The 250017-nt window shown below is 42.4% G+C and overlaps 1 protein-coding gene across 2 annotated transcripts; it reads right to left on the reverse strand.

Moving 5' to 3' along the window:
• Window positions 1-6938: 6938 nt before the first annotated feature.
• On the reverse strand, window positions 6939-231083 carry DCHS2 (dachsous cadherin-related 2). 2 transcript variants are annotated; one of them, XM_005299347.4, is made up of 20 exons: window positions 228620-231083; window positions 123154-123345; window positions 111929-112160; window positions 86840-87076; window positions 83635-84651; window positions 82009-82196; window positions 81089-81188; window positions 60745-60902; window positions 58512-59352; window positions 55756-55995; window positions 45177-45311; window positions 44705-44914; window positions 36589-37446; window positions 30767-30877; window positions 26348-26559; window positions 24639-24790; window positions 22147-22277; window positions 20259-20545; window positions 18776-18914; window positions 6939-11363 (listed from the first exon to the last, which is right to left on the reverse strand). In XM_005299347.4, exons 1-20 carry the CDS (start codon window positions 230483-230485, stop codon window positions 8746-8748), a joined length of 9924 nt encoding a protein of 3307 aa, XP_005299404.2. In that variant the 5' UTR covers window positions 230486-231083; the 3' UTR covers window positions 6939-8745. The 2 variants fall into 2 exon arrangements, with proteins under 2 accessions (XP_005299404.2, XP_065452547.1); XM_065596475.1 differs by lacking the exons at window positions 6939-11363; window positions 18776-18914; window positions 20259-20545; ... (8 more) ...; window positions 58512-59352; window positions 60745-60902 and adding an exon at window positions 64129-64991.
• Between the last annotated feature and the right edge of the window lie 18934 nt (window positions 231084-250017).

Genomic DNA, 250017 nt, shown 5'->3' on the forward strand with positions numbered 1-250017 from the left:
CCTCCGGTCTGACAGACCCTGCGCTGTTAAGGAGGATGAAAGGCTCAGGGAAGGAGAGCAGTCAATGGGAGCAGAGGGAAACCTTCCCATAGTTGGGACCCTCCTTCCAGATGATGTTGGGATATCCTCTCGCACTGAGGTTACCTCTCCAGGGGAGAGAACTCCAGTCATTAAGAAAAGGCAGGTGTTAGTAATGGGAGATTCGATCATTAGAAACATAGATGGCTGGGTTTGTGATGACCGGGAGAACCGTATGGACACTTGCCTCCTGGTGCGAAGGTTGCGGATCTCTCGAGGCATCTAGACAGACTTATGCGTAGTGCTGGGGAGGAGCCGGTGGTCATGGTACATGTAGGTACCAATAACATAGGGAAGGGTAGGAGAGATGTCCTGGAGGCCAAATTTAGGCTACTAGGAAAGAGACTGAAATCCAGGACCTCTATGGTGGCATTCTCAGAAATGCTCCCAGTTCCACACACAGGGCCAGGTAGGCAGGCAAAGCTTCAGAGTCTCAATGCGTGGATCAGACAATGGTGTAGGGAGGAGGGGTTTAGATTTATCAGGCACTGGGGAAACTTTTGGGATGGGGGAGCCTATACAGGAAGGATGGGCTCCACCTAAACCAAAGTGGATCCAGACTGCTGGCACTTAACATTAAAAAGGGCGCAGAGCGGTTTTTAAACTAAGAGATGGGGGAAAGCCAATTTCTGCAGAGGAGTATGTGGATTGGACAGAGACTTCTCTTAGAGGAGAGTCTATTGATAGAGATTCTCTAGGTTTCCATCAGGAGGAGCGAATGGAAGACAATAAAGTATGGGCCAGATCAGATGAGAAACATTCACATAAAAAAGAATCTGACACATCAGAAAAGGGCAGACAAACAAACAGTGATAAGTTTTTAAAGTGCTTGTACACAAATGCTAGAAGTCTAAATAATAAGATGGGTGAACTAGGGTGCCTTGTGTTAAAGGAGGATATTGATAATTGGCATCACAGAAACCTGGTGGAGTGGGGACAATCAATGGGACACAATCATTCCAGGATACAAAGTATATCAGAAGGACAGAACAGGTCGTACGGGGGGGGGGGGGGGGGAAGGGGGCGGGAGCGGGAGCGGGGCAGGGAAGTGGCACTATATGTGAAAGAAAATGTAGAATCAAATGAAGTAAAAATCTTAAATGAATCCACACGTTCCATAGAATCTTTATGGATAGTAATTCCATGCGCTAATAAGAATATAACAGTGGGGATCTATTATCGACCACCTGGCCAGGACAGTGATAGTGAGGATGAAATGCTAAGTGAGATTAGAGAGGCTATCAAAATAAAGAACTCAATAATAGTGGGGGATTTCAATTATCCCCATATTGACTAGGTACATGTCACCTCAGGATGAAATGCAGAGACAAAGTTTCTCCATACTTTAAATGACTGCTTCTTGGAGCAGCTGGTACAGGAACCCGAAAGGGGAGAGGCAAGTCTCAGTTTAGTCCTGAGTGGAGCGCAGGATCTGGTCCAAGAGGTAACTATAACAGGACCACTTGGAAATAGTGACCATAATATAACAACATTAACATTCCTGTGGTGGGAAGAACACCTCAACAGCCCAACACCATAGCATTTAATTTCAGAAAAGGGAACTATGCAAAAATGAGGAGGTTAGTTAAACAGAAATTAAAAGGTACAGTGGCTAGAGTGAAATCCCTGCAAGCTGCACCGACACTTTTCAAAGACACCATAATAGAGGTCCAACTTAAATGTATACCCCAAATTAAAAAACACAGTAAAAGAACTAAAAAAAGCCACAGTGGCTTAACAACCATGTAAAAGAAGCAGTGGGAGATAAAAAGGCATCTTTTAAAAAGCGGAAGTCAAATCCTAATGAGGTAAATAGAGAGGAGCATAAACACTGCCAAATTAAGTGTAAAAATGTATAAGAAAAACAGCTAGCCAAAAACTCAAAAGGTAATGACAAAATGTTTTTTAAGTACATCACAATCAGGAAGCTTGCTAAACAACCAGTGGGGCCCCTGGATGATCGGGATACAAAAGGAGCACTTAAAGACAATAAAGTCATTGCAGAGAAACTAAATGAATTCTTTGGTTCAGTCTTCCCGGCTGAGGATGTTAGGGAGATTCCCAAACCTGAGCTGTCCTTTGTAGGTGACAAATCTGAGGAATTGTCACAGATTGAAGTGTCACAAGAGGTAGTTTTGGAATTAATTGATAAACTTAACAGTAACAATTCACCGGGACCAGATGGCATTCACCAAAGATTTCTGAAAGAACTCAAATGTGAAATTGTGGAACTATTAACTATGGTTTGTAACCTGTCCTTTAAATCAGCTTGTAACCGCACGGGACTTACCCCCGCGTGCCTCCTGCTGGTACCTTCTGGGAATTAGCTCTCCAGCCATCAGCGCATCCTCTGCAGGCCGGTGTCCCACTTTTCCTGGCCCCCATGTCCCTCCCAGACCTGGTGCCCCTTGCACACTGGGGTACTGCCCCCTGGCAGTACATCCCTCAGTCTCTGGGTTTCTCCTCACCAGAGAACCCCCACCCACTATCCCCACCTCAGTCATAGGCTACTGCCAGTCACCAACTAGCCCCGCTCCCTGGGGCAGACTGCAGTATAAGCCACTCATCATAGGCAAGGTTGGGTTTGGACCTGCTGCCTCTACCCTCTGCAGCCCTAGTGCCCTCTAGTGGGTCCTTCCTTCAGCCTGGGGCTAGGCTGGAGCTCCCCAGCTCCCTGGCTCTTCCCCAGCACTGCTCCACCCTCAGTACCTTCCTCAGCTCCCCAGGCAGCCTGGTCCCTCCCTCTCCAAAGGCTAGAGAGAGAGTGTCTGTGCTCCTGGCCCACTGCCCTCTTATAATGGCCAGCTGAGCCCTGATTGGGGCATGGCCACAGCTGCGGCTGCTTCCCCAATCAGCCCAGCTTTTCCCCCTGCCCCAGCCCTCTGCAGGGCTGTTTTAAGCCCTTCCAGGCAGTAGAGGGTGACCACACCGCTACACAGCTTCTGTACCCAATGACTGGAATATAGCTAATGTAACGCCAATATTAAAAAGGGCTCTAGAGTGATCCTGGCAATTACAGACCTGTAAGTCTAAAGTCAGTACTGGGAAAATTAGTAAAGAATAAAATTGTCAGACACATAGAAGAGCATAAATTATTGGGCAAAAGTCAACATGGTTTCTGTAAAGGGAAATCATGTCTTACTAATCTCTTAGAGTTCTTTGAAGGGGTCAACACACATGTGGACAAGGGGGATCCAGTGGACATAGTATACTTAGATTTCCAGAAAGCCTTTGACAAAGTTCCTCACCAAAGGCTCTTACGTAAATTAAGTTGTCATGGGATAAGAGGGAAGATCCTTTCATGGACTGAAAACTGGTCAAAATACAGGGAACAAAGGGTAGGAATAAATGGTAAATTTTCAGAACGGAGAGGGGTAACTAGTGGTGTTCCCCAAGGGTCAGTCCTAGGACCAATCCTATTCGACTTATTCATAAATGATCTGGAGAAAGGGGTAAATAGTGAAGTGGCAAAGTTTGCAGATGATATTAAACTGCTCAAGATAGTTAAGACCAAAGCAGACTGTGAAGAACTTCAAAAAGATCTCACAAAACTAAGTGATTGGGCAACAAAATGGCAAATGAAATTTAATGTGGATAAATGTAAAGTAATGAACATTGGAAAAAATAACCCCAACTATACATACAATATGATGGGGTCTAATTTATCTACAACAAATCAGGAGAGAGATCTTGGAGTCATCCTGGATAGTTCTCTGAAGACGTCCACGCAGTGTGCAGCGGCAGTCAAAAAAGCAAATAGGATGTTAGGAATTATTTAAAAAGGGATAGAGAATAAGATGGATAATATCTTATTGCCCTTATATAAAACCATGGAACGCCCACATCTTGAATACTGCGTACAGATGTAGTCTCCTCATCTCAAAAAAGATATACTGGCATTAGAAAAGGTTCAGAGAAGGGCACCTAAAATGATTAGGGGTTTGGAACGGGTCCCATACGAGGAGAGATTAAAGAGGCTAGGACTTTTCAGCTTGGAAAAGAGGAGACTAATGGGGGATATGATAGAGGTATATAAAATCATGAGTGGTGTGGAGAAAGTGAATAAGGAAAAGTTATTTACTTGTTCCCATAATATAAGAACTAGGGGCCACCAAATGAAATTAATGAGCAGGAGGTTTAAAACAAATAAAAGGAAGTTCTTCTTCACACAGTTCACAGTCAACCTGTGAAACTCCTTGTCTGAGGAGGTTGTGAAGGCTAGGACTATAACAGGGTTTAAAAGAGAACTAGGTAAATTCATGGAGGTTAAGTCCATTAATGGCTATTAGCCAGGATGGGTGAGGAATGGTTTCCCTACCCTCTGTTTTTCAGAGGGTGGAGATGGATGGCAGGAGAGAGATCATTTAATCATTGCCTGTTAGGTTCACTTCCTCTGGGGCACCTGGCATTGGCCACCGTCAGCAGACAGGATGCTGGGCTAGATGGACCCTTGGTCTGACCCAGTACGGCCATTCTTATGTTCCCCCAACGTTCAGGTTTTGTTATATAGGTCACTAAGGACCAGGGAGGTGACCACTAAACTCATTTCACTTGTTATACAAGCCAAAATAAATCCACAGACCTCCAGCTTTCACCAATTGTGCCATTAATTCCCTTCTGCTTCCCAGAGTATCTGAGACGGCCACAACATTCTTCCTCATTTACCAAAACAATGCCAACTCCCCCATTATACAGACATCATTCCAGTCCTGCATATGAAGGGGTTGTCTTTGCAAAGAACTGTACCCATTATATTTGGGGATACTGTAAAGAAAGCTGACTGACTAATCAGAGTGGTCTCATAAACAATCTTGAATATGTGAAGCCAGTGTATTTAAAACTTTCTAGGGAACTTTGGACCTATCTTTTCCTACATGATAGTGTTTTTCTCCCTGCTAGTATAGCGGTAGGCAATAAGTAATATAAAGCTATATTTGCACACCTGTCAATAGTCTGATCTTGCGTCTCATGATTTAATGAGACTTTTGATTGAGTAAAGACTGCAGTATTTGGCTTATAATCTCTTTAAAGCATAGTTTTCACATGTGTGTATGTGTATTAACAGTGAGTGTAAAGACTTACAAATGTTGATACACTCCAGGACAGTACACATATCAAAGAAAAAAATAATAGGGGGAAATAAAATGTAAATTACAAACATCAGCTAGGAATTAGCAGCACACTAAACGCGGGGTATATTTTTAGCAACAAGGATAAATTTTTATCTGAAATTAGATAAAAATATCTTAGAAACAACGGCTGTCTTCAACTGAAGATATATTACGGACTAAATATATAAGCATGTAGGTAGCCAGTGTTTTATGGTGCTTTTTAGTATATTTTTATAACTCCTAAATGATGGATTCCCTGAAGATATGAAGGGTTTTTTGCATAGGAATTTGCTCAAATGCCAATTCAATGATTACTACTCATATATGAAATTTTGATATCCATTTGGTACTGATTTACACCAGTGTTTTCAAGGCAGCCAACAAGCAAATACAGAATGGCAGGCACCCAAAATTCCACAAGAGACAACTGTCTTTTATTTTATAGTTTATGCAGTTTGAGCTTAATATGATTTTCTACTAACAAGTTCTGTGCCTCCTCCAAAGTGCTAAAACTGGTATGCAGATCTGCAAAGTAACATAGACTGTTTCAGGCAAGTTAATATTAAACTCATGATAATTTATACAAATTATATTGTTTACTTAAGAAAAAAGAGTAAGGTTAAAAGAGCTGACACATGATTTATTGCAGACACTTGCCTTGCATATTCACATTTTTAAGGTCAGCCACACATGAGACAGCAATACACAGGGTTAGTGTTATTCTCTGATACAGAATTAGTAAATCTATAGATAAAGAAGAAATTTTACTGGAGAATTTTAATGCAAAATAAAATATCATGGGCTAGTTAGCTCATCTGGAATACAGCATGCATTTGACAAATAGGATGCAAGTCATATCCAATCCTTTCAAAGAGGGATTAAAAAGAAGCAGCTGTTCTTGAAGATGCAAGGAAAGGCACAAGAAAGAGCAAATGTTTTGCTCACTTTTCAGGTGGACTGTGGGAAAACTGTGGACTTCCAAAACAAGGTGGTATGGTCAGGCCCATTGCTCTGGGGCTAAGGTGGCTGGGCACATGAGTTAAGACTGCAGTGTGCATGCTCAGAGGCAGACACATAGGCAGGTAGGGAACTTTTACTGCAAAAATTTGGGCACCTGCAGGGTTCTGAGACTGCTGAGTGGGGGTTTTGTGAATCCCAATGGAGCCTGATTCTGAGATTCAGGTGCCCAGAGTGGGCAGTTAATTTCCTAAGTCCTCTTGTGAATCTACCCCTTCTACTTTTTATATATCTGATCTGCCTCAATTCTATTGGGACTTCTTCTCGATTCAGGACTTATTTTCTACCTTCCATACGTGTAACCTGTCTACCTGTTTCTGCTGATACTATCAGCAGGCACTACCTCTACACTATACCTAACAGAGAATCTTCATAGCCCGATCTGGAATGGTTAAAGGAAACAGATGTACTTTAGGTCTTCAAACTTGTCCTGGATTTTACTGATGACTTAATTTTCTATGTGCATTCCACTTGATTTTTCAGCTAACATAGCTAACTAGTGTATCGGTTAGTGCATACTGATTGTTGTTAATTACTGAATTGCTAGTATCTATTATAGAGCTCTACTATTATCTTTTCTGGACACTATATGTTTTGGACATTTGTAAAGATGACGACATTCGAGCTGTAACAAGTGATATTAGTGGGGAAAAATGGTCATCTGCATGCTACAGTATTGTGTCCAACATCAATGCCCCTAGTTTTCACTTCATGAAAAATCAAACACAATAATGCTGTGCAAAATATTTATTCTTCCACTGATCATCTATGGATAAAGATGATCCCTGCTATCATAATGTTAATAAAAAGGTTCACTGCTCCTCTTCGGAGCACCAAACTCTCACTTGATCACGAGTACTGATACTGAAAACATTAATTTGGAGTTAAACAGACAGATAATTTAGCATTGTGTGCCATTAACACCTCCTGAAACTGTAGCTGTACAGAATTGCACATCACAATGGGCATATTTCATTCTATTAACACGTAGTACAAATCAAAACCTAACAGGTTAGCAGACATCAGAACATTAACAGATGGGAGGTAAGTTATGTGGATAACTTTTAACCGTTAGTAGTAAAAAAGTATATAAAATTATTTTTTAAAAATATTATATTTTAGCTACACAATTATACATGTTATTAGCATGACATTATATTTTGGTTATTTTTATGTACATACATTTTCCACCAATCCACAGTTCATAAATTAATACTGCCCATTTGGGTGCTAAAAAATAACTACAGTATCCAGAAGAAACCAAAACTATTTAGTGTAAAAGTTCATAAATTAACTTTGAAATTTCAAAAAATAGACGTGCATCCTGTAACAAGACAAAATGGAAAAAATACACTCTGCCTTCTTTGGAAAAAGGTCCAAGGAAGCTTATGTAACCCTGAGGTGGCCAATCTAACGACCCCAAAAGCATTCTCAGACATGGCCCTATGCCCATAAGCTTATAATTCCCTGTTCATATATTAATTGAGAATGACTACTTTCCTTTGCTTTCCCCTTCCTGGCACAGGCTTCTGGCTGACTCCATTTCTGATTCTTTTCTTTCTATTTCTTTTCTTGGAAACGGTTGTTGCCTGCATACTCTTAGGAACAATGTCAGTTTATATCCAGAAAGGATCCAAACATGTGATAATGGGCAAAGCTGCTCAGAAGCCATTGCACATATAATATACCCACTGATTCCAAAAGGGTAGCCACCTTTACCCTTTGTAAGGCATAGTTCTTGTATTTCACCCTGTCCTGTTCCCCAAGTGCCAATTCTGAGTTAAAATTATGGTAGAAGCATATGTATGTGTGTTTTATTGATTTGATACAATACATACACACACAGAAACACCATATGCATGTATGTGTGTACATATACACACAAGCTGTTGTATGTATGATATATATTACATACAGGGCCAGATTTTCTGCTCCAGCTGAGATGTACTCAGCATAGTCCCAGTGATGAGAGGGGGAGTCACAGGTGGCTTTATACAACCTTTATACTGCCCTGATCCTGAGACTGGAGATGCTACCTCAGCACATGCCAAGTGGATTCCCCTACACAAGAGAAATCCGCAGGTAGCCAACTTTCCAGCTGCCACAAAAATAACTTAAGGAAGGCAGAGAGGTATTAAAGGTAACCCTCACCAATAGTCAGCATTTTAAATTGAAATCTCAGTGATAAACCATTAATCACAACAAAGAGTTATTGAAATCCTTAAAGATAAACAATATAGCCTGTTATTTGGGTAAGTCAGCTATCAGACACCTGGGTATGTGATTTACATTAGATACCAGGGTTATTGGTAGATAGAAAAAGGTAATTAAAGGGCAAGCCTCACAGGTTTAGAGCGTATTTTGCAAAGAACACGATAGTGAGAAAGTTTATGACTAAATTATCTTATCCTTTGTAAACCATAAAAAAATAAAGTGAATACTGATGATATAGCTCTGGCATGTGGTTTTACTCATTAAACAACGAACAAGTATGTTTTAAGCCAAATTTTCCTTTAACCTTTTACCAGTGGTTAATCACCTACACCTGAACTTCTTCCTCTGTTGCATGAATTTGGCCAATTTGGTATGTTCCTGTCAGTCCTGCATCTGATATCACTGGAGAAGCTGTAGGAGTCTGCATGGTAAGTAGAGACAGAGAAGGAGAAAAACTGGGAGTCATGGCCGGTGAAGGGTATCTAAGATTATGGATAAGGGGAGAACGAGGATATTTTTTAAATGCCTGCCCAGGTATTATAGTTGGCGTATGTGGTGGCACTGTCCTTATGCCAGGTTGAGCTACTGATGTTATCAAGGGAGGAGGGAAAATAAAAGATTTCTTCTCCTTAGGAAAGCTATGAATTTGTAAGCTTTCATCTTTCAGTTTTGCAATATCATTAAACACGGAGGCAAGAGGCTGAAATCTGGGTTCCCAAGTAAGCAAGTAATCCCAGTTGTAACTTCCTCTAAGATCCTCATCAGAGGCTACAAGAGTTGCAAATGATCCATACCGGGAATCCTGGCCATCAGAGATGAAGATGTATTCTCTTGTGATGTCTGTTATTATGTCTCTCTCTTTTATCCCAATTTTTTGAAGAGTTTGGGATAGCATTTTGTTATGGTCACAGCCTTCTCCTCCTTCTCCATCTTTGAAGGTGTGGAAGCTCTCTGCATTTTGAGTGGCAGCCAACACATCAGTTTCTCCAGACTGACAGGATAACTGGTCAGAGTCTCTTGGAATTCCTGAGTCTGGCACGCATGAGCCTCGCTCACTTAAAGCTGAACCCAACCCCTTTCTGCATGGATGCTCATTGATCCTTTTGATTTCCTCATCTTCTGCAGTGTCCCCTTCTGCTGAGCCATGACCACTAGAATCTGAGTGCCTGCTGGGGTTACCAATATCTTCCTTTTCTCTGATGCCTACCAAACTCAACCACTCTGCTATGGAGCCCATGGGAAGTGTACTACTCTCAGTGCTCTGGAGTTTCTGGCAGTCCTTAGGAATATTATCTTCATTGGTCAAGCTCAAATCAGCTGATGAAAATGATGTTTCTCTTTTCATACAGGAATTTATCATGTCTTTTCGTTTGTATCTCAGAATAAGTGCAATAAGGCTGATGGCAAGCAGCAGAAACACTACAAAAGAGACAGTAAGACTAATAGACAAGATGTTTGCAGATGCTATGGAATAATTCTCAGGAGAGTTGGAAATATTTACCAGAACAGTGCATGTAGTGGTTTTAGAGTCCAGTTTGGGGCTGTGAGCTCTTACTAACAATTCAAGGGTGTCATCTTTCCTTTTGGTACTGCTCTTCTTTCTGTGAAGAGTTCTAATCAAGTAGATATTTCCATTGCTCTGATTTACAGAAAAGAATGGAGAAGGTTTTAGCAGGGAGTAGTGAATAACTCCATCCAATCCAGCATCATTATCGGATGCTGCCACTTTGCCCACCAGCTGACCTGCTTCATTTTTCTCAGGGAGATCAAAAAAATATTGGTCTTCAGTAAAAACAGGCTCAAATTCATCTGTCCCTTCAACATCTACCTGAACTGTTACTGTGGCTATTGAGTCACCTTTGTCTTTTGCCTGGGCTATAAAACAGTACTGATTCTGACTTTCATAATCAAGCATTTGCTTTGTTTGTATATCTCCTGTCAAAGGATCTATGAAAAACATGTCATGATCTTGAGGAGATCCACGATCAGACAAACATGATGACTGGATTGAGTAAGTAAGGTGTCCATAGGGACCTGTATCAAAATCCAGGGCATAAACTGTGCACACAAAAGAAAAGGCAGGAAGATTTTCATGGATAACACAGTTCAGGCTGGGAAACAAAAACAGTGGAGCATAATCATTGTCATCCAGGACACTGACAAAAACAACAGAAAAAGCCACATTTCTTACATTGACCCCTCCATCAGAGGCTTGAATAGTCAAAGTGAATTTAATCATTTCCTCATAATCCAGAGTTCTGATCAAATCCACAGAGCCAGTTTTCCCATCTAATCGAAAATGCCCCATGTCATTTCCGGAGATTATAGTGTAAGTGACCTCTGCATTGGCTCCTGCATCACAGTCATTTGCTGAAACCATAGTGATATGACTACCTATTGGGATATTTTCTCTGACATGAATGCGATACTCCAGATTGCTAAATACTGGTGGGTTATCATTGACATCTAGTACAGTTATCAATACAGTAGCACTGGAATTCAGGGGAGGTGTTCCACGGTCAGATGCAAGAATGATCACATGGTGAGAGGAAGCAGTTTCCCTATCCAGCGGACTACTCAAAACAAGGTTGCCAACCAGCTTGTAAGGTGGTGTTGATTCCATGACACTTGTTTCCACATGGAATAGGTTATTAGTGTTGCTGCTGATAATAGAGTATTCAATGTATGTATTTTCATGTATCCAATCATAGTCAATGGCTGAAAATGTGAGGATAGTCCCTCCGACTGAGGCATCTTCACTCACACTCACATTGTATAGTGCCATTGTGAACTGAGGTGCATAGTTATTTACATCCTGTATCTGTATCTCCACGAAAGTAACAGCAGTCAAAGCAGGGTCTCCATTGTCTTTGGCTTCTATAAGAAGCTGAATAACTGAACTCTTGCCCAGGTGTGGCACTGGTTTGGCAGTGAATACTGACCCTGAAAAAAACAAAAACAAAAATCAATCAAAAAATACAAGTTAGGTACCTATTTGGATTTAGGAGCTTAACTATAGATAGTCAGGTTTGAAAATCAATCTGATATAAAGGTAGGGTGTGTGTGGGTATGTGAAGCTTTTATACAGATAAAGATATAGATTATATATAAAGATAAAAGAATATTGTTAAGGTTGCAAAGTCAAGCACTGCTGTGTAACTGGGCATACAAATGCACCCTAATTGTGAGCTCAATCGTGAAAGGTCATTGAAAGTTTAAACAAATGTTACAATGCACTTTTAACAATAAATGCTGATTGGTAAAGGTACAAGAGGGAGACAGACAGGCTGAATTAATCCAAACAAAAGGCCTACTGATATCACTCAAGGACTGTATTGAAATTATGTCAAAGAATTCTAATAGATTGGTGAGCCATGACTTCCCTTTACAAAAGCCACATTGACTCTTCCCCAACAAATCGCATTTGTTATGTTTCTTATAATTCTGTTCTTTACTATAGTTTCAATCAACATGCCTGGTTCTGAAGTTAGGTTTACTGGCCTGTAATTTCCAGTATCATCTCTGGGTCTTCTCCAGTTATCTGGTACATCTAGTTTAAGTGATAGGTTACATACCACAGTTAATTGTTCTGCAATTTCATATTTGAATTCCTTCAGAACTCTTGGGTGGATACCATCGGGACCTGGTGACTTAATACTGTTTAATTTATCAATTTGTTCCAAAACCACCTCTATTAACACCTCAATCTGGGACAGTTCCTCAGATTTGTCACCTAAAAAGAATGGCACAGGTTTTGGGATCTTCCTCACGTCCTCTGTAACAGCCTGGTCTTCCCTGAGTGTTCCTTTAGCACCTTGATCATCCAGTGGCCCCACTGATTGTTTGGCAGGCTTCCTGCTTCTGATGTATTTTTAAAAATGTTTGTTTGTTTCTATGTCTTTTGTTAGTTGCTCTTCAAATATTTTTTTGGTCTGCCTAATTGCACTTTTACCCTTGACTTGTCAGAGTTTATGATCCTTTCTATTTTCCTCAGTAGGATTTGACTTCCAGTTTTTAAAGGATGCTTTTTTTCCCTCTAAGCCAGGGGTGGGCAAACTTTTTTCCCTCTAAGCCAGGGCCACATCTGGGTGGGAAAATTGTATGCAGGGCCAGGGCAAGGGATTGGGGCAGAGAAGGGGTGCAGGGTGTAGGATGGGACTTAGGGCAGGGGGTTGGGGTGCAGGAGGGGTGCAAGGTGCAGGCAGAGGGCTTAGGAGAGGGAGTTGTGGGGTGGGGTACAGGAGAGGTTTGGGCTCTGGCCCGGCGCTGCTTACCTCAAGTGGCTCCGGGGTGGCAGCATCGCGCACCGGGACCAGGGCAGGTTCCCTGCATGTCTGCCCTGTCCCCAGCCCCGCGCCGCTCCAGGAAGTGCTGTGGCCCCTGGGGGAGGGGGACGGAGGGCTCTGCGTGCACTGCCCTTGCCGCGCCTCCAGGTACCTCCCCTGAAGCTCCCACTGGCCGCGGTTTCCCGTTCCCGGCCAATGGGAGCTGCGGGGGGCGGTGCCTGGAGGCAAGGGCAACACATGGAGCCCTCTGACCCCCCGATCAGGGGCCACAGGGGGGTGGTGCCGGCAGCGCCGCGGGCCAGATCCAAAGCCCTGAGGGGCCGGATCCGGCCCGCGGGTCGTAATTTGTGCACCCCTGATCTAAGCAACCTCTTTTAACTCTGTTGTTTAGCCATCATGGCAGTTTCTTTGGTCCTTCTTACTATTTCTTTTATTTGGGATATACATTTAATTTGAGCCTCTATTACAGTGTGTAGGGAGGCAGAGGGGCCTCCCTTTGAGCCTGATATGCAGGACCACTATATTCTCCCTGGTGGGCAGAGCCAAGCCAGCCCCATCCACCACACCAGAAGCAGAGAGTTGGGACAGGAAGTATAAGAAGTGGGCCCTTTAGTTCAGTTGGGCTGGAGTCAGCGAAGGAGGCAGATGTCTCTAGCCCACTGCAGGACTCCGGACCAGACCCTGAGCTGTGCAGTGCCCTGGAGGAGGAGACTAAGGCTAAGTCTACACTACCCGCCTGAATCGGCAGGTAGAAATCGATCTCTCGGGGATCAAATTATCGCGTCTCGTTGGGACGCGACAATCGATCCCCGAATCGACGCTCTTACTCCACCAGCGGAGGTGGGAGTAAGCACCGTCGACGGGGAGCCGCGGAGGTCGATTTTGCTGCCGTCCTCACAGTGGGGTAAGTCGGCTCCGATAGGATGAATTCAGCTATGCTATTCGCGTAGCTGAATTTGCGTATATTAAATCGACCCTCCCCCTGTAGTGAAGACCTGCCCTAAGAGTGGAGAGGAGCTGTTGGGAATGCCGTCTGTCACCTACCCCAAGGAGACTGTGGACCCGCTGACTACGGTGCCACACCAGTGGACTGTGGTCAGAAGTAACCCAGGGGAACCAGACATTAATCAGGTCATGCTGTTGCCACATGAGTCAGCATGTTTTGGCAGGAACCCCGCTACCCTAGTGGCGGGATCCCCTGCCACTGCTAGGGCACTGGACTGGGAGCCGGTGGAGTAAGGTGGGCCTGGGTCCCCCTACTTCCCTGTCGTCAACCCCAGCACTCGAGTGGTGGCCTACTTCCTGTAGGCTGGAAGGCCTGTGACTTGTTTGCAGCTTGCCTCACCCAAAGGCTGCAAGCCCCCTTGACTGTGTGTGTTATATGCCCTAGCCAGGAGGCTAGGTTACAGACTGCTTAATTGCAAGTAGTAGCTCCATAAGCCCATCAGACCTAGGAAGAACTTTACTCTTTGAATGGGACACTGCTGAATTTTCAATAGATACTGGTTTAGTTTGAGAAATGTGTCCTTTGCTAGAAAGGCTCTCCCACCACAGAGTCCAGTACACAACCTGTAAAGGGAGGGCAGAGAACTGACTCTGGGAGATTTAGAGCCCCAGGTCTGAGAAGACGTTAATTGTAAAGACAATATACCTTAATAGGACCTCACACACAGCAGCCTTCAGTAGCCAGACACCCAAACAGGGGTAAACAAAACTACTCTGATTCCTCAGATGAGCCGCTACCACAGAGAGGCACTTTATAAAAACTCTGGGCACTGTGGAGAAGCTAAATGGAAGCATCTGATACTGGAAATAGCGTTCTGCTACCAAGAAAAGAAGGTACTTGCGATGAGTGTGATGAATCAATATACGAAAATATGTGTCCTTTGGATCAAGAGTTATACACCAATCCAGGACAGATAGCAAAGGGGATTATGAAGGACAAATTCAGCATACAGAAATGAGACTTCCGAACATATTTGTTCAAGTCCCTTACATCTAGTTTTGGACAAAACCCGCCGTTATTCTTCTAAACCAGAAAGTAACAGGAATAAAAGCCCTGATCCCTCAGGTATTTGGACACTGTCCTATCAGAAGCAATTTTTCTACTTTTGCAAGCAGAAAAGCCTTGTGAATGGGGTCCCTGTAGAGGAAAGGGTAAGGGAATCTGGGAGGGGGGGGGAGTTGTTTGAATTATATGGCATAGTCCCTTTCTACAATCTCAGACCCACAGATCTGATGTAATCTACCTCCATGCATTGATAAAGTGGGCTAGCCATCTCCAAAAAAAGGGGTAGATTGGATTTGAATAACTTGCTCCCGACTCTTGATAGTCTTGTCAAAACTGAATCTTGCTGTTTCGCAACAAAGATACTGACTAGGAAGGAGCTTGTTTAGAATTAGACATGGATTAGAAAGGCCTCTTTCTATGCTGACTCTGGAAAACTGCAGGATTCTGGTACTGTGGGCATCTTTTACACGATGAGATGTACGACAATGAAGACTGGGGATAGGACTCCCTCTGGTACCAGAAAGGAGTAGAGTGCCTCCTCCTAGCAGATGGAATCAAACCCAGAAAGTGGGCTGTCAATCTCATGTCCTTTAGTTTTTCCAGTAATTTGTCTATTCACTCAAAAGACCCTCCCTTTCAAAAGGGAGATCCTCCCCCTTAGGTCTAGCATCTAGTGCTAGAGAGGAGGAATGAAGCAAAGCCTACTTCCTGATGGTCACAACAGACACCAATGCTTTGCCAGCAGAGGCCAGAGTGTCACAGGAGCCCTGGGAAAGTGCTTGACTACATTTTGACCCTCCATTAAAATAGCATTTGCCAACCCTTCTTCTGTCATCAGGTAAATCCTGTAAAAACAATGTCATCTTCTCCCTGAAATGGAATTGGTAGTGAGCCATGAGCTCCTGATAATTCACCAGCCTAATACCAAGGAACAATGAAGAGAACACCGTTCTCCCCAGGAGTCAATCTTTTCCCCCTCCTTATCAGCTTGGGTGGCTAGGGTTGTCCAGATTTTGCCCTATTCCTGGCAGCAGCTACCACCAAGATCTATCAGACAGATATGAAAGTAATAAAATCTCTCAGAGGGTATTTGATACAACTTGTCAGCTTTTTTGGAGACAGGTTGACAAGAAGAGCAGACCACATGGATTTAGCCAGCTATGGCAAATCATACAAAATAGGTAGGGATATTCTACTCCTAGAAGTAGCACCAAGGACATCAAACGTTGGGTGTGAAGTCTCTTCCACTGGCACAGCAGGTAGAGTCAGACTGAATACCATATGATCCACTAAATTGTGGAATTGTGCACTGGTGTCAGAAGACGAGGAGGCTGAAGCCACCTCCCAATCAGGTTCATAGTCTGTTTCTAAATTCTCCTGGTCAAAAAGGGGGACTCTACCTCTCTTTCTTCCTCCTCTGACAGTATTTCAGGCATAACTATCTGTAGTGTTGATGGATCGGGAGGAGTTGGATCCAAGGAGCTCTGGACTGCCAGTTGCTTAGTAGATGAAACATTAACTCTCCATCCATGTGGAGGATAATTGAAAAAATCCTGAGGTGGCCCACAATAAGGCCAAGGGCCCCATGACTGCCAGTCTCCCCAGTAACTGGGGTTTGGCAACATGTCTACAGGAGGCAGATTAAAGAGTGGTACAAAGCAAGCCACTGGTCTCTGCATTCTTTCTCTATCCTTCTCTGAGATAGAGTGCACTGGGGATAATGGATCCGGAGTGAGGAAAGTAGATCCAGCTCTCTGTAGAGACCCTGTTGGGGTCCTATGAGGAGAAAGCCTACAGTGTTCAAGAGGAAAAACAGCCAACACTTCTGGCCTCTCCTTTTAACAGGAGATGAAGAAGAAGAACTTGGAACTGGGAAAACATACCTCCGTTTAGAAGCCTTGCACTTCACACTCGGATGCAACACATGAACTGGAGCTGAAAGGTGGACTGCGGCTGCCATGGTGATAGAGCGTCCCGAAACCAAGGATGTAGTCAAAACCAACACAGGAACCAGAGCAGGAACTGACAGCTGATTTGAAGGTATTGACAACATGGGATCAGATGATACATCTAAGTCCATCTCCCTGGCTACTGAAGCCAGAGGTGAAACAGGTCTCTGCATCGGAATCACAGAGAATTCTGATGCATGGGAACTGGCACTGCTAACAGTGGCTGTCTTGCTCCTACGTCTCTTTTTCTTCAGTGCTGAAACAGCTGGAACCAAAGGTGCTGATGGCCCGTGTTCTGACACATCAATTGTATCATTTTTCTAGATCTGGAAGTGCAAGTCAGAACTGCCCTGGCCTTGCAGCCACAGGGGTTCTCTGGGGATTAGATAGCTGTGAAGCACAAGGTACAATACTAGTGAGGGTGGCTGTACTGTCTCTCAACCTCTCTTCCAGAACTGGGGCAGTCTGATCCAACCACGTGACCCTTGGTTTGGAGCTGGGTAACCTCAGGGGCTTGACTGAAGGAGTTGCAGGACTAAGTCTGGCACTGACAGGGGTTGAGGTTTCTTGGAACCCTTCAGCCATTTTGAACGGCTGGGGCCCACATGGACTGGGACTGGCATCTTAGACCTTGAATCTTAGGTTTGGATGGATCCAAAGGGTCTAGCCTTGAAGGCTTTCTTGAGCAGGAGGAGCTGCAAAAGAGTCTTCCTATCTTTGTCGGTAGTGTCAACAGATCTGGAGGAGTTGGATCTTCTTGGACAAAGGTTTGGTAGATTGAACACCCAAAAGGCAAGCGGCCTTCTCCCAGGCACTTGAGGCACCACATACAGTCGTCAGATGCTAGGAAATACGGGAAGCAAAACTCTTAATACCCAGCTTCTACTGCATCTTCGATTCAGCCACACTCTGGAACTGGGAAGAAAATTCTGACTAACTAACTACTAAAACAAGCTAACACTAAATATCTTTAGAAGAAAGAGGACTCTGACCTGGAGGAAACAGGAGAGCTTCACATCCCTCCAGGCACGCAGTCGGAAGGAACTGAGGCGGTGTGGGTGCTCTAGCCTTATATAGCTTTGCCCTTAGATCACTGGTGACACTGAGGAGAGGGGCAGGGGCACACGAGAGCACTCTAGCTGATACTGCTAGAAGAAGATTCTATGGCAATGCATTGCAGTACTGAGTGGGAATATGCAGAGCCACTTGAAGGGCAGCAAGTAAAATAAGTGATTTGGATGCACTCAAATTGAATAAGTGGCCCCATGCTGTTTTTGCAGTATACAGTCAGCTCTAATGGCTATCTCCAAAATCCATTTAAAACATATAGTGGCAACAATTTTTCTGTATAAACAAATACACACAACAGACATTAGCAGATTTAGATTCTAGGTTCTGAAGAGAATGATATTATTCAAAGAGGCCTTTCTCATGTTAAAAATCTTAAGTTATAAATTCCATTTATAATTACTACATAACACAAGTCATGCATAGTACTAGCTGTTCCAGTCTTCAGAAACATTAGACTTGAGCATAAACACTGCACACAAGCCTCATTGTAAATATAAGAAGTACAACTGGCACGTAGAAGATACTGATTAAGCATGAACACCAAATCAGCTGAAACTTAATGCAAGAGTTACGGTAGCTTTCATTTTAAATCATGGTAGAGGAATAGAGTCTACAGGATGCTGTGACTAGTAGCTTTATACCTAGCCTGGAGATAAACAAAGGATTTCAGTCTTTAGTGCTATCGGTTCTTTAGCTTTCAGCAGCACTACTTCCATCATCTTTGCTTCACATATATTCTGGCTGAGGTTCACAGTAGCTATGTGGATAAATCGAGTGCTATACTCCCAGGTGCCATCAGTTTCTCAGCTCTCATAAGCAGTCAGTTAATCACCTTATTTCCCCTCTGCCATGGCAGAGGTATGCTAAAGGAGCATGTACTGTGACTCCTTCAGCTGCCCTTTACTTATGGATAAACAGAGGGCTGCAGGCACCAAAGGCATCCAGAACTCTGTGATCACCAATAATAACATTTAGAAATGGAATATGAATTTTCAGTCTATACTATATACTTCAAAATAAATTGTGTAACAAACTCACCATTTTTGTGATCAATTGAAAATCCCTCATAAGAAGACAAGATTTTGTAGGAAATAATTCCATTATGCTCTGAATCTCTGTCTATAGCAGAGACAGTCAGGATAGAAGTACCTACAGGAGCGAGCTCAGGCACGGTCACCTGAAGTGTAACCAAAATGAAATGTTTGATAAGAGTAACATAAAAAGTCTTGGACATAGCAAGTTACATTTTCGTTGATTTGATTACAGAAAACAAATTCAGTTCCGAGCTTTGTGAAAGGTGTCACCTGCCGATTTCCTTAAGCTTAAAAAACTTAACAGGGCTGAGATACTAAAACAATGCTGGCAACCAGTCCAAGATTCAGAGTGAACTATATTTTTTTAATAAAACTATCCACTTGAGATTTCATTCTGACCATTATTTCTTCCAAAGTAGTTCAGTGAGTTAGAGAGTATAAAATGTCTCTCACTGCAACAAAACACTAATGGAAACAAGGCTTCTCACAATATTGCAGTCCCTTAAAAGATTGTTATATGGTCTAAAAATCCAAGTGCCACAGAACTTAATAATCAATAGATCATTGTTATAATTTAGTTTTTTGCGAACTGCTTACTTTCTTCACAGAATCTTGGAAAACAAGGAAGCATTTTCCTCTTTCATGTATTTCCATTATTTGAAGCCCAGGTGCACTATTTTTATGATATAAACCTTTTCAATCAAACTTCTGTTTATAAGATACAGCAGCTCTCTCTCTCATAACTTCAGATGTTAGACATCTAGTTAAAATCACTTTAATACATGGATTATATACAGGTAAATCCATATACAGAATAAACATGAAAACCTGAGATTACAAGGGGTAAAAATTTCTGTGCAATGAACAGGTAATTAGATATGCTTTTATACTTTGAGTGCAAGGGAGCTGTGTAATCTTACTGTCCAAGCAACACATCAAAAATCACAATCTTTGGCCCAGAAACTCAGTTGGTTTATAATAGTGTAGTTGATTGAACAATGCTTATTTCCTTCAGTTAAAAATCTTGCATAGTGCTTACTTAAACCATTCTGCAAACAAAGATGATAAAAGGGGCATACGGAGGGCTTAAGTGACTGGGACAGAGAGATTTCTCTCTCTAGATCCCTGTTCAAATCCAGCATAAGACAATATTAACCAAAAGTTATTACCAGTTGCTGGCTGCTTCGTGGCCTAAATGAACAGAGTGTGGTGGTCTCAATCACATTTATTATGGATAGATATTTACACCATAAAAAATTAGCACTAACTGGCACTCTTCTGGGCAGTCTCAACAATGAGTCTAGAGAATGAATAAGCTTGGAAACGTAACCAGCCCCTTTAAGTCAGACTGAGGTATACTGGAAGTGCTGCCCCTGCTGATGACGTAGTGGTTTGTGGATAAACAGAGATCCTCCCTCTCCGATGTGGTCATATACATCTTTCAAGAGCATGTATACATATGGTGTCTCTATTTGCCACCTTCTTACCTGATATGAATACTGAGTAAATACTGGAGGGTTGTCATTGACATCCAAAACATGAATGGTGAGCTCTGCTTCTGTCTGATGCACAGAATCTGACACACTAATCCACAATTGATACTGAGCAGTTTCTTCAAAATCTAATGGTTTCACCAGTGTGATCACTCCAGTGTGTTGATTAATAGCAAATTTCATTCCTGGGTTACCATCTTCTGTAAAGCTGTAGAGAAGAGCTGGACTTAAATCCACATCATTTGCAGAAACCTGAGTCACTATGAAACCAGGCGGGGCATCTGAAACAGTGATGTTCAAAATAAATCTAGTTAGTTGAAGTATATATGGTAGAGCTTGCATATTTTGTAAATTTTAGATTTTACATGCATAATATTTTTACAGTATTTTTGGCGTATCTTGGCTGTATATCTTAGAATAAGAGCAAGATCTGGGCATGCTATATAAAGCAAATATCAGGAGGTACAGTAACCCTGCTTCGTCCCTCAGAAACCTGACCTTTAAGTTGTATTTTATTTTAGACCTTCAGCTCTATTGTATCCCACAAAGACTACTCCTTCAAGGGCAACAGGAAAGTCCATAATTTTCTATACAGTTTCCCATGAATTGCTCAAATAGGGGATACTGACTTATTGAGTGGAAAGCCTGAGGCCAGGTCTACATTCAAAATTTAAATTGACCCAGCTATGTCACTCAGAGGTGTGAAAAATCCACATCCCTGAGTGACATAGTTAAGTGGACCTAACCCTGGGAGTAGACAGTACTAGATGGATGGAAGAATTCTTCTGTTGACCTAGTTACCACCTCTCGAGGAGGTGCATTAACGACACTGATGGGAGAACCCCTCCTTTTGTTATAGTGAGTGTCTACACTGTAGCGCTATAGTGGCTCAGCTGCACCACTGTAGCATTTCAAGTGTAGATAAGCCCTGATGCAACTTTTGTCAGAATATCTGGGTAAGGCATAAGTATCCTTTTGTCTTTGTGGAATCAAGGCATGCAACTCCTAGGCCCTCCTGGATGAAGTAATGGTCAGTGGACATGAGATCTTCAGCAAGAGTTGGTAGAAGACACAAGATCCTGGGGGCTCAAGGGGCCCTTCCATGAGTTTGGGAAATGAGGACTAGATAGTTTAAAGGCCAACATTCTCAAATGTGGTGCTAAACTCAGATATCTAAATAGAAGTGGCCCGACTTTCACCCACATGAAAAAATACAACCATGATACACTCTGTCAACAGGAGCTATGGATGCGCAGCATTTCTGAAAATCAGGCTACTTATTTATTTAGGTGCTTAAATATGGATTTAAGTGCACAACATGACACATACAAGTTAGAAAAGTTTGGCCTAAGTGGTCCAAGGTCACACAATAAGTCAGATGCTGAGCTGGCATTAGAACTCAAGAGGTTCAGGTTCCAAATCTCCATGCTCATCTACTAGGCCATGCTGCTGAATCTTTCTAAAGAAAGGTCTGATATTATGGAAAGAAAATGTTTCCTTCAAAATAATAAAACTCCAAAGATTTTTTTCCACAGTGTTGGCTTTAACAGTATTTTTTTTTTCTAAAAAAAAAAAAAAGATAAATTTAAGACATCTGTGGAATTTGAGCCTGGAGTCCACAGAGAGTATACCACAGCTGTATTTTTTTTAACACTGCCTGTATTTTGGCTCCAAACTGTTCCTAAATATAATGTCCAAAGATTAAGAATCATGCCTTTGAAAACAAAAGCAGATCATATTTGCTTCAATATTTCTGTTAATATTGCCATGATTTTTTGAGATTTCTTCCACTATAATATTTTGTTAAAAACAAAATGAAAGGCAATATCTTGGTCTGACATTCCTTTGACTCAATATCACTTTTCTGCACCATCACACTTACTTTCAGAGACCTCCACTTTGCCTAGTGGTTGGATAGTTGGGGTATTGTCATTAACATCGACTACCTGTATCGTTACTATGCTTGTAGCAGAAAGGCTGGGGATTCCTCTATCGGCAGCTTGCACAACTAACCTAGTATTGAAAGGAAGTCACAGTTGTCACATGCAGCCAGAAATCATAGAATTATTCAACAGTGATTTCAAACGTACAAAACAAAAATGAAAAATGATGAGATTAGCTAATATATCTTACCTTTCTTCTTACCATTGCCTAAATCACATTTTAATTTCCAGTATACAAATGAGTGACTGGAATTTTATTTTTTGACAGGTTGAAAGAACAAAGTCCAAGGGGTCCTACGTGACAAAGACATACTGAACCCAATGAAACAATGCAACAACTGCTGTAGGACTGACTAGACAGTCACGCTAAAAACTCAGGGTGAAATTCTGGCCCCATTTAAGACAATGAAAAAATTCCTATTGACTTCAATGAGGCCAAGATTTCACTATCAGCATATAAAACAAGCATTTACCTTTAGGTCTTCATTAAACACCTGGACAGGGAACTGCTTTGGATTATTCTAACATTACTTTCATTTTCATATACAATGTAACGAAGAAATCAGTGATCCACCCAAAGAAAAAATCATAAAAAGAAATTTGCTCTTGACACTGTTTCTCAGAATTAACTTCTATACAATCAAGAGCAAATTGCTGCTTATAAGCAAAGATGGATAAAAAAAATTCCCCAGAAAGGGAATTTATGGTTGAATCTAATTCAGCTCCATGGATTATTCTATAACTCCTTTTTAAAAAAAAAAAAAAAAGATCTGGTCAGGTCAGTCAGGCTACACAAAGGTACACCACTACCCCAATATAACGCGACTCGATATAATACTAATTTGTCTATAACGTGGTAAAGCAGCGCTCCAGGGGGGCCGAGCTGCGCACTCTGGCAGATCAAAGCAAGTTCGATATAACGAGGTTTCACCTATAACGCGGTAAGATTTTTTGGCTCCTGAGGACAGCATTTTATTGGGGTATAGGTGTATATACACTGCAGGGCTTAGCAATGTCAAATGTTTTATATAGTATAAACATTTAAATGGCAAGCAGCACTTTCTCGGTCTGCCTTGTTGAGTTTGAAGAGTTAAACTCTTCCTTCATCTTACAAGCACTTTCTGATGAAAGTGACAAATAAATAGTGACTTTCTTAATATTCACATGACAATACTGAACACCAAAGCTGTAATTCAAGCTGTGGATTCTACTGCCATCGTGAACCACACACATGCTGTACTCTGAATTTTCTTGCTGTTTATGACACCAGCAGAACACAAAACTTGAATTACAGACTTGTATTCAGTTGGTAACCATCTACATAATTCCAGACAGGAGGCCTATCTGGTCTAGAATGAATATTTTCAAGGTACACATGGAAATATTTTACTAAAAATAATAATTTTCTAAGGTTTCAGTGGAAAACAATCTCAGCCCAGACATTAAAATTAAGGTTCTGTCAACACTTTTGTTATAACCCTCTATTTTAAGGGCTTAGAAATTTTGGGGGATGAAAATGTCTGATGTAGCTGAAACAAGCAACTGTTTTCAAATTTTGAGAAAAAAAACCTAATTGGGCCATTTTGAAATTAGACAGAAAAATAATTTTTAGAACAGTTTCTGTTGCTCTTCTGATTCCTTTTACTAAAAATAAGAAACCACAGATTATTAAGGATGAAATGATATATAAACAAACATCAAACAGAATTTACATTAAAAGAATGTTATGGTTCTGATTTAAATACTAAATAAAAGCAAATTCACATTTAAGGACACAAGTAGGTATTATTACGTTAACAACGTGAATGCTACGTTAACTGAGAATTTCCTTTAGAAGATTTATTTCAAATACTCTTTTAAAGTATTATTTCAGCAAACAAAATACATTCTACTATTGTAGATACATTAAAAATAAGGACGGATGCTCTTGGCTCAGGAGAAAATGAAAAATTAATTAAATGAAATATTCTGGGCATTATGTTCATACAAAATAATTCCTATAGGAGACTATTGCCATAATTAATATTCCTCTTTTGAGTTAAAAATGGCTACTTTTTAAAAAATAATGTCCACAGTGCTGAACAGAAAAGAGTAATTCTGAATTAGCTATCTTGACATTCAATTCCTGCCCCTGCACACATGGCCATATGTCACCATGAACAGGGTATCTTGAAAGATCTACTGTACTTTTGTGTCAGTGTGTGCAGTAGCTGATTTAACAAGGTTATGTTTTTACTCCAAAAACAGAGAAGTACTAGAGACTCCGTGACGACATTCACAATGCTACTGCTTTTGAGTTTACATGGTGGGTGTTCCAATACTACAGTGGTGGGCAGCAGTATAAAACCCTAAGACAGACAGCATGAGCAATATCAACTTGAGGCAAACACAATTAGCAACATATATATTTTATGCAGACACTGTACAAAACCTGTAGGATGAAATGTCTTCGTGATTCAGGATTGCATTAGTTGCTAAAATCCCCCGTGTTGAATCAATCAGGAATGTTTCATTTTCATTACCAGATAAAATTGAATACTCAATTTCTCCATTTAGCCCACTGTCAAGGTCAGTTGCAAAAATCTGTTTGGGAGAAAATCCATGCTTAATCTCAGATAACAAACTGCAATTTCAAAAAGCAACTGTTACAACACATATATGTATTTCTGCCAGTTAGCTGCATTTTGGCCACACAGATTAAAAGGGACAATCAAATAATTTAGGCCCCAAATTTTGTGGGTTAGTCCAGGGGAAGTTACCAAGTCCACTATGAATGGAAATATTTTTACTAAATAAAAACAACTCAATTTTCTTGGATTAAAAAATTCTGCTGCAGAATTGGAATGTCAAACAATAAAGCAAGAGGTGTTTGAGTTGATCTGTTCTTGTGTATTTGATTATTTCTATGCTGCTGCGTGGTTACTATTAGGAGATTGTCAGTCTCTGTTATGTATGTGTACAGTCACTAGCACAATGGGGTACTGAGCCCTGGTCAGGGGACCCTAAGTGCTATACTACAAATAAATGAAATAATTATGAATGCTTAAGGCACCTTTCTGTAGGCTATTATAAATTATTGTTTAAATCTAAAGAAATAAAGAATAGTGGAAAAGGAGCAGAAATAGAATAAAAAACTAGCTGAATAACCAATGTTCAGCACCAGGAAAAGATACCAGTGCAGGATTCTCAAGATAAAGAACATTTCCCCAGTCTCCTTGAAGAGTCCTCACTGGTTCTTTTTCCTACTGTTGAGCATGAGACATACTGTACAGGATCCAGATTATTCCAGACACATTGATTGCTTTGTCATTTTTTTTTCCATTAGCAGACATATGTTTCTCTAAACAAATGTATGCTCATCCATCTCCCTAGTGGCTTGACATTAGGGGCAGTTGTAGCATTCCATTTATTTATTTTTAGAGGAGGAACATCTTCAGTTACTAACATGGCCTTCATTCTGACCTAACTTGCAAGGGGAGAAATTGGAAGGGGTGCACGGAGAAAACTGTTCTCCTTTCTACTCCAAATAATGTCCCTCTTTTGCTCCAACATAGATGTAGCACATGAACAGCTGGAATCACTTTTGGAGAATGGACATGTTCAGAGGAAGGAGCGTTTTCACACATACAATGAGATGAGTTTCTCTTTCAGCAGCAGATTTAAAATTAGATGCTCATATCTGACAAGAGGATTTTACTCCTGAATAAAATGAATCCATTCAGCTCCAAAGTGACAAACCCTAGAGACATTGCTGGGAGCAAGAATCTGTCTATGCTGAAACTATGAACTAGCCTTGAATAAGCATTCTCTGACTACCTTTCATGAGCAAGAATTGCTCTTTGTTAGAAGCAGAGGAAGACTACAAGAAAGTTGAATTTAGTTTCTATTTCTACAGTGAGTAAGAAGCTAAAGGATATTGGCCTAAATTTGATAAAAACTGAACTGAACCTTGAGCTCTAATGCAGCCAAAATAGTTATAAATTTTATCTTTCCATGCAAGGCTGCAGCAACATTAAAGAAGGCGTATACATCTTGAACAGAGTGGAAGCCCAATGAATACACTGCGAGACTGTGGCCTTAGTTTGGCTATTATTAATTTTACCTGAAGAAATAGGTTTGTAACTATGTATTCCCCGTTACCTGCATGACATATGTATTGTAGATTTGGCCTTCCCACACCGATGTTTTGTAAGAGCTTTGCTCAAATTTAGGTGCATTATCGTTCACATCTTGTACCCAAACTGTCACTCCACAGTGTGCTGAATTCAAGCCACTTTCAGCCAAAACTGCAAGATGCACTTTACTCTTGACTTCATGGTCAAGAAACTTTGGCTCTTTCACTGTGAGTTCACCTGTTTTATTTTCCAAAAAGAATTTAAAGGAGGACAGGTTATATACATATTTAGGACAAATAAACTGGTAAAAGTGAGGACACATACTGTGCAATAAAGAAAAATATATCCAATAAAGGAATACAAAGGAAAATATATGTATAACTAAAGGAGGAAACTGCAAATGTAGATCTGAGAGAGATTTCTCACAGATGTGGGCTGCTTTATTAAACAGTTCATGAAATTATAACAGAACTGTAATCATTCCTTTCCTCTGATCACCTAACATTGTCACTGTAGATTTCATTCCCTCATGCTGCTTACGGTACAAATCCAGGGTGTCCAAACTTTGTCCAATCAATGGCCACATGAGAAATTTCCTAAAAGGCATGGACTTCATCTGCATCAGACTCAATCAATCTAAATGACACAGCAACCCAAACTGTGCTAACCAAGGAAGCCCATCTGAGTGCCACTAGGTGCACTATCATTCCATCACTAGTCAACAAGAACAGCTGCTGAAATCAAGAGGAAGCACTGCATGTTGGGATATATATACACTAGTCTCTACAGACAGCACCTCCAGGTTAAACCTGAAGACAGGTATAATCTGCATTTGGAGACTCTGTGCTTACAGCTTCTGCACTGTAATTAATACTAAATTATCAAAATTCTAGATTAAATCTAAATATTTAAAAAATTCAATTATTTGCACATTAATTTCAGTAAAATTTCAAAATCAGAATTTTGTAAAGAATTTTCATAATGCCAAATTCTTACCAAGAGTATCAATACAAACTTTTGAGTAGTCAAAATACTGTGGCAGTAGAACTTCCAGTAGAAGTAGAAGAACCTCCTGATTTGCCAGGCTGGAATTAAGTGCCTATTAGTAATCTGGTTCTTAATTTTTAAACAAGGAAGCAAAGTCTGTGCAAGATTCAAGTAGTTTGAGTCTAAGGTAGGTCTGGGACATAAAGGCTTCAAAAGCCGGAGAGCTTGCTTTGTTTTCAGCAATAACAGTACAGTTAACACCGCGTCATTTTTCTGTACATTGGAAAAACAATATGCAATATAAAATTGCAATTGTGTAAAAATGTGCCAATTACCTCTTAACTGGAATTCTTAACAAAAAACTTGTGTTTGGGCATTGATAACTGGAACTTTGCACATAGACTGACTCCGCAGAACTAAAACTTTGTTTTACTTTTGGTTCATCAACTGCCACATGATGCAAAATGATTAATGTAGGGTGTAATAAACAGCCTGTGAAATAATGTCACATTGGCACAGGTTGCATTCCTACTGCGGAAGTGCCATGCAGTACAACCACAATTAATCCAAGATAAATGTGATTATTTGCACCCAACAATGTGACAAGGGATAGCAAGTATATGGAAGTATTTGCGGGTGGTGGTATCATTTGCTGTAAGCTTTTGACATATGTCTGAAGTTTACACTGTCATCTCTGTGTAGCTTCAGATCAGTGGATGTATTTCACTGCACTAGTTAGAAAGGTATCTGCAATCACCAAGAGAATTGTACAATGAACTTTTCACGAATGTTGTCCTCTTGGTATGTGCGTGTAACATCGGACAGTATGAGATGGAGCTGTGTGTATATATTGGGAGAATATACCCTCTAGCTCAGAAGGTGCATACAATGTCTGTCTTGATGAAATCTTCTGTTATGTGTAACACTCAAAAAGAACCCATATTGAAAACAGTGGAATTTTTACTGATTCTATTCGTACAAATCCCCTGTGTATATCTAAAATGTTATTGCCAAGATTTTCAAACTAGGGTGATTAATGTTAGTCTTCTAAATAGTTAGGCTAAGTGAGTGGTTTGATTTTCAAAGGCGCTGAACACTCATTTCATTCCAGGATGGCTACTCCAAAATAAAACCATTTCAGAAGGCAATCTAGGTGGAAAACTATTCGGTTTTTTTTTGGTGGCTATAATCCTCTAATTTACCTGGGTTCTGCCACTGGTTCTATATTTCTTATTATAAAAGCATATTTTAATAATGCTTTATAAAAAGTTCCCAAATGCTTGTTTAATATACATTAAATAAGACAGTTGTATGTTAATAAAATAACTAATGATTAAAAACATGCTTAAGGTTTAACTAAGCTGTAGATACGTCTTGTACATAGTTAGTCATAAGAAAGTAAGTTTTTAATAGTCAATTGGTATTCATTTAATACACAGCAAAGGTCTTATTAAACCTCTGGGATACCATGGAGGGAAATATTTCCAGCGACTGTGCTCGGGGTGCACACACACCCACAATGGAATGGATGTGCGCAACATAACTCGAAGAACAACAGTTACGGAAATGTTAGTTATCGTTTTATTTCAAGGCCTGTTAGGATCTTTTGCAGCATGTGGTTGCTTCCCTGGGCATTCAGGCTGAGTTCCTGCAGGAGAATACCCATTAGTTATTGACTCCCGTGCACTCTGTTGCTGCGCACACATAGCGCCAGTATATAGGGCCAAGCCGACCCCGTGCCCCCCCAGTTCCTTCTTACATTCACTCAAAGAAGAACCTTAGGTATTGAAGGAGAAGAGGAGCCAGGCAGTGCCAAATCGTCCTGGGATTAAGAATATTCAGTTAACTGCACCAAGGCTGGCTCCTGCTCCTGGACAGGTGCAGCTGGAAGAGACAGCACGATAGGTAGCTGACGGTGCCGAAGTGGAGGGCAGTGAGAGCCACCACAGTAACATCGGCAGTGCTGAATGCAACAGGGTCAGGGAGCTTCCTGGTGCTAAGGAGGTCCCTTGCACCAAGCCTGGCACGGGTCCTGCTTCCACAGACTATGGAAGGGGAGCATCAGGGTACAGTGCTGATGGACACAAAGGTTCAGCAGCCCAACCAGCCACAGGGCTATAAATGATGTAATCCTGACAAAGTCCTGGACCAACGGAGAGATTGAGCTAGACAGGCAGAGGTGATCCATAGCTGCCTGGTATGTTGCCGGCATGCAAACAGCCAGTGTTGGCATCACCCTCATTGGTACTGGACTCAACGGATGCCCTGGGGCCAGAACTGGAGATGACAGTATAGGGTCTCTAACATCCCAGTGAACTACCACGGAACAGTTAGAGGCACCTGCGCCAGCCCATGCATCAGCACTAGCATCTCCTGAAGGAGGCAGAGTAGTCCCCTCAAGACCTGGAGAGGTCTCGCTTGGTCTTATGAGACCTTTTCCCCCGTGCACTTGATGGGGAACAGCTCCTCCACCTCTTCAAAGAGGCAGCTCCAGAGCATGAAACAGCAACACTCTCAGAACCTGAGAGTGATCGCCAATCTGATGAGGGCCTTGGTATTGAAGCAGGCCAAATGGCTTGGTTGACAATGTGCTGCTTCAGGACAAGGTCCTAGTCACCTGAGTCTGTTTTGTGAACAATCTACAAACCTCACACCACTCTTTGACATGGGCCTTACCCAAGCAAAGCAAGCACTGCATCTGGGGATCGTTGTTGGGATCGCTCGCCCACATGATGGACAAAGGTGAGAGCATCACAGGGGAATACTTAATTAAATGCAACTAACAGTAAATCTAACTAACCCTTAGGGTACTACTAAACATATACAACTAGAAAAAGACATTAAGGAACAGTGAGAAATTGCGAGATTAAGAACCCTGACTCCAGCCATGGGAGGTAAGAAGGAACCGAGGGGGGCTGGGGTGGCATCAACTCATACAGCCAGGGGAGGGGCTATGGCATGAGGTGCGAGCACCACCCCTCTACAGGTACTGCTATCAAAATTCTCTAGCTCTGGTGCGGTGGGCACACACACCCCTAAGTGAGATACATGGCTGCGTCTACTTGAAGAACAGAAGAGTTTTAAAGAGGAATACTCTTGGGCATGATTTTCCTCTCACAAGAGTTTTACAAGTGTGTAACTCCACTGCTATCAATGACATTACTAATGATTTACTCCAGGATAAGAGGAGGCCCTGTATTCTAAATTAACTGTAGACAAAAGGCATGTGTATATCTATGACATATAAAAATGGTTCTTGTGGCAACAGGTGTTTGTTACACTTAACTGCCTATCACCCACTTCTACTGGGTTTTGATTTAAACTAACATCAACTAATGAGAATGTTTTGGTATAAAAGCAATCCCAATGTGGAAACACTTCGTATATAATTTAATGTTTATTCAAATATCAAAAGTCTTAAATGTGCCTTTCAAACAAATTAAATAAATTAATTTACCTGTGATGGGGTGTATTGAGAAAATATCTTCATTGTCACTGAATATCCTGTATTTTATGCCTTTTCCCAGTAAATTATGATCATAAGCTTCAACAGTCAAAAGTGAGGTGCCTAAAGAAGCAATAATAGTTTTTAATAGAGTCAACTTTGTAAGATCTTATCTTACTTTATTATTTATAGATTTACTGTGATTAATAACAATGCATGCAAAGGTGCCCATCCGCCACTCTGGGTGTTTCTAACATTATTTAAAATAGCACACAACAAAAACAAAACCAGCAACAACTGCTCAACAAAACTCCACCCACATCACAACTTAATAGACAGGAACTTCCCCACCAACCTCCATTGTCCCATCAACTAACACCCTTGTTGCGCCCCAAAATCTTCTGCTGCCTGGGCAAAATGATGGAGTTTGCAGCATACCCTAACGGTCAACAATCCCTGATACTTGCTCTCTGTACAACTTCACTGGCTTGATGGCTAGACCTTCTTATTTCAGAGACACTATTTATGGAACTCCCTCCCTGAGGCTGTCTACAGGAATCTATCTCTGGCTGTATTCAAGGCTTGGTGTAGGTTCTTCCTACTCAAGTTTCTCCATCTTTAGTCATTTAACCCTCATCCTTTCACAAACTCTTTGGGGCAGGGGTGGGTGAAGAGGGGCTTTTATGGGGGTATTAAACATGACTGATATCTCTGAGCAATGGGAAGGGATTATTTTTCATTTACTTATGTACAGTAACCCAGAGTTTTGTTATGGTGGACACCTTAATTCTAAATGAATACATCAATCAATCTTAAGTAGACACAATCTGAATACAAGTCACAATAGCTTTTATTGCCATAACAGGGTGCACAGAGATATGCAGTATGGTGTTAGCATCGAAGAAAGTAAGGGCAATCTATTGTTCATGAAGAATCTTAAATTCAACAAAAACAGTACTGATCTGACACAGCACTGAAAAGGCATGAAATAAAAATGCTGTATGCAATAGGAGGAGAAAATAAATGTGAAACGGAATATATTATCCTGATCAGAAGCATCACGCTTAACATAAACGGAGACAAAATGCAAAAAACATTAAGATTTCCAAATGGTTGTTCTTCTCAAGCCAGTTATGAAGACATTTAGCTCACGACAATTGATTTTAACCAACTGTCATGGAATCAGGTTACTGTGTAACTTGATCTCTTCCAAATGGCATTATAAGCGTACATTATTTTACTACATTACAGGAGGCATGCTGTTAATATAAAATGTCCTAGATTTTGAGTGGGACTGTGCCATCACAGTAGCATAATTTACCTTTAATTACAAAAATCACAAGCTTATAACTTATTACTGTTTTTTTTTAAACTCAGGAAATGTTATGTTAACTGGTTAGTCATTTGTTCTTAAGCATGGCAACATAAACCAAAAACATTTGTGTGGGAAATATGCACATTGTGGCTTATGAACTTTTCTGCACTATTTAGGATACTTGTAGGACCAATCACAAAAGAAAATACAAATATGATTTGTATGTGTGTAAGGCTAAAGGTGAGAATGAGAAGTGCACTGTTTCTAGAAATTAAACATAGACCCCTTTTTGGATCACAGGGACAGCTGGTCCCATTTTCACAACTGTACAATTTTTATTCAATACAGCAGCCAGCATTTACCATCGTTTATGGCATCCTTATCTGAAGGAAAAGAAAATATCCAGTGTCAAGTCCCTATGTCCTGTGCTCACAACATCCTCTGCCTGATTTTTGAAAGGAGCAAAAAAAAAAAATCCCAAGAAAAAACGGCTGCATCAGTATTACCATTTGATACCTTGTTTTTCAGGGTATAATAAATGGGTCAATAAAATCCTGCTCTGGGTCTACCAATTTCCAGCCCAAAAGTCTGTTTTTAAATGCTGTTAAAACTGTTGATACCTTTTTTGGTAGAAGGCAAAGAAATGGCATTTCTGTGGTTTCTGATGCTTTTTGGCCACACTGTGGTAGTAATATGGCTTGTATTTAAATAATGAAATGTTGCAGTTTCCATACAGTTTATTTTCACTTTGGATAGTGCCTTTTGGTATCTTAAACTGATGAGGTTCCCAATGAGGTAAAACTAGATGTACAGCAAAAAGCAGTCTCTATCTCAAAGAGCTATAATCCTAAACTTACTCGACTCTGTCCATTGTGCGTAGGTACTGCCTCAAATAAAGGACACAATATCCAACACTGTCTGAAATTTCCAAACCAGTCAACAGGGCAAAGAAAGGTTGCAGCAAGTGCCTTAACTTAGAATTTCCCTGCTTTGTCTGTTAAATCAGAAGCATCCTAACATTATGTTAAAATACCTCAACCTGCATTAAACAACCAAGTACCTGAAATGCACTAAAATGTGACAGTTCATATAATATGTCTGTTTTTTCTAAAGAACGGGAGGCAAAACAGACATAAAAACCCGGGTCATATTCTGGCTTGAGACACACATGCACAACTCAGAACTGATCCACTGCTACAGTTCAAGTCACTTTGGGAGACCTGTGTTTATCCATGAAAGAAGAATATGTCCCCATATTATTTTCTTTCCTTTCTCCTCTCTTTTGTAATCCAGACATTGGAACCAGGGATGCCCCTTTTTCCTTTGACCCTTGTCTGACCCTTGCCTTTGTGTTGGAGGATAGACTTTTTGGGTGGATAATAAAGAAAAGGCTCATGGAGCACAGAGAATAAAAGAGAGGTAAATAAATATCCAGCCCAGATACCTTATATGTATTTAAAATAAATAAAAGAATCCTGCAGAACTAGCACCAGTGACTGTTTTACTGGTGAATCTGACACCCAGAGGGCTCTATACAAACTATAATTCAACTGGAGGCAGACATGGTGAATAATGAAAAGGTTTTTTGCACTTTACAGAGAGCATTGACTTGATTGTTTATTTATTAGTTGATTTCTAAAAGTGCCTGTTGTGATGCAGTGTATAAAATATTTAATATGATGCAAAACTAAACTTGGGGAATAATATGAAGATCACCAAACTTGGGGCCAAACGTTTTAGTTGAAGAAATCCTGAGGTTCTTACCTAAGTAGGAGTTTGTCTGCGTAACTACTGAGTAAAAACTGAGCAAAGATATCAGGCTTTGGCCTTCATTGTTGATAATGCTTTGATTCTTGTCTGATTATAGTGAAGTTTTGCCACTGTGTGCTTGAAAATGGAACTAAAATGTATTAGGCGAAATGTTATTTGTTAATCCTGATTACATTAATATTGAATTTTATAATGTATATACTTCCATGGGACTGGTGGGAGAGTAAGTATTATTCATATGGAGTAAGGGTTCCAGAATCAGAACTGTAGCTAGCAAACCGAATTCTTTAGAGGGTTTAATTATAGTCATAACTTTTTCTGACAAATAAAATTAAATTAGTATGTTTTTGTATTTATTGAAATCACATAAAATAATTAGAAGACAAACAGAACTACTACTTGATAGGAACATCTCATAAAAGAATGCATAAAAGAACTTGCTCTTCTATACCCTGTAGTTTTCTTACTATACACAGTAAGCTTTCAGGCTGAAATCTTCTGATTTATCCTGAAGATTCCTTAAATTTCCTTTAATCAAAATAATTTCAATTTACTGCTATTTATGTTTGCAATATATTTAGTGGGTGGCCATCTGACTATGGTATTCTCTTACCACAACTCCTTGGGGGATTTCCATAATTTCAGGCTGGGTTGCCTAACCTGTCCCATTACTATATCTGTAATTAGGCACATGCAGAATCACAAAAGCTTATCCATTGCTGAAAGGATATTTTGATTTTCTTTCTTTAAATGTATACAAGTTAAACAAACAATGCAGTACCAACAATAACACAAAAAACTGAGATTCCCCACAGGCACTCTTCCACAACCGTATGGAAAAACCTGACTAACTAGGCTCCTGCAACATACCCTGAAGGTCATCAGGCCTTGATATCCACTGAAGAAAAGTGCTAGGTAAGAGCTATTATTATTATTTATTTATTATTACTGGGCCAAAGAAGCAGCAAAATCAAGAGTCCAGGACCCTCTACTGAGAGCACCTTGCCCCCACTACTCCTAAATGTATAATTCTAGGGACTGTCAGTTAAAATGTCACAGCTGAATTCACAACTGTTAGATTAAAGCATGGAAGAAGAGGTGGGGCCAGATAAAAACAAACAAACAAAACCAAAAAGAAGAACAGGAGTACTTGTGGCACCTTAGAGACTAACAAATTTATTAGAGCATAAGCTTCCGTGGACTACAGCCCACTTCTTCGGATGCATATAGAATGGAACATATATTGAGGAGATATATATACACACATACAGAGAGCATAAACAGGTGGGAGTTGTCTTACCAACTCTGAGAGGCCAATTAATTAAGAGAAAAAAAACTTTTGAAGTGATAATCAAGATAGCCCAGTACAGACAGTTTGATAAGAAGTGTGAGCATACTTACAAGGGGAGATAGATTTTGCGGATACAGACTAACACGGCTGCTACTCTGAAACAAAACCAAAAAACCCTAGACTCCAGGAAATGAGAATTGCATCTTCCTGCAGCAATGGTGAGACAGGGTTTCCCCCCATGGGGACAGGGATAGTATTAATTCTTGTCCAGTGCTCTGCAGGTACACTCCCAGTGAAACGTCTTAAGGGCTACTCTGACCAGTTTACAGCAGCTCCCAGCAGGTCAAAATTGTGACTTCACTGCACTAACCCAAACTTTTCCCCCAATGACTTTATTCCACTTCAGCCTAAAAGAAACAATGGTGGCATAGACTGCAGTGAATCTGGCCTTTATCTATAGGGGGCATTTAACAATGTGGGCTTCTATCTCAGGGCTGCCTGGGGGGTGGGGGGACGGGGGGGGCAAGTGGGGCAATTTTCCCCAGGCCCCACAGGGGCCCCCACGAGAATTTAGTATTCTATGGTATTGCAACTTTTTTTTTATGGATGGGGCCCCCGAAATTGCTTTGCCCCAGGCCCCTTGAATCCTCTGGGCGGCCCTGTTCTATCTACTGCTTGCCCCTTGTACAAGTCTACCAATTTCACAATGTCTTGTTGAGTCAAAGAATGTATTACAGCCTCTGTGCATTCCCCGCCTACTTCTACACATTCTTTTAGCAAGTCTGAAACTGTGAGGAAAGTGTTGGAAAATCTCTGAATGTAGTTACAATACCCCAGGGATTTCGCTAAAGCCAAAAATCATAGATCGCAACACGCATTTGTGGATTTCTCATCTTATCTGAGCTTTCACTGCATTTATTTAAGTGAACTATTAGTGACATATTATGTAATCAGTCTTGTTTGGACTCACACACACACATGTGCACAAGCACACAGACAGATACATTCTGCCTTTATTCCAAGGAGATGCACGTTGGCAAGGAAAACTGCAGAGGATAAAAATTGTGCATCCATCATTACAGCCACTTTGCAGATACAGAGCAGAGATGCTCAAGGGTTGTCCAAGGTGAGGGAGGAACATGCAGTGCAGCATCCCTTTCTTCTCTTTGAAAAAGGAGCATCCTGGCTAACAGGAGTGGCACTCTACTGTATGTGTGCAGGGGCCAGAAACCCCACTACGCCTCTGAGACAGCACATCATGCTCCCCTTTGGGCCATGGTGCACTGGACAGGGAGAAGGTTTTTTTCCTTAACGTACTGTTTGCATATAGTCCAATTCCAATTTTACCCTGATGCTGCATGTTATTGAAAAAGGCTCCCTACACACTTCATCCTCAATAGTGCCCAACAGGTTAGGACTTTGGCCACTGACAGCCACAAGTTAGAGTCTGATACCCACCTGCTTCACTGTTTTCAGGTACAGTTACTGCATACAAACTATGGCTGAATGACATCACCTCCTCTTGTTCCCTTGTGGAGATGGCCAATAGAGCTGTGGCTGTCCTAGCTGGGACACCTTGATCTGAAGCCAATACCAGCAGGCGGGAACTGAAACCGTCAGAAGGCAATGGCTCTTGAAGATAAATCTCTCCTGTATTAATGTCAATACAAAACATAGTTCCAGGTACTGCAAAATTAAAAACCACTGCACCATTTGGCCCTAGATCCATGTCTGCAGCTCTCACAGTGGCTACTGTCCGATTCACAGAAGTTTCAGGAGGCACATAAACTTTGAAAGGGTTCTGTAGAAAAACTGGACTATTGTCATTGGCATCATCAATGTGCACCATAATGTTAACTGTAGTACTTCTTGGGCCTTGGATGCTACAGTCACTTGCCACAGCTCTAAATGCATACTGAGATTTAGTCTCCCGGTCTAGTGCTTTTGTAGTAACTATAGCGCCAGTTGTACTGTTAACAGTAAATGCTCCAAAGGTGTCATCAATGATCGAATACATGACCTCACCATTCAGGTCACCATCTTCATCTGAAGCATAGAGCTCAAGAACTACTGATCCTTCCTCAACATCTTCTCTCACAGAGGTCTGATAGTTCTTCTTTGCAAATACAGGGTTGTTGTCATTTTCATCCAGGACTGTAATCTGTAGCTGTGCTGTGGAGCTTCTTGGTGGGCTGCCCAGGTCATGACATCCAATAATGAGGGTAAAGTTGCTGGCATCCTCCCTGTCTAAACTACGAGTGGCCAAGAGTTCTCCTGAAGTATCATTTAGAGTGAAGTATTCTCTAATATTTCCACCTTTAAAATACAATAAAAATAAAACTATCACAAACAATTCCAATTTGAAAAAACCCGTTTGCTAGTACCATTATGTTAATTGTAATAACATGATCCTATTGCTAGTACAGCTGGTGCACTCATGTGCCTTTGGCATATTTTCCTCCTTTTATAAAAATTAAAACCTGCACTTCATTTAAATCAGTGGGTGGCAGTGACAGTAAATCCAGAATGTCATATCCTTTTACAGAACAGCTATTTTGCCAGATGCATGTCTTTTTTCCCAAATCAACACACCTTATAAAATCTAGTGCAACTATACTGCTGCACAAAGTGAACTCTTCCCAACCTTGGCTGCAAATTCCAGAAACCCATAAAGCATTGCTGACAACAAATGTGGTTATTTGCCCCTTGCTTTCATCTACAAACCTGTCTCTTAGAAGTGAACTGTAATGAGCTCTTTTCCACTTTTTTCATTTTTAAAGCTACTATTAAATATGTGGAGCAATGGATTTTAGAAAGAGTTATAATGTTGTTGTTTTTTAAAGTTACCAGAATAAATATATTTCAACAGATCAAGATAATTTTCAAATTAAAAGCATAAAAATCTAAAATGACTTGATAGCCCTTTCCAGATAGTGGGAGTAAAACAGAGATAATCAGCAGTTATCAGTGCTGCCATCAATTTATTTTTGTAATACCGTGGAGGGCCCCAAATCAGAGTAAACAGTATCTTGCCATTTTTGGGGTGAGGGTAGTGCAGGAAGGTTTTAAGAGTTGGGCAGGGGCTGTGTTGGAGTTTCTTGGCATGGTGCACTTGGGGATGGTTTGGCAATTTAGAAGACTGGTTGGAGGTTTTTATCATTGGTGGGTTAAAGAAATTTTCATCACAAGGAAGGTGGACTTGGTATCTATCCATACCTATTTTTAAAGAGAAAGGAGGATTGGGTTGGGTGCCCTTATATGGGAGGCTGAAGAGAGAATCATAAAAAGATTGAAAAGGCATTTGCTTTGTTTTAGATTAACTGTGACTTACAGTCACTGTGGTTCTTTGCGATGTGATGCAGACGTGCATCCCACTGAGGTATGTGTGTGCCCAGAGCACCGGAGCCAGAGAATTTTGCCTAGCACAGTGTTTCTCAACCTGGGGTTGCCACTTGTGTAGGGAAAGCCCGTGGCGGGCTGGGCCGGTTTGTTTACCTGCCCCATCCGCAGGTCCAGCTGATCACGGCTCCCACTGGCCATGGTTCGCTGCTCCAGGCCAATGGGAGCTGCTGGAAGTAGCGCGGGCTGAGGGACTTACTGGCTGCCACTTCCAGCAGCCCCCATTGGCCTGCTGCAGCGATCCGCGGCCAGTGGGAGCCACGATCGGCTAGACCTGCAGACGTGGCAGGTAAACAAACCGGCCCGGCCTGCCAGGGGCTTTCCCTACACAAGCGGCGACCCCAGTTTGAGAAACACTGGCCTAGCAGTTCCCATAAAGGGGTGGTGCTCATACCTTGTGGCCATAGCCTCTCCCATGGCTATATAAGGAGGTGCCTCCCTGACCTCACTCAGTTCTTTCACACCTAATGCCAAGAGACTAGTCTGAAATGCAGAGGGAATGGAGGATGAGTCGTGGAATACACATTAGCTTCACATCTCAAAGAACCACAGTTACCATCCTCTTTCTTCTTCTTTGAGTATATGTAGTCATGTATACCACTTAGGTGACTCACAAGCAGAACCACAGGAGGTGGGCTTCTGAGTCTACTTAAACAAGGACTGCAAGACTGCCTTCCCAAAGTCTGCATCTGCTTTGGATACCATGATAATGGCATAACGGTTCATAAATGTACATATCAACGACCACGTGGCAGCCCTGCAATTATACAATATTGAAACGTTACTGAAGAATGCTATTGAAGTAGCTTGCACTCTCATAAAATGAACTCGCACCCAGAGAAGGGATGTAGTTGAAGCTGTGTCATATACGGTTTTGATGCAGGAAGTTATCCACTTAGAAAGCGTCTGTGAGAAGACTGCTTGCCTCTTCATACAGTCTGCATATGACACAAACAGATGAGATATAGTCCTGTACAAATAAAAGACTGGACATTGTCTGATGTCCAATGTGTGAAGACACTGCTCCTCCAGAGATGAATGCGGCTTAGGAAAAACCTCAGGCAAATATATCACCTGGTTTAAATGAAACTGAGAGACCACTTTAGACTCAAATTTTGGGTGTGGCCACAACATCACTTTGTCTTTGGAGAACTGTGTGTAAGGAGGCTTTGCCATCAAAGCCTGAAACTCATTCTCCTTGCAGATATTATCACCACAAGGAATGCAAGTTTTTGAAGAGAGGGACAAGAGAGGAGAGGGACACGATCCCAGAGGCTTAAACAGAGGTCCACTAAGACCATGGTCCCACCGGTGGATGGAGACAAAGGATTCATTCAAGAATCTCACCACCATGGCATGGGAAAACACTGATCTTCCACAAACAGTGGCTAAACAGCTGAGATCACCACTAGATGCACCCTCAACGAGCTAAGCACAAGGCCTGATGACTGAACTTGCAGTTCATCTTTTAGATAGTTGCCAGCATGGGCTGTACTCCATGGGCCAATGATCACATTGAAAGACACTTCCATTTTCCAGAAGAGGACATCCTGGGAGAGGGTTATCTACTATTGATCAGGACCTGTTGAACAGAGTTCAAACATCGCTTTTCCTCCTCATTCAACCAGGAAGCAGTCACGCTGTAAGATGGAAGGAGCTGAGCACAGGATACAAAGTGCGACCATGATTCCGTGTGAGCAGAGAAAGGATATGGGAGACTGAACTGACAGTGCAAGAAGGTCAGAAAACCAGTACTGCCTTGGCCATGTCGGGGCAACGAGGATGGCATTGGCCTAATCCACTTTCAGCTTAAGGATGAATGATTGGGATCAGAGGAAAAGTGTACAGGAGAGCTGATTGCCAGTTAAGGTGAAAGGAATTGATCAGAGAGCCTGGATGGAGAACCTCTCAAGAGCAGGACAGATGACATTTCAAGTCTTCCCTTATAGCGAACAGGTCAATCGTCAGGATGCCCTACGTTACAAAGATGACTCGCAGGACACTTGGCTTCAGACACCACTTGTGATTAAGAGAAAAATTCCTGCTGAGATGGTCTGTGAGATGAGTCTGGACCCCGGGCAAGTAATCGGCTATTGGAATGATACTGTCTTCAGTGCACAACTGCCACAGCCTAATCCCCTGTTGGCAGAGAGAGCACCCTTGTGTCTGCTCCCCCCCTTGATTGTTCACAAAATACATTGCGGTGATACTGTCTGTAAGCATGTGAACTACTGAATCCTTGATGCAGCCTAGGAAAGCAAGATAGGCATTGTAGATGGCCCAAAGCTCCAGGACATTGATATGCAGGGAAGCTTCCTGCTCTGACTCCAGAGCCTGAACCTTCAGTGACCCCAGATGTAGAGCTCTGCCAGTCTGCGGATATACATTTTAGATCCACAGATATGTGCATCCATGGACCATTTTTGCAGATCGGATGTGGATACAAATGTTATATCGGCGCTGTACTCTACTCAGATGTGCTCCCCAACTTATCAAGGAGGTGTTGGTGACAATAGTGCTAGTTGGTAAGGGCCAGGCGAAGGAAATGCCTTGACATACATACCTGTAAACTGTCCACCTGTGCAAGGAGTCCAGGATCAAAGGAGGGAGGCGGACCAACCTGTCCAGGGGGTGAAGGGTTGGACAGTAAACAGTCCTGAGCCACATCTGAAGAGGACAAAGGTGCAGCCTTGAAAACTGAGTCACCTGTGTGCATACAGACATGTGGCCTAAGAACCGCAGGCACATGTGAACTGTTGTGGAAGGTTGAGACTGCGGACAGACAAAAGCGGAGAATTGTCTGGAAACAGTTGGTCGACAAAATGCTCTTAAACTCATGTAGTCTATTAGAACCCCAATGAACTCAATTTTCTGAGTTGGGACCAATGTTGACATTTTGGTGATACCCAGATGGTCGAGTAAGCACGGTGTAATGCGTACGTGAGCAAGGACTTGTTCTCTGGACTTGCCGCTTAGTAGCCCGTCATGCAGATATGGGAAGACGTGGATTCCCTTCTTCCTGAGGTATGCCGACCATACATTTGGTAACAATTTGGGAATGGGGGGAAGGGAGGGAGATCAGAAGACAGACTAAAAGGAACTGTGTACTGAAAATGGCAATTTGCCATGATGAACTGGAGAAGTCTTCTGTGGCTCAGTAGAACTGCCATATATAAGTAAGAGTCCTGAAGGTCAAGAGCAGCAAACTAGTCATTCTGAGTCAACGTGGGGAGGACATCTGATAGATGACCATATGGAACTTCTTGTATTTGATATATTTGTTAAGGTTGAGGAGTTCAAGAATAGGCCTTAAAGCTCTCTTGGATTTGGGTACCAGAAATAGATGTCTTGACTCCAGTGTTCTGGAGGAAATTCCTCCACTGCTCCCAAGGCCAATAAAGAGTGGATCAGTTTGATGAGCAGTATCTCATGAGTGGGACCTCAAAAAGGGACAGGAAGGGACGGTGAGGAGGAGGAGTGGAGAGAATTGGCAAAGCCCAAACTGACGGGTGCTTAGGACAGTTGTAATCAAGCCCCAAACACTGTAACAGTGAGCTACCCTTTCCCTGAATGGAGATGGGGGTAAAGGAAGTGATGACCAGACCACTGTTCTGGATCAAGGAGTCTAAATGGGCACTTGGGAGAGGGGGGTGGGTGTCAGGGGAGAGCGTTTTGACTGGCTGAACCCTGGACCTGACTGTCTCCTCCTCTGGGATCTATGCCCCTTTTCTGGGGTAATCCCACTGTCTCAGGGGAGAAAAAGGCTGCCCAAAAGGTGTGTTGCAGATGGCATTGTTGCTGCTTTTGGCCACCAAAGCAGAGTCTCTGCAATAGTGGTGTGTATAAACCATAGGGTGGCCCTAGAATCCTTGAAGGAGGGGAAGGTTCCGTCCATATTGTCAGAAAATAACACCCTGCCATCGAAGAGCAAATCCGCTGCGTGGTGGGAGCGATGCCCAAAATCTACCCAATAAGGTAGGGTATTGATGGCTAGTAGCACTGGTCCAAGGGCCCCTGTCCCGACTGTGAGTCAAGTGCCAATCCTCGTGCCCATAGTGCTCCATAAAGGGTCCCTGATATGAGTCAAGCGATAGAAAGCAAGAGGAGGAAGATCCCAACCTCAATGCCGAGGAGCCTCAAGTTTCTGGGGATAAAGGTGGAGACATACCTGAGGAAGTGATTAACTGGTTTGACTCATTCATTGCCCTAAACAAGGCAGGAACCAGTACCGATGATGGAAGCCATACTGCTGGCACCAAGTATGCTGCTACTGGAAGTGTTATTGACCCTGAAGTCAGCAGCAATAGTGAAGCAGCTGATGGTGCTGAAGTGAAGGGCTTTGAAAGCCACCACAGTCACATCTGCCATGCCAATGCAACTGTGCCAAGAAGTTTTCCAATACCAAGGAGGTCCCTTGCTTAAGCCCGGTACTGGCCGTGCTTCCACAGACTGTGGAAGGGGAACATCGGTGTGCGGTTCCAATTAGCCCAAGAGTTCAACTGCCCATCCAGCCAACAGGGCTGTAAATGATGTAGCTATGGCAAAGTCCTGAAAGAAAGGAGAGGTTGGGATGGTAAGGCAGAGGTGGTTCATATCTGCCTGATATACTGCCAACATGCAGTTGATGCCTTGTCAATATTGGACTCAACAGATGCCCCAGGGTCAGAACCGCAGTTGCTGATACAGTGTTTCTGACCTCCCTACACGGTACTCCAGGGAGTGGTTAGAGACATTCCACATGTTGACACTTACCCATGCCGGTCCACGCTCTTCCTGGGGGGAGCAGAAGAGTCCCCAGGAGAACCGGAATGGTCTTGATTAGTCTTATGTAACCTTTTCCTCGGCGCTGTCCATGGGGATCTGCTCCTCCATTCAGAGAAGTGCTGGCTCCAGAGCACGAAATGCCAGCACTCTCAGAACCCGAGGGTTACCTCTGATCCAATGGTAAAGCAGCCACATGGCTTGTTTGGACAGGTGCTGTTTCAGGCGAAGGTCCCTATCTACCCGAGTCAGTTTCGTGAACAATCGACAGATCAAACACCACTCCTTGACTTAGGCCTCACTCAAGCACAGCAAATACCTTGTGTGGGGTATCGTTATTGGGATCATTCCCTCACACGACGGACAATGTTTAAACCCCAGTGATGGGATCACAGAAATATTTAACTAAATACAACTAACACTAAATTTAACACTAGGGGTACTATACACAACTAGAACAAGACACTAAAATAGTGAAAGGTTGTGAGGTTAAGACCACAGAGATCTCTAACTCCAGCCATGGACTGTAAGAAGAAATTGATGAGGGTTGGAGAGGCGCTGCCTCATATAGACAGGGGAGAGGCTAAGACCACAAGGCACGATCACTGCCCTTCTCCAGTCACTGCTAGGCAAGTGACTGGAGATGACCACAAGGCACTAGGGGCACACACATCTAAGTGGAATACACGGCTGCATCTACTTGAAGAAGAATCTAGCATTTCCCAAATGTGGGACATGCATAAGGGATATAACATTAAGATTGGCAGGCCTTTAATGACCCATGGAGGGGATGAAATGGGGTGCAATTGGTTTCATTTTCCTGAAAGTGGGCTCAGTTTTCAAAACTGTTGATCTAGTTCATCCCCTGCCAGTGCAGGATTTTTTCTTGCTGTATATTCTTGTAGTACTTTGTCCAGTCTAGTTTTAAATGTCCCAAGAATTTGAGCTTTCATCTCTTCCCTTAGGTCACTATCCTCACCCAAAAGAGCTTTTGCAAAATTACAAATTTCATCCCATATATAATACCCTAGAAAAATGTCTCCTTCTCCTTGGTGATTGTATCCTTCATACACTTACAGATACTTTCCATGCCGTCTCTTCATCAGCAAGCTATATTTAGGTCTTTTAATCTTTCTTCTTATTTTCACCCCTCCAGATTATTTTTGTTCCTCTCTTTTGTACACTCCCAAATCTGATCGCTAGGCTGAGAGGTTGGGTTGGAAGTGTATGCCAATGGAGGAGGTGGAAGGTTTTTTCAGTTTAAAGGGAGCCTTAGGACTCCCTATTGAACTAGCTGAGATCTAGCTGGGCTGGCTGAGATCAGAACTATTTTAAAACCTGAAACTCCTGTTTAACTATTTTCTGACAACTTTTTTTTGGTATTAGTAATATACGGAATAAAGACCATACCTACCAATTATTTGATATTGTAAAGTTCCATTATTGCCAGCATCTATATCTACAGCTCGTGTGGTGTACACTATTGCAGGCTCTTGATTCTCAGGAATTTGAATCTCAGGGACAGGAAGGAGAAATTTAGGAGTATTGTCATTTTCATCCAGTATTTTGCAGATAACTCTTGCTGTGCTGGATAAAGAAGGGGTTCCACTGTCTCGAACCAGGACTGAGATGTAACACATAGAAAGGAAGCTTATATTAGTGATGTTAGTGTAATGCTGAACCTTCATCAGTAATATCAAAATATTAGAGTCGATGTGCTATACAGAAAATAAGAGTACATGTGCTAACACAGCTGCTTTCTGTTCCTGAACATCAGGCTACACCTATCTGAATAAGTCAAATGAAATTGAGAAAAGATAACACTGATGATAAGTGAACCCACACTCTCCACATCCCATTTTACATCAAACATCTCATACTGTTACCTTTTATACTGAGAATCTCTTGGGTCTCCCTGTCGAGCGAGGCAGCTGTCATCACCTCTCCAGTATCCGAGTTTATCTGGAAAATCTCAAACCCATTTCCTGGTAAGATTTCATACTGAAGCAGGGAATTTATTCCTTAAAAACAGAAAGGAAAATCCAGTAAAATACAAAAAGTTCCAGTTGAAAAACCCACTCTCTGGACACTGCTTTATACTTTATTTTCTGTGATCTTTATTCTGTGGAAGGTGTTATGGATGAAATTAATGGAATAGCATTGTGTTTGCAGAAAACTTATACAAAATGAGCTGAACACTTCACAGAATCAACAGAAACACATGGTCCCTGCCCTGATGAACCTATAATCTAGTTTTAGGTGTGACATGACTAGCATAGGTAATGTAGTAGAGAAGGATTGGAGTTAAGGAAAAAGGAGGACAAGAGCAACAAGATCATGCAGTAACTGAGTCTTGGCATATGCACATTTTAGCAGCTCAATAAAGTGTTTGTTTTTAAAATTATTCACTTCTCATGTGCATCTCAGAAGCAGTGTGCCTAAAGGAACCTGTTCAGGAACCCATGAGGACTTCAAGAGACAGGCATCAGTATCTTTACTTCAGTTGATCTTGCGAGGGAGAAATCTCCAAGATGAAATATTTGGCTTTGAAAAGCCTTCTGGGATTCCCAAAAGTGACTGTTTAAGACTTTTCCCTCCAATATAAGTTCCTATATAAATGCAGAGAATCCTCCAGCAAGTGACCTGTGCCCCACGCTGCAGAGGAAGGCGAAAAACTCCCAGGGCTTCTGCCAATCTGCCCTAGAGGAAAATTCCTTCCCAACCCCAAATATGGCCATCAGCTAAACCCTGAGCATGTGGGAAAGACTCACCAGCCAGCACCCAGGAAAGAATTCTCTGTAGTAATTCAGATCCCATCCCATCTAACATCCCATCACAGGCCATTGGGCATATTTAACAGTGATAGTCAAGATCAATTAATTGCCAAAATTGGGCTAACGCATCATACCCCCCCAATAAATTTATCAAGCTTAGTCTTGAATCCATATATGTCTTTTGCCCCCACTGCTCCCCTTGGAAGGCTGTTCCAGAACTTCACTCCTCTGATGGTTAGAAATCTTCATCTTTAATTAATCTAAAATGGCATCCCCTCTTGTTGGTTCAGCAACTACTTGGTGAAGGAATCCATCAGCTATCACATCCAGGAAAAAAATCTGAGCCCTATTATTATTACTAGCACTTGTCCACCAATCTATATCTGGGAAGTTAGTCTCCCATGATCACACAATTCCCATTAGTATTTACTTCATTAAAAACATTAAAGAGGTCTCCATCCATATCCAAATCAGATCCTGGTGGTCCATAGCACACCACAAGCACTATCCCAGGGGAGACTCTAATAGCTTTCTTCCCGAATGTGATTTTTGCCCAGACAGACTCTTATCCATTCCATTACTTCTTATTTCTTTACAGTACATTGATATACAATGTTACTCCACCACCTTTGCCTTTATTTCTGTCTTTCCTAAACAACACATACACCCTTCAATACCTGTACTCCAGGCATGACTACTATTCCATCATGTTTCTGTTATTCCTATAATATCTCGCTTCATCTCCTGCACCCTTCATTTCCTCCATTTTGTTATGTAGGCTCCTCGCATTGGTGTACAAACATCTTAATTTTTGCTGTTTGACTTCACTCGCATTCTTTAACCGGTTAGGCACAGACATTCTACCATTAGTATCACCTATTAGACTGGTATCTTCATTACCCTTCCTCCTTATGTCCATTCTCCTACCCACAGCTGTATCCTTTCTTACTTCGTTTTCTTCCCTCTCAATGTTAAAATCCGACATAGAGATTACCTGGACATCTCCCAACCAACTCCCCCAAATTCCTACTTTAAAGCTCTCTTAATCAGTTGTGACAGTTTCCGTCCTAGAAGTCTATTTCCCTCCCTACTCAGGTGAAGTCCATCCCGAGAAAACAGTCCTCTATCCACGAATGCCTCCCAGTGGCCATACATCCCAACACCCTCCTTATAGCACCACTGCCTGATTCATCTGTTGATCATCATAATCTTGTCACACCTTTGTTGCCCTTCTCTAGGAACAGGCAGAATCCCACTGAAGACCACCTGAGCCTCGATTTCCTTAAGCATCTTCCCCAGCCTGGCACAGTCTCCCTTGATACATTCCAGTGAGAATCTAGCCATATCCTTTGTTCCCATATGAAGGACAATCAGTGGATTCTTTCCCGCTCCCATTAGGATCCTCTTCAGCCTCAGGTCCACATCCTGTATCTTAGCACCCAGCAGACAGCACACCCTTCTGTTCTCTGGGAAGTCTTTAAACCATGATTTGAGGACTTCAATAGCTCAGACATAGGTTAGGGGTTTATTACAGGAGTGGGTGGGTGAGATTCTGTGGCCTGCGTTGTGCAGGTCGTCAGACTAGACGATCATAATTGTCCCTTCTGACCTTAAAGTCTATGAGTCTATGAGTTTACAAGTATGAACTCCATACTGTAGTCCTAATTAGTCCTTCGAACACCTTGATTGCTATTTAATGAGCTCATTATAACGTTGTCCTGTGTAATTCCTGATTATACATGCAGACATATCACTTGGTATATAGTATGGGATCACCACCATGTCTGGGTGTGTCTGGAACAGGGCTGGGTAAACTTTTTGGCCCGAGGGCCACATCGGGGAATAGAAATTGTATGGCGGGCCATGAATGTTCACAAAATTGGGGTTGGGGTGCAGGAGGGGGTGCGGGCTCTAGGGTGGGGCTGGGGATGAGGAGTTTGGGGTGTAGGAGGGTGCTCTGGGCTAGGACTGAGGGGTTCGGAGGGCGGTAGGGGGATCAGAGCTGGGGCAGGGGTGCAGGAAGGGGTGCAGGTTCCAGCTGGGGGTGCGGGCTCTGGGGTGGGGCTGGGAATGAGAGGTTTGGGTGTAGGAAGGTGCTCCGGGCTGAGATTGAGGGGTTTGGAGAGTGTCAGGGGGATCAGGGATGGGGCAGGGGCATGGGGAGAGGCTCAGGAGGTGCAGGCTCCCAGTGACGCTTACCTCAAGCGGCTCCCGGAAGCAGGGGCTTGTCCCTCTCCAGCTCCTACGCAGAGGCATGGCCAGGCGGCTCTGCACGCTGCCCCATCTCCAGCTCCCATTGGAGCACGTAGGAGCCGGAGTGGGGCCATGCCACGGCTTCAGGAAGCCGCGTGGTGTGGCCCCTGACCCTGCGCCCCTGCCAGAGCGGGGCTGAGCGGCATGGTGCAGCTCGCAGGCCAGTTTAAAACAGCTCGTGGGCCACATCCAGCCCGCGGGCTGTAGTTTGCCCACCCCTGCTTTGGAGAATAAGGAGATTAGCAAAGGGAGACTCTCTTTTCAAAGCTGCCTGCCTCCTGTGTAGACAGATAAATCTGATTCCATATTCCTATCCATTATGGATTCAAAATAATTTCTCCCATTTTTCTTGTGGTTTCAATGCTCTCCTGAGAAAAGTATAACATCATTTCCATAATTGGTTATAGAGTAAGATCATTCACACTATTAACTTTAATGAGATTAATCCTATATTATACACCAAGGGCAATTTGCATTCATCTTGTACTATTGTGCAAGTATATTTCCAGCTTTTCACAAGTTCCAGTCGATCATTTTTCTGTTTTTTTTTAAACTAACAACAGACTATTAGTAGTTTAGGTACAGTTAATGCACCTGGAAAAGGTTGGAGTTCTTAGCAAATTCTGAAGCTATTTAGGCTCAAACACCCTGGACTTGATTCTGTTCTCACATACACCAGCGGTAATCAGGATAAACTCCATTTAGGGTGACCAAATGTCCTGATTTTATAGGGACAGTCCCGATTTTTGGGTCTTTTTCTTATATAGGCTCCTATTACCCTCCACCCTCTGTTCCGATTTTTCACACTTGCTGTTTGGTCACCCTAACTCCATTAGAGTGGGAGCTGTATTCATGTAAACTCAGTGTTCTCACATACACCAGCGGTAATCAGGATAAACTCCATTTAGGGTGACCAAATGTCCTGATTTTATAGGGACAGTCCCGATTTTTGGGTCTTTTTCTTATATAGGCTCCTATTACCCTCCACCCTCTGTTCCGATTTTTCACACTTGCTGTTTGGTCACCCTAACTCCATTAGAGTGGGAGCTGTATTCATGTAAACTCAGTGTGAGAGGAGAAAAAAAGGCCTGCCAGCCAAGGCCTTGTTTTTCTTTTTATTAGCCTTGTTGAAACAGATTCATACACCTTAATGAAGTTATTGTCATTTGATTAAGGGACTAACTACTGTAAATGGACTTGCTTCTTATTAATTCAAAGGGATAACATGTTCATTCACAATACAAGAAAAGTTATGTAGGAGAAAGAGGATACATTAAATATGCTCTTACATCTTTCTAGATAAGAGAAAAACCATGTAATGGAAAAGACAAGTCTGGAGTAACCTCATGCAAAATTAAAGGTCAACAACCCACAGCAGCCCTTCCCCATGCAAAGTATATCTTACCTAAATATAAAAGCTTCACTGCAGCTCTAACTGTTTAGAAAATGGCTACATTAACTGATACAAGTCAACTGCATGTAGCAATCATTAGCTACATCTGAAAGTACAAACACTGTAAACGGAGAAAGAAGATAACTGCTGAATTAGGGATAGAGATGACATGAACTTGTGATGAAAGCCTGTTTCCTTTTACAACTAAAGGCCTTGAATTAAGGCTTCATGGACAGATTCTTCACACCAGTCATTACTTGTAGCCAAAGCTACACAGACACATAGCTACCATAACAGTCAGCTAACCACATAAATGCACTATTAGAAGTAAAATTTCCAACCTTTAAAATAAAAACCACAAGCTTCTATCCTTTGAGCTAGAGGACATTCTTGATTAATTGCCAGTGTGGGAATGCTTATAATATCCTCCCTTCAGGCCTCCAGCCACTGGACCGCAAGTCTATTAGAGGATGATAAACACTGACACTCTATCCAGGAGAGGGAAGTGGTGGTCATACATTCAGTGCATTACAATATCACACACCTGGCAGAACAAGTGACATATTTAGACTCTGGAGGTGCACTATTGACAGCTCTTGCTAAGGAAGCTTAAATGTTTCCATTCCAACCCCCCTTTTCCAGTTGCTTATAACTTTCTGAAACATTCCCTTTTTAACAGAATTTTTCTCTGCCCAAGTGGAATTATTTTTCTGGAAGTTTGAGTGGAACTTTGCTCCAACTACTGGTAAAAAAGGCTTGGAGCCCAACAAACCCACAATGAGGAAACACTTTTCCACCATTCAGAATCTCCCAAATGAAGAGTTTGTACTTCACTTGCCAGAGAAAAGTCAGGAGGATGGACAGTCAGGCTCCCCCATGCTCCCTCTTACTCTAACTCTTGGCTCCACAGTATCCTCTCTGTTGCAGAGCTCAGAAGCTCTATAGTAGGTGAGAAGTCTCTGTAGCTGCTCTCCTGCAGCGTTCCTAAGCTGCAAAATGCTACTGCATCTTACAACTATTATGAAATGAATGAAGTAGGACTATTTACTGCACCTTATATTTACTACACACTTACTCATTCCATAAATCCCATATTCCTCGCTGTTACTCTTGACCATGCACTCTCCTTTAGAACTCACATTGAGAAAACCAAAGCCAAGGTTACCATACAAAACAATGTTTTCAGCAAGCTGGTTACATCAAAGAGGGGTGCACATCCATCCACACTGCGATCAACAGCACTGGCACTTTGCTACTCCTCTGCTGAATATGCCTGTGCAGCGTGGGTACAACCCCCTAATACAAAGAAGCTAGACCATATACTTAAGCCCACGCATGTCAACAGCCTCTATCTCCACGCAAGTATTGCTCCCCGATATACGCGGGAAAGTTGCTAGCAGAGTGCACAAAGCAATGCACAGATCCAAGACATCTTCTATATGATTTAATACCGATGCTTAGTTGCCTAAAGATATGACAAAATTTTCTTGCCACCATTAACCCCTTAACATTGTCACCCAAACAGGCAAGGGTTCAATATGGCAAACAAGAGTAGATAATGTCCCTGTAGCCTGTGTGCTCTATCTCCCACCAGTTGAACACCTACTACTCAGTGAAGAACAACTCTGGACTATAAGGTTTTGTCTTAATCAACTCTGCACAGTAGTTGGCCAGTCTAGAGATGCAATGATCAAGTGGGGCTACATCACTAACCCCAATACCTGTGACTACAATAGAGAGCCTTAAATATGAAGTTTCTCCTGCAATGCCAGCTGCTCGAGTGTGCATGCTCTTCCAGTGACCTGGCAGAGTGCAATGATCAGGCAATCACGTATGCATAGATGTGGTGGGAAGCAGTATGAGGACACGGCAAGAAGATTACTACGCACTCTCTGGAAACAGGGACTTCTGAACAGGACTCATCTGAGGACAAGGCACTGCTTCCCAGCTATAGTATTGAGTTCCTATACTTGAAGCAACTCTTTCTGCACATCAAAAGCCGGAAAAAAATCTCATCCAGGTTTATGGTATTGAAATCCCTATTAATACTCTGATTTTGTTTTCATGATACTCACATTTGGAATTGCAGACAATAGTGAGCAGGAGCTTAAAGGCAGAACTTATTAGATACACATAGAGCTGGTTCAAAGCCCAAGATTTTTGCTATATAGGGGGTTCCTCAACCCAAGTATCTTACCTAGTTGAAATATTCTGCAGATATCTTTGCTCTCATGTCTGAGAGCTTAGATTTGTGGGTTGTTTGTAGCATACACTCCTACTGGACCTGCAGGAAGCATGTGTCTCCAGATAGTTTTTAGGATGCAGCTTGAGGAACTCACAGGAAGCATACTCAGGAGAAACTGCTCAAAATTTAGGACAAGACAGCTCCCTGGGTGCAATGGCCCAGAAGAAGGAGACAACAGAGTTAGAGCTCCTGTGGGGCAGGTGGAGAGTCTACAGGAGCACAGGCCCTCTCATACAATGCAAGAGGTCTTCCTTCTGAGAGAAAAGGGGGCAGTCTGGAGTGCCAGTAGAAATGCAATGGCTGCTTGCCTAATGGTTAAAGGTCTCTTCCTGTGGTCCACTGGTGGGAGTTGGTGGAGCAGGATGTCAAAATGAGTGAAAGTGGCATCAGCTACTAATGCACAGTCTTTCATAACCGATACTTCAAAGTGGTGGTCAGACTGGAAGCCTGAGTCAAACACAAACTAATTTACAGCTGCATGCTTTTCCTCTTCTATAGGGAGAGAATCTACAAAGTGGGAGAACTAGTGAGGAAGAGAAGACTGGAAGGTGCAGTTGGCAGTAAACAGGACTCCTCCATGTGACCAGTCAAGGAACACATGAGACGAAAAAAGAATCAGTGAAGGGAGGAAAGTAAGCTCTATATATAGGGCAAAGAAGTAACTTTGTGGATGTGAAATATAGCTCTATCCACTGATGTAATTCAAAAAGCAAGGTGACAGCCCATACGCAAAAAATAATTGTGGCATTATTCCCAAATATATAAAAAAGCAAATAACATTTATTTCAACATGCTGTATGCTTATTTAACTACGTTGTATGTTTCCCCACCTTTTGGTTTTGGGTTTGACTAGTACTGCAATATACACGTAACACTGGGCCAAATTCTGATAATGTGAGAAAAAGCCCCAACAGAAGGACTGTGGTTATCAGAAAATCTGTTCAAAAATAACAGAACTAGAGGAAGGAACCTTCAGCCACAACATACTGCTCCAACCCAATGCGTCTACGCAGACAGCATGCTGCTGGCTACTGTTCTATGCCACCCCTTATGCTTGGAATGTCCTTCCTATCTCATTTTCCCAAGCCTCCGCTACCACCTCCTCATTCTAAATGCTCCCACAATTTTCACTTCTGCATTGCCCACAAGAAAGGAGTAAAAAATAATTACGGGGATTGGGTGGGGGTGGAGTTCAAGCAAATTTCCCATGCTTCTCTGCATCCTTCTTTCAGATTGTAAACTGTTAACATCAGGTATTGCCTTCACTTCTATATTGAGTACAGTGTTGAACATGCTGTTGGTGATTAACAAAAAATAAATAAAAATAATACTTTTTGGGGGCATGTGGTAAGGGGTGGACAGAGATACTGCTCAGCTGTTATTCTGGCTTTGGGCCATGTAGATTCACACCATGCATGGACCGATGGGTTACCTGCCTACTTCTTCCCTTCAGTGGTCTCCTAGGTACAGCTTGTGCACATATGTGGCACACATGGGCATGAAGAGTCCTTCCTACACAGTATCTCCACTGGTCTGTCCCCCTCAGACCTGCCTTTCACAATGATTGTGAGCACAGTAGTAGAATTGTAAATCTTGCTGAGTACTGAGGATGGTTTTGTTAACTAGCTCTTTAACAATTTTTTTTTAATGTAGCACAGCATTATACTATACTGCAAAACATATGTGGAGGAAGAAAGCATGTGGTACAGAGGAAGTGAGCATATGAGGAACCCTCTTCCTCATCCATTTTGTACGTCTCTGAAAAAAATATTAGTGTTATTAACTTTAAAAAATACACAGTCTTCAGGTCCTCAATTTTTCATCATGTTACAAATCTGCAGCTGGCTTCTAGGTCAAGATTCCTTTTCTGTGTTATTACAACAAAAATCTAGGATGACAGTGCCCCTCTCTGGCCAGAAGAGATTAATGCACATTTGCTGGTTCCATTACTATAAAAGTATCTTTATCTAGTAAAGTAACTTTTAAACACTAGAAAATATTCTGCTGAGAAGGAACAGAAGTTGCAGATATTGACCTTAATAATGACTTTAACTTAGTTTACATTTATTTTAGTATTTCAAGTTTTGGGGAAAAAAATCACTGACTGCCTTCCACATCAGTTTCCCACACAATTCTAGATCTACTTCTTTTAAGTGATGGTTTCCCAAAATTTAGCCCTGATTCTACGCTCACTGATATCAACTGAAGTTTTGTCATTCACTTCAAAGGCAGGAGAATCAAGTCCTTTGTAATAATATTCTTTCTTCAAGCACAGAAGATGAAATTCTGGCCTACTGAAGTCAATAGGGAGTTTTGCCATTGACTTCAATGGAACCAGGATTTCACCCTGAAAATACGCTGACAGCTAACCTAATGTAAACTTTTTTATATAGGGTGCTGGAGCAAAAGGCTGCTTCCTGGGAAAATCTGACATTTGGGAAGTATGTTTTAAAAGGACATTGCTACATAGCTTGAAGCAACATTTAGTTTTTCTGCCTTTTGTTTAAATAAATGTTCTCTCTAGCCCAGTATTAGTAGATATAATATGAAACCTATTAAATATAAATTTTTAATAAATTTAAACATTCCCCTTTAGTGTCTGCAACCCAAACACTGCAGCATTACGCTAGGGCATGAGAGCCAAAAATTGAACCTGACCAGACAAGTTTCAGCATCAAATCTAAGAACCCAATCCTCCAATGTGATCTGTGCAGATGGACCTCTGGACAGAATCCCTAGACTTCACTGGGGCTCCGCACATGTGGATCAGAATGCCTAAGTGAAATGCGAAGATTAAACAACATAAAGGATGACAAGATAAATTATAGTTTAAATAGTCTTTTGGTTTTAATTATTTAATGTGTTATTATTGAGTAATTTCTTTTTGTAGATTTTCATCTGGCAAGATCACTTTACTCAGCTGTGGTAGTCTTCTACACTTTTTCTTTGCTGATTATTTATACTTTGGAATCTGGAAATGGGAAACAACCTACTGTATACGGTTTTGGTATTTGGACCTGAATATTCAAAACTGGATTCTGATTTCAGCAAATGCTAAGCAAAACAAGAAAGACTATTTCTATTTTTCTCACTTTCCCTGGCTTGCTTGAATTTTCCATGGAGAAGAGTGAAACCTTACTGGGGAGTCCACCTTCATTCATAGGTTTAGAAATATGGAGTATGTCTACACTGCAATAAAAAACCCAGGCACCAAGTCTCAGAGCCCAAGTCAATTGACTTGGGCACATGGGGTTAAAAATTGCGGTGGAGGTGTTTAGGCTTGGGCTAGAATCTGGGCTCTGAGACTGCTTCCACCGCTCCCCAGCCCCAGCCCTGAGGGTTTCAGAGGCTGGGCTCCAGCCCAGGCCCGAACGTCTACACAGCAATTTTTAGCCCCACAGCCCAAGACCAAATCAACTGACGTGGGTCAGCTGTGACAATGCCACAGGTCTTTTAGTGCACTGTAGATGTACCCCTCGTGCTTTAAATTGTGAACATTGTCACAATTTTCATTAAAAGGCAATACTGTAAAGTGCCACATTTCTGCAAACTCATCTGAGCAGCTATTTTACACTAGACATGTCAAACAGAGATTGCCTGACTCAAACCCCAACTCTAAACACCCCCTATACTTTGGAAGTAGGTTCAGACTCTGAACCAAGAGCCAGATTTTGAAACTAAATCAAACCCAGCTACAAGTAATACTAGGTGGCTAACATATGTACAGACATTAGGAGCCAAGATCTGGTCATTAACATTATTTCCAGTATGAAAGTAATGGTTAAAATGACTGAAATTACCTGAATCTCTGTCTACAGCTTCCACCTTAATGACAAACTCTCCAGGATCTTGATTTTCACAAACTGCAGCTTCATACAATGGCTTTTGAAATACTGGCCTCTCATCATTTACATCAAGAATGCTTACAGTCAGCATCTGGGTTGCAGAGAGTGATGGTCTGCCATCATCGAGAGCCATGATAGTCAAACTGTAGTATTCTTGACTCTCATGGTCCAAAGGAAAGGCTGTGGTTAGCAACCCTGTTATAAGGAAAAGAAAGGTCAAAAGGGCATTGTTTCATTACAACACTCCCCCCTTAGTACAGCAAGTTACACTATCACAATAGTCAGTCACTATTCGTTTAACCTCTGCAGTCCAAGAAAAGCTCAAGTAGTGCAAATATTTATATGATCTCTTAACGTGCAATTCACTCTGAAAATGTAAAACTCCGTAAATGTGGCATTGATTTCTATATCAAATGTGTTCACTTTACAAATAAGATGATTTTTTTCTATCTACTGTAAAGCACTGTGATATCACAGCACCCTCTAGGCAGCCCTGCAAACTCAGCCTTGGGCTCCATATGCGAGTCAGGCTGTGTTTTTTCCTTGTATCATCACCACATGATAAAGATTCTACTGGACAAATTACGCCCTCAGTGACATACATGTAACCCCACAGCTTTCTTAATTCTGTGCTAAAGACTTTAGTACAGGGGTTCTCAACCTTTTTCTTTCCGAGATCCCACCACCATGCTATAAAAACTCCATCACCCACCTGTGCCACAATTGTTTTTCTGTATATAAAAGCCAGGGCTGGCGTTAGGGGGTAGCAAGCAGGGCAATTGCCCGGGCCCTCATGAAGCTAAGTTGCTCAGGCTTTGGCTTCAGACCCGGGTGATGGGGCTTGGTACCCTGGGCTGCAGTCCCGTGTGGCAGGATTACAGCTTTCTGCCCTGATCCCTAGTGAGTCTAATGCTGGCCATACTTGGCAGACCCCCTGAAACCTGCTCACAGCCCCTCAGGGGGCCCTGGACCGCTGGTTGAGAACCATTGCATTAGCACTTTTCATTCATGTCTACACAGGGATAAAAAAACCTGTGGCTAGCCTAGGTCAGCTCACTTGGGCTCATGGGGCTCAGGCTCCACGGCTGAAAAATCACAGTGTAGACATTCAGGCTTGGGCTGAAACTTGAGTTCTGGGACCCTCCACCCTTGCAGGGTCCCAGAGCTTGGGCTCCAGCCCAAGCCCAAATGTCTACACAGTGATTTTTAGCCATGCAGCCCAAATCCCACAAGCCCGAGTCAGCTGACCCAGGCCTGTCACAACAATACTGCGGGTCTTTTATCCCTATGTAGAAGTACCCTATCGGCTTCCAGTGGAGTTGCACTGGTGTAATTGATTAGAACTAAGGGTTTGTCTTCACAAACAATTAGTTTGCAGTCAGATGGTGGGGGACTCTTCCTCACAGTAGCCTGCCACACTCTCACTGTCCACATGCACTAACAGTTCATTAATGTGCTTTGATCTAGTTGTTTCAAAAAGAACCAAACCAAAGCATTTTAGTGAACTGTTGATGCACGTCGGCAAGGTCCACACAGTTAGACCACGGCAGGCTGGGTAGAGTCACACCCCAGCTTGCCATGAACTAAAGTTCATGTAGACAAGCCCTTCGAAAACAACCGTGTTGGTGTACAAGAAAGAACAGAATCCAACTCACTATCTCTTATCTGCATTATCTCTGTAGTGCTAACTCAGGAATAACATTTTGTCACTAAAGTCATCAGATGTGACTATGAATACAAAGAGGGATCTGAACTTAATAAAACGGTGCCATTTTTTATGGTAATTGTCTCTCTTCGTTACACTCTCATTACCAAGAGGGAGGACACCTACTCTATTGCTTTCTGATGAATTATCCGTAGTGCTGTTCAACAGTTTGCTATAAAGGGGCCAATTCAGTATTGCTCATCATGCAGACAATAGGAAATATTGTCTTATAAAACATATAGGATCAGGTCCAAAGGGAACTTTTTTTGTCCAAAGGACTTTACATGTTTGGTAAATGGTACAGAATATAAACTCCAAGTCCATATGCCAATGCCAGACAGTTTGCTGTATGTATAGTCTCTCTCTCTCTCTCTCTCTCTTTCATATAGGAAATGTGATGTTTATTCTACACCTGAGAGGGGTCTTTTTCATCGTTTTAAAAAATATTTATGTGCCCATGGTAGTAAAAGAGCAGTGTGAGAGAAATCTTTTTTTTGTTCCAGAAATTTGTCCCAAAGCTATGGGAGTCCCACAGACAAACAGTTAAGATACATGGGCCTGCAATCACAGAGAGGATTGGCAATGGGAGTATAAACCAAAAGTAAGTGGTAGCAACTATTTCCTGAAAAAGATGTACAGCTGCACACCCCTTATAAAAAGAGAAAAATTGGATTCATGTTTGAAATGGACATGGTATCAGTGTTACAGATCTTGTGCAGGAGACAGAGCTTTCCTGGGGGAACTAAGGGCCATTACAAATATCACCATCTTCCTCTGTAAGTACAAGGTGCCCTCCTTTTACCTTGCATTCTCTAATATAAAGCTCTGTGTGTGTAAAACGCATCTAAAACAAAACACTCCAATGCACACACTTCTCCCCTTAGAGAGAGGCTGAAAAAACAAAACTGTGACAGATGTTAGTCACACTGGTCAATGCACTCCTGAAAGGTGGGCAGATATTATGGTGATGAGCATAGCATAAGAATCTATAAAGAATATACAGTACCTGTGGTTTTATCTAATAGAAATGCTTTGTTTTCATTGCCTGAAAGAATGTGATATGTAACTTGTCCATTTCTTCCTTCATCTGGATCCTCCGCAATTACGTGATGTACCAGAGAGCCTACCTCTGCATTCTCCATGATATAGGAAAGAGAGGAAGAAACAAAACTGGGACTGTTGTCATTAATGTCTAAAATGACAATTTTTGCTGTCAGGGAACCAAGTCTGCGCTCTGTCAAGTTTATTGCCTGATCTGATGCAGACACTGTCAGGACAACTGAGTGAGTGACCTCTCTGTCTAATGGAATTGCTGTGATCAAGGTGCCATATAAAGGGTGGATGAGAAATGGATTTTCACTAGAGTCACTCGTTTCTATGGAATACTGTACTCTGCTGTTCAGAAAACTGCCATCTCCATCTTTTGCATTGAATGTGTACACCAGAGTGCCAACAGGTACATTCTCCTGTATGCCAATCACTATGAAATTATCCTGGAAATAAGGGGAGTGGTCATTTTGATCTTCTACATCAATACTGAGGAAAACGGTGTAGTTCTGTGGAGGATTCTTATTACAATCCTTCATGACAACTCTCAGAAGGAAGTGAGAAATTGTTTCATAGTCAAGTTCCTTGGAAAGAAACAGATCCCCTGTTGAACTATCTATTTCAAAATGATCATCATCCTCTTCTTCAGAGATACTAAAATGCAGTTTTCTGTTGGTTTGCAGATAATGACCAGGCAACTTCACCGAGCTCAATATTTGTGCAGGTTTAAAATTCTCAGGTATGACAAAGTGCCTGATATCTTGAGAAAAGACAGATCTCCCTTTAGAAAATGGGATTACCTGAAACAAAAGCACAAAGACAGCAATATTGTTTCCATTGCTACTATTGGGATTTTTTCAATATAGTTTTTCTTTACTAATTAGGAGGCTCTAGTCATTTGTAGCTTGTTCATGCATAATTCCCATTAACAGACATCAAGGACAGAACAGACCTCACAATTTTATACTTGTAACACAGGGAAAAGAATTAATCCCCCTTCTTCCCCTGCAATTTAACAAAAGTTAAAAATCAACCTTAGAAAATCCTCCAAGTCACTACCCAGATTTATCCTCCCAACCACCATTGCACTCAAGGTTGGAGCAGAGAGGGAACAAGAGGTAATTTCTCCTCCCCTGAATCTCATGAGCTCCACAAAGAGGCTCCATCCCCACTGCTCTCTCCCCGCAGCAGAGCTCCTCAATAGAGCTAAGATGGGAACATTTTTCAAAGTCTCAAATTCTAATGGGATTGCAAAACTGTTTCTCATCCAGTTTTACTCTGGAGCTGCCTTCCCTCCTGTGGCAGGGATGTGGTGTTGCCACAGAAATCACCATCCACAATTTAGTTTGCCAAATATGAATAGGCAATTGATTTTGTTGAGATTAGTTAAACTGTCCAAGAATTTCCTTCACCACAGATCATTGAAATGATCTCAGAATGCGAGAAACTCTTCAATAATTGAGCTGCATCAGCCTCATGATTGAGAAATATTTAGCGTACTCCTTAAAACTACCAAAAATTAACCTTCCTACTGGTGATATACGAACAATATTCTGGGTGACATTCAACCTATAATTAAGGGATTATAGAAGATCCCTGACAAAGTAGATCTACTGTAGTTCTGATGAACAGCGGGTGGGTAGCTACAGAGAGGGCACGAAGGTAGATTTAACACTCCCCATGCATGGCACAGCTCGTCTCTCTGATAGCTCCATACAGGCCAGCATGAGGAGTGTGGGCAGGCAGAGAAGGGGCATGGTATAGTAGGGAAATTGCATGTATTTTAAGTATTTTGTCTTCAGGATTTCTCTATTTTCAGTCTCTCTGTGTTTTCTTTTCACTTTGCCTACTCTCTGCTCCATTTTTAACTTTTTTATTGGATATTTTTCTTCTCTTATGTTCACAATCTCTTCCTAAAAGGACATGAACGTTGTAAATTGCACGTCAAACTTCTGAACCCGTAATAATGCAGTGGTTTCAAAATTAGGCAAAATGTGTTCACCCTCTAATTTCCTGGTTCAGTAGAACAATATCTAGACTAGAGAGAATTCTGATGAGAAGATATGCTCTTTATATCAAAATATATACATTTTACTTTCAACATCTTTATCCTTTGGGTTTCTAAAAGATTAAAAAAAAATAAACTGAAAATACAGTACCAGTTTTCCAATCCGTGCTAAACTAACAGGTACCTGGATGTTAACAACTGCATGTCCTTGAAGAGGAGGAATTCCTTGGTCACTTGCAGTGACTAGTATTCTGTAGTTAGGTCTCCAATTATATGAAAGAGCTTCAGTTGTTCTTAACTCGCCATTGTTGGGATCAATCTGAAAATGACTGAAACTATCTTCTACAGCAAAAAAAGAAATTAATTACTGTTAATATAAATGTTGAAGATACAGTATCACTTCCCCAAAGACACAACTTCCATAGTCACATATTACTGTACTTTGTAATTAACAATACAGAGCATGTCCCTGAGGTAAGAGAATCTGCAAGTCCCATTTACTTCTATGGGAGTTGTGGGGACTCCGCACCTCTGAGGATCAAGCTCATAATTAGGATGATCTGTTGTGAGCTCAATCGCAAGATGCCAATTCATGGGGATTACGAGGTATAAGGCACCCGCTTATTTCCATGACCAGGCTACCTACATTACTGGTTTGTGCACAGTGGGAGACCAGCTCCTATAGGGCTGCTACTTACACAAGAGGGAAAGTGGACAGGGAGTGGATAGGCATGAGCAGAGAGTGGGTGGAGCCTTAGCAGCTGAACTATCATGGAGGGGGAAGTAAACTGAGACAGGTACAGGGCTGACTTACTTCCCATATGAAGCAAGGAGGAAGCAGGAACAGAATTGTGACTCTCAAAGTCTGATCTTCATCTAGGGCAGTGTAAATATGATGATCTAGCCTTGTATAGGAACAATACACTTTGCATGTACTCTAAGGGAGTTAAAATCCTATGCATATTTGCCCTAGAACAAAATAGGATAATAAGAAACTACCCTTTTATAGTTTATACAAAGAGTGACTACGTGGCCAATAACCGGTACATTTTCATTTAAATTATCACCAGTAGCCACTTCATATTAGTATTTATTTTAGACTGGCAAGGAAATGTTAACTAACAAGAGTATTGCTACACCACTCTATTTATGCATTCTCTCTCCCACTTGAAATAATGAAATTCCTAGAACGAAATAGCAGATTTCCTCCCCAATTTTACTAGAATGTGCAAAAAAAAAATATTTAAAATACATAAGAATTTGGAAAATTCTAATTTATTTGTTATAAAAAAATCCCCCTTAAAATATTGTGTATACAATATATTGCCACATGTATTTTTAATAAGGTGTACTTGTGTGTCAAATATAATTGCATAGCATAATAGCTGCTGCCATCCAGCCAGGAGACAATGGATGTGGTTTAATTAGGCATCAACTTTATTCACCTAAAATATCTGGGAATACCTAAAAATACATTGCACAGCGCAGGTCATCATCATTTCCTTAAAAATTTCCACATAACCCCCAACCTGGTCCCAGCCATCCTGTTGCTGGGACGCGCTGTCCTCCCCTCACATGAGGGTTAAGGGGGCTATAAAAGGCGGGGGGGATCAGCTCCTCACTGTATCTGAAACAGGAGCCCCAACCCCCACTTCCTCAGCTCCATTAAAGGATACTTTCCTTTCAATCCTTTTCCAATCCATTTTATCCAATAACCATATCCCTTCCATAATGAGTATCTGCACTGGAAATCTGGCACAAGTTTTAGGCACTAAGTTGCAACATTATAGCCTAGCCCCCCAATCCTACTTCACTGGGTCCCAAATCCACTGTGGGGAAGGCAAACCCCACACCCCATCCCTCCTCAGCCAATCTGGCAGTGCGGGAAAAATTCCTTCTCAGCCCCCAAAGAAAAGGGGCGACTAGCACAGTACCCACAGCACATCATGAAGGAACCCAGGCCTTTTCAGATTTCATGGGTGGGAGGGTGGATGCTGCCAACCTAAACCAGGTGAAAGAGGGTTTCAGGGGGGCTGCATGGGGTATAAATAAGTCCCCCTCATTCAGTCAGCAAGAAGGGCATTGCCTCCCCTGACCTGGGTCAGCACCTCCTGCTCCAGCCCAGTATACCCCTGCCCCCTCTGCTACCAGTTGCACAGGGAGCTCTTAAAGGGGCAACAGCCCCTTTTCTTCTGACCCAGGACCCATGTCATACAGCTGCAGTGAGCACATTCTAATAAGCTACTGTGGTAAAAACAAATCAAAGACAGATGTAGTACACAAAATATCCATAAAGAGCTACATTTCCATAGAGAACCTGAGTATGAAGCTGTTTGTTCCCCCAATCTGCATATGCAAATTAGATAGATGCACATGCAAATTACCATTTATGCATTCAATTACCTTACCCACCTGTATCTGGAAAATATTTGGTTCTGGATACTTTGAACATGCAATTTAAGAGACTATTGTGAAAACATGGCTTTGATTGTCAATATGTAGGAGATTTTTCCATTGTTCTTCAAGGTTATTTTAGAGTAAATATACATTTCTAATGCCTCAATTAACCCCCTTTTGGTTTGATTCTTGTTTTTTATCGTACAGCATACCTGGGAAATTGCCAACCAAAGGACACAAGGTGAACAAGCAAATATATGTAATGGAACAATATTGTATTCTGCACTTTTTCACTTGATTTTCAGAAAATTAATGCTGCTACACAATTGTTTTCATATATAACCCTTGTGTTTAAGGCCTTAATAGCATGTGTCACAGCATACACAGCTATGCTCCATTATTCCAAGGAACATTTTATGTCAGATAATTCCAGTGAAAGAGAAAGTTGAAGGAGACAGAAAAAATAGGACCAAAAAAAAAAAAAAAGAACTATAAGCATATGTTTATAACATTTGCTAGAAATTATGTATTTTAAAGTAATTGACAATGAAAATTAAAGAGAATTTAAACTAATAATAAATAAATGTGCATGAATACAATATCCTTCGTGTTCTAACAAAATGAAGCTTACGTTAAATAACAATCTCCCCACCCAAGTAAAGTAGTTACAACACGAGCGAGCTCCTACGAGTATTCTCACTGACTTCAATGGTAGTCGAGGGTACTCAGCAGCTCTCAGAATCAGGCCTTATATTTGTTTTTCCTCTTTCAAGTAATGCTGTACAAATGGTGTGCAGTTATGGTGTGAAGTACCATCTAAGATTGGTGTCAGTCAATAAAACTACAGGAGGAGTTAACCTTGCTTACTTGATAAGAGAAAAAAAATAAGCAACCAGTCAAAAGCAAGTTTTATGAATAAAGTACAGTAAAACTAGAACTGGTTGGGAAAACCATTTTCCATCAGAGAATGCAATTCCACTGAAAAAAAATGCTGCATGAAATTGTTTAGAAAAAAACAGGTTAGAAAAAACCCTCATTTTGAAATGATTTTTTGTTTAGAATTTTTTATTTAGTATTATATTATGTATTGTAATGTAATATACAAATAAAAAGTCAAAATCTAAACAAAATGATTCATTTTTGTAAATAAAAATGTTGTGATTGATCCAAAACAAATTTGGGAGGAATTTTCTTTCAGAGAATTTTGAAATTTTAAAGTTTCACTTAGATTTGGAATGAAGCCAAATTTTGAAATCTCAAAATCCTTAACAAAACAGAACTTCCATCCACCGCACAATTCTAAGTCAAACCTTTTCAATTTTATGAAGGTGGTTTCCAATTAGCTGAATTAAAAAAAAAATTCTTTATTGATTTAATAAATTATAAAATCAGGATAACAAAAGACAAAAATACGCATCTAGACCACACTTTAAAACTTCACACTTTTGATTTACTTAACATAGTTTTGGTATTGTTTCAGGATTCCATAAATATGAGGTAGAATAAGAAAACACCAAGGAGATGTTATCTAAACCAGAGATTTTTAGAGTTACCTCTGTACAAAAACAAATATATACAATGTAAATATATATGCACAACACACACAATGCAAACAATTCAAGTTACAACATACATGAAGTAATTGTCATTGTCATTTATCTAATGTTAATATACAACACTGCACTAATTCTATGTGCAACATTTCATAGAGATATATAAAATTCAAAACACCCAATTTAAACAGAAGTAATATTAATTCAATTTAACAGTGTGGCTTTTATAGCCACAACTGCATTGAAGGTGGCTGTGGAGGTGCACTGTCTCAGCAGCAGTTGTCAATCACATGCTGGCTGTGGAGTACTCCGTCTTGTAAAATGCCTGCCCTGGTGCAAGGAGAACGTGCTCAGCAAATCAGCTCTCCGAGCTCTGGTCAAGTGTAGGTAGTCTCTTGGTCTATCCAAGGCCGTGATCAAGTGTCTTGATGTTTTTGGTCTTTTGGCCTCGAGATGAAAACCTTGTCTTTGTTTCTGGGGCCTTGAAGTGAAAAAATACTCTTGCAGCATACAATGCCCCCAGTGCTCCCCCCGGCCAGTTCCCTGCTGGTGCCCTAGTATTCTATTCCACTGTGCTTCCCTCCCCTCTGCTGCCCAATCCACTCACTGTTCTGCTCGCTCTCTCATTTATCTGCTATTCTCCAATACTCAGGAAGCTCCTTAGCTCTTTCCCGCACAAAGCAGCACATACTGCAAATTTGGATGAAGAGGAGGTGGAAGTGCTTGAGGTGTGCGATCATGAACTGCAGCAGAACTGTTCCTCCAGCCATTAGAACATAGACATTCAGGGTGCTGTGTAGTTCATTTAGCTGTCTCAACTGGTTTTCAAGCCCTGCATCCCAAAGCTGTGACAATCTGTTTCTGAAAACCTAGCTATCATTAGCGACTAATCACAGAATGACACTAGATCTTTCTCAAATATAAGTGACCTCAATATGCAAATCCTATTATTTTAATTATTTTCCTGTGATTTCTAGAGGAACTGTATTCTATATAAAAGCCCCATTTAAGTTTCCACATATTTTGAAACCTGATCACTGGAGACGGTAAGTAATTCAGGAACTTTTGCCAACTTCAATTCACTCTGGTGAAGGAAGGCAAGGGTCTTGTCTTCACTGGGTGAGAGGGAGTCACTGGCATGGCCCTCCAATAGTGTGGATACCACAGGGTTCATGAAGTTTGTGAATCCCATCTCTACTAAGGTCTGGGCTCCTCCTTCCCCTAGAGAGCAAGGTTTTGGGTTTTGATTTGTCTATGGGAGACAGCTGTGACCTTTGTCACCCTGCATGTCTCTGGCATGTAAACTCCTCTAGTTGTGGTAACCGCATATCTATCCTAAATCTAACAGTACGAGAACACTCCTAAATTTCGTATCTTGGATGTTTTTGTGGAATTGTTGTGAATGGAATTGCTTTAGGCAAAGAGTTATAAAAGGCTGTATTTTTCCAGTGCTACTGCGTGGTTTTAAGATGACAGGGGTATTTTATAAAGCAATGGAAATGTAAAGACAGGTTCACTTTTTGGAAATGCTACTGTTTAATTAACAGGAGTAAACTAGTCCAGATAGATCAATTTTCAGTTACTGATACCATAAAGATATAGGTTTTTGAGGATATGACTGTGTACAGATTACCAGCTATTCTATGAGTGATGACATAGGAGCAGAAAGGACTGTTCCATAACTGGCGTTCTTCGAGATGTGTTGCTCAGGTGTATTCCGCAGTAGGTGTGCGTGCTCGCCACGTGCACCGGTGCCGGAAGTTTTTCCCTTAGCAGTACCCATACTGGGGGAACACCACTGCGATCCCTAGAGTGGCGCCTCTATACCGCGCTATAAGGGGAGCTGTGCACTCCCCCCACCCTTGGTTCCTTCTTGCCGGACAACTCCGACAGAAGGGAAGGAGGGCAGGATGTGGAATACACCTGAGCAACACATCTCGAAGAATGCCAGTTACGGAACAGGTAACTTCTTCGAGTGATTGTTCATGTGTATTCCACAGGAGGTGATTCTAAGCTATCCTTGTTGGAGGTGGGTAGGAGTTCACGATAGACCGGGACAGAGTACCACCCTGCCGAACCCAGCGTCATCTCTAGACTGGGAGACAATCGCGTAATACAAAGTGAACATGTGAACTGAGGCCCAAGTGGCCGCTCTACAAATGTCTTGGATAGGGACATGGGCTATGAAGGCAGCTGATGAGGCCCGAGCCCTCGTTGAGTGTGCCCTAATGATTGGTGGTGGGGGAACCCCTGCCAGGTCATAGCACGTGCATATACACAAGGTAATCCAGCGGGAAAGACGCTGAGTGGAAATAGGTTGCCCCTTCACCCGCTCAGCCAAGGCAACAAAAAGCTGCAAGGATTTCCGGAACAGTTTGGTCCAATCCAAGTAAAATGCCAGCGCTCTACGTACATTGAGTGTGTAGAGGCGGCGTTCCTCGTTGGAGGAATGGGGCTAAGGACAGAGCATGGGGAGAAAGATGCTCTGATCCATACGGAAGGTGGAGACCACCTTCGGGAGGAACGCTGGGTGTGGGCAAAACTGGACCTGATCCCTGTGGAAGACCGTATAGGGGGGTTCCGAGGTCAAGGCCCTGAGTTCTGAGACATGGCGGGCCGACGTGATTGCTACAAGGAAGACCACCTTCCATGAGAGGTGAGACCAGGAACACGTGGCCAGGGGTTCAAAGGGAGGACCTGTGAGTCGTGACAAAGCCAGGTTCAGGTCCCATTGTGGCACGGGGGGTCTAGCGTATGGGAATGAACAGTCAAGGCCCTTCAGGAAGCAGGAGGATATAGAGTGGGAGAAGACCGAGTGCCCTTGCACCGGCGGTTGGAAGGCCGATATGGCCGCCAGGTGTACCCTTACTGAGGCGGGTGCCAGTCCTTGGGTCCTAAGGGACAGGAGGTAGTCCAGGATAAGCTGGAGAGGTGCGGAGGAGGGCGAGACTCCCCGCTCACTCGCCCACTTGGAGAACCTGGACCACTTCGCCATGTATGTACGGCGCATGGACGGCTTCCTGCTTTCCAGAAGGACCCGCCTTACCTGCTCCGAACACCTGCCCTCCTCTTCGTCTAGCCACTGAGCAACCATGCTGTCAGGTGAAGCATGGCTAGATTGGGATGGAGGAGGCAGCCCCCATTCTGGGAGAGGAGGTCCGGGCGAAGCGGCAGCGTCCTCAGGGGGGCCACCAAGAGGCGAAGGATGGTCCCATACCAGTACTGGCGGGCCCACGCAGGGGCTATGAGGATGACTCTCGCCTTGTCTACTTTTACCTTTTGCAGGACTTTGTCGGTGAGGGGGAACGGTGGGAAAGCGTCAAGGAGCCGGCCCGACCACCACAGGAGGAACGCATCGGAGATCGCAACCCGCCCCATCCCTCCTCTGGAGCAGAACCGGGGGCAACGCCGGTTCTGGCGGGTTGCAAAGAGGTCGACCTGGGGAACTCCCCACTCTCGGAAGAGCCGGTCAGAGACCTCTGAGTGGAGCAACCACTCGTACTGGGGGGAGAAGATCCTGCTGAGGCTATACAGAACTCCCATAGGCTCAGGGCTTCCCGGCAGAGGGCTAGGGAGCGAGTCCTGCCTTGCCTGTTGATGTAGTACATGGCGGCGGTGCTGTCCGTGAGGACCCTGACCAGCCTGCCGCGAAAGGCCACGCATGCCAACCGTACTGCCCTGAGCTCTTTAACATTTATGTGAAGGGACAAGTCTGGGATCGACCATGTCCCTTGGGTTTGCATGTTTCCTGCGTGGGCTCCCCAATCCAGGTCCGACACGTCGGTCATCAGGTCTACAGACGGGCTGGCATCCCGAAAGGGAACCCCTTGCAGCATATTGCTCGGGCAAGACCACCATTGAAGGGAAGCTAGTATCAGGGACGGAACCGTGAGAACCTTGTCCAGCCCGTCCCAGGCCTGAGAGAATTGGGAGGCTACCAGAGTTGGAGGGGCCTGATTCGGAGTCTGGCATGGCAGACCATGTACGTACATGCCACCATGTGGCCCAGAATTCGAAGGCACGCTCTCGCCATTGTCACTGGGAAAGCCGTGACTGAGGCGATGATATCTCTCAGGGCCTCGAACCTGTCTAGGGGGAGAAAGGCTATTGCCCTTGAAGAGTCCAGCAGCGCCCCAATGAACTCTACGCGCTGAACTAGAACTAAGTTTGATTTGGTCTCGTTCACCAGTAAGCCGAGACTGGTGCATGTCGAGAGGAGCAGCTCCACTTGGGTCTTTACCTCGGAACGCGAGTCGCCCTTGAGAAGCCAATCGTCCAGGTATGGGAAGATCTGGACCCTCTGCTGCCTGAGGTAGGCCGCTACCACAGTCATACACTTTGTGAAAACCCTGGGTGCTGTGGATAGTACAAACCGAATGAACCGCAAACTGGTAGTGGTCCAGCCCCACTAGAAAGTGGAGGAAGCGCCTGTGCCCCTCGAAAATATGGATGTGAAAGTACGCATCCCAGAGGTCCAGGGAAGCATAGCAGTCCTCCGGGTCCAAGGAGGGGATAATAGAGGCCAGGGACACCATGCGGAACTTGGAGCGGGCCAGAAAACTGTTTAGGCCCCAGAGGTCCAGGATGGGCCTGAGGCCCCCTTTGGCCTTCGAGATCAGGAAGTACTGGGAGTAGAACCCTTTGCCCTGGAATTCTACTGGTACTCTACTGGAATTCTACTGGTACTGCCCCCAGATACAGTAAACGGTCCACCTCCTGCCCTAGGAGGTGAGCATGCTCCGGGTCCCCCGGGTCCAGCAGGGAGGGCGAGTGGTTTGGAGGGGGTGAGGTGAACTGCAACATGTAGCCCTTGGAAATGGCGCTGAGGACCCACTGGTCCGATATTATACGGGACCATGCCATGCGGAAGGCAGACAAACGGTTGCAGAACACAAACTTTAATAATCGGGGGGTCTCCCTGGCAACTGGCCCGGTGCCCCCCTGCAAATAGTCAAAACTGCCTCTTGCCCTGTCTCTTGCAGTTAGAGGGCCCAGGCTGCGGGGTGGAGTGGGACTGTCGCTGAGACCGGCGTTTTTGGTCTCTCGGTCTCTTATACGGGGGCTCGTATTTGCTCCTCGCAGGTTGAGCCGATGGTTGCGGTTTGGCCTTGTCCTTAGCTGGAGGGACATAGAGGCCCAAGATTTGCAGGGTGGTACGGGAATCCTTCATCCCATGCAGCCTGACATCCGTCTCGTCCGCGAAGAGCGCTTTCCCATCAAACGGGAGGTCTTGCATAAGGGATTGGGTCTCTGTCGACAGTCCAGACAGGAGGAGCCACGACGCCCTGCGCATGGAAATTGCTGAAGCCATCAAGCGGGCTGCAGTGTCGGCTGCGTCCGACCCAGCTTGCAGGGCCGTTTCGCTGCTGCCGGCCCCTCTTCCACCAGGGCCTTAAAGTCCTTCCTGTCCCGGTCTGGGATGAGAGCCTCAAATTTAGGCAGAGACTCCCACAAGTTAAAGTCTTATCTGCTCAGCAAGGCCTGATGGTTGGCTACTCTGAGTTGGAAACTTGCAGAGGAATAAATTTTTCTACCAAAGGAGTCCAGTTGTCTGGCGTCCTTATTTTTGGAGGTAGGCGCGGGCTGGCCTTGTTGCTCTCTGTGGTTTACTGACTCTACCACAAGCGAGTTAGGTGCTGGGTGGGAATAGAGATACTCATGGTCCTTGGCCGGCACAAAGTACTTCCTTTCAGCCTTCTTGGAGACTGGGGCCAAAAGGGAGGAGTTTGCCACACGGTGTTGGAAATGTTGGTTACAACCTGGTGCAGGGGCAGAGCCACGCAGCCCAGTGCCGAGGGGGACAACATGTTAAAGAGGGAATCGGAAGGGCCCTCCATTTCCCATTTCCTCGGCCTGCAGCTGGAGGCTGGATGCCACCCGCTTTAGCAGGTCTTGGTGCGCCTTAAAGTCCTCCTGAGGGATTGATGGTGGGGGCACCATTATGGTGTCGTCTGCTGCTGGGGAAAGGGCCGGCACGGAGCCGTGAGCCTCGGCCAGTACCGGCGGGTCGAGCCCCAGATCAGAGTCTAGGCGCAGGTCCGCCGACTCATGGCCCGCCGATCTGTCTCTTAGACGGCTGGACGAAGCTGATGGGGCCTGAGACGCTCCGGCGACCAAGCGGGCCCCCGTCTGGGCGGCCATCGGTGGCCACGGTGCCCACTGACACCACTGTCCCTGCCATGGGGCCCCTTGCCACTGACCCGGCTGAGGGCCCGGTGGTGGTAGTTGCCCCGGCTGCACTGCGTGGGCTGGGGATGGGCGGTTGGGTCCCGAGGCCGAGGTCACCGTTGAGCGCACGGTCTCACGGGAACAGTATGAGTGGCGGTGCCTGCAATGCCACCTCCCTCGGGACCTGGACCTCACCGTTGAGCACACGGTCTCACGGGAACAGTATGAGTGGCGGTGCCTGCAATGCCACCTCCCTCAGGACCTGAACCTCGACGTTAAGGACCGGTACCCGCCCCAAGTGCTACTTTGGTACCCATGACGGTGGCGGGAGCTCTGGTGCTCAGGTGCCGAGTCATCGTGAAGGGAATCCCGAGCGCTACGTCTAGTTGAGCAGGAACTGGAACGAGAACGATGACGTCTATCCCGTTGAGAACGGCTGCAGTAGTTGCGTTGTGAAGGGAAACGTTCCCGGAGCCTCTCTCGATGCCTGTGCTTGCTGGCAGGCGGCATAGAGGGTCCCCGAGACTCCCGTGCGGGTAGTGACCGGGATGGCCTGGTCAGCATCAAGGGAGGGCGCGAGCTGCTGGATGATCGGTCGCTGCGCGCCGAACGGTGCGGGGAGCGGCCCTCGGAGCGGGAACTGCGACCCGCAGGAGAGGTCTGATGGGCACCCAATGTGGACTTGCCCTGAGACCGGGAAGCCGTCACCGGCTGCGCGCCTGGAACCAGCAGACTCATGATGTCTTTCACAGCCTGCATCGCCTCCGGCGTTGACGGCATTTGGACTGGTGGAGATGTGCGGGCAGACGGCGCTGGGCTGCTACACTCAACATGAGTCGGGGGCCTTGAGCCTGGGGGGGTTCTGCCCAACATTGGACCAGTTTCCCCTCTTTCTTTGTCTCGGTGCCACTGCAAAGTAGGGCCCTTTCCCTGTTTCTTGGAGGGGAAGCGGTGCCGGCTGGTAGAGGGGGCCTCGCTACGCACCGACGATGCAGCGGTGGGTGCCGAGTCCGCCCGGTGTGCCGGAGTTGGGGCCAACGCCGATTCCATCAGGAGAGCATGGAGTCTAATGTCTCTCTCCTTCTTGGTCCGCGGCTTGAATGACCTGCAGATCTTACAACGTTTGCTGATGTGAGTCTCACCCAAGCAGGGGAGACACTCAGCGTGCAGGTCATTCCTAGGCATAGAATGGCGACAGGAGTCGCACGACTTGAAGCCTGGGGTATGGGGCATGCTCCGAGCCCAATCTAACAACTGAAGTAACAATTCCACGAACGGTACCACTAAGGTTGAGTAGAAAGGCTGCAGCAGAGCTGGAGCACAAAGTTCCGACTATCTTCACTAGCGGCAAGAAGGAACTGAGGGTGGGTGGAGCGTGCAGTTCCCCTTTTAGCGCGGTAGAAAGGCACCACTCTAGGGGTCGCAGCAGCACTCCCCCAGTACGCGTACTGCTAAGGGAAAATTTTCCGGCATTGGTGCACGTGGTGAGCACGCACACCTACTGTGGAATACACCTGAGCAATCACTCGAAGAAGAACTGTGATTGGATGATCATTCACATCTCTAGATTTTAGCATTTGAGGGTGTTTTGGTTTGATTTGTTTTTTGTTTTAAAGTGAAACATTTATTTTCAAAGCTAACATTTGTGTCTTTTGAGTATACTACAATGATCCCTTAAAAGTTTTCCTCCCTTAAATAAAGGTGCACATTTCTGATTAACTCCTTTACACCAATTAATCTGTTTTTAGCTGGGAATTTCCTTAAGGATCTTAAGAACACTAAACATTACTCTGTGACTTGCATCCCTGTAGAACTTGAAAGCTGCACTGCGGACATTGATATTCATAACTATTGATCCTGGGACAGTGCCTTAATTGTTGAAAAGAACATTGGGATCTGCATGCAGATCCCAAACTGATTCCTGTGTTTTTAAGGTAGTCCTCATAGTCATTAATACAGACTATATTTCTTTATTATGTTTTAGTACCTGATTATCTTCTGAACAATACCTCAATACTAAATTCTTGATTTCTTATTTTTTAAATATTAAACCACATTTCACTGTGAAAAAAAAGATCTAGATGTGAAATGCCATTAGCCAGGTAATACAAATGTATTATCGGAGAAGGTCAGATGCCTCTAGATTTGTTCACTGACAAAATATCTAATTTCACAGTTGAGGGGGGGGGGGTGCCTGGCTTTTTTTGAGTTTACTTTATTTGACCAAATAAGGTTTCTAATCAGAGTATAACATATTTAACCTTTTAACATTTTTAGCAGTAACATACTAAAAACAGTTAAATGTTGGGGTAGTAACCATTTTAATAATTTGCATTATTACTGAGTTCTCTCCAAGGCTGCTCTGTGTAGCCAATGGGGGAAACCTCTGTGATACTGAAGGGAAGGTGGGGCTATATAGAGGGACAGCCATCTATACAGACTGGCCTTTACTTTGACAGACTTGGTCCACATGGTTGGGAGGCCCTGACTGCTGCCTTCTCTTCAGCCCTCTAACTCTCTACTGCACTAGAAGGGACAATTTCTTGACAACTCTATAGTTCAACATACAGGAGTTTTCAGTCCCTTTTGGTCCTCTCTCCAGGAGGTGGCAATCTGGATCTATATTTTTAGGAGTATACCTGGGTTTTTAGCACCTTGTAATTTTTGCATAATAGCAAATAAAGGTATTATTTCAGAGAAATAGATGCAATTAAAACAGACCTTCAGATTAATAAAAACTGTTGATTCTTATTACACAAATACATTACAACTGCAATATTTTCAATCCAGCTGTAAAAAATTAATTTAAAAAAGTGTCTGTTGGTGGGAGAGAGCAGATTTAACATCTGGGCCCTTATGGAGATTAGGGTGTTTTCCTTCTACAAAGGCAAATACACCTCTACCTCGATATAACGCTATCCTCAGGAGCAAAAAAATCTTACCGCGTTATAGATGAAACCGCGTTATATCAAACTTGCTTTGATCCGCCGGAGTGCGCAGCCCCCCCGCCCTGGAGCACTGCTTTACCACGTTATATCCGAATTCGTGTTAAATTGGGTCGTGTTATATCGAGGTAGAGGTGTATAGTGCAAAGATACTGGGGAATATAGCTCATAATAATAAGTAACCTCTGCCTTGCCATGAAGGGATTACTGCCTCCCTTTCTCCTTAAGAGTGAGAGATAATTTAGTTTTAGGATACTTTAGTTTTGGTTCTTTACTCTGAAGTGCCAAATAATATTGACAAGTATAAACTGACTGAGGCATGGATTTGAGCTCTAGTTAAGTGAAGATGACAGATCAAAAACTGTAGAATTCAGATGGAAACATCAGAGCTGTTTTCTTGCATAGCCTGTTTTCAATCAAATGGTATGTTTTATGTGTCAATTATTACAGATTTAAAATATTAAGCATGAAAGACATTGACTCCATAAATCCTGTGAAACAAAGCAGAGTATAAAAAATAATGTTATGGCATTCTAATGTGAACGCCTTACTGACAGTTTTTCAGAAATAAAGTTTTATTCTTAACACGTTTTGCAGTCTTGAACAAATAATGTGGTATAGCCAAGGGAACTGCCATATTTTTCTCATTGTTTAGATGCTCTCTTCTTATTTTATGTCTGACACAGACAGACAAGGACACATCTCTATCTCTGATTAGAACTAATGGCTCAATCTTTCTCCTGTTGAAGTCTGACTCTAGGAGAGCTTTGTCATTGATTTCACTGGAAAAAGAATCAGGTCCTAAGGCATATTCCATCTCCGATGTGTAGGAGTTCTGGGAGATTTTTATGTTGCCAAACAGTATCAGGCAAACATATTGCCAAACAAAGGGTAAAAATTGAGCTAAAAACCACAAGCCTCATTGTTTGCTCAGATTATCTTTTGATAATAAATCCATGGTATGCCCACATCTTGAATACTACATGCAAATGTGGTCGCCCCATCTCAAAAAAGATATTTGGAATTGGAAAAGATTCAGAAAGATTCAGAAAAAGGGCAACAAAAATGTTTAGGGGTATGGAACGACTTCCATATGAGGAGTGATTAATAAGACTGGGACTTTTCAGTTTGGAAAAGAGACCATTAAGGGGAAGATATGATTGAGGTCTACAAAATCATGACTGGTATGGAGAAAGTAAATAAGGAAGTATTATTTACTCCTTCTCATAACACAAGAAAAGACAGTTACCTTTCCCGTAACTGGTGTTCTTCGAGATGTGTTGCTCATGTCCATTCCATGTGCACCAGTGCCGGATGTTTTTCCCCTAGCAGTACCCATAGGGGAGAGTCCCTCGCGACCCCTGGAGTGGCGCCACCATGGTGCGGTATAAGGGCCGCTGCACGCTCCCTTCACCCTCAGTTCCTTCTTGCCAGACGACTCCAACAGGGGGGAAGGAGAGCAGGATGTGGAATGGACACTAGCAACACATCTCGAAGAACACCAGTTATGGAAAAGGTAACTGTCTTTTCTTCTTCGAGTGATTGCTCATGTGCATTCCACAGTAGGTGATTCCAAACTATATCTGTTGGAAGTGGATAGGAGTTCACAGACACTCGGTATGGAGCACTGCCCTGCCGAACCCAGCGTCCTCCCTGGTCTGGGAGACGATCGCATAATGCAAGGTGAACATGTGGACCAATGACCAAGAAGCAGCACTACAAATGTCCTGAATAGGGACGTGAGCCAGAAAGGCAGCTGACGAGGCTTGCGTCCTTCTCGAGTGCGCTCTCACAATCGGTGGCAGGGGAACTCCCGCCAGGTCATAACAAGTACAGATACATGAAATGACGCAGCTGGAGAGCCGCTGAGTGGAGATCGGCCGACCCTTCATGCATTCAGCCATGGCAATGAACAGCTGTGAAGACTTTCTGAATGGTTTTGTTCATTCCAGGTAAAAAGCCAGTGCCCGTCTCACATCTAGCATGTGGAGACGGCGCTCCTCACTAGACGCATGCGGCTTGAGACAGAGCACCGGAAAGAAAATGTCCTGGCTCATATGATAGGCGGAGACCACCTTGGGGAGGAACGAAGGGTGTGGGCAGAGCTGGACCTTATCTTTATGAAATACCGTATACAGGGGTTCGGAAGTCAGGGCCCGGAGCTGCGAGACCCTCCTAGCAGACGTGATTGTCACAAGAAAGGCTACTTTCCAAGAAAGGTGGGATCAGGAGCCTGTGGTAAGCAGCTCAAATGGAGGTCCTGTCAGCCTGGCCAGAACCAAGTTCAAGTCCCACTGTGGAACCGGGGCCTAACGTAAGGAAATCCAAGTCCTTAAGGAATAGACTGGTCATGACATGAGAAAATACTGTGTGGCCCTGGACGGGTGGGTGGAAGGCCAATATGGCTGCCAGATGCATTTTGACAGACGAGGGCACTAGGCCTTGGGCTCTGAGATGAAGGAGGTAATCCAGTATAAGCTGGAGTGGGGCAGCCACTGGTGAGATGCCGTGAGCGCCAGCCCACCTAGAGAACCTTGACCATTTTGCCAGTTAAGCCTGACGCATGGAGGGTCTCCTGCTTTCCAGGAGGACTCGCTGGATGCCCTCCGAGCAGGTCCTTTCCTCTTGGCCTAACCATTGAGCAACCATGCTGTGAAGTGGAGAGCTGCAAGGTTGGGGTGGAGGAGGCAACCTTGGTCCTGGGATAGGAGGTCTGGGCGGGTTGGTAGCGGCCATGGGGGGAGGGGGAGAGAGGGGGCAATGGAAAGGTTCATAAGAGTCCCGTACCAGTGTTGTCTGGGCTATGGTGGGGAAATAATGAGGATGCGAGCCTTGTCCATCTTGATTTTTTCCAGGACCTTGCTGATCAGCGGAATTGGGGGAAAAGCATATAGCAGCTGAGCGAACCAGGATAGAAGGAAGGCATCGGAAATCACGCCCTTGCCCAGGCCCCTCCTGGAGCAGAACCGGGGGCACTGGCGGTTCTGCTTGGTCATGAAGAGGTCCAGCTGGGGAGTGCCCTACATTCGGAAGATCATGTGAGCCGCCTCTGGGTGTAGCAACCACTCGTGCTGGAAGGAGAAGTCCTGGCTCAGGTGATCCCTTGAGAGTTCTGGATGCCTGGAAAGTGGTGGGCTTCCAAGTTGATATTGTGGGGGATGCAGAAAGTCCCACAGTCGGAGAGCTTCCTGGCAGAGGGCTGAAGAATGGGCCCCACCTTGCCTGTTGATGTAGAACATCGAGGCCGTGTTGTCCGTGAGAACTCTGACTACCCTGCCCGTAAGGCACGGGCGAAAGGCCACGCAGGCCAGACAGACCGCTCAGAGTTCTTTGACGTTTATGTGCAGACCTAGTTCCTGCTTGGACCACAGGCCTTGCGTCTGGAGGTTTCCCACATGGGCTCCCCACCCCAAGTCCAATGCATCGGACACCAGCTCTATAGCTGGGGAGCAGCTCCTGAACGGAGCATGTTCTCCGGGATGGACCACCAAAGGAGGGAGGTTAGTATGGACTTGGGCACGGTGAGGACTTTGTCCAACCTGTCTCTGGACTGGGAGAATGTCGAGGTCAGCCAGAGCTGAAGGGGCCGCATCCTGAGTCTGGCATGGTGTACCACGTACATGCATGCTGCCATGCGACCCAGGAATTGGAGGCACGCCCTGGCAGTTGTCTTGGGAAACCTCGTAATCGCCCTGATAAGATCCCTCAAGGTTTCAAACCTGTCTGGCAGGAGGGAAGCTCTGGCCAATGTAGCATTGAGAATCGCGTCAATGAACTCTATTAGTTGTACTGGTACCAATGTGGATTTGTTGTTGTTTACCAGCAGCCCCAGTGTGGTACATGTGTACGGGATGAGTGTTATGTGGTCCTGTACCTGTGATCTGGAGCTGCCTTTGATCAGCTACAGGTAGGGGAAGATCTGGACCCCCCTCCACCCCTGCCCCAATGCCTGAGGTAGGCTGCCACCACAGACATACACTTTGTGAAGACTGTGGGTGCCATCAAGAGGCCAAACAGGAGGACGGTGAACTGGCAGTGTTCCTGTCCTACCGCGAAGCAGAGGAAACGCCTGTGGCCCTCGAATATGTGACTGTGGAAGTACACGTCCTGGAGATGGAGGGTGGCGTACCAGTCTCTGGGATCCAGGGAGGGAATGACGGAGGCCAGGGAGACCATGTCGAACTTGAGTTTTACCATGTACTGGTTTAGGCCTCACAGGTCCAGAATGGGCCTGAGGCCCCCTTTGGCCTTTGGGATAAGGAAATAGCGGGAGTAGTATCCTTTGTATCTGAACTCAGCAGGCACCACCTCCATGGCTCCCAGGTGAAGGAGCCGCCTCACCTCTTACTCGAGTAGGCTTTCAAGAGAGGGGTCCCTAAAGAGAGACGGGGAGGGAGGGTGGGTAGGTGGGTTAGAGACTAATTGGAGGGTATAGCCCCAGGAGATGGTGTTGAGGACCCATCAGTCCGAGGAAAGTACAGAGACAGTTGGAGAAGGGTAGATTGGGTGAATCCCTGGTGCAGACTGGTAAGTCGTCCCTGGGCATCCCATCAAAATTGGCGCTTACCTGCCTGCTTGCCCTTAGAGGGGCCAGGCTGGGGGACAGGCCAAGACTGCCACTGTGGATGCTTCTTATAATCTCTGGATTTTTTATAAGAAGGTTCGTATCGGGAGTGGGTGGCTTGGCTGGGGGCCTGCTGAAGCTTGAACTTAGTCCTGGCCAGGGCCAGGACATAGAGACCAAGAGTCTTTAAGGTCGTGCGAGAGTCCTTGAGACTGTGAAATTTCACGTCTGTTTGCTTTGCAAACAGGGCCTTGCCATCGAAGGGGAGGTCCTGCAGGGAGCTCTGTGCCTCGCTGGACAACCCGGACAAGAGGAGCCATGACGCCCTCCGCACAGACACCGCACAGGCCATAGTTCTTGCTGCCGTGTCTGCTGTGTCCAAGGCTGCCTGAAGGGCTGCTCTGGCAGCAGCTGTGCCCTCCTCCTCAAGGCTTTATACTCCTATCACGCTCCTGGAGGGAGTCTATAAACTTTGGCATTGAACCCCACAAGTTAAAATCATATCTGCCCAGCAGGGCTTGGTGGTCTGACACCCTCAGCTGAAAGCTTGAAGAAGAATAAAGTTTTCTACCAAATAAGTCCAGCCTCCTCGAGTCCTTATTCTTAGGGGTGGGAGTGGGCTGGCCCTGACGTTCCTTGTGGTTGACCGCCTCGACCACCAGGGCGTTGGGGGCGGGGTGAGTATAGCCATATTCATGCCCCTTGGTGGGCATGAAACACTTCCGCTCTGCCCTCTTAGATATGGGGGGCAAGAAAGACGGGGTCTGCCACAGGGCAGTGGAGATTTTTGCCACCCCTTCATGGAGAGGGAGGGCCACCCTGGCTGGCACTATGACTGAGAGGACATCAAAGAGGGAGTCCTAAAGCTCCTCCACCTCTTCAGCCTGTAAACTGAGGCTTGAAGCCACCATTTTCAGGAGCTCTTGGTGGTCTTTTGTGTCCTCCTGGGGAACAGGAGGAGGAGGCACCATGATGGCCTCATCAGAGGAAGATGAGGATGGAGGGGAGGCGCTCTGCATCCCCACTGGTGCCGCAGTTCCCAGCACTTGGTCCCCTTCTGAGCACAGGGCTGGGGAAGAGTGCCCTGCTTACCCTTTCCTGGGGGGTTCAGAGAGGGAGGCCAACGGTCTGTCTGAGGCTCCGGCTACCGAGCAGGCCACCACTGGGGGCTGCGTCGGAGCCCATGGGGTCCACTGGTACCAGGGCGCTGGCCAGGGAGTCTGGTGCCACTGCACTTGCTGTAGCACTGTTGGGGCAGGCTGCCCTGCCAGACTTGTCTGGTCCGCTGACTGCCGGCTCCAAGGGGAGGCTGCACTGGTATACGAATGACTGCTATCCCAGGATGGGGATGAGTAGTGACATCATGAGCGGTGCCGGGCTCGAGACCTTGAGTCCGATGTAGAGGAGCAGGAGTACTGTCTGTACCAGCTGCTCCGCGAACGGCTCTGTCGGGCAGATCCACAATGGCTAGTTGCCGGCGATCTACGCCTAGGGATGCGGGAGCAGTGCCATGACGGGGACCTTGACCAGGGCAAAGAGTGTGAGTGGCACCCGTACCATGAGGGGCTACAGTGGCTTCTCGGAGTCGGCGACCTCTGGTGCCGTCGGTCCCAGTCCTGATGGGGCATGCTCTGACCTTGAGGCCTGCACTCCCTCGATGCGGAGCGGTGCCTCGATTCCTTGCTGCTCAGCACCCAGCCAGACAATCGGGTGGGGGTCAACAGGGACTGGTGCGGGCTGTGAGCGAGGTGGTCACTCTTCGGAGAACAGCGTCGGGAACCTTCCCTCGACCGCGAACGGTACTGCCTGGGTGGCGACTGTGGCAGTCAGAGTGCTGGCTTGCCTGTGGACCGGGATGCTGCTGGGGTCGGTGCAGCCGGTCCAGCGTGGAGGGCACCCGTATGTAGCCACTGGCATCCAGGGAGGTCAGCTCGGAGTGGACTTAAAGCCTTCCGGCACCGGTGCACGTGGCGAGCACACACACCTACTGAGGAATGCACATGAGCAATCACTTGAAGAACAACTAGGGGTCACCAAATGAAATTAATAGGCAACAGGTTTAAAACAAACAAAAGGAAGTATTTTTTCACACAATGCACAGTCGGTCTGTGGAACTCTTTGCCAGAGGATGTTGTGAAGGCCAAGTCTATAACAGGGTTCAAAAAATAACTAGATAAATTCATGGAGGATAGGTCCTTCAATGGCTATTAGTCAGGATGGGCAGGGATGGTGTCCCTAGCCTCTGTTTTCCAGAAGCTGGGAATGCGTGACCAGGGATGGATCATTTGATGATGCCTGTTCTATTAATTCTATCTGGGGACCTGGCATTGACCGTTGTCGGAAGACAGGATACTGGGCTAGATGGACCTTTGGTCTGACCCAGTATGGCTGCTCTTATGTTTTTATGATGCCTGTATCAGATTGTCGTGAACTGTTCCTATAGCAGGAAAATTTTCAGTTGATCATGGAAACAGTTGCTCATAATGATAAACTCTGTACTTTATGTGCTATTGGATGATTATGGTCCTAATCTTGGGGAAGCTGCTGTTTTTAACTGAAGATTCTGTGACTTGCCAGAGGAGCAAGTAAACCCCTGTGAAGAGGCAGAGGGTGATGGGAAGGAAGCTGGCTGCTCATGCCTCCACAAATATTTTGGTATGACCTATTTGTCATATGGTACCCAGATTACTACTTACACTGAGGCCTCTACTACGGCAGTGTAAAGGGAGCTCAAAAGTGGTTGTAAACCTAGTCTGACTTCAAAGCCCCTTGTCACTGCCAGAGTTACGTAATTGAGCCTCAGTGTAAACAGGAACCAGACTTTGTATGTTTAGTGGCTCCCTTAGACCTATCATTATTTTAATACACTTTCTATTGGGCAAAACAATTATAAATTCTTACCTGACAATATTGAATATAACACTACACCATTGTTTCCAAAATCAAGGTCCTTTGCAAACACAGTGGTGACAAGTGTACCTTCTGGCTGTCCTTCCAAAACCTGCCATCAAATAATATGTTTACAAGAGCACTTTACATATTATAAAGGATATTGATGCATCATAATTGAATTCATACACCACAAAACACTTAATTTCAGTACTTATATACTAGGAGCACTTTCCATTCTAGAAATGGCTACAGTCAATGCAAATAAACTACATTTCAGAGATACTGCTAAATTAATACATTTCTAGCAAATCTCCAATAAAGTTCATTTGTTTGCATGTCTTTTCTTTACAGAAATCATTAATATCTCCTGTTGCTGAGGTCATAATTAAACCTGAGATGCAAATTTAAAGAAAATACCAATATATCTTCATCTCTTAATAGTCCTGAAACAGTTCAATTCCAACTGTTCATACATTCACATTGCCCATATTATACATGAAGCCAAATCCTGAATGCCTTACCCACCTTTTGCCCTATGATATTTAATACCATAATAAAAAAGCAAATAATACATTAGAAGTAATTTTCTTTAAAAAGTTGTTTATTTGATACTTACCTTAAAATGTCAGGCTGTTAATTGAATCTGAATATGCTGTTCATTAGGTCATGCTAGGGGAAACAGGCAATGTAACTTTCACATGAAATAAAGACATGTCTTATTTAGAGAATACACTTGATTTAACAATGTTCATGTAGCATTCAGAGCACATGTATTTCATTAAACACAGCACTCTGTGGTGTGTGAACTGCGCTTTGGAAGGAAGTCTCGTTTACAATTCAAGCTTTTTGCCACAAGATGGTGCTCAAAACAAATCCTGTACTACTATGATTGACCAGATTAGAAAGTCACTGAAACAGGTTCTACAAACCTTGAGGGTTACTTCTTTTCCAGATGGAATCTGAGGGAAGTAAGGCTGATTATCATTGAGGTCAGCAACTAAGATATATGCAGTTGTTGTGGCATTATGCCGGGGGTCACCATGGTCAGTTACTAGTACGATCAACTGATGGTGAGTTTGTTGCTCGTGGTCTAATGCAACCCAGTTTATAATTTCACCTGTTGGACCAAAAAAAAAAAAGGGGGTGGGGGGTGGGGGAAGGCACTGTATTAGTGTATTTACTGTATTAGTGAAATCTTAATAGACTGTATAAAATTCATAGAAATATACACTGCAGAGTTTAAACTAACCACTTGTGTCATTTGATATGCCTACTACAGTATATAGAGTACTATCCCAGTTTACTAAACTTCATTCCACTGAAACACCTAGTTAATCAAAGTTTACTTATATACCCCTGAGTCAGACTACACTCTTTTTACTGCACTCTGGCTCCCACAAACTTGCACAATAAAACAACATTAGCCAACTGTGCAGGCTGGCTATTTTAAAGGAGAAATCTGGCCCTCTCTTCATTGTATTCCAGATTGGAGAACCTAAAGTGCAGACTTTAACTGCTGACCTTATCTTCTCTGTGCTTCGGGGTTAAGAAACTCAACACAGACTCTCTCTGATGACCAGCAAACCTAATCTTCACATACTCTGAGGCTTGAGATCCCAGTGGTCAATTTAAATACAAGCTTCCGGACAGCTGCTCAACTGCACTCACATGTATGTGAGGATTTTGAGTGTCCCCCTGTTTTTCAGATAGATGGAGTTATATTATACATTTTAAGACCTTCTCTGTTACTTGTCTCCCTGTCTCAGTTTATCTTTAAACTTTTATAAGCTTATTATACAAGACTTTACTTTGAAACAGTAGTTTTATTTTGAGATGTCACATTTCCAAAGTATCTAGAAGGGCCCTTTGACCTCTGGGTATACACCATTTTACGGGTTGGAATCTCACATCACAGATCTGTATTGCCAAAGCAATCTTTTGCTAGTCAGCATATTCACAGTACCATGTATCTTAAAGGCTTCCCTTCTGCATGACTTTTAGTATTTTATTCTACGCTGCTAAAACATACTGGAGATAATGGTTATTAGTGAGAGCATTCTGGGATTCATTTTACAGTGCATAACTTTTCTGAGAATTTTCTTTTTGCAACACTACTGATATATTCAATTCACGGTTTTAAACTATAACTATTCAAGATTTTCACAAATGTGCTCCCTTTAAAATGTCACTACTCCTTTCATTCTTGTTTATCGCTGATCATTTCTTTTCAAACTTACTCGACCACTAGACAATTAGGAATTTTTCATATGATTTACTGAAGCTATTATTTAATACTCCCGAATTTTCTAAGATCAAACACAAACTCATGAGTGAGTAAGCAAAGAAAAGCCATGACTGAGTTGAGTGAAAAAACAAACCCTCTAGGTTATCCTATTCTTCACTGATTATTCCATCCCAACTTTTTGCATATTATGCATATTCTGACCCAAGACAGACATGACAGTTCCTGGACTTCACACATTACATTAATTCCTTTAGAGGAAGACTTCTTTCTAAAAGAAATAATGGGGAGATTACAACTCATAACATGCTACCTGTGTTGGAATTAATCTTGAAAAACTTTCCATCTGACAAAAGGAAATAGGAAAGCTGTCCATTTCTTCCTGAGTCTCTGTCAACTGCTGTGATGGTACCAACCACACCTCGGGGAACTGGACTTTCCTCAATTTCAAAAAAATAAAGATCACGCATGAACACTGGGGAATTGTCATTTTCATCCAGGACATTAACAATTACTGATGTACTCGCATTTTGCCCTGAGCTGTCCTCTGGGCTGCTGACAAAGGCTCTAAAATTGTACATCTGTGTAAATTCATAGTTCAGATATTTCCGGAGGTAAATCCAGCCAGTGACAGGGTCAATTCCAAATGCAGCAGAATCTTTGCTAGGCTCCAGGGAGTACACCATCTGTGAGGCAGTGTGCTGTGGAACTTGTGTGTGGGCTTTTACTTGCAGAATTTTGGCATCCAGTGAAGAAGTCTCACTGACTTCCACTTGATACACCAAGTTTTCAAAAGTCAAGGTGGTGCCCATCTTTTGCTCTTCAACAATCACTGTCAGCTTTAGCAGAGAACTCAGTGGAGGAGTTCCGTGATCTTCAGCTGTTATATGGAGAGCGTATTCATGCTGCTTATCTGTGAACAGAGTCCTGGTGAGATATACCACCCCAAGGCTTGGATCAATGGTAAATGCATTTGACTGCCTGTTTGCAATAGTATATTTGATTACTGAATTTAGCCCACTGTCTTTATCTTCTGCATGAGCAATGTATAGAGCTGTGCCAGGAACTGTACTATAAGATATAGTTATCTTATCAGATTCTGTAAGAAATACTGGAGGATTGTCATTGACATCAATCACAGATATATTGACCTGGGTGCTACTGTAGACAGGGGAGCTGCCTAACTGTGACTGGACAGTAAGGACAATGAGAGACTGAGTTTCATGGTCCAGCTGCTTTTTGGTGAGAATGATACCAAATTGAGGGTCAATAGAGAATCTTCCATAAGGATCACCAGAGGAAATTGTGTAAGAGATCACTTCGAAAGTATCTACAAGTGGGAACAAAAACAACCAATGTAAAAAAATAAGCAACTGATAATATGAGTACTTAATACAATACACTATAGAACATCTGTGAAGAATATGCTGCAATGTTGTTAGAATCAGCTGAAAAAATGTAATCCCCTTTACAGATGTTTTTCTTTCCTGAGCTCTTTATGTTTCCTTGCTCATGTCCCTGGAGCCCTTCAATAAAATGAATACTATACAGGCTGCATCTGACTGCATCTATTTTGTCCATTTATGAGATGTTTGATTTTCACCTCCCTGGTATGATAAACCTTTATAGAGAAAATGTCATTGCTTACTCATTTTCTTCCCATTATATAAAATATAGTGAAAACCTCCAATAATTATGTCATTTTTAACAGAACAATATCACTATAAGCCTAGATTCAATATAGCCAGAACTGAAAAAACATGGCAATACATTAAAAGAATTGCATTTCATTGAGTTTTTCTCTAAATGCACTTTTGCTACGTCCAAGTTGTTAAATATTCCACTGCAGCGTAATATTCTTTCCCACCCTTTTCCACAGGACCATAGTACATTAGCAGAGCCACTCCCTGGCAGGGACGGCTCTATGTATTTTGCCACCCCAAGCACGGCAGTCAGGCGGCTTTCGGCGGCGCGCCTGCGGGAGGTCCACCGTTCCCGCGGCTTTGGCGTACCTGCCGCCGAATTGCCGCTGCAGGACCGGTGGATCTCATGCAGGCATGCCGCCAAAGGCTCCCTGACTGCCGCCCCCACAGCGACTGGCAGGCCGCCCCCCCGTGGCTTACCGCCCCAGGCACGTGCTTGGTGCGCTGGTGCTTGGAGCCACCCCTGCTCCCTGGGCACTACTGTAGCCCTGGCAGGACACCTGCGGCCAATGCACTGTCCTTCCATGGGGGAGAAAGGTGGTGGATTGATGTACTCACAAATCTATACAAAGCCCTTGCCCCTGCTTTCTTATATGTAGAACTCCATCACCAACATGGTATTTGGATTCCTTTTGCAAGATTCCCAAATCCTGTCTCCACAATGTTCTGCAGAAGAGCCACACCAGAGGTGCCCAGTTAGGGTCTTCTGCAGCTATAAAGAATGTAGCAGAATTTGAGCCTTTTCCTCTAAGAAAATAAAGAATAAAATTGATTTAGAAAAACATTATAAGATCACCAGGATTTCTCCATTCAATTTGGGAAAACATTTTTTAAGGCAGCAAGCTGTCTAGATTCCCTCAAAGAGTTGCACCTTACTATTGCTCTAATACAGGGATTTGCTAACTTCTTCAGTGTGGACCAAACGTTAACAAAGATTGCCACATGGACACCTCCCTGCACATGCATGTTTGCACCCACCTGTGATATAACAACATCCAGGCTGTAACTACAGCAATTGCTTACAAGGAAAAGCAATAGTACAGAAGTATTTAATGTATTTTAGCTGTCTTTTAGTGCTAGTTAACAACTGGAAATAATGAGGTGGAAAGCAGTATCCCATGTGACCTACCAGCTCACCACAGACCACCAAGAAGTGCTCCATGGATCACAGTTTGGGAATCTATGTTCTAAAGGGGATCCAGTTGTAAATTTAAGCATACTTCTTGTATATAGTATTGGAATGGTGATCTGTTCTTTTTACGGCCCGGTTATCCCTGTTCTGGAGAGAAGCCCGGCAGGCAGGTGCTAGGAATCATCTGACCCAACTGGCCAGCATCAGCTGGTCTGCATCAGCTGATGATTACCAGGCAGGGATATAGATGAGAGTCTCAATTCTCAGAGGGAACCTCCAGGATAGAGTTGGGAAAGCATTCTTGTAACTACAGTGGAGGACTACGGGGGGGTGAGAGGCTCTGCAAATTTACCTATGCTGGGTGGAGGCCCTGACTACTAAGATGCCAAAGGGTCCCACAGACTGTGTTAGAAACAGGATTATTACTTTGCGTTCTCACTCAACATTTCCTTTTTCGTGTGTTGGACAATACACAGATCACTGAGGCAAGGACTAAGAACTGATCTGGGTGTGGCTGATTACTTTCCACAGGCGGGTGATTGAGTCCACCAGCCTACAAGCATGTTTGACATATTAAAAAAATAATGAGTTAAAAAAGAGAGATCATTTTCATATGTTTCTGTACCAGTTACAATTAGAACATTTTGCAATCTGTCTGAATGCAATCTAAGTGGAGAACTTACTTAAAGGCTCCCTTGCTTTTACAGTTCCAACAGGGCTGCCTTCAGGGACATCTTCAGGAACAGAAAAGGTATATCGTGACCTCTCAAATATAGCTGGTGCCAAAGTAGTCTGGAGGATGTTTACTGTGACAGATGCATTAACAACAGAGGTAAGGCCACCACCATCCCGTGCAGAAACAGTCAAGAACATCATAGTATAATCCAAATGACTGAGAGCTGATATCAAGTAAATAATTCCTGAAAATACAGAAAAAATGAATAATGAAGACACTGAGTTCATGGAATCCTACACCAACTTTTAGCAAAATGTAAAATGGTCTCAGAGTGCACCCCAAAACTGGGAGAAGGGTGGAACTTAAATATGGCAGCAGGCAGACTAAGTGTTACATAGTTCCTTATTGTGATTTCATAAATAGTAATGTAGATGCATTTGAAGTAACCATGCCAAATTCTGCTCTCAGTTACTCGGGTGTAAATCCAGAACAACTTCAGTGATTTCAGTGGAGTAACTCTGAACTTACAGCAGCATCAAGGAGACCAGAATTTGACCAATAATAACATTAACAATTCTGGAAGTGAATTAGGGAAAATATAACTTTACTAATGGTAAGAGATTAATTCCACTTCACTAACAGGAAAGTTCATTCCACTTCAGAATGGCAACGACACTCTATTCACAAAACTTCCCAAGCAATACACCCAAACAAATACAAGCTAAAGCCACAAAACAAGTCTGTGGGACCTATGGTGGACATCATGACAGCAATCACTCACTGGCTGATCATAGCTTAAGGGCAAGGCAACCTTAACTAGCAATTTATGAGATCTGCTGAACTGGCAAAATGTTATCAATTTACTGTTTTGCTTAAAGCAAAAGAAATAACTGCTATAATTTCTCTCTCTTTGAAAGGGCAATGCAATGCCTTGTCCATAGCAGCTGTCTTTGGGAGCAGCATTCCTCAAAACAAATGCATTTTCAGCACTTAACTCAGATGAATGGGATCAATATCCCTAAATATATTTTATTCTGACTGCTTGACTAAGTCGTTATTACATGTTTGAGGCCTTTGTTAATTCTCATATAGTCTACATAGAACTACAGAAACAACCTTTAACTTTAGCACCACTTCCAATGTAAAAGGCAGTAGCATGGGCATACCGTCTTCTTTTGGGCTCCATGCTCCCCCCTTACACAGTCAAAACTCCTCTTGACTTTAAAGGGAGCTTTGTTTGAGTTAAGAGTTCAGAATCTCAGTAATAATGGTTATGTTTAAACATAACTCTTGCTAAGATGTTCATAGAGAACTAGAGTGATTCTCCAAAATCAATACTTGTAATATTGGCCACTTGTCCTTTACAAGTACAGGCAGGATTTCTGAATTAAGAAGCAACATCAAAAATAAACTGATTAACTCTTAAAGTGCACAGAGGTCTTTAGTGTACATGAAGTGAATGGAAATACCAAAAGATCCAGGGAAGTGCACTATATAGCATAGTATAACAGAGCAAGAAAGTACATCAGGACATGTTTGCTGTATCATAAATTGCATGCACATACATTTTGTGAGGCACAAGGCCAAATATCAAGTGGCTTTGACCATCTAAGACATGGACTAATGGCACAGTAATTATGTTTTAGAGTGCTTTAGTGCTGTTGATATGGATAGCTGGTTTTAATTTTAAAAATGTTTTAAATGTATATATCAAGTGTTATATATCATATTCTGCCTTAATGATTGGTTTTAGTGGTATTCATGAAACTCAGAAAAAGTCAAAAGTCTATTTCAGTTCAACTCTGATTCTCATTTACATTTAAGGCCCTTTACATTTCTCAGGCAGCATAAAGAGGTCTTACTGTAAATGAGATTCAGCCCTTTTTTAGTCAAGCAACAGAATTCCTCCCAAGTCATCTGATAATTTGTTTTCACACATAACTGAATGAAGGGTGGGAGATATCAAATGCCCATGGTATCCTGCTTTGACACTGGCTGTTTAAATGATAGTTGGCCAATTTTATTTATTTACTTTGGGACATTTTAGAGTTTCTTCCTTTATCCCCTTTTTGGGGGAATTCTACGTTACCTCAATATCTTACCTATTTTTCTTTGGTCACAGTTAATTTAAAAGTCTACATTAGGAGCAAGAGATGCTCACAGGCAAGGGGGAAACCTATAAATCTAGCATATATCAATATCCAGATTATGCTGTTTAAAGATGTCTCCCTACAATGAACGCACATCAGCAGAACCAAAAACAAATTCCTATCTTTAGTCTGTGTATTATTTGATAAATGATAAATGACTTGGTTAAAAATTATTTTCCTCCAATCTAACGCTCTTTCTCTTTGCCTTCCTCTTGTCCGTTTTGTCCTCCTCCTTCTTCTTTGTTTTTAATCTCTTTCTTCTTTTTCCGCCAACATGACCATTATATTTACATCAGTGAATAAGGCAGTCTCACTTCTGCTATTGGACACTGGTTTGGTAGCACTTGCTCCAGTTTCTATATGAAACTGCACTTTGATTTTTCTCTCTTCCCCATCGCTCTGTCACTTTGAGATTCTTAGGAGGAAGCAAGAGTGTGCTATTTTTATTGATGACTATTTGTCCTCCTTTTTCCTCTCATGTTTTGAGAATGATTGATCAATAGGTAGAAGGAAACCCATTTCTGCCTGTCTGTCCTTAAATAAGTACAATTTTGAACAAGAAAACTGATAGTCAAATTTAAGATTTTTTAATCTCATTGTTCATTGAGATTAAATATGAGTTTATTAAGGATAGGTCTGCTAAAATGCCAGAGTAGCAGTAAGTGTATAAAGTTCCTCAAATGACTCAACCAATGTAGCAGAGTAAATATGGACAGAGTTCTACATATGAATAGACTTCTACTAGGAAGATGTCCATATCCCAGGGCCCTTTGTGGAAACCAGTGGAGGCAATAAGACCTCTGGCAATTCAGTAAAATAGATTTTTTTAAGCTAAGCACTGTCTTCATAATTTTCTGACTCACAAGACAGATAAATTAGGAAAGATATCAGAAGTTCAAGAAGATAGAATTGAAGATTGAATCAGAAGATTGACACTATCTCAATCTGGTGGTGTTCTTCATCAAATAGAGTGGAAATTATATTAAAGTCACACCACGTTAGGAGGATTAAATATGACATATTTGCTTGAAAAGGAGCATCAAATGGAATCACTAATTTGGAACAATGCATTCTTAAGTAGAAGAATGGAAAATACCTAAAATTACTATAAATATTCAAATTTACATTTAGTAAACTTTCCAATTATACTGTCAGTACATTATAATAAACTGTCTCTTGACATAATTAAAATATATTCTAAAGAATGCTCAAAATTAAGGAAGAATGTTTTCTACTAGTAACAGAAGACACTTATTTCAGTGTGACAAACCACAGCACAATTCAGCAAAGATACAGATGGATTCAGAATCTATCGTTGCTCAGTTTCTAACCCATTACCACATGCCATTTCTAAGAAGCAGCCTTCTTCTCTTTTGACTTCTTTTTTGCCTTCTGACCATGACTGTATTTTACAATTAGTGAGACAGCTCAGCAAAATGTTATTTCAGGGACATAAAACTTTTGGCATTTCCTGAAGTAATTCGAGCAACTGTAGCTTGAAAGAAAAGGTCTTCATTCCCCCCCCCCAGAGGTTAAATGTATAAACATGGATTTTAATTTTTTCTAACATTGTCACTGTCAGCTCACATGGAATGATCAAGTGTATATATTTTACAATTTTGACCAACTCACTACTGGGTATTTTTGTGTGTAATAAGCCAATGAATAGTTTAAAAGTCTCTTTCCTTTTAGATACAGTTAGCTATAAATGAAGGGTGAAAAGGTTCTGGAGAAAGTGTTAAATTTTGAAATTTCTGCTCTTTAAGGAATAAATTGTGACTTTAGTACATCCCTGAGCAAAGGGTGGTACGCAAGTTGCTCCACTCCAGGAGCACTGAAAGGATTTTGTGAGAGAAATGCCTCAGAATCAGAATTTCTCCTCTGCTGCTCTATACCAGCAGCAAATTATAGCACACCTCATGCCAACTCAGCTGTACTGGCTAGAAGATAGAGAAGATGAACTCCAGGTTCTGCCCATTCCCTAGTCTCCTCCCCTCCCTCACCGGCTCCAGGGGAAGGAGAAGTAAACGGGTATACAGTGTTCACTTACTTCTATCCACCGGGACCAAAGGTCTGGGTAGCACATACAAAGATGCATCAAGGCAGGTGGTGAATACTCCATCTCCTGAAGTCTTCAGATCAAGACTGGATGCCTTTTTGAAAGATATGTTTTCATCATGAAGAAGTTCTATGGCCTGTGTCATACAGGCAGTCAGACTAGATAACACTGGTCTACAATTTTTGAGAAGTCGTCTGCTTCAGAGATAAAATGTGCTATTTATTATGTATTTTGATGTGCTGAATTCAAATATGACAATTAAAACAACTGATTGGCTATTGTTTCTAAGATATTTAAGTTTTTGCGTTTTATGTCTATGTATATTGTGTAGATAGAAGAGTTTTAATCATAAATTGTAAACCTAGGTCTTTTCATGTGTTTATGGTTACTTTACATAATAACATTTCACCTGTCCTGTTTATGTAACACTTTAAAAATCAGCAAAAGGGTTATGTAAATAAAATTTATTATGAAACAAAAGGCAAAAAACTATTATGTACATAGTTTAGTCCTATTCAGTGTCTACTTGGCGCTTCTTGGCTTGTCTCTTGTATTCATTAAATGGAGCATCTCTTGTCACTGTCCAGCAACAGTCTGCAAGCATTGATGGGCTCCATTTGCCCTGATAGCGTTTCTCCATTGTTGCAATGTCCGGGTGAAATCGCACGCTATGCTCGTCGCTCACTGCTCCGCAGTTCGGTGGAAAAAAATCTAGATGAGAGTGCAAAAAATTTATCTTTAGTGATATGTTGCAACCAAGGCTTTTGTATGCCTTGAGGAGGTTTTCCACCAACAACCTGTAGTTGTCTGCCTTGTTGTTTCCGAGAAAATTTATTGCCACTAACTGGAAGGCTTTCCATGCCGTCTTTTCCTTGCCATGCAGTGCATGGTCAAATGCATCATTTCGAAGAAGTTCACGAATCTGAGGACCAACAAAGACACCTTCCTTTATCTTAGCTTCACTTAACCTTGGAAATTTTCCACAGAGGTACTTGAAAGCTGCTTGTGTTTTGTCAATGGCCAGACAAAGTTCTTCATCAGACCCAGCTTGATGTGTAAGAGTGGTAACAAAATCTTCCTTGATTCAACAAGCGGTGGATGCTGAACACTTTTCCTCCCAGGCTCCAATGACTGTCGGAGTGGCCAATCTTTCTTGATGTAGTGGGAATCTCTTGCACGACTATCCCATTCGCAGAGAAAACAGCAGTACTTTGTGTATCCAGTCTGCAGACCAAGCAAGAGAGCAACAACCTTCAAATCGCCACAAAGCTGCCACTGATGTTGGTCATAGTTTATGCACCTCAAAAGTTGTTTCATGTTGTCATAGGTTTCCTTCATATGGACTGCATGACCAACTGGAATTGATGGCAAAACATTGTCACTATGCAGTAAAACAGCTTTAAGACTCGTCTTCGATGAATCAATGAACTGTCTCCCCTCATCTGGATCGTGAACAATGTTGAGGGCTGCCATCACACCATCGATGTTGTTGCAGGCTACAAGATCACCTTCCATGAAGAAGAATGGGACAAGATCCTTTTGACGGTTACGGAACATGGAAACCCTAACATCACCTGCCAGGAGATTCCACTGCTGTAGTCTGGAGCCCAACAGCTCTGCCTTACTCTTGGGTAGTTCCAAATCCCTGACAAGGTCATTCAGTTCACCTTGTGTTATGAGGTGTGGTTCAGAGGAGGAGGATGGGAGAAAATGTGGGTCCTGTGACATGGATGGTTCAGGACCAGAAGTTTCATCCTCTTCCTCGTCTGACTCAAGTGAAAATGATTCTGGTGCATCAGGAACCGGCAGTCCTTCTCCATGGGGTACTGGGCGTATAGCTGATGGAATGTTTGGATAATGCACAGCCCACTTTTTTCTTCTTTGACACACCTTTCCCAACTGGAGGCACCATGCAGTAATAACAATTGCTGGTATGATCTGTTGGCTCTCTCCAAATCATTGGCACTGCAAAAGGCATAGATTTCCTTTTCCTGTTCAACCACTGGCGAAGATTTGTTGCACAAGTGTTGCAGCATATGTGTGGGGCCCACCTCTTGTCCTGATCTCCAATTTTACAGTCAAAATAAAGGTGATAGGCTTTCTTAACCATAGTGGTTAGACTGCGCTTTTGTGATGCAAAAGTCACTTCACCACAAACATAGCAGAAGTTATCTGCACTGTTCACACAAGTACGAGGCATCTCTGCTCACTTTGGCTAAACAAAAATGTGTCCCTTTGCAAAATCAAACACTGACAAATAAGAGAGCACGACACTGTATGATTTCTAGAGCTGATATAGGGCAATTTGTTCAGCAGAGTGATGTAAGCTTCGTTATGATTGCATCATCCATAACTTCTATGAATAACATGGTGCAATTCATATCATGTATGATGCAATACCAGCTTCACATTGCATCATTCATCGTTTTGCCTAAAAAGCAAGTACTGTCCAAACCCAGTCATAGATTTATTCATAGACCCAGTCAAAGATGTATTTTAGTCATTTCTGGTTTAAATTGAGATCCCTTCCCTTTATAACTCACTTATCCTCCGCCATTCCCAAGTCAAGGGTCGTATATACTGACCCAATAGTATATCTTGAAAACTAGAGCCAATCAACAATTTTAAGCACAATTTTCGTTCTCAGTGACCCAGAATTAGTAAAGTTTGATTACATTTATTTCAGAAGCATTTTGGCTGTAGAGCAGTGTAATCTGATGAATCTGTTAATAAACATAAGGGCGGTTCTTACTCTAGCCCTAGGTTTGGTTATATGCGTTTTTCTCTTTCTCTCTGCCCTTATAAAATTGAACACTAGCTCTGAGGTTAGACAGCTATAGTAATGAACTGACACTTACTTAATTATGGGTGTGTCATAGATCACAGGAGCTGTGCTAAGCCCCAGCTTTTAAACAGTCCCTTGTGTAAACCCCTTCAGTGTGGCAGGCCCCTAAGGGGTTCCACTCTTCCTTTAGGGTAGGCCAATTGGCCACTTTTCCAGGATTGAGCCTCTGGGCTCCAGCACTCCTTTTACACACTGAGATCTCTGCCCAGTGAGTCCAATGGAGATGGGGCTCCAGTTCAGTAACTTTTTGCTATCTTCAGGATTTGATGCATTTCTGCAAGTAGTTGTAATGATACCAGGCAGGCTTTTCAAAACAGAGTAGGGTTTATTACTCAACTGGAAGCACAGAGAAGCAAAGATTGAGACATAGTTCATACTGGCCAACCCAGGGCTCCCTTGAGTCATGGTGCTGACAGAACCATCTTGGCTTCTTTCTCTGTCCCTTTCTTTCTCTGTCCCCCCCCCCCCCCCCCCATCAGTCTCAGATGAGCTCCTGTCTTTCTCCAAAGGCCAGCTCTTACCCTAGTCTCCTGGCATCTCTCGGTCCATTGTCCTCCTGCAGACACATGCTGAAGTCACATATTCTGCCTGCCAGAGTTTCCTGTTGTTAGATGTCAACTGTTCAGTCCTTTTGGGATTCTCCATTGATATGGGTGGGTTTTAGCCAGTCCTTTAATGACCCGTTCATATCAACCCGACAGTTACATGACACAAATACCTTGTGTCTCCTGCTCTGCCACAAGTGTAGCTTTTTAACTCTTTTCCACTTTGTCACAGGGTGGAATGTTGTTCTATATTTTTCCACTCTCTCCTTTTCTGTCATTAAGAAAATACAGCAGCTTATTATTACTACTACAGGCATTTGTTGTTTAGAACTCATGGATTCAGTTGTAAAAATTTTTTTTAAAAGGGAACACATTTTGCTGCTATTTTACAGAATATATCCTTCCACTATGAAAAACAGTTCCAAGAAGAAAGGCTTATGATGGAAAGCGAATGGAGCAGTGGTTAGACAACTCCTCTGGAGGAAATGTTTTATTGCAACGGAACTTCCCAGCAGGGACCACACAGATAAAAGTGTGGTTCTACTTCGAGACATTATTATGTAGAAATGGCACCTTCTTACTTACAGATTGGCTCCCAGTGTGTATGGAAAGTCATATCTTCTGCTTCTAATAAATTTTACTACCTTTTGCTCCTGTTAGCTCAGCAGAGTTAACACAGGTACAGATCAGTGAGCTGGATTCTATTCTGGCTCACAAGTGATAAAAAGATCACAAGTTCCAGTTGCAGGGCTAAATCCTGACTCCACTTATGCCTATACAAACCTATTCTCTTTAATGGGTTTGCACAACTGTAATTGAAGACAGAAATCCAGACTGTAGAAACTATTGTTAGTGACAATACATAGCCCAGAAAGAAAACCACTTCACTGTCACATCTTAGATGCAATCTGGAGGGCTGGCCGCTAGAGAAGTCATATTTCTACATGTAAATGTAGAAGAATTGAGAGAGGAACAAAATAAATATAGATCTTCATGATACCATTTCTATAGAATGACTTTTCAGCATATGAGCACACATTAATGGGGAACGTTACAGAACCTAGTTTGGGGCTAGATTGTGCCTTCTAGGCACAGCTCTGTTTCAGGGGCAGTAAAGAGCGCTGATGGTACTTTTCCTCAGGAGTTCCCTGTGCCTGGGGAGAGTGCAAAGAGATTTAAGAGATGCAGCATAACTGTGATGGTTGATATTGAGCAAAATCATGGCCCTACCTGCTCTCTGTCCCTCTACATCCTTCCTCTCTCTCTCTCTCTCTCTCTGCTGAAGGGGACTAATTAGCAAGAAGTCCCTGTGCTGCCCTCAGTGCTGGCACTGTAATTCTATCAGGTCTTTATACAGGCCACATAAGGTAGGGTGAAGCTTCTTACTTCCTCCCCCACAATGTGAACCCACATAAGGGATAGGCAGAATCTAGCCCTTCGGGACAGGCCACTCTTGTGACAATTACATAGCTTTCATTATGGGCCTGATACTGCTGTTCTTACTCCTGCTGAGCAGCACCTTACTCCACAGGTAGTCTCACTGGTTCAGTGGAATTACTATGGAGTAAAGTACTACTCAACGGGAGAAAGGGTGGTAGAATTAGGCCCTACATAATTATTCTCTTTAAGGTATTACTTGGGTTTTATTCCTCACCATAATTTTGTGTTCCATTCCTTTTGGACACCAAATTTGCTATGAGAATGCTATGGAGGTAGATTTCAAAAGGAGGCCACCAGCCAAGAGCACATTCTATATGGCAGAAATACACTGATTTATTAATGAATTTCTATATATTTCTCCTGGTGACTACTTTGGACAGTCATCCTAATTCTCCATGGGCTCTTCAAGTAATCAGATTAAAAATCTCAGACTAGAATGATGTATTGAAGTCAGCCAAGAGTAAGGGACGGTGTGGTCCAGGGAGTACCCTTGCTTCAGGAGAAAGTATTTTGCTACAGCCCTTTTCAACATAGAGCATTGACTCCCTCTTTGCACCCCTTCTGGCTGATGCATTGGGAGGGAATGATGAATCAGTGCCACAGCTTTGCCCACTTGCTCATCGGGTAGGAGATGTCAGGTGTGCAACCCCTGCTCTCCACCTTTTCCACACCCGCATGGCTATGTAGCCTGAGTCCTTTGGTCATTGTCTACAGCTGCAAACTGCCATGTTTTTGGAACTAGCAACCTCTTTCTCTTGAAAAATTAATGTCTTTTTTTTTTAACAAACTAGCAAAAAAAGAAGAAACACTATAGTATCAATGCCCTTACAAAATCTTGGTCCCTGGCCAACAATTATTACCATTTAAGCTTTCAGCTATCGATAGCTAAGTATTTGTTTATCACTAGTCATCCACCAAAAAAGCAAAGACAGAAATTGAGCTAATCTAACTGAACCAACATATTGTATTGTGTTTATAACTATCCTTAATTATTCAATTAGCTTGCTATTTTTTTCTCTTTGCTCACAGAACTAAAAAGTAAGTTTAGAACAAGCAAATAACCATGAGAAGAGTAAGATCAATGATTATTTAGTAGCAATCTTTCACATGAAATTGACTGCCATGGTGGCTTTAACCCAGGCAGTATTTCTGTAGAGAATTCTTGGACTGATCTACTGACAAGAACTGACACCCAACTCAGACAGTAGGCAGATGGCAAAAATGGTATGTATAGTTCATTACCCAAATTCACCTTCAAATCTGGCAGCTGACCCCATTACTTGATACTATGTAGGTCAATGCTCATCTCCAATGACCTATTCAGAGTATATTTTAACTATCAGCAGTGAGGCTTAAGTACAGCTTTGGCTCTTACATGTGACAGAGCAGTTACTATGGTAGAGAAATTAGATAGTAAAAATGTGCAGAACAAGCAAACAGGAGGAGATTCCTTGACAGAAGATAGCATGTAGTAGATGGGATCCTGTGTCTAACATCAAGAGTATAGTTGCAGAGGTGGAGGAGGAGGATGGCCCTTTATCTCACTTCTAGTTCATCTTCTCATTGCCTATTTTTGCTCTTTTATAATCTTTGAAAAATCAAATTTAGGTTCCAGGTTTATCATTTCTTCTGTATTCAAAATGCATCTGTTTTATTGAAGCTATTTTCTTGACAGCAACCATAACACAACATTCCAAAATACAGTTTATAAAGAACTAGTTTAATAACTGTCTGGAAATAAAAGCTTTCTTGGGGGCATTTACAATTTTGTTTACATTCTATTTGCTATAACAGGAACAGCTCTAGCTTGAAAGAATGAAGTTAATAAAGCTTGGCACTGAGGCCCTTTGCCCGCTGGCAGGACTATTTCACCTCAAGTTTGAAAGGTCTGTGTATTCTGCTGCTGCTGTTGTACCAGGCAATCCTTTACATACCAATTTCCAGTTAATAGTTTCCTTCCTAAACCTACACCCCTATATGGAGAAAGCTTCCTACAGCCTCTTCTGCCTGGATTCTTCTGCTAAAATTACATTTTCTTCTATCAAAAAAGCAAATACACATATGGAAAATATCTAGATGTATAAAATTGTAGATTTTGCCACAATAGGTGCTTAATTTATGGAAATCTGTATCAAAAAATATTTTGTTATGATAATCATTCAAAATAAAAAAAATATGAAACTAGGGATAGAGAATATGTCATTCAGATCTGACTAGTCTGGCACTCTGCATTCAAAAGGGGCCAGTACTTGGACACTTAAAAAAGGAGGTAATACCCACCTATAATACACGTAGCCTAGTCAGCAGGCAGATTATTCCTTCAAGCATGCAATTATTATTTTAGCTTCCAGGGTTACAAATATTAGTGAGCCAGATATTATTAATCAATACACAATACATTAACATTCTGGTGGTACAAAGTACTCCAGTGTGTAAGCCTTTCAAGCAAGGCAAGAATGGGGGTAATACGGTACCATTCAGGCACAAATTTGTATTATGAGTGATATGGAGCTGTACCTTCCTCCTCCTAGAACAACCCTGCTGTTATACTCTTGGGGATGCACTAGAGGGAGAGGGAGTTTGGTCTCTGCCTACTCTCTGACTCATTTAGGGAGCCATATGCCTCTGGGGCAAGCATTTCCTGCACTTCTTTGAGCACTGGGATTTGGCTGCGCTTTTATTAGGCTATTGGGGCCAGGGAAGGATGTCTCCTTGTACCTTTCCTATGCCCAGTTCATCTGGACAATGGCCAGTCACAATCTGACACCAGAGGACTGGAACTTTAAAACATCCGGCTGTGTATCTGTTTACGCTTCAGTTAGCTTTCTGAATTTGGGTTTTGAGCCTATTGTAAGGCATGTGTGTGTTATAAGACATCCCTGAACTAGAGCCTGATTACCACATGCGATGGTAAGTCATTTCTGTGGTAGGCTCCAGCCAATCCACAAACCAGGAGCTGGTCTGGTGTCTGTTGTCTCAGGCTAGGTCTACACTACCCGCCTGAATCGGCGGGTAGAAATCGACCTCTCGGGGATCGATTTATCGCGTCCCATCGGGACGCGACAATCGATCCCCGAATCGGCGCTCTTACTCCACCAGCGGAGGTGGGAGTAAGCGCCGCCGACAGAAAGCCGCAGAAGTCGATTTTGCCGCCGTCCTCACAGCGGGGTAAGTCGGCTGCGATACGTCGAATTCAGCTACGCTATTCACGTAGCTGAATTTGCGTATCTTAAATCGACTCCCCCCTGTAGTGTAGATGTACCCTTAGAGAAGGCAGATAAGCCTCACCAAAGAAACAGCAGCTCAGTCTGCCCAATGTCACTTCATAGCTTGCCAGACTTCCCTTCCTGAGGGATGACAGACTCCATAGGCCTTAGTCTGCTCCACCCCTGCTCCAACTGCAACCTTGCTCCCAGTCCTACCCCAGCCCTGCCCTTGCTCCTGGCTGGCTCCCAGCCCCACCATTGCTTTGTTCTGAACCTGCTTTTGACGCCTGACTCTGACCACTGGCTCCAGTTCCTGGCCTGGCTGCCACTGCATCAACCAATAGGCATGACTGCTACTGCTCCATCCATTAGGCCTGACCCTCCATGTCTCACTTTCTGACACCTATTCACTAAACATTCTCTGAATTCCACCAAAATTTTCTCTTCCACAAACTTGTATAAGTACTTAAAAGTGAAGAAAACTAAACACTAGCATTTAAATGTAATTGTTTCACAGAAGTATTGTAATTCCCTCACACAAGATTTTCATACTTCATGACATCACAATCATTTAGCAGAGATTTTCAATTGCTGGTTCAAAGTCTGATTGAATTTGCATGTTTACTTTACAGTGGCAGTTGTTTATTTTGGAGATTGCAAATGTTTGCAAACAGGAAATGTTTCTAATTTGTCTTATTAAAGTCACTGGGCCAAATTAATCGGATTTTATAAAAAAATTGTGTAATCTGATCTCAGTTGGGTCTTCCAGTGAGAGCTCCTGCAGTGGGGGTCAAAATCATCTTACTCTATAAATCTGGAGAACTGATACTGCAGTACTCGTCTCTCTCTCTCTCTCTCTCTCTCTCTCTCACACACACACACACACGGTGGGCGGCATTAAAAAAATCAAAAGATAGACCAAAAAAACACTATATATTTAATCTTATGATTTAGGGGCATCTAACTCATGATTTTTGAATTTTTGGGTTGGGCAATACTGAGGATATATGGACTGCTTAAGTGTACTTTCCTTCTTGTGGACTATATAGCTCCATAAAACTGTCCTTTAATATAGTGCCTACAAAAAACAAACAAACTTGACAACTGTTAAGCAGCTGGAATGCTGAAACGGCTGCTTATCATGCTGCCCAGTATCTTCTCAGACTTATCTAGTACCCGTCTGACAGTGTCCATTGGATGTCTCTTGCTGTCTAATTAGACTGTAAGTTCTTTGAGGCAGAGACTGTCTTTGTATTGTGTGTATGCACAGTAACGAGCACAATGAGGCACTGATTGTGATTTGGGCTCCCAGGTGCTACAGCAATACAAATAAATACATTAAAAAATAATATGATGTAACGGACTATTACTGTTTTCTCCCTACTGCACCTTTACATTTCTAAAGAAGTCTGACTCTGCCAGAAAGAACAGCTGTCATTTTGTGAGGTAGAGTAATGCAGAATGTTGCAGAAGGGACTCAAAATGCAGTCTCATGGAGATATACTTCTGCTCCCCTTAATCTAACATAGAAGTAATTCAGGCTGTTCTCTGTGTATGGAAAAAATTAGACAACAACACTTCTACACAAGGCTTGAACAGGCAACTAAAAACTCAAAGCACATGACAATGGAGTGTGCTGGAATCCAGGCTAACGATGAACTGCAAATCTCCCAGAGAGGCATACTGCTCTCTTATGTAGTTCCATAACAAGGAAACAGGCATATGTGTTTTCAAAGACAACACAGAGCCTTTTGAGATAACCTATATGGCTCCTGGACTGAAAAAGCATTTCACCTGGTCAGCGCTTTCTGATTACTTAACTTATTGAATTTCTCCAAGAGCATCTCTGTTTAATCAACAATCTTTTCAGTAAAAGAGTTTTGTGAGCTGACAGGCTCGCAGATGTTAAAACAGCTCTCAGCACTCAACCTGACAAAAACTACACTGCCATGGTAACCAGAGACAATCTTTTTTAGGCACAGAGACAGACACTGAAGCAGAAGCCCAATGAGAGTGGGCTTCTTTGCTCTTCTCCTTCATTGAGGGCACTACACAGCATTCCACATATCATCCTGAGCCTCAAATTGATCTGCTCTGCTGCCTACTATGCTCATCTGTGGCAGTCTAACATAGTGGAAGAATTTTCCAAATATTCTTTGGTGTAACTTGCTGCTTTCAGTCACAATGAGTTAGTGCTCCCTCCTTTCCCAGAGCTGACAGACACATCTGGGGAGCCCTCGCTTCTGAAAGGTACCAGTCAGCCATTCACAAAATGGTAAAAACTGGAAAACACTCTTCAGGGCTCTCTGGGTCTATAAAATTGGCTCTGGAGCACAATAGTTAATGTGAAATTTTGATCTATCACATGTTGATTAGGAGGATTAGTCCAATATTAGCAGACTGGAAGAAAGAAGAAAGCAAAACTTGCTGGTTGTTTATGTAGTAGTTGGATTATGTTCTAGTTGCCTATATATTATCTATGGGAGAAGCATGTTGAGTGATGGTATTTTACTGCTTGTTAAGTGCAGTTTTTTATGTTTTTTGTACAAGCAGTTTTTGATCTACTTCTTCCTCTTTTTGCTGCAGTCAAGCCATGTAAGCAGCTTCGTGTAGACCAAACAGCAGTGGCAGTGGAATGGAGTGGGGGTGTACCCTTTCTGCCATCTGGTAAAATTTTGTAATTCATAGATGTGACATCCAGTGAACTACAAGATATTTTGTAAAACATTTTGCAGTGTGTTGCAGTACAATGCATTACAAATGCACACATCACCCTACCATCACAAATACAGGGTCTTCGGCACATGGCTTTAGTAATTTTTATCCACATATTTGGTTGATTCTATTGCATTTTAGTGATCTTGAATGAAAATAGAACCATGTACAACGAGGGCTGGCACAGTGTATATTTTTTTCATGCTGTTCTGCTAACCCAATCTGTTCCTATGGCCTAATCCTGGGTCCTTACTGTTCCCAGTCTTAGTCTTCTCCATAGCTGAGACTGCCAATCAAATTCATTTTTATTAAATTCTGTGGCAGTCTTGTGATGGAGATACATATCCACTAATGACTAGGTGAAGGCCGCCCACCCAGTCTCCTGCTATGACCTAACACAGACTTAGGTCTTCAGAGGTGAAAGCTTAACACGCTAACCCATTGTCATACACAGTCCCATGATTTTCAGTGTTCTACATATGCTACCAATTACTTATGCAAAATAGGGGAAAGAGGCATTGACGGGGTTGTACTAAAAAATGTGGCCTTAGAACGTTCCAAAATAAATCATTCCTAATTTTAAATCTGTCTTTACTCAAGCGAACCCCTTCATGTGTGTAGCAATTTTATTTTATTGCATACCATATAGAAATGCCAGGAGTAGTTTAAAAATTAAGCGGACTAATCTTTCCTATAATAAATTATAGTATGAAAACATCATTAGCAGCCATAAAAAGCTTTACTCTTTTTAAAAGAAGTACACACCCTAGTTTTACTTTGATGTAGTCTACAATCTGGTATGTATTAAACACTATGTAATAATTAGGGTTACGCGAAAATCAGAATTTATGTCCCACAGCAACTTCTGATATTCCAACATTTGTTTTCATTCTGAATTTGGATGAAAAGTCGAGAAAAAAATTTTTAGTAAAAAATTTGGTATAAAAAATTTTCAATTAAAAATGTCAAAATATTTCACTTCAACATTATTGATTGACACAAAACTTTTTGACACTCTCCAATTGAAACATTTTATTCTGGTGTGTGGAACCAAATCTAAATGTTTCATTTTGAGTCAGTTTGACATTAAATTGTATTGTCTAAGGTGCTGCAGTAATTCATGGAAGTTGCAGTTCAAGTGCTTCATGCCTTTATTCTTTCTTATGAACTGGCTCCTTGGCTGGACTACATCTCCCATGATGCACCAGAGCAATGTTACTCGCATGTTTCACCATGTGGCTGAGTCAGAGGGGATACCACAGTACACTATGAGAGAGGTGGTCAAAACCAAGGAGCGCAAACCATAGAAGAGAATGAGGGAGTGAAGTACCTGAACTCCAACAACTATGGACTTAGGCAGATGCAGTGTATGTCATACTGACCAAAAATAAGCTAGTTCATTTCAATTTTCCCAGTGGAATTTTTTTTTTGTAAAAATCAAAATTTTCCCACGAAAAATGCCAATTTTGCATTTCACATTGAAAAGTCATTTTGATGAAAAATTCCCAACCAGCATTAGTAATACTACTTGTCTGCTGTTTTTAACATGTATCTTCTCTGAATTGAGTAGATAAAAGAAATAAGTCCTTCTGATAAAAGGGCCAAAGCCCACTGAAATCAACAGACACTCACCAGTGAAAGCAGTTCTGGTAAATTAGAATCTTCATCTGCTAGAGGATGAAGATTACCTCATGTTGAGAATACAACACTATAAAAAAGAAAACAAACTGTTGACTGCGTGCTTTAACTCAGCTCTCATGATCCAGGTCATGTATGTAGTGTAGTTGTAGCCATGTTGGTGCCAGGATATTAGAGAGAAAAGATGAATGAGGTAATATCTTTTATTGGATCAACTTCTGCTGGTGAGGGAGACAAGCTTGTCTCTCTCACCAACAGAAATTGGTCCAATAAAAGATATTACTTCACCCACCTTGTCTCTCTATTATTCAGATCAGACATTTCATGATAGTCAATGAATGTGTGCGTTCAAGAACAAGGAGAGAGCACTTGTGTGAAGAGTCTGGGTCAGACCAAGTTCTGCAATTCAACATGATGATGTCAGACTGGGCCAAAATAATTTTCAAAACATATTTCGCAGACTTGAGATAGTCTCCTCAAATCAGGGCTATTTTGAAAAAACTGAGGTGATAATCCTGGGTCTTTCTACAGCTCTCAGGTAGGATATTTACAAGACTAAAGGATGAACTCTATGTCCATGGGTGAAAAATAAAAGTCAACCAAAGAAGAAACAATGTGTGTGTTCCATCAGCTATCCCAGAAATAATGCTGCTGTTGTGACAAAAAGATGATAAATTGAGGAGTCAATGTCAGTTTTTTTGAGTTACTGCTGCCTAGGTTTACTGTCATGTTACAGTTGCATCTTAAGGCCCACAACTTCTAATTTCTTGTTCAACCATGCCTATAAATATTCTATACCTTCGTGACACTGACAGACCAGCTCAGGCCAAAGCCATAGGCCAATTCACTTGTGTGTGAATATCAAAGGAGTTACATGTATTAGTAGATATTCAGGCCAAGTCACTTGTGTTAGTAGAGATCAAAGGAGATGTTAATTGTATTGTTTTCACCTATCTATATCCTGTTTACTATTACATTACATTTACATTGCATATACCCCCTGAAATTATGTTTACATTATGTATGTCCCTGTAATTAGATAACCCTAGATTAAAGTGAGTGTTAGTATGAGAATGAGTTCAGGTGTTCAATTCATGGAAACTAGAGAAATACCCTATTGTTTGTGATCACAAACATTTGTGTTTATGTATAACCCTGTAACTAAATTACTCAAAGAAATCTTGAGACATGCTAATGAAGGATTTAAGGACTGTAACAGGAAATGCTAATTTCGAAGCAGGTGGTCATGGAGTGAGTAAAAACATTTGTCGCATTGTTATCTGTAAGAAGAAGCTATGAAATGGATTTAAAGGAATGATCCTTTATCTCTGGGCTGTTTGGATTCTAACATGGTGGAATAACTGAACAGAAGATCCTCAGTCTTATTCTGGGTAGGACTGAAAAGACTTTTGGGAAACTGGCAGATTACTACATCTCTGCTATCCTTTTGGACTTACGAACTTTGATTCACCTGTTAATGTATTTTACTTGCTTTAACCTCTCAATATCTCTAATTTCTTTTTCTTAGCTAATAAACCTATAGTTAGAGTTTAATATAGAATGTGGTGCCTTCGTTGTCTTTGGTGGAAGAGCTGGAATACCAATTGATCTGGGGTAAGTGACTAGTCTTCTGGGACTGGGAGCAATCTGATGTGGTGTGATTTTTGGTTTATGTGACCATTATCACTAAGTCCAGTTTGTCTGGGTGGTAAGATGGAGAGCCTAAGGGGATTGTCTATGACTCCATGATAAAGTTGGTACAGTGATCCAGGAATGCACATTTGTTACTGCCTTGATGAAATCTAATTATAGAACCTACCACCAGTTTGGGCCTCTGTCCTGTTTTCTGAAAGGCTGACCTGAGATTGGCACTCACAGTAGTGAGTCACTCCAGACAGCATGACACCTTCAGGTAAAATATTGTTAACCATTAATGGGGAAAACAGATAAAGACAGCTTAAACAACATACTAGCCAGCATAGTTCTTCAGTATGCTTTGCTCCAGGCAATTAACCAGTGCTGCTCACAGAGCAAATAGCACAGATCAGAGGTTCTCAAACTGTGGTCCGAGCTCCACTCAGGTGGTCTGCGGATAGTTCCCTCTAAGGTGCATGCCTGGACGGCCACACACAAGAGAATGAAGGGCCACCCACCTAATTAGTGGAGCCGCGGAGGCGTGGCTTCACCAATTAGGCACCTGGACCCTGGAGAAAACGCACATGTAAGATGAGGTGAGAAGAGGGGGTGGGGGAATTTGGGATGTGCAGGGCTGCGGCAGCCAGAGAAAGAGAAGACTTTTTCCAGCTCCAGGGCTGTGGCTGCTGGGGAGAGACCCCCCTCCTTCCCAGCTCCAGCTCAGGGGCTGCCACGGCGGGGGAGAGACACCCCACTCCGTCCCAGCCCCAGCTCAGGGGCTGCTGCTGTGGGGGAGAGATATTTTAATATGAGTTGTGTGCTTTTATTTGTAGAACAAAAAAAGTTAATTTTTTTATATAGCGCTTTTATTCAAACCACTTTACAATAGTTAGCTAATGGTACAACCAACATTTGAAAAGATCATTAAGTGGCCCGCAAAAAAAGTTTGAGAACCACTGCCATAGATAACATGGATCATGCAGGTACCCAGGAAAGTAAAACATAAAAGTGAACTAAGGTGGATTTTGCGCCACCAATAGAAATAAATTATAATAAAACAGGCATAGAGCATAGAACTGGGAACCAATCACACACCAAAATGGTTTTCTAGCTACATGCAATCTTCAAATGATTTACTTTTAGAACAATCTATCTTCAGCCAAATGAAAAATGGCTAATCCTAATATCTACATACAGACAAGCACAATAAATTTAATTTACAAGTTTCTAAAAGAATATTCTAAATGATGGAGAATCTAAAAATTTTCAAAAACCACATAAATGCCACTGATCCTGTCTTTTAAAATTCCACTAATCCTTGTACTGGAATATGTATCCGTGTCTGTCCGTCCAATGAAAAGCTCTTTTTTCCATTTAACTGATCTAGAAGAACCACACAATGAACCTGAACCAGAGCCCACTGAAATAAATGGTAGTTTCCCATTGACTTCAATAGGTTTTGGATCAGGCCCAACCTCATATCTAGATGTCAAAACTGGTTGTTTATTTTTAAATCTCCTGCTGCTAATCAACTGCTACGACCAAATTAAGAAACACAGTAAAAGAACTAAAAGAGAGCCACCGTGGCTTAACAACCATGTAAAAGAAGCAGTGAGAGATAAAAAGACTTTCTTTAAAAAGTGGAAGTCAAATCCTAGTGAGGCAAATAGAAAGGAGCATAAACACTGCCAAATTAAGTGCAAGAATGTAATAAGAAAAGCCAAAGAGGAGTTTGAAGAACGGCTAGCCAAAAACTCCAAAGGTAATAACAAAATGTTTTCTAAGTACATCAGAAGCAGGAAGCCTGCTAAACAACCAGTGGGGCCCATTGATGATTGAGATACAAAAGGAGCGCTTAAAGACGATAAAGTCATTGCGGAGAAATTAAATGGATTCTTTGCTTCAGTCTTCATGGCTGAGGATGTTAGGGAGGTTCCCAAACCTGAGCCGGCTTTTGTAGGTGAAAAATCTGAGGAACTGTCACAGATTGAAGTGTCACTAGGGGAGGTTTTGGAATTAATTGATAAACTTAACATTAACAAGTCACCGGGACCAGATGGCATTCACCCAAGAGTTCTGAAAGAACTCAAATGTGAAGTTGCGGAACTATTAACTAAGGCTTTTAACCTGTCCTTTAAATCGGCTTCTGTACCCAATGACTGGAAGTTAACTAATGTAACACCAATATTTAAAAAGGGCTCTAGAGGTGATCCCGGCAATTACAGACCGGTAAGTCTAACGTCGGTACCGGGCAAATTAGTCGAAACAATAGTTAAGAAAAAAATTGTCAGACACATAGAAAAACATAAACTGTTGAGCAATAGTCAACATAGTTTCTGTAAAGGGAAATCGTGTCTTACTAATCTATTAGAGTTCTTTGAAGGGGTCAACAAACATGTGGACAAGGGGGATCCAGTGGACATAGTGTACTTAGATTTCCAGAAAGCCTTTGACAAGGTCCCTCACCAAAGGCTCTTACATAAATTAAGCTGTCATGGGATAAAAGGGAAGGTCTTTTCATGGATTGAGAACTGGTTAAACGACAGGGAACAAAGGGTAGGAATTAATGGTAAATTCTCAGAATGGAGAGGGGTAACTAGTGGTGTTCCCCAAGGGTCAGTCCTCAGACCAATCCTATTCAACTTATTCATAAATGATCTGGAGAAAGGGGTAAACAGTGAGGTGGCAAAGTTTGCAGATGATACTAAACTGCTCAAAATAGTTAAGACCAAAGCAGACTGTGACGAACTTCAAAAAGATCTCACAAAACTAAGTGATTGGGCAACAAAATGGAAAACAAAATGTAATGTGGATAAATGTAAAGTAATGCACATTGGGGGAAAAAACCCCAACTATACATACAATATGATGGGGGCTAATTTAGCTACAACAAGTCAGGAAAAAGATCTTGGAGTCATCGTGGATAGTTCTCTGAAGATGTCCATGCAGTGTGCAGAGGTGGTCAAAAAAGCAAACAGGATGTTAGGAATCATTAAAAAGGGGATAAGACTGAGAATATATTATTGCCCTTATATAAATCGATGGTACGCCCACATCTCGAATACTGCGTGCAGATGTGGTCTCCTCATCTCAAAAAAGATATACTGGCACTAGAAAAGGTTCAGAAAAGGGCAACTAAATTATTAGGGGTTTGGAATGGGTCCCATATGAGGAGAGATTAAAGAGGTTAGGACTCTTCAGCTTGGAAAAGAGGAGACTAAGGGGGGATATGCTAGAGGTATATAAAATCATGAGTGGTATGGAGAAAGTGGATAAGGAAAAGTTATTTACTTATTCCCATAATACAAGAACTAGGGGTCACCAAATGAAATTAATAGGCAGCAGGTTTAAAACAAATACAAGGAAGTTCTTCTTCACGCAGCGCACAGTCAACTTGTGGAACTCCTTACCTGAGGAGGTTGTGAAGGTTAGGACTATAACAGCATTTAAAAGAGAACTGGATAAATTCATGGTGGTTAAGTCCATTAATGGCTATTAGCCAGGATGGGTAAGGAATGGTGTCCCTAGCCTCTGTTTGTCAGATGGAGATGGATGGCAGGAGAGAGATCACTTGATCATTGCCTGTTAGGTTCACTCCCTCTGGGGCACCTGGCATTGGCCACTGTTGGTTGACAGAATACTGGGCTAGATGGACCTTTGGTCTGACCCAGTACGGCCATTCTTATGTTTTTATGACCAACAGATCATGAAGATTTTTTACTGTGAACACAGTTTGCTTACTGTGCAAAGCTTACAGTTTTGGTAATACAGTCATATAGTTTCCTTAGCAAAGCCATAGTTGGCAGGAAGTGATATTCAGCAAGCAGGTGGCTTCTGTGTGTGTATGTGGGGTTTTTTTGTTTGTTTGTTTGTTTTGTTAATCCCCTTATCCATTTCTTTTTTTATTCAGAAAGTGGAAAGAAAATTTTATTTTTTGGCGAGTGCTACAAATCCTGAATATAGCAATTTGAGATTGCCACCGAGCTGAGCTACAATAACACACAAACATACATTCTAGACACTGTCAAATAAAAATCTCATTTGGCCTGGAAAATAGCTTCATCTGATACATGAGTTTTGTTATATTACTATAATTCTCAGCTAGTAAAAAATGCGTTTTTTGTAATGTCTTTTCCTAAAACTGAAAATACCATTGTCTGTCCCATGTACATATCAAAAGAAGCCAAACTACTTAAGGACTAACAAAATAAGTCAAAAAGACTAAGTTAACTAACTATTTTGCCTGATCCCTGAACACATTTCCAACAATTACAGTTATCACTTAGAAATTAAGAAATTGATTAGTAAAATAAATTCACATGCAACTTCTAACCCCAACCTCCATTACTATACCACATTGTCATCTCCCTAATCCCTTCTTTGCAAGTGAAAAAAGCAAACGAGATGGGACTTGCCATGACACAAATCCACAATATTGTACAGTGTACAATCCACAGATGGTGGCTTCAAAGGAAAGTCCACAGTGAAGGCTGAAGTATATTTTCAAATAGCTCATGAGAGAGGAGAGATTATAGAAGTTTGCAGCCCACCGATTCTCAATATACAATTTCTATTTCTGATAGTCTCTGTTCATCTCCTTCTCCCCATGAAACTGGGCCAATGTAATCCACATGGCAGCTGGAGTAAGTCTCCTTACAACCTCTTGAGAGAAGAACAGCAGGGACACTCGATGTTCTCAGTGAATTCCTCCAATATCAGAAGCAGAGAAGAGATTCTTACAGAAAGGGAAAATCCTAAATGGCAACTGGTCATCTTCCTGCCTCTCAGAAAACAAGGAAGAGGAGGAACTCAGTCTCTGGGCTGTCACAGAGCAAGCCATAGAATTTGCTTCCAATTCTTAATACTGATCAACTTCCATAGCTACTTAACCCAGGAAGATTGCAGAGCTTCTGGGAAGTAGCCTGACAGTCACAAGGGCTATTGTCACTTAGATATCGCCAACAGTCTAGAAACTATTTCAGCTCACCATTAATTAATTATACGCACTGCTGCAGCTAGACATGAAAAAAAGGCAAAAGGAAAAAGGGTATCCTTTACCAAAAAGGACACATCAGCATTAATATTAATAGGTTAAAATAAAACACAGCCGGATATCATGAATTATCCATGAGATCTGATTATATGAAATCAGATTCCAAGTGCTATAAGGTTGGGAATAGTGTCTTCAACCCAAATGGTTTTTCATTTATAAGTGTCAGCAATAATGACCTCAGGTTTTTTCATTATTAATTTGGTCTCTGTTTGATAAAATACCATAATAGTTCCACAAGATATGATGACTCAAGTGTTCCTCATGATTAAAGATGACATTTACCTTATACAAATCACCCAAACTGGAAAAATCAGGCCAAAGGGCCACAATTCAAGGGAGAAGAACCCTTTAAAGAAAGGCATACTGCGAAGCCAATTCTTCTTGAGTAACCTACAGGGGCTCTCTCTGACAAGGCCACTGATGCAGTTTTGAAACAATCAGTTAAATGATTGTGGAGATCCAGTTCCCTGATTATTGATTGACCTATATATTTTTGGCATCAGTTATGCCCTAGAGGGACTGATTTGACAGGCAGTTAAGATCCATGGTAAAAGTAAATTATGAAATAGCCAAGATAAGCGGGCCAACTTCCTAAGAAGATTAGTTTCTTCTGTTCATCAGAATATTTTAGGTGTTAGGTCACAGGATGCAAATAGGCATCATTTTGAGAGAACAGAGTATTTCCTTATGATGATTTCCATGCCAAACAGCTAATACACACACACATATCACAACACAGCAAAATTATTAAAACATATGAAATAATCCCCTAGGTCAAAGTTAATTAATCTTAAATGACAGACTATCAGGAAATAATACTGATGATCAGGATATATTCCTAGTAGTATATGTATACTAGATTTCAAGTTGAACTGTAGTTCTGGTTTAGTTCCCAAATATTAAAAGCCAAATATTGAAAGTCTGGTGTACTTTGGGCATTGGTTATGCCCCTGGTATTTAATCCAGTAGGCACTGGAGAGTTTCCCAGGATTACAAAAAAACCAGCAGGGACTGCTGTTTGGGCAGTGCTAAAGGAGCGAGTTCTGTGAAGACAAGGTGCATTAAAGACTCTTAGAAGTAGTTCATCCTGACTTGTTTTGACCCTATCAAAATGCCCTCTTGCCTTGGCTTACACTCCTAGTGTGACTCAGGGCCCCCAGATGTGGAATCCAGACCTCCCTCAAGCCAGAAGTCAGAATGGGGGAGGTCAGGTCAGGAAGTAAGGAGCAGGAAAGAATACTCATGAAGCTGACAGTGGAGTCACGCAGAGACATAGAACTAGAGACTGGTGGGTAGCATGAGACTATCAGCATGCTGGGAAATTTGTTGTGGCACACTTTGGAAGGCTATAAGGAAGGGTCTTATTTGATAGAAGTCCTGGAGGGAACAGAAATCTAGAAGAGGAGGCTCCTTGTTGGTGGGGAGGGGAGACCAACTATCCCCCAATAAAAAGCATGCAAGATAAGTCTTTAGTGTTCTAAGCATTAACATATGTATAAAGTAATTAATGCACAACTGATGCATGGCCAAAATGCTCTAGTTTCCAATTTAAAATGCTAGAGAAATGACATCAGCTGCTTGTCATTCCACTTCCCATGACATACATTCTAGAGCTCTATTTATTCCAGTAGATTTAACATTTGCTCACAACCCCCCCCCCAAAAAAAAAACAAAGAAAATATCTTGCACATATGCCACAGGGCCTAAATTTTGATTTTATGACTTGACTCTAAACAAAGAAACTAAATTTCAAAGAAAAAGTGTGACATGGCGTGTCTTATAATTTCTGTGTCACACATGCATACTGTACCTGAAGAAGTATCCACTGTGAAAAGGGAAGAAAACTCTCCTGGAACCAGCTCATATGTCACAACTCCATATATCCCTGAATCCCTGTCTGTGGCAACAACATTGATGATCTCTGTTCCTGGGTGCGTATGACTACTGATGCTTGTCACATAGCTGGCAGGGTCGAAAATAGGTTGATTATCGTTAATGTCTTCTATCTCAATACGAACAAAAGCTTGGGCACTTAGCCCACCCTGTTGAATAAACCAGAACAAAGTAAAAATCAAAGTCAGTTTACAGTTAACCAAATATATGCCTCAAGGCATTGCTAGAATATAAAACAATCTACAATGAAATTGAACAAAAACATTTGTTAAAAGTAACTATGTAAAGGGCACCTATAAAACCCAGAAAATTGAGTTTACGAAGTTAATAGTATATTTAATGCAGCTCCATTGTGCTAGCTACTGCAGTAAACAAAGGGATCTATTTTCCCATGAAGGAACATGAGGTATAAGTACAAAACTTGTTAACTCTAACAAGAGTTATCCATGTAAATCCCTTGTACTTCTTGGCACATAGGATTTCACAGTCATCACCTATTGTGCTTTCTGTGGCTTCACAGATAAAGGTCAGGCCCTTTTTCTTCAAGAACAAATGCCTCTAGCACTTGAACGAAATGAGAATCTCCGCTAGTTGTATTAGAATTAGGGCCCCATTTCCTCTACAGACTAGCTTCTAGAGGGCAACACACAGTTCTGACAAGCCATCCAGTACACATATATATATACACACACACACACACACACACACACACACACACACACACACACACACACACAAGCCCTTGGGTACTCAGAGGCACAATGGGATTGAATTCTGTAGCATCAACCTCTATATTCCATTCCCTACGTTCCATGGCAACATTAATTTAGTCTACCGACATGAAATACTACCCATTCCCATTTCCCACACAAACACACACAACTATGGCTCATAATTTTACATCAGTGAATATTTTTAACTAATACACAATTACTTTTGAGCATAGTTTTTTTTTTTTTTTTTTTGGCTATACTTTCCCGGAAGCCTGACTCCACATCCTGGTCCTTGGTCCTCCTTTCCTCCCTGTGCACCCGGGGGGCAGGGGGGAGAGAGGAGGTGGGTTAGCCTTGCAGCTGTCGTCACTAACTCATCTCCCCAGCTCCTCAAGACTGCACTGCTATGCTATTCTCCACTTGGCTTACACTTCTGCCTCTCACACACCCTGGCTAGAAGCCAAACTCTTGCACTGTCTCCATGGAACAATACAGGGAGCATCTACCGGTTATTTACTCAACCTTGTGGGGAAGGCAGCAACTGCAGGCCAGTCTGAGCAAGGCAGAACTACAGAAAAATGGCAATATGGCAAATTCCATAGCAAAAATATTGAATTTTGTGCCATCTTGGAAAAAAATGAATTTGTAGCTGCAGAATCATGGAGGCCATAGAGCCCTGACTGAGATGCACAGTCATTCACCTATCAGCACTATTGTTTTAGGCTTCCTATAGATGTAGGAAAGCACTGCTGTATCAGTTTTGCTTTGGTTCACATTTTCAAGGTTCTCTCTACACCCATAAAGGCTACAAACATAATTTTAACAAAGCTGAGATTCTGTAGCACGATACTGTAGCAAGAAGCCAATTGTGTGGCAATGGAATGATGGGATATACAGATTTCTGCACATGCACTTGATAGTACATTACAACACGGATGAAAGAAGACACTCCATGGATACAGTGTTTGATTTTCAAAGAGTTATGCACAAAAAATGTGTACATGTAAGTAATTATAGAGACTGCACACACATAAATTGTATACTGGCATGAACAAAGGGCAAGCTATGTTTCGTAATGCTGAATTTATGCATGATGCCACAGGAACCATGGGTGTAACTTAGATGTATATTTCTGCATGCACCATTGTGTGCCACATTTATTGAGAAAAATGTTTTGTCCTTCACAAAACTATACAGAGTGCAGTCCAGTTACTCAGGCTGGGATTTTCACTATAGTGCAGTAGCAAGCTCAAAAAAACTGCATTCAATCTTTGGACTGTTAACTCCATAGACTTGTACTGAATTGCTGAGATACAATAAATAAATCCATCAACAGCATTAGCTCTGTAAATTTTCTCACTGAGGCTTTCGTTTTTCCATATTTTTTCACATAGTCATGTTGTCTCTATAGCCTGGCACTGATGATGTCATGACGCTGTTGTGAGGAACCTTAGTTTAAATGTATGAGGAAAATTAAGACTATAACGTAAACTAATGAAAAATTACTTATTTGCAGTATTCTTGCAATAGACTGAATCCTGATCCCACAAGCAAAGTTAAAAGAGTTTAGTCCACAGATGGAGATTAGGTTGAAAATGGAATCCTTATCCCCACCCATTTGGTGCTGTTGGGTTTTCTTTTTTTGGGGGGGAGAGGGGACAGAGAAAGGAAAAATATGGAAAAGGGGGCAAAGGTGGGAGGATTTTAAGAACAGCAAAGTATTATGGGGATTAATTTTAAACCACTTGACCCAATCTGTGTTCTTAACTGCTAAGGAAAAATGCAGACATTTCACTCTCCAATCTAAGAAGTTCATTTTAAGGAGTTAGACTGTAAAATCTTTTTTGGAGGGCGGGAGAGGTCCATTCTGAAATATTTTTAGAAGGGTGGGACGTGAGATGGGGGAGTGTAACGGCTGGTCTACCTCACTCCTCTCTGTCCTTGTGCTAACCATTGTTGTTGACCAGCCAGTGCCTCCTTTTCCTGACCCTGAAGCATATCCATTAGACACAAGTGAAGAGAGGGTCTACTATTGTCATCACCCAGTATAATGGATGACATGCAACCCTTCTTGTTTTGATGCAGTAGAATTTCTTTACGGTTACCCTGGCAGTGGTAATTTTTGAGAAAGATCCCTAGTGACTGGGAACAAATGATTGCTATTTCTAACCACATGAATATGCTCCTTTATCTGTTCAGAGACAAGCATGACAGTTGATTATCCAGGAAATGAAGACTGATTTAAGCATGCCCATTGTTGAAAGAAAATTACATTTGTTAAAACATATTTCAAGCAACAGTAGAACACTGTTGTTCATTCTGCCTTTGTATTCTAGAAATATTGCTCATATAACTTCATGTCTCTCAAATGCTTAAATAACCTTTTAACTACAATTGTGCTGATTGATGGAATGGCAATAAAGTTGGGTACAAGTCACATTGTTGTGATTCTGAAATTTTGTTACATGTGGAACAAACAATGAACATGATATACTGCTACAGAGCTGAAATTACCATAACTGGAGACTCTCTTTTCCCTAGCAACATCCAATCTATGTAAAAACATGAAGCTAACAATAAACCTCTCAAACCATTCTTCAAATATAAATAATACTATCTTCTTGACAGAAAAGCTTCTACTGCTTAACAAATACCTATGATGTTATGTAGAACAGCTGCATTTTTGCTGTTTACATTGTAAGACTGCATAAGAATCTGAAAGGATTTCAATTATAGTTTCCAACATGCTGGGATATAGGATTTCATTAAAATTTTGTTCCAAACTGAAAGGTTATATAAAGGGTCTCAAGACTTGAATACAAATTTTATTTTCTTTGAAATATGTTTATGCAGTTTTTAAGTTGTAATGCTGTAGTAGGGCAAGGAAGGAATAGAATTAGCCACTAATTTCAAAAGCTTTAACTTCAATGGGAATTTTGCCTGAGAAAGGAGTGCTGAACTCGGCACTTTGTGTATTACAGTAACTGCTTTAACTAAAAAAAAGAGAAGAATATTGGTAGCTGTTACATGTAACTGCTAAAACATAAGAAAGAGACAACAAGCATAAGTCTCTCTCTATACACAACATATAGTAGGAAAGCCATTTAGTGTTTCAGCAGTATCATCACACTTTCATCAGAATCCATCTAAATACCAAGGAGCATTGGGAAAGTTTTAAATGTTGAACTGATCCAACTGCTTTTGGTGTTTGATTAAAAATTGACCAGTCAACACACAGCCAATATTATTTTAAGGGCTTTCATAGACATTTCCATTATAGAATACTTGATATACAGCTGTCTTTAACAGTTCAGAAGACATAATAGCATTTTATTAGCTAAATGACTCCTTTTTAATAACATGTCTAAGTGTCATATATAATTACCCAGTTTAGATCCATTTTAGTTTATCAGGTAAATGACATATGATTTATAATGTTTACCAATAGCTTATGAATTTGATAATTCTGAGGTCTAATCCTCTACTCCTTCCTGAGATAAAGCTCCCATTGGAATCCTCATTTCAGGAATGGCAATTTGGCCTGAGCAAACAGTGGAGGGATAAGCCGCAGATTATTAAAAATGACTGATTTCAAAATTGTCAAGGGTACAATATACCTTGCAAGCCATTTCATGTAATTAAGTAAACAAAACATATTTCTAAAATTCCTGAACAAATAGATAGTATCAACATTGTTCTTTATAGTGTTATGTATCAAGTGTCCCCTGACAATTAGGTTAGAACATGCACCATATATAGTGCTCATTCTCTTTTTTCCTTAAGATTTACGTTTGTAAAAACTGTCAATTGCATTTACTTCTAATTTTCAAAAGATTATGTTTAATAGGAAAGAATTTACAATTTCATCTGCGTAAATAAGAAAACAGACCATTCTGAGTGGACTAGAGGGGTAATCATCTCTGAGCATACAACTCAATTTTCATCATAATCAGTTATGTAACTTCACCTTCATATTCAGCAGATGTGCTTGTATGTGTAATTAGAAGTGATTTCTTTAAAAGCACCATGCTTAAAATGCTTTGTCCTTGACTCCCTGCAAATGCAATTTCTGCAGAATAGATTTGATTTTGAAACTGTTTTTAAAATACAGGCAAAAGGGCTAGTCTTTTCAATCTTTCAGAGGAACAAGCGTTCAAATGGGACAGGAAGACAAAACCAATTAAATTGGAACTAAACAAATAAAGATGTGGAAAGAATGTGTTTCTTAATGTTAATAAACTTTTTAATGTTAATGTATGGTAAAGGAATAATCTGTATCTCCTTTACACAGAAGTCATAAGATTTTCAGTTTTGTAACTGCTGCCTAAGCACTACAGTGGTAGGTGCATTTGTAGTGCAGAGGGAGAAGGATTCTGTCTCAGCATTCCTACAATTACATTTTTTAGTACTATGGTAGGTTTCCTCTAGCAACTGTATGGACCACTGTTTGTTTGGATGAAGTAGAACACCAAACTGTTGGACATCATGTAATTAATGCAGGTGAGCACACAAAAGGATAGGGCTATGTATCTTAATTAGCAATAAGGCTTGATCAGAGTGTAACTGCACAACACTAAAAACATACACAGAGTTTTTAAAAATTGGATATTGTTTCATACATGCAACTGAGTTTATTTTAATGCCTCGTTGTACACATTGTATAACAACATGTATTGCTAGGTTTACCACCATGGGTATAAACGTTCTGGATACACATCTAACCAACCCAGCGAAAACAAAACATGGAATTTCTTATTGCATTGCATTCTGATTGTAAAAGATAAACAAAGGAAAACTAAACAAGTCCATTAAAACATATCAGGCCTTATTCTCAGATCTTTTAAAAGCAAAAAAAGGTTATACCATTTTAACCCCCTTTCTTGGTCACCTTTAAGACTATGTTAGACCTTTCATTAAAATTCCTGTTTTTCATATTCTCTTTCTGAAAAACTCACCATTGAGATTGACATTTTCCATGCCTGGTCTCAACCTACAGCTGAAAAATTTTGGAAGGTTTCCTGAGGGAAATGCCTTCACCTGTTTTTGTATTATTTGAGAATGAAAATCATTATATTCTTGCAGCAGTTCAAGATGTTTTTAGTTCACTAGTAACTCAAAAACACCTAAAAAAATGGAAGTTTGCAGGTGGAAAGAGAATTACAACTTAAACATTACATTTAAGCACAGAAAAAACAGGAAATGCACAAAATTAAGGCTCTCCTAATATCATTAACTTGTTCACATCACACAAATGTATTATTTCTAATCACTTGTTTAACTATTTAGAGCCAAACTGGCTGTGCATTGTGCAGGTTCATGTGGGAGGAGGGTTGATGTGCGTTTCTCCCTCTTTCTGCTTCCCTCACACACAGGGACCAGCCACAATCACAAGTCTGTGGTCTCTAGAGGACACATGCTGCTTTTTAACTAGTACCCAAGTGGCAAAAGCAAACACAAAAGGAAAAGGGAGAAGTCAGGGCCCTCACCCGCCACAAATGGGCTGGCTATGGAGGGGAAAATGCGCTGCATGCTTAAGTGGTGGCACAGCATCTGCTAGCCACAAAAACTCCAGGAGACATAGTTTCTCATTAAAGCATAATAATTCCTGGAGCTTTCGTAGGAAGTTGTGGCTATATACCACAGCTGTATTTAGAGTTATGGTTTACTGGTATAGTCTGACTCTAAATAGATACCTAAGGATATACAGTATGTGATGTATGAGAAAATTGATGTTACTGAACACATAGCTCTCAATCTGCAAAGGTCCATATATGGAGGATCATGTGTGACAAAGACCCCAAAATGAACAACACACACAAATTATTCATGCAGGTGCTGTGGGATTCATTCCTTTCTATAACCTTACTTACAACAGTTCTGATGTAAGTAATTTTTGATAATAAAAGGGGAGGGATACCAAACATGTAGATAACATAGGGACTAAAATGAGAGACGTCTCTCAAAATGAGGTACGCTTCACATGTATGACTTAACTTTTGTACATATTTAAATATGTAACTTCAATGATTCAGCAAAACAGAAGGTGGGATTGTGTGTAACATATGTTGGATTTCTTTGCTGTTTTTCAACTTGCAGTAATACTGGACCCAATCTTGCCCCCACTGTTATCAATGAGAGTTCTGTCACTAGCTTTCATGACAGAAGGATTGGGTTTCATAAGTAGAGCTGGCAGAATAACTGATTTTTCAGTTCATTAGCAGTTCCGAATTTTTTTTTAATCAGTTCAGCTCGAACCGAAACAGTTTTCAAAATATTCAGCAAATCAAAAAAATCAGAAAAATTTTGTTTTGGGTCAAAGTAAATGCTTCATTTGACCCAAAATGAAACATTTAATTTCAAGTTCAGGTATTTTTCACCTTTTGTTTAATAAAAGGAAACAAAGAGCTAGATTCCCTTTTACCTAATGTTTGGGATACTTGCGGATGTGAGAGACCCAGATACAATCCCCATTCTGGAGCAGGAGTTGAACCAAAGTCTTTCCCTCTCTCAGGTGAGTGCTCTAACCACCATGGCACTGGGATTGGGGAGGAGAGGCTCTTTCACTTTCATTTTCAATAAATAATTATTCACTGTCACAGGAACTTGGACCATGGTGTCCCTCCTCTCAGGTGAGTGCCCCAACCACTGCGCTACAGAGCCATTCTCACATTCTCTCTCGATAAAAAAGTGGAACAGCTTCAACTGGAGATGTTGAGGTGACTCATCCCAAAATAGCCAATAGTGTGGTGCTTAGGGAATTCACCTGGGAGGAGGGAAGACCTGGGTTCAAATCCCTGTTTCAATACAGACAAGAATTTAGGTCTCCCAGATGAGAGCCCTAACCATCAGGCTATAATATATCATATCATCCTCAGCTTTGTAAAGGGCACCTAATTCCCATAGTGAATCTAGCCTGAAAAATTAAAGTGATTAGTTTTGGCATTTCTGAATGTTTGTATCAACTGAAACAATTTGCTGAAACAGGCACAAATTCATGAAATGAATCAACCCAAATTGCATTTTTTGGAGAAAAAAAAATGTAGCTGAAAAATTTCACCCAGCTTTACTCATGAGTATCTGTGACGCATGGCTAGAAAGGGTTAAACATTCTGCAAAATAAATAATCCTCAAAAGACATGTAGGGAGATAATGTTTGTGTTTTTGTGTATTTACATATGTATGAGCAGGGTTGACAATGTAATCAACAGTCCCTGTCTATGCTGTATTCTAATAATTCAGAGGTCAAAAGGACATCCTATCATGGAAATGAATTGTAAACACGGGATATCTCAGTATTCATCTCTCTTTGGAATGTACTGTGAATGGTGGAGGAACAAGCAAATGGCCTTATGTTAATTCGTATAGCTAAGTACCAGTGATGGACCTCCTTCAAAGTCATCCTAATTAGCTTTTGTTCCCTGAGGAACTCCAACTTGTCCAAATACACGAAATTGTATAAAAAATCCTTGGGTCCTGATTCTGTCATCTCAGATCTGCTTAAGCTTCTTCAGGGGAAGTTTGAGTCACAAGACTGAGGTCCTAGTTATACTGAATATGATATTTGGACATTGGACTATGACCTATGAACCGAATTCTAAAGAAACTCTGCAATTACAAAGCTCACCATCTCTGCTATGAATCTGCACCTAAATGAATTGAACGCATGCCTGTATGTATGTTATTCTTTTAACCATACTCTCTCTCTCTCTCTCTCTTTTGTTTTTAATAAATTTTAGTTTAGTTAATAAGAATTGGCTGTAGTGTGTATTTGGGTAAGATCTGAAACATTCATTAACCTGGGAGGTAATGTGTCCAATCCTTTGGGATTGGTAGAACCTTTTCTTTTATATGATGAAATAAGATTTACAGAAATTTTCATCATATTTGACATGGGTACCTGGATGGAAGCCTGACGCTGGATCACTTTAAGAGAACTGCGTTGTTTGGACTTCTAAGTAACCAGTGCGGTAATAAAGAAACTGTTTTATGCTGGCTTAGTAAATCTACGTATTGGAATATCCACCAACTTTATGGGGATTGTCTGCCCCATTCTTTGCAATTCACCCTGAGTGACCACAGCTGGCACTGTGCACACCACTAGCACCCCGGTCACAGTATCAATTTAACAAAGGCAATTTTTATACTCGTCTCCCTGTGGTCACTTCTGAGCAGTTCTGCTTCTCCCATTGCTGCTTCTAAAAAGGCACATATAAAAAAAGGCAGACAGGCTCAGAAATCAAATCATGGAGAAGAAACAAACAGGGTGAAAGAAATTGATAGTTCTACTGCACCATTTCATTTGTAAAATAAGCTGTGTACCACCTGGAAAATTCACTCTCCTCTTCTTCATTGTCTATTTAACCTTCTCGGTTTCTTTCTTTCTTCCTTCCTTCCCTCCCTTTGTCACTACCAATGACCCTTCGCTCTTCTCCCATCTTTTCCCATTAATTCTCTCTTCTTTTGCCAAACCCTTCTTCCACAGCTAACATCTATCATTCATGCTCCTTCCCAAGCATTGAAAATAAGCACTCAGGCTCCATTTTCACTGCAAAAAAAAAAAATTAATGTTTGTTCTTAACTCATGTTGTTAACTCAGGTTAAAATCGCAGCGAAGACACAGCAGCTTGGCTTTTAATTCACATTAGCAGCTGCAGTTCAATCCCAGGCTCCCTTAAACACTTTAAGGGTACGTCTACTCTGCAGCTGGGAGGTATGATTCCCTGCGCAAGCAGAAAGACACTCACTAGCTCAGCTCAAGCAATGTGGATGTTGTGGCACAGGCAGCAGTTTAGACTAGCCATCTAAGCTCAGACCCAGTCGGCTGGGCAGGCTTGGACTCAGACACCTAATCTGACCTGAACCACTATCAGTACTGCAGTGTCCACACTTCTATGTTTAGCATGCTAGCTTGAGCTGAGCTAGAATGAGTCTGTCTACCTGCGCTGAGAATCACACCTTCAAGCTGCAGTGTAGACATACCCTAAATCAAGCTGCCTATCTGGGTTACCTCTGTTGCCATATCTTCATTGCTATTTTAAGTGGAGTTAACTAATACAGTTTAGCTATCATGAGATAAGCACATATTCCCCCCCGCCCTACCTTTTTTTTTTTTTTTTTTTTTTGTGTGCAATGAAGACATACTGTAAGGAGCCAAGAGGAGGTGCATGCTACAGTAACGCAACAGTGGAGATAGAAGGTGACTCAGTACCAGCTCTTATATACACTAAAGCACAAAGTTTGAAAAGTGGGCACGGATATTAGGTGTCAACTTGAGGAACCTAGGATCTGATTTTTAAAAGCACTGAGCTCCCACAATTAAAAGTCAAGTAAATAAAATGCTCAGAACCTCTGAAAAATCAGATTTCCTTGAAAGAAGATAAATCACAGACTAATCCAAAAATGAAAGAGTCTATAGTTTTGGCATGCCTACAGTTTTCTCATGATTCTGATTTAAACTTTATCACTGGGGCATTAATCTGATCAGAATACACATATAACATTTCCATCTGAGCCTCTTTTACTATATTTTTATTTGAAAATCACAGAGTTTTGGCAAAACCCAAATCTTCTGAGCCAAATGAAAGGGAAATGTGAGAAACTCTTAAGACTGCCAATGCTCTCATCCAGATCAAGTATCCATTATTAATATATCTAATCTTGAGACTGCATACACATATATGTATTTTCATTTCTATTCAGCAGCATTATTTTTACCCATTTGAAGATAAAATATGATTTACCCATAAACTTTAATAACTTTCTATTATTCTCTGATTTGTTACCTTAAGAGCAATACATTATTTCCAATTAAAATGTCTGCAACATCCACATTCATGGCCATCCAACAGCTGGACAGATGAAGGGAAACATGACAAAGCCAGTCAGTCAATGGTGCTTGACAGCAGTGTGAGACAAGAGCCCGATGTGTGAACGGCAGACCTTCCCACAGTGGCTACAGGTCCACCCGCCAGATGGCGGTTGGAACACACACTGCTTCCTGGCTCACCTGCGGGCCTCAGTCTGGGCTATCTGATGGCTCTCGACAATGACTGCACCAGCCTTGACCCGGCTTCTCCAGATTGAGCAGTTGTGGGTTGTGTCTTCAAGCTGTCAATGCAAATGCTGAATTTCTTGAGACCCTGCTTGACCCTGTTGCTGTATTGGAGCTTTGGCTTTCCTCTGCAACATGGGCAGTTCTTGAGTTGGCCACAGAGCATACCCTTCAACAGACGTTCTTGAGGGATATGTTCCATATATCCCAGCCAGCAAAGCCTGTGAGCATTCAGCGTAGTCTACATAGACTGTAGGCTGTCCTCTTAACTTCCATATAAACATCTTAAAAACTTCCCTCCCTTGTTGAAACTATATATTTGTGCTCAATATACAAAACATGCTTACAAGTCTAGTAATATTCCAGGGTGAAACTTACCCCATCTGTAGCTTTCACTAGGAGATCGTAAGTGGCTGGATCCCCTTCCCTATCAATGTCTTGACACACACAGATGTGTCCTGTATGGAGATCTATCTGGAATGCTTTAGATTTTTCATAGTTATGGAATCCATCATAAAGAAAATATTCTATACGACCAAACTGGCCTGCATCTGCATCTGTTGCCTTGACCTGCAGGGAAGCAATAAAAATGAAATGAAACTAGATAAACTATTATTACATAATAATATTTAAATTATTATGGATATTTGATGCCAAAGTCTTTATTACTGTTTTTTAAAAGTGTATTTATTTAATACATTGGCTCTAATACATAAGGTATCCCAATGCCCTTTTCATAACAATGAGTTAGATGGTGGTAGTGCAGGTATTGCATAAGTAAATAAAGGATTATTTTGACAAGCAAAAAGGATATGTTCTTCATTTGTGTCAACTCAATCAAGTGGCTTACTACAACTGAAAAGCCTACTGAAGACATCAGCTACCATCTGTGAAGCCATATTAGCTTGCCATGTTTTAACCTCAGAGGCTAAACCAAGCCTAACCAATATGACTTTAAAGGTGTTAGCCTGTGTCTTGAAGAAGTTCTTCAATAGTGTTAAGCTAATTCAATTGAACTAACATGATTAAAATATCCATAAAGACAAGGCCTTAACACCAACAACAGCTCACCTGTACAACTGTATTACTGAGAAGGGGAATGCTGGCCAGGACATTATCTACTTTGCCTTCTGAAATGTGCCAATGGATTCTTAGAGCTTACTTTAACATCTCATTTGAAGGATGGCCTAGCTAACAATACAGTGCTTGACAGGAGTACAAGGAGTAGGTTTTATCTATGACCTCCTAGTTTAAAGGCAAGAGTCCTACTAACTCAACTAAACATGTCTATCTGCACCTGCATGATAAAAAGACATCCACCAGTAAAGTCACTGGAAAAATTCTTGCCACAGGCTAAATTCCTTTATTGATGCTGTCTTACAGATGGTTAGGAATGCTGAGTAGAAGATAACTAGAATCATGTATTTCATTTTGCGCTACAGTAAGTAGATCTTACCAGGACAGCAACACTTTGCCTTCATCACTTAAAACCATTCTGCTGTAAATCTGAAACCAAATTCTGTAGATTAATATCTCACAGAAATGCTTCCTTCAGAGCTATACCCTTCCAGAACCAAGAAGTAAATAGTTTTCCCTGAGATGAAGCTTGTGAGGTTTTGGAGATAGTTTTGGATAATGGTGCAAATTCTGCCTGCATCACTCAACGTCTTAAAATTCATGGGTGAAATTTACTGGTATCCAGATGGCCATCCCAAACCTAAGTGATGCATAGGCTTTGTGCTAGCCTCTGGAGAGGAGTTAATTTAATCCTACGTGAATAAGGCAAGCAGGATTTGGCCCGGAAGCTATACACCTGACAAAAAAGGTTTTATCTCCTTTATCTTGGAATTCAGCTCTGTATTTATTCTCAGGAGAGGAGCTGAATGCCAGGCACATGCCAACATCTCAAACACGTTAAAATATTTGCAGCAGGGTCAGTAGCTTCCTGGAGCCTCAGGAGGGAAGTCTGTGTCTAGAGTAGGGTGCAATCCTGTAACGCCTTGGACAGAGCAGTGCAGACCGAAACCCGGGGAGAAGAGAAGGAGCTCTGGACAGGCTGCTGGGACTGAGAAGGGTGCTATGGTTGTGAGGAAGTGGCCTAAGGAAAGGCAGCAATAGTAGAGGCAGAAGGATGCAGCAGGAGGCTGCAATCCACGGGTCCCTGGGCTGGGACACGGAGTAGTGGGTGGACCTGGGGGAGTGGCAGGACAATTCACTGCAGTTGCCAGTGGGGAAGTGGATAGACTAGGAGCTAAACTCCCCTGGAAGGAGGGGAACACGGACAGTGACTTGGCCGGAGGGCTGAGCCATGAAGAGGACGTTACAGTTCCTGATGCTGCGGGAGGGGTTGCAGGCAGATTTCAGAAAAGGAATGACAAGGTGCAGATGGAGGTGTTGGCCCTGAGCTAATCCCCAGAATGACCACGAGGAGGCTCCAGTCTGGTGGTGGGTGACGCACACCGTGACAGTACTTTATGTAATCAGACCTTGGGGAAATGCTGTACTATTGTGATTTGTTTCCCATTTTAGTGCATTTGGTTGCATGTCACTAAATTATCTATCCCAGTCTCTCTAACTAGGATTATACTCTTAATGAAGAGTTAAAGCCTACAGTAAACTAGGAATATGTTATACCACAAAACTTTATAAAGGATTAATAAAGAGAAACTTAAAAATGTTTCACATCTGAGGAAATTTCAGGGAGAAAAAAGTATCAGAAGGTACTTGGCTAATATTTTTGCATTTCCTCTGCTGTTATTGATATCTGTGTCAGTAATAAGCATTCTCTGTCAGCTATATGTTGCTTTCTGTGCAATCCTGCAGTGGTATCAGAACACTGAGGTTATGGTATAACACTTTATTCTCCACTGTTGAATTGTCTATTGCTTTGGAAATTACTGTAATGTCAAAAAATCTAATATTAGAACTCCACTACATGTCAAGCAAAGAAGTGAGATGGGCTGCATAGAACAGGTAGCACGTTTCCAGTATGGGAGTAACTATGATGAGGTTAAGCCTCTGAGCATGCCCAATTTGAACAAGATGTTTCCATAAGTCTGAAAAGAAGCTGCCTGATTTGTGTGCTTGTGCAGTTATGTAACATATCTTCACTACAACCAACTCGATTTTAGAGTATTTTACTGAACATTACACGCTATGAGGTTTTTTAACACAATATATTTGGTAATTAGCAATGTGGCAAGAAAAATATGAAATTCATGTATTTTTCAAGTGCTTTTAAGTTTTCAGACATATCTGAATATGCCAAATATTAAAGTTCTTCTTTAACATAAAAAGGAAGACAACACTTTGTAATGAACATTAACCATACAATGCTGATAAGTTTAGCCCATACAATTTAGTCTGAAGCATAAATGTTTCTACATTAGCACTATGTCAAAAACTATGAAATTTTAGTGTTTAACCAAGCATTGACACAGCAATAAAGTGGCAAACTGTGGTTCTTGAGACAGTTCATTACATCTTCATTTTTATTGTCTTAATCTCTCTAGCTAGTTATAAATTTCTTAGCATCTAGTCGGGTTATTTTATGACATGTAAAATTAAATGAAAACTTTTCACACTGGAGCCAGCTTTGGGGGAGGAGGGAAAGGATTTATAAAAAAAAAAAGAAATGTATGGTAATGGAACCATTTTGTGTGTGTGATTTTGCTATTATTAGAGGTGTTTTAAAGAAAGATTTCTTCTTCAGTTCTGTTTCGCTTTTTATTTAGTTCTTTAAAGAAGCTAAACATCAGATCCTTTTGCTGTGGAGTGGTATTTGTAGTACAGTAATACCTAGAGGTGCCCACTAAGGTTGCGATTCCATTATAAACTTATCCAAGGTTATGCAGAATATCTATAACTGAGCTTGGAATTGAATGTAGATCTCCCAAGTCTCAAGTCAGTGCCTTAACCACAAGCCTATCTTTTCCTTCCAAAGAATAATTTGGTATGAGAATGGTGAATTGGGCTTGAATTTATGTGAAATGGGAGGAAAACTTGACTTTTGAAGGTTACTGAGACCTCTCTCCCCTCTCTTCTAGTATGAGTGCCTGTGTGTTCATGCACATGCATGTACATGTGTGTTTACATGTATAGAAAGAGCAAAGGAAAGAGATCTGCTTTTTGGTCAATTGTTTATTTACACATGATTACCCATTATCACATGTGGCTCATAATTAGCAGTCCTTCTCCTCTGCTATCTGTAGTCTCACATACTGTAATCTTTATCCTTTAAAATCATTAGTACCCAAAGGAGCTTAGACATATGGCTGTAAAGGAAAGAATTGGAGGAAGTGGAATGCAGATAAAAACTGTCAAAAACAGATTAGGCCAGTCACTTCCATCAAAATCCGAAAATGTCAAAAGATTTATGAATTAACATATATTCCTTTTTAAAGGTTCCACTTTTCTACTCTCCGGATTTTTTCAGATTGATCTCTTAACCCTTTGAAAGATCCCTGGGATATTCAATATTTGCTCTATTTTAGACAAGGGGCCTCTGACCATTTAGAATTGCACTAAATAGTCTGATGCACCATTATGATGCATCAGAATAATTAGCCACCATTTCTGAAAGTCAGCTGGTGACCGTAATGAACGACACCATACTGAATTATCTGATACTGATTTAGAAAATTCATTCATAAAGATTTGCCAGTGATCATGTGGTTATAGAACAATTCACATTCGTTTCATTTCCTTGTAGTTTGCGTTCAACAGCTGTAGTACAGGACACAGTGCAATTCTTGACTAAGGACCAAAGCTTCATTCCATTTAAGTTAAAGGCAAAACTCCCACTGACTTCAATAGAACAAGGATTTGGCATTAAAAATGATTTACAGTTGTGCATTAAACAAGTCTGGAATAGGGATGTAAATATCATTTTAAAAAGTACCCATTTAAACTATTAAAATTATATTGGTTAACCATTTAATCGTTAACACTATGGGGGTGGGGTCGGGGTCCAGGGCTACCGCTTGGCCACACACAGCAAGGGGTTGGAGTCCGGGGCTGCTGCCAATCTGTTTTAAATGTTAGCTACAATATATTAACAGTAAGATTAATACTTATCAGTTAACCGTTTAATATTTTACATATCTAGTCTGGAACATTTGATATTTTACCTACCATTTAATTTGTTATTTCTATTAATTTTTAAATCAGAGTTGTATCCTATTATAGTATTTCTCCGTTATCACCACTACACTAATTGTTTTTAAACATGGACCAAACTAAACAAAAACCATTATTTTTGTGCCTGCAATCTACTGCTGGTGACTACATTGAGATGTAGCTCTATCTGGTTGTGTCTGCAGATAGTTAAAGTTCTAAATGCTATAATGTATGCCCACAATTGACTGTGGAAGATTAATTATGGGTGAAAAATTAGAGGCTATTGTTAGAAGGCTAGCCCATTACATTCAGCAACTTGTTTTCCCTTCCTGCACATTATGCAGTCCTTAGATTTTTAATGGTACATGCAAAGGAATAATGAATGAGGTATTTAAATAAAAATGCTTCAAAACAAGCAATACAAATCTGAGGGCCTAATCATGTTTGACCTTAGTCACTTGAGTGCCTCTGATTTCAACGACAGCAGTTGCATGGGTAAGAAGATATGACTTTTACCCGTCAAGTTCCTCAGTATCCACTCAGTTTCCCCTTGCTCTTTCCCTTTTTGACTCATGTCCTATGTTACAGCCAAAACAGTTTTATACAAGTCCCATTTTTGTGTCCAACACCATACTATAATTGACATTAAAGAAGAATACAAATTAGCTGGAAAATACAGATGAGGTTGAATGGAACCATTCTATGGAAATTCTTGAAGTATCGGAGAGAGATTTTGTACTACTGCTAGAGGCAGGAAGCTAATGAGGACAGGCTAACATTCACATTTTGAGATACAGGTGAGGAGAGACAAGGCATTACACGTTTTGGAAATATGAACCTAATATAGTAGTGATCCAAAACACTACAGTTTACAAGAGTGTTGTGCTGCTGCCATTATTGTAGATTATAGTAATTTAAGAGTTGGGATGCAGGGAAACAGCACGAGAGTGAATGATAGCAGTCAAAACAAGAGGAAATGAAGGCAGCAGAAAGAATTTTCACAGTGGGTTGATCAAGAGTGTTGAATGTTCACAGTATTACAGAAGTGATGATGCTTAAAAGACTTATAGTCCTCAGATGTGGGAGGCAAATGAGTTTGTTGTTGTATCACCCATCTCTGCTCTGAGAGGTAGGCTGAATGTGATATTGAATTCCAGGAAAAGGAGAGGATAATTAGGTTGAAAGTGTTCTTCTTATTACTTAACTGGACACATTTTGGATATGCTGGATTAAAAGAATGCATGAGATTAAGAAGTATAAACTTGGGAATCGGGAACTAGATGACTACAAGTATTTCCTATAAAAAAAATTACAGTGCGATAAAAATTATGGAACTGAAAAGATGCCTGCTAAACTTCTACATTCAGTCATGCTGCTTTTATAGTCTTCTCTCCCCTTCTGTGTTTGCAAGCTCTTCAGAAGAAAATAATTTTCTTACATGTCTATAAAATGTTTTACACACTGTTGACACTACAAATAAAATAAATAAAAATATAAGCAGAAAAGGACCAATGAATTAAAGGAATGTAAACTCTGGAAAAATCAATCACCAATATGATCTCACAGTTTGAATACTGAAAGGAGGAAGTCAAAGAGAGCTATAAAGGACGTAGGTTGGAATCTTACAGGGTGGGCAGGCAGGGGAGAAAACACTATAATGAAAGCCTAGCTGTAACAGGGAAGTGGGCGTGGGGCACATACACATCCCAGTGTGCCTGTTATAGTCCTTGGGCCCTTTAAAACAGGGAGCTAAAGTGTCAGGTCACATGCTTGCTCCTGGTCATATGTGCCCTACAGGTTACAGTTTATAAGGTTTCCTGCCTCTCAGCCAAAGTGGTATAACTAGGATGCAGGATCAGAGAAGGAACTGGGCTGGGGCTTACTGGACCTGTCAGATAGCTTCAGAGAGAAGGGGCCACCTGGGGAAGGCTTTGAAGCACTGGAAGGTCAATAAGGACTGTGAAGTCTGGAGACTAGACAATACCCCCAGGAGCTGTGAAACTGCTTTTTCTAAATATTATCCTAAGAAGAAAAAGACTGCATTTGAGAGAACAGCTGATATGAGAGAGTCCAGGTGGCAGGTCCTCAGTTGGTACTAATTATTATAACTTCATTCAACTCAACAGATCTATAAGAATTCACACCAGCTGTGGATCTGCCTCAGTATTTTTAAAATGTGAACAGCATCAGTTTTGGAGAAGTTATCCTCTAGCAATGAGAAGAACAGGAGTACTTGTGGCACCTTAGAGACTAACAAATTTATTAGAGCATAAGCTTTCGTGGACTACAGCCCACTTCTTCGGATGCATATCTACTACTCTACTCTAGCAATGAGTAGTTTAGTTTGCTCTGCTATAAAGTGCCAGGGTATGAATTTAGGACTAGCCAAAGTTACAGGGAATTAAATCAACCCTTAGGTCTACAATGTTTTCAACCGAAACAAATGTAATTTGAGAGAAATGTCCCTTTTAGAGTGGTTATTTTTCAAAATGCCACTAGTCCAAACTCTTAATTTTTTTTAAATTTCACCATACTGTTGTTGTCAGTAGGGGGAGGGATAGCTCAGTGGTTTGAGCATTGGCCTGCTAAACCCAGGGTTGTGAGTTCGGTCCTTGAGGGGGCCACTTAGGGATCTAGGGCAAAATCAGTACTTGGTCCTGCTAGTGAAGACAGGGGGCTGGACTCGATGACCTTTCAGGGTCCCTTCCAGTTCTAGGAGATAGGTATATATCCATATATGTTATGTTATCAGGCCAAAATAAAGCTCTTGTCTATGGAGTTAAATCTTTTCACTTCATTGTTCATAGATAGATAGATTGATACACACAGTCACTTGTAAAAGATTGTAAGCATGAGTTAAAAAATATGGTCAGTCCTCTGAACCTGTACAGGCAGAAACAGACAGCTCTTATCTTTTATTTTCAGAGCCACAATATATATTATGAAATGCAAAGTAAATACTTGAATTTGCGGAAAGGGGGTTTTACGTGAATATTTATTCATGAGCTAATAGTGTGTATGCAGAAACCCATCAGAGGAGACATTCTCCGTAAACAGGTGTGAACCTATTAAGATAGAGTGAAATTCACTCTTTTACAGAGGACCAGCCTTAGGGCTATACAGTACTTAAGTCCTACTTACGCTCTGGAAATAGGGCTTAAGTGGGATTTAAGTGGTGCATAGCCCTTACACAAGCCTTTTAGCAGTGAGGATTTTCACTCCATGGTGACTACAAGTAATTTTATGACTTTTAGAGCACAGAATTAAAAATAGTCCAGCAGGCTGTTTATCCAAATGACTTACTGAATAGTCACTGCTTATCACAAGCAAACAGGAATCAAGAGAAAGAGTTGAGTCAATTTTTTCATGGTATAAGAATTTCCCCAAACAATATTTTGGGTCAAATTCAGCCACAGTATAACACTACTGATTTCAGAATTGATTTTCATGGCCCTCAAAGCTTGATGCCATTGGCCTGCACGTTCCAATCTTAGGACCTAAACATCTCAAAGATAATCACAGCTTTCTGGGTTTTTTTTAAATGCATGTTTCTAGTCGTTTTTCAGTGTGATATCTTAAAAAGGCTAACCAATTGTTAGTGGTGAAAGTTTATCATTCTAATTTTTCCTAAAGATAAGTGCTAATTGTTGTTGTTTGTATTTCCCTAGCACCTTGGATCCCCGGTCACGTGCCATGACCTCATTGTGTTAAGTGTTGTATAGACACAGAACAAAAAGATGGCCACTGCCCCAAACAGCTTGTAATTTATGTATAAAACAAGAGACAATAGATGGATACAGGGGAGTATCATAGAATCATAGAATATCAAGGTTGGAAGGGACCACCAGAGGTCATCTAGTCCAACCCCCTACTCAAAGCAGGACCAATCCCCAACTAAATCTTATTGGCAGGTAAGCACTAAAACATGTTTATTTGCAAATAAATATAGCCTTTGCACTAAATTTGGAGCTTCTTTTTTTGCTAACCAGGAGGATACACTATATCTATACACATTTATTTAAGCAATTATATAGCTTAACTTACATTTACCGTATACTCCCAACTGTCCAAATAGCAAGGGGGACACTGGTTTTATTCAGCTGATCAGGAGTTCAGATAATCGAGAGGGGAGGAGCCATTCAGCAGTGGGGCAGGCTCCCTGTGGCTGGGAGCTCATTGTCATCCTGCTCCTCACAGTCCTAGCTGGGGGTCTCTGCTCTGCCACCCCACTCCTCACTCCCTTGACAGCAGGGCTGGAGAGGGCTCCCTCTGCTGCTGAAGGGCCGGTGATACCCAGTCCCTGCAGGAACAAGATGCAGGGAAGGCTGTGGTCCTGGCAGGGCAGAGCAAAGTCCTGGCCAGGGGTTGTGCTCTGCCCTGCCAGCAGGGGCGGGTCTATGTTTTTTGCCGCCCCAAGCACGGCAGTCAGGCGGCCTTCGGTGGCATGCCTGCGGGCGATCTGCTAGTCACGCAGACTCGGCAGCATTTCTGCGGGTGATCTGCTGGTCCCGCGCCTTCGGCGTACCCGTCGCCAAATTGCTGCCGAAGCTGCGGGACCAGCAGACCTCCCGCAGGCATGCCACCGAAGGCTGCCGGACTGTCCTGACTGCTGCCCTCACGGCGACCAGCACGCCGCCCCCGTGGCTTGCCGCCCCAGGCACGTGCTTGCTGCGCTGGTGCCTGGAGCCGCCCCTGCCTGCACCGCGTGCCTGCAGGGACTGGGTGTCACCGGTCCTGCAGCAGCAGAGGGAGCCCTCTCCAGCCCTGCTGTCAAGGGAGTGAGGAGTGGGGTGGCAGAGCAGAGACCCCCAGCTAGAACTGTCATAGCCCCACTCGCTCACTCCCATGACAGCGGGAATGCGTTGGGCTCCCTGCACTGCCACAGGAGCCATTCAGCAGCAGGGTATCCTCCCCCACAGCTGGGGGTACATCCTCCTCCTCCTGGCCATGGGTGGGGGAGGGGTGTCTCTGCTCTATTATCCAAACCTCTGTGCTATTGGAATCCCTTCCTTGTCCCTCAGCATGAGAACCACACTGCAGAGACCATGCATCTCATGCTGGAGGACTAGGAAGGGATTGAGATAATGCAGAGGTTCTGACAAACAGGAATTTATTTTATTCAGATTCTTGATTTTTCCTTTTCTACATTAGAAAATGGTGAATGATACATTTCTTATCTACTAATTTTTTTTTCTATTTGATGGATTCATTCTATTTGGATGGAAATTCAAATTCAATTAAAAATGTACAAAACAGCAATTTTTAATTCATTAAAACTACCTTAAATATGCTGCATGCAAAAGAAAAAAAATTATCAAAACACGTTATATTTGAAACCAATGTATGTATTAAACAAGGAAAGTATTATCTATAGTTAGCAAATTTAACTGATTGTTTCTGGTCACTGTACTTCAAGATTTTAGAACTAGTAAGTCTCATCCTCTCACATCTAGTTTTTATTCAGAGAGTCGAAGAGGAAAACAAGCTTTCCTGCTTTTTAAACTCCCAACTGGTTTCTTAACTTTGAATGAACAAGTCATTGAATTGAACTAGTTGATTAAACTGAATTGAATAAAATATTCTCTCTGCCTCTGCAGAAAAGGCTACTACTGTCAAAAGATGGTTTAGAGCTTCAGCAGACCAATTCAGTGATCTGACTTCCTTAAAAACTTGGCAACAAACTTGTACTATTTAATATTATTTTTGCATTTAATTTAAATTATTTTAATTAGGGCTGTCAATTAATCGCACTTAACTCACGCAACTAACTCAAAAAAATTAATCGTGACTAAAAAATCAATCGCGATTAATTGCGGTTTTAATCACATTGTTAAACAACAGAATATCAATTTAAATTTATTACATATTTTTGGATGTGTTTTACTAAACATCCAAAGTTTTGCATTGTTTTGTTTTTGAGTGCAGTTATGAAACAAACAAAATCTACATTTGTAAATTGCACTTTCATGATAAAGAGATTGCACTACAGTACTTCTATGAGGTGAACTGAAAAAATACTGTTTCTTTTGTTTATCATTTTTACAATGAAAATATTTGTAATAAAAAATAAATATAAAGTGAGCACAGTACTTTGTATTCTGTGTTATAATTGAAAACAATATATTTGAAAATGTAGAAAACATCCAAAAGTATTTAAATAAATAGCATTCTATTATTAACAGTGCGATTAATCCCATGATTAATCAAGATTAATTTTTTTAATCATATGATTAATTGTGATACATTTTTTATTGATTGACAGTCCTAATTTTAATAGATTATAATACATTTAGGCCTTAACATAAATTGTCAATTTCAAATTTAATTTTAAATAGGTTTATTTTTTAAAAAGCTTGTATTTAAATAAGAAATACAGTTTTTAAAATAAAAAAAATCCTTTTTTAGCCACCCTGGCCCGCAACCACCTAAGTTTCTTCTCTTTCACACTTAAGAGCACTAGGGACCTCTCTCTGTTGGGTCTGCTTAGCATATACTCTTAGCCCATTTTCCTTCCTAAGTTGTCTAGTTTATCTTTCTACACAAGAAAAGATTTTTTAAAAGTTGACTTTTCCTTAAGGCTCCCTGAGACAGCATGGTCACTGATAATTGACACCAAGCCCAAGAGTGGGTTCAAGAAACACACTACTTTTCCAGCTTTCTAACCAGAAATGTTCACTGCTTTGTTGTCTAGTAGAGGCTCACACTCCCTTGCAATGCTCTGTCTGTTGGCAGTTCATGCCCAAAACACACAGACTGACAGCTAAGGCTTTAGGGATACTTGATCAATGAGGCCCTTAAGGCACATGCCGTGGCTTCAGATGTTCAGGCTAAGGACTCAGGTTCTCAACAACCCACCTTGGCACCAAAGCTGTATTTATGGAATGGGTGAAAACTTGTACCCCATCCTCAGCTTTGGCATCACATAAGAAAGCCGCTCTGGCGCCAGTCATACCAAGCTAGAGGTTCAGGAAGCACCAGCTATACCCATTCTCTAATACGAGTTACCATTAACTCTGCATGCTCTGGCACCAAAGAACAAATAATTTCTGAGCCTTAATCCTGACAAAACACAATCTTTCTGGCTTTAGCCAGGTCACTTAATGCTTCTGTCTTTTGTTTCTCCACTGGACACAGAGTGCACCGACAGTGACAACATCCATTTTATTAATTTCTTTTTACCCCCACATATTGAAAAGAGGAACACCTTGAATTTTGACCAACAGCCATTAATTATCTCAATTTAGGGTCCAATCTTGTAAACATTTTCTAGTTGGCACAACACTTATTTGGTGACTATTCCCACGAAAGATGACAGAATATGAAGTTTAAAGTCAGTGAAACTACCTATGGCAGTAAATACTACACTCAGTAGTCATACCTCTCAACCTATCATTGCATCCCACAATTGGGAAATGTGTCACAAAGACAAAAAAATTATGCATGCAGGAGTCTTAAAATGCTAAGGGATTCCTTTTCTTAATGTAAATATAACCTTAGTTTCATGATTTTTTATTTTCGGTGTAAATAATTGTGAACAACAAAACCACGGAGAAAACGAATTTCAGTAGAATAACAGTGGTACTGAAACGAGTGAGGTCCTTGAAAAGTGGGACATTTTGGAGTTATGCCTGTAGTAAATGTTTCCAGGATTAAGTCTTGATTTAGTAATCAGAACACAAAGATTGCATATTTTTAATGTACAATTATGGCTATGTCTACACTGTATTGCAATGCAGACTACCGGTGTGTGAATTGCAGAGCACTCCAAAAGTTGTGCTTCTAGTTATCCCCATGGACGCTGGTGGTGCAAACTAAAAACTGCCTATTTCATGTTAACGTATTCCTGTTTGAAAGAAGGCTATGTTAACAAGAATTGGGTAGCTTTTTTTAGCTTGTGACAGCAGTGTCCAGGCGGGACAGTTAGAGCACAACTCTTTGGTGCAATTCACACCCCTGTAGGCTGCACTGCGGCACTGTGTAGGCAAGCCCTGGTGTTTACTGCATCTATCAAGTAATTAAGGCCAATACTTAGATGTAATTTTGGGTTTATAAAATATATTATTATACTCTATAGAAATGTTTTCATATGTATAATTTAAATAAATATGCGGTTGCTGTTGTTGTTGATAATAAAATTTAAAAATCTTTCTCCTGCAGGGTTCATGATCAAAATGCTTCCAATAAGTGTTAGCACACACAACAATGAAAGTAAATTCGACCAGAAAACAGTGTTTGTGTTTCACTATATACTCACTGAGTGCATAAAGTAAACAGGTAAGAAAAGTACACTTTAATATACTTATGGGTTTAATACACTAATGTATCAGTCATGCAAATAAGAAAACATTTTATAAAATATTTATTTTGACAGGTCTTAATTTATTCCTACTCAAATGACTAACTCCTTTATTATGGTTTCAGAGTAGCAGCCGTGTTAGTCTGTATCCGCAAAAAGAACAGGAGTACTTGTGGCACCTTAGAGACTAACAAATTTATTAGAGCATAAGCTTTCGGATGCATCCAAAGAAGTGGGCTGTAGCCCACGAAAGCTTATGCTCTAATAAATTTGTTAGTCTCTAAGGTGCCACAAGTACTCCTGTTCCTTTATTATGGGTTATTAGTTTAAATACACTTACTGTTTGCAAGTTGTTTTGGAAAGAATTAATTTTATAAGCAACATATTTCTCACAATATTGCTTGTTTTTCTAAGACTACAATGTGTTAAACTGTATCCACCTATTGTCTCAGTTATATTTAGATTATAAGCTCTTTGGAGCAGGGACCTTCTTTTTGTTAGGTATTTGTACAGCATCTTGCACAGTGAAATTCTAACTAAGATTGGGGTCCACAGGCACTAATGCAATACAAATAATGAATAAATGATAACACCACCACCAGGTTTTTACCAGAGTGGGAAAAGCCTATAGCTCTGATTCTGAACTGTGCATCACAGTGCAGGGGGCTGGGAGTGGGGAAAGATTTCTTAAAACGACTTAGTACCTCTGAAATTCTGGGCATGGCCTCTGGCATAACTCAGAGAAATCCCATAGTCTGCTCTAACAAACTTCAGAGTGACAAACCACTGTCACTGGTATTTATTTATTCAGGACCAAATCCTGTTCACTTTTCTCACACATCTATTGCAGCCAGGACTAGTCATAATAGTAAGACAAGCATGATTTATCCCAACAAACTGAAAAAAACATTTTAATTGAATAGTAAAACTTGTCTCTCAAACACACAATATCTGATGTTCTTACTGCATTGCATAAGGCAGACTGTTGTGAAGAAATATAAAGGGATTTAGGGCCAGATTTTTAAGGCTGTTTAGGCACCTAAAAGTGCTTAGGCACATATCTGCATATTTGATATAGGTGCCAAAAACTTTACAAATCTAGCCCCTAGTGCCTTTTTCTTGTGTGAAGTATGTTTAACAAGCTTATTTTTGCGATCACATTATCAAAAATATTTTCTAATTTGTCACTGAGTGATTTGGCTCAATTCTTATAAACATGGCCTATGCGTCTTTCAATCATTTCAATAAGGTTAATAATCACAAGTGAGAAAAAGAATCAAGTTACCGTCCTAACAAAAGCATGTGTGTTGTGCAGTCTGTAAAGTTTACAGTCATCATTATATTTAGAAATAAGGAACATTGTAAAATAAAAGCTGTCCTGGTTAAGCCCTTTGGCTATGTTTTAAATTTTCCGTTCAAGCAGGCAATCTCACAGCTCGTTTAATGTCACAAATGGCTTTAAAAAAAAAAAACTCTCACATTTTGTAAAAAACAGACAAAACAATTTGCAGTTGGTTTATATATCCCCTAATGATCAATGCATAAATCAGGCTCAATTCAAATAAAAAAATAGAGAGATTTCATCCACCCTTTTATTCTAAGCCCCTTTTTCATATATATATATATACATATATTCAGTGATGAGCTGCCAAAATATTAACAACAGGTTCCCTCCTCCTCACCCCACGAGGGGGTCATGGCTCCCCCCCTGGGACTCCTGCCCCATCCACCCCCCCCCTTCCCTGTCCCCTGACTGCCCCTTGCCATCCCATCCAACCCCTCCTCTCATTCCTGATGCCCCCCCAGGACCCCTGCCCTATTCAACTACCCCTTCTCACTGTTCCCGACTGCCCCCCCAGAACCCCTGCCCCTGACTGCCCCCCACCGCCCCATCCAACACCTGCTCCTTCCTGACTGCCCCCCCGGGACCCTTGCCCCATTCAGTTCCATGCCCTCTGACCGCCCTGACCCCTATCCACCCTCCCACAACCCCCTGAACTCCTCTGCCCTCTTCCAACACCCCCTCCCTGCTCCCTTACCGCGCTGCCTAGAGCCGCTCGGCCGGGTCCGGGTCCAGGTCCGCTCGGCCGGGTCCGGGCCGGAGCCGCTCAGTCGGGACTGGGGCCGGCACCGTGGGGCCCGAGCCTAGCCAGGCCGGGCTGGAGCTGCTCGGCCGGGGCCGGAACCAGTGCCGCAGGGCCCGAGCCGCTTGGCCGGGACCGGTGCCGCAGGGCCCGAGCTGGGCCCCTTGGGACCAGCGCCACTGGGGCTGGAGCCGGGGGCGCTTGGCCAGGGCCGGGACCGGGCTGGGACACTTGGTGGGGCCAGGCCGGGGCCGGGGGGGTCAGGCCGGAGGGAGCCGTTCGGCCGGACCCGGACTGGGCCAGGCCACGCCGCGCCTCCCTGAAGCCCTCCTCGCGCATCCCCACCCCGGTTTACCTGCCTGCTGCTTGTTTCAGGCTTCCCGCAAACATCTGATTCACAGGAAGCAGGGGAGGAGGAGGAGAAGGGGGGGCGGAGCTTTCAGGGGAGGAGGGAGAAGTGAGCTGGGGCCGGGGGCAGGGTGGACAGCTGCCGAAGCTTTTGTTAAATTTAAAAGCCCTTTTAGAACCGGTTGTCCCAGAACAACCGGTTCTAAAAGGGCTTCTAAATTTAACAACTAGTTCCTGCGAACCGGTGGAAACCGGCTCCAGCTCACCACTGTATATATTCCTTTTGCTTCCCACTTTTCTACCATCCCACAGCACACACAAATTTTAGGTATATTTGCTCTAACTCAGCTATGGTAGCTGCAGCTGCGCCTCTGTACTGCTTCAGCGTAGACCATCACTGTAGTCAATCCACCTCCCCAAGAAGTGATAGCTAGGTCGACAGAAGAATTCTTCCATTGACCTAATACTGTCTACACCAAGGTTAGGTTGGCTTAAATACATCTCCTAGGGATGTGGATTTTTCACACCCCTGAGCAATGTAGTTGGGTCGACCTAACTTTTTAGTATATTCAAAAATCCCTTCATGGTTGGTCCCTGGAGAATCCAGTTTGAAATGGGAGTGTGGGAGGGGGAAGGACTTCAAAAGGGCTGGAAACAGAGGAATTACATGTTTGTAATCCTCCTCCTAGAGGTGTTGCATGTAATTCCACAATAATACATACACATCTGTATTTTTAATAAAACGGATACCAAAGTTATTTAAACCTTACTGAATTAGGGTTACTTAAATCAATAAAGTTCATCTTAATTCCATAAGGTTTATCCAGGATATGGCAGGACATTAGAGAGACAAGGTGGGTGAGGTAATATCTTTTATTTGATCAACTTCTATTGGTGAGAGAAACAAGCTTTCGAGCTTACACAGAGCTCTTCCTCAAGTCTAGGAAACTAACTCAAAGTTACAAGGTTTGAACAGATTGGTTAGCATAAGTAGATAACACATATTTCAAGGGACCATTCATGTCATACCAGTCTCAATGAGCAGAGTAGCAGAATACTTCGAAGGGTAGGAGCAGCTCTCAAATCCTTCTCCCCACAAAGAAAGGAAAAAGCACAGGTACTCTGAAGGCTCCAACAAGAAGCTGCACAATGACTCACTGGAATGAAGGCATGAGTTTAACACAAAGGCATAAATGTTTCCTGAGAACTAGATTTACATTCACTCAAAAATGAATGTGAGTTTGCTTGAAATTAGGCTTATGGTCATTCAACAATAGGCTCAGATTAGTTCTAAAGGTTCATAAACTAGGGCCTCTTCAGCCAAACATGGTGAGAGTTTCAGGCGAGTTTCACATGGCTCAAGGTTTTGTTGTGAATATCTCTTCCTTCATTCCAAGATGCCAACTGTGCAGACAGACCTGAGGGAAGTTTAGTTTAGAGGGTCCTCTAGGTTCCAACATGAATGGAAAATACTCCATATGGGTGAGAAAATTACAGCGACAGAACGCTATTGTCACAACCTCTTTGATGTAAATCACTGTGCCCTAACTTTTAACAGGATTTATGCTGGCATAATTTAGCCCAAGTTGCTGTTCAGTATGCAGATTCCCCCACCTGCATGTGCAAGGGACAATTCAGGCTGGGTACGCAATGCGTATGCAAAAGCTGAGGCCACACTGAAAATTCAGACCCCGTGTCTCTAATATTAAAACACTGTATCACACATGATACTGTTTTTTAGATGAGCCAGTTTCTATTTTCTCATAACATTTCTCTTGAAATGATGGATGAGACCATTTGTGGCATGTTATTCATTATGGCTATTAACAGACTAGATATTCTTATTTAATAGCCAAACGAATGCCAGTAGTTCTGTTACTTTTGTGTGTTAAAATCACAGCCCTTTAATTTTCATTGTACTATAATGTTATGCTATTTTCTGGAGAAATTAAAGAATATGTATAGGGTCAGAATGGGAAAGTGCTGAATAATGAAATTTTGCTCTGAATTATTTTCACCTCTCATACACATTTTTGGTACCTCTCCACACTGCTCATTACTCTCAGCTGTTTTCTTTGGTGCTTTTCACTATATGACCAAAATATAACCTGAATTTTTCCCTTAAGGTGACATTCCATACCTAACCTAGGTCCCATCCATCCCAGTGACTCCTGCTACAGACTGGCAACTCTTCCTCAGCTGGCTGCTTGTTTAGCAGATGCATAGCAACAGTCTTGCATTAAAATTATAAAACAATTTCTTATAGGGACATGGCTCCTGTTAAATTTCACAGATGGGAACCACAGAGGCTAAAATTTCACAACAAAACAATTACAATTCAGCCACATGAGACAAAGGGGAGCAGACAGCACATCAAAAGGGATAGCTGGGCTGTAATGCACACACTTTCCACTTTGCATCATTGACTTTCAGTTCTGTTGTAAATACATTTTGATATTTTCTTGGCAAGGTCTTGTTCCAACGTACAGTACCAGGTCCTGTTTTTCCAGTTTGCCTTAATTTGATACATGCATAGGGTGTAAATTTTTTCAAACTGACCCATTTCTTTCATAGGAACTGACAACTTATGTTGTAAACCTGATAAGTTGACAGCATAAATTGACAACTTACGTTGTCAATTTCAAATTTAATTTTAATTAGGTTTATTTAAATGAGCCAGTGATGAGCTGAGGTGTAGGTCACCCCTTACTACCCCCCTCTGCAGTCAAGATGCTAAAATGGATGCAGACAAATAGGGAGGCTTCTTGGTTGACATAGCACAGGACTTCAGGATGGAATCTCAGCTTATTGGAGCATTCATGGAGCAGGACTGACTGGAGAACTGAGGTCTTCTTGCATCCTTTTTTTCAGTGTCTGCAGAGGCTTATAAGGAGTGTTCCAGGAGTAACAATTTAAGATGCTGTGACAGACCCAGACCAGTGGGGTACAGGAGTCTGGTAGAAGGCAAATATACTGGTCACTGGATGAGTAGTTTTCTGTTCCCTGAGTGACCAGAGCAGGGGCTGCACTAGAGTAATCAGGAACCTGCTAGAACCAGTTAAGGCAGGCAGGCTAATTAGGACACCTGGAGCCAATTAAAAAGAAGCTGCTAGAATCAATTAAGGCAGGCTAATCAGGGCACCTAGGTTTTAAAAGGAGCTCACTTCAGTTTGTGGTGCGAGTGTGAGGAGCTGAGAGCAGGAGGCGCAAGGAGCTGAGAGTGAGAGGGTGTGCTGCTGGAGGACTAAGGAGCACAAGTGTTATCAGACACCAGAAGGAAGTTCCTGTGGTGAGAATAAGGAAGGTGTTTGGAAGAGGCCATGGGGAAGTAGCCTAGGGAGTTGTAACTGTCATGTAGCTGTTACAGGAGGCACTATAGACAGCTGCAGTCCACAGGGCCCTGGGCTGGAACCCGGAGTAGAGGGCGGGCCTGGGTTCCCCCCAAACCTCCCAATTGACCTGGACTGTGGGTTCTTCCAGAGGGGAAGGTCTCTGGGGTGTTCCCCAACCCACATGGTGAATCTCTGAGGCAAGAAAATCCGCCAATAAGCGCAGGACCCACCAAGATAGAGGAGGAACTTTGTCACAATGCTCTTTAGTTTTTTGAGTTTGCTTACAGAAGGAGCAACATATGGAACATAGCTCAGGAACATGTTTTTTTCCTAAATAAGAGAGGCACCTGAAGTGCCCATCAGTTAAGCAGCATTGAAGAGTCACACGAGGTGTGGATTTTGCTCCTGTTGGGAATTTTTTAACAACTAGCAAGAAGACTAACAACTAACTAATTAACTATACTAATAACTAACACACACTTCAGGGGCTCCATTTTCTACCATGAGCAGTAAGAAGGAACTGAGGAACACGGTCCTTGAGAGGGTGGTACGGGGACACAAGGACATCTAGGGCACAGGTGTGGTCCCAATACACACTGCTAGCCAAAAGAATCTGATCTCACATAAATGGTGCACGTGTGCACCCAGAATGGAATTCATGCAGACAATCACTCAAAGAACAATGAATTTTCTATCCAAAATTCATAGCAACTTTTGATGGAAAATTATATATTTTTTTCTGGGATTACATGACACTATACAATACGTTGTTCATGGCAGCGATCAAGGTCACATCTACATTAAGGAACTTTACCAAGCACGGGCAGGGCTTCACCAGCTTTCAGAGTTTTTACCACGACATCAATTAAACATGCTTTGTAGACATAGCCTACGACCCAAAAGCTACTAATAATAACTGAAATACGACTCATTACAGATAATAACCTCATTCCTTCAAGGACATTTCCTTTCTTCTTCTGACAAAGACCTCATTCTGTGTATTTGACTACACAATGTTCTTTCAAGCAGTGCATCCTTGTTATATATTACCAGCAAGTCTGCATAAAGGCTTTGTAATGCATTTGTTAGAAGTTATTATACAATATTAGAGCAACAAGAAGCTAAAACATTATCTTTTTCAGGAGTATCTCTAATCCTTGTTCAGATATTTTCTCCTCAAAATGGTGGATGGTGACACATAATTGGTTTCCTGTACAACTTGACTGACAGTAAGTGCTTGTTAATTTTAAACCTATATATACAGCAAGTTTTACAATCGGAATTTTTCTTCTTTTCTTGGTTTATGACTTTATCTGACCTTATAGAAATGGTGTGAAAAAGCTGTGGAAACTATTAATAAAAGACAGTTACTCACCTTCTTGTAACTGTTGTTCATGTCCATTCCAATTAGGTGTGTGTGTGTCGCGTGCACAGTCGTCAGAAACTTTTTCCCTTAGCAGCTCCCGTTGGGTTGGCCAGGGAGCCCCCTGGAGTGGCGCCCTCATGGCGCTCAATATATGACCCTGCCGACCCAGCCCCCTTCAGTTCCTTCTTGATGGCTACTCAGACAGAGGGGAAGGAGGGTGAGTATTGGAATGGATGTGAACAACACATCTCGAAGAACAACAATTACAAGAAGGTGAGTAACTGTCTTTTCTTCTTTGAGTAATTGTTCATGTCAATTCCAATTTGGTGACTCTCAAGGTCTCCCACGGGGGTGGGGTCGAAGATAAGGAATCACTGACTGGACCACTGCTCTACCGAGAGCTGCATCATCTCTAGTGTGCTGTGTGATGGCATAGTGGGTGGAAAAGGTATGCACCAAGGACCAGGTAGCTGCTCTGCAGATCTCTTGGATGGGCATCTGGGCCAGGAAAGTGGTGGAAGAGGCCTGAGCCCTTGTGGAGTGAACCATTATAGCTGGGGCTGGAACTTTGGCGAGGTCATAACAGGCACAGAGACAGTCCATAATCCAGGAAGAGATGCACTGAGAGGAGACCGGAAGTCCCTTCATCCGGTCTGCCATCGCTACAAAAGACTTTCTGAAAGGCTTTGTGCGCTCAATGTAGAATGCTAACGCCCTCCGCATATTTAATGAGTGGAACTTCTGCTCTTGTGTGTTGGCATGCAGCTTGGGATAGAAAACGGGTAGAAAAATGTCCTGCCTGAGGTGGAACTGGGATACCACCTTAGGGAGAAAAGCTGGGTGCGGCCTGAGTTGTACCTTGTCCTTGTAGAAGACGGGTGGGGGAGGTCAGAGGTTAATGCTCCCTGGCCTCCTGGCCGATGTGATTGCAACCAGAAAGGCTACCTTCCGTGAGAGATACAGAAGGGAACATGTAGCGAGCGGTTCAAATGGGGCTCCCATAAGCCTAGCTAGGACCAGACTGAGGTCCCAAGGCTGTGTGCTTGGAAGGAGCAAAAAGTTGGACACTTTCTGTTGCTCCTCGTGGCGAATAGGGGAAACTCCCACCTTTGGAAGATAGAATGGATGATGTCCGTCTAGACAGACCACTCGTGATTGCGGAACAACCTGTTGAGGCGGTCTGTAAGCTTGTTGCGTGCTCCCGGAAAATAGGATGCCTCCAGGTGAATTAAGTGGGCTACACAAAACTTCCAAAGGTGGAGAGCCTCCTGACAAAGAGGGGAGGAGTGGGCTCTGCCCTGCTTGTTTATGTAGAACATGGCGGTGGTGTTGTCGGTCATCACCACCACGCAGTGACTTTGCAATACTGTATGAAAGGTCTGGCAGGCTAGTCTTACCGCTTTGAGTTCCTTTATGTTGATGTGGAGCAGGATCTCAGACTACAACTACATGCCTTGAGTCTATAAGTGTCCTAGGTGTGCCTCCCAACTGAAGTCTGAGGCATCCGTTACTAAGGTCATGGCTTTTGCCTGAACCGAGTCCAGTACCACTCCAATTAATTCTATTTGTTGGATGGTTGATAAAGTTGATTTGTCTACACTGAGGAGGAGACCCAGCCTCTGGAAGGTCTCTCTGACTAACTGGACATGAGACTCCACCTGCTTCCTGGAGCGCTCTCGCAGGAGCTAATCGTCTAAGTAGGGGTGCACTTGCACCTGTCTCATTCAAAGAAAGGCTGCGACGACTGACATACACTTGGTGAACACCCCGGGGGCTGTTGATAACCTGAATGGGAGCATCGTGAACTGATAATGTATGTGGTTGACAACGAACCTCAGGAAGCGTCTGTGGGGTGGCCAGATGGCTATGTGGAAGTATGCCTCTTTCATGTCGAGGGCAGCATACCAGTTCCCCTTATCCAGGGAAGGAATAATTGTGCTCAGGGAGACCATGAGGAACTTCAACTTTACCATGAACTGGTTGAGTCCTCGCAGGTCTATGATGGGTCTGAGACTCCCCTTTGCTTTGGGGATTAGGAAATAACGGGAATAGAATCCCTTGCCCCTTAGCTCCTGAGGAACCTCCTCCACTGCCTCTATGGCGAGGAGCGCCTGCACCGTGAGAGGGGTCCCTAAAGAGGGATGGGGAAGGGGAGGGGGATGAGCAGAATTGGAGAGACTATCCCACTTCGACTATGCGAAGAACCCAGCAGTCCAATGTTATATGGGACCATGCACGGTAGAAGTGGGATAGATGGTTCAAAAAATGGAGGGAAGGATCCGTAGTGGTGGCTGTTATGTTGTCCTCGGGCGTCCCTTCAAAACCCTTGCTTGAGTGCTGACGATGGCTTGGTTGGGCCCTGCCCTTGGCCTGAGGGAGGGTTGGAAGGCCTACACCTGGAATTCCTGCCCCTCCAGCAGTAAGTATCCTGCCTACAGCAGGGTAGGTGTTGCCTCTGCTGTTGCACCAGCTGAGGTTTGAAAGGCTTTCTCTGGGTAGCAGGTGTGCGCATCCCCAGAGATTTCATGGTTGCCCTGGAGTCCTTAAGGCTATGAAGCCTTGAATCAGTCTGGTCAGGAAACAGCCCTGCACCCTCAAAGGGAAGATCCTGCAGGGTCTGCTGAACCTCCAAGGGAAGCCCAGACACTTGAAGCCAAGCTGTTCTCCTCATGACCACCCACGAGGTGATGGTACGTGCAGTGGAGTCGGCCGAGTAGAGTGAGGCCTGCAGAAATGTCCTGGCAACTGCCTTCCCCTTCTCAACCAGAGCCGAGAACTCAGCCTTTGAATCAGTGGGAAGTGACTCATTATATTTTAACATGGAGTCCCACGAGTTAAAATTATACCTGCTGAGTGAGGATAGCTTGCTGGTTAGCTATCCTCAGCTGAAGACCCCCCTGCAGCATAAATTTTCCTGCCAAAGAGGTCCATCCATTTGGCCTCTTTGGCCTTACAAGCCAGTGCTTGCTGTCCCTGACACTCCTTTTCATTCACCGCAGAGACCATCAGGGAGCCAGAGTGTGGGTGGGAGAACAAAAATTCAGAGCCCTTAGAGGGAACAAAGATTCAACAGTGCCGACTGGGTCACCGGAGTCGATGACACGGGACCTTGCTGTTTGGAAATTAAGTCCTTCCTTTGGAGCAGCAAGGTCTCCCCTGGTGGTCTCACTCTCTGAGGAGAGCGCCCTCTGTTGGCCTTCTTATGGCACTTAAGGAGCATCAGGGATGTTGACCGGTGCCGGGGCACCACACCATGCTGAAGTGCCGCGGCTCTTCAGTACCGAGGGTCTCTAGCACCAGAGTCCTTCCTCGGTACCGGTTCACAGACTGACGCCGGGGCGCTGTGCACCAAGCTCAAGCCCGAGCCTTGGCGGTCGGGTGCCGCGGGATGGAGTGTGGCTTCTATCAGTAGTTGTTTCAGATGGAAGTCACATTCCTATCTAGTCCTAGGCTTGAAAGCCTTGCAGATCTTGCAACGCTCGGACTGGTGTGCCTTCCCAAGACACCTCAAGCATAAGTCATGAGGGTCACTGTTTGGCATAGGCTTCTTGCATAGACTGCAAGATTTAAATCCTTGGGCTTGAGGCATGCCACAGAGCCCAAGACAGGGTGAGGGGAACGATCCACTCACCAACTATACTACTAACACAAGAAAATAAAAAAAAATTTCAAAAAAGAAAACTAAGAATGGCTAAGGGAAGACTTGCAGGCAAGCAAGCTAACGCAGTTCCAATGCCGCCACGGATGGTAAGAAGGAATGGAAGGGGGTCGGGTCGGCGGGGTCATATATGGAGCACCATGAGGGCGCCACTGCGGGGGATCCCTGGCTGACCCAACGGGAGCAGCTATGGGAAAAAGTTTCCAATGACCGTGCATGCGGCACACACACACCTAATTGGAATCAACGTGAACAATCACTCGAAGAAGAACTAGGATTTCTAAATTTAGGGTATTGCTTATATTTTTGGATGCCCACTCTATGCACTAGAACTGTATGGCTTCTTCATAAATTCCCTACTAGATTAAAATATTTTGTTCAAAAGGGTTAAATATGTATAATTTGGCTTTACAATGCATAAAGTCAGGTGGATATGGGGGGAGGGTGAAAGCGTATAAACATGAGATGAGTCCACAAATATTGGAAGAATGTAAGTAATAGATAGATATTATTAAAGATGGTAAAAGCAGCCACAATTAAGAACAGTAAGATGAACCCAAGATGAAAAAATTTGACCAAATACAAAAAATCACGTTCTTACATCTGTTCAGTTGTTCACTAGTCTCCAAAGGAGACCCACTGCTTGACATTTCCACCTAAGCATCCCTAAACTCTAGAAATTAGATGATATGGAACAACTCTGCAGTGGCAGATGGATGGCCTAAGTAATCCAGTAGATCTTTCCATCTCTAATTTCAATTATTCTAAGATTATTGTTGAAGAGAAAGTCTAAGTGGAGTCAATGAGTTGAGTGAGATTAGAAAAGATGACAAGAAATAGAAAATGCAATGAAAAAGGAAGTGCACTAGAAATTGCAGAAAGACAGAGGAAAGATGAAAAGGTAGGTAGGAAAAAGGGGGAAGAACAGATTAATATAATAGATTTTAATTAAAAGATGTTAAGAGAAAACTATTTAACTGAACTTAACGGCAGAATAAATTATGTGAGAGTTGACATTTTCTGGTGGGAACACACAGCCAATAACGCCTGCTCTAGCACACAAGGAATGTGATTTATCTGATCATTTGTACCATTGTATCTCATCACAATTATGGAACTCCACACACTAAAGAAGCTCACTCTTGGGCTTTGAAGACTCAGATTTTTGTGATTAGAAACAGAAATATAATCTCCATTCCATCACCATGCTACCTAAGACTCAGAATTCTGTCACTGGAGCTCCTTCCACATCTGTATCCTAATACTCCAATAGCCTTGTCTGCATAAACATTCTGCACCATCACGTGACACATGCTGTATCTACAAGAGCACAGCTGAGGTGAAATAAAACACGTATATTTTAAATGAATGCAAAAGAGATTTTAAGTGTATCTGGAAATACTGAATATGATAATCATGTCTGTGGCAGCCAAAGCTCACAGATAATATGTCCATAGACTTAACACTTCATTTTTGGTGGACCTATTTTTATCATAACAAGCACACCAACATAAATATTCTGGGACGGATTAGATTTTTATCAGAAAATGTCGATATACATTGATTTCAACATACACACACAAAAGTCAATGAAAAAATATTTCCATTGACAATCAAAATTTACAGATAAGCAAAGTAAGAAAAATTATATTTGAGAATTTAAGAGTTTGATTTAAGGCTATTTACTTTGTATATTTTCAGATATGATGCTGACACTTTGTGTTAATGGTAATAAAGCTTTCTTTTTGAATTTCAATATCTACTGTTATTAAATAACTATTATCTGACTGTCCTCTATTGTCTGACCCCCAAATTCCCACAACTGTGAAAATATAAATAGATAAAAAAATTAAAATCTTAAAAATAAGCATCTGTATTATTCATCAAAATTATAAGAAAATAAAAACCAAATCTGCCAAGCCTAAATATAAATAGCAGCATGCATCATAGAAAGCAGACTACTAATCACTGTAGCTTGGCAGCTGCTCAGATAAATAGGATCACCAAATACTAAGGCACCATTGCCAAACAGGTGATTATAGGAATTATCTGTGGGGCCGTACAGCAACACTCAATGAGATTTACCAGCAAGGTAAAGAGATTTACTGACAAAAACATCCAAAAGTTGTTGTGTCAAAGAGCAACAAATACTTTCTCCAAAGCTATTGTACCCATCCCTCAAAAATCACTTCAGTGAGAATGTTTTGAAACAATAATGTTTGTACTTGTGTCCCCCTTAAGTAACTTTATGGATTTCTTTCCCAATGTTTGTGAGGCTTGCACACAGTAACCTGTGTTCTTTATTCCCATAACAAGGACTGTCAAACGATTAAAAAAATTAATCATGATTAATCGCACTGTTAAACAATAATCGAATACCATTTATTTAAATATTTTTGGATGTTTTCTACATTTTCAAATATATTGATTTCAGTTGCAACACAGAATACACAGTTTATAGGGCTCACTTTATATTTATTTTTATTACCAATATTTGCACTGTAAAAAACAAAAGAAATTGTATTTTTCAATTCACCTAATACAAGTACTGTAGTGCAATCTCTTTATCATGAAAGTTGAATTTAAAAATTTGGAATGATGTACAAAAAATAACTGCATTTAAAAATAAAACAATGTAAAACTCTTGAGCCTAAGTCCACTCAGTCCTACTTCAGCCAGGTGTTCGCATGGCACTGTTGTAACCGACGCCAAAAGATATTTGCGTGGCAGATTTGCTAAAGATTCATATATCCCTTCATGCTTCAACCACCATTCCAGAGGACATGCATCCATGCTGATGATGGGATCTGCTTGATAACAATCCAAAGCAGAGTGGATCGATGCATGTTTCATTATCTGAGTCAGATGCCACCAGCACAAGGTTGACTTTTTTTTTTAGTGGTTCTGGTTCTGTAGTTTCTGTATCGGAGTTTTGCTCATTTAAGACTTCTGAAAGCATGCTCCACACCTTGTCCCTTTCAGATTTTGGACGGCACTTCAGATTCTTAAACCTTGGGTCGAGTATTGTAGCTATTTTTAGAAATCTCACATTGGTACTTTCTTTGCGTTCCATCAAATCTGGAGTGACAGTGTTTGTAAATCAAACAACATGTGCTGGGTCATCATACGAGACTGCTATGACATGAAATATGTGGGTAAAACAGAGCAGGGGACATACAATTCTCCCCCAATGAGTTCAGTCACAAATTTAATTAACGTACTATTTTTTTTTAACAAACATCATCAGCATGGAAGCATGTCCTCCGGAATGGTCTGAAGCATGAAGAAGCATACGGATGTTTAGCATATCTGGCACATAAATACCTTGCAATGCCAGCTACCAAAGTGCCATGCGAACGCCTGTTCTCACTTTCAGGTGACATTAGGTGACAGAAGCATGCAGCAATAACTCCCGTAAATGTAAACAAACTTGTTTGTCTTAGCGATTGGCTGAACAAGTAGTAGGACTGAGTGGACTTGTAGGCTCTAAAGTTTTACATTATTTTGTTTTTGAGTGCAGTTATGTAACAAAAAAATCTACATTTGTAAGTTACACTTGCACAATAGAGATTGCACTACAATACTTGTATGAGGTGAATTGAAAAATACTATTTCTTTTATCATTTTTACAGTGAAAATATTTGTAATCAAAAATAATATAAAGTGAACACTGTACACTTTGTATTCTGTGTTGTAATAGAAATCAATATATTTGAAAATGTAGAGAAACATCCAAAAATATTTAATAAATTTTAATTGGTAATCTATTGTTTAACAGTGCGATTAATCGCGGTTAATTTTTTTAATCACAGTTAATTTTTTTGAGTTAATCATGTGAGTTAACTGCGATTAATCAACAGCTCTACTAATTTCTTATGAAAAATGGTAAGAATGTTTGACTCGGTACAGTAGTTATGACAGTCATGTGTCATCAATTATTTCAATCACAATTACGTACAATAATAAAAGTATTGTGGTCTGCCAGTTTGCACTATATTTGACTTAAAAGAGAGAAAGAATAAAAACAGTTATAACTTTTTTTCTCTTAATTTTCACAACTGGTTTCTCTTCTGGAAAAGCCCTATAGAATGTAATAGAAAATTATGGATCCTCTAGGTTTTTTCATCAACCTTGGATAATTTAATAGACAATTATATCCTGTTATATTCTACAGAATGATTCAAAACCCTAGTGTAAAGATCACATTCTATATCGAATTCTATGGGTTTTTACAATAATTTCTATTGATTTCATCCCATTTAATTTTAAAGGACTTTTAGATAAGGACTGCTAGGATCACCTACCTTCAAAGACAGCAGGGCTCACAAGGAGGAAAGGAGAAAGAGGTGGGTGTCGCTTGTGGTCTGCTCTTCTCTCTAGCTATACCAGCATCAGAGCATCTGACATGCGTCCTCATCTATTCTGATCAACCCTGCTTCCTTTTCTGCTACATGAGGACTTTCTTTCCCACAGGATTATGGGTTCTAGCCCTAGCTAGTTCTGCCAAGTGATTCAATATGTAACCTTGGACAAGTCACTACACTAATCTGTGCCTTGCTACTTCATCTGTACAATGGGAATACTTCCCTAATTCACAGGAGCGTTGCAAGAATTAACGAGTGCTTGGTAAGAGACCTAGCATCATGGTATGAAAGGCACTATTTTTGATCTTGCAAGGTGCTGAATAGAGCTGGTCAAAAAATGAAAAGCTATTTGTCTGTGACATTTTGAAATTTCAAAGTTGTTTTTATGTCAAAGTGTTCTGCTCTTGGATGAAGAGCAAGGTGAACACAGGTAAGACCAAAGAGATGCTGTCTGGAAAGAGGAAACACTTTGAAGAACTAGCCAATATGTTGTCTTCACCCCCCCCCCCCCAGTTCATCAAAGTGGTGTGAAGCCTTGAGGTCCTGTTTGACTCTTCCTTGAGCTTGGATGATACGATAGCATCCAGTTGCTAGAAATGTCTTCTTTCATGTCCAGCATGCTAGGAAGCCTTATCCCTTCCCCCTGGACCTGACCACAAAGATACTTGTTTTTAAACACAGGTTCTAAGAACATCAACACAAGGAGCAGATCTGATTTGAGGTACAAGTTCTGCTGAGAGCACTACAAAATATACATTGTGTAATTTCATAACAGAAACAGAAAAGGAAAATTAGGAATAAAGAAGAAATTCAACAAAACTAAAATATTTTGGGCAAAGTAAATGGGGTTAGGGCGATCCTGGTCCATTGAAAGGCAGTGAGGAGACTGACCTCAGCACTGAAGCTGGCCTCAACAATAGCAACAGACCTGCTGGACAGAGCATTGGACTGTAGGCATTCTAAAGCCAGATGAGCCTGTAGTCTCAACTATCTTTCCATCTGGCTTTAGGAGTAAAGGTGCAGCAGACCTCACACTGGGTGATGGAGTATGATTGACCTGGAACCAAACATGGGCATCAGATTTCAGTATAATGCCCAGGTAAGAGGTGCACCTCTTGAAGTCTTTCTGTGCTTACAGCCCATCATAACCCCAGTGAAGGAACCTGGAGGCTCCCAAGCCCTGGGGAAAAAAGGATACAAACTACATACGCTATTCTAAACTACATTAAAAGAATTATTTATAAGAAAAATGCTAGAGAAGGGTCTAGTCAAAAGAGACATAACAAGTCCCATTTGCTCTCTGCATTGGTGGTGAAGGAACTGAGGTGGATTACAGAGTGGACTCTCTTATATAGAGTAGGAGGTTGGCATCACCACTGTATGAGAATGCTCATGCGTTCCCCAACAGACACAGTTTTTGAAGGCAGTTCCACAGCTTGACACAAGGGGAATACAGACAGACCCACAAAGAAGTTCAAGTTAGCATTTTTTTTTTTAATGTAAGGCCATAACCACACATTCAGGAGTATACAATATTCAGGAGAATGAAGGAGGGACAAAAGAGCAGGCTAAAAGCAAAAAGGGGATAGAAAGGAAAGAAAACCTTTCAATTGCCTGAAGGAAACTTGAAACCGGACAGAAGAGAAATACAGTGAGAAAGAGTCAATCACCCAAAACTGAGGGAGAGGACAAGAAAGAAATAACAATCCATTATCAAAGTGGCATAAAATGGCACCACAGAGAGAAAAAGAAGAAAAACAACATGACAACCTAGGCTTAGAAGATAGAAGTAATCACAACACTGGTATGAATTTCCACTATCCTGCAGTGAGTGGGATTCAGTCTTTTCATAATCTGATCATGGCATCAAGCACATACATTTGCAAAATCTATATCACAGTCAATTCCCCAAGGTACCCAGTGTTCACTAATATTAAATGCAAGCCTGAGAGAATGATTTGAGCTGATTACGTCTGTGCTCAAATACAATTTGAATCTAACCCCACTGCCACCACCTGTTCAAATCCTGGACATTTTCCAAACAAAAGAAAAATCCATTCTTAAGCCAGCATGAAGGGACAACTTTTATTTCACAGCATTCTTTTCAGATGTGCCTCTCTACCATTCTATCTGAAGTTCCATCTGATCTTTAACAGTATCTTAATTTGGTTTGATGATCAGGCATAACTATGATATTAAAACTCATTGTTTTCCCTCTCTTTATACACATTCAATGCCTCTTTTAAACCTAGTAGAAGTTCAATCCCCAGTATGCTGAAAAACTCCCCAGCAAAATTTGTAAGAAATAAATGGCTTTTTAAGATCCTTTATTTACTATAATAAATGAATATAAAATGTACTTTGCACCTTAATAGGAAACATGAGGCATATAATGTGGTAGCACATTTAACTTCCTTTAGTAGTTTAGCAAAGAACTCCACAGTTTTATAGTATGCTAGAAACAGACAGGGAAATTAGCGCAAAGTGATAATGAGCTCTAACAATGTAATCACTTCCTATATCTCAAGGAAAAGCAATGCAGATTCAATGCCTTTCTCAAGGTTTATCCTGCACATAATATAGAAAATATTGTGACGTTGTGCAGTCTATATGGTTTTATAAAAACTTGATAATAAGTCAATATAATGTAACTGAGATTGTTTTAGAGAAAATACGGTAATAAGTGAATGTAAGTAACTGGGATATGCCTCATGCAAAAGGTCTCTTGTAAGGTATCATTACAAAGCTTATAATCTACTGAGTGTGATCATCTGATTTGTATAAATGTACCACTCTTGTATCTAAAACTAGAAATATAAAATGTAACTCTGAGGGCCTATTGTAATTGTGTAAAGTGTGGACCATTAATGATGGTTTGGAATCTTGATGACTCCCATTGTCTGCAGATGGCTGTATTTACCTGTGAGTCTTCCTGTATATGTGTGTGCTGGCAAGTGAGTAATGAAGTCTTGCAGTGACATGTGATCATGTCACCTGAACTGGAATCCATCTTTAACCTGGTGCTTTTCCAGTGAGGGGGGGTGGAAACCCAGAGAGACAAAGAGTTCCCGCCTTATGCAAAAGATATATAAAGGGGGGGAAGAGAACAGAGAGGGGAAGAAGCCATCATGAAGAATCCCCTAGCTACCACCTGAGCTGCAACAAGAGCTGTACCAGGGGAAAGAATTGTGCCCAGGCCTGGAAGGTGTCCAGTCTGAGAAAAACTTACTGAAACATCTCTGAGGGTGAGATTATCTGTATTTAGTTTGATTAGGCATAGATTTGCGCATTTTATTTTATTTTGCTTGGTGACTTACTTTGTTCTGTCTGTTACTACTTTGAACCACTTAAATCCTACTGTCTGTATTTAATAAAATCACTTTTTATTTAGTAATTTACTCAGAGTATGTATTAATACCTGGGGGAGCAAACAACTGTGCATATCTCTCTATCAGTGTTATAGAGGGCGAACAATTTATGAGTTTGCCCTGCATAAGCTTTATACAGGGTAAAACGGATTTATCTGGGTTTAGACCCCATTGGGAGTTGGGCATCTGAGTGCTAAAGACAAGCATGCTACTGCGAGCTGTTTTCAGGTAAACTTGCAGCTTTGGGACAAGTGATTCAGACCCTGGGTCTGTGTGTGGAGCCAAACAGGAGTGTCTGGCTCAGCAAGACAGGGTGCTGGAGTCCTGAGCTGGCAGGGAAAACAGAAGCAGGGGTAGTCTTTGCACATCTGGTGGCAGCTCCCAAGGGGGTTTCTGTGATCCAACCCGTCACAGTGGCGTAGTCGAGCAGGGTCTGTGCACAGCTGATTGCTTTGAGATACTGGTAGTGATTTTAAGTTAGTTTTAAGTGTGGTGGCTGGAGAACAGACAAAGTGGTTACTGGTTTGTTATTTTCTGTTTGCTTATTTCGGGAAAGGGAAGTAGGGACAGAAAAAGAAGCAAAATAAGTAAGAATGAAGATCAAAAGAAGTTAAAACTACACAAGTTGCAAATTGCCCAGAAAGACTGAACAATGGGCGCTGGGAATGTCTCTGTTAACTAAGAAGCCCCTGAGCTGAGTGCATCTCAGTTTCAGTGAACTGCAGATGGGTGTGGCCCAACCTCTGTCCCTGCTGAAGCTGACTGGGGTGTCTAATTTAGCAAGACAGGAGTGGAGGGGTGCCTGTTCTGGCAGGAGGGTGTTCTCTGTGGTATCCCAGCTCATCAAGTGATGGTCTCAAGGGAAGACAAATGGAAATTGATGTACAATTTGCCTGGGGAAAGCCTGACCTGGAAAAAGAAAAGGCTGCCCACCAGCCTGGACTTAAGAGACAAAGCAATTAAGACCCAGAAGCATGACCTGGCTGTAATGGAGTGGAAGAGGTGCACAGAGACATGTATCCTGGAGCTGGAAGTTGGGGTCCTGGTGACTGCTGCGGTGGGAACAAACCCCAAGGACTCTAGCTGGAAGCAAACCCAACCTGAGTGAAAGGGGGGGGATTTTGCTGGCCAGCGAAAGGTCCCTCATAGCTGGAAGCTGTGAGCCTACAGCTGGGTCAGGGTCTCTTTCCCTTTTGGGGGACACAGGAGTGTCTGCCCCATAGGGGAGCCCAAAAACGAATTTTAGGTATACTGCCTCCGCCATGGTCAGTGTCCAAGTCTCTGGCAGTAAGTTCAGGAGGAGGGTGTGACGTTGTGCAGTCTATATGGTTTTATAAAAACTTGATAATAAGTCAATATAATGTAACTGAGATTGTTTTAGAGAAAATACGGTAATAAGTGAATGTAAGTAACTGGGATATGCCTCATGCAAAAGGTCTCTTGTAAGGTATCATTACAAAGCTTATAATCTACTGAGTGTGATCATCTGATTTGTATAAATGTACCACTCTTGTATCTAAAACTAGAAATATAAAATGTAACTCTGAGGGCCTATTGTAATTGTGTAAAGTGTGGACCATTAATGATGGTTTGGAATCTTGATGACTCCCATTGTCTGCAGATGGCTGTATTTACCTGTGAGTCTTCCTGTATATGTGTGTGCTGGCAAGTGAGTAATGAAGTCTTGCAGTGACATGTGATCATGTCACCTGAACTGGAATCCATCTTTAACCTGGTGCTTTTCCAGTGAGGGGGGGTGGAAACCCAGAGAGACAAAGAGTTCCCGCCTTATGCAAAAGATATATAAAGGGGGGGAAGAGAACAGAGAGGGGAAGAAGCCATCATGAAGAATCCCCTAGCTACCACCTGAGCTGCAACAAGAGCTGTACCAGGGGAAAGAATTGTGCCCAGGCCTGGAAGGTGTCCAGTCTGAGAAAAACTTACTGAAACATCTCTGAGGGTGAGATTATCTGTATTTAGTTTGATTAGGCATAGATTTGCGCATTTTATTTTATTTTGCTTGGTGACTTACTTTGTTCTGTCTGTTACTACTTTGAACCACTTAAATCCTACTGTCTGTATTTAATAAAATCACTTTTTATTTAGTAATTTACTCAGAGTATGTATTAATACCTGGGGGAGCAAACAACTGTGCATATCTCTCTATCAGTGTTATAGAGGGCGAACAATTTATGAGTTTGCCCTGCATAAGCTTTATACAGGGTAAAACGGATTTATCTGGGTTTAGACCCCATTGGGAGTTGGGCATCTGAGTGCTAAAGACAAGCATGCTACTGCGAGCTGTTTTCAGGTAAACTTGCAGCTTGGGACAAGTGATTCAGACCCTGGGTCTGTGTCTGGGGCCAGACAGGAGTGTCTGGCTCAGCAAGACAGGGTGCTGGAGTCCTGAGCTGGCAGGGAAAACAGAAGCAGGGGTAGTCTTTGCACATCGGGTGGCAGCTCCCAAGGGGGTTTCTGTGATCCAACCCGTCACAAATATCATCAGGCCCTAACAATAATGGCAATGATAAAATGTGAAGTTAATAGTGTACATTCATCTGGTATCTGTGACTGAAGTCTATCATTAGGGCCCTACCAGATTCACATCCATTTTGGTCAATTTCATGGTCAGAGGATTTTAAAAATCATAAATTTTTAATGATTTCAGCTATTTAAATCTGAAATTTCATGGTATTATAATTGTAGGGGTCCTGACCCAAAAGAAGTTGGGGGGGGGGAGTCACAAGGTTATTGTATGGGGGGGCTTGCAGTACTGCTACCCTTACTTCTGCCTTCAGAGATGGGCAGCTGGGAAGCAGCAGCTGCTGGCTGGGAAGAAGCAGCAGTGCAGAAGTAAGAGTGGCATGGTATGGTATTGGCACCCTTACTTCTGTGCTGCTGCCTGCAGAGCTGGGCCCTTAGTCAGTAGCCGCCACTCTCCAGCCACCCAGCCCTGAAGACAGCAGTGCAAACATAAGGGTGGCATGGTATGGTATTGCTACCCTTACTTCTGTGCTGCTGCTGGCGGGGTGCTGCCTTCAGAGCTGAGCGCCAGGGCAACAGCCACCGCTCTCCATCCACCCAGCTCTGAAGGCAGTGCAGAAGTAAGGGTGGCAATACCACAATCCCCCTAAAATAACCTTGCAACCCCCCTTCAACTCCCTTTTGGGTCAGGATCCCCAATTTGAGAAACGCTGGTCTCCCCCGTGAAATCTGTAGGGTAAAAACACACAAAAGACCAGATTTCATGGAGGGAGACCAGATTTCACGATCCATGACGCGTTTTTCATAGCCAAGAATTTGGTAGGGCCATATCTATAATGCTAACAAACCTCTTATCTCAAAGCTGTAAAAAATAAATTACTACTAAATACTGGAAGTAGATCTGCTGAATAAAAAAGGCTAAGGAGAAAATTCTGGAAGCATACATAGCGAGTCTGTTATGTTCACAGCATACACACACAAGCTTGATAAAAAGAAAGTACTCTTGTTGGAAGGTTGCAATATAACATTATTTTCTTAGAATTCGGAACAACAACACACAAGAACCTCAAAACAGAAAGAGACAAAGCAGGTTGTTCCCTAAAACAGAGCGGCATAATTCACCCCAGCTTCTTCTAGACTGGCTCTCTGCTGACTGACCGAGTGACTGGATTTGCAGTGCGGGCTTCCCTACAGAGCTGTCTAGCCTGCAAGCGGAACCCGAATCCACACCTTTCCTCCCCCTAGGGTGACCATATCACACAGGTGAAACATCGGGACGTGGGGGGAGGGAGGGTGGGAGGGGGCGGAGCAAAAAAAAACAACGGCCGCCGGAGCTCCACGCCCCACCCACCCCATCAGCTTGCCTCCGCTCCGTCTCCACCTCCCCTCTCTCTCCAGCGCTTGCGCCACCATACAGCTGATCAGTGCTAGCCTGGCGGGGGAGGGGAGGAGGAATGCGGCGTGCTTGGGGAAGAGGCGGGGCCAGGGCAGGGATTTGGGGAGGGATCCAATGGGGGAAGAAGGGGGTGGAGTCAGGGCAAGAGGGGCCTGAGCCCCCTCCGGGCTCCGCTCCACCTGTGAGCGGAGGCAAAATATCGGGACAATTCGCATCCCGACCGAAGGTAGGTCGGGACGTGGGACAAATAAGCAAATATCGGGACAATCCCGATGAAATCGGGACACCTGGTCACCCTGCCTCCCCCCCATGCACACACACTCTCTTAAAGTGATAGCTTGCAATTCTAACACAGTCCTCAATACATCACAGAGTCCACACCCATCATGTGCACTGGAACACAGTGCCACAGGAACTCTCTGTGCTCCAGCATGGTCATGGGTTTTGGAGTCAGGGGTGAAACCACTGAAAAGTCAACTACATAATTCCACAGGCCAATTCCCTTGGTTATGCAGATACCTTATGCTGGCACTACTACATCCATGATGCTTCAATAGGAGACAGAGAATAGCTCTACGGCCACTCCATAGCCTGTGTGGCAGAATCTCATCCCCTCAAAACCTGCATATCTTCCTAGTGCACAGTCCATTTACTAGTGCTGTTCCTTTGGGGGGTCGAGTTGGGCCAAACTGAAGGTCCAATGTAACAAAATACTGCTACATTTTTTGACCCAAGCAGTCAGTCAGTATATGGGATCTTGTAGGGGTTGTTTCCGTTAGGAAAAGAAACTGATGGAGTCAAGCAGTTATTTGATGCAATCCTATTTATTTAACAAAATACATACAAAATCCTCCTTCCCTGAACGCAATAGAAATCAAACAACAGGAGACAGTCTCTTTGATAACAGTTCAATGCCTTTTTCCAGCCAGCACGCTGCCCCAAAAGCTTTCTCTTTTAGGTTCTCTTTCAGAACCATACTCCTAGTGCTTTTCTGGATGTCTTCATAGCTTTCTGCCTCTCTCTTCCGCTTTCTGGCTATTTCTCTCTCTCTCTCTCACACACACCAATCCCTTCTGCCTTGACATTTAGTTTAGTCTTTGGCTGATGATATTTGATATCAGAACCCAGGTTGGTATTTTCCATCGCTTTGGTTATCACTAACAAAGGGACATTTAATTGTTCTCTCCCTTAGCCTGAACTCAAAGTGGCCAGCACATCCAACAGCTTCAAAAACAAGCTTCCTCAGCCTCCAGCATAACATTAAATGTTGGGGCTCTTTTCTAGATCATGCAGGTGTGTCTGGCCTAAAATACAGCACTACATCAAGCACATTATAGCTACTTAAATTAAGGTTTTTTCCCCCTAATAATAATAAAAACAGCAGCATCTTCAACAAGACAATTTGGTCAATTTTATTTTAGGCATTTAATAAAAACTAGAAATGCTACACCCAAATTACCCTTATTTTTTTCTTGTGTAATAGTCTCAGAGCTAAGGATTATTTCTACAAGGTATGTCTCAGTTGTTAGTAAGGTACTTCAGAGGCAGTTGCATTAGACTTAGATTTTCTTCCCTGTTCCTCTTAAATACAGACCCCCTCTCTGAATAGACATTAGCCCTGTATAGCCAACCAGAAGAAAAAAAAACGTCAAAGTGGTTGGTATGAAAACAGATTTCAACAATTTGGTTCCCCTCTGTTTTTTTTTTTTTTAAACTTGTTTCCTGATTCACAGACAAACCCTTCCCCAACAAACTCCACAGAAACATTGATTAACTCTTCTTAAAACACAGACACTTCCTGTAAATAATAAAAACTGGACTATTTGCAGAAAGATATTTTACATTTTTGAAGCATCTTATTAAACACAGCTTTTGTGCTAATTTTACAAATCACACCTTAATAAAATCACTAAAATATTGCACAGAGTAATAATGCTTCCAGCACTAGAGGAATAGACTGGCGCCAAATGCATTCAGGCCTTAATGGTATCAAAGTATAACTCATTCCCCAGATGATATAATTACTTATACAATATATTATATGTTGCTTTCAATTTGGGGGCACATCATTCTCATTTATTACAAATAATTAAATGTGCTTTACTATCTGAGGGTTTTATTCACAAAAGATTCACAGAAGCAATTTTTTTTTTATTTTCCTACCAAATCTCTGGTTTGTCTCCTTACTTAGGCACATAAATATAGGACAGACAAAATATGTTATCACTATATGCTGCACTATGTCAGATGAACATGACTGAAGAACCTAAACAGAAAAGAATAGAGGAATTCCAATAGGCTTTATAAGCCTTAATCTTCACAACACATATGTGAGGTAGATATTATTATAACCATTTTGCAGAAAAGAGAATTGAGGCTCAAAAAGATTAAGTTATTTGTCCAAGGTCACACAGAAAGAGTAGCCTAATAAATTATTCAGTCCAGGATCTAGCCAGAGATAACTTTTAATAAAAATGCAGATATAAAATGACAGTCTGATAGTGCCACAGGTGAAAAGCCTCACCCACATCTCAACTTGTCAAAGCTCAATGTTGCATGAAAAAAAATGATGAATGTGAGGAATTTTAAAAAGCTGTGCGATTTCTTTAGAGTAAATAACTCTCTCTATAACCTCAGTTCACTGGTTCTTTATTTCTGAGGTAAATAATTTCCAGCAATAAAAGTGAAGGGGATACCAATTTTGGGTGAAACACAGGTAATTTGTGGACTAAAATGAGTGATGTTTCTTGAAATGAAGTACAGTTGAGAGGTATACAGAGGTTCAATACTATGTACTTTAGCCATGCAAAACTCCCATTGAAATCAATGTAGGACTAGGCCCATAAAGAATAACACATTTTGTGAGTGATTTTACTGATTACATTCAATGCATAAGTCAAGATGGACTCAGCTGAAAGGTCAACTCAGAAGTCAAAGAGCCAAATTCTGCCCTCAGTTACAAGCATGCAACCCATTCACTTCAATGAGCATGGCGTACAAGACAACAAAGGTGGGTAATAATGCCTAATAGATAACTGACGCCCCTTCAGGGCCAAAATCTGTCCTTGTTCATATGTGCCATTCCCATTGACACTCAAGAAAACTGTAGTTTTATAGAAAAAAAATGCACACAATACTTCTTTTCACTTACAAGGTCTAATATTATAATAATTATTGATGCTATACCAAGAGATTATTTGATTTCATCCATCTACCATACTGATCATATTTAGAAACTACCTCCTCCTGAAATTGTGTATAGTTTTTTGGGGCAGTGATTAATTTGGAAAGGTAACCCAACTCTGCTGGATGTTAAATGATAATCAATTGCAGTTTTGAATTATGAGCTAGTGGAACTGAGAAAAGAATCTTGAGTCTTTTGAATGAAATCTAACTATTAGTTTAATGTCAAACCAATGCTCTGTGTCAAAACAGCATTTTATTATAGCATTTTAAAAATCATGAATAGCACTAAATCCTGCTGATCATATGAAAAAAAGTTCATCATGTGGACTTTGTCTCCATACAAAGCTCTAGCAGCTGTCTCACATTAACATTCTTAAACACATAAATAAAGTTAAAATATAGATGTAAAGTTACAAATGTAGAATTAATTTTAAGCTAGTGTATACTTGATATAAGCCCTTTTTTATAGTTAGCATCAGAAACCCAGAAGTCCCAGCTACCGTTGAGGTCTTGCTCCTTATTTACTTTGGATGGGCCTTATTTACTTTCTCAGGACTTAATTCTTGAGTAAAATAGCTATTAATTATTTTATGTCTATTGAGTTAAGCTGTTCTCCATTACACAGTTCTTGTCACACTTTAAAGGTCACCTGGCAGTCATTTTTTTGTGTGACCAGGCTATATCATGTGAACAACCATATCTAAATCTTTTAATGTAAACAAATGTAATGAGGCTTTATTAATTTTTATGGGAAACTTCTCAAGCAGATATTTTCTTAAAGTAAATTTAGTTCCCATAAAAGGTGCCAATTGGACAGGACTGAAAAAATGAAAGCCCTCTCTTTGTCCTTAGCACAAGTTCCTGCTAATGTGCCTCAAAACTGAATGTAAAGAGAACACTTTTAGGGGTGAGAGAATAATTCAGTATTTATGCCTTTTGATCCTTTGTTCTCTTGAATACCAACAAAGCTGGCTTTTTAAACAGTAGATTCTGTGGTGTGCGCATATATACACACCAGTAACTGGCCCGAGACCTCCAGTTCACCTCAGAAGGGATATGAAGGAGCAGATGGTAATAATATTCAGTGGAGTTGAGTTTCACAACTCAATAAACATCACAGAATACATAGATGGATGAAGAGAGAAAGACCTAATTTTTAATAATTTTTAAACTGTTGTGTTTCCTCTTCAAATCATTTGAGGGAGATTCTTTCCCCACACTCTCCAAGTATGCCATATTTAAAACTTCACTTGATACAACCAACTCCTCCATCTGCTGTCCATTATTTAACCTATTTCCCAAGAAAGCTAATTGAGAATCTTGTCAAGAGTTGCCTCCAAGTCCACACAGGAAGAGCCAATATCCTGGATTCCTTCCCATCAGGAATCTTGTTGTCCTATTGTGCTTCTTTAAAAACATGGCAGGAGTTAGTGGGATTTTATTGAGATGGCATCAAATGTTTTTTTCAGACTATACTCAGAGAATCATGGTAAACACCTGCTTCTCTACTTCCACATCCATCATCAGTGGAGTATCACTGGGATCCATTCTCTCCACTCACATGATCAAGACCTATACAAAGCCATTGGGGAAGGTTGTGAAACAGCATGGACTGAAATGCCAGTGATATTTAGATGACATCCAGATCTACAACAGATACAAACAGCAGTGTCCCAGTTATCCAATGGTCTGGTTAAGATCCGCAACTTCATTTAGGTCAACCGGCTGAAGCTTGTCAATACTGAAATTATGTTGGTGAGAAGAATGGAGTTTTTCAAAGAAATCAACACCTTTCTAACATCACCCTCTATTAAGAATATCTACCCTTAAATTGTAAGACAGCCACCAGCCTTGAGGTTAACCTGGACTCCTCACTACTTCTGAATATTCAAACAGCCATAGCCACATAAAAATACCCTTTTCCATCTACAGCTATCAAGGACACACTATCCCTTCTCTTGCAGACAGATTTAGTTACGTCGATCCAAAGATATATAACCTTCCGCCTCGATTGTTGTAACTGACTGTACCTAGGTATGAAACTGCCAACCTTTAATAAACTCCAGTTGGTTCAGAACATAGCAGCCCAATAGCTTTGCAACACAATTCACTCAGAGTGCACCACCCCAATGTCCAAATTCTTCTCTGGCTCTCCACTGAACAGATCAAATTCTAGATTTCAGTCCTTGTCTTGAAAGTCTCCTTTTGGAATGGCCCAATTACCTAAGGGACTGCTTCCCTGGAAGACTGGAACTGTCAACCTCAAGTTGTGTGTACAAGAGACAGTGCTTTTTCAATGCCTAGCCCAGAAATCTGGAATTTACCCCCCAAAGAGGTCAGGATAGAATCATAGAATTGCAGAAATGCAGGGCTGGAAGGGGCCTTGATAAGTATCAAGTCCAGATACCCATGCTGAGACAGGACCAAGTAAACCTAGACCATCCCTCAGAGGCATTTGTCTAATCTGGTCTTAACAACCTCCAATAATGGGGATTCCACAACTTCCCTTGGAAGTCAATTCCAGAACTTAACTACCCTTACAGTTAGAAAGGTTTTCCCAATATCCAACCTAAATCTCCTTTGCTACAAATTAAGCCCATTACTACATGTCCTACATTCAATGGAAATGGAGAACAACTGATCACCATCCTCTTCAGCCCTTAACAAATTTGAAGACTTATCAGGTCCCCCTCAATCATCTTTTCTCAAGACTAAACATGCCCAGTTTTTCTAACCTTTCTTCATAGGTCAGGCTTTCTAAACCTTTTATCATTTTTGTTGTTCTCCTCTAGACACTCCAATTAGCCCACATCTTTCCTAAAGTCTGGTACCCAGAACTGGACACCATACTCCAGCTGAGACCTCACCAGTGAAGCGTAGAGCGGGACAATTACCTCCCATGTCTTACATACAACATTCTGTTAATACACCCCAGAATATTAGCCTTTTCACAACTGCATTACACTGTTGACTCATATTTAATTTGTGAACCACTATAACCCTCAGATCCTATTCAGTAGCACTGCCACTTAGCCAATTATTCCCCATTTTGTGGTTGTGCATTTGCTTTTTCCTTCCTAGATTTAGTATTTTGAACTTCTCTTTATTGAATTTCAACTTGATTTCAGACCAATTCTCTAATTTATGAAGGTTGTTCTGAATTCTAATCCTGTCCTCTAAAGTGCCTGCAACACTTTTCAACATAGATGATCACAAACCTCAGTGTTATCAAAACAAAATGCAGAATTTACTTCCCTGAGCTTCTCTTCTCAGAACAGCAGCAAAAAACAAATGAAAATCCAACAACATGCATTCACAACACTCCAATCCCACCTGACAACAGAGGAGAGAGAGAAAAACATATCTGTGTATGCACTTAGACAATCAGAAACCATAATAAGCAGTACTATGTAAGAACCTCATCTTAGAGAGAGAGAGCGCAAGACCCTTCTCTTTAAAAATGTTAAGCTCCTAAAGGTGATTACAGGACTTACTTTCTTTTTACAATTGTCAGTTGAAATTTTGGTGCATAATATCAATCCTAAAAAAAATAAGAAAACACAAAGATGATAGATTCATGGAAGCATCTGAGCAGGGGCGGCTCTAGCTTTTTTGCTGTCCCAAGCCTTCGGCGGCATGCCTGCGGGATGTCCGCCGGGCCTGCAGCTTTGGCGTACCCGCCGCCGAATTGCCGCTGAATCCGCGGGACCGGCGGACCTCCCGCAGGCGTGCCACCAGAGGCTGCCTGACTGATGCCCTCGCAGGGACCGGCAGGGCGCCCCCCACGGCTTTCCACCCAGGCACACGCTTGGAGCACTGGTGCCTGGAGCCACCGCTGCATCTGAGATCAGGACTGAATTTGGTCCCTTGCTATATGCTCTACAAGCACTAATACAGTCAACTCCCTCTGGGAGGCAGTTTCAGCAGCAGTGACATGCTCTGGAGGGAGCCATGATTTGTGGTCCAGAGAGAGAGAGAGACAAACAATCACTGCAATTTAGCACCAAAGGGGGGGAAGGGGATATTCCTGAGAGGAAGGACAGAAGCTGATGAATTATGTGGAAAAATTCCCATACTTAAAGTATACAGGACCAAAAAATTCTTCATTCATGTCCACTCACGCAATCCTATAGATTTAATAGAAAAACACAAGTGTAACTGCAGGCAGAATTTTGTCTACACTATTTTGAAGTATCTTATGTTATATAAGGGGGTGCAGTGTTTTCAGATTATTACTTTAATACACAGGAAAGCAATAAATGTATCTTTTCAAAGTAGTGATTTCTACTAGCCAAACAAAAAATTCAAACCAAACCCCACAAACATTTATCATAGAAATGTATTCTTATTTTCAACCTGCTTAAGGAAAACAGAGATTCTTTTCCTAAATCACCACATAAAAACCTGGCACATTGACTAGTTCTGTAAATTAGAGTTAATATGCTCCTCTCTAATCATGAATGTTGCACAGTAGTGTCTCATTTTACTCTTTAATAGCTTCTTTGTGTATGTCATCTGGTAGTACCAGGCATACAACACAATGGTCTGAACAAGAAAGTGGCACCAAAGCTCTGCTTGTCATGTTACATAAACACTTGTTAATCCAGAGAAAAAACAGGTCGGTAACACTAGCCCAAGAAACTGCCAACACTGACTGCTTTTGTCCAAAAAGATAATGCATGCAGAATTCCATCATTACTGTAATGGCATCTGCCATGTTTCTAATGTCAGAGGAACAAAAAAATACTCTTTATTGCTTCTTGTTTCGAATTCTGCTGTTTTTTTCAAAAAAATCCACATTCACTTTTGTCATGTAGATTTGGTATTAAAACTGCTTGTGAAACAGCTCTTTTATGCTAACTGCAGTTTCAATTTCTGCAAAGGTGGATTTGAGCATCAACAGTCATGTAATGAGTCATGATGCAGGTAAAGTGCAGAAAAAGCTATCCAGACCAGACTAGTAAAGAGAACAAGATCTTTTTGTCATGCCATCAAGTATCTTGATATCTAAGGCCAATGAATGCAGGCCCCAAAGAGGCATGTGAAACTTCTTAGGAGAAACTGAAAAGCAGCTGTTTTATTTCTCATTCTCCTTCAAGCCCTGATTTCACAGTGAAGACTCAGTATCCTGTTTTACAATGAAAGTGGGTGGTTGGTTTCTTTTTTCACTACAGAACCTGACCCGTTGTTTTGGAGCTCATCAAATGAAGGTAGTTGGACACACTACAGCTGCTGAGGTCCGGAAGAGAGCAAATTTAATTTTGTAATAAAATCCTGCCCTTGCTTGTTCTAAAGGTATAAACTGTGTGACTTGAAAATTTATATTTGAGCGACTGCTGAGTAATTGCATCTGTGAGATACCCAGTCAGCCTGCACAGCTGGGTCTGAATTTTTCCAGCAATATAGACACCTGAAAAAGTTGACAGCTACCGTGAGATAAAATAAATCTCCTCACAATGTTTTTCAAGTCCTGATGAGAAACAGCTTCCAGGCTCCACACTTTGTTTCTCACATTATTGGGATTTGGTTTCAGACAGTGAGGGAGATTAACTTTGTGTGCATACATATCTGAGGACATACTGCAAACAGTTCAAAAGATTTGTTCAAAAATAAATTAAGTATCTTCATAAAAATCACAGCTATAGATATGAAGACTCCTCAACAAAAAATTAAAAGCCGAAACCACTAAGAAATGGCATTTACACTAGGACACATTAAACTAACTAGGATACCATTAAAAGGGGTCACAATCTTTATACTTCAGCATATGAACTGATCATTTGCTGGGATTTGGAAGAAACTTATCCCCAACATATACTATTGCTCAACTAAGTGAATTAGGGGGTACCTTCCTAAAAAGCATCTGACACTGGCTATTGTCAGAGACAGAATACTGGACCTGATGGACCGTTGGACTGTTCCAGTAAGACAGTTTCTATCAAAACTTCTGATTTGATCATTTTGTATACATTTCTGTCTCAATCAGTTTGCTTTTCAATGTGAATGCCTAAATTGGCCTTTCTGCCCATCTAATTGCTGCAATGTAAATTACACAGGGCTGACCAGCAACTGGTAGAGTGTAACTCCCAGGTTCTTATTTGAGTCAGTGCCACACTGAGTCATTCTATCCAATTAAGATAACCAACAGTTTCAACAGAAGAAAAGACACAAATATCTACAATGCAGAATAGAAGTAAAAATACTTCTCAAATTCTCCACATTAAGCAGAATGCTCTGCATTTTATTCTTATTTTTAAATGCACTCAGTTGTCACCTGTAATGCCACCACATTTTTTAGACACGCACTGTCTTCAGTACTACTTTGCGGGATACATTGATGGAATGCTACAATCAGACTATTCTTGGTATTTCATGAACGAAGACCTGAAGAAGAGCACTGTATAGTTCAAAAGTTTGTCTCTTTCACCAACAGAACTTGGTCTAATAAAACATATTACCTCACCCACTTGTCTTTCTAATATCCTGGGACCCACACTGCTACAGCAACACTGCAAACATTTCCTCAATGGGCAGTTTAATAAATGACTCGTCACTTATTACACAGCAATATTTAATTAGGAAACTCTTCAAAGCTTCCCAACTCAGGTCAAGTAAGGAAGAGAGGGTGATACAGGAATGAAAAAAGATTCTCTCTTTCCAAAAAAGGAAGTGGGGAGTAGTGGAAACGAAGAAAAATTGAAAGGGAAGATCCAGAATTAAAGAAGCACGACTATATTCTAGGACTTGTGGCACCTTAGAGACTAACAAATTTATTAGAGCATAAGCTTTCGTGGACTATAGCCCACTTCTTCGGATGCATATAGAATGGAACATATATTGAGGAGATATATATACACACATACAGAGAGCATAAACAGGTGGGAGTTGTCTTACCACCTCTGAGAGGCCAATTAATTAAGAGAAAAAAAAAAACTTTTGAAGTGATAATCAAGCTAGCCCAGCACAGACAGACAGTTAGATAACAAGTGTGAGAATACTTACAAGGGGAGATAGATTTCAATGTTTGTAATGGCCCAACCATTCCCAGTCCTTATTTAAACCGGAGTTGATTGTGTCTAGTTTGCATATCTAGACACAATCAACTCCGGTTTAAATAAGGACTGGGAATGGTTGGGCCATTACAAACATTGAAATCTATCTCCCCTTGTAAGTATTCTCACACTTGTTATCTAACTGTCTGTCTGTGCTGGGCTAGCTTGATTATCACTTCAAAAGTTTGTTTTTTTCTCTTAATTAATTGGCCTCTCAGAGGTGGTAAGACAACTCCCACCTGTTTATGCTCTCTGTATGTGTGTATATATATCTCCTCAATATATGTTCCATTCTATATGCATCCGAAGAAGTGGGCTATAGTCCACGAAAGCTTATGCTCTAATAAATTTGTTAGTCTCTAAGGTGCCACAAGTCCTCCTGTTCTTCTTTTTGCGGATACAGACTAACACGGCTGCTACTCTGAAACCTGACTATATTCTAGCAGCTTCACAAAAGCTTATTTTATTTAAACAAAACATTGAGTGGTTAGAGAGGTTGAAGTGTTCTCCCACTGGTTTTTGAATGTTTTGAACCAGTGGGAGAACACTTCAACCTCTCTAACCACTCAGTGACAGACTTGAAGGTGGCAATTTTGCAACAAAAAAACTTCAAAAATAGATTACAAAGAGAGACTGGTGAATTAGAATTAATATGCAAATTAGATACAATTGACTTAGGTTTAAACAGAGACTGGGAATGGTTGGGTCATTACACTAATTGAATCTATTTTCTCATGTTAAGTATCCTCACACCTTCCATGGGTCATCTCGATTATCACTTCAAAAGTTTTTTTTCTCCTGCTGATGATAGCTCATCTCAATTGATTGGCCTCTTACAGTTGGTATGGCTACTTCCACCTTTTCATGTTCTCTGTATGTATAAATATCTTCTTTCTGTGTGTTCCATTCTATGCATCCAAAGAAGTGGGCTGTAGCCCATGAAAGTTTATGCTCAAATAAATGTGTTAGTCTCTAAGGTGCCACAAGTACTCCTGTTCTTTTTGTGGATACAGATTAACACGGCTGCTACTCTGAAACCTGAATAAAGTCTATGCATGTGAATGGAAAACTCCAGTGTCTGGGACATTCACACTTAGCAGCCACCAGCCAAAGGAAGGAGATTTCTCCACACCTCTCTGCAGGGAAGTAGAGCAAAGGCACTGAGCTGGAGAACAAAGGGGAAAAGTGGCAGGTGCCTTTAAGAGCTGAGCACATAGAGATACAGGACTTAGACCTGGGACTGACAGACTAAGGGACAAAGACAGATAGAGAAAGCAAAAATGGTTCCTACAGCAGCAAGGCTCAAGGACACCCAGGCATTAGCATATCTGAACTCCCTCAACCTTTGCTTCCCAGTGTTACCTTAAGACTTCCAGATTTTGTGTGCCAGACGACTAATAAATTGTTACATTATTTTGAAAAGGCTGTCAGGTGTTGCTGCAAATACTGATCATTGTATGCTGAGGGGTAAAAAACAAGCCTTCCACGGAAGTCTGGTTTGATGGGACTCGCAGGGGACCTCAGACAGAAGGAGGGATTGCTTGTGCCCCGAGGCCCAGTTTTGGAATTGTGAAGGACTCAGGGCTGTCCCTGTGGAACTGCGGATCTTTGGCATCCTGAACACTAAAGAGATACCTCCCTAGGGACTGGTTACAGGCTGTGACATAGACCAGACCCTGTGAATCCGTGATGGGTACTAATCAACGTAAGGATGGTAGGCTCAGGCTTTAGATTGTAAAGCCTTCAAAGCAAGGACTATATTCGGGTGGCCAAACTTACTGACCCTCTGAGCCGCATACAACAATCTTCAGAAGTTCAAGAGCAGGGGTGTGCCTGCCGGAGCTAAGGGCTTCAGAGGCGATGTGTGTGTGGGGATCATGCGAAGTCATGCGCCCCCCAGATTTTAGCCAGGATTTGCTGGCCTCACTTGGTCACATGGTGCCACCAGGCCTCCCCCCACCCGCACAGCAACTGCTGGAGCTAGCAAGCTGGCAGCTGTGGCCTATGGGGAGAGGCAGTAGCAAACATCTGGGAGCTTCAGGGAGAGCCGCTGCTTTAACTGCTGCCTCTTCCGAAGAGTTAAAGCAGCAGCCCCTCCCTGCAGCTCCCAGCTGTTTGCGGCTCTCCATGCAGAGCTAACGTGGGAGCTTCAGGGAGGGGCCGCTGAGGGTAGAAGGGGGGGCATGACTAGAGGGGCATGACTGAAGAGGTTGGGGGGGAAACCTTTAAATTATGCCCCCCTAGTCTCAGCAGGCACCAGTCATCTCTGGCAGAAGCCCTTAGCCTCTCAATCCCACTGCAGGGCAGAAGCCCTGAGTTCTCCCCCCGCCCCTCCGCACAGTCTGATAGGCGGAGAATGGAGAGGGCATGGGCGGCGCCGCGAGACACACTAACTGTAAAAGAGCCAGAGTTTGGACACCCTGGCTATATTTTACCCTTATTTGCATACTCCTAGACTTTATTCAGTTTGTTAATGACTCTAGTCTCCAGCCAGGCAGCTATGTTAGGCAAATACCCCGCCCCTTCTTTTTACACGTGCTGCATAGCAGTGCAAAGCCCAGAGGAAAACTGAGGCATGTACAGGAATTATAAAAATATTACCAAGGTTCCCACATTTGTCGCAGCACCTTATTCCCCAAGTAATCCCACTGCAGGCAGGTCTACACTTAAAACGCTGAATCGGTGCATCTGCACCGCTGTAGTGCTTTAATGAAGATGTTCTATGCCGAAAGGAGCTCTCCTGTTGACATAGTTAACCTACCTCCGCGAGAGGTGGTAGCTATGTCGGTGGGAGAAGCTCTCCCACCGACATCGCGCTGTCTATACCGGCGCTCAGGGTGGTATAACTATGTCACACATGGGTGCAAATAATTCACACCCCTGAACCATGTAGTTATACTGAAATAATTCAGTAGTGTAGATCTGCCCTCAGTTTAATAAGACTACTTGGAGAAAAAGATTCTAGACAGTGAGAGTAAGGGTACTAGAATATGGCTCTCGTCTAACCTACATCTAAGCTTGGCAGGATTCTATTTTTATTTTTTATAATTTTGATATACAATATCAATGTTTATTCTCAAGCATTTTTTTCTATTTTTATCCATTTTCATTTTCACAGTTGTGCAAAATTCTGAGTTTTTAGCATTTATTCAATATTTACAATTGTGGGAAATTAAGAGGGAGGGTCAAACTATAGTTATTTAATGACAGTAGACAGAGATTCAAAAAGTTAAAGCTTTTTAACCCCTAAACCACAAATGATCAATATCACATATCAAAACATACACAGTAAATATCCTTAAATCAATGTCCTAATAAGTTCTCGAGAAGCATTTTTCTTTCTTTGTCCATCAGTAAATTCTGATCACTATTGAGGGAAATATTTTTTCATTGGATTATGTGTGTTTGGTAAAAGAGACATTTACCAATAAAAATCTGACCCCTCCAAGCCTCTCTATATAGGTTCTTATACTGTCTTTATTACCACAGTATCAGAGTTCCTTCCACTAGTGCATGAAGCAAAGTGACTAATATCTGTCACAGGTGGTTCATTCTCTTTCTCATTCTCTCCACAGAGGAAAAATTGTGTGTATAGCATAGCATTTTGTTTTAGTAGACTTTTTAATATATATCAATATACATGGGCACACTCTGCTATGTGTTTATGTTAGAGAAGGCAAGACTGAAGAAGCACACATTGTGCTTGGAACAGTAGGTGGTAAGGTTAATAATGGTCCTTAGTTACTGTGATAGTGCATCTCCACCCCACCCCAAAATTACTGTCTCTTGCCCAGATGAGCTTTGCCCTTATGCCAGAAAGTTTTATTGTGGCTGAGGAGTGGAGTTCATCCCAGATCTTCAGGCAATCTTTTAGCTGCTAATCTGAAGGCAAGACATGACAAGTGGGTTTAACAAACAATGAGAGAGAGAGAGAGAGAGAAGGAAAAGAATAAGGGTCCCAGTGATAAGATCCCATTGGTAGGAAATTATCACAAAGGACCAATTTCCACATATTTCACCCATCCAAAACTTCCAATAAAGTCAATGGACATTTTGGGTGCACAACGTGCATAGCTGATGAGAAAGAATAAAAGTTTTCATATGAGTATTTTAACATATTTTCACGAGTATTTTAGCAATCAGCAACGCCAGGACAGGAACTACAGGAAAAGTATGAAAGTTAAACGGAATAAAGCTTTCCAATATGTGCCGATGTTTCTTCAAGGAACAGGTTAAAACAGTACATTTAACCTGCATCACTCTCTTGTCTGAGACTTAGAACAAGAGAAAGATTGTGCTTGAGTGCTTTTGGGGCAGTGTTACAAAAAAACCAAAAGGCTTTGGGTGACTTAATTAAAAAAGGATAAACCTTGCAACACACCGAAAAAACATCACATCATGATTAATGTTCTGCATTTGTCATGATGACGTATTTTAAGTGTTCCTGACTGGTAAGCATGAAACGGCAAAAGCTGCTGACAAAAAAACATAAAAGCTTTTTCAAGCACCTAGCAAACCCAGCTGCATTATTAAAAAAGCACTTTTCATTTGAGCAAATTCTTTAGAAGCAAAGAAAGTAAGTAACCAGTTTGGTTTTTAGTTTATACTATTAAATAGTCTAACCTAGAAATACTGAGCTAATGAATATTAAAATCAAAAATTTTAACAGGGACAATAAAAGAAACTCCATGTAAATGAAACTTTTCAATACATTTGGAAATGTTATTCTATTAAACCACTGCTTGTTCCAGTCTTCACAGTTCATATATCTATTGGTGTATTGTACCTATAGCTTACAACATGAAGAGCTTCCTGTGAAACAAAAAAAGAGTGACATATATGCTATTGTAGGAGTCATTTTTGAAAGGGACAGAATGCTTTTTTCTATATCATGCAGTCAGGGCCGGCTCTGGCTTTTTGGCCGCCCCAAGCCAAAAATAAAATAAATAAATGGGGCGGCCAGAACGGCAAAGCAAAAAAAAAAAAAAGCCTGCGGCGCGGCCGGAGCGCGGGTGCAGGGGGACCGGCTGGGGGAGGTGGGAGGGGGAGGGAGCGGGTGAGAGAGAGAGAGAGAAGGGGGCGGCCAGGGCTACAGCAGGGGCACTGCCACGCGGCCCCTCCCGCTGCGCCGCCTCCTGCCGCCTGCCACGAGGGCTCCGCTCCGGTCGGCGGGGACGGAAAGAAGAGGACTGTCCTGCGGGGCGATTTGGTTCTCCGCGCCGCTGCCCCCTACAGGGCGGCTGGAGCGGAACAAAAAAAAAAAGTGGCTGTGCCGCCCTAGGATTGGGCGGAATGCCACCTCGAACAATCTGCCGCCCCAAGCACCAGCTTACTCAACTGGTGCCTGGAGCCGGCCCTGCATGCAGTGCAGGAAGAAATCATCAAGACAAATTCAAGGAATTGAAATTTCTTGATTTATAAATTGGCAGTCAACTGATCACATGTTGAACAAATGGAAATAGTGTGCACCTCTGTAAAATGAAATATTACAGAGAGTGCAAAAGAAGGGAAATTAACTCTTGTAATCGGAGCACAGAATTGGGAGCCCGGAACTCCTGAATTGTAATCTCAGCACTAACAGTGACCTCCCACACTTGCCCCATTTATGGCTTTACGCACATTGCTTAATGATGCTGGATTGCAAATGAGTATGCCTACATAAGAGTATTAGTGGGAGTACACATGTATATAAATGTGTGTTCAAATGAGAGACCATCAGTTTAATTATTTACATAATAATAAAATATTATTTAAATAAGTATGTGGTACTTTCCATTTTCAAAGTGCCTCACAAACATTAACTGATAGCTCCCTGATAGATGTGTGTGGCAAAGTATTACTTTTAAATACTCCAATAGAGCTGTCAAGCGATTAAAAAATTAAACACGATTAATCGCATTGTTAAACAATAATGGAATACCGTTTATTTAAATATTTTTGGATGTTTTCTACATTTTCAAATATATTGATTTCAATTACAACACAGAAAAGACAGTTACCTTTTCCATAACTGGTGTTCTTCGAGATGTGGTGCTCACGTCTATTCCACAATAGGTGTCTGTGCTCACCACATGCACCGGTGTCGGAAGTTTTTCCCCTAGCAGTACCCGTAGGGGAGCACCCCTAGCAACCCCTGGAGTGGCGCCTCCATGGTGCGGTATAATGGGCACTGCACACTCCCCCTCACCCTCAGTTCCTTCTTGCCAGACAACTCAGACAGAGGGGAAGGAGGGCGGGATGTGGAATAGACATGAGCAACACATCTCGAAGAACACCAGTTACAGAAAAGGTAACTGTCTTTTCTTCTTCGAGTGATTTCTCATGTGTATTCCACAATAGGTGATTCCAAGCTATATCTGTTGGAGGTCACAAATTGGGTAGGAGGTCACAAATTCTTGGGACAGAGCACAGCCCTGCCGAACCCAGTGTCTTCCCTGGTCTGGGAGACGACTGCATAATGCGAGATGAACATGTGAACTGAAGACCATGTGGCAACCCTGCAAATGTCCTGAATGGGGACAGGGGCTAAAAAGACAGCCAATGAGGCTTGCGCCTTGTCCCAGCCCTCCCCCCGGAGCAGAACTGGGACAGTGACGGTTTTGCCGAGTCGCGAACAGGTCCACTTGGGGAGTTCCCCACTCTTGGAAAAGTCTGTGCACCACCTCTGGGTGAAGAGACCACTCATATGGAGAGGAGAAGTCCCTGCTCAAGCGATCTGCCCGCATGTTCTGGGTGCCCGGTAGGTGGTAGGCCTGTAGGCAAATGTCATGGGCTATACAAAAGTCCCACAGCTTGAGGGCAGAGGATCGGGCCCCGCATTGCCTGTTGATGTAAAACATTGAGGCCATGTTGTCCGTGAGAACACTGACCACTCTGCCCTCCAGGTGCGAGCAGAAGGCCATGCATGCCAGTCGGACTGCCCTGAGCTCCTTGACGTTTATGTGGAGGACCAGGTCCTGTGCAGACCACAGCTCTTGGGTCTGAACATCTCCCACATGGGCTCCCCACCAAAGGTCCGATGCGTTGGATACCAGTTCCAGTGATGGGGGCCTGCCTCTGAACAGGACCCCATGGAGCATGATCCCTGAGGAGGACCACCATTGAAGGGAGGCGATCACCGGTTCGGGCACAGTGAGGACCTTGTCCATCCTGTCTCTGCCCTGGGAAAACACCACAGCCAACCAGAGCTGGAGGGGCCTCATCCTGAGTCCGGCGTGACGAACCACATATGTGCACGCCGACATGTGACCCAAGAGCTGGAGACACACTCTGGTTGTTGTCACTGGAAACCTTGTGACTGTGTCGATGAGCCCTTTCAAGGTCTTGAACCTGTCCAATGGGAGAGAGGCTCTGGCCGACGTGGCGTCCAGGACCACCCCAAAAAACTCTATGCATTGTACCGGGACTAATGTGGACTTGGTGTCATTCACTAACAGGGCCAGAGTGGCACACATGGACAGAAGGAGAGCCACGTGATCCCACACCTGCGACCGGGAGCTGCCCTTGACCAGCCAGTCGTCCAGATAGGGGAAGATCTGGACCCCACAGCACCTGAGATAGGCCGCCATCGCAGACATACACTTTGTAAATGGGGGCAGTGGACTGGCCAAATGGAAGGACCGTAAATTGGTAGTGTTCCTGCCCAACCATGAAATGGAGGAAGCGTCTGTGCCCCTCGAATGTATGGATGTGGAAGTACACGTCCTGCAGATCGAGGGCGGCGTACCAGTCCCTGGGATCCAGGAAGGGAATGATGGAGACCAGGGAGACCATGCGGAACGTGAGCTTCACCATGTACTGGTTCAGGCGTCACAGGCCCAGGATGGGCCTGAGCCCCCATTTGGCCTTCGGGATAAGGAAATAGTGGGAATAGTACCCCTTGCGTTTTTACTCCGCTAGCATCATTTCCACCACTCCTAGGCCAAGAAGCCGTCACACCTCCTGCTCAAGCAGAGCCTCGTGAGAGGGGTCCCCCAGGAAGGACGGGGGCAGAGTGTGGTTGGGTGGAGTAGAGGTAAACTGGAGGGTGTAGCCTCGAGAGATGGTGCTAAGGACCCATCAGTCCGAGTTCAGCTGCGACCACTCCGGGAGAAAAGCACACAACCGGTTGGAGAAGGGAAGCTTTATTGAGGATGGATCCCTGATGTGAACTGGTAGGTCGCTCCCAGGCATACCGTCAAAACTGCCATTCCCCTGCCTGTTTGCCCTTGGAGGACCCAGGCTGGGGAGCAGACCGAGACTGCCTCTGTGGGCGTTTTCTATAGTCCCACGACTTTTTATAAGAGGGCTCGTATTTAGAGTGGGTGGCCTGGGCAGGAGCCTGCTGCACTTAAACTTAGGTCTAGCCGGAGCCAGAACATAGAGGCCAAGAATCTTAAGTGTAGTGCAGGAGTCTTTCAGGCCATGCAGTTTTATGTCCATCTGTTCTGCAAACAGAGCCTTGCCGTAGGGTGACCAGACAGCAAGTGTGAAAAATCAAGACGGGGATGGGGGGGTAATAGGATCCTATATAAGAAAAAGACCCAAAAATCGGGACTGTCCCTATAAAATCGGGACATCTGGTCATCCTACCTTGCCGTCAAATGGAAGGTCCTGCAAGGAGTTCTGCGCCTCACTGGACAGCCTAGATAGCAGGAGCCACGACACCCTTCTCATGGACACTGTGGAGGCCATGGACCGTGCCGCCGTGTCCACCGCATCTGATGCTGCCTGCAGGGTTGCCCTGGCAGCCGCTGTACCCTCCTCCACCAGAGCTTTGAACTCCTTCCTGTCATGCTCCTGGAGGGAGGCCTGCTGTGGCACCGGCAGAGCAGGCTGTTCAGCCTCACCCATCAATGGACGACTACGAAGAGAGGCCGGGCTGACATACGACCTGCCGTTACTCATAGACTTTAAGGTCAGAAGGGACCATTATGATCTTCTAGTCTGACCTGCACAACTCAGGCCACAGAATCCCACCCACCCTATCATAAACACCTGACCTATGTCCGTGCTATTGAAGTCCTCAACTTGTGGTTTAAAGACTTCAAGGTGCAGAGAATCCTCCAGCAAGTGACCCAAGCCCCATGCTGCAGAGGAAGGCGAAAAACCCCCAGGGCCTCTGCTAATCTGTCCTGAAGGAAAATTCCTTCCCGACCCCAAATATGGCAATCAACTAAACCCTGAGCATGGGGGCAAGACTCACCAGCCAGACACACAGGAAAGAATTCTCTGTAGTAACTCAGATCTCACCGAAGAAGTGGGCTGTAGTCCACGAAAGCTTATGCTCTAATAAATTTGTTAGTCTCTAAGGTGCCACAAGTCCTCCTGTTCTTCTTTTTGCGGATACAGACTAACACGGCTGCTACTCTGAAATCAGATCTCACCCTATCTAGTGTCCCATCACAGGCCACTGGGCATATTTACCGCTAAAAGTCAAAGATCAATTAATTGCCAAAATTAGGCTATCCCATCATACCATCTCTTCCATAAATTTATCAAGCTTAGTCTTTTGCCTCCACTGCTCCCCTTGGAAGGCTATTCCAGAACTTCACTTCTCTAATGGTTAGAAACCTTCATCTAATTTCAAGTCTAAACTTCTTGATGGCCAGTTTATATCCATTTGTTCTTGTGTCCACATTGGTACTGAGCTTAAATAACACTGGTCTACAATTTTTGAGACGTCGTCTGCTTCAGAGATAAAATGTGCTATTTATTATGTATTTTGATGTGCTGAATTCAAATATGACAATTAAAACAACTGATTGGCTACTGTTTCTAAGATATTTAAGTTTTTACATTTTATGTCTATGTATATTGTGTAGATAGTAGAGTTTTAATCATAAATTTTAAACTACGTCTTTTCATGTGTTTATGGTTGCTTTACATGATAATATTTCACCTGTCCTGTTTATGTAACACTTTAAAAATCAGCAAAAGGGTTATATAAATAAAATGAAACAAAAGGCAAAAAACTATTATGTACATAGTTTAGTCCTATTCAGTGTCTACTCGGCGCTTCTTGGCTTGTCTCTTGTATTCATTAAATGGAGCATCTCTTGTCACTGTCCAGCAATAGTCTGCAAGCATTGATGGGCTCCATTTGCCCTGATAGCGTTTCTCCATTGTTGCAATGTCCTGGTGAAATCGCTCGCTGTGCTTGTCGCTCACTGCTCCCCAGTTCGGTGGAAAAAAATCTAGATGAGAGTGCAAAAAATTTATCTTTAGTGACATGGTGCAACCAAGGCCATCTTTTCCTTGCCACGCAGTGCATGATCAAATGCATCATCTCGAAGAAGTTCATGAATCTGAGGACCAACAAAGACACATTACTTTATCTTAGCTTCACTTAACCTTGGAAATTTTCCACGGAGGTACTTGTGTTTTGTCAATGGCCTTGACAAAGTTCTTCATCAGACCCAGCTTGATGTGTAAGGGTGGTAACAAAATCTTCCTTGATTCAACAAGTGGTGGATGCTGAACACTTTTCCTCCCAGGCTCCAATGACTGTCGGAGTGGCCAATCTTTCTTGATGGAGTGGGAATCTCTTGCACGACTATCCCATTCGCAGAGAAAACAGCAGTACTTTGTGTATCCAGTCTGCAGACCAAGCAAGAGAGCAACAACCTTCAAATCGCCACAAAGCTGCCACTGATGTTGGTCATAGTTTATGCACCCCAAAAGTTGTTTCATGTTGTCATAGGTTTCCTTCATATGGACTGCATGACCAACTGGAATTGATGGCAAAACATTGCCATTATGCAGTAAAACAGCTTTAAGACTCGTCTTCGATGAATCAATGAACAGTCTCCACTCATCTGGATCGTGAACGATGTTGAGGGCTGCCATCACACCATCGATCTTGTTGCAGGCTACAAGATCACCTTCCATGAAGAAGAATGGGACAAGATCCTTTGGACGGTCACGGAACATGGAAACCCTAACATCACCTGCCAGGAGATGCCACTGCTGTAGTCTGGAGCCCAACAGAATACCCAAGAATACTGCTGTAGTCTGGAGCCCAACAGACTACCCAAGAATACTCTTGGGTAGTTCCAAATCCCTGACAAGGTCATTCAGTTCACCTTGTGTTATGAGGTGTGATTCAGAGGAGGAGGATGGGAGACAATGTGGGTCCTGTGACATGGATGGTTCAGGACCAGAAGTTTCATCCTCTTCCTCGTCTGACTCAAGTGAGAATGATTCTGGTGCATCAGGAACCGGCAGTCCTTCTCCGTGGGGTACTGGGCGTATAGCTGATGGAATGTTTGGATAATGCACAGCCCACTTTTTCTTCTTTGACACACCTTTCCCAACTGGAGGCACCATGCAGAAGTAACAATTGCTGGTATGATCTGTTGGCTCTCTCCAAATCATTGGCACTGCAAAAGGCATAGATTTCCTTTTCCTGTTCAACCACTGGCAAAGATTTGTTGCACAAGTGTTGCAGCATATGTGTGGGGCCCACCTCTTGTCCTGATCTCCAATTTTGCAGCCAAAATAAAGGTGATAGGCTTTCTTAACCATAGTGGTTAGGATGCGCTTTTGTGATGCAAAAGTCACTTCACCACAAACATAGCAGAAGTTATCTGCACTGTTCACACAAGTACGAGGCATCTCTGCTCACTTTGGCTAAACAAAAATGTGTCCCTTTGCAAAATCAAACACTGACAAATAAGAGAGCACGACACTGTATGATTTCTAGAGCTGATATAGGGCAATTTGTTCAGCAAGGTGATGTAAGCTTGGTTATGATTGCATCATCCATGATTTCTAGGAAGAACATGATGCAATTCATATCATGTATGACGCAATACCAGCTTCAGATTGCATCATTCATTGTTTTGCCTAAAAAGCAAGTACTGTCCAGACCCAGTCATAGATTTATTCATAGATCCAGCCAAAGATGTATTTTAGTCATTTCTGGTTTAAATTGAGATCCCTTCCCTTTATAACTCACTTATCCTCCGCCATTCCCAAGTCAAGGGTTGTATATACTGACCCAATAGCATATCTTGAAAACTAGAGCCAATCAACAATTTTAAGCATCATTTTCATTCTCAGTGACCCAGAATTAGTAAAGTTTGATTACATTTATTTCAGAAGCATTTTGGCTGTAGAGCAGTGTAATTCCTCTCCCTCCCTGGTATTTATCCCTCTGATATAATTATAGAGAGCAATCATATCTTCCCTCAGCCTTCTTTTGGTTAGGCTAAACAAGCCAAGCTCTTTGAGTCTCCTTTCATAAGACAGGTTTTCCATTCCTCGGATCATCCTAGTAGCCCTTCTCTGTACCTGTTCCAGTTTGAATTCATCCTTCTTAAACATGGGAGACCAGAACAGCAAACATTATTGCAAATGAGGTCTCACCAGTGCCTTGTATAACGGTACTAACACCTCCCTATCTCTACTGGAAATACCTCGTCTGATGCATCCCAACACTGCATTAGCTTTTCTCACAGCCATATCACATTGGCGGCTCATAGTCATCCTGTGATCAACCAATACTCTGAGGTCCTTCTCCTCCTCTGCTACTTCCAAGTGATGCGTCCCCAGTTTATAACAAAAATTCTTGTTATTAAATCCTCAATGCATGACCTTGCACTCTTCACTATTAAATTTCATCCTAGTACTATTACTCCGTTGTCCCCGGATGGGGAGGAGTGGCAGTGCCGGGAATGGTGCCGACCACGAGACCATGATCCCAACGTGGAGGAACAGTACCACCCATAGCAGCTGCTCCGTGATTGCTCTGGCGGGCGGACCAGTGGCGGCGAGGCGCCGGCAATCGACACCCAGGGCTGCGGGAACGGTGCTGTGGTGGGGTCCTGGAGCAAGACAACCAACAGGAACGGCGTCGACGTTCATGTCGCAGCTGGCTTTGATAGCCCCTCTGAGACAAGGACCTTCAGCAGCGTCTGCCTCGGTCCCGTCAGTGTCCGCTCCTCAAGGCAGAGCGGTGCCTGGAGTCTCTGTCTGTCACAACCCAGCCAGACAACCTGGTGGGGGTCGACGGCAACCTGCATGAACTACGCACAGGATGGTCACTGAGCGGCAAATGGCGCTGGGAACATTCCCTTGACTGTGACTGGTACCAAGACGGGAGCGACTGCGGAGATCCCAGTGGGGCCAACATTGGCGGTGCTCCTGGTATCGGATGGACATAACGTCCTGGGCCGCTTGCAGGGCCTCCGGCGTGGAGGGCATCCGGACATCCAGGAAAGCCTGCTCCGAATGGGCCGGGCTACTCCGCTTGACCTGAGTCGGAGGCCTAGAGGCCGATGGGGACCGAGGACTGCCCAACATGGGTTTAGCCTCTCCCCCAGTGCTGAGGCAGAGAAGGCCTCTTCTTAGCCTTCTTGGCGTGCCCCACGGACAGGGAGCAGTGCCAACTAATAGATGGCGCTGGGGAGCCGCTGTGCATCGACACCGCGGTACTCGGTGCCAACTCGTAGAGGCACGCTGGAGTCGGGGTCAACGCTGACTCCATCAGGATGGCCCGGAGCCTAATGTCTCTCTCTCTTTTTGTCCGAGGCTTGAACTACTTGCAAATCTTGCAGCGATCACTGAGATGGGTTTCACCCAAACAGTGTAAACAGTCCGTGTGCGGATCACCCACTGGCATCGGTCACCTACAAGTGTTGCATGACTTAAAACCCGGGGCGCAGGGCATGCCCCGGCCCGGGCGCACTAACTAAAATAAACTAAACTACAGGTACGATACACTGAACAAACAAGAGTTCTGGGGAAGAGCTGCAGCAAAGCTGGAGCAGAGAAGTTCCGAAGCACCTTCAGTGGCGGCAAGAAGGAACTGAGGGTGGGGGGAGCGCGCAGCACCCCTTATACCGTGCCATGGAGGCACCACTCCAGGGATCGCTAGGGGTGGACCCCTATGGGTACTGCTAGGGAAAAACTTCCAACACAGGTGCACGTGGCGAGCATGCACACCTATTGTGGAGCAATCACTCGAAAAAGAATACAAAGTGTATAGTGCTCAGTTTATATTTATTTTTTATTACAAATATTTGCGCTGTAAAAAACAAAAAGAAATAGTATTTTTCAATTCACCTCATACAAGTACTGTAGTGCAATCTCTTTATCATGAACGTTGAACTAACAAATGTAGATTTATGTACAAAAAATAACGGCACTAAAAATAAAACAATGTCAAACTTTAAAGCCTACAAGTCCACTCAGACTTACTTCAGCCAATCGCTCAGACAACCAAATTTGGTTACAATTTGAAGGAGACAATGCTGCACGCTTCTTGGTTACAATGTCACCTGAAAGTGAGAACAGGTGTTCACATGGCACTGTTGTAGTAGGCATCACAAGATATTTACGTGCCAGATGCGCTAAAGATTCATATGTAGGATCGTTCTTAGGCATACGCATATGCAGCTTATGCAGCTGTGTAGGGCACCCGAAAATTTGGGGCACCCTTGGGTCATAGGGCATGTCTTCACTAGCGGCAGCGCTTTAACGTGACTGTGTAGTCACTATAAAAAAAAGCCACCTCCACAAGGGGAATGGCTCCCAGCGCTGGTGCACTGTCTACACTGGCACTTTACAGCGCTGAAACTTGCAGCACTCAGGGGTATGTTTTTTCACACCCTTAAGGTAGGGTTACCATACGTCCGGATTTTCCCGGACATGTCCGGCTTTTTGTACCTCAAATCCCCATCCAGGAGGAAATTCCAAAAAGCCAGACATGTCCGGGAAAATAGGGAGGGGTCGTGGGGCTTGGGTCCGGGCTGGAGCCACTGGGGCCGGCGGTGCTCGGCCGCCAGCCGACGCCGCTTGGCCAGGGCCAGGGCCAGGGCCGGGCCGGAGCCGCTCGGCCAGAACCGGGGCCCAAGCTGAGCTGGGCCAGAGCCGCTGGGACCGGGGCCGGGGGTGCTCGGCCGCCGGCCGACGCTGCTCGGCCGGGTCCAGGGCCGGTGCCCCAGGGCCCGAGCTGAGCTGGAGTCGCTGGGGCCGGAGCTGCCGGGGCCGGGGCGGGCCGGAGCCGCTCGACCGGGGCTGGCGCACTCGGCCGGAACGGGGGTCGGCACCCCAGGGCCCGAGCCGAGCCAGGTTGGGCCAGGCCGGAGACACCGGGGCCAGAGCCTCAGCCTCTTGGCCGGGGCCGGCCGCCGGAGGGAGCCGCTTAGCCGTGGGGGGCAGACTGGGCCACGCCTCCTCATGCATTCACCACTGCCCAAGCTTACCTGCTGCCTGCCTGTTTCAGGCTTCCCGCGAATCAAATGTTTGCGGGAAGCAGGGGAGGGGGAGGAGCAGGGGGCAGAGCATTCAGGGGAGGGGGCGGAGTTCGGGCGGGGACTTTGGGGAAGGGGCGGGGATGGGGCAGGGCCAGGGCGAGGAACGGGCGGAGTCGGGGCCCCGTGGAGTGTCCTCTTTTTATTTTATTAAAATATGGTAACCCTACCTAAGGGAGAAAGTTGCAGCGCTATAAAGTGCCAGGGTAGACAATCTCTTAGTGTCCACCCTCCCGCCTCTTCCTATCCCTTTTCTGACCCTTCCTGAAGGCCCCCACTGCAGCTGGCTGCTGCAGCTTGGTGAGTTTTCCTCCAGAGGGGATCTAGTACTTAAAAGTGAAAAAGCCTTCCAGCCTGCCAGACCTATTAGCACAACATTGAAACTGTTAAAGAGCCATTCAAGTGGTAATGAAGCCATTTAACAGGCATTTGCCCAGCCCCAGGTATATACTGTCAGTTTCTGAATTTACTGACAAAACAGTTGTGCATTACTGTAATATTTACTCAGGACATGTTAGTCTACAGGGCCTTAGTTTAAAATTTGCTTTAAAATATTTCATTAGTGTGTTGCTGAAGATTATAAAAATCACATCTCTAAAAAATCCTTGCATAGATTTTTTAGATGCACAATCTGAGTCTTCATCTTTAGCCTTAAATGCTTGTATCTTCAGACATACAGTTTTTTAAATAAATCCTTCAAAAGACCACCCTTATCTAAAATACACATGCGAGCCCTGGCTGCCATCGGGCATAGGGGCACCAGTTTAATAATACTGCATAGGGCCCCATAAATCCTAAGGACGGCCTTGTTCATATGCCCCTTCAGCCATCATTCCATAGGACATGTGTCCATGCTCATGATGGATTCTGCTTGATAATGATCCAAAGCAGAGCAGACCAATGCATGTTCATTTTCATCATCTGAGTCAGATGCCACCAGGAGAAGGTTCATTTTCTTTTTTGGTGGTTTGGGTTCTATAGTTTCCACATCTGAGTGTTGCTCTTTTAAGACTTCTGAAAGCATGCTCCATACCTCTGCCCTCTCAGATTTTGAAGGCACTTCTGATTCTTAAACCTTGGGTCAACTGCTGCAGTTATTTTTAGAAATCTCGCATTGGTATCTTTGCATTTTGTCAAATCTGCTGTGAAAGTGTTCTTAAAACGAACACGTGCTGGGTCATCATCCAAGACTGCTATGACACGAAATATATGGCAGAATGAGAGTAAAACAGAGCCAAAGACATACAGTTCTCCCCCAAGGAGTTCAGTCACAAATTTAATTAACACATTTTTTTAACGAGCATCATCAGCATGGAAGCATATCTTCTGGAATGGTAGCCGAAGAATGAAGGGTCATATGAATGTTTAGCATATCTGGCATGTAAATACCTTGCAATGCTGGCTACAAAAGTGCCATGCGAATGTCTGTTCTCACTTTCAGGTGACATTGTAAATAAGAAGCAGGCAGCAGCTTCTCCTGTAAATGTAAACAAACTTGTTTGTCTTAGCAATTGGCTGAACAAGAAGTAGGACTGAGTGGACTTGTAGACTCAAGTTTTACACGGTTTTGTTTTTGAGAGCAGTTATGTAACAAACAAAAAAATCTGAATTTGCAAGTTACACTTTCATGATAAAGAGATTGCACAACAGTATGAGGTTAATTCGAAAAATACTATTTCTTTTATCATTTTAAATGCAAATATTTGTAATAAAAATAATGTAAAGTGAGCACTGTACACTTTGTATTCTGTGTTATAATAGAAATCAATATATTTGAAAATGTAGAAAAACATCCAAAATATTTAATAAATTTCAATTGGTATTCTATTGTTTAACAGTGGGATTCAGCGCGATTCATTTTTTGAATCGCGATTAATATTTTTGAGTTAAACGCGTGAGTTAACTGCAATTAATTGACAGCCCTACTCACAACATTTAAAAAAACATTATTAAATGCCTTAGGGAAAGTCCGTTTATCATTAAACTACAAGCGTATAAAATATTGTGTATAAAATATTAAAGTCTCAATAGTTTACCACTTCTGATGTTATAAATATTTGCCGTGTACATCAGAGGTTTTGTAAGTGATAATAAATAGCTACTATACTAAATATCTGAGTTGACTGAAAACAGAAAAAAAAATAAACATTTTAGTGAAATTTCTTTTAATCAAAATTTTATTTACAATGCACATTTTCTGACCAGTTCATATCATGATATATATACAGAGATAAAAATGTGGGTAAATAGTAAATTGTGAAACTATTGTTGACAAAGATTGGTTGAATTTTGGTGAATTTAGGCAAACCAATGAGACTTTTTGTCCAGGCCCAAATCCTGAAACACCGTCCCTTGCTCATTTTGCCCTATCTTTACCTTAAGTCATCTTCTGGAAGGGGGTGGCCTACTAAAATATCTTCTTCTCCCACTATCATTTGTTTGTGTCTGGCTGAATCTGTTGCCCTTTAGGTTCTTAGAGGCCCATTCCCCCATCTGATGTTTAGAGATAAGATGGACTTCCTACCTAATACTATAGCTGGTAAAAATGTCTAGGGGGCAAGATGGCTTCCTATTTTGTAGCAGTATTGTTCTAAAGCTGTACTGTTTCCTGCTTCACTGAGCCTTATTCAGGGGTCTGATGGTTTAAAATTGCCTAATAATTTATGATAAAAAAAATCTTCTACTGTCATCTTCTTTCGCTATCCATTTCTAATATTGGATAGTGATATGGGTTCTAGTTAAATAGAATTCATGGAAATATGATCACAGTTAATAGAAAATATAATCTGAAATCACAAAAACATACATTACACAGTACTCCTCCCACACAGACATAATAGGGCACATAGCTTTGTGATTAATTAGGCATTCAATATTCCTCCAGTTGTCATTCATGTCATCTAACTTTTAATTTCAATAAATAGTTTTAAGCTTCTGGACATCACTGTTTCATAACTCTCAATTTTTCTATTATATTATACATACTAAAATAGAGAAAGAAAGGAATGATATATGAAATAGAGATCAGTGATATAATACCTCTAGTGGAAAATGAAGCAATGAGGTATATTAATTCAGAACAGGTGAAACTTCTAGGGAACAGGAATGAATACAGTCATATTCTCTTGTGCAGAAATGAACTGTGTTATAGTGTTAACTTACTAAGTGTTACATCCCAGTACAGTAAGTAGGACTGAGGTTGTGCCCTTTAAGATTGTTAACATCTGGACATGGCAATTAGATTCTGAAGTGACTAGTTATCATTCCAAAGCGAGTGCCTGGAAATATTTACCATAATGTACAGGGAGGGGAAAGTGTTCCTGAAGATTTTCACATATTTACTCCATTTCCACAACTTCAGTGCATGTCTTTCCTCAGGTCAACAGCTGATAGTCACTGCCGTGCACTTAACATTGAACTAATTCAATGCAAGAGAAGCAAGTCAGTCAGGCTGCTTCCAGTACAAAGGATGCTGAGGAGGGAATGAAGCCAGTAGAAGTAACAGGGCAGGGGAAAACCAAAGAAACCCCAAACATTACAATATTCTATTCTTTCTGAAGCACAACCAAACTTTTTTATTCTCTTTTGTGGTCCTCCTTCCTAACTGCAAATTTTATATTTTGGCTTTAGTATCATAAGCTTATCGCAGTATGTCCCAGTATTCCACAAAGTGTCTTTCACATATATGCACTGAAGTTAATGCCTGGTCTTAGCTAGCATGGGGGGAGAGGAGAAAGAGGCACATTTCTGGCTGCATATTCAATACAAGAGGCATCTTTCCTTTCAGGGGAGGCGTTTGCATATCGATTATTGCCTTCTTGCCTGTGCTGCCAATGGTATCCCACACAATAGTTAGCTTCAAAACTTCACACATTTTCTGATCCACACACTATGCCTCCTTTGGGATGTGATGTGCACCATGCAACTTTAGCCAGGAAACTCCTGTACATTATGAAGGGAAATAGCCTGGTTAGGATTACAGTACAGAAGGAGAACGGCTCTTTATGCCCTACAAGCCTCGCACACACACAAAAAGTTGGTATCTGATTAGCCTAGACCAGTAGTTTCAACCTGCAGGCCGTTTGCAGCCCAATCAGCACACAGCTGTGGCCCATGTGACATCCTCAGAACCATACAGGTATGGTATGTGTGGATGCAGCCCACATAACACAGAGAGCTACATATGTGGCCTGCAATGATAAGCAGGTTGAGAACCATGGGCCTCCACTAACCTCTGCCTATCCTTAGGACCTACTGTACCTTCGACACTACTAACCAGGCACACAATTTTCTATAGGACAAAGGGCCTAATCCTGATCTCCCACTGAGGTTTATCAGAAATGACTCCACTGAAATCGGTGGAGCAATACCAGTGTAAAACTCATGTAAATAAGATCAAAACCAGGGCCCAAAAGTTGTTTCCAAATAGTTTTTGATAATAAAACAAAATCAGCATTTTAACCAGGCCTGAGCTAATTGTAGCATAACAAATTGGTAACATGGGGATGGAATCTGATAGTACTGCCTTTTCCCACCAAGAAAAATTAAAATTATATTTAAAATTAAAATTAGATCAAGGAGAACACCTGCTTCTTCTCATATAATGTTTGGAGGTGAAGTAGAAAGGATATGTTCTTGGATTATAGGTAATATTATAGTTATTTTCCCAACATACGTTGGTTGTTTTTAATGAAAATCTTTTCATTTTTAAGCCTTTTCCGTTCAATTCTGACCTTTCAGGATTGGGTAAAGATTGCATAAGATCATACTCTACTATGAGTTGCACTCATGCAATCCCACTTACTTCAATGTGGGCTCACTTATAAAACAGAGAACAAAATGTGACCCAAAGTTTGAAAGAGAAAGAGTCTCTTTGGCAGGGCAGCAGAGTTTGCACATTAGCCATTTACACTTTCTGGTCTGTCAGATCCATGTGTTCTGATTTCCCTTCCCACACCCAGATCTGAGCTGGGTATGCTTCTCAAAAACATGGTCAGAATTTAATCTGCACTTGTGCCTATGTTCTGATCTTTACTTATGTGTGTTACTCTCTACACAATATGTGCTGAATTCTGGCTACCCAGTCCATAGTGGGCTTCCTCTTCTCTTCTATATATGTTCTTATATCGTGCTCATCATCACAGCATGTGAGTGCCTCCCAGTAGCACAGTAAACTAGGGTTACCATATTTCAGCAAGCAAAAAAGAGGACGGGAGGAGCCCCACCCTAGCCCCGCCCCTGCCCCTCCCACTTCCCGCCCCCCCTCAGAACCCCCAACCCTCCCCCCGTTCCTTGTCCCCTGACTGCCCCCTCCTGGGACCCCTGCCCCTAACTGCCCCCCAGGACTCCACCCCCTACCTAAGCCTCCCTGCCTCTTGTCCCCTGACTGCCCCCTCCTGAGACCCTCCCCCATCCTAACTGGCCCCCTAGGACTCTACCCCCTACCTGTACCCTGATTGCCCCAACCCTTATCCATACCCCCACCCCCAGACAGACCCCCCCAGAACTCCTGACCCATCTAAACCCCTCTGCTCCCTGTCCCCTGACTGCCCCCTCCTGGGACCCCTGCTCCTAACTGCCCTCCAGAACTCCACCCCCTACCTAAGCCTCCCTGTTCCTTGTCCCCTAACTACCCCCCCAAATGCCCCCCAGGACCCTACCCCCTACCTGTACCCTGACTGCCCAAAACCTTCTCCACCTCCCCCAAAAAGCCCCCCCCCAAACTCCCGACCACCCCCCCCGGTCTCTTGACTGCCCCCTCCAAAATCTCCCTGCCCCTTCTCCTGCCCCCTGGCCCCCTTACCCTGCCGCTCAGAACATGGTGTTGGGCTCTGTGCGGAGCCGGACACGTGGCTGCGCTCCCCAGCGCAACACACAACCCGGTCCCTGCCCCTGCACAGTGCTGCCGGAGTGGGGCGCTGGGCAGCAGGGGAGGAGGAGCTGCCGAGGCCCGATGCAAATGGCCCGGCAGGCCGGCCGGCTCAGAATGCGCGGGGGGGGGGCGGGGAGGAGGAGCTCTGCAGCTGCTCCGGAGTCCAGCCCGGCAAGCTGCGGGGGAAGGGCTCTGGCTGCCAGAGCCCCATGCGAGCGGCTGAATTTCCTGCAGCCCTCCCAGCCACGCCTCGCTCTGCATGGTGGGGAAATCCCGGACATTTTTAGTGATTTACAAATTCCCCCCCGGACGCTATTTTTAACACAAAAAGGAGGACATGTCCGGGTAAATCCAGACGAATGGTAACCCTAAGTAAACAAGGTGACTAACATCTGTCACATCACATGTTGTTTATTCTGTCAGTCTCTCCCCAGAAGAAGTGTTTGCTAAGGAATGTTTTGTTTTGATGGGGGAGCTGGTTTTTCATTGTTGTTGTCACTTGGGGTTTTTTAAATGTTGCTATGTATTTGTTAGAGAAGGCAAGGTTTAAAAAAAATGCACCTTACAATTACAGTGGAAGGTTCTGAAGTTTGAGATAGTTCCTGTGGGAGTTCATTCCACAGTCTAGGACCAGATCTCAAGAAGTTCTGTCTCCCATACAGATGTGTTTTACCATTATTGCAGAAAGTTTTATTTTTCCAGAGAAGTGGAGCTGTAGATCAATGTCTTCATCCCAGAATTTTAAGTGTTTTTATAGATACTGTACCCTGTGCCCAGGCCATTGAGCATCCTGAAGATAAGGACTGAGATCTTGAACCTGACTTGATATTCTATGAGAAGCCAGTGTAGAGACAAGAGAACAGGTTTGATGTGTTTGTGGTAGCCCATATTGCTGAGATGATGTGCTGTAGCATTCCGTATTAGTTGGAGTTTCCTAAGGGCTGGATGCTTCACGTGCAGATGTGTCACACTGCCGATAGTCAAGCTGAGAAGTGACAAAGGCATGAACAACTGAGGATAGGTTATCATCCACCAGGATGGGATGGAGTCACCTAGCCAACCAAAGATGGTAGGAAGTATTACTTATGGATGCTGCTATAGTGTCAGCAAGGAATCCAGAATATTCCTAAATTACAGACTGAAAGGACCAATTGCAGGTGTATGCCTTGAGACCATATCATGGCTGCAAACTCTTTAAAATGCTTCCCTCAGCCGACCAGCATAACTTCTGTCTTGCTCAAGTTCAGCCTCAACCAGCTGTTCTTCGTCCATGAACTCAACTTGTCCAAGAAGTGCACCATCTTGGTGGAAGCAGTGTATCATTTCTTTTTTCTTGCTCTGCTAGATTAGTATAATTACACTGACTAAAATTATATAGCGATTTTTTAAAAAGCATATTGGCTGAAATAGTAGGGTCCAACCAATCTATCCAAATAACCACCAAACATATATAAACCGTACGCCATCCTTTATGAAAAAAGTCCAAGAGAATTTAATTGGGATGAAACCAGTAGGCTTTAAATTTAAGAGTTCTATAGAAATTACCCAAAAAGCCTAGCAGTTTTAACAGAGAATGATGTCCTCTATATTTTTTATAGAATTTTATAGCAGGGACATTCTTCTGTATTACAATTACATAGGATGGTACAGCAAGATTATAGTTTCCAAGTACATTCTATAGGATTTTTCTATAAGGGTTATTTCTCATCCTGGTCCTGATTCAAAACGTACTGAAACCAACAGAAGTCTTTCCATTGACTTCAACAGTCTTTGGCTCAGATACACTATGCTGAAATATTATAAGGAAAACACCAAAGACAGCCAATGCAATTTCTTCATCAATATTTTTGATTACATCTGTAGTAGAAGCTTGCAGTCTACTGTGTATGTGTCTCACTGAGGTGAAAAGCCAGGGCTGAATAGTTGGAGCATGACACTGACATAGAGTTTTATAGTCAGGCAGTTTAAAGCCAGAAGGAATCACCAGATCATCTAGTCTGACCTTCTGTATACCAAAAGGGCACCAACACCATCCAGCATTCCAGTGAGAAGTAGCCCCAATGCCATAAACTGCAGTACCTCACATTGTGCGTGAACAAATGTCACTCTGATATGTTTTCTCAGACATGTTGTTCTGAATGTTAAACATAAAAGTGTGTGTATGTACGTGTATTCATGTATTTTAGGCAGAGTTGGTATAGCTGACTGGTAGCACACTGGATGGAGAGGGCTCTGAGTTACTACAGAGAATTCTTTCCCAGGTACCTGCCTAGAGGGTCTGGCCCACATGCTCCCGGTCTAACTGATCACCATATTTGGAGTCAAGAAGGAATTTTCCCTGGGTCAGATTGGCAGAGACCTGGGCGGGGGGGGAAGGGAAGCGGATTCAGGAGTGGATGAGGTTCTGTGACCTGCCACATACAGAAAATAAGACTAGATGATCACGTTGAGTCTATGAGTCTATTTGTCTGTCTCAGGTTGCATTTTATTTTATTTTTGATGGTTTCGAAAATGGCTCAGTCATTTCTGAGAACAAGTTTAGGAGTAAATGTTGTATGTCCAGGTTAAAAAAAAAACTTACCAACAAATGTTTTCTTGATAAGCTCTCATGCCTCCATGCTTTGGAGAAAAAGCTTGAAATTTGGCATGGAGGCCACCAGGGTGTCAGGATGTGCCTTCTGCAATTCCTGTGAAAATCCACCCAAATCTCATTAATTTATAAACGCTCCAAAAATCTCAACTTGCATTCACTCAGTAAAGATTTAATAAAATTTGGCAGCAATAGAATTTTTGGAGAATGTCTGTACTGGGGACATTGGAGCTTGTTGGAAGCCAGGTCTGCAAGGACTTATCAGGACTTTCCTTGAAATTGTTGCTTTTGGCAGTCAAGGCATTGTGAAACCAGACACAAGAAATAAGAGCCTAGAGACCATTTTCCTGGCAGAGGCTGCCCTGAGCAACCTAGGCACCCACCTAGAGCAGCAGATTTTGGGACCTCCCACGATTCCTTCCATAGATGATGGTAGTGGTGGGGTATTAGGTTGGCAGGGCTGCTCAAGAGAGGGGGCAGTCACCAGTAGGGGCTCCAAGGAGCAGGAAGCGGCCCGCTGCCGGTCTGCTAGAGAAGCGTTCCCACCCCTCCCCTGCTGCTCCTCACCCACCACCTGGGTAAGGTCATGGTCAAAGCCCAGGCACTGAGCAGCTTGGGGCTGCACCTGGAGGCACTACAAGCGCTGTCGGGGCTTCAGCCTCAAACAGAATGATCCACCTGGCTCCATGTTCACCCCCAATTTATAGCTTCCGCTGAACAGTAAGCCTGCTGTCAAAGCAGCCCCCGCTCTCTGCCCCAGCTGCTGCCACTCTTGGCTAGCAATGTGGCTGCCCTGTGCTACAAGCTGAACAGCAAGGAGCTGATCCAGAAAGGTGGGGAGACATATTGGGGAAGGGGGCAGAGGGATACAGGACAGGATGGGGTTGCAGTCCCTGGCCCCAGAGGAGAGAGGGTCAAGGCAGCCTGGGGAGGGCTGCAGGGGGCAGATGGAGAGCATATCCCTGCTGCTAACTTCTCAGGAAATGAGATGGGGGGGTAATACTGAAGTTTTGCCTAAGGTGGCAGATTGTCTTGAGAATCCCCTGCTCTCAATGCCCACCCTCCTTTGCTGGTGTGTAGAAGAGAGAGGAATGGGTGGTGGGGAGGACTAGGCACCAGGCTGTGGGGGGGTGGATAGGAGCAAGGGTGAGGAGCAAGAGAGTGATAAAAGCCCGCTGCTGCTACCAGTTACATCATTAATTCAAGTAGCAGGAGTTTGCACTGTGGAGCTAAAGTTCTGAATCCTGCTGATGACCCAAGTTAGAGTCAATATGATTCCCCCTGACTGAACTTCTGTTTTGTCAGTTTGTTTTTTAAAAAATTAGGAAATTACATTAATAAGCCTACATTAAAAAAATTAACCTTGCAAAGTCAAGCACTCGAAACTTAGGAAATGCCTATATTCAATTTATATTTGTAGTTCATGGAATTGTTTTTGGATTGCTTATTAAACAAAGATTATCCATATTACCAATGTCCCATATGTAAATAACAGACATATTAATTTGTTTGAAGACATGAACTCCTCCAATAAATGATACATATTTACATGATTTCCCTGAGGACTAGATTGTTGTACAATATTTAAATCTGAGTTAGTTAAAAGACTAGTAAAATCCCATGCACAATAGGCACACAGCTCCAAAATGATTATCCATTTCAAAAGGCCCATGTGCATTATTCCAGCAAACATGTGGAATAAATTATACTCATGAAAATTTGTTCCTGAAGTTCCTGTTTCAGACAACAGTATCCAAATAATTAGTGCATAAAACCACACTTCCCATTTTTGGTTAAATCCCATTTTTGTTATCTTCGAGGGCAGAAGCAGTTCTCATGTCTGACTTAACTCACATTTCTATACTCTATGTTTTGATGAAAAGCACATACATATCTAAGGGAAGAAGAGTGTCCTAAGTGTATTTTGACTTCAGTGCAGCTATGCTGATTTATAGCTTAGGATCTGGAATCAGGACATGATTTGTTCTTAAATTTGTCCTGCCACACAACTGCAGACAAAAATGTAATAAACTAGCCTAGTGCTGTGAGATCATATCTTACTCTTGTGGCTATCCCTCCTCCCCACCAGCTAAAACAGCCTATTATTCCTCACAGCTTAAGAAGTTCATCCTGAGCTCAAGTAGTAGAAGCATCTTTTTGGCACTGAAGTTCCTATGTTCAATCCTTTTTACCAACCATAGTGTCTGTGCCTATGTTTGTTACAAAATGGCACCTGGAGTCTTGTGGACCCCATACTCTCTGGATAAGCTTGCTTAATTCAGCAAATATGTAGCCCTTGTCAATGTAATCATGATTTTCCCTAATGGGTGACTGCAACAACTAAGCAGTCCTCTACTATCTCACAGCGGAGAGAGAATTTTCCTTTAGCTCAAGTTTTAGAGGCCTATGTTTCTGATGCTGAGTGCATGTGGCCTCAACTCATTACATAATCAAATCTTTTACTTTACAACATACATTTCCAGCTAGCGGTTCTCTCCATTTTGCCTGTGTTACATTACTCACATAAGAAAAAAACTGAATCTTTTTGTTCTGGAAGCTTATCGCCTGCTGTTTTTTGGCAGCTTGTAGGATTCTATTTTAATCCCCCTATTCTGAAACAATCATTCAGCTTGAACATTGAGGTTTTTCCTTTATTTTTTCCTTTCAGTATTTTATAGGGAATCACAACATATAGTGGTTGTGAATTCATGTCAAATTACTAAATAGCAGGAATCTATTTTTCAAAGGATAGCGGCCATCACCTTCCACTGGCTCCTGCAGTCCCACATATGGACATAATTCCTATTTTGATTTGTTATTAAGAAGTTCCAAATATTATCATAACACATTTCTTTCTCTAACACTGATGACAATGGGGTTAAGTGTAAAAGAGAAACCAACCCGGAACAAGCTGTGTTTGCTACCCTCTCAAGCTACTTTTTTGAGGCATCTATTTTCCACTCTATATTATCAATTCTTGTTCTCATTTTTCCAACTTGGCATTCATACCAGATAAGGTTGATTGGTACTTATTGACTTTGCCTCTACTAGTTTTTGTCTGTATTTTCACGCCTGGCCAGAGATGTCATCAGAGAACTAGATGACACTCTTGCCTAGGCTGATGCTGGTGTCTCCTTTGCGGTTGTCTACCTCTGCATGCCTTCTCTATTTTTGTATGTTTCAATTATTTCTGATTTACAAGCCTTCTGCACAGGAGTAGATAAGTCCTGTAAATGTCACTCCCTATCCAGTACACAAAAATAGAGTAGACTGAACTGTAACAGATACATAGATACCTAAGAGTTCATAATCATCATACTGTACACAGTAGCATTTGATTTTCACAAGTAGAATTCAGATTTCTTCTCCAAAAATCACAGTTACCTATCACGTCTCTCTTACATAAAAGTCGTATAGAATCTAGTAAGGATGAAACCAATAGGAGTCTAAAGAAATTATTCTAAAATCCTAGAGGATTTAAAGAGAGAGTGTTTTTCTATAGCATTTTTAAACTAAGGTCTGGAATTTAACAGAGAATTATATCCCCATGTGGAGTTCTAGAGGTTGATTTAATGATTATTAAAACATATGTATGTTACCATTCTCTTATTAAATTCTCTAGGACACCTTCCATATGAGACACAAAAGAAGTCCCTTAGGGAGAGAGTAGTATTTGGGTTCATGACACACAATTAAGTATTTCTGATTCCATCTAGTACAGCAAAAGGTAACATTCACACCCATTAACCAGGATGTTATATTAAACATAGGGATGGCTTCACATGCATGCCTGTGAACCAAAAGGAAGAGATTGGTAGTAGGTCTCTAACCTAAGATAAGATAAGGTTTTAATAGTGGTGAAAACTTTGTACTAAAAGTCATTGATAGGCTTTTTGTTTCCTTTTGTTTTTTTTTTTCCCAGCACAAAGTTTTATTTTCCCTCCACCAGCAACATTTTTAAAATGTTTTTAACAGTTGTGTGAACTTCAATAAATTATAGACTGCAAGGCCTCTATACCAATGATCCTCAGTTTGTGGCCATAGTGCCATACACCTCTTAAAGGCACTTCATGATACCATTAGGGCTGCAATTAGCCTCAAGTGTAACCCCACTTCCATCAACACATAAAATCACACTAACCCATGGCTCAGATTCAGGGTCCCAGGACCTCATGTGGGTGGAGGCTCTGAGTCTGAGGGTATGTCTACATTGCAATGTAAGCCCAGGGGCGGGGACTTTGGGGAAGGGGTGGAATGGGGATGGGTGAGGGCGGTGCAGTGGCAAGAAGATGTGGGGCAGGGGTCGGGGGGGGGGTCGAGCACCCTCGGGGCAGAGGGGATGTTGGCACCTATGTTCAGGTTGGTAAACTTTTATTTCATACTTCCTTCTTAAGGGCTGCCTGTCTTCCTTCTGGACTATTCTTGAATTCATATGCAGTTGTGATAAAAAAAATAAATAGCTGAAATAGGCAGATCTTCCTTTTACAATTTCACTTTTAAAATAGTACTGAGTGTCAGGGAATGCAATGAGTAATACCAAATAAGCAGTATGGTAATAATAATTAAATAACTGCATTGACTTAATTTTGTTTAGGAGAATCCATCTTCAACATACAGGATTCTGAAGACTATCCCCCTTCAAGATCACCATCATTTTCTATAGTTTCAGAGTTATCTGCCAATGATAGTGTTTCAGTCACATCATGTATGTCACATAGCCACAGTATATCACCTGTAGCAAAAAGAAACAAAAAAATCTCCATCATCCAGAAACAACCATAGATAAGTTTGTGATTACAAAAAGGAGGTAATTGATGAAAAAACTGCCCAGTTTGTTTATGCAACAAATTCTCCTTTCCATATGACTGAGAACCCACACTTCATTAACATGGTGCAGTCATTAAGACCAGGACACAGTTCACCCAACAGAACAGATGTCGCAGGCAAATTTCTGGATAAAGTGTATGAAAGAGAAAATGAGCAGTGTGCAAAAGGTCTAGAGGGTGAAATTGCTAACCTGAGTCTTGCTGGGTGGAGCAATGTTCACAATGATCCTGTTGTATGTGCTTGTGTGACAACAGAAGAAGGAATGTCTTCCTTACAGAAACAACTGATACACCAGGAAATGCACAGACAGTAGAATACTTACAGCTTTTACTGCTACTCCTTGTAACAAACTGTGAAAAAAAAGTTCAAATGTCTAGTATGCAGCTTTGTCAGAGATAATGCTGCAAATGTATCCAAGATGAGAAGAAATTTAGAAGAGAGTACCAAGCTAATAATATACAGTTGCAGTGCTCATTTGATGCACCTCCTAGCCAAAGACTTCAGTGTTCCAGAAATAAAGGTTAATGTTGTTGAAATAGCAAAATACTTCCATAATTACCACTTTGCAGTAGCTGCTCTGAAAAAAGTAGGAGGAACCAAGCTAATTGTCCCACAAGAAAAGCTGCAGGGAAGCAGCCAGTCAGATCTCAGCAGGCTCAGTTAAAAGGAGCTACAGGGCCTAAGCAGGGTAGTTGCTGGCTAGAACCAGAAGAGTGAAGAAGGAGTGGAAGGCTGAGAGACTCCACAGGTAAAGAGACTGGGGAGAAGCCCTGCTCAAGCAGGGATAGGACTGTAAAGCTTTCCAGATGCAGAGGCCTAGGAGAGAAAACCCTGGGGGAAAAAAAAAACAACCTCTCCACAAGATATGCGATGGAACTCAGTAGTGGACTGTTTGGAGCACTATATCAAGAACTGGCCTGATCTGATGACAGTTTGTGAACAAAATCATGAAAAAATAGATGACACTGTCACAGCCTTTATTCTCAACATTGGGCTTAAGAGAAATGTTGAACACGTCCGGAGAACCTTAAAGCCTATTTCTGTACCCTTGAACAAAATGCAGGGAAATAGCTGTTTTATTGGTGATGCTGTTGAAATTTGGAAGGAATTGAGTGAGATCTTAAAAAGAGAAATATGCAATGACAGAGTTAAATTACAAGCATTAAAAAAACTAATGGGACAAGCACTATCTCCAGATAATTTTCTTGACAATATTCTCAATACTCAGTATCAGGGTCAAACCTTAACTGCTGAAGAAGAAGAAATGCTATGACATGGACATGCAGCAATCATCCCTCCATAATGCCAACTACAATAAATTTCAGACCTCAGGATGAACCATTCAAGAAATATATGTTTGATGATGTTTTAAAGAAAGTCACACCAGTGAACTGGTGGAAGTCACTTAAGCACTTGGATTCAAAGACTACTGAAGTGATAATCTCACTTTTAACAGCAGTAGCTTCTTCTGCCGTGTAGAAAGAATATGGTTTGGGACCTGAAGAAGCAGGAAAGCTTGTCTTTTCCAGATTATGAACAAGCAGGAAAATGAAGGTGAAGATGACTGAGTTAGCTGCAGAAGCCAATATTTTAAGTTTCTCATGTTGACCTGGCTGACGTAGTCAATTTAATTTTTGTTTTTTAAAAAAATATTTCATTTAACTATTTTAGTTAAAAACAATTTTAACCAAAACAAACCTGATTTTAAAAAACTAAATTCAAAAATTCATATGCTTGTTTTGTTAAAATACTATGTTTGCTGTTGAAGAAAAAATCCAGAATACATAACGTTGTTGTTTTAGTTAAATAAAACCTTTTAAAATGTCTGTCTGGTGATGTTCTCCTCCTAATACAGCATGGCAAGCAAATCTTCCAAATATTAATGATTATCCTGTTGAATTGGAGATATTTATGAAGTCATTGGGAGGTGAACTATCTGCTTCAATTATCTTTGGTTAATGTAATAACCAAACAATCATTCATTTTCTGATATAGCTGTAAAACTAATCAGAAAAGTTTTCAAAATAAATCCCTTAAAAATGTATAGTGTGTACCTTCTAAAAATGAAACCTACATCTATCTGAGCTGTGAAGAATATGTATTAAGGTTATAACAACCAACAAGAATGCACTTTTACGTAGAAATCCATCATTAAATCAAGTCTTCCTGACTAGTGATTTAAATCAATTTGATTTAAATCAAATCCACTCTGTTTCCTTGCTTCCCAAAAATCTGGTGGATGATGAGAGATTGTGTCAAATTATGTCACAGAGATCCTCATGGGATACTGGGTGGTACAATTTGCACCTGTCAACCACAGCAGTTATTTCTAACTTCTTTCCTCTTTTGAGAAACATACTCATTATTAATGTATGGCCATAGGCATAAAACATGGCGTGCATTATGAGGAGTTAAAAATAATATTATTGCATGTATTCAAGATCTCAGAACAACAAATGGCATGTTTTGACTGGTTGTCAATACGGTCAGACCTACATAAATAATCTCTCAGTACATGCAACGACTTTTCTCTTTTTTGGTGTTAGGATTCCAATAAGGCATTCTAATTTCTGAGGTCGTTGTGTTACTTGCACTTCATAATAGCAATCCCAGATATGCAATACCTGTCACGTCCTAACTAGTCAGCAAAGTCTCTGGGTCAGAAAGAAATTAGTTGACTACAAAAAGGAAATGACAAAAACTTCAAAGACACTTTTTTTTTTCAAATTAAAAAGTGCTTAGTCTTTTCAACTGCTGAATTTGAAATGTCTTGATTTTTCCCCTCAAATGGAGTTTTAAAAAATTGTTAATTAATACCACTCAGATTCAAACCTTTATTTTTTAATTACAGAAGCAAATGCAAAATATTTTCTTTTATTTTTTTAAATGAAAAGAATGCACAAAGCAAGCTAGCAACAGCAGAAAATCATTATGAGACTACCATGCTGCCAAAAGCATTGCTAAAGACATCAAAGACAACTTGAAGAAACAAAAAATATTGCTATAGAAGGAAATGGAGTTCTGCTTTAATGGTAACAAAAAGGGAATAAACAAAACACTGACTAAATACATTTTTGCATAAAGATTTTGTTTTTTTAAAGCTAGCAGGAAAATTTTCCTCTAAACTGTTTTTAAAAAATTTTCAATGTAAAACCAAGATTAATGAACAGCCACCAAAGTAGTTACTTTAGTATGATTTGGTTAGCAGATTCAATTTTTAGGGATACAATTATTCTAATATTACTAATTAAGGAACCAGCATGCTATTTTTACATTTGACATTCATAAGAAAACATTTCCACACTTTGGAAAAGTAGGTCACATTTGCATCATATTTTTATTGGCCCTTTTGTTCCCTGTAGTGTTATGACCCTCCCCTTCCTCCCTCCCCCCATTCTCTCTCTCACACACAAAGTAGATCTGAGTGTGGTATTTTCAGAACTGCCTTTGAGACTTGGTTTCAGAGTAGCAGCCGTGTTAGTCTGTATCCGCAAAAAGAACAGGAGTACTTGTGGCACCTTAGAGACTAACGAATTTATTTCAGCATAAGCTTTCGTGGGCTATAGCTCACTTCTTCGGATGCATAAGAAGTGAGCTGTAGCCCACGAAAGCTTATGCTGAAATAAATTCGTTAGTCTCTAAGGTGCCACATGTACTCTTGTTCTTTTTGAAACTTGGAGCACAAGTCCCATTCACATTTATTGGGTTATAAAATTGCTGTGTGAATGTGCTAGTCTCAGACCCTTGGCTCCAGCCGGAGCATCTACATGGCAATTTTATAGCCCCCCAGTTATCTCAGAGAAGGTGAACGGAACTCTATTCAATGGCAACATGACTCTTCAGCTCTGCAAAGCTGAGGCAAGTCATTTAAAAATTGGTCACATGATGAAAAATCAATTGTTCTACTGCAGCCTTAAAATTTTTTCATGGAAATCTACCATCCAAACACAAAATCTACTCTCACTCCTTAACTATGATGAGTGATGAGAATGAAAAATCTAGTGGACATTTTATTCATCCCTTAAAAAAATTACTTGCCTGAATTGGGTAGATTTTTTTCAAGTCTTTGCTTCTTCTTACACACACAGCACCACACATTAGAAGACAATAGTCTATGGGCTTGTCTTCACTACCGGGGTAAGTCAACCTAAATTATGCTACTCCAGCTATGTGAATAACGTAGCTGGTGAATAATGTAGCTGGAGTCGACGTAGCTTAGGTTGATTTATCCCGGTGTCTTCACTGTGCTGCGTCGACGGGAGACGCTCTCTGGTCTACTTACCTTACTCTTCTCGGAGAGCTGGAGTACTGGAGTCAACTAGAGAGTGCACTACCATCGATTTAGCAGCCATTCAGTAGACCCGCTAAATCAACACCGGGTCTTCAGTAGACCCGCTAAATTGACACAAGGAAGAGGAGCCAGCAAGCAGCTCTTGTATCTTCCAGTCAAACTAGACATTTCACTTAAGGCTTAATGCAAATAGAAGTTTGAAGATGTTTGTTGTACTAGAAGTACAAAAGGGGTGTGTGTGGAAGTAGAGCAAGGCCTGGCAGGGATTGGAAGGGGATTTCAATGCAAACAGTCTCTTCTGTGAGCAAGAGTCAGGCTAACTGTAACCCTAATAACGCAAGACTTGTAGAAGCGAAGATAGTATAAGGCGAGTGGGAAAGAACTGTGTGAGAAGTTGTTGCGACCTTGTGTAGATAATATGGAATGTAGACTAGAGTCTAAATAAGTGAGAAAAATAAGATATCAGGATGACCTATATATAATCAAAATGCAGCTGTTTCGTATTATTGTATGTACCAAAAGGTATAAATGCTTGCTGTAATTGTTTACTTGTAGAGAGACCTGTATAGTTCTCTCCCTCCACACAATTGCCAGAGATAATAAAGTATCTGACTTTGCTGCACCCAACCAAAGCGTGAGAACTGTGTTTTTCTCCAACACTGATGTACCCAAGACCTTAAAGAAACCAGGACATTAACATAACAAATCTGAAAGTATATAAAAAGCATATAGTAACTGTTTCTAGGGCACAGATAGATAATTCACCGAGGGATTTTTACTCCCTCTCCCTCCATTTGTGCACATTGCCCCTTAGAATTCAGGCATCATATGAGTGTCTCTGAAATATTTCCTTCTTTGGGCAATATTTTACTTCTACTGTACTCACTCATTATTTGTATAACAAATGTAGGCAAACATTTATTATTCTATTTTTCCCCTGTCTTATTAATTGTTTTTAACCAATCTCATGATATGAAATAGCATGAGTTATTGCCCTGAACATATCACACAGAAAAAACAGAAATTGGGAAGAAATAGACCAGGTTACATATCAGGAACAATTCTAACACTGATGTCAATGGGAAGCTACTTTGGCATATATAGCAACATTAGGGTTACCATATTCAAACATTTAAAAAAGAGGACACCCCACGGGGCCCTGGCCCCCCCCGGCCCCACCCCAACTCCGCCCCTTCCCCTTTCCCGCCCCCTGGCCCCACCCCCAATCCCACCCCTTCCCCACCCCCATTCCAACCCCTTCCCCAAAGTCCCTGCCCCAACTCTGCCCCCTCCTCTGAGCACCCCACATTCCCCCTCCTCCCTCCCGCTTTGATCTTGGCTGGGGGTTGCTAAGTGCTTCCCTGCTCCCCACTCGCCCTGCCCCTGCACCCCCCCCGCTCCTGGAGCCTCTGTGCCCCCTGCTCCCCACTGGCCCTGGAGCCCCTACACCCCCCCCCGTCCCTGCAGCCTCTGCGCCCCCCGCCTGCCCTGCGCCCCCCTACCCCTGCAGCCTCTATGCCCCTGCCTCCCCTGCTCCTCCTCACCCTACAGCCTCTGCACCCCCCCCCCCCCGGCCTGCCCTTCTCCCCCCTCACCCGGCAGCCTCTGACTGGCGGGGGCTTCGGATGCTCAGCAGCGACCGGGGCAGTGCGGGTCCTTGCAGCCCCGGCACACGCCGCACTCCTGCCCCGCGCCGCAGCCTTCTTCCTGCCACGCGGGGTGACGGGGCCGCAGGAAGGGTCCCCCAGTGGCCGGGGAGTCCCGACCCGTGAGGGAAGCCCAAGCCGCTGGCTGGGCCCGGCCTCCCCATGGTCCTGCGGGCTCGGCTGGGACGCGCGGTCTGCCCGGCCTCCGGGGGCAGCAGCGGCCCCTTCGCCGCCTTCTGTGGCTGCGCCCCCCTACATGCCCCGCCCAAGCTCGCTACAATGTAGCCAGGCAGCTGGGCTGCGCTGCGGACCCGGCGGGTCCTGCTAGGGCCGGGCGGACCCTGACTTATGCTGCCTCCCTATTTCCCCAGACATGTCTGTTTTTTTGGCAATTCCCCCTGGACGGGGATTTGAGCACCAAAAAGCCAGACATGTCCGGGAAAATCCGGACGTATGGTAACCCTAAGCAACATAAGTGAGTGCACATCTAAACAAGCAGTTAGTGAGCAGCAAGCCAAGGTGTAAATCTCCAGCATTCCAGAGTGCTGCACTCTAACTGTCTGAAAGTTCCCTAGAGCACACTGGTTGCACTGTATAGTCACACTGAAGCTTGCCGCTCACTAATGGCTCATTTAGACAAGCCCTAAAATGAGATGTCATTCCTTTTTGTGCACCTCTTAAATCTAGAGTTCCTGCCTGCTATAGGGACAGCCGCAATTTCAGGTTACTGTTCAAATGCAGGATGTTACAAAGTCACAATATTCTTTCTCTGTCTCTCTCCCCCTTCCCGTGCCCCTTCCTCCCCATATGGAGACTTTGTTCTTTATTCCTGTCTTCCTTAATCTGAAATAAATTATCCAGACTGAGAAATGCATGTTTGGTCTTTGTGTATAGGAAAAACTTAACACCATTCATCTCCAACTCTGTCCATGATGGCTCAGCGAAACAACTCCAAACCAGCATCACCAGAAGACTTCTCATACTCCACCCCCCAAAAAGAACAGAATATAATAATAAAAAAATTGGATGAAGAGTTTCTCATGACAATATTAAAACCAGGAGAAATTTCATTTTAGATCCCAGCTAATAAGAGATGGTAACTCAAGAAAAATGAGAGAAAGATAAGGCCAAGCTTCACATATTTATGCAAGGGCAAAATTTAGCTCATAAATAAGCAAAGAAAAAGCACCAGTCAGGAATTCAAGGGACCCAGTTAAGTACCATCCCTGCTGTAACCTTTATTAAAGAAGGTTTTCCATCTTTCATTCTCTGGCTCACTACAAGAGAGAAAGCCTATAATGGACCACTGGCGATCTGCAGATCATTGATTGAGAATCAGTGAGTTAGAGGCAACTCTGGGCTACATGTGTACATATTTAGGTATATACATCAGGTCAGTTCCGTACAGAGGAAAATATTTAAATTTAATTTACTTTTCGCATTTACTAATTTTCCTTCAGTAACATGTAGCAGCACCTACTTATTATCCTAAAAAGGATATATGTAAAACTTTAAAATTAGCTTATATCTATAGAAAGTGGTCACACCTGCTCATCACCAACCTAACCCCTTTTCTTTCTGCCAACATCCTGCCAATTCTCTATCACAGAAGTCACCCTAACAGTTAGCAGCCACTGCACTCTAGTTAGCTTTCTCAGCAGCAAAGGACTGAATGGGCATGCATGCATCTTGCCCCTATAAGTGATCCCTCCAGCTCCAGCTTAGAGATATGGTTGAGACAATAAAACAAAGTTTGGCCTATGTTGTATCTATTCAGCAGATTGAGTCCTATGTGGACTGAATCCAGCATAGCTTCACCCACATTTAATTTACATATTTTTAAACAACAAATATTTTTGTAAACACAAATGTTGAACTGAAGTTTCTTCCACTTCTCTCTGATCACAAGTGGAAGCTGTTGTCTCTTTAGCAGTTTCTGAAAGGCGCAGAGGATAACCCGATGCTCTAGCCCATGTTCCCTTTCAATACACAAGGTTTTTAAATCCATGGCTATAGCAAACTATTGATGGGAACATAATAGCTGTTCTGCTTGTTAAAGTGACAAGAAGAATATTGTGAAGGTCTCAACAAAGACATTCCAGTTACACCAGTGTAACTAAGAATATAATCTATCCTGTACAAACTTTGAAGTGTTTTAGGAGACTTTATGTATGGGAAAACAAGAATATAAAAATCAAATTCTATTCAGTTTCTTGGTGGTCAAGAACAAAAACTAATTCAGTCCACTAAATAGTCAAGACTGGAGCCATCCTGTCAAAACTAGGTACCCTGGTAAAACTGAGCAAGTGACAACTTGTCATATAAGGGCCACCACTTTTCTTGTTCCCATCCAAGCAAGTCCTTTAGTTTTAAATCTTAGTCCTATGTCCAGCTATAATTGTTCTTGAGATAAAAATATTTTCTATTAGTTTTATAGCACCTAGGAAACCCAATCACAGATCAGGACCCCACTATGCAAGATACTGTACAGAGAGCTACAAAGAAGACAGTCCATGTCCCAGAGAGCTTATTTTCCTCCATTTGTTAGCAACTTAATTGTGGCTGAAAATTCTTTAAGGGGCTGAATTTAGAAGTTTCAGAAGCCCTTATATCAAACCCATCTTCCTGTCAAGATAGCATATCAACATCACAAGGAGAGCATTAGATACTAAATTAATTTTCTACCAAATTCAAGCTTAGGCACATGGATGTCCAATTTAGAAAAATTTGTCAAAGAAAAAAAAATTCTGCAAGATTCTATGGGGTAAATTTTCAAACAATGTATGAAGCTCAGTCCTGTATCTCCCACTACCAAGATTTATGTTACTATTGCTCTAAAGTACTTACTCAAACTATAGTGTGCACTAAGAAAAACTGAATTTCAGTCATGTGCCATGGGATATGAAAGTTGTAGAGTTACTCTTCAGAGTTTTATTAGAACTTAAAAGCAAAAGACAAAAAAGCTAAAGTATAACAGTTCCAAACAGTTTCTCTGAGTGGTAATGTACATCCAGTACTTTGGACATTACCCTAAACCATATGTGTTTGTTTATATTAGTAAAAACAAAATAAAGCATATACAAGTTATTTGTTTCAAGTGTGTTTAGTCAGACATTAGTTTAAAAACTGCCCTTCCTGTCACCCCTTTCCAAGTACCAGATGTAGGTACAGTCAGTGGAAGTGGAGCAGACACAAGCATGACAATCTAATTCTCTGCATAGGAGGGAAGAGAAAAACACCATGTAAGAGTCTCACAAGGTCAATGCAGGAGACAAATTTCTGGGTTGAATTTGATAGGTTTGCTTGTTCTGTGGAAGGAGCACTTTTATTATTAACGTATTATTAAAAGTTTCATACTTAAAATAACCCAAACTTCAAAGTGCAGAAATTGATTCCAAGTACATAGGCCTAAGACTGTCCTGATCTTTACTTATTGGCTTGGTTCATACACAACAGACATCTTAAGAGCTAGTAAATCTGGTATAACATAAAAATGTTTTTGTATGAGGAAGCTGACAGGAAGCGTGAAAAAGAGAGACTCTAGAGATGCATGTCTGTTGCCGTATTTTTAACTAGAGAACTATCAAAAAACAACTATTTCCAAACAAAAAGACATTTTAAAACTCATGCACTAGATTCAATCCTGGCTTACCCCAGCATATGGCACAGTTAGAGGGGGAAGAAAGAGTTGCAACTTTTGTATCTTCCCATAAAATCCTGCACCCTTAATTCTATACGATTCTCAGCAGCTGAAGCCACAGAGCGGGGCAAGGCTTTCAGTTGTAGGGTGGAATTCAGAAGTATAAGGCCTTTGCACTTCTTAAATCTGATTTAACTGAGATTGAAGTGTTATCAGGCCTTATGCTGGTTTCGCAGAGGTGAATTTCATATATTTTAGCACATAATTCCTACACACGAAGTATTCAGCTCCCCATAGTCCTGGCCAAGTAATCGCCAATGGCAGCTAAACAGAGATTCTACACCCACACATGGCTGGCCAGAATAAGGGTCTAATAAATGCTGCTTTTATGCAGTTAATATATGCCTGTGCTCATACTAAATGCAGACAAGGGTTGAATTTGGCTGTGTGTGTGTTAGGCAGGATAACATTTAGTTTGGATTTTTCTTTTACTGTATATACTATGCATTTTTATCAGCACAATTCAAAACAGAAACATGCAAAGTGCCTGCACATATCATGGGGCAATGCTAAATGCTTCTGGGCATGTTTTCCTATAAAAAGTAGAATCTTTGCAATTCCACATTCGCCACAGAAGTGTGTAACCACCTACAGCCCACTACAACAGAAGAACTGCAGCCCACTACAACAGAAGGCTGCAGAGGCACCTTTATGGAAGAGTCCTACATAAATTAAAAAGGAAGAAATCAATAGGGTTTTGTAGAAGTTACTCTAAAAACTAAGAACATTTTCTAGAAATGTATCTTCTCTATAGGCTATTGAACTGGATAGCAAGGATATAATTTCCTATTACCTTCTACATAATGGTTTTTTAAAAAAAAAATTTAGGAAGATAAGCATTTTCTATTAAGTTCTATAGGACTTTTCCACAAGGGCAGAAAATGTTGTTGAGTGCCCAGGTATGAAGTCCCCTCCTTTGCATTTCATACCATGGTGACAGAGGCACAGCAGAGGCTCAGGTCCTAGAGAGTCACTCCAAGCACCAACACGGCACAACAGGGACTGCACAGAAAATTATGTCCCTCAGTAAGCAATTGCAAAACCATCAATGTCATTTCCAGAGAAGTACACCAGTCACCATAACAGATGTTAAAGAGGCAGAGTGTGCCTTAAAGTGCCTGTACCCTCTGCTCTACAATATTATGTGGTTAACCCCTTCTCTCTCTCCAGTAACTGCCATCTCTATTGCTCCCAAACTCCCAGAGCAGTATGGGAGCAGCATATCTAACTGTACATAGATTAAACAAGATCAGAACACAACTCCTGGCCACTGGCAAGTCTCAGCACTTATTTATGTTCAAGTGCCATATGCCACTGTATATACATGAAATACTTTTTTCAGCTACCAACATGGAATACTCTATCCCACTCACAGCTACTGCACTCCACTATGTTTTGCATAAAGCATGTTTTGTGAGCTGGTATCTGTGCCTGTTTATTGCTGATACCTACAGCAGAAGCTGGCTATTCTTGGAAACATTCCAGCCCCCTCCTCCTACTGACTTTGCAGCTGCTCCTATTACGTCTCTTTTATAATGAATGCAGAGTAGAAGTTATTCCAAACATGCTGTGCAGTTGAAGCACTGCACAGCAGATTTCTCCGCGCTTTCCACAAGCATACTGAATTGAGCTCTACGAAACTTGTGAATAGGTTCTAAATCAAGCTAATAAATTGTAAATGACAAATGTAGACACTGTAAACCATTGATATTTTTCCAGCATGGTTTGTTGTTCAAGAATGAATTGTTCCTACAGCAGTTTAGAAAATAAAGACTCATTCTGTGACATCTCAGTCCCCCGCATAGTAAGCTAGTTTGTGACTTTTAATTTAAAATTTTTCAGCCCTTATTTTCCCCTATGCTCTTACACCTCCCAGCAAAAACTGAGATTTCACTGTCTGCCGACTTTCCAGTTTATAGCTCTATGTATGGATGATAAACTGCCATTAATATTTGATAAATGGATATATGGGCCATATCCACACATATACAACTTATTAATAATTTACTCATTGCGGAAACAATTCTTAGCATAAAGGTGAACAATAGCAAATATTTCTGAATGGATTTCTTTCCATTTGACTGTGTTCACCAACCATTAATATGGGAAATTTGGACTTTTCTTCTTCTATGCCCCGATCCAAAGCTCATTGAAGGCAACAGAAAGGTTCCCATTAGAGCCAGCCAAAAAATACCAATTGTTTTCTGCTAGAAATTTAATTTATTTTCCCATGCAAATTTTTTGGTTTTGACAGATATTGAAAATTGAAATTTTTCAGTTTTGGTTAACACTTTTTTTTTTTCAGAAAGCCAATTTTTATCTAAAAAAATCCCTCTACCAACTCCAGCTCACATTTACTTCAGTGGCTGGAGACAGGCCCTAACACCTGCTGTATCTAATGGTTAAAGATTATGATATGAAAACAAGCCTGTTGGCTACAGTCAGCTTTATCTCTTGCTTTAACAGCTCACTTTGACTCATGCCAGAAATAAGCATTAAGGATAATTAAACGCTATCTATTTCTTTTGCATGTGATCTCATGTGAGGGGTTAGTTAGCAAACAGCTGTTCATATGGTACACTAAGCTCAGGAGGTTATCCTGCCTTGAGAGATCTGGTTTTTGCTCATGTTGAATGCTGAAAACTGATCACTTGCCTGGTTTATGATTCTTGACTTAATCAGTGGAACTGTAAACCAATAGCAGCAAAAGCCATTGTCCCCCTTTTCCCACTTCTCCCACTACTGCAATTTTTACCAAGTATCAGAGGGGTAGCCGTATTAGTCTGTATCCACAAAAACAACGAGGATTCCGGTGGCATCTTAAAGACTAACAGATTTATTTGGGTAAAAAAACCCACTTCTTCAGATGCATGCAGTGAAAATTACAGATGCAGGCATAAATATACTGACACATGAAGAGAAGGGAGTTACTTTACAAGTGGAGAACCAGTGTTAACAAGGCCAATTCAGTCAGGTAGATGTGATCCACTCCCAATAATTGATGAGGAGGTGTCAATATCAAGAGAGGGAAAATTGCTTTTGTAGCGAGTCAGCCACTCCCAGTCCCTATTCAAGCCCAAATTGACGGTGTTATGTTTGCAAATGAATTGTAGCTCAGCAGTTTCTCTTTGAAGTCTGTTTTTGACGTTTTGTTGTTGAAGAATAGCTACTTTTAAATCTGTAATTGAGTGTCCAGGGAGACTGAAATGTTCTCCCACTGGCTTTTGTATGTTACCATTCCTGATGTCTGATTTGTGTCCATTTATCCTTTTACGTAGAGACTGTCTGGTTTGGCCAATGTACATGGCAGAGGGGCATTGCTGGCACATGATGGCATATATCACATTAGTAGATGTGCAGGTGAATGAGCCCTCTGACGATGTGGTTGGGTCCTATGACAGTGTCGCTAGAGTAGATATGGCGACAGAGAAGGTAACGGGGTTGTTACAGGGATTGGTTCCTGGTTTAGTGTTTCTGTTGTGTGTAGTTGCTGGTATTTGCTTTAGGTTTGGGGGCTGTCTGTAGGCGAGGATTGGCCTGCCTCCCAAGGCCTGTGGGAGTGGGGGATCGTGTTCCAGGATAGGTTGTACATCGTTGATGATGCGCTGGAGAGGTTTTAGCTGGGGGCTGTACGTGATGGCCAGTGGTGTTCTGTTATTTTCCTTGTTGGGCCTGTCCTGCAGTAGGTGACTTCTGGGTACACGTCTCACTTTGTCAATCTGTTTCCTCACTTCCTCAGATGGGTATTGTAATTTAAAGAATGCTTGACAGAGATCTTATAGATCAGAGGTCGGCAACCTTTCAGAAGTGGTGTGCCGAGTCTTCATTTATTCACTCTAATTTAAGGTTTTGCATGCCAGTAATACATTTTAATGTTTTTAGAAGGTCTCTCACTATAAGTCTATATTATATAACTAAACTATTGTTGTATGTAAAGTAAACAAGGTTTTTAAAATGTTTAAGAAGCTTCATTTAAAATTAAATTAAAATGCAGAACAAGAGGTGTTCTTAACCTGGGGTGCACGCACTCCCTGGGGGTGCGAGATGCCCTTTCTGGGGGTGCGAGACATGAGAGATTTTTTTAGAAGGTAGATCATCAAAAACACAAATTAAGCACAGGCACGTAAGTACAACTACTTTGTTTCATCAAACCTATGTATTTATTAACATTACACATTTTTTAACGATTAGTGTAATATACAAAGTTTTTAAATTTTCAAGTTTTTAAGCTAACTGTAGTGTAATTTTTGATAAGGGGTGCAAGAACATATTTTGAGAACTCCAGATCATCAGCGGGCTGAGCAGGGCCAGGTTTGGTATATTAAATTGCTCCCCCTAGGAATGTGCTACTTAAGGTGTACTACTTACGGCTGCCAGTCCTGATGCTCTGAGCGGCACAGTAAGTGGACAGGGAACAGAGGTGGTTGGCTAGGCGTGGTACTCCCAGGGAGCCTGTCAGGGGTCGGGGTGTGGATGGGGTCGGGGCAGTCAGGGGACAGGAAGTAGGGGGTGGTTGGATGGGAGGATGGGGTCCTGGCGAGGCGGATGTGGTGGGGATGCCAGGAGGGGGTGGTCAGGAGACAAGGAGGGGGGTTGGATGGGTGGGTGGTTCTGAGGGGGGCAGTCAGGAGGCAGGGGGTCCCGGGAGGGGGCGGTCAGGAGACAAGGAGCAGGGGGGGTTGGATGGGTCAGGGAGTCGTAAGGGGGGCAGTCAGGGGGCAGAAAGTGGGAGGGGGAGGACTGTTTGGAGAGGCACAGCTTTCCCTACCCGGGTGTAGTGTATCAAATTTCTCCCCGAAGGAATGTGCTACTTATGGTGTACTACTTACGGCTGCCAGTCCTGGTGCTCCGCAAGTAGCGGACGGAAGCTGGTCTGGGGTTCTGTCCGCTGGCTCCTGCCAGCTGGGGTCCCGGCCGCAGGTCCCGCTCAGACCACTGCCGTTCACCCAGGCCGGCAGCAGACTGAGTGGGGGTGGTGGCCGGGACCCCAGCCAGCAGGCCAGTAAAAATCGGCTTGCGTGCCACCTTTGGCATGCATGCCACAGGTTGCTGACCCATTATAGATGTAAGCAGAGTCAGAATGAGCTCTCCCCTGACATCTGGTGGTGAGCTGTGGAAAAGGACTTCAGGGGTTGATCTCGTTTGCATGGGCACACCCACCTGCCTCGCATGATGGACTGCTTGCCCAAATGGTCACTTTGGCTGCTGTGGGATCCCCAGTCTCTTTGTTATTGGGGCAGGAGTAATAAAGAGTTGCTATCCCGGTTATGTGAATCAAGGACAGTAGAACTGTACTTGACATTTTATGACAGAGGGATTCGCCCTCACCCAAGTAGTACCCACTAGGCAGGGGACATGGGTTCTAAACCCCAGTGAATTGAGAGAGTCTGGGGCCCAATAGTGTTGGCCCTAAACACCACTTTTACCCCTCCTCTCTCCAGTGTGCAATAACAGAGCTAATTTTTACTCCATTAGCAGTCTTGTTACGTGCTACAGAGCTGAAATCACTGATACCTGGGTCTAAGCATTAGACCTACTTTGGGCTAGTGGTCCACTGACACTGAGGCTCCCCTACTACCAGCTAAAGTCACCAAAGAGCTGAGAGCTGTGTTAAGTAAGGTGCTGAAGACAAATTGGTGAGCAGCTAGCGGAGTGGCGTGGATAGCGGAGAGGCGTGGCAAGTGGAGTGGATAGCACAGTGGCTGGCGGAGCGGAGCGACTAGTGGAGAGGCATGGCAAGCAGAGCGGATAGCAAGGTGGCTGGTGGAGCGGAGTGGCTAGCAGGGCGGCTAGCGGAGAGGCATGGCGAGTGGAGCGGCTAGCAGGACGGCTGGCGGAGAGACGCAGCTGGCAGTGAAGACTACAGCAGAACACCATGGCAAGGCGTGGCAATCAGTCCTCAACCTGAGTGCGATGTCCCCTCCATCCCTCCCCCCACTTCCACCCAGGCTGGGAGGTAAACTCTGCAGAGGAACTTCTGAACTCTGGGGGCTGCACTGACCAAGGTCAGACACTGTGTGTGTGCGCGGGGGGGTTGGGTGGGGAAATGACTATTGAGTTGCTGGACTTAAGACCCTGAGGGGAAAAAGATGCTGCCAAACTTACTTGGGGGTGGGTCCTTTGCTCATGATTTCTGTTATGAATCCTGTTTGTGGTGTTTTCCCAACATAATGCCGCAGTGTTTCCCTCCTTTATTAAAAGGCTTTTGCTACACTCAGACTCCGTGCTTGCGAGAGGGGAAGTATTGCCTCTTAGAGGCGCCCGGGGGGGTGGTATGTAATTGTCCCAGGTCACTAGGCGGGGGCTCGAGCCGGTTTTGCATTGTTATTGAAATGGAACCCCGGCCCTTCTTGCTGCCAACTCTGATGGGCAGGAGGGTTACATAGGCATTTGTCTCTGTCTGAGAGATTGGAGCAAATGCAGCTGTATCTTAGGGCTTATCTGTAGACAATGGATCGTGTGATGTGTCCTGGATGGGAGCTGGAGTCATGTAGGTAAGTACAGCAGTCCATAGGTTTCCGATATAGGGTGGTGTTTATGTGACCATCAGTTATTTGCACTGTAGTGTCCAGGAAGTGGATCTCTTGTGTGGATTGGTCCAGGCTGAGGTTGATAGTGGGGTGGAAATTGTTGAAATCCAGGTGGAATTCTTCAAAGGACTCCTTCCAATAGGTCCATACGATGAAGATATCATCAATGTAGCGCAAGTAGAGGAGAGGTGCTAGGGGATGAGAGCTGAGGAAGCATTGTTCTAAATCAGCTGAGCTACAATTCATTTGCAAACTTAACACCATCAGTTTGGGCTTGAATGGGGACTGGGAGTGGCTGGCTCACTATAAAAGCAATTTTCCCTCTCTTGGTATTGACACCTCCTCATCAATTATTGGGAGTGGACCACATCCACCTGACTGAACTGGCCTTGTTAACACTGGTTCTCCACTTGTAAGAGAACTCCCTTCTCTTCATGTGTCAGTATATTTATGCCCGCATCTGTAATTTTCACTCCATGCGTCTGAAGAAGTGGGTTTTTTACCCACGAAAGCTTATGCCCAAATAAATCGGTTAGTCTTTAACGTGCCACCGGACTTCTCATTGTTGTACTGCATTTTTAGTATTGAATCAGAGCTTTATATAGTCACCAAAAGTGCTTTCATGCAAGTCAAATGTTTGAGACTGGCTCTGAAATGATTACAATAAGGAACACAAATGAATTGCCTTGAAACACAACATAAAGTCTTCATTATTAATTGAATTCCTTTTCTGTCCTTAATAAATCTTCAAAAGAAGTCACTTAAATATTACTCTCATTAAAAGAATATACAGAAAGTAAATTCACTCCAAAATTAAAAGAGGTATTGAAGAAAAGGTATTACCTTAAAGTATTTTTTCTTGTAATTATTGAACCAGTTACAGCACAGCAGGTAGTAAGATCCTGCATGGATTTTGAGAAACATTGCATGTCTGTCCGTTAAGCTCTGAGCATAGAGCAGCCATAAAATATCACTGTCTGCTAAAGCCACATATTTTATGGATTACTAGAAGGTTTGTGCAGTCATGAAAGTGATTTTATTGCCATAGAGCTATTATTCTTTATAGGGACTCCACTGACTTTGATTTCTGGAGAGCTGAAGAATACCCAGCATGAATTTAGAAATCCAGAATATGAATTTTACAAATTGCTATAAACTAACACTTAAACTAAATACAGTGTTCAAATAAATACCAACAGTACAAACTAGCGGAATAATTAATGTTTAGTTATAATTATATATTGACCAATAACTTCTGTACTGTCTAGTTTTCAAGCACATGGAGTTGTCTGGTTTGTGGTTTCCCCTCCCCCATTTACAATCAAGTTAGAGTTTTAAAAGATTACAACCGCATTAAGCAGACCACCAGCAAAGTCTACTTAACTCTAGAACATTTTTTGAAAATGTAGAAAGTGAGAAGTCGGACTTGATAGTTCCAGAGACTGGTAATAGGATGCAAAGGCCTTTTATTTTTCTGGGGGCGGGATCGAGAGGTTTGTCTCAACACTGGCCCAGGTTGATAACGATCTGTCAGCTTTTGATTGCTGTTTGAGACCTACGTGAAATAAGTTCACAGTTCAATTCTTAGCAATTACAATTTGCATTAGTTGGTCAGAACTGAATACATTAAAGAACTAACCTCTCATCTCCCCAGCTCAGTGCTGAGGGACACAGATGAAAGACATATGTACTGCTGAAGCCTGTACTGTTCTGTGCAATGGCTAAAGGGAGGATTTCAGTCACCAAACCCAGCAATCTGACACCTTTCAGAAGCACTAAATACCCTTTTTTGAAAAAGCAAAACATGTAAGGGAAAAAAACCCAGAATATTAAAATACAAGTCTTTTAAAAATCTACCCTTTCCATTAGTGGCTGTTGGAAATATGTACATTTTATGTAAGAACAAGCATCTCTATTACTTTGTCTTCTATTTATGTTTAATACATAAAACATGAACAAATCCAAGGTCCTGCAGATGCTCCTTGGTTTTAAACATACTTATATTGTATTTCAAATATATTTCCTGAAAATCCAGAGGCCTGTCCCTATTCAGTACATTAAAAATGGATATTTTTTGTAATATGCTATTGCGACTTTATATGAAATCCTTTCTTGCTGAGATGTGCATTCCGCAGCCAAAAAAGTACAATCACATCTCAGAGATTTTGTTATTCCATATGCCTCAGTTTTGAAGAAATAAAATTAACTTAGAAGCTCTAAAACGTGAGCTACAATAATTCTCTTATGGCCCTTAAAAGTGCAAACTATTCTAGCAGCAAAATGCTTATGGGTTTAGATAATTTGACAGATAAAGCACATGATCTTTAGATTCTGGACTTTCATAGAGACTAACATTTTGTTCTAAAAACAATAAGTATATTTTCTTTATTCAATCCGAAGAAAAAAATAATCTATAGCACAGAACTACCGTGTGTGATTGACAGTAATTTGTCACAATTTGTGTTCTCTTCAAGCTATTGTTAAATATAATTTGTTATACCTTTCATATAAAAATGTACACAGTTCTTTTTATGCTCCATGTTTTTTGAAATATACAGCTACACTATAAACTACAATCTGATCCTTCAGTTGAATCAAATTCAGGCACTGTGGCCCAGTTAAAGGTATTTAGGCACTGCTGTCAATGGGATTTTGGCTCGTGAGTGCCTAAATCCCTTTTGAAAATGAGACTTAGGATCCAAATTAGTTAGACATTGGAACACTAAAAGAAGCAACACCTACATACCTTTAAAAATCTGGGCCTATTTGCCGAACAGCCACATAGTGCACTATATTGTACAACACAATATACTAAAGTAGGAACATTAATTAACTATTTTATGCTGAAATTCAACAAGTTATAGAGATCCTGGGCTCTGTTGCAGTCACCAGCACACACTATCCCTGGACAGCATGATGGGGAGCATTACACCAATGTAGGAGAATCCTTTGATAGTACAGGTTGAACTTCTTTACTCCGGCACTCCCTGGTCCGGCATCATCTGTGGTCTGGCATAGGCACCGACTCCGTGGGTGCTCCCAGACTAGAGCACCCACGGGGAAAAATTAGTGAGTGCGGAGCATCCACTGGCATCAAGTTCCCCCTTCCCTCAGCCCCCCGCGTGCCAGCGGCCCCATGCTTACCAACTCTTCCTCCCCTCTCCCAGGGCTTCCGGAGCGCCACGAACAGCTGATTCGAAGCATTCAAGCTCTGGAAGGGAGGTCAACGACCTGGGGCTAATGGCTGGGACCCTGGATGGGGGGGCCATGCTAGGCACAAAGCCTGAGGTTGCTGTAGCACCCCCCACACCCCTACTTCCCATGCCTATGGAGACCCGCTGGCACTCTGCATTGACCTCCTGTGGTTTGTCAAATTCTCTGGTTCGGCACCGGTCAGGTTCTGAGGGTGCCAGACTAAAGAGGTTCAACCTGTACAGGGTTGAGGTTGTGGTTCCTAGGCCACACCCACCTTACAAGTGACACCAACATAGGAAGCACAGCCAAGGGAAAAGGGGGTACGACTGGGTTATCCATACCCCAGAAAGCTCTAGCTGCCAATTGTTCCATTGAGGTCAATGGCATCTGATACAAATTAGAGCAGCCTGCAGCTTCTAATTTACACCTAGGAAACAGGCTGGCACAGAGACACCCCAGCATTATGGAAAGTGCAAAGGTGGTACATACCATTCCTTTGTTGCACTGTGCATTCAGCTATAGTCCAGGATCTGGGCCTTAATCAACTACACTATACACTACTATATTATGAAAACACACATACAGCACCAACACCTTCTCACCTTATTTACACAAAACTCCCCTTTAAGTCAACTGACATTTTGCATGAGTAAGGAAAGAAAGATTTAGCAAGCAGAATCGCCCGTAATAAAAAATGCATATGCTGTGTTAGATATTTTAAAATATCACTGCATATAGAAAAAACACTTCTGAAATACACACTTAATATATATATTGAATATTTAATATTTTAATTGCTAAAATTTTATATTTAATTTGAATGTGTGAAGATGATACACTAGATAATGAAACACATACTACTTACCAAGCAGACAGTCTATACAGTGTATACAAAGAATTCTCTCTTCCACTCAGATATCGAGGAGAACATCTCAATGTATCTTGTAAAATCAGCAAGAGTGCTTGTGCTATTGTACAGGGCATAGTTTAGAATACAATATACAATACAAAACATTACATAATGCACCTTTCCACCGTATAGTTTCTCTCTTACTCTAAATCATACACTAAATATACATCTGCAATATATACTGAAACTTATGCACTGCATAATAAAAACAGCATTCTACTGTTATACAGCACCCAGCATCCAGGCAAACAATCAGTTTACCTTATGCTGCACCACACTGATGGAAGTGGACATTTGGGCAAAGGTAATGGAGAAACACCTACCTTTAAAAAAACAAAAACGATTTTAATGTCCATTTAGAGCAGACAAGACTTTACTTTTTAAAATCTCACTAAAAAGATCTTCACACAATGTGCCGCTAGCAGACTAGGTGCAAGCTCATGCCAGAGCCCCAGGCCAATTCACTTGTATTTTATTATAGATCAAAGTGATTGTTCAATATAGGAGTGTATTTGGTGTTTAATCTTCATAAAACTAAGTGGGATTGTTCTCACCTATTTGTATCCCATAATAACATCGAAGCAAACATTTATATTGTGTATACCATTGTAACTAAATAACCCATTAAATTAGAAAGAAGCTTTGTGAAATGCAAATGAAGATCTTTTAAGAGAAAAGTGCTAATTTCAAAGCAAGTGGTCATTGTGTCTGATGATCAGAGATTAAAGACTCTGAATGTATTCCTCAGACTCCGTCATCAAAGGAAAAGCCAATGTGGGTAGCAACCCTGCCAGCATGTTTTTCTATGAGAAATGCGATAAGTATGGATTCAAGGAAAGACCCTGGATCTCTGGACTGTTTGGACTCTTACAGGGAAGTGTACCAGATGCAAAGCAGTAATGGGGGCCAGGGTGGGAGGGATAGCTCAGTGGTTTGAGCATTGGCCTGCTAAACCCAGGGTTGTGAGCTCAATCCTTGAGGGGGCCACTTAGGGATCTGGGGCAAAATCAGTACTTGGTCCTGCTAGTGAAGGCAGGGGGCTGGGACTCAATGACCTTTCAGGGTCCCTTCCAGTTCTATGACATAAGTATATCTCCCCCCCCCCCCCAAAAAGATCCCCAGAGACAATCTGGGTACCCTAAAAAGACTTTTGGAACACTGGCAGTTTATTACATCACTGCCACTATTTGCAATTACAAACTGTGACTCACTGTGCATATATTTTACCAGCTTTAACCTCTCAATAACTCTCACTTCCTTTTCTCAGGTAATAAACAGTTAGTTAACCACAGAATTGGCTACCAGTATTGTCTTTGGTATAAGACCTACAGTATCAATTGATCTGGAGTAATTGACTGGCCTCCTGCAACTGGAAGCAACCTAAATGGGATGTGGGTTTTGGTGTAAGTAACCAGGTTGTCTATGTGGCAAGATAAACTGGAGTGTCTAAGGGGACTGTCTATGACTCTATGGTAAGACTGGTATAGTGATCCAAGAGTTCACATTTGTCACTGAATTGGTGAAATCTAATTATAGAACACACCATTACTTTGGGGTGTCTGCCCTGTTTTCTGACTGTCTGCCCCGAGATAAGCACTTTGAGTCATGAGCTACTCCGGACATTGTGGCACACAGTAAAATGCATAGCGACCAACTGCTCTACTTCAGAAGGATGATAGGTCAATTCATCCTATCAACTCCCAGAAAACTAGGTATTTCAAACCTGACTCTGACTACACCACCATTCAAAGCCACTACTGTTACTGCATCAATATAATAAATAATAAAAATAATAACATTTACAGACCTTTTATTCAGAGCACTTCCTGATATTATTAATCCTAAAACATTTTAAATAATACATTTTAATATTACAACTAAAACATTTATATAGCACTGTAAACATAAAATATAACACTGTCTCTGCCTTGAAGAGTTTACATGACAAATTTATGTCAGAATTTGATTTAGTGATCTTGCTACGGGTTGAAAAATTTCTCTTTGCAAAATCCCGTCAGGAAAATGTTTTGCATCAAAATGATTCAAAGGAACAGTTACCAGGTACATTGTAAGATACAAAATATATTATGTTCTTAATGCACCAGAAAATGGATCCTAGTGTCAGATATGCAGAAGAGTACTTACACGCAATTAAATTAAATGAATATTTACATGTCAAGTTTCAGCCTGTTATGTATGAAAGAGACAAATGTTATATTCCCCACACATAGAGTCAGCGAAAGACTAGAAACACGGACAGATCCTTGACTATAGTGGCATGTCAGTTAATACTGTATTCCTGATACATACCACACTAAAACTCCATAAGCAGCACTATAGTGGATACTGAAAAGCATTCATAATCATTCCAAAAAGCTTCAAAATAAAGTTGAGACGGATTTAAACCTACATTAGCAAGGAAATTTAGAGCTAAGACTTCCACTCATTCCTCAATGCACTACATTATGATCAGCAGAACAGCTCAGAAGAGAGCTAGTTTATCATCACCCATGAGACTGAGACCTACAGAATGGTAGTAGAGTACTTTGCAACTTATCCATTTATGTTAACATTGAATGCTTATGGTATGATTCTGTAGCATGTATCATTCAGTCTAAAGCTATTCAGCACAAATCATTACAGGGCAAATCCAACCCACAGCCTAAGTAACCAAGCTGGCGCTGGAGTGAAACATGGGCACAGGCAGGGAGGAATCCTCACCACCACTCAGAGGTCTGCAGGCCCTTCTACGAGATCCTCTTCAGCCCACGAGGGGGGGAAGTGTGAGGAACTATACAGAGCAGATCCTCTGGCTTCATCCCATCCCCAGCCTCCCCCTGTGCACTGACACACAGGAATTGCCAGAGTGGAGATTCATGCTGTGCAAGCCTCCCATGCTACCTCCACCATTATATACTGTGATAAAAGAAGAGGCCTGTGCAATAGGCAATAGAACTATGGATGCTGTGCTATTACCACCTCTGACCCACTTTACCCTTATCACCCTTACCCTTCAAGCTGGACAGGAAACAGTTTTCCTGACCCACAAATAGCTCTGAGAGTTTGAAATTTTTTCCCCATCTTGAATCAAGATGAAAAGTCTAAATTTCAAAAATATAAACACACTGAACTGTTAGTTTTCAGTCAATCAGAACATTTTGTTTTAATAATTTTGAAATATTTTGTTTGGATTTCAGCTTTAAAAAAATCTTTTTCAGTCGAATTAATTTAAATGTTGAAACAAAAAGTCATTTTGAACTGGAAAACTGACTTTGAAACCTTTTCCCCCACTCAGCATTTTTTACAAGTTGGGGAATTTGTCGAACCCAACCCAGTTCCAGGCAGAGTGGATTTGATTTAAATCAGAGGGAAACGGTGGGGGCGACGGACCTGTCTGGTTTTAAGATAAAGTTAGATAAGTTTATGGAGGGAATGGTTTAATGGTAAAACATAGTAGTCAAGGAAAGCCAAGCAATGGTGGGTAAATAGTATAATGGCTAACGGGGTCGGGCTGGAGACTCTTGCCTATATGCTCGGGGTCTTACTGATCGCCACATTTGGGGTCGGGAAGGAATTTTCCTCCAGGGCAGATTGGCTGAGCCTCTGGAGGTTTTTCGCCTTCCTCCGCAGCATGGGGCAGGGATCTCTAGCAGGAGGGTCTCTGCCGATTGCAGTCACTAAAAACAGGATTGGGGACTTCAACAGCAGAGTCCAGGGAAGGGGTAGGGACGGTTTTATGGCCTGCAGCATGCAGGGGGTCAGACCAGATGATCATAATGGTCCCTTCTGACCTTAAAGTCTATGAGTCTATGAGTCTATGAAACCATAATTTAAATCACTAGTCAGGAAGACTCGATTTAATCATGGATTTCTACATAAAAGTGCATTCTTGTTGGTTGTTATAACCTTAATACATATTCTTCACAACTCAGAGATAGATGTTGGTTTCATTTTTAGAAGGTACACACTATACATTTTTAAGTGATTTATTTTGAAAACTTTTCAGATTAGTTTTATAGCTATATCTGAAAATGAATGATTGGTTATTTTATTTACCAAAGGTAATTGGAGCAGATATTTATGAAGTCATTGGGAGGTGAACTATCTCCAATTCAACAGGTTAATCATTAATATTTGGAGGATTTGCTTTCTATGCTGTATTAAGAGGAGAATATCACCAGACAGACATTTAAATTGTTTTATTTAACTAAAACAACAACATTATGTATTCTGGAATTTTTTTCTTCAATCGCAAACATATAATATTTTAACAAAACAAGCATATGAATTTTTGAATTTAATTAAACATTCAAGTTCTTTAAAATCAGGTTTGTTTTTGTTAAAATTATTTTTAACTAAAATAGTTAGATAAAATATTTTTTTTAAATAACAAAAATTAAATCAACTACGTCAGCCAGGTCAACATGAGAAACTTAAAATATTGGCTTCTGCAGCTAACTCAGTTGTCTTCACCTTCATTTTCCCATTTTTTCATAATCTGGAAAAGAAAAACAAGCTTTCCTGCTTTTTCAGGTCCCAAACGATTTCTCAATTTGGAATGAATTAGTCCAAAGGAAGAAAATATTCTTTCTACACTGGCAGAAGACGCTACTGCTGTTAAAAGTGAGATTATCACTTCAACAGTCTCTGAATCCAAGTGCTTAAGTGATTTCCACTTGTTCACTGGTTTGACTTTCTTTAAAGCATCATCAGCAAATGGTTCTTATTCCCAAACTGGGTCTCTTTCATGGCCTGCTGCCATTATAGGTTTTCCCTTCTAGTGAGGGAATGGTATGGTAGATCTCAAATCAATGAAGGCTACACTCAGAAAGACCTCAAGACTTCTGGAACATGCTGCTCAAACAGCTTCACTTTTGTTTCTACTGCCTATCCCTCCCTTCTCACGTTTATCTCCAGACTTCTCCTTGCCCAGATCTGTTCTGCCCCCAACAATCTTCTATTCATTGAACTTTTTGAAACTTTGCACTTTTAAAGAGAGGTAAGGGACTGACTCTGTGTACACAAATTTGCAGAGGGACAATAGGGTTGAGGTATGTTATTTCTCACCTCTATATATTATATATTTAAAAACATTTTTGCTGTCAACAAGCATGTTATCTCTGGAGACACAAATCCAGAGTTTGAGAACTGCAAAACTAAGCATCTCTGATGGTATCTTCTAGACTGAGCACTGAGTCCCATTGGGTAGATAGTTAGATTAACCTAAATCTATACAGAAGCCCCTGGAACCCCATAAAATTGGGTCCCTAATCCATGAACTACTGGAACGCATTACTGACAAGTTCTGTGGATAATCCCCTTGCAGCTTGGACAGAAGCCATGGAAGATACCAATGCCAGGATTATTTCCTGGTATCTGGCTCTATTCCTTCACTGTATGCCATTAGGTTGGCAGCAGCACACTTGAATGCTAATTCATTTTCACATGCTGGGTGGGGAGTGGTACCACTTGTGTTGTGGGCCACATATTTGTCAGACCAAGCAGGAGAAGGTGCAGGGGCATTACCTAGTCCCCAGTACACAAAGAGAGTTTATTCCAACTCCCCAGTTCCTTGTCCTGGACTCCTGTGAAAAGGAAAGGTCTATAAAAAAATCTCTGCTGGAGACACACAAGGGGAAGAGTGTTTTGGGGGGAAAGGCAGGTCTTTTCACCCAGGCTCTAAGGGCTCAATTGATGGCAAGGCTGAGTGGAGCACTGTTTTGGGACGGCTGGTATTCTGCTTGCTTGTTTGTTTTTAATGTAACACTTTTTGCTTATGTTACCTAGTTTTGTTTACCGAGTTTCTCTCCTACTGAGCTCATCTTGTTGTGTGTTGCTATATTTTGTTTCTGCTTTGTCATCTCACCAGTAAACAGCGAGTTTAAGATAAGTGTGCTTATTACCCATAATGGCTTGTGTGTAGTAGCACGACAATTTTAAAAAACCTACAAAATTTATAACTAAGAAATTTACTCTGTGCATTTCAATGCATACTCTTCCCCTCAACTTCACAACATCCAATAACCCATTCATTTCTGTTTGGTTCCTCCCCCCCCCCACACACACACACTTTTAAGGATTTTTTCCAGTTTGTTTAGATTTTGGGTGGTGATTCTAAATTATTCCAACATAGTTGTTTTTCTCAGTGATGCAGTCATTATGCTGTCAGCTTCTCTGAATTAATAACTTCTTATCTCAGCTGCTGCATATAAATTCAGTTTATTTTCCAGAAAATACTTTGTCTCTTGCTGAGCAGCAGGGATATTGTAAGGACAAGTCAGATTGATCTTTGTGTTTATGCACTTAATAGCTGACTTGCATCTCTCTAACCTACCTGAGTGCTTGCTGACCACCACACTGTGTCAGAAGCCATATCAAACCAAGAGATGGAGCAACTGTTTCTACTAAATTAGCTGGATTTGCAAGAAAATCTGCCTAAATAAAACGAATCAGTATGAACAAAGTTTTAATTTTTTTCTCATTGCTGCTGAGATTGCACTTAAAGCATAGGCAATGGCATTTTCCCATGGTGGTAGGCACTGGAGCACTGAAAGCATACATTGTTTCCACATGAGAGGGCCAGGTTCATTCAAGCTATGGACACTTGTAAAGCCAGTGAAATTAATCAAATGCAGATTTAGGTGCACAGCGATCCAGTACCGTCCACACAACTAGTCTATGAGACATCATTTCCAACAAGAAAAAAAACAGAAATGAAGGAAACCCAAACACCAATCAAAACAGGAGTAAAATTTCTTGTCAGGCAAAAATTCTTGACCACATCTTATCATTTGGATACAGATGAAAAAAATGCCCAGCATTTACCGACTGACTAGATTTATAGCAGGCTAGTAGAGTAGAGCAACTACTGGCAAGATCTAGAACATATCTCTTTGTTACCAGTCATCAGTTTAGTGGGGAGAAAGTAAGAGGCTTATATACTTTACCCATCTGGGTTGAAAAATCTACTCATCATTGAAGAGTGGGAAGATTTCCCTAATGAGCCAAGGGGATTAAACCATTCATTTCTGCAGAATTTAAATTTTCATTTTAAAAAGGTTTTTAGCTCCTACAGTTGTGAACCAAAGGTAAACCAATGCAGATAGCCTTATTATGCAGATAGCTTCAGTCCATTTCTGCTGCTAATAAGTTTGCCAAGCAGCAGCAAAGCGAAATTAACAAAATTCTTCACTTTTCAAGGTTCTATTCAGAACCATGAAAGCAACAATGACACAGTCAATAATGATGTCAGTTTCATGCAGGTTCTTGTTAAAGTTATGAACAGTAACAAAGTCAGATACTGGGCTTATAGGCCCCAAGAAAATGGCTAGAGGAGGGGTGGAAAAATAGAGACTTTCCCCCTCCCCACCAATAATTGCAGCTGGAAACCTGTGGGAGAGCAGTTACCACAAAACAGCCAGGATGCTCTGGAGGGGTGGGAAAGAGAGAAAAAAAGGCTTTTTCACCCATCCAATTGTCCAAGCCATTGGCTTGAAGCTTCACAATTGATTAGACATATGCAAAGTGATGAGAAAAATGCAGCCCTCAACTAGAATCCAGAGTCAACACCCATGTAGAAATCCCAGCACCCTCCCCATTCCTAGAAGCTGGAAGTGTCTGAACTTTAGCGGGGCATTCCCCTGGCACTTTGATGTTATCTTTTGTGTGTACCTCTGGCAAATAGGTTTAGTCCTCCAGCTGATAGGTATATGGCCATTTTTTCAAACTCTGCTCATAGTTACAACAGTGCAGTGACAGTCAACATATACTGTGAATTCGACATTTGCACGATCTGCTGGAAAACCCTCATTCTCCACTAGTATATTTAAACCGTTTTTCTTTTTAAATAAGTGTATGTATATTACATTTCTTTTGGTCTCCACTCCTCCTTGAGGATGGTAATATATACATGACTAAATCAATCTTACGTCAGGAATAATCAGTTCCTACTGTAGATTGAGGCCACATCAATTGAAAAAACAACTTTCCTTCAGCACCATGGACTGCTGGCTGCAATCCTCCTCACTATTGCTACCACTTGGGAACCCTAATGAGGCTGAAGTATCCGACTAGCAGCAGATAAACTCCTCAGATGGTTTTGCCAGCTTTTCTATTTGCTTCTCAAAACATGAAGCCAGCAGGAAACATAGCATGTGACCTGTAACCAGAGGGAGTTTAAATGGAAGAAGTTTTTGGTTTTAAAGATTACTATCTTCAATAAAGAGTTGATTGCAGCACACTTGAGTGCTAATATGAGCTAATCGTTTAAAACACTAACTACATTTTAAACCCAATAATTTTTATAAGCCAAAACTCCCAAAAACCAATGGTGACATGGATATTTTGAAAATAACAGCCTTGCAAAATTCTACTCAACCACACTTGTAGAGGAGTAGTAGTTTGACGGGCAAGTAAAACATCTTTCAAAAAAAATAATTAGCATTAATCATCATGGCAAAGGGTCAGTGAACTGACCTTGTTCATTGGCAGATAAACTTTTATGATCATATTACAAAGCTGACTATTCCTTTTTCCTTCATTTCAGTTCCCTCAGAGTCATGCTGTCTGGCTCCTTCCCTGCAGCAAAGCTTCAGAATCCATCTTTCAGGAATAACTACCATTAGAACCAGCTCATAGGGACTCTGGGTTTATTATCTAGCCCTAGTTTCGAAGAGTTTTTATATGCCAAGAGATACAAATTAAATCTTTTAAAAAACACTTCACAAAACCCAATACAATAAATACATCGTTTAGCTCAGCCCTATTGGGGCTAGCTCTTATCATTGAATAGGGGCTCAAAATGGTGCAGGTGATGTAGTAAAATGATGTATTTGGTGGCATCACAGCAGAGCAGAAGCCAAGCAGCATAACTATGGAGGAGTTGAAATGAAGAGCACCGGAGAACAAATCTAGTTTCAAGTCAGTTATGTGTTGAATGCCAACCAATTGCCCTTGCTATTCACTCACCATCTATAAAAAACAAAATGCATCAATTAATTGCAGTGCTTAACACATTGTGGGCACTACTGAAGACAAATAATACATTCCTGTAATTTTTTGCAAAAGATGTAGTTCATATTAAGATGAACACAATTAAAGCTATAAAGACCAGATACAAAATAATTCATCACTTTGCTGACAGAAAGCACACATGAGAAAATCTACCATTCATGTGATCCATATGCTACAACTAGGATTTAATTGGAAGCATATCTCCATGGTAAAGAGACCAAACACTAGGAAAAACCCCACAACGCTTTGGAACAAAAAGATTCCACTAGCAGAAATATGGTGTGAATAAACCCTGGTTGCAACACATGAAGCTAAGGAAAAGTATACTTACTGTGAGCTTCCCTTCCTGTTTTCTTTACCTGCTATGGCTCCAGTTAGGGTCAAAATCACTATCAGCAGTTTATTCTGTATTTTTTGAGGGTTTGGTGGTTGGTTTGTTTTTTAGTTGCATCCTATGGGCTAGATCCTATAGACACTTACAGATATGAGTTATTTTACTCATGTGAGCAGCCCTACTGAAACCATGTAAGGAGTTATTCACCTGAATAAGTGTTTGCAGGTTCAGGTCTTAATGTTGGAACATATTTTACTGTATCCATGTTGAAAAACTAGCCAACTCTATGTTACACCAGCCTCCGTAAAACTAGCTCACCAAGACCACCCAAGCAGGCAATCCTGAGTAGGGCAACTAATAATACAATTATAATTTTAATTTCTAAAGCAGCCACACTGAAGTACAAAATAAACACTAAGATTTGTGCAAAAATAACTCATTCCCCCACTTTCAGTTTGTTCATCTTGTACCAACAGAACCAGAACTACACAAACATCTTGAAGCCATGACTCTGTCAAAAAGTGGTTCTGTTCTATTACACCATATGTAGCAAATGGTAATGCAAAGCCCAGAGGATACTATGAAAGAGAAAGAACAATATGTATCCCCTGGGTCTGTGGAATGTTTAGAAGAACAGTTTGGGACCAGAAAGACTTTTCCCCCAGAGAAACCACAAGGAGCCCAAAAAACTATTGTTCTTCTGAGAACCAAAGTTTGCCTCACTCATATGGAATCGCAAAACCCACAGCCTGCTGTACAGCCTCAAGAGATCCTTGTGCCTTTCTTTGGCTCCACAGAAGACCAACTTCAATAAAATTGTGCTGCCTTGGATCTCTGCAACTAGTCCATTCCTCCAGAAACCCCTTTGCATAAAAGAAAAAGCAGATACATAGTGAAGTTAATATTGATTGTAAGGGTTTAACTCTACTACGGAATCCATGCCTGGTTGAGGATAACAGACACTCCATAACTCTACAGCATATCTTCAATGGTACGTGGCAAAGGGGTGTACCATGCTGCAGATGCCTCTTTTCTATGATTTCTGCATAATAATCTGTAGAAGTTTTCCAGAGAGGCCCAGGAAGGGAGGATTTTGGAAGGGGTGTGTGAATTTCCTTGGTTTCCCCCAAATCAGCAACATGACCTACCAGTTTTAAAAATGTGACAGTGTTTGCAAAAAGGAAATTATTTCTTTGGCTTCCTTCTTACAACTAACTAACGAGAGAAGCAGGAAGAGAATTGTTATGCCTTACAATCAATGCCAGTGCAATGTTTTGAAACCAGAAGCCCATGGAGGGGGATGTTGCGATTGGGGAGTGACAACAGTTAAGCTGACAGTATAGGAGTTCAGATACTCTCTGGCAGCCTTGCCTTGGGATCACAACAGATGAGGTTTAACACATCAGCCATAATGTCAGCCCGATGCACACCCTGCCAAGGCGGCTTGCTGCCCCCATGCATCCCCAGCAGGGATGCTCCCTGTCCCTACACAGGGAGGGGGCTGCTACAGGCCGGAGCACAGCGGGAGAACAAACCCAGGTGTCTCGGGAGAAGATGCTTAAGGAGCCCCGAGACTCCCCTCTTGCTCCCGGCCCAGCAGGGCTGCCCGGCGGGTCACTCCCCCCACCCGCGGTGCCCAGCCCAGTTACCTGCAGCAGGCAGTGCCCGGGCCCCGCGTGCTCGGCCAGGCTGGCGTTGTAGACCTGCTGCTCGAAGACGGGCTCGTTGTCGTTGGCGTCCTCCACCCGGACGCTCACCAGGCAGGAGGCGGAGAGCGGCGGCTCCCCCAGGTCCCGCGCCACCACCCGCAGCTCCAGCGCCGCCTCCCGCTCGCGGTCCAGGCCGCGCCGGGTGCTGATCACGCCGCTCAGCGGGTCGATGTGGAAGAGCTCGACGGCCGAGGGCTCCCCCGCGGGGCCCGGCGCCGCCTCCAGGGCGTAGCGCACCTGGGCGTTGGGGGAGCCGGGCTCATCGGCGTCCGAGGCGCTGAGCCGCAGCACCGTGGTGCCGGGAGAGGCGGCCTCGGAGACGGCGGCGCGGTAGCGGGGCTGGGGGAAGGCGGGCGGCTGGTCGTTGATGTCAGCGATGCGGAGCAGCAGCGTCTCGTGGGCGGAGAGCGGCGGGGAGCCGGCGTCGGTGGCCGCCAGGCGCAGCTCGTACAGGTCCCGGCTCTCGCGGTCCAGGGGCCCCTCCACGCACAGGAAATAAAGGCCGGCGGCGCCGCCGGGCCGCAGGGCGAAGGTGCCGTCCCCGCCCTGCAGGGTCAGGCCGAGCTCGTCCCCGGCCTCGTCGGGGTCCGAGACGGAGACGCGCGCCACGTAGTCCCCCGGCCGCGCGGCCTCGGAGAGCCGGGCGCCGCCGCCCTCGGTCAGGTAGAGCACGCGGATGGCCGGGCTGTTGTCGTTCACGTCCAGCACGGCGATGGAGACCAGCGCGCTGCCCACCTCGGGCTCGGCGCCGCCGTCCCGCGCCTGCACGATGACGCGGTGCAGGGCGCGGGCCTCGCGGTCCAGCGGGCGGTTGACGCGCAGCAGCCCGGTCCGCTCCTCCACGGCGAAGTAGGCGGCGGGGTCGCTCTGGCGGCGGTTGATGAAGTAACGCACCTCGCCGTTGGCACCCAGGTCCGGGTCGGTGGCCTGCAGGCGGCAGACGGCGGTGCCCGGCGCCGCGTCCTCCCGCACGCGGGCCCGGTACTCGCTCTGGCTGAAGGCGGGCGCGTTGTCGTTCTCGTCCAGCACCCGGATCTCCACCTGCAGGCGGCCGCTCAGCCGCGGGCTGCCCCCGTCCCAGGCCTCGATCACCAGCCGGTGCGAGTCCGCCCGCTCCCGGTCCAGCCGCCGCAGCAGCACCAGGTCCAGCGGCTCCGGGGGGGAGCCGTAGCGCAGCTGGAAGAGCGGCGGCGCCTCCTCCTGCCCCTCGGCCAGCAGCGTGTAGCCCTGGGTGCCGAAGCTGCCGGCGTCGGGGTCCCTGGCGCCCGGGAGGCGGAAGGCGGTGCCGGGCGGGCTGAGCTCGGAGACGTTGAGCCGCAGCGAGTCCCGCGGGAAGCGGGGCGGATGGTCGTTCACGTCGGTGACCGCGATCTCCACCTGCACCATCTCCCCGCGCAGCGTGGCCGCCACGAAGCTGTAGCGCGCCCGCCGCTCCCGGTCCAGCCGCCGCGCCGTGCGGATGATGCCGGTGTCCGGCTGCACGTGGAAATCCGCCAGCACCGCCGACTCGCCGCTCCCCTCCGACAAGAAGAAGCCGCCCGGCTGCCCGTCGCCCGGGGGCAGCCCGGCCCGGATGTCCCCGACCAGCGTGTCCGCCGGGAGCCCCTCATCCACCGCCAGGCTCAGGTTGTAGAGCTGGGCTGAGCAACCCCCCGCCGCGCACAGCCACAGGGGCACGAGCAGCGGCAGCAGCCTGGCCCCAGACGCCCCTAGGCCCCCGCGTCTCCTGCTCCCCTGGGGGAGAGGCCGCTCCTGCTGCCTCTGGCACCTGCTGCTCGCCCTCGGGGGCAGCGGCCGCTGCCCCATTCTCCGCTGCTCCCCCCTTCTTCTCAGCCGAGAGCTCCTGGTCTCTCCGCAGCCGGAGGATCCGAGCGCCGGGTGCTCCCCAGACACCTCCTCACAGCCCAGTGCAATGACACGGGGATCGCTTCTAATTCCGCATCGTGAGGGGTTTGTTTGCAGTCCTACGGCTCAGCCGGGGGCCCCTCGCCGCTCACACACTGCTCTGCGCTCCTCCACCAGCGCTGCCGGATGCCTCCTCTTCGCTCTCGTCTCCTTTATTTCTTTCGCATCCGCGCCTCGCTCCGCTGGCCCGACCGGTCGCTTCCCCCCGCCGGAGTCAGGTGCATTATTCCTGTTGCTAGAGCAATAGGAAATCCTCTAAACCACACACACACCCGCCAAAGTTGGTGCGGGGAATAACAAGTGTGTGAGGGAGGCGGGAGGGGACAGCTTCCCGGCTGCTACTGCAGCTGAGACGCCTGCTCAGCCTCCTACCCACAACGTCTCAGGAGTAGCAGAGCTGCAAACACACCCCCTCCCAGTCTTCCCCATGTGACTCGGCTCTCAGACAAGGGCAGACTCCGCTCCTACGGATAGCTGGAGCAAGCACTGCAGCAGGGAGTTGTCCCCTTCTCTCTGGCTGGGATGCGAGACGCTGGGAAGGGCAACACGCCAGCCAGATCATGCTAACCTGAATCTAGCGTTAGAGGAGACATGCAGGCCCCCAATCAAGTGATCCATGCAAAGTAGTGATTTAGGATCCTAGAGAGAAATAGGGTTTTATCCCCGTTTATCTTGAATAACCTTATAGATCAGACACAGGAATAATCACTGATGATACAATTGGATAGAAGGACAAATTGTGCCAAAAGAAGAGCTCCTTAGCTTGTGGGGTTAATATAAAGGATAAAATGAGTAAGTACACCCAGGGATGTGAAACCACATTAATTCTGTTTGTGGAACTATTAAATAATGTGATGAAAAACAAGCTTCTTGCAGAGCCGCCAGGACAGAGGCGGACGGGGGTTGACTTTGGGCTCTCATTTTCAACAAAGTCACAACAAAGATAGACTGGAGGTTCTTAAAATGCAGAAAATTGACAGTCTGGGAGAAGTTCCTGTCTCGTGCCTTAATAATTTCAATGCAATGAAGTTTTCTTGAAGATTGTAAGACTCCAGACTGTGTGGATTGATAATGATTTCACATTTTTATAGAGCCTTTCACCCAAGTGGAACCCAAAACACATCACAAATTTTATTTAATAATTATACAAAGCCATTAGCTGGATAAAATTGCAGCTATAGTCCCTATAGTTAGGATCTCAGCCTCCTTTTCGGTGATTCATGTAAACAATATTGTACTAATTTATTTATGAAATTCCTAGAAGGGGAAGCCACACAAAGATCTGAGGTAAATGTGGTGTAATAATATATTTATAAAAAAAAATAGTGCAAACCGCATGAGGAGAAAATATATTCCCTAGGTAGGCAGTTATGGTGACACCTTAAGAGCCCAGAGGATAGGCACGTTAGAAGGATGATACATTTCCTTGGCTTTCTACTCATACAAATAAATCACTACATTTTTGTGAATCCTGCAGTGATCAGCCCTGCTGTTGTGTATTGCTAAATTTTGTAACATTTTGTCATGCTTCAATGATCTAAAACAAACTCAAACCAGGAGATGGCTCTTATAAAGATTGATTTTTGGGAGGTGCTGGAGGAAGAGCTTTTAAATGAAAGCAGTGAATAAAGCATACTACTACTTTTAGATGCAGAAAAATTACACTTCATCAGGAGAGAGAATTTAAATTATGCAAAAATCTTCAAGAATAAACTGTTCTATTACATTCAGCGAGTTTTTGTTCTCTTTATTATTCTGGTCCAAATTTTCCATAATGTGAATGCTAGCTCTTTATCCTACCATTATTAGCTCAGTAAATAGTGAAAAGCACTGCAGGGAAGCATTTACCAGAAATAACTTCCAAGTTAAGTGAAACTTAATATCCAGTATAGCCTCTTTTTTTTCCTGTCACATTATCTTTTGCAGCAACTTCTAAAACCCTGCTGCTCTTGGCAGAAGCTATTCTGGTTTCTAATGTCACAAAATAATTGTCAGAATTGATTATTGCTAAAATAGTTTCTCATTTTCCTGGTTAAAATGAGTCACATTAGTCCCCAGAAAGTTCTGCATCTTTTTTCAGGAATATTATATTGGAGAGGTGGTTTATTCTGAAACACCATGGGACTTGGGATTTTATAGCAGTGAGGTCTAGACTAAGCATAGGTGTAGTAGCCAGGAACTCCTGAATTCTAATCCTATATCTAATAAATTTAAGCAAATAGTCTAAACTCTCTCTGGGTGGAATCTTGGCTCTATTCAAGTCACTGGCAAAATTTCCCTTGATTTCAGTGGGGCCAGAATTTCACCTTTTGTCTGTTTCCCCATTCTTCATGTGTCTACCTAACTGGCCATCTCATAAGGATTAATTCGTTAATGTTTCTATGGTGACTGTATATTCTGAGAACATACAGCACCCTATACATGCTAAGTACTGTGGCATCGATCATTCTGTGAAAACTAAGGACAATACTTCAACATTTTCAGGTGTCTTGCTCTTCTTACTAGTCCTTCTTTGTGCTGAATCTCACCATTTCTGGCATTCAGAAAAGGCAAATTTGTCATGGATAGACAAGAACAGGGTGAGTAAAAGAAGGTGGCAGGAGCATGTATTATAGATAGATCATATGGTATGAAAGAATACAGTTTTTGTGTTTGTAGGCCCTTAGGGGAATGGCTTATTTGCTACTTGCCTCTTTTTCAAGCATGGTAAGAACTACCATTATTTTACCCCATTCCTAAGCACCACTCTTGGGATGGCAATAGTCTTTGGAATGCCTAGTGCTGCTGTACATCATTTAAAATAGCAGCTTCAGGGGAGAGAGATTTTTTCCCCCAGTGTTGTTACAGTTCCACATATCCAGATGTGGTAGGTATTTAATTTCTGACATTTCTCTCTCTCTCTCTGTATTATAAGTAACTTATATATATATATATTAACCCATTAGTTAATTTCCCCCTCATTCATATATATATATATATATATATATATATATATATATATATATATATATATATGAATGAGGGGGAAATTAACTAATGGGGGAAGAATAGAATATTTGAGAATTTACTCCTACCTTTATTCCATATTTTTGTAACATGGCTTGCTGTCTTTTGTAGAGACAAGGTGGGGCAGAGTAAAAGCTAGATCTATTCTTCTTGCTGGATGAAGCAAAACACATTGATAATATTATATATATATATATATATATATATATATATATATATATATATATATATATATATATATATTATAGTGATAATTCCAGGCATGGAAGCAAGAAGGAAACATTCAGAGCCTTGCCAGTTCCACTAATGTTCATTGAGAAAACACATGGATCCTTCCCAAGTCACAGATGTTCAGTATGAAAATGCCTGGATCCTATTGAATCAGAGCACATTTGGAGGAAAAAAGCCATGTCCTATTCAGTCCATGCAGTTACTAAGGAAACATATGAATCATGTTCAAGCAAGGCAGTTATTGAGGAACTAAACAAAACCTGCTGTTTTCAAGCACAAGTCATTGCCTAAATGGGGATAGTCTGTATTCAGATATAATCAGTGTGGAAGTACCTGAATGCACAGCAATTTAGTGAAGAAATGCATTGAATGGCTATGTTTGGCTGGATTATATCTGGATCCATTAAACTCTATCTAATTTCTCCCCAACTTCTGTGGATCTGTCAGTATTGATGCAAGCATGAATGTCCATGGAGTTTGCAGGGAGCTGGGTGTTTCCTCACTATTTGTATCCAGAAAGCTTCCCTATGTAAGGAACAAAATCCAGCTGACCAATAGTAAATTTTTCTGTTGCTGCATTAAGTTTCCATAATTATTGCATCCTAATTACAGTAGAAATGTTCCATCTACATGCTGTGTGTGTGTTACCCCCTGGAGTTCTTCTTCCCCACCTTTGGCAGTCTCCCTTCCCTCATCCTTGCCTTCCTCCACCTCTTCTTCTCTGATGCTTTCCATCCCTTCTCTCTTTTTCTTACTCCCTCTTTGCTTTTTTCCATGTCCATGTCTTTTTTCCATGTCTTTTTCTCCCCCACTCTGCAAATAAAAGGTTTTAAAATCTTGAGCATATTTACATGATATATTTAACCACCTCTTCTAATTATTCACTGTAGAGTGACAAGAACTACATGAAGAGTAGGAGTAGCACAGATTATAAACAGGTATGTTTTCACTGCAAAAAAAAGAGTGTATTCTTAGCTCAGGTTAGCTTCTGCATTAAAATAGCAATGAAGACATAGCAAAGTGGCATTTCAATTGGGTTAGCAACTCAAGTTCAACTCAAGTCTCCCCTAAAGGCTTAAACTCGAGCTGCTAACTCAAGTTAGAAGCAGAGTTGCCGTCACTGCTATTTTAATCTGATTTAGCTAAATTAGTTAATATAGATAAGAACACATGTTTTTTGCAGTGAAGACATACCATTGTGGCAGCAAAGGAGTATTATATCAGCCTCACTTCCTAGATTAGTATGACAGGAGTAGTTTAGAGACCATTCTGTTACAGTAGACACAAGGCATTCTTAATAGGTTTTGAAAGTTTTGACTTTAGTATTTTCATCACTGAGGTGTGGGTGGGTCTCTAATACACACACAACAAAGTGTTATTCCCTGCCTAACCTGCTTTTCCTTTGTGGCCATAGTCACTATGGAGATTCAGCCTGGAAGATGTGATGAATGGAGGATGCCTCAGATATGTAGATCCTCAGCTGTTTGATTACTTATAGGTCTCTTGTAGGACCCACAAAGATATTGTGGCAACCAATGAAAGTTGTCACAGTTGCTATGTTATTAGTAGCTTACTTACAGAACTGAGTTAGGGATACAATAAAACATAACTGTAGTGGTTCTGCTGGTAGCCATCATTCATCTCTGTTGTTCACAAATTGCTTTTATTTTTATTTATACAACTCATTTATTTCTGAAGATGATGTTTGATCCTCCCTAATCCATGGGGATTTCATTGTAAGAATCAGATTGGAAGAATTTCTTTGATTTTGTTTATTTTCAAAGGCAGGATTTTACACCTTTGAGTGCCATGTGGCTGCAGGTAAAATGTGAGTAGAAGTCACTTTGTTCTCCGAAGAGAGAGATTTTCCTTGTAGGCCCGGATGTGGTGATCATTCAGGGTCAGATACTGATACCCTTACTCGTATAGAGTAAGGCTACGGGAATCCAACTCTCAGTCAAGATAGAGTTGCCCAAATTAATACTTACATATTATTTTCTTCATTAGTCTTATTTTCCCCTCCCTTCTTTCCTTTGTTCCTCCTCTGTAGGCCCTTTTGCACTGCTAGAAGTAGGAGTGGAACTGGCCATTTTCCTGGCCGAGGGGAAACCGTTTTTGTTTCCTCCTCCTGTCTCCATCAGCCGTGGGGCAGGGGAAAGACTGGCTAATCAGGGGAGAGCAAAATAAAAAACCAAGCGGTGCAGCAGGATGCCACCCTTTGGGAGACTGTCCTGCTCACATGCACCTAGAATCAGCTGTGGTTAGAAGGCTATCTTTCCCTCCTTCATGTCTCTATTATTCTCTTTTCTGTAGACCTTGTTCCATGCTCTCTTTGCCTCACCCCTTCTCCCATTATTATCCGAACTACTATTGTCACCTCACTCACTCAACTGTTTCTCCTAGCTGTCTTCCTTACAGCTATTAGATTCTCCTCAGAACTCTTCTTGATTAACTAAAGGGAGGAACATAGAGGGTCATGCATGCTCTCTGGCCTAGCCATCATTAGACAGAACACAGCTCAAGTATTTTGAATCTGGGATCATAATTTTGCACAATATGTTCCTTCCTCTTTCAAGAAGATCAGGATGTTTATTCCTGATGTATAAACACACCATCTGATTTCTTTTTGAAAAATATGCTTCTGGAAAACTAAAGTAAAATCAAATATGAAAATAAATGTTAAAGGGATTCAGTGGTGCTCAGATATATTTAGGGACAGATTCAGATAACCCTACTTACACTGGATATTTCCTTACCCTACATATGGTCCCATTTAATTCAATACTGAGTGGGACCATTCATGGAGTAAAACTTTTGCTCATGTTGAATAGTACATAATAATTTAAACTAGATAATGGTATGCCCTTTTCAACTTTAACTTTAGCTTCTGACAGACATTTGAGAAGATTTTCCTATTCTTTCTCCTGACCCATTATACTGATTAAATTAATGATGGTTTAAAACAACCCCTTTAAGATTTTTCTGAGAAGAGTTCACTGTTTTTATATATTGTGTTTATTTTGTCATCAGACAATAACCACAAAAGAAGTTTAGACTGCAAGATTTCTGCTTTACACAAAGTTCTCTTGTGCCACCTAGCTACCATTGATGGAATCAAAGTACCAGGGGCTCTGATAAAAGTTGGACTTGGACACCAGAAAGTCTGTTAAGAAACTAGCTCTCCGAATTAGTCCTAGTAGCACAACCTCACTCATTCTCGTCTCCATTAAAACTGTTCATTTGTGACTAGAAAGACTGTTGCTATGCCTAAATAAGGGATTGTTCAAGTTTTTTTTATTCATCCCTTACTAGGTATGTCAGAATGGGTCCAATCAGATTCATTAGTGCAAACAACAGTGCCCATGCAGAGCTCTGTTGTATTTTATTTGCGCATGCAAGAGAGAGGATGGGGGAAGAAGGTACAGGACAAGAAATAAACTAGGGCAAAATTCTACTATTGGAAATACGTGCAACTCCTATTGACTTCCAAAGGAATTCTATATATTACCAATGACAGAATTTGGACCAAAAGGTGATAAGCTTTCTTCATCCTTATGCCTTCTCTCAACTCAGTTAAGTGACTTCAGGACCAGAGAGTTCAGTACACATCTATAGGATGGTAGACCCTGAAGTACATTGGTACACTTAAAAACTCAGTTTCAGGTGTAGTTGTCATGAAGCTACAAAAAGCAAGATTTTAGTGGGAGGAAACGTGATAACAAATTGGTCCTTCCCTATTTGAATATAGAGCTGGCTAAAACATGGGAGTTTTGGTTTGGGAGAAATGTTGGTACTTCCCAATTTGCTTTCATTCCAGTTCAGGAGAAAAGCAAAATTACTGAAATTTCATCATACTGGAGACCCCTGAAAACTTCATTATGGAAACACCAAAATATGGTGTTCTTGAAACAAAATTGTGAAATTGACCGTCAGTTGCTGTCCGGTAAGGATCATGCGAGAGCCTCAAGCTCTGGGGACTGCTAGGCTCCCCACTTAAGCCAGAGCTCTCGACTTCAAGGTTCCCTGCAACAGCACTGGGATACCAGCAGCCCTAAGATCCTCAACTCCAGGGAAGCCTTGCCATGTGGACTGCTCTGGACTGGGGAGCCTAGTGCTTACAGAGTCCCAGGCCAGCTGGCTGCTGGGGCTGACCTATTCCTGAGCAGGCCTGGAAGCCCTGAGAGCCCTGATTGGAACTGGGAGCCAAGCAGCCCCCAGAGACCCAGCTCCAGTGAGGGCTTCAGGGTCTAGCAGTCTCCCTTCAGCACAGCTGGAAGTCTATAAGCCCCTAGAGATAAGCTAGGGACTCCCAGGCTCTCTACTGCAGAGCTGTCAACCTTGGAACACTGGCAGGTTTCTACTGGAAATCTGTGAGATTCAGCTAAACTTTTCACTCCAGCAAATCAGTGTTTTCTGACATAACTAAATTTCATCAGAAAATTTCCAGCCAGCTCTGTTTGAATACTCAAGTATTAACCAAAAGGTATCAAAAAATAATAATAATATATGGAGATATACCTATGTCATAGAACTGGAAGGGACCCTGAAAGGTCATCGAGTCCAGCCCCCTGCCTTCACTAGCAGGACCAAGTACTGATTTTGCCCCAGATCCCTAAGTGGCCCCCTCAAGGATTGAACTCACAACCTTGGGTTTAGCAGGCCAATGCTCAAACCTCTGAGCTATAAAATGTGGATTTTTCTGATTATTCTTCCCTCTCACCCAAATAAATCCACACCATAATCCTAAAGCTGAGATGCTTTGCTGGGAAAATAATTTCTGGAAGCAATGCGCTTGGACCAACCCCAGGTTCCTCCTACAGCAACCATTTAAAATATCCAATACTGATCTTTGATCAAAGTTGCGTGCAGTGCCATTGGTGCCAGGACATCAAAATGAAGTCTGCTGAGTTCAGACTGGAAAAAGATGCAAACAGTGAGAATAATGAACCACAGAACAGATTATCAAGGGCTGTGATAAATTCTCTGTCACTCGGAGTCATTAAATCAAGATTAGATGTCTTTCTAATAAATATATTCAGCTTTAACCACCAATTATGGGACCTGATGCAGGAATTACTGGGTGTAATTCTAAGGCTTGTGTTATATATGAAGTCAGACTACATGATCAAAATGTTCCCATCTGGCTTAAAAAATCTATGAAAATCCAGCTTCTTGGGGCAACTGCCCTCATCACCAAAGAACAGCCCTCACAGTACACTTGAGATCTGGAAACTTGCTGCTATCACTTCATCAGTTTAAGTCCCTACTGGGGACTAAAGCTTGTGGCACTGAGAGCAGAGGGTTGACACATGAAAACAAATCATTAATGTGCTGAGCCACTATGCCAGCTCCTTCCCTTGCTATTTTTAGCTAAGTAATTATTTAAAGTAGCTATAAATCAAAAGAGACTTTGCTCTTACAAATAAAATATGCAGTAATCCATATGTGAATTAAGGCCTTTGGCTATTTTTGCAAAAAGAATCAAAAGCAACCAAGTCACTTGGAGTTGCTGAGCCTGTGCACTGCTTTTTTCCAGATGAAAATTTCTGGAAAGGAACTTGACGGTGTAAGCTTGGACTGCCGTGCATTCATTGATACCATCACTATTATGATTCCAAAAGGTCTACCCATTTTACTCAAATACCCTTTTGAAGACAAAAAATAAGCAAAAACAAACTGGCTCCCCAGCTCTCCAATCTGAAACATCCCTGTTCTGTTGATTTTCAGGGCACACTACAAGGTGCATCTATTTGTGTGGGTGGCTGTGGAGGATAAGATTTGATGGAGTTTGATCCCCCATAAATGTGAAGAGAGGGGATGTAGGTGTTATATGTTTGTAGGGGGGGCTAGTTATGTTGGCAGTCGGGTTAAGTTGCTATTTATTTTGTTTGTTTTATATGTAACTGGTGCAATGGATACCTAAGAGCTCTTGGATAGTCACCATTTTGTATTGTGAAAATCCTAATTAATTAATGGATTAAATTTATCTGAATTTGAACCATATGTGAACCCTGAAAGCATGAGCTAATCTAAACCTATCTGGTTTTAATTTAGTCCATATGGGTAAATACCATTATGGTATTTGCATATTTCATCTTTTCAGATATACTTCAATCTCTAACAGATCCTCTTTCAGTTTCTTCCAACTACCATTTGTTTTGTGTAGGTTTTTTTTTATAGTGCCTGTCAGTCACTGAAGTATCTGAGCAAATTTACCCAAAATGTTTTGGGGAACCAAAGATCCCCAAATATTGTGTTTCAAAAACACTGAAATACCATGTTCCTGACAGGAAATGTAAAATTGACATTTTTATCAATTTTATGGTTGCTGTTCAGTGAATAGCAGCCACAAAACTAACAAGAAGATCAATTTCACTTAGCTCCTCTATTGCTGGGAGCCTGCTAGCCCCTAGAGCCAGGGCTCTTGAGGCTGCTAGACTCCTGGCTCCAACTTGGGCTCTAGGGGCTGGCAGGTTTCCTAATCTATGGCAGCAACTGTGGAAACCCAGGCTAGAGCCAGGAATCTCAGGGCTTTGACCATGTCACCCCTCTTTTTGCATCCATTTGCTGGCTCCCTCTTCTCTTCCAGTAGTATCAAACATAAGCTACTTGTCTTCACTTTCAAGGCCCATCATGACCTATCCCCTATTGTTGCTTATTCAGCATCAAAAATTGACTCCCACCTCCATGTCAGCTCTCCTCTCACACTTGTTAAATTTTCAAATAAGGACTTTCATTCTCTGTGCTACACTTCCCCACACTCTTTGAAGGAGCTTCTTGTAAACATCTGCGAAACTAACTCATTATTCTCCTTCAAAACCCTCCTTAAAACTCTCCTTTGTTCTGAGGCCTACAAAAAACGTGACAACGGTTAGGCTGCTTTTGTGCTGAGACCATTGCTTATGCTGCCTCATTGTTTCCTTGTACTCGCCTGTCTATATCCATCTGTTGTTTCTTGTCTTATACTTAGATGGTAAGGGGAAGGGACTATCTATTTGTTCTGGTTTGTACAGTGCCTTGCACAATGGAATTCTGGTCCATAATTTGGGCTCCTAGGCATAGGCAGCATATAAGTCTTCCCTTTGGAGAGGCTACAGAGCACTGGAAGCTCCCTAGAAGTCAAGGTGGGGAGCCCCCATCCCTGCAAGGCTTCTTCCCCCAAGGCCCCACCCTCACTCTACTGCCCAGCTCCAGCCTTACGCTCTGCTGTGAGGCTCCTCACTATCCCCCCACCCCCCTGGCTCCTAACTGCCCCTCTCCCCGGCTCCTTACTGCCCCCTCTCAGCCCCACAGACTCCTTACTGCCCCAATCCCTCCGCTCCTGGGCTCCTTACTGCCTCACTCAACTCCTTACTACCCCTTCCCACCCCCCAGGCTCCTTACTTCCCCCTCCCCAGGGCTCATTGCTGCCCCACCATGCAGGGCTCAGTCCCATCCTTTTCCTCCACTCACATGCTGAGAGTCCCTGGGAGGGGAAGGGGAGAGGCCCGTGCTGCAGCCTGGGGAGGCAGGATGGTTAGGGGTGCAGCTGCCAGGGGAGCCAAGGGCCAGCTCCAGCTTAACCTGAGGAGGCAGGAGCTCCATGGCTGCCACCACTTCCCCTTGCAGTAGGGAGGGTGGCATGGCTCATTTGGTTCCCACCACCAAGGGGTGCAAGGCTCCAACCAAGCCAGTGAAGCACCTCCTCTCCAGGTCAGCACTGAGAGAAGCTGGGCACAGGCCCCCGGGCTGCACTAGCAGCTGCACTGATACTGCCCCACCAGTGTCCTGCCCTGGGATCCCCGCCTGGCCAAGTGCAACACTGCAGTCAGCCTGGAGACTCACCTGCAGGCAGGCAGAGCTGGTGTATTGCACCAGAAGTGGGCAGGCAGGAAGAGGCCAAGCAGGGGTGGGGCCTCAGGGCAGAGTGGGGTCAGAGCACAGGCTGGGCCACAGTCCTGACGCCAGTGGCCCCCCTACGTCTAGGGAGTTTCCAGTCCTCCTGGCTGGTGCAAAGGCAGCGGGCCAGTGCGTGTCCAAAGGAGATCACCTGTGCCACATCTGGCATTTGGCCCCTGCATGGTCAGCCTCCCCAAGCCTCCTATACGCATGGGCCATGCTCCTAGGCACAAAGGTAATACAAATTAATATAATGATGATGATGATGATGATGAAGTGGACAGGTCACTGATATAGAGCGATCAATATGCATTTAATTATGGCCAAATGTAAGGTTATACATTTAGGAACAAAGAATGTAGGACATACTCATAGGCTGGGAGACTATCCTGGGAAGCAGTGACTGAAAAATACTTGGTGGTTGTGATGCTGGCAGACCAGCAAACCATTTACATGGTAAATACCCCCTAACTAAATAACACATAAGACATCAAAGAAGCCTTAGGGAATGCTAATGAAGGACTTCATCAGAAAAGGTGCTAATTCTAAAGCAAATGGCCACTGAGGTGATGACCTGAGGTCAGAGACTCAAAGTGTATTCCTCACTCATCATAATCAAAGGAAATGCATCCGAAGAAGTGGGCTGTAGTCCACGAAAGCTTATGCTCTAATAAATTTGTTAGTCTCTAAGGTGCCACAAGTACTCCTGTTCTTCTTTTTGCGGATACAGACTAACACGGCTGCTACTCTGAAACCAATCAAAGGAAAAGCCCACATGGGTAGAGACACTGTCAGCTTACTTTCTGTGAGAAGATACCATAAATATGAATTCAAAGAAAGATCCTGGATCTCTGGAGTGTTTGGATGCTAACAGGGCAGAATAACTGAACAAGACGACAGATCTCCAGAATTCTGCGTAGCTGTGACAGACTTTTGGGAAACTGGCAGATTACTACATCTCTGCTACCATTTGGAATTATAGACTTTAATTCACCTGTACATGTGTTTTTCCTGCTTTAACCACTCAATAACTCATTCTTTTATTTAGCTAATAAACCTTTAGCTAGTTTACTGTAGGATTGGCTGCCAGCATTTTCTTTAGTGTAAGATCGAGAGTACCAGTTGATCTGGGGTAAGTAACTGGTTCCTTGGGACTGGGAGAAACCTGATGTGGTGTGATTTTTGGTTTAAGTGATCATTATCACAAAGTCCGGTTTGTCTGCGTGGCAAGATAGACTGGAGAAGCTGAGGAGACTCCCTATGACTCCATGGTAAGATTGGCATGGTGATCCAGGAGTTCACATTTGTTACTGGCTTGGTGAAATCTAATTATAGAATGTACCATCAGTTTGGAGTGTCTGCCCTGTTTTCTGACAATCTGCCCTGATATAGGCACTCACAATTGTGAGCCAACCCACACAGCGTAACAGGGATCATGGTAAATAATCAGCTGAACATGAGCTTCCAGTGTGATGGTGTGGCCAAAAGGGCTAATTCCATCCTTGAATAGATAAACAAGGGAATATCAAGTAGGTAGGTAGGTTATATTACCTTGTATGTGCCTTTGGTGCAACCACTGCTGTGTCTGGTTCTGATATCCACAGTTCAAGAAGTATGTTGAAAATTGGAGAGGGTTCAGAGAATAGCCATGAAAATGATTAGAAAAAAACATACTTTATGGTGAAAGGAGCTCAATCTAATATTTAGCTTATGAAAGAAAAGGTAAAAGGGTGATCTAATAAGTCTGTAAGGACCTTCATGGTGAACATACATTTGATAATCTATCAGACAATTGTATAACAAGAGCCAATGGCTTCCAATGACTGGAAGTTGAAGCTAGACAAATTCTGACTAGAAACAAGGCACAATTTTTTAACCAAGAATGTAATTAACCATTGGAACAAATTGTCAAGGGTTGTGGTGGATTCCTCATCATTGGAAATTTTTAAAATCAAGACTAGATGTTTTTTCTAAAAGACGTGCTCTAATTGAAACACAGCGATTGGAATTAAACCAGGAATTAATTCAGGGAAGTCCTATGGAATGTCCCTGCTCCTGGCTTTAAATCTATGCATCTTCAGGATCCAATTCCCTACTTTTCTTTTGGATTTAAATATCCAAAGCCTTATGGTACTTTTTATCAAAAAATATACAAAATAGAAAAAAATTGCCTAATCTTTACCAAAGCAAAGTTAGCATGTCCTTAAAATCTGCCCATAAATGCATACATTTCTTTGGGTCTGTGTTGTCCTTGAGAGCTTGTTCTCAAGCTCACAAAAGTTGATGTAAAAGCCTTCTAAGACTTCCTGGACTTCAGCGGCTCTGGATTTGACCCCAATATATCAGGAAATACAGACATTTTGTGTTTAAAAAAAAAAGACACTACCTTTTTCCCCACCAGGAGTTATTTTTCTATTGCAAAAAATAAACAGTAATATGCATGCTGGGCTTTACAAAGAATAGAGATGTAATATTCTTAATAGGAAATTGTCACAAAGTGAAAGGGAAGGCACTTGTAACTGATAGCCTGCTGCCCAATTGACTGAAAGGTAGGATGCTTGGGTTTCATAAGGCAGGGAATTGAGAGCTCCCTGTGAAAGATAACAGCAGAGGAGTGTTTTTGCAGACCTGTTTGAGCTGGGACTGAATTCCTGGTAGGATTCTGGAGGGAAGCAGTTGGGGGAAAACCTTCTGGAGTTTTCCCAGCCTGGGAGTATGGGCTCAAAGAGGGGCTTGGGTAACCCAGGTGGCTCCAAAGGGAAACAGAGGAAGGAGTCGCTGAAAATAAATGCTGTGTTTAGCTGGGGAAATTGAAACCAGACCTCAGAGAAGAGGGAGTGTGAAAGGGAAATAGACATCACAAAGGAGGGATGGTGCCCAGTGGAAGACTCTGAAAAATTTTTTATTTGAAACTGCAAAATAAACAGACCTCAGAAAAGAGGGGCGAGTGGGGGTGAAGGTGATTGTGTTTGAGCATACTGTATGTTAATACACTAGCCCCCAGGAAGGGATGTTATTGTGGGACACAGACCTCTAAGGACATATTGGGGAGCTTTTGGCTAAAGGGAGACTGAGGCTGGGTGCTGCAGAACCATCTGAGGGCCAGAAGGAGGCACTGCAAAACAGCTGTGATTTTTTACAGGAGTCTAAAAATGATGCATTAGACCCTGTTCAGAGCAGACCTAATAGCATACTGTTATAAATGCCTGTGGCTACCCTGCCTTGTGTTCACAATGGCACAGAACTGTTACAAAGTACCACTAGTTCACTAGCATAGACCTTGATTCTGCAGTCCAGCCCCATATTAAAGCGTTTAAGCACATGCTTAACTTCAACTTGAATTCAGTGGATTTTAACCATATGCTTAAAAGCTTTACTGAATTAGGGGTGGGACATGTTTTTCCTCTCTACATAGGCAAGGATAATCCATATTGTAACGTGGTTTTCCCAGTACCATTTTATACACTGTTTCAAAACACTGATTTCTGTAGCATAGACGGGGCCTTTATTGTCTTTGATAACATTTTTCTTGTTGTCAAGCATCTTAACCACGCAACCTTTGTGGCTTCTGCCATTGGCATGTAAGTATCCCAGAAATCCTTTTTGGCTAGTTGATTAGGTTTTACCAAAGCTCTGAATTTATTTTTTTGCCTGATTTGGTTTCAGTAGAAATGTTGTGGATTATTTTTACCTCTTTTCTCCTCCATTATTATGGGTTATGATAGACAGCCCAACTGTTAGAGTTCACGCCATTGTAAGATGATACTAAAGGTTTGGGTTTTTTTTGGAAGAGCAATATACAAAAAATGGGCTGTCAGTTCCATTTTATATCTCAACACACTCATGCTTTGCACTTCCATCACAGTTTTATTGCTGACCTTCCTGTATGAATAAAAACGTAAAACTAGTGAGTAGTTAACAACCATAAGTAGTGTTCTGAAACAGTGCCACCTTGTGCCAGCATAGAAGGGAGTGGAAAAATAGCCTTTTCTCTATTATTTTTTTACCTGATCATTTCACTTCCTGCATCACTGTCGTCATCACACCTGTTTTCTGATGGCTCTATTTGTAAACTCTACAACTTTTAGGTAATGTATCTTGTCACAATAGCATCTTAAAAAGAAAAAGGGCAAGTACAAAATTCATCCATGTGTGTTCTTTTAGACTTGGCTACAAGATGATATAATGCCCATAATAAAACCCAATGATTTTTTCCACACTTCTGACCTTTAACATCTCCCAGTCCTCATGCTTATAGCTGCTTCAAGTGGGAGGATAGAAGCAGGAGATGTCAGAGAGCTGGATCCACTGGTGACTAGTTTATAATTTTCAGTTTGAGAGCAGCTTGTAAATTGGATTCTGATACTAAAGAAAACAAAACACATTAAAGTGCTCTTCTGAGATTCAATCTGTTTTCCCTCTCAGGCTCAAAGCTCAGTTTACACTCATACCAAATATTGTAGCCAGCATGAGCTCATAACATAGTGATTCCTTTCTCAACACTCACTTTGGCTCTTGTACTTGGAACAGTTTGCTGTTTTCTCTGCAGCTCAGTCGTGTGATATTATCTCCCTCTTTGTCAGGAATCAGGATGGGGTTTATACTCCAAAGAAGTGAAAAAATGACAGTGGTTTCAAATTACTGTGCACATTTTTTAGAAGGACTATTGAAACTACTGTCACAATGTTTATTATAACAGAGAATGAGATCCTTCAATTAATAAGATTCTATATGAAGTGCATAATTCAGGTCCATCGTCACTTTCACTTCTCTCTCTCTGTGTCTACTTTCACTCATTGACACAGTAAGGATTTCAGAGCATGAAAAAGATTGCTGCTAATGCATGGGACACTCAAAGAAATAAACCATGTACTTGAAATATTTTTCATTTGAATCCCAAAGCACTGACAATGAATTAAGCCTCACAATAACCTTGTCAGATAAGTAAGTAGAATAAACCCATTTTCTAGATGGAGAAACCAAAGCACAAAGAAGGTAAGTGACTTACTTAAGGTCAGACAGTAAAGGCCTGTTCCAAAGCCTGTTGAAGTCTATGAAAGGACTCCCTCTGACTTCAGGGGGCTTTGGATCAGTACCTGTCAATAGAAGAAATAGAATAAAATGTATGATTATCAGATCTGTTATCATATTGCTACATTAGGCCACATTCTTCCCTTCTGTCTTCAACTGGACTTAATTCAAAACATTAGCAAAGACATTGAGAATGTATTTTGAGAATGCAATATATAAGAGAATTTATGTGTGGGCTATCCAGGGAAAAATACATACATGTAAACACAACTAATGGTGCTTTGTGGTCAAGTTTATCTTCGAGGGAGATCAGAAAAATCTGTACTATCCCTACAGGTTTCAACTCCTGAGCACTAAAGTGCTTATCTAAAATACTTATTTAGTGCATCAATTTCATGCTATTATTTTCTAGATTAATTGCCTGACAAAAGTTACAGTGGAGGTATCGGCTAGAAACTAAGGCACACTGGTGTGCTCTCCAAATCACTCAGAATTACACATCATTAGGTTACTAAAACAACAGCGTGCAACATAATCTCATGCAATGAATAAAATAATCTCTTTATTCATTTTTAAAATATAGTTATTTTAATGTACCTAAGTAAATTAGCACCTCACCATAGCTGTACAAGTCCATAGCCATTTTTAAATATAGTTATCATAATAGATAACTTCACAATTATCAGCCCCAGCCAATAATAGCCTAGCAACAGAAACTACTAGAGACAATAACCTCACCTTCTCTACTCTCTCTCTCTCACACACACACAAACTCCAAACCACTTATTGCCCTAGTAGTTCTCCCCCTTTCCCAAAAGCCAGTGGAAATAGATGGGCTTCATAGAATGCCCTAAAGATCAATCCATTCAGATTATTTCAGATCAAGGGCAGGAGTAAGTTCCAACACCAAAGGACTTTCACTGAAAATGCCTTCCCAATAGCCCCCCTCTCACTTATACCAAGGAGGCTTCAGCCTAAGTACCAGCACTGACTGTAGTCTGGCACAGGGGTAGAGGTCTCTCACATAAGTTGGTCTTTACAGACCAAAACCTACATCATAAAAATATCAAGCCAAAAGGCAGCCAGGACAGCTCATGGAATGCTGGTATAACATGCTGGCCACTGATGCGCCTGATATAGGACTCCAACCAGAATCTGTCTGGAAATCCAGCCAGCCCCCTGGGATTGTGAATTTGGAACAACCTAAGGCAGACACATATATATGATGAAATCCTGCCCCAGCAAGGTTAATGGTAAAATATATATATTGGATAAATATATAAATATATATACACACACACATATATATATATATATATATAATTACATACATACATACATACATACATACATACAGAGAGAGAGAGAGCTAGCTATAGATAGATATAGGATGAAATCCTGCCCCAACAAAGTTAATGGCAAAACTCCAATTGACTTCAATAGGGCCAGGATTTCAACCATCATGTTCCAAAATGTTTTGTTTCCTTGGACATTAGGCAACACAGCACCTATCATGCCATAGCACTGACACTACTAAATGGTCATCAGGCACTTCAGAGCATTTCTTTACACTAAAACATTTTCTTCTCTTTCAGACCCATTAGAAAATGTTCCTTGGAACAGATTCTTCCAAAACGAATGCAAAAGACTTGTTATCTGTATTGCATAATTTGGCAAATCAAGTGATCATTTTGGCTGTTAGCACTGCTGTTAATAGTGTGTAACACCACAGTTTGGGACTTTTCCCACTCTCATAATGTGTTGCTGTGCCCAATTTCAAATACAGTAAAACGTGGAAGGAGGAATAAAGAGTAAAGTAGAAAGGTTAAGCAAAAGGAAAATATAGCAGAATTTGTTTCATACAGTATAATATCAGTATTCAAGTGTCAGAGAGATGGAGTAGGGAAGAGTATAAGTTTGGCTATTTGAGGCTTCAGGTAAAAGAGATTTCTCAATGTAAAACACAAAAGGACATGAAATTATTTCAGATAACAGGTAGCCAAATCCCCATAGGGAGTCAGCAGAAAAGTTAGTACATCCTGGGAGAGGAAGAATGGTCTTGTAACCAAGATGCTAGTCTGGAACTCAGGAGATCTATAGCTAAGTCCTACCACAGACTTCCTGTGTGAACTTGTGCAAGTCACTCAATCTCTGTGCCTCAGTTCTTCAACTATAAAATGGATATGATTTTTCCCTGCCACATAGGGGTGTTGTGAGGATAAATTAACTAATGTTTGTAATTATGAATCTATGTGGGGGGAATCGCAAAGACCAGAACAGCACACTGTGATCATCTAGTCTGACCGACTGCCTAATACATGCCATAGAACTTCCCTGAATTAATTCCTGTTTGAGCTAGAGCATCTCTTTTAGAAAAACATCCAATCTTGATTTAAAAGCCAGTGATAGAGAATCCTCCAAAATGCTTACTAAGTTGTTCCAATGGTTAATTACGCTCACTGTTTAAATTTGTGCTTTATTTCCAATCTGAACTAGTCTAGCTTCAATTTCCAGCCACTGGATTGTGTTATACCTTTGTCTGCCAGATCAACAATCCCATTATTAATTTTCTGTTCCTCATGTAGGTACAGAAGACCCTCGCAATAACGCCCTTTGCAATAGTGAAACTTGGGCTACAGTGAACGTGGTCTCTGGATCCCACCTCCAGCCCTGCCCGCTGTGGTGGGAGGCTGAGAGCTACTCCAGTCCCAGGGCTCTAAGGAGGGGGTCTGTGCCTCCAGCCCTGGTGCCACAGCAGGGGGCTAATGAGTCCTCGGCCCCCGGGGCCGTGACCAGGGCAAAGTGTGCCCCAGCGGTGGCCCCAGATGAACTGTGTCTCCCTGCCCCAGTCCCATGGCCAGAGGAGCTCCCTGTCCTTGCCACAGCCCTGGGGCTGGAGAAGCACTCTGTCTTGGCCGTGGCCCCAGGGCTGGAGGAGCTGTTCTCCACTCCCCCACTATAACAAACCCCTGGCTATACTGAACAAATGGCTTGGATCCCCAGGGTTTTGTTATAGCATGGGTGTACTGTACTTATAAACTGTAATCATCACCCTTTAACCTCATCTTTGTTAAGCTGAACAGGTTGAGCTCTTTCAGTCAATCACTAAGGCATGTTTTCCAATCCTTTAATAATTTCTCTAAATCCTCTCCAATTTTTCTATTCTTCCTGAACTGAGGATACCAGAACTGGACACAGTATTCCAGCAGCAGTTGTGACAGTGCCAAGTACAGCGGTAATAAAACTTCCTTACTAATGATTGATAATCATAAATCACTATAATAAGA

This window comes from Chrysemys picta, chromosome 5 (assembly GCF_011386835.1).
Source record: "Chrysemys picta bellii isolate R12L10 chromosome 5, ASM1138683v2, whole genome shotgun sequence".
NCBI classification, from domain to species: Eukaryota; Metazoa; Chordata; order Testudines; family Emydidae; genus Chrysemys; species Chrysemys picta.

Coding starts and splice junctions, on each gene's coding strand:
- DCHS2 (XM_005299347.4), bottom strand. CDS start 230,485: ATGGGGCAGCGGCCGCTGCCCCCGAGGGCGAGCAGCAGGTGCCAGAGG. Junction 20,546..22,146: donor CAAAGTGGAGGTCTCTGAAA/GTAAGTGTGATG, acceptor TCACTGTTTCAG/ATGCCCCGCCTGGTTTCATA. Junction 11,364..18,775: donor TTCAATTGATCACAAAAATG/GTGAGTTTGTTA, acceptor TGTTTTTTTCAG/GGTCAGTATTCACTGCCAAA.